This window comes from Thamnophis elegans, chromosome 4 (genome assembly GCF_009769535.1).
Source record: "Thamnophis elegans isolate rThaEle1 chromosome 4, rThaEle1.pri, whole genome shotgun sequence".
Lineage (NCBI taxonomy): Eukaryota > Metazoa > Chordata > Lepidosauria > Squamata > Colubridae > Thamnophis > Thamnophis elegans.
The window spans coordinates 88,755,999-89,044,356 of NC_045544.1; the positions used below are offsets into that span (position 1 = coordinate 88,755,999).

At 37.8% G+C, this 288,358-nt stretch overlaps 2 protein-coding genes across 7 annotated transcripts; one reads left to right on the top strand and one right to left on the bottom strand.

Annotated features, from left to right (window-relative positions):
• Positions 1-17,129: 17,129 nt before the first annotated feature.
• On the bottom strand, positions 17,130-112,715 carry SPATA17 (spermatogenesis associated 17). Of its 2 annotated transcripts, none has more exons than XM_032215695.1 (10): positions 112,638-112,715; positions 106,327-106,416; positions 105,403-105,484; positions 102,429-102,479; positions 97,783-97,886; positions 78,955-79,078; positions 65,580-65,771; positions 55,029-55,177; positions 45,645-45,777; positions 17,130-17,577 (listed from the first exon to the last, which is right to left on the bottom strand). In XM_032215695.1, the coding sequence occupies exons 1-10, from the start codon at positions 112,703-112,705 to the stop codon at positions 17,497-17,499; spliced, it is 1,074 nt and encodes a 357-aa protein (XP_032071586.1). In that variant the 5' UTR covers positions 112,706-112,715; the 3' UTR covers positions 17,130-17,496. The 2 variants fall into 2 exon arrangements, with proteins under 2 accessions (XP_032071586.1, XP_032071587.1); XM_032215696.1 differs by lacking the exon at positions 112,638-112,715 and adding an exon at positions 107,944-108,721.
• A 269-nt stretch (positions 112,716-112,984) lies between these two features.
• Positions 112,985-204,862, top strand: GPATCH2 (G-patch domain containing 2). Of its 5 annotated transcripts, none has more exons than XM_032215690.1 (10): positions 112,988-113,208; positions 119,515-120,228; positions 124,031-124,092; positions 126,694-126,876; positions 129,254-129,333; positions 170,980-171,047; positions 172,586-172,625; positions 174,680-174,750; positions 189,791-189,873; positions 203,508-204,862. In XM_032215690.1, exons 1-10 carry the CDS (start codon positions 113,153-113,155, stop codon positions 203,675-203,677), a joined length of 1,527 nt encoding a protein of 508 aa, XP_032071581.1. In that variant the 5' UTR covers positions 112,988-113,152; the 3' UTR covers positions 203,678-204,862. The 5 variants fall into 5 exon arrangements, with proteins under 5 accessions (XP_032071583.1, XP_032071584.1, XP_032071585.1 ...); XM_032215691.1 differs by having other exon boundaries at positions 129,254-129,309; XM_032215692.1 differs by lacking the exons at positions 170,980-171,047; positions 172,586-172,625; positions 174,680-174,750; positions 189,791-189,873; positions 203,508-204,862 and adding an exon at positions 131,132-131,645 and having other exon boundaries at positions 112,985-113,208.
• The last annotated feature ends 83,496 nt before the right edge of the window (positions 204,863-288,358 follow it).

Sequence of the window (288,358 nt, forward strand, 5' to 3'; positions counted from 1 at the left end):
GGTCACGGAGGCATTGGGAGCAAGCTCATGGTATTAAAATCAGCAGCAACATTTCTTTCATAGATTGTAAGAAGTGGTTTTTTTTTTTCTTAATTAAAAAAAACTATTAACCAAGAAGATAAATGCATCAGGACAAATGCAAAACTCACAACTTTGGCAGCCGTATAAAGACCTGATTACTGAAAATCAGATTTTAGAAGCATGAAATCTGCAGCAACTTGGAAAATAAAACACTCCTGCCTTTTGACCATCAATAGATAATACTCATGTACCAGCTGATAGTGCCAGGCTCATAATTCTATCTTGCAACTTACCATAATTTCTAGGGGTCCAACTGCTACATTAGTCTCTAATGAGGTTTCCAAGCCAGATTCCAGTATTTCCCTCCTGTGGTACATAATGTTCACAATTTTTATTCCTAGCCAAGGGAAATAAACATTAACATATTTGTTATGCAGTAATATAGATCTGTGATTGATCTGCTGTTTGTTGTATTTTTTTCTTCATGTGGATAAATTAAAAGCATATTTAGCTTCCTATTTTTACTGGGATTTTTCCAACACTTGTTTCCAGAACTAGATTTTTCAACAATTATTGCAAACTGTGTATGTATTTATGGTTGGTGTGAATGTGTGTGTGTATGTGTTTTTGTGTGTTTGTGTCCCATTTGGTCTTCTTAATGAATCTGATACATGAAGGATAGTGTGCTTAAAATTTTTATTTAGTCGGAGGCCATCTGAATGAATGAAAGTGGCAGAAAAGGAACATTAATGTGATTCACAAGTGCTTCTATTCTTTCAATTAGATTGTTCAAATACATAAATCTATAAAGATCAGACAATAATTTCATTGCTGTACAGGGTTGGCGGAGAGAAGGGTCTGATTTTTTTTAAAAAAAATACATTTTTATATTCACACTTGTTTACATTTATTGTAATTGTCTTTCAATGATCTTATCAGTCAATCTGATTTATCTGCTACCGTAACATAATTTGGGGCAATCAACTTATATCTTCAAGATACATTTATTTTGCAATATTTTCTTGCAAGGACTACTAAGATCAAAATCTTTTTGTTTTTTGTTTTTTAACAAAAAGAAAATACTGGGGAAGACATTGAGCCAGTTTGACTGAAATATCTTCCAAAATTCCATGCCATTGTAGTTTTAACATGTAACACAGTTTGATGTGCAGAGCTATACAGATCCTGGAAATTTTTAGACTACTACCAAAGATATCATTGTAAAGATTTCTGGAGGCCACTGCTAATGCTCCCTAGAACTGTAAGTCAATAATATTTGGAGAGCCACAGGGTCTCGACCTCAGATATGTGAAGAATCCATAAAATGAGAAAGTAATGCCAGCAGCATTTGGTAGCACAGTATATGCGCTGAACTCATTAAACCTTGTTCATGTCTTCCAGGCCAAGTATCAGTTCTGAAGGGTCTCAACTGTGGGTTTCCTACTTAAGGTTTTTTTCCCTTGTTCTCAAAATCTATTTTATACTCAGTGATATTACAGATATCCATTGCACTAAATCATGGCATGTTTAGTTATAACATCTCAAATAATTATATCGGCTAAGGTTCATACAACACAATAACATAAGCAATTGACAAATCACAGTGGCTGCACAAGTTCCATGACCCAAATCAAACAACTGATTTTCCTCACTGCTGAGAACTTTATGACGCCAGTATCTAGTTTTTGTTTTCTTTGTCCTGCTTATAGTGTGCCACAGAATTGGGAACAGTCCTTCTCAGAAAGTATTGCAGCAATGCCATCAAGCCATGCTTTTCACAGTCAGGTTCTTGCAAAAAAAAAAAAATGGTTCTTTTTTCTGGAGCCTTCAACTTGGTGTCTCATCCCATAAGTCTTTACTTTTTGCTCATTTCACGAGGGCTTTCAAACATCAATGATAAAAAAATGTCTATATCCACTTGCAGACTGTTGATCAAATGGAATGATAGTGATAAAATGACACCAGAAAAGCTTTACTGCATAAACATTTTATCTTCCAAATCTCAGAGCCATTGAATTTCTTGATCTTATTTTTTAATTAAAAAAATAACTTTGTTTCTTTTCAAGAATAGTTACTGTCTGTAATATCGCTTCCAATTATTTTTAACAAACAGCCACAATGCTGTTTTCCATCCGTTGTAATGAAGAGGCCTGCTTGGCAACATTTCATGTCAGTCAAAAGTCTAGGTCAGACACTTATCAATTGACCCTGTGTTAAAGGTAGACACTCATTTCAGCATCTGTCAATAGCATCTTTTGATCCATTTATAGTGGAGGCTGCATCACTAGAATGATTTATACGTGAGCGTGCATAGACTTTCAAAAAAAGGGGAAGCTCTAACGAAAAGTGGGTGGAGGAGAGTGGAGGAGGCACAATACACCCTCCCTCACCAATGGACAATTTTGTTTATTGGAATTTTAGCCCTTGATTGGAATGCGTCATTTGTGATGCTGTAATTTAGGATCTCTGACTTATCATAAATTTGGCATCACTCTTTAATAATGAAAGATATAATAGCAGCACCCTTTTTGGAAATCAGTGCCTATTCATAAGGCATTATATTATCTGTTCTGTACTTATCATTACAAGCAGCACTTCCTGCTATTTCATAACCTAGGCTTGGTCTGTTCCCCGTTGAGGTTTTAATTACAAATCTGCCATTTCTGAATTCTTTTTAAACAAGACAGGAAAAAGGAACATAGACTTTTTTTTTAATAACCCATATACACCGTATCACAGAGGGGCCCAGGAAATATTTTCTTGACATACACCTGCTGTGATACTACAGCAATGGAAGAAGCTGTCATTTGCCTGTCAACCTTTGACCTCACCCAGGCATATTATGAAATGATTTGAAAAGAAATTTCAGTATTGTAGCATTGTCTTCTCCTAGCTTTGCATGCCTGTCCTTGATGTCAGCCAGGGGCACTTAACTAGCACCCAGCCAATCTATAAAGACTGTCTTTTGTTACCAAGACCAGTTATTGTCAAATAATGGCTTATGACATAAGGTATTGTTTACTTAGGCAGTCTTCTTTTACTTGCATTTTAATGAGCCTAATTAATAATAAGTTAGAAGTCCTCTGCTACTTCTTCACAGCTGGACCATATGCACTAATTACACCAAGAGAGTAAATTTCAACTAATCCCTTTGATAGGGAAAAAAAACCACTTTAATTTCAGAATCTCAATGCAGTTAAAAAACAACAAGATAAAATACCAAAGCTTGCACAGAAATCAAAATTAATTTTCGAAATGATAAGAGCTATAAATTTAATATACATCCATTGAAGTGGAAAAGGATATTTAGGCCATCAAGGTATACCCTTTGCTCAGTGCAGAAATCCAAATGAAAGCAACCCAGCCAGATGGCTGTCTTGCTTTGACATGAACACTGAAGGAAACCCCACTATCTCTCTCAGTAATGGGTTGTATTGTTCTTATTGTTACAAACTTTCTTCTGCCATTGCATTGGAAATTGCCTTCTTGTAATTTAATTTTATTATTCTATATCCTACCATATGAATAAAGTATAGGGCTTGGCCTTATTTTGTACAACATCCTTTCTAGTATGCAGATGATACCCAAGACTACATCTTCATCCTGAGGGAAGTAAGCAGTGATGGGTTGCAGGCAGCACACCCCAGTATGGGTGTACCAGAGCCTGCCCTGAGCACCGGATACCGTTCCAGTACGGTGCTCTAGAGGGCCCACCCGCCTGCCCAAGCTCCTTACCTGTCTTTTAAGGCTTCTGTGCTTCCGTGCATGTGCATGGCGCATACAGTGCCTGCATGATGCTCCGCTGAGCAGCTGGAGTGTCGCAGAGGTGGTAAGATGCATGCGCATGTGTGTGCGCACTGCATGTATCCATGTGGATGCCGCCAGGCCCATTCCAACCGTATCGGTTGGAACGGGATCTGGAACCCACTACTAGAAGTAAGTCATGTTTTTTAATGCTTGGATCCTCTGTGAGTCTGGATGGGACAAAAATAGGTTTCAGCTGAATCCTGGTTAGACAAAGTGGCAATGGGTAGGAGACTCTTCTCAAATAAAACCAAATCTTTACTGTCAATTCACAGCATACGTAGAATGAAATTGAATATTTCTGCATTATAGAGATTTATTATCTTTTGTTTGGATGAGATGCACTGTCCCAGGCAGACCTGGTATATAGGACTCCTCTTGTACTCATAACTCCTGCTGGAGCATGCGGCAGTCCTGGATAGGAGAGCCTTTCCAAAATACATGGGAAAATCCCATTAGGCTTGAAATACACATAGGGTTAGAGTTACTTTGCTGAGAATTCAGATGTTGTAAATAGAATTGTAGAGCAGGAGTCCCTAACCCCCAGTCTGAGGCCCTCTGCTGGGTTGCAGCCCTTTTGGAACCAGGCCAGAGAAGTTGGGGTGGCTCCATGCACACACAGCTGCATTTGTGAAAGCAGTGTGTGCATGTGCCTGAAACCATCCCCTCTCTCCACCCTCTACTGTTACCATTGCTATCTCTGCTGGTCCACCAAGCTGGAAAGGTTGAGGAACTTTGTTGTAGAGTATCGGCATGGTTAGGAGGCCTCTCATGTTTTGACAATGCCTTATCCTCATTTCCTGATAAAATACATGGAAAAATCCCATTATAGTGAACATCCACTTAGTGTTAGGGTAAAGGTTGTCAGTGTTAGTGTTGAATTTGCCCAGTAAAATGGATATTGCCAATAGATTTGGAGACTATCAGTAGGCATAGGAAACCTCTCATTTGTTGAGAGTGCCTTATTTTTGTTTCCTGATAAAACACATGGAAAGATCCCCTAGAGTAAAATTCCAATTAGGTTTAAGGTTATATCTGTGATTAGAATTAAGGTTAATGTAAGATCTCCATGAATTCACCCAGTAAAACATATGTTGTCAATAGTGTATCAATATGCTTAGGAGGATTCTCATATTTCGAGACTGCCTTATCTATGCTTCCTGGTAAAACACATAGAAAAATGCCATTAGATATGAAATACACATAGGGTTAGGGTTATGTCTCTAAGAATTTGTAGTGGAAAACTGATGTTGCTATTATATCTGTAGAACATCAATATGTTTAGGAGATCTCCCATGTGTTATCTTATCTGCTGGGGGTAAATGCCAACGATAAAACAGTTTATAAAAAATTTGTTTGTATGCCGCTGACATTGTCAATTTATAATTTTTACCCCACAATTTTTCCCAATTCTCTAATTCTATGGTATAGCTGCATTTTTTTGCCCAAGTTATCATGGTTTCTTTTACAGTTTCTTTTTCAATTTGAATCTCATTAAATAGTTGTATGTTTTTGTTATCATTTTTTCCTCCATCCCCTGTAATATTTTATCCAGCTCTTGTTTCCTATTGAAACCATAATTTTCTGTATCTTCTTTGTATTTCAACTAGAGTTGCACATAGGGTCACCAATCTATGTCAATTTTTAATTTTTGGTTTTTTAATTCTTGTTTCATTTTTAATTTTCCTTGGTCATCTAATATATCTTTATGTCTTGCTATTTTGTCTAAGTCCAACACATCCATTTATATTACTATAATTATATTAGTGTTGTTGCTTTTCACACTGATTCCAGTTAGTCTGAATCCTTCTGAAAGTATAGTTCCCACTGCTAAAGGGCAGGTCTGATCAATGCAAAATAGAGTTGAAATATATTCTTTCAAAACTCAGCCAATGACCACCTCTTCATTGTCACCAGAAATAGCATTGCTTTGCAAAGTGTTTCACAAATTTCTTTTAAAGCTGACCAAAACACATTCATCTAGAAAGCCTTTTTCAAGCCCTGCATCTACAATAGAAGTCCCATAAGTGAATGTGTGAGTCTTCATTGGTATCTTTGCTGGAAGATTCTTTGAAAGCAATGGCCTAAACTATATTCTGCAGGGTTAGTCCCTAGTTGATGTTCTCTGGCTATGTAGACCTGAATCCATACCACCATAACAAATAATAATTTGTCTTTGAACACTTCCAGGAAAGGTGCTGACTTCTGATTTTTCGCCCTGAAACTGAACATTTTTATTTTATGAAAGCAGTTCTAGAAATAAACCTGTTTATTTATATGGTTTTTAATTTTCTCAGTATATTTCCAGGAAAACAAAATGAAGACATCTCTCCAGAGGCACATGGCAGTTTAAAAAAAAAAAAGGTAAAATCTCTCTTCACTACAAGCAGAATAATGTAAAGTAATCATAAGTTTGTTAATTTCAGACCATGCAAGTACAGGGTCCTCTTAGTTATAAATATATACATATATACATATAACCAAAGACCTACATACATATATACATATATGCGTATATGCATATATGCATATAGGCACATAGGCACATAGGCACATACACACATAACACACATACATACATTTGTAGATTTTCACGGGTGTAGGTATGCTGGTCTTGTTGTATTCGGGTCTTTTACCATGTAAGATTGAGATTGTCTTGGCAACATTTCAGCAAAGTCTCGCTCAAGTGAGAGATACACACACACACATATATTAGTAGATTTTTGTATATTTATAATTATGCCTAAATTTGGTCTGATATGTCCATATTGTGAATCCATATTGTCTTTTTTACTGATCCCATTATCTTTGAGTGCAACGCCGAAAGTATATTTACTGCTGAGCAAAGTGCAGTTATAACTACTGCTGAGAAATGAGTGGGAAGGGGTAGGGGTGGGCTTCTTATCCAGCTGAATGCTTGGGAAATTGTCCTACTCTGGATTAAGCTAATATTAACAATATCTGTCCCTTCCCCAGAAAATATTTCTTGTCCTTTAGGAAATGTTCCTGATTCATTTCGTCTAAATTCCCTGTTGTGTTTTCTTTTATTCCATTAGCCCTTGTTAGATGATGCTGGATGACCCGAAACAATTCTGCTAAACCATTAATGATTATCCTATCCATCCTTCATTTGCTGTTTAGCTACAACTATATGCCTTTACTCCTTTTAATCTTTAGTTTAATGAAGTGTAATTAATCAGGCTCACAATGAAATATTGGATCTTGAAATTTCTCAATTCTTTCATAATAAGCTACTTCATGCATAAAAAGCTGACTTGGAAGAAGAATTATCACAGCTGCTTTCTCTCCCTTATTTGGGTAAACAATCTCCATCAAAATGGGAATATCACTTAACAAAACCATAACAAGTGTTATTATAGTTTGCAATAGAGAGAAACTTTCCAGAGACACAATTTAAACGAGCTTGAGGTTTCTGTTCTGCGGCGTTCACTTAGAAGCCTGAATGCTATTGATTACTTGTCTAATTTGTATTATTTTCCAAGCTTCCCAGACAACTTGACTGTTTTGTTATCCGATCTCCTCTCAGGCTTGCATTTGTGTTCAAATCCTTGCAGCCGCATTCAATACTCAGAAGTCTGTTGGCCCATTTTAGAGCAGGGTCATTTTCTTTAGATGGCAGGACTCTTAAAGGGGAGAGGAAGAATTGACAACTCAACTAAAGAAAAAAGAACCCCCTTCCTGCTGTGTTCTTCTGTTCCTAATGCCGAGGAACGAGGAACGTTAGTGAAAGAAAACCCTCCATTTGTCACCCTGGGGAATTAGAGAGAGTACCCAGGCCCTTTTGAATAGGTAGACAATCGAGCAGTTATCCAGCCTCCTTCCCTAGAAGGGGCCCCATCCAAAAAATAAGATCTCTTTGAAATGATCAGATAAAGGTAAAGGTAAAGGTTCCCCTCATACATATGTGTCCAGACTCTAGGGAACAGTGCTCATCTCCGTTTCAAAGCTGAAGAGCCAGAGCTATCCAAAGACATCTCTGTGGTCTTGTGGCCAGTATGACTAAATGCTGAAGGTGCATGGAACAATGTTACCTTCCCACCAAAGTGGTCCCTATTTTTCTACTTGCATTTTTACATGCTTTCAAACTGCTAGGTTGGCAGAAGCTGGTTCAAGTAACAGGAACTCACTCTGTTATGTGGCACTAGGGATTTGAACCGCCGAACTGCTAACCTTTCTGATCAACAAGCTCAGCGTTTTAGTCACTAAGTCATCGTGTCCCTGTGATGATCAGATGGATTCATGCTTTTCAATCAAGCCTGCAAAACCAATCCCTGATTACAAGGGAGGTTGTGCTAGCAACGGTAATGTTATCAGGAATATCCATGAGGTCAAAAAAGTCAAGATGGCAGCCACAACTGTACAATAGAAGCCCTTTTAATAAACTTGCACCTGCAATAAAACAATCTTTTAATCAGAACGTATCCTTTCAAATAGAAAATGGACTTTAATTATTGCTTTCTCCTGAGTTCTTTTTGATATTCTCCTGTAATATCACTGGTGCCTTTATTGTTTTAATACCGCAAAGTGGCCAGAATCTGATGAAACAAGCAACCTAAAATCTTTGTAATGAATAAATATTAATGATGTCAAACATTCTTTCAGGATGTGAATTTTGCCACATGATACATTATTTATCCATTGATTTTAGAGGGGAGAACAAATGGAGGTAAATGTATACTGACAGTGCAGAAGAAAGGCAGATTATATCTGTGTATCAACATTTCATCCATAACACCAATAACAGAATCCTCATTTTAGTATGTTTCATTAGAAAGATTTCAGCCTGATACTGAGGAGTAAATCCCATTTAATTACAAAAGTGTTCCTCATTCTGAGTAAACATCCATAAGCACGAACCAATTTTTCATTCTGTTTGAAGGCTATTATGCAGATTCTCAATTTTTTGATGGCTGGATTACATACACATAACATCCGTTTCTCAGCATCTCTTGAATGCAGCTTTCAACAGATCTTCAGAATTATGTCTTTCTATTCCTATGCTCTTTTGATAATATAGACCAGTGATGGTTAACCTTTTCAGCACCAAGTGCCTAAACTGGAGTGCACACATGTGCACTGGAACCTGGAAGAGAGCAGCTGGCTGGCGCAAATGCATTCCGGAACCCAGAAGAGCAGCTGGTGCAGCACACGTGCCCACAGAGAGGGCTCTGCATGCCACCTCTGGCATATGTGCCATAGGTTCACCATCACGGATATAGACCATAGGTTCACCATCACGGATGTAGACCATTTTTTAAAAATGTAATTAAAGATTTTAAAAAGGGATGATGGCTTTCCAAGATTTCCTATGATTGATGATGGTTCCATGCCATCAAGTCATTATTAACTCTTAGTGACCACAATAAGGTAGATAGATTTACTCCACAATGATTTGTCCCTAACATCATCTCAGCTAAGCCTACAGTACAATCATTTGATACTATACTGAGACTATCCAGTTTCCTGCTGGTCAGCCTCTCCTTAATTTGAACTTTCCCAGCATTTGAGCTTTTTCTAGAGAGCTAGAGATCTTCATAATGTGTCTAAAAGATTAATTTGAGCCTAGTCATTTCTGCCTTGAGGGAGAATTCTGGGTTGATTTGTTTGATACATTTGTTGTCCACATGATTCTCTGTTTTCTCCAACATCAATATCAAAGTTGTCAATGGTCTCCATATGCAGGTAGCCCTCTACAGTTTTTTTAGTGACCATTCAAAGTTACAAAGGCAATGAAAAAGTGACTTTTTCACATACAGTATTCCTGACTATAGAAAGTCCTATACTCATTTAACTCAAAATAGGAAGTAGGAGCAAGCTTATGATTTAGTGATTTCATATATTTATATACCACTTTCTATGTTGACCAACTCAAACCTGTTCATAATAACAGCAGTAATAGATAAGACACACAATGAAATATTCATTAAAAGGTTTGGCCTCACTATTTATGCTCATAGCAGGAAGGTGCAATGAACATCTAGAAGAAATAGCAAAAGAAATTGTGATGTGCTTCCTCATTGAACTGAAATTTCTCATTGAACTGAAAGATCTGCAATGATACAGTTTTTCAGGTACATTTTAGGAAAACTGGGATTAAAACTTTAAAGAATTTAGGGTTTGATTTATCGTTGGTTCATTTATTCTTTGATTTAACCAAAGAATAATAGATTATCTTGTTTGGAATCTTTCTAGAAATGAAGATTTGCAGGTGGGTTGTTCTGACAATAGTCTCCTCTAAGTGGTTTGCTCATTATGAAAACAGGAAAGGAGAGGAGATGCATTGCTTCCCCCATCATTTAGGCCTTTAAATATCCATGGATTTAATATAAGAGCCATGGTGGCACAGTGGTTAGAGTGCAGTACTGCAGGATACTTCTCTTGACTGTCGGCTGTCTGTAATTTATCAGTTCAAAATCTCACCAGGCTCAAGGTTGACTCAGCCTCCCATCCTTCCAAGGTGGGTAAAATGAGGACCCAAATTGTTGGTGTGTGTGTGTTAATATGCTGATTCTGTAAATCACTTAGAGAGGGCTGTAAAAGCACCCTGAAGTGGTATAGAAGTCTAAGTGCTATTGCTATAGGGGTTTTATTTGTTGAACTTTAAAAATCAACAAAAAGATGACACCAATCACTCAAGCTTTCCTCAAAACTCGCCCATTTTCTATGCCAGGAGGCTGCATTTCCAGCACCTATCATTATGTAAAATATAAATTGCACGTATCTTTGAATATATCCCACTCATTCATGATTAAGCCTCCAAAAAAGGTGTAGCATTTTCCTCGTCCTCTTTCTTCCTGAGAATTTTCCTCAGAAAAGAGGAAGTTTTAAATACCAATAACACTGATGGTTGGCTTTTCCCCAATGGAAGCCTTAAAGAAACCAAATGTTTGCCAGAGGAACCTCATAACATGCTGTATGTTTAATTATGTTCAATTCATTAACACAGTTACAGTAGTGAACAATTTATTGATGTAGGCAGAAACACTTAAAAACAGCCAATAAGTCATATAGGAGAGAAACTCATCCTTTTGCAATGTGAGCAATACTCTGGCAAACTCTTAAATCACTTCAGAACATGATCTGAGTCATAGTTTAGTTTTTCCGCTTTGTGATGTAAATCTCTACAATAATTAAACATAGTTTGGGAAGAAAAGGTTACATTATGTCCTTTAAATCAAACCATTAATTATAGAATACCACTTTAAATCTGGTATTACTAGAGTTATCTTGGTGGTTTATAATTTCTTTAAAAAATAAAATTTGACATTGTCAATGGTTTGTTCTTATAGTAGATAAATCTGCTAGTGACTCTTATGTTAGATACACAGCATTGGGCTAAAACCAGAAAGAGACGGCTCAACTCCAAGTTCAGCTCTGGAAGGATTCTTGCAATTATCAGTCTTTTAAACTACTGTATAGATGAGGAGGGGTAAACAAAAGCTAAGGGATTTGTCCAGTGCAAAATTTCCTGTGGCACTCAATGTAATTGTTGTGCTCATAAACTAGCATCATTTAATATCATTTTTCTAGCTAAGCTCCACTGCTTGTTTAACCTATTTGTAAGAAGGGGTAAACTTCAATAAGAACATGTTCCCCACCACTGTCTGCACATGATACAGAAAACAACATTTATTATAGAGCCGAGGTGGTACAGTGGTTAGAGTCCAGTGCTGCAGGCTATTTCAACTGGCTGCTAGCTGCAGTTCAGCAGTTCAAATCTCACTGTCTCAAGATTGACTCAGCCTTCCAAGGTGGGTAAAATAAGGACGCAGATTGTTGGGGGCAATATGCTGACTCTATAAAATGCTTAGAGAGGGCTGTAAAAGCACTATGAAGCAGCATTTAAGTCTATGTGATATTGCTATTATATTTCTGCTCATCTTGATGAAACGGTTATCAAATCAACAAGCATTGTAATTTACCATAGAATCTTAAAGATGAAGGGGAGGGGTACATAGAGGCTACCTAGCCCAACAGCCCATTCAGTGCAGAATTTATTAGAGCACTCTCCCCCAATCTTTTGGGAGCCAGCAACTGGATCCGTGGAGAGAGTTTTTTCTGTGGACTGGGGGCAGGGGGAATGGTTTCACATGCTGCCAGTTTGCTCATTTGCATAGCCCAGTTCCTGGTGGGCATGGACAGTCTTGGTCTGCGGCATGGTGTTTGGGAACCCCTGCATTAGAGCATCTCTAACAATTAATTATCTAATCCCTGCTTTAAAACCTCTAGTAAAAATCTCATATCAAGTAACAAGCTTTTCTTGTGAGATGTATGGCAATCATGAGTAATATCCCTCCACTTTTGAGTGATATAACATTATCTTCCTGAGTTAAGATCTCTAGTTCTGCCATTTTTTCCTTATACTGTGCATGATGTACAAACATGTGAGATTCTGAGTGCCACCATCCTCTTTTTGGTTTCAAATACATTTCAATTGTTAAGGTAGTTCATAGTTTACTCAAGGTCAAATAGATAACAGTCAAAGCATACAAAAAAGAGTTCTCTGATAGACACTTCCCTGAGCTAGTTTCCTTTTAACAGGAACACACAGAAAATAGTTCAAAATCAGTCCAAAGTTCTAAAAAGCAGGTCAGGTTTGTCAGCCAGTCCAATGGTCAGAATTTCATGTGCAGACTCCATGCAAATGTCATCCAAGAGTCAGAAATCAGATAGTTATTTCCAGCAAAGGAACAGGGTCAGGGCTGCCTCTTAAATTAGGCTGCAGCCAGCTGTCACTAATCAAAAGGTTTACTCCCTTGCTTGGCAAGGAAACTTAAGGAACATCTTTACCCTGCTTTCCTCACTACTTGCTCAGCTTTACATCATCTTCATCTGATTGCTCCAGCTGTCCAGGTGATGCCTGTGTTTGATCAGCCTCAAGTGATTCTTGACTTGATGTTTCTTAAGGCTGACATGTCATAGGTTCAACTGGAGCATCTTCCTCCAACTCAGAGTCTAGGATCTGGGCCTTGATACTCATGAAATAATACATCTATTATAGTTCTCATCCTGGCTTCCTGCTCCTCCCTGGCATTTTCTTCAGCTCGGTGTTTGACTGCATATTCAGTTCTGGGCTTTTGATTTAGTTACTCTATCCTGATAAGATTGCTGAAGCATCTACAGACAATGATGGCAGTATAATTATCAGTCTGGATTGTTTTCAACTTGAAGAAAAGATATTCCTGGAACTCAGGTATAGAATGGGAGAATGGAATCCTAAGGAAAGAATCTTGCAGGTTAGCCTTTGTGTGTAGTATTTTGTTACTACATGAAGTAGGTGATGGTGGTGGTGGGAATCATTGCCATTTTTGCTAAATAACAGACCTACATCATCTTCTGATATATCAATCAACTTCAATTTAATCAAAGCTAGTCACCCAGGGATTATCAAACTGGATGATGATATATCCTTTCCTTTTTCTACTTAAGTGGTGTTTAAATTTAATGCTTCAGAAAGCTTCCAGTTTGTTTGTTTTTTCATATCTATGATTATACTTTCCATATTTTGGATCTATCAGCCTCATGACCTTTTTCAAGTTTGTTGATATAGGATGCTGCTCTAATTTTCTTTGGTTAATGTTGTGGTTTTGGCTCTCCTAAAATTAAAGATGCACACCTAACTAAGCAGAGGCCATTGCCACTGCAATTACACATTTCAAGAGAGCACTTGAACTTCATCAACCAATTGTTTTCAGTTACTCAGGGTTAAATCCAAGACATATGCTCCTCTTGTTCTGTTCTGCATGTTCTGAAAGAGGAAACTGGCAGCAAAGCAAACCATTTTTAACAGAGTTAGCCTTCCAGCAGATGTTAGGGTAATTGTAATCACTCATTATTACTGCAGCAGAAATTCAGAGGCGCTAAACTCTTGTCCTAATCCCCATTCCAGAAGCCAACTCTTGTTCTTGAAATGTTGGCTCATACAACTGTGCTTGGCCTTCAGCTGACTGGAACACTGAAGATTCAACATTTCTTGATCTTGAAATTCTTGGTTTTGAAATTCTTTCACTCAGCCCTTACTTTTCCTAACAGAGAGGCAAGTGCCAGGAAAATCTAAGCCACCACATAAAAAAGGTTGAACAGCTAAATTTCTGGAAGGATATCTACTGAACCTTAGCAAGGCCAGAGAAGAACTTTTGGACCTGCAGGCCAAGGTTTTCCATCACTGTTGATGTACAACAAAATAAACTCAATATGAAATTTTGCCTTTCTAATAATCTAGTAGACACAAAGCATAATTGGCATAAACTTGATATTGTGCATGAAATTAAATTCTTGAAAGACCAATTCACTAATTTCCAGTTACTCTGCCAATAACAGCAAATCTGTTCTTTTTCTCCTCTTTTCCAACAGGAAAATTCTTATTTTGCTATTCTCACTTTGAATTTTTTTATATATATTGGGAAAACTATCTCATAAGGCCAGTTGCTATCTTAAGAACATTAGCCTTTAAGGGTAAGTTCTTAGTTTTGTTCAGACAAGACAAGTTAAGAAGTGCATGAGGAAATGTCTTTCTGAAAATGCAGTTTAGTCATGCTGTACTTTAATTTATTGGCTCAATCTGAAATTAGTTCTGCCCTGCCATTTACTCTATAAGATTGTGTGCTCCTAATATTCAAGAGCCTTGATTGTTGAGGAAAGAAGCATCTGAAGTATAATTTCCAGCTGATTTTTAAAAATAGGAATAAATATATCTTTTCTCATAGACTTAGCATTTTATTTGATATGTACTTTTTAAAAATAATATACTGGATAAAGAATGAGATTTCATAGAAATTATTTGGAAGGTGAAAAGACAAAGGAATACAGGATGTACTCAGAGCAAGCTTTTGTTTTCTTTTATAGCTTTCAAATTTCTTATTGAATGATTGTCTTATTACAGCTATAGAAAGAACCATGTTCTAAATTATACATCTATCTAAATTAGATTATCTAAATTAGATACATATATCTGAATTAGCTATCAATTCAAATGTACCTCGTTTCCCAGCATCTTCTATGTTCTCCTCTCTTCCCAGGGTCCTTTTGCTACCCCAGTATTCAACCCATCTTTCCAACAACTATTTCTGGTTGTTGTTGCCTTTTCTATTGATCTGCCCTGCATCTTCAATTGTGTGTTTTGTTCAATCTTATCCACAATAACAAATACAGATGCAATTTAAAAAATATATATCAACCAGCTCATTAAATAGTATATACTTACCAAAACCAGATATTCTTCTTCTACAGAGCTAAAGGCTGTTTTGTATAGACATCATTTTATTAAAAATGAACCAATAGTGTGGAGCTACAGCAGACATTTCAATATGAGGGGTGCATAACTGCATGGTTTATAAAATGGCACTAAAGCTGCAGTGTTGCAACAAAGGGATGTTTATGACATGGGATAAGTTACAGAATTAGTCACCTGTTTAAAGAAGAATCTAAAGAAGGGGTGGGACAGGAGAAGCCTAAGCAGACTAAGGAGATGAAAATGACAAAACAACCAAGAGAAACATTAGCACTACTCTCTTATCACAAGGAAACAGCACTAGGTACTGTCCTCTGCAATTATCCCACCTAGAGATTTAATTGCCTCAATTGAGATTTAACTCCTCCCATATGACCAGTTGGAAAAAGAATTCAAACCTTTAATTTCTAAAAACTATACTAACCCTAATGCAAAATATATTCCTGGAAGAAGACACAAATGTGGACTTCTGAAATACATAATGTTCACATCTATTGCTTTAAGTACACTCTTTCCTACAAAATTCAATGAGTGCAAAAAGGGTCTCATAAAATCCATAAGCATATTTTGCTCAGGGAGTAGATTGTTAAAATTGACTGGCTTGGAAGGAAGGAAATGGATTGAGCAGGCTCTGAGTGGTAGATGAATGAATGGAGTAGAGAATGGGAAATCTTTTTTTTTTAAAAAAAATAAATATATGCAGAATGCTATCAGCAAACTGAAACAACAACTGGTTTTCTTGGCATAGGTTATGTTTATAATGGGGTCAAATATATTTAAAAGAAACCAAGAAAGAAGATTAATCTGAGAAAGTATTGTTAGATCTAATTGGACTGATGGGAAAATGTAGTAGAAAGGTAAGTAACAACACAGGGTGAATTATCACGAAGAGATAAACTACCAGAAAGCTGCAGCAATCAAAGAGATAGCCCTCACATCTAAAAATTACAGTGGCCTCCCTATTCATCAACACCTTCTATGGATGCCTTCTGACCATCCCCTGCTCCCCTCCCAGAACAAAAGCACTCAGATTTATTTGGTGAAATTAAATCTTTATAGGGGGGACTTGCCTTGGGTTGCCATTCTTCACTTACCAGAATTAAAAGACATTCATTTCCTGCTGCTGGTCATAAATACAAAACTTCCAAAACTTTGAATTTGATAACCTCCCTTACTCATAAACACAAAGAGGCATCCAAATATGCTTTAAAATTTCTGTCAACTTTGATTTGCATTGTTGTCATCTTTGAAAATGATCTATGCTTTGCCCCTGCCCAAGAGCTGAGCTCTCTGTTCTTCGTATCTGATATTATGAAACAGGATGTAAAATGATATGGCCGAAACTACTGTAGTGTTGAGCCACTTTTTATGTACAGAGAACTTTTTGAGGGCTCATCAACCAAATTCTGTGAACAATGAATATCTAAGAAGCAGACCAACGAAGCAGGAAAATTCTGCAGTGATTCGCTAATGGTTTTATAATTCAGTGCCCTCCATAACAGTGATACAAAAGAGAAGGATCCACTAAGTCAGGGGATAAAAAAGAGTAACATAAAGAATGTGAAACTTATAAGTCAAACGAATGACATGATTATTTCCTATAGCAGAGGTGGCACATATAGTAAAAGTAAATGGATCCAATTATAAGAAAGAATAGTTAGGGTTGGGAAGTAATATATGCTTTATCCCACAGAGCCCTTTGGTTATGCACAACTTTGGAGAGCAGGAGGTGCTCACAAAGAAATTGTGAACAACCTTTAAAGCAGAGGTGTCTTCTCCCAGGACCAAGTAGCCATGCCCTGCAACTGCAGCATGATCCTGGGAAAAGCCATATTTGGCTTGAATTTTAGACAGCAAGTGTTACACTCTTATTTGCTTTCACCAACACGATACTTCTGAATGTGTTGGAGCCAAGACTCCAGGATACCCACACAGCATATTACTGGAAATGAAGATACTAATGTAGGGAAAGGTGCACTATATTAATATTTTAACAGTTCCATATGGATGACATCACATCATTTATTTCATGTTATGTTTATTTATTCACAAATGGAAGAAACAGGCTACATTTCTGAAATAACTGTAAAAACATTAAGAAAATGCCCCTGATTCTTCAAATTGTTGTCAAATAGCATTTATTTTAGATGTCATTACTATTTGGAGTTCTGATTGTTGAAAGGGAAGATGGAGACCCGTTCCTGAAGTTGTTTTCGGATATTCTTCATAGAAATGATGACAACCGTTGACCAATTGCTATGGAAACCTCAATTCAAAACATCCACAACTCGATTATACTAATGATGTCCGTATAAAAATCTTCAACAAGACTGCATGGTACAGTAAGCATAGGCATCATTTTCGGCCTTAAAAGGGTTAGCTTTTAAAATTTCTTACAAAATTGGTTGGAGAAGTAATGTTTAAACAAATTGCCCAGCTCTGGAATAGGCTTGACCAAACTTTCCAAACAGAGGAATTGATGGCAACACCGTTAAGAAATCCTAGAGAGGGGGAAAAAGATTGAAAATGTGTCAAAATTTAAATCGGCCTCCACCTTGAACTGAATACTTTTTCCCCTGTGCTTCTATGTGCACAAAAACATTACGACAAACTCAGCTTAATCATGGATATTCTGTTAGGACATTTTTCACATAAATAACTCCAATGTATTTATAGATCTGCAAACAATAATTGATGCCCAATAACTGAGAGGTCTAATTTATGTACAATAAAAAATAACTCATTGTTGTCCAAATATTTTATAATAATAATAAAAAGTAATCTGGCAAGACAGGCATGTCTGTGAGTATGACAGGACAGAACAATCTTTTTCTCCAATTATGTACAAGAAAAAATGAAAGATAATGTTTTTGTTTTGCACATCAGCAGACTTTATACCCTGGGGCTGCAAATGAGTTTAGTTTTGGGCAGGTGAGCCTCTGGGAATGTTACTCATTGTCTTATTCTTCAAGCTGGAGAAGATGGTTTCTAATGTGGTACAGGAAAACCCAAAGGTAATTATCACTGGGGACTTCAATGACTCTATCTTGAAGGATGCGATTTGATATTATCACCACTATGCTGAAGACTCCATTTAGAATTATTTCCTTAACATAATGTTGTAAACATTGTGCAAAATCCAAAATAATGAATTTTAGAAACAAATAAGAGGAGTAGAAAATGTTTCTAATTCTTCCTTCTTCCCTGCCAGCCTCTGATTGGATTAACTGTAAAACATTATAAAAAAATATTTACAATATTTAATTCATTATACTTCTATTAACTTACTTCTAAGTGAAAAGATGAAAGAAAAAGAATTTAGTAAAGTGACTACTACAGGCTACTGAAGCTGATAAAGCTCTCTCTCCCTGATGCTTCAAAAAATATTTCTGATGAACCTCTTTGAAAATACAAACATTATAATGAAAATGTGTTTTGCCAGATTCTGGGGACTATAACAGATCCCCCCCTCCCCCAAAAAACCAGTTTATATTCAAAGAAAGCTAAAAACTGGGGACTGGTTTGTATTTGGATAATTAGGTTTTATTGGGGTAAACAAGGGGGAAGGGAAACATCAAATCACAATAAACTTGTTGGAAGTCACAAGGAGAACGTAATAAAAAAAACCAGCTGTCATTATTTTACTCTCAGTAAATCTCTGCTTCCGTCGCTCATCAGGTTAAAGCAAGAACTGCCATTTCTGACCCTAGAAATAAGCTCTGATTTGAGAGAGCAGACGGCTTTGGCTATTAGGATGACTTGCCAGACAATAACAACAACTGACTGCCAGAATTAGCTCCTTGGGACAATTTAGGTTCCTTTGAAGTGAATGGCTTTTTGAGCTGGAACTGAGCCCACGCCCAGCTCCAAATCCAAGTCAAAATGACAAAGAGGAAGTCTACTGTGTCATTCCAGTCCCTGAGCATAAGATTACTTTATGTTGGCAGCTGTACTGTTTATCTTGTTGTTTAAAAGCTATTTCACTACATGGTCACAGCTGAATATTTAAACTAGTGGATCTGGTCATGGGTTGCCTCTGACTATAGCAAGACAAGTCCCCATCAGTTCTTACAGTTGGCTATGTGATATTACATGGCTGTGTGATATTATGCTAATGTAAGAGTATATTAAAATGTGATTGCCTTCCTATTTTTCTAATTATTCAGAATATATAATAAATGTTGAAATTAATAACCAGATTTTGCAGGCTTGTTCATCCAAGCAAACTTGATGGATTCTCCAGTCACAAATTCAAATGAATTGTCTTAGATAAGACTCACTGATATTGCAATTTGCAAATAGCTTATTCCTATGTTTAAAATCACCTCTGAAATGTATATTTTTTAAAAAAAAGACGACTGTCATAAAACAGTTACAGAACTACTTCTTTACTGGGTCATTTTAAAAACAGGAATGGTCTCTTTTTTAGGAAAGGGGCTTAATCACAGGCTTTTTGTTAACCTTAAACTGTTTAATTAATTAATTTATTTATTCCTATCTATATTAAAGAAAGTTACAAGTCATTCTTTTTCCATTTTTTAAAATTTCTCTTTTTTTGCATTTTTATCTTTTTTCTTTCTTGATTGTTTTTCTTTTTCAAATTTGTTCTTGACTTTTATGTTATGTTTTTGAAAATCAAGTTATATATTTAAAAAGAGCTATATTAGGTGGGTAATGAAGTAAAGACATAGGGCCATATTACACATATAAATATATATGCTGATCTTATTGTATTCGGGTCTTTTCCTGTATAAGATTGAGATTGTCTTGGCAAGGTTTCGCCATCTTCAGGCTGGTGTTTTCAGCTTCGTGCTTGTGCGAGTAAAGCGTGATCGTAGCTGCTGTATTTTTGTCCATTATGGACAAATCTGGATATACAAACAGATAGAAGGAGCACCCATGGCATCACCCCTCTCACCCGTCATCGCAAACTTATACATGGAACATTTTGAAACTAACACCTTAGATAAATCTGAACACAAATCCAAACTCTGGCTTAGAGATGTTGATGACACTTTTGTGATTTGGCCCCATGGGAAAAAAAAACTGGACAACTTCCTCACACATCTCAACAGCCTACACCCCAAAATACAATTCACTATGGAAATAGAAGCAAACAACCGACTTCCCTTTCTGGACGTCCTAATCTACAAAAAACCCAATGGCTCCCTAGGACATACCATCTACCGGAAAAAAAACACAACACCAACCACTACTTAAACGCATAATTCCATCACCACCCTGCACAGATCAACTCTGCCTAGCCGACAAAGATCACCTGAAAACTGAATTACACACTCTCACAAACGTATTACTCTCCAACAGATTCCAAAGAAAAACAATTACCAACCTAATCCAAAAGGAGACCCCCCCCCCCAAAGAACCAAGATACAGAACAGGACAACGGCATCGCCCTCCTCCCTTACATCAAAGGCACCACGGATAAAATCAGCAAAATTCTCCACAAGCACAATATCAAGACAGCCTTCAGCACTGCCCAAAAAATAGCCAACATCTTAAGAAACCCCAAAGACAAGATCCAGCTAGAAAACCAAGGAGTCTACAAAATACCATGCAAAATCTGCTCTGCCACATACACTGGACAAACTAATAGGAGAATAAATGCACACATCACAGAACACAAGAACGCAGTCAGAAAAAAAGAAAAAAGCTTCCTCACTTTTCCAGCACCTTAAAGTAACAGGACATGAAATTGATTTTGAAGGAACCAAATTAATCACCAAAACTGAACACTTCAACAAGAGAATAATTATGGAAGCCATCGAAATAGAAAAACACTGCCACAACGTGAATAAATGTGATGATACCTCCTGCCTACCAGACATCTGGAAACCAGCCCTAATCAACAAACGAGCCCCACCCATCACCCAGGTCATTACAACACAAAAGAACAACAGACACACAGCCAGCAGCTCATATATATATATATATATACACATACATACATACATACATACATACATACATACATATATATATATATAAATAAAGGGAGACTAGTATAGATCTATTTCAAGCTATTTAGCTCTCATCAGCTAGCTCTCATCATATTTGGGCATACCAGGGGTTGTGACTTATATATATATATATATATGTGTGTGTGTGTGTGTGTGTGTGTGTGTGTGTGTGTGTGTGTGTGTGTGTATATATATATATATATATATATATATATATATATATATATATATATATATATGTGAAATGGATTGTATATTCTAAAATAGTATATCCAATGGCTGATAATCCAAACTCAAATGCTAAAATCCCAATTAATTTTTGTAAGAAAGCATATTCATTTTCTCATCCTATTATTTTTCAAGGGAATATAGTCTAATATAGTCATACTGACTAGAGTAGACCAATAGACCCAGTGACCTTTTTAATGAATGGACAATTGGCTGTCATATGAGTTAATCAGCTTATGTACATTATTCAAAGGCAACAAATGACATTAGCCAAGTGTATTGGAGAGTATTTCTCCAATTCAGCTAAAGCAATCCAATCTCCCAGCCTACCAATATAGTCAGTGAACATAGAAGCACCTTCATGTGTCCCAATCTAGATTATCCCTAAATAGGGCAAATGAGTTTCAGGGAACATAAGCAGTTTCTCAGTCTCGTTAATACTCCTCAAAGTTTAACACTTTTAAAAGCAGTACATATGGGGAAACAAATCTATAAAACAACTAAAACTCTAAAGAGCCAAGAAATCCATCATTGTCCACTGGATGGTGATGTAGCTACAATACTGGTTACCAAAAATCTTGATTTGCTGATATCTCCATTTTTCTCTCTGTTAAACAGATGGCTACATGAACAAGCTTACCAACATAAAGAAATATTCAGGAGAATCTAAATTGAGGAATATTTAGATAAGAGGCAGAAAAATCACTGAACTTTCAACAGTATATTATAGCATGGCATCTTCTATTATGTTGAAATGGAAAAGATTACAACTATATTGGATGTGTCACTAAATGAAAGTTTATCAGGCATATGTTTAAACTGGGAAACAGGATACAATTACATTGAAGCACAGGGTATTTGGTTTATTGACAGAATTTATATTGTAAACAGAGAAGCCTAAAGAGAGGTTGTTATGCAAATTATCCTTTCATTTTACAGTTTTACAATAAAACCCAAAGGTAGTCATGCAATAGAACATAGCAAGTTAATGTGATTGATAAAGTTAACCTTACTGATTGGGTTAATTCAACATATATATTACAATGCATAAGTGGAATTGGGGTTTGGGGAGGAGAAAGCCATACATCCCTGAAAAACTGATTCTTTGGATTAAATAAAAGGGTCTAAGAATTGGTCTCAGTTATTATTTTAGTAAATAAATTAACCTAACTGCTATTTAAAAATCTTGAATTCCCAGTGCTTTTAATTCTTTGTGGCCAAGTCTACATTCCTGCAGGTAACTTTCTTTTATTTTGTTAGCACTTGTTACAATAGGAATGCCAAACAATACCAAATGCCTGATTATTTTCTTGCCCAACCAAGCAACACTGTTTATATCATTCAGGGTACATCCCTGAATTGAACCACTCTAATTTTCCGCTAATCATTTAGGAAAGTGGATCTAGAACTATGAATGGAAACCAATGAGATTCTCAAGTAGGAATCAGATTAGGAGATAAATGGTTGAAAGCTTCTCATGGTTTACCTTTACCTTATTACCAATTTAATAATTTGCATATGTTTATTTATAAGACGTTTAGACCCACAAATGGGAGTGTGGCATATACACTTTTAAATAAATTCAGAATGTGAATGCTGTTTATTTTTAAAAGACTAAAGAAAAAGAAAGACAGAAAACAACTTGTACTGAGGAGTTGTTTCTAGCAATAGTTATATAACTAGCTATTTTTAATTATTTTAATTACTTATTATTGCATATATTTGGAAAAATATACTAAATTAAGGTCTGCAATGTAATTACAGCTTTTCAAAGTTATATATACTAGATAGATTTTGTCCTGATATCAGCAGAGTAAAGCCCTGTTTATAAGAAAGAAGCTTTGCTTTTTGTTGTGTTTCTTGCTATCCAGCAAAATAGCATTGAATTAGAGGATAAGGCATCTTAGTCCAAATGATCTAAATCACTTGTTTCAAAATTATCTTTTGGAAGAAAAAAAAATCTCTTCTCACTTTGTTCACAAACAAAATCCTAAAGTTATCAATTTAAGATTTATAAATGAATTCTGTAGTTTTCACTCTCACACCTACAACTAAATTAGGGTCTGAAATGATTATTTCATTGGGTACCAATCATATGTTTCTATGTAAATAAAAAAGGTATGTTTTGTTTTCAGATGTTGTCCAGGGCAATTGTACTTACATTTTATTTGGAAAAAAAGCACTTAATAGCAAAGATATTTTACGAGGACTCAGTGGGAAGTTCTGCTACAAAATCAATGGCAAAAAATATGGCCCCCTCCATTTAACTCTAGGGGTTCTCATCCAAATCTTTCCTGAAATCCTAATGACTGTAATAGCAAAATAAGAGCTTTGAACTGAGAAGCTGCAAGCTGCAAGATACTTCACAAACTTTTAATGACCATGCAGTGCTATTTAACAGGAAAAACAAAAGGGGTGGGAGGAGGAGTAAGACAAATAAAGGAAAAAAAATGTGGGAATCTACTATTAAAATAAAACATTAATCCAATAAATTGGGGCTTCCCGTTAATCAAATTAATATTGGTTAACACTTCCATGTAGTACTAGGGCTTTTGACATAACAAAATAAGTATAACAGGCCCTTTTGTCAATACAACACATATGTCATTTAAAGTGCTCAAAGCCACTAAGCTACCCTAAAAAAGATTGATTTATCTGCTCCAATGTTTCTTTGGGGCAAACTTTCCTCAAAACTGAAACCAATTAGTGGTCCTGGCCCTTGTAGTGCAGAATGTAGGTCAGCATCAAGTAATAAAAAAGTATTGACTTTTCTCTGTCTGTAAGAAGCATGAAAGGGGTACCATGGCCTTGTCGTATATGAAAAGAGCTCCATTAATTTCACTTATTTCAACAAGGGCTGTCAAATACTAATGCTGCTATTGCACTTTTCACACAAAGTACATTGACACCAATACTGGTCTCAGTGAAACAAATTTAAAATATTTCAGCTAATGAAAGGGTCCTATACTATAATTTTCAATTCCTACTTGCACATCTAGACACCTTAAGTAGCAATGCTCAGAAACAGAGAGATGAGGTGGGATTTTAACCACAACCAGCAGTTACTTCTCAGGGCTAAAGAAATCTGATTCTTATTTATAACCTGATTAAAATAATCAACCAGAATGGTAGGCATTATCTTCCCAAAAAGTTTTATCAGTTGTAGATTTTGCTATGAATAAACATTTTCAAAAATTAATGACTCATCATTAGAGTTTTACAAACTTTTAAAAAGGGACATTTCAAAAACGTTTGTTGTAGCAACTGAAGAAAATTGGTGGACTACCAGAGGCTATAATTTAACCTCTCGGATGTAACTTATTTTATTAGTAGTAAATATTCTACACTACTGTATGTATGTATGTATGTATGTATGTATGTATGTATGTATGTGTATGTATGTATGTATGTATGTGTAATATATATACACATACATACATACATACAGACAGACAGACAGACAAAACATTTCAGAAAAATAAAATTTCTTAACTAATCAAAGAAGGGAATTTATGCTGGCCTTTCTGTGGACTGTTAAGAAATTCAATAATCCATAAATGAAAAGGTGATTTTATTTAGTTTTTGTTTGCTAAGAAAGAAGTGCACACCTTCTCAGTTACTTCATCATATCTTCTATCTACAATCAGCCTCCACATTCTTATGGTATTATCTACAGTTCATTTGAAGCCTGAGTACCTTCCTTAGTTGCAATCTCAGACAAAATGTTTTCCACATAAGGATTTAATGGTATTTTTCAATGAGCTGGTGGACTGATTCTAAAAGCACATCTAACTCATTGGCTAATTATCTCCTCCAAATGAAAGTAAAGCTAACAACAAAGATGATGTCTCCAGTTTAACAAGACTAACTGACAGAAATGGAAGTCAATTTTCAACTTATTTAATGATTTCATAAGTAGGCTTTAATCAACCTGTTATTAATTTCTAAAATAGAAAAACTAGTCATCACAAAAAAATGTATTCTTCTGCATGCTTATGTTATATGATTAGTATTATGCTTCATACTTTATCTAATGACAACGAGGGTATGAGAACATTTACAAATATGAGGGAATTATTCTCACAGTCTTCAGAAACATTAATATTTTTTTATTTTTCAAAGACAAAAATATATTAATTTTGGTATAATTTTTGCAACAGAATTTAATTTTAACATAAATATTGACCAAGCCTACTAAAAACTAGAAGATACATACTTCTCTCAGTGTTTTATTTCAATTTTAATTGATGGTCAGTGGTTAAATATTAAATGATGCCTCATTTTTATTTTTGCAGGAAGTCACCTTTGATATTGTAGTAATCAAGAAATATGTGTAGTGTGTGTGTGTGTGTGTATGTGTGTGTACACATTTCAGGATGATATTGGAGTTCAGTTCAGTTAGAAGGCAAACAGAATAGTGCATGGTAAAAGAACTGTTATTAGGAAACGAGTGAGCTGCTAGTTTTTCATAAAGTCATAATAAGTCATGCAAGATTCAAAGCAGTTATGGAATTATAAGATCATAACTAAACAGTTTTTTAATTTAATCTTTATTATATGAGCAGCTAACTTAATCTCTTCTTGTGAATTGTTAAAATATACCCAAGGTGCATTTAAAATAAAATCAAGAGAAGATTTGGTATCAGAAGGATATAGATGTCTATTTTTTCACATACACATACTTTCACCTACTCAGAAAGATTTAATCTTGATAAAAATATGTATGGCTGCCCATATGATAAAATTACATTTGAAATTGAGTTCAAATGTATATTTAATACATTTGAATACAATACATTTAATGCAAATGTATATTTAATACATTAATACATCATTAATGATGAACAACTTATTTCTAAAATATACAAATTTTCATTGAGGGCGGAAATAGAAAATGAACAAATTAATGATTGCATGATATTGGCTATAATATATAAATGCGGCATTGGGAAACATGTAGACAAAAGGGTTGACATTTATTTTTTCTTATATATTATAATGCCAGCAAGACTACTATAGACTCAACCTTGGAAGGATCCAACAATACCTATTGACCTGGCATGTATTACTGAAACCTGGCTGGGCCCGGAGGGAGGAGTCCCCCTCGTAGAGATGTGCCCAGAGGGTTTTCAGGTGCTTCATCAGCTGCGATCCCAGAGAAGGGGTGGGGGTGTGGCCATTGTTTTCCGTGAGTCTCTAGTACCTCGTAGGATCCCTGCTCCGGAGCTTGTCGGGTGTGAGTCCCTGCTGGTGAAGTTGGACCTCAAGGGTCAAGTGGGCCTGCTGTTAACGTACCTGCCTCCCAACAGCGTTGCAGCAGCCCTCCCCTTGCTCCTCGAGTCAGTAGCTGAGCTGGCAATTGAGTTTCCCAGGCTTATGGTTCTGGGGGATTTCAACTTGCCTTCGCTCGGTGAACACTCTGATGGAGCGCAGGAGTTCATGGCTTCCATGACAGCCATGGGCTTGACCCAAGTAATCCGGGGCCCAACTCACTCGGCAGGTCACATGCTCGACCTCGTATTTCTCTCGGAGCAGTGGAGTTGTGATCTTGGTTTGAGGGGTAGTGAGATCTTACCCCTGTCATGGTCGGACCACTACCTACTGAGGCTTGACTTTCGGAAACCAAACCCCCACTGTAGGGAGGAGGAACCAATTAGGTGGTTCCACCCCAGGCGACTTATGGACCCTTTGGGCTTTCAGACGGAGCTTGGAGTTATTCCTGATACCCTCGTCCGCAGTCCGGCGGAGACTCTGGTTGCTGCCTGGAACTCAGCAGCAACAGAGGCTCTTAACCGGATTGCGCCTTTACGGCCGATCCAAGGCAGTGGATCCAGGAGGGCCCCTTGGTTTACTGAGGAACTCCGGGAGATGAAGAGCAACGATGGAGATCCAGTAAGTCCGAGTCAGACTGAGCACTTCTAACATCCAGCATCAGAGCTTACATCTGGGCAATTAGGACGACTAAAAGAACATACATTGCCTCTCTGATTGCTTCCGCTGAGTCGCGCCCAGCCGCCTTGTTCAGGATAACCCGTTCCCTCCTAAATAGGAGGGATACAAGCGATCCTTTGCAAGGCAGAGCTGAAGACTACGTCCAATTCCTCGCGGATAAAGTTGCTCGGCTTTGGGCGGACCTGGACTCCAATTGCGCAGAACCAGCTGAGGCACCAGGGGATAATCTGGCAGGACAGCACTGGATTGATTTTCAAGCTGTTACCCCTGAGGATGTGGACAAGGCCATGGGAGCTGTAAGTACCTCCACATGTGTACTGGACCCGTGCCCCTCCTGGCTGGTTGCTAACAGCAGGGAGGTGACACGGGGCTGGATCCAGGCGGTTGTTGCCGCCTCCCTTCGGGAGGGGTTCTTTCCCCCCGCCCTAAAGGCGGCGGTGGTGAGACCCCTCCTGAAGAAGCCATCTTTGGATCCAGCTGTCTTAAACAACTATCGTCCAGTCTCCAACCTCCCCTTCGTGGGGAAGGTTGTTGAGAAGGTGGTAGCCTTTCAGCTCCAGTGGTCCTTGGAGGAAACCGATTATCTAGATCCCTTCCAGTCGGGATGTAGGCCTGGCTACAGCACGGAAACCGCTTTGGTTGCATTGATCGATGATCTCTGGAGAGCCAGGGACGGAGGTCATGCTTCCGTCCTAGTGCTCCTTGACCTCTCAATGGCTTTTGATACCATCGACCATGGTATCCTTCTGCGACGACTGCGGGAGGTGGGGGTGGGAGGCACTGTTCTACGGTGGTTCTCTTCTTACCTCTCGGACAGGTCGCAGTCGGTGTTGGTCGGAGGGCAGAGATCGACCCCTAGACCCCTGACGTGGGGGGTACCGCAGGGTTCGGTCCTGTCCCCCCTCCTGTTCAATATCTACATGAAACCGCTGGGTGAGATCATTCGACGGCACGGGATAAAATACCACCAGTATGCGGACGATACGCAGCTGTATCTGTCCGCCCCATGCCAACTCAATGAAGTGATTGACGTGATGTGCCAGGGCCTCGAGGCTGTTAGGGACTGGATGGGGGTTAACAAGCTTGTACTCAATTCAGATAAGACCGAGTGGCTGGTGTGCTTCCTTCCTACTAACTGGCCAAGTGTTCCATCTCTCAGGCTGGGGGGCCAAACAGTACGTCCCTCAGACAGGGTTCGCAATTTGGGAGTCCTCCTGGACCCACAGCTGACTTTTGAACACCACCTGTCAGCCGTGACCAGGGGGGCATTCGCCCAGGTTCGCCTGGTGCACCAGTTGCGTCCCTACCTGAACCAGGAGGCTCTCACAACAGTCACTCGCGCCCTTGTGACCTCTAGACTGGACTACTGCAACGTGCTCTACATGGGGCAGCCCTTGAAGAGTATTCGGCGACTTCAACTTGTCCAGAATGCAGCCGCGCGAGCGATCGTGGCTGCACCTCGGTTCACCCACGTAACACCTATCCTCCGCGAGCTGCACTGGCTGCCTGTTGGTCTCCGGATACGCTTCAAGGCGCTAGTCGTTAGTTATAAAGCCCTTCATGGTATTGGACCTGGGTACTTGAGAGACCACCTCCTGCCAATTACCTCCACCAGACCGATTAGATCCCACAGACTAGGCCTCCTTCGAATTCCATCCGCCAGCCAGTGTCGACTGGCGACTACTCGGAGGAGAGCCTTCTCTGTGGCTGCTCCGACCCTCTGGAACAAACTCCCCGTGGAGATTCGGACCCTCACCACCCTCCAGGCCTTCCGCATAGCCCTTAAAACCTGGCTGTTCCGACAGGCCTGGGGCTAAAGAATCGCTGCCCCTATCTGGAATGGTAGGATTGTTGTGTTTTTAATTATGTATTGTTCTGTGTTGTTGTTAAACTGTCTGTATCCCCCTTTCCCTTGTTTGAGTTGTGAGCCGCCCTGAGTCCCCTTAGGGAAAAGGGCGGCATACAAATGAAATAAAACTCTAAACTCTAAACTCTTTAATGGTTTGTAAAGCTGATGGGATAACAAAACCAATGGCTCTAATTAGAGAAAGGGCATTGGCTAAATTTAATACCAATTGGATGACACTTTTGGACTTTTCGCATGAAACAGAAAAAAAATATGAAATCACAGCTAGTAATATTTATAAATTATTAAAAATAGATGCTATGTTGTAATTGCAGAGCAAGAGTTGGACTTAAGTTTTGTTTACACCTGCTTGTGAAAGATGGTGAATTGGTATTTGTGTGTGTGTGTGTGTGTATGTATGTTTGCTATAGTTATCTGCTATTTTTCTTTATTTTGTCTTCTATTATCTATTTTTCTGTTGTTTCTTACTTTTTTATTTTTTTTTCAAAAAATTAAGAAAGTTATATAATTTAAACTCTTCTCCATGTATCATCTTTATAGCTAAATTCTGTTGAAATTAGATATTTTTATGACAATCCTTATATATTTTCACTAGGTTCAAGAATTTATACAGGGGTACCATGAAAAAACGTTGCTGTTGTTGGCAAAATCTCTTTGTCTAAGAAAAAAATTCCTTACATATTCTAGCTGACTTTGTGAGTATAAGCATCAAGATAACAAAAAAACATTCTTTATGAAGATGTCTCTCGGGGGTGTGTGTGTCACCCCAGGAAGCTTTTTAAAGAAAGGAAATGGCGACAAAGTCAAACTGGTAGACTTATAATCAAATAATATATTTTTAATTTTGGTGAAGCTCAAACTCAAAGAGAAGTTAGAATAAGAAGGCTGTATCTGGCATTGGTTTACATACTTATAATTGAAAGAATGATTCAAATTAAATAAAAGGAGTTATGGGTTTGACTGTGAAAAATGAATTGAAGCTTCTTGGATGAGAAGCAAAACGTCTTCAAAGAAAAACAAGACAGTCCAGTTGCCTCTTGAAAAAGCACCTTTGGGACTGCAATAATTAAGCCGATTTTATTTGACATAATTTACATTTTTTGCTATTCAAAAAGTACTTGTGCTCTTCCATACTGTGGAGAAAAACAAAGTAATAATACAATTATTTCCTAGCCACTTATAAATAGGGTCATGATTCCTATTTTGATCCTGAGCTTTCTTGGAATTTAATTGCCTATTTTCAAGTGCGCCTTCACATCTGCAATATTAGAAACAGCTATTTTACCGCTCTATGTAAATGTTAAGCCTCTTAGGAAACTGAATTCTGCTACACTAAAGTCATGTGGTCTAATTTACACTTCATAATTCATTAAACTATAGTTTATTGGCTAAGGAAAAAAATTAAAAATAGTAAAAAAAACATGAAAGACTACAAAAAAAGAAAGGTTAATTTTAGTCTGACTGAATTGTGTTTAGCTGAGGTATTATAATATGGCATCATATATGTTTATACATTTATTGTATTTCTGGATTTGTAAGGATGAGTAAGATATATATTTCAATAAAGAAGTACCCATAAATTGCAAAATAATAACTTTATTTTTCCTTTATATACAGTATATATAATACTGTGGGCTATTATTTTGTCCTGGCACTTCCTAAATATGCTTAATATCTATATTTCAACCCAAATTTCCAGAGATAATATTCTATTTTTGGAACGAATGCACTCTTCATTACAACTAAATTAAATTAAGACAGTGATGTGAATTTCCTCACAAGCTATTTCATACTTGGATACCCTTGAACTTTACTGAATCAAAGCTAAAAAACAAAAGTACAGATGAAATTGTTGGACTGGCATTTTAAACTTATTGACTGTTGTAACTGAAACGGTCTAAGTCTTACATGATAATTTACAAAATTATTTTTTTCTAAATAGGGGATAACAGCTAATTTTCCCTACATGTTTAAATAAATGGTATTTATCAAATGTAACATTTGCCACTGTTTAATAGGTACTCTTGTTAAAACAGTAAATTGACATGAAACGGGGATTATCCCTATTATTACTGTTTATACATAAGATATGTTAAAAGATTATGTGTAGCACAGAAAAGAAATAGTAATCTCCAAAAATTTATTCTTACATTTTCTTTCTATCTCTTGAGATAATAAAAAGATAATATTGACGTGGTATGAGTGAGGCTCTCTCTTTCCCCATCTACCCCCAAATACACACACACTATTCAGCATTGTTTTCTGCTGGTTCACCTGCTTTCTCCGAAGATGGTCCAAAATGGTCCAGTTCACAGCCCCTGCTTTATGGGGTGCACACTATCCACTCCTTTTTAATATCCACATGTCACTGGTGAGCTCATCTATCACCAGTAACCTGATGATACCCAGTTATATATCTCCATCCCAAGTGAAGTGATTGATGCTGTGAACATTATTTTGCAATGCCTGGATGATGTGGGGGCTGGGAGGGAAAACAAGATATTTCAGTTGAACTTGGTAACATGGAATGGTTGTGGAGTTTATCTTTTTTTATCTTATCTTTCTTAGATGGGTTGCATCAGACAGTGTGTAATCTGGGGGTCCTCTTGGACACACAGCTCCTTCCTGAAGAGCAGGTGGCAGCCATGGCTAGGGGGGATTTGCTCAACTCTGTGTTGTCCACCAGTTATGCCATTTCCTGGATAGGGATGCTCTCTATTTCATCACTTATTGCTCTGGTCACCTCCTGTTTGGACTATTGCAATGTGCTTGACATGGGGCTACACTTGAAAAGTATCCGGAAGCTTCAGCTGATGCAGAATGCAGCCACACATGAGCTGTACTGGGTGCCCAAAGAAGAGCACATGTAACATCTCTGCGCCACAAACGGCACTGGATCTAGTTTGCTTTTGGGACCAATTCAGGGTGTTGGTTGTGATGTATAAAGGCCTACATGGCATAGTGCCAGGCTATATAGGGAGCTGGCTTTGTCCCATTACATTAGCCAACTCACCTGGTCAGGCAGGGATGCTATGTTGCAAACCCCATATTAGTTAAAGAGCTCCCACTGGTGGGGGCTAGAAAGAGAGGCTTCTCTGCTGCTACTCCACCCCTGTTGAATATTCTCCCCTGCGGATAAGGCAAGGCCCTACTCTTCTGTCCTGAAAAGGAACTAAAATACCAATTCTCCAGCATTGTGTGGGGAGTCCAAAGGAGCATGCAGCTGTGAGGCTGGTCAATGCACTAAGAGCCCACACATTGCCTTTTAAATTAATCTTTAACAGGGCTTAATTATTATTGCCTCCTTCTAAATAATTTTTATTTTGAAATTCTAACAATTTATTTTTTATATATGGTACTGTTTTTAAATTCTGTTATTTATAGTACTGCCCAGAGTCCCTCTTTGAGGAAGATGAGGTTCAGAAATGGGAAAAATAAAATAATTATTATTTATTAGCAATTAAATCTCCTCATATATTAGAGGTTTTTTAAATAATAACTTGATTTCCCTCTCCCTCACTAAATCTTTGTAGGTCTTAATAATAGATAAAAGTGAAAAAATCCCATTGTTTATACAAGGTAGTTCACAGTCTGAAGCATTGGTTTGAAATACTTTTCAAAAGAAAAGATGTCATGCAATCCTGAAACAAATCTTCTAATGGTTTATTTCATAAAACAGGCTAGCTGTCTGGGAATTCATCAGATATTCCTGATCACAAGTATACTTTTTTAGCTACATTTCTTCGTTCAGTATTTTGTTGTCTTTAATCTCCAGGTTATCTCTTATTATTGTGTGGAAAGAAAAACAAGCAAGGGGCATCTTTAGATCAGCATTCTGCAAACTTTCCGTCCTTGCAGTTTGGTGGGGGAGAGGGACTGGTTCTGTGCAAACATGTACACAGCTCCATTTGCACAAGCAGTGAGCTTGTGTTTCTACTGATGTTTCCACCACTCGCACAAATAGAACTTAGCACGCATGCACACACTCGCCCACCTGCCACTTCCCCGGCCCAGATCTGAACAGGCCATGTCCTGGAAATTGACGACCCCTGCTTTAGACTCACAAAATATATATATTCTCTCTCTTTTTTCTTCCTTAAAGAAACTGTGGAATTAGGCATTTTATGGGATTCAATGCTGGGCAGTATTTGGAATGTCTTGTCCATTCCACTCCTTGTGTGTGTCTCACATGTTGACATCATATCCTTCTTGATAAGATGTCAACATGGCTTCTTTATTTTTGGCATAACTTATCAGCTGGAGTTTTTCTTTGGGAACCTCTGGACTTTTGAAAACAGAATCTTTCAAATAACTTTGTTGGCACTGGATTCCTATTTTATCAAAAGTCTCACCATTGTTAAGAACACACTTACAGTTACTTTGAAATATGCCTCCTCATGAAATGTGATAAGGTGTGAATTTCTAAATTACTGATTGTTATTAATTTTATTGCTCCAGATTTTTAGATCTACTTGAAGAAAATGGAAAGCTATCTATAAGTGTCATTTAACTGTAAAAATGAAATCAATGCAGAGAATAAAACCCATAATTGCCTTTAATTGCATTCATTTTTCAGATTTTAAACATCAGCACTTCTAGAAAATGTAAACCTTTCTGAAACAGAATGTTAATTTTTAAGCCTATAAATGCTTGTAATGTACTACAAATTATAATTTGTAATTACAATTACAATTTGTAATTTATACTACAATACAAATGTAACAAATTAACATTTCATTTTTTAAATGAAAGCTATATTTATATTTTAACATATAGCATTTGTTCAAATTTTATTTGGTAAGTAACTTGATCCTGTGAAAAAAATGAAGTGGAAATGTCATTCTGAATTGCATATAACCATTTCTGAGAATTACTTCCTACAGAAGTTAAAAACAAAACAAAACAAAGCTACACTTGATTTTTCTGAATGATATATACTAGAATGTAATCCCAATCACTCATTTAATCTAAAACGTCTGCTTATACTTAGGCTATCTCTCCTTTGCCTTGTGTCTCATGTGGTTATGCCAGAATGCACTGAAGCCCAAGAATAACCATTCATGTGCATATATGTGAATATGTTCTATTGCTATTGTGAGGTGGATTAAAAGCAGTATATCAAGGGTTATTTTTATTAGTTTTCTACCAAGTGATCAGCTGATGGAAGTAATATATATAACATGCACCCATGCTGACCTACACACATACGTTTGAGTATTTTATCCTAAAAAAGATAATATTTCAAAAAACAGCCTAAGCTTTGGGGAAAAACCAATTACAGAAACAGCTTTAAAAGTGCCAAGCACCTGGCAGAAGCAATTCTAGATCAGTTTAAAAAAGTGATTGATGAAACTCTAATCTGAGCTGAAGGAACAGTTTCAAGACAAGCTGCGACCATTCCCCACACTTCATTAGTTGCCATAATTAGCCTGGTGTTTCAATTTGTTAGAATTGGTGGGGACAATTTTACTCAGAATACAAACATCAAAAAGCAGGGTCTCTTCGACTTCAGAAGTGGCTGATGAAAGGCTTTCTAGTCCTTCTGTTAACTGAAAGATTAATTACAGCTGATGGGAGGCTGTACTTGGAGTGTCACTCTGTCTCTGTACATTATTTTTAGCATTAGAAGAAAGACATGGTTGACACTGCACTGCTCAGTCAAGCAGCTTCACATCAGGGCACCAAGTCGGTTTTAATATGCATGGTTTTGTATTGTTTGATTGACTTGTTCTCTCCTTTCCAAGGACCTAAGTGCTATCACTTACTAGACTGTATCAGCAGAACATAGAGCAGGTATAAATTAAAGGACATTGTTAATTTACACCCACATAGAGTCAACCTCATTATCATCATAACTTTCTTTAGGAAACTTTTTGAAAACGTCATCATAAGTGACCTGCTCTGAGTAAAATGACAAAAGATGTAATGAACAATACAGTATTCTTAGAAAGAAAAGTAGAAAAAGTAGAAAAGAGGGAAAAGTAAATAACTTTGTTAGTATAACCCTTGCTCCATAAGCAGAACTCCATCAGCACAGGTGCAAACAGTGAATGGTCTGATTTCTTAGCTCATTTGCATTAGGTGAAAGTTAGAAAATCTTGACAGAAATATTATGTGCATGTTTAACAGATCATTTGTCGAACTCTTAAGATGCATCAATTAAACATTATTATCTAATTGGGGTTTGGGGCTATTACTGTCTTTGTTTTGGAATAGAAAATAAGACTAGAACCAAACTACTTCATCAAAAATAGAAAGAGAAAAATAGTCCAGATTCATAGCTGAGCACTACTCTTTGGTCTTACAAGGACCAAATAAAATATCCTAAATAAGCACTGTATGCTAGTTTTCAAGTTTTCCAGAGTCCTTCATCAGGTAGGGTGACAAAAAAAAAATAGACATAACAGGTGACACAAGCCTTAAGAACAAGGAACTGCAAAGTTAGTGGTCAACCATCTACCAGTTCATCTATAAGTATCTCTGGTTCTCCTTTTGGGATACAATATGGAGAGATGGACTATGGAAAGATCGTGATCCTAATAGAACCACTTCATTATCTGCATGAATACAATGATACAGGTAATCCTCAATCTACAACAATTGGGAGCATAATTTCTTTTGCTAACCAAGGTGGTTGTTTAGTGAATTGCAACTGACTTTATAATCTTTCCTATCACACTGTTAAGCAAATCTGACTTACCCTGTTCACTTTGCTTATTGAAAGTCGATTGGGAAGATCGCATATGGTACTCATATGACCCTCAGACACTGCAACTGTTGTAAATATATATCAGTTGCCAAGTGCCCAAATTTTGATTGTATGACTGTCAGAATTCTGGGAGGATCATGTGAGGACATTTTTTTCAGTGTTGTAACTTTAAATAGTTGCTAAATGAATGGTTGAGAAGTTCCTGTAAAATGAAGTGAGATGTTTCTGATGTTCGTTTATATAACTAGAATTCTTGGGAAAGAAAACAGTAGCTGACCAATCATTGTCAAAAATGTAAAGAGAGCTTTAACTCTGATAAGCTCCCATGTGCTGGCTAGGCAAATAGCAAAATGAAAGTGAAATATGAAAGTATTTATATTAGTAAAAGTAGAGATGAATTTTATATTCTACTGTGACAAAAAAAGGGATGTCACTTTGCACAGCAAAATTTTTAGCATTTTGAGTTTTCATATTGCTATGGGTTTTCTTCTCTCCTGGCCTCAACTGTGTAGCAGGATTTAGCATCCATTGAGACAACCCAGGATACCCATAGAACAAATCTAGATAACTTTGCAAAGACATAAGCAAAACTTTACACAAAATGCTCCATGAGGGCTCCAAAATGGGTTTGGCTGTTTGCCAAGATATTAGTAGAATTTTTAACTAGTTATCAATTTTTTTAATTCAATCATCTCAGTTAAGAAGAATCATTTGGAAAGCTGAGATATTTTTGTATGCTAACTTATCAGAATGCTGATTTTATTTTATATTAGCTAGCTTTATTATTAAAGGTAGGCAACACAAGACATTTATCATACAATAGACAAATCACATTGGATTGCTGGTTAGATGGTATAATAAGTACCATATAATTTCTCTTTAGAATCTGCTTATTCTTTGAAATCCACAGTACTATAGGAGCACGGAATGTTGTTGCTGGGAAATTATAGAACTGAAAATCAAGTTTTATAAAATATTCAAATGGTTGCTGACAAACCCTTTTCAAATGTTAGAAAATGCTGACAATTACTTTTTTCATGCAAATTTCACTGAATGGCTCAGATCCTTGTAATCACCACTTTATATTCTACCTTCCAAATTATTATTTTTTTGATCCATTAGTAACCTTCTAAAATGCTGTTGGGGCTTGTATATTTGTGTGTATTTAGCTTTCTGATTAGGAAACCTGAATCTAATTATGGTAGTACAAACGGACTGTGGTCTTGTTTTGGAGACAGCAATTTCCTCCCCACCCCCCACCTGACTGAGCTGTGCAGTTATTGTTTGCTTTGCCACATCCTTTGTCATCAGTGAGATTCTCTCAATCACCAGGATTAAAGATGGAGAGAAAAAGAGAAGATCATGCTGTATAAAAAGAAGTGCATTTTAAAAAGTTAGAATGCCATAACTTTTACGTATTGAATCTACGACCAAATCTAGAACCTATTTCACTGTATGCAAAAAGATATTTCAGAACCTATTCTTTGGTAACTTTTTGCAAATCATATGTCACATTGAAACTTGATTAAATTAAACTATTGTTACATTTTTATCATTGTAGATGATTAATATAACCTGCATTCTGAAGAGGGATTGCTTTTGTCATTAATTATATAATTAATTACCAATATTAGTAATGTGGATTTTTTTTTAAATGGCTATTTTGCAGCAAACCTGGATCACATGTACACACACATTTTTTTCCCCAAGATTATTATAAGATGGGCTGTTAAAAACATATTTTATCCCAATCAGTGTGTAAAAATAAAATTATCCATAATCACGCCATGTTCCTCTATCATACATATCATACAGTTTAACTGTAATGATCCCACACACTACACTCGCACATCAATTATGATAATCATAATAACGGTCGTTAAGCTCAATGTTCATTATTATCTGGATGCTGGTGACAGCAGATTCAATCATCGGGTGCAATGGGCGGGCAGGCACAGTCCCACCCAAGTTTCTGCAGACAGCGATGTGCCACATTAAGCCTATGATGTCTTCCACATCCCACTTCATTTCAAAAGCTGCAGACAGTAAAGGTCAACTTTATGTTCTGTGCAATATGCTTAGGTTCTCTAAATTAATTGTTGGTAGAACTGGCTATTTTTATACTTTGTAGTATATTAAAATTCTATCTGAAAACAAATATACAGGAGCAAATAAGGAAAATAAAGGCTTAGAGCTGGTTGGTAAGTCACCAAAAACAAAGTATATGACGTAAAGTACAACTAATAGTAAGATCTTAAACATCACTTCTTTATTTTGGGGAGAAGGAACATCTCTACAGTTGCTGCCATTAGCAAGTTATTGGTCTATAATCTTTGTAGAAGTTTCATTTTTTGTATTAAAGATTGTGGACTATCATTTCATTTTGATGGATATGAAATTGTAAACATTTTGACAAGTGGAAGATTACTTAATAGTTCTTATCCCTTAATTACCTCATCACAAGGGACAAACCATGGTTGATTACATTTTTGGTGCCTAGTGCATTTCATTTCTAAAATTTTATACTTCCTGTATTATTAATCATTTGGGATTTTCAACCTAAACCAATATACAGATTAGAATATAACTTCCTTCATGTTATGCTTCTCTCTGAATTTTTAAAAGCAGCTCTCAGCTCAAAATCACATCCAAAATTTGTATGTATACTTGTAAAGTTTAAAACTAAAATGTTCTATAGTAGAAAAAAATTATATAAGAATGTAAAATTGCATCAAAATAAATGTACATTTTTCTATTTAAAAAAAATTGCAAAATCATTTGGACGTTTATGAAGACATATAACTGAACATATGGAGATATAGCACTAAAACAGTTTGATTCAAGAAACTTTCCCTAAACAATGCACTTTAAGATAAACAAACATTTTAATGTATCAATGGCTTGTTCATGTCACATTTCTTTGTTGAAGGCATTTACTCTTGAAAGCTTTTTACCAATTTATCCTTTGCTACATAGATTTAAACCTTAAAATCATTGAAGAGGGAAAACAGAGAATAGGCAGTTGTTACCATTTTAGCAGGAAAGACTGTTGGCTTACCTGAACGGTCGTTCTCGGGGCACTGCGAGGAGAGTCCAATGCTGGGTTAACACAGCCTATCTGCCCTTGGACTGAGTGATGTTTTTAGTTGACCACGCCTCCCTTTGCCTCTGCATGCTCAGTTCGAAAACGAAGGAAACCGTCCTGTAATCAGTTACAGTCAATACAGTCACATCGTTCAATATTAGAAACACCCCGGGCGGGTTTGGACTCTCCTCGCAGTGCCCCGAGAACGACCGTTCAGGTAAGCCAACGGTCTTTCTCCAGTGCACTGCTTGGAGAGTCCAATGCTGGGACATGCCTAAGCTATTGAGTCCCAGGGTGGGGAAGCGCCGTAGCCTCTGGCATTTCAGCCACTCTTTGTAAAACTCTTCTGCCAAAAGAGGCTTCGGCTGAGGCAAAGGTGTCAATCTTATAGTTTTTGATAAAGGCCGTGGGGGAGGCCCATGTGGCCGCTCTACAAATGTCTAGAATAGAAGCCTGGGTTGCCCAGGCCGCAGACGCTGCTGCGCTCCTAGTGCAGTGTGCGGTGACCCGTCTCGGAGCTGTTTTGCCCTGGTGTTCATATGCCAGCTTGATGCAAGCGCGTAGCCAACGTCCCACTGTGTGAGAGGAGACCTTGTGGCCAAGGGATGCAGGGAGGAAGGAGACAAAGAACGCCTCTGACCGGCGGAAGTCTTTTGTCCTCTTTACATACGTGCGCATGGCTTGTCTCACGTCCAGCTTGTGCCACTCACGCTCCTTAGGGTGAGAAGGATGGGGACAGAAATTGGGCAAAATAAGCTCTTGAGTCCTGTGAAACAGAGAGTTAATTTTCGGAGTAAAGGACGGATCAAGCCTCAGAATTACTCTGTCCGGGTGAACTACGCACAAATCCTCCCTGACAGAAAGAGCTGCCAGCTCGGATACCCAGCGAGCGGATGTAATAGCCACCAGGAAAGCAGTTTTGATGGTAAGGTGGCGCAGACTGGTCTTTCTGAAAGGCTCAAATGGGGCTTTTGTGAGGGCCTTAAGCACAAATGGAAGGTCCCAAGACGGATACCGGTGAACAGCTGGAGGGCTGATGTTCGCTGCTCCTTTGAGAAAGCTCTTGATCTGAGGAAGTTGACTCAGAGAGCGAGAGGAGCCCTTTGCCAGGATGGTAGACAGCGCTGCAACCTGACGTCTGAGGGTGCTGACCGCAAGGCCCTTATCCAGACCCTCCTGCAAAAAGTCTAGGGTCTGAGGGATTGAGGCTGATGAGGCCTCTATGTCTCTAGTCTTGCACCACTGAGAGAATGCGGCCCAGGTGGCATCGTAGATTCTAGTAGTAGAAGGCCTCCTGGACGCTTGGATCGTTCGAATGACCTGGTCAGAGAACTTCTGCTTTCTCAGGAGCTCCCCCTCAAGTGCCAAACGGCTAGCTGTAGCCACTGGGGCTCCGGATGGGTGATGGCCCCTTGGCTGAGGGCAATTTGGTCCCAAGGGATTCTCCACGGTCTTTCAACTGAGAGACTGACCAGGTCTGCGTACCAGGGCCTTCTGGGCCAGAAGGGAGCCACCAGAATGAGGTCTGCCCTTTCGGCCAGGAGGTTGTTCACCACCTGAGGAATGAGCGGCAGTGGAGGGAAGGCATACAGAAGTCCCTGAGGCCACACTGACCTCAGTGCGTTTGTTCCCTCCGCCTGGGGCGAGTGGTAGCAACTGAAGAAGCGTGGGAGCTGTGTGTTGTTGTGTGTGGCAAACAGGTCTACCTGAGGCTTGCCGAATCTCCTCACGATTTGTTGGAACAGGTCCGGGTGCAGGCGCCACTCCGAGTGGTCGATGCGTTGGCGACTCAGCCAGTCTGCTTCCCGGTTGCTTACGCCGGAGATGTGATCTGCACTGAGAGAAGCCAGATGACGTTCCGCCCACATGCCCAGCGCTTCTGCCTCGAGCATGAGGGCCTTTGATCGAGTGCCCCCTTGCCGGTTTATATGCGCTTTTGTCGCCACATTGTCTGTCATCAACAGTACATGAGCCCCTTTTACTAGAGTGGTGAACTTTCTCAGCGCGAGGCGAGCTGCCCTCAGTTCCAGCCAATTGATGCTGTGGGCAGCCTCCCTCTGAGTCCATTGGCCTTGGGCTAGGTGACCCTGACAGTGGGCGCCCCACCCCAGGAGGCTGGCATCCGTGGTGACAACTAGTCTTTCCGGCTCCTTGAACAAGCAGCTCTTCTTGAATGCCTTGGACCTCCACCATGTCAGAGACCGGATCACCTTTCGTGGGAGCCGAACCCGCCTGTGTGAGTTGCTGGCCTTGGCCCTCTGCATTGGAAGCAGGAACCACTGCAGCTCCCTGGCGTGAAGACAAGGCCAGGGAACCACCCTCAGGCACGATATCATTATCCCCAGGAGCTGGGACAGCTGAATGATTGGTACCGACCTGGCAAGGCTGCAGTGTTTCACTCTGCGTCTCAGGTTGGACAGCTGGTCTGGAGAAAGAAATACCTGGCAGGAGGTGGAGTTGATGACTGCACCCAGGTGCTGTATACAGGTGGATGGCCGGAACTGGCTCTTCTCCATGTTGACAGAGAAGCCATGGTGCTGCAGGGTCTGCATAGTTAGAGAAACATCGCGGTGTGCCTGCTTGGTGGTGAGAGAATGAATAATTATATCGTCCAAATAACATTCCAGACGAACCGGATGACTGCGGAGATGAGCCGCTAGCAGTGCCAGAATTTTGGTGAATGTTCTGGGCGCAGATGATAGCCCGAAGGGAAGTGCCCTGTATTGGAAATGCTTCCCGAACAGAACCTCAGGAACCGCCTGTGGTCCACATGGATGGGGACATGCAGGTAGGCCTCTTTGAGATCTATTGATGACAATAGGTCCCCCTCCCTCACACAGTCCAGGATGGAATGGAGTTACTGCATCTTGAACCTCTTGTAAGCCAGATGCTGATTTAGACTTTTGAGGTCCAAGATGGCCCTCCACCCCCCTGAACTCTTGGGCAAAAGGAAGAGGATAGAATAGAAGCCCCTCCCCTGCTGATCCCTGGGGACTGGCTCTATCGCCTCTATCTCTAGGAGATGGCGGATTTCTGCTCTCATGCGCTCCCTCTTCTCTGGGTTCCTGGGGGTAGGACAGCAAATAAACTTTCTCTGGGGAAAGGTTAGAAAGTCCAGGACAAGGCCCCTTTGAATGGTGTTGAGGACTCACTTGTCCGATGTTATCTCCTCCCACCTGTCGGCGTACAGCCGTAGCCGACCCCCGATGGGGGGATCCCTGCGACCATCACTTTCCCTTGCGAAAAGGACGGGAGCCACCACTGTTGTTTCCTCCTCCTTGGAATCTTCTCCGAAAGGAAGACTGGGATTGGTTGGCACGAGCACCGAAGGGTCTGTCTTGGTGCCTATCCCCCCCCTGCCTGAAAGGATCTCTGGTAGGAGGAAGGGTGAGAAGATTGCCCAGCTTCCTGACTCCTGTAAGGTCTCTTACGAAAGGACCCCACCCCTTTCCGGTCACCCCTCTTAAGGGTTGCAGGAAGGATCTTGCGTTTATCTTTGGTTTCAGTGACAAACTTGTCCAGGGCCTCTCCAAACAGAAGGCCTCCCTTAAATGGGGCCGATGCCAGCTTCCACTTGGCCTTCATTTTGGCCTGCCAATGCCTGAGCCATAAGAGGCGGCGGGAGGTGATATTGGAAGCGAGAGCCCTGGATGAGAATTTGGCAGCTGTCAAGGTGGCATCCGCCGAATACTCGACAGCGGTAATAATTTTGGTTAGCTCATGGCGCCATCTAGATTTCCTGGGTGGTGGCCTAGACCTGAGTTGGCGTAGCCAGAATAAGGTGACCCTGATAAAGAAAGAGGCAGAGGTGGATGCCTTGATGGCCCAGGCAGACGCCATGTGTGTTTTATGACACGCCTTTTCTGACCTCTTATCTTCTGCCTTAAGTCCCTCTAGGAGCTCAGCTGGCAAGTTTGAATTGGAAGTTAGAGACACAACTGGGGCATCTACTTCAGGGAATTTCAGGATATCTTCCATTTTCCCCTCTAGGGCATACAGTGCTCTGTCCCCCCCACTGGGGTTGGTTAGGGTGCCTGGCTGTAGCCACTGGTGCTGTACAGCGTCCATAAAGAGGTCAGGCACAGGAATAACCTCAGGGGTTTCTATTGTTTCTTTGAATAAGCCATGCTTATGATCCCTGGATGTGGAAGCTTGAGAGGCCTCAGGCCTGGAAGTGGGGCCTAACTCTGTAGCCGTCATGGCCTTGTGTAAGATTGATTTGAATAAGGACGGCTTAACCAGGCCAGTGAATGTTGGCTTGTCAGGGGTAGGGTTTTCGTCTTCAGAAAGCACGAAAATTTCCCCTTCTTCCTGCTCAGAACTTGAAAGCCCAGACTGAGATGGGCTAGAAGATTGAGAGGAGGATACAGGCTCCTTGGAAGTGGAGGCCTTAGGCTTGCGCTTTTCCTTTGGGGCCTTGCCCTTGCGAGAGCCCCTGTGCTTAATGCCTTCAGCTATCCCTTGGGAAATGGCTAAGGAAATTACCTCCCTCATTTCATCAGAAAGAGCAGGGCTTTTACCCCTTTTCAGTTTCTGCTTACTGGGCCTGCGATGGCTAGGCCTGCCTGAGCTGGATTCACCCTTCCCACACTGGGAATCCTGGATAGAATCTCGTTCCTCTCCAATGGAGGAGCTAGGGGAGTCGGGGTACCCCCAAGACGCTTCTGGAGACGGATCCCTGGACCTATAGTTATCCCCAGACAAAAATTCACTGTCCCCGGGGGATTGGGCCTCACGATCAGGGGAAGCTGACTCCCTGCTGCAATGGTCTGGGCTAGGTTCTGGCTGATGGGGCCTTGAAACCTCCCTGGGATCCACTGTGGCTCTTGGTGAAGACCTTTCAATTGAGCCCTTGTGCCCTTTGCCTTTTTTCACAGAGGGATCCAGCTTACTGCGTTTGCTGGAGGGCCCTGCCTGTTCCCCTGCATTCCTCTGCCATTTCAGGTCCCCACGAGGCCTGGAAGATAGCTGGAGCTGGGATGGGCATGCGCTGGCCGCTGAGGTCCAAATGCGCTCGCAGAATCTTCAGGAGGGAAGGGCCGCCTGGGGGTCGGATTCCTTCCTCCCACCGCCCTCGGTTCCCCGAGACTTAGCTTGCAAACAGGAGGGAGAGACTAGCTGGCTCCCCAGGCTAATCTCCAGTCTCCTTGCGGCGTTCTGCAGTCGCTGAGGGCTGGCTGAGGCTCCGCTGATGCTGTCTTGGTTGTCCGCTTCTCCAGCTGACTTTAAATGCAAGGCTGGAAGAATCAGCTCTCCACACGAGCCGCGCGTTCTCTTTCCCCTCAATGCGCTCCGAAGCGATTCAAAATGGCGGTGGTTGCGCGCGCAGCCTCCTCCCGCTCTTTTTAGCCTGACAGCCCGAAAAGCGCGCGAAGGCTCCAACCGTCGCCGCTGTTGCCGGGCAGAATCGAGCGGCTGAATGGCCTCTAGCTAGAAGGCCTACAGGCTCCCAACCCTCCGTTTGAGGGAATATTTCTCTGGGGCTCAGTTGGGGAAGGTCTGCCACCGCCCCTGCCGCTCCTGCTGCTTGCCAGCCTTCGCTGGGCGAGGGATTACAGTCCCCTGGAGTGCTTGCGACCAGCAGCTGCAGGGAAGCCCTGTTGCCCTCTTAAAGCGACACAAACCTCAATCTTTTACAGTTCTTGTTACAGAGATAATCTTCTCTAATGTGAGGATTCAAACGTGGTCCAAAGTGGGAAACTTTCCAGCTTATCTGACCTTAGACTGGAGCTCTCCCAAAACAGTCCTAACGGGCGGACTGAGTTTTCGAACTGAGCATGCAGAGGCAAAGGGAGGCGTGGTCAACTAAAAACATCACTCAGTCCAAGGGCAGATAGGCTGTGTTAACCCAGCATTGGACTCTCCGAGCAGTGCACTGGAGAACCACTACAGGGAAAGCACAAGTAAGCACAACTCCTCATTTTAATTTTTAGCTTTTCTATTTAATTCTTCTAACTTTAATTGTTTTGCAATATTTTTAAATTTTTATTAGATTGTAAGATCTCCAGAGCCGATGTATCAGTGAGAGTGGCAGCACATTAAAAAAAATATTAAGTAAGTATTGAATATTTACCGTATTTTTCACACTATAATATGCTCTGGACTATAAGACACACATTAGCTTTAGAGGAGGAAAACAAGAAAAAAAATCTGCCTCTGCCTCCCAGCATCCATCCAGTATTCATCTGGCTAGCATCCTTGCAGCAAACAGCTTGCCTCCTCCGTGTCTGCTGTCTCCGCCGGGGAACGCTGGAGCCTTCACTGCCGAGCAGCTGATTGGTGGTTGGATTGGCCTCCTGGAATACCGCCAATCAGATGTTCTAGGCAGAGAATCTCATGGATACCAGGGAGTGACAAAGGGATCAAAAAACTTTCACCATTTCCAGATCACATCTCCACTGTTCTAAGAGGAAGATATTAAGAATATAACCATGGTCCTATGCAGGGCCTGGGATAAGCCCAGGGTTGTCATGGGAACCATGAGTTCCTGAGCCATCCCAATCCCAAATCCCAGGGAAGGCAGATTGAAGTCCCCAGGACCATAAATCTGGGGAATTCCTCAGCTACCTGTGAGATAAGAGCCAAGGAGTTCTATTATGAAATCTATTTTTAAAATCTTTTGAATACACACATAATCATTACAGCACAGGAAGCAAGACTAGTTCTACCTTCAACTCCTCCCTGCATTCCCTTGCTATGACTAGCCTTAAGAAGTTGTATCTTATCCTTGGTTATCCAATACAGCTCACCTTCTTTGTCATCCATTTCTCTGGGTGTTCTTCCCGGAAATACTTGACTCCATAATTTGACTGACCATATTTGCTTGCTCCCTGAATGGATGGAATATATTCATCTGGCACATTATATGAAAATGGCATAAACCTGAAAAGTAAAACATTATATATAATTATTTTTCACCTTACCTAACTCATTAGAAAGCATGTACATTAACAATAAGAAAAATGTAATTTAAAATAATTTGTTTCTGCCTCAATTATCAATGTTGTTTTATAGTGGTCTATTAATATAGCCAACAGTTGTAGTAGTACATTTGCAAACAATGGTGTAATAGTACTATTATACCATAGTACAATATCATAAACATTTATCACAGAGTACATAATACAAATAAGAATTAAATTATGCTCAAGTGAAAATCCCCAGAAGAGAAAAATGAATATATATTTCCATATAAGAAGTGCATTTGTCCTTATGTCTATGGTGATTCTCAGTCATCCAGGTCATGGTTGTCCCAAAGGTGTTTTTTCAAAAAGCAACTACCACTTCCTTTGTTTTTCCTTGAAGAGATTTTCCTTCTCCTCCAAGAGGCTTCTTGAGTTCTGACTGAATGGTGGAGAATAGAAAGATTTATATTCTTTGCAGTCATCTGGCCATTAGCACTCTTTCCGAGAGCCTTTGAGGCCACTGGGAGGTTTATTTGTGCCCTCAGAGTCACCTGAATAGTGCAAATGAAGTAGGACTTCTTGGAACTGCTGAAAGGACTGTCATTCATTCATTTAATCTCATTTTGTTTTCTAAGTTTTTTGTCTCTTGACTATAGTTACACATTCTTTCATTACTTCTTACTTGGATTTTTGTAGCATGTTTGAATGGAGATGCCCTTCAAAATGTTCAGAAACTACAGCTGTTTCAAAACATTGCTGCCAAAGTGCTCACTATATGACTCCTTTATTGCTCCAATAAATAATTACTTTTAGACTCTAAACAGTTTGGGATCAAGATGCCTAAAGGATCACCTCCATCTGTACAAATGCACGGGCACTTTAAGAGGTCATGTCCATGATTTCATCCAGGTCATGAAACTTCTTTCCCTCAGAGATTAATCTAGAATTTGCTTTACTTTTAGTTAGTTAGCTTGGTAGGTATTTGTATGTGTTTTTATTAACAGTATTGAAAATGAAGATGATGATTCTATATTTGTTCAGAGGATGGGTGAAAGGAGAATGAGAAGAATAAAAGCAAGCATGCAATAAAATAAAGTTGGGAAAAGTAGCAGCCAGAAAAAAAAAGGGGGGGGGGCATGAAAGTGAAAAGCTGTTCTAAGCAGATACAAAAAAAGGGGGTGGGGTGGGTGGAGATTTGAAAACAGAGACAATAAAGGAAAAGCAAACATAAATTAATGGGAGCATTAGATAATGATGGAAATTGAATAAAGGAGAAGCAATAGTGGGATTCAAATTTTTTTAAGATCAGTTCTGTGGGGGGTGGCTTGGTGGGCATGGCAGGGGAAGGATACTGCAAAATCGCCATTCCCTCCCAACTCCAGTGGAAGGATACTGCAAAATCCCCATTCCCTCCTGATTAGCTGGGACTCGGGAGGCAGATAATAGATGGGGGCAGGGGCAGTCAGAGGTGGTATTTACCGATTTTCCAAACGACTCAAAATTTCCGCTACCAGTTCTCCAGAACTGGTCAAAACCTGCTGAATACTGAGAAGGTAGGTATCACCAAGTCTGAGCAGCATAAAACAAAGGGAATTGAATCACATTGCAGGTAGTCCTTGACTTACAACCACAATTAAGCCCAAAATTTCTGTTGTTAAGTGAAACATTTGTTACTGTATATACTCGAGTATAAGCCTAGTTTTTCAGCCCACTTTTTGGGCTGGAAAAAGCCGCCTCGGCTTATACTCGAGTCAGTGAAAAATTTGCCCGAAATGGAGGAGAAAAAGGGGCGGGGCCATGCCGCTGGGTGACACTCGTGAATGGCCTAGTGCCCCTGTGAGTTTCCCCTCCCTCTGTGTCAGTTTGCCGCGCAGCGCGCACCGCACTATCCCCCCTCCTCACGTTCTAATGTAATGCAGGGCTGTCTTACGATTCCCCTTCCTCCCCCTCCTGCCGCTCTGCAACAATGTCCCACCTCCTCCTTGTTATGGCAAGCAGCCACATAGCGATGTCCCACCTCCTCTGGTACAGTGATCCAATGATAGGAATCACTGTGCCGTGTGTCATAGGAGGCGGGACATCGCTCCCGCGGCTGCACGGGACATCATCATCACAGCGGGACATCAGCATCATGAGGTGAGTGAAGTATTTCATTGAATACACCGCTAGTTTACTGTTTTTCTTTGAAATAAATATTCAAAAACATTATTGGTATCTATTTTTATTTTTGAAATTTACCGGTAGCTGCTGCATTTCCCACCCTAGGCTTATACTCGAGTCAATAACTTTTCCAGTTTTTTGTGGTAAAATTAGGTGCCTCGGCTTATATTCGGGTCGGCCTATACTCGAGTATATACGGTAAGTGAATTTTGCCCCATTTTATAACCTTTCTTGTCATGGTTAAGTGAATTAATGCAATAGTTACATTATTAACACAGTTGTTAAGTGAATCTGGCTTTCCCATTGACTATGCTTGTTAGAAGATCGCAAAAGGTACATGATAACAGGACACTGCAAATGTCTTAAATAGGAGTCAGTTGCCAAGTGTCCGAATTTTGATCACGTGACCATGGCGATGCTGCAATGGTCGTGTGAAAAATGGTCATAAGTCACTTTTTCAGTGCTATTGTAAGTGAACTGTCACTAAATGAACTATTGTAAGTCGAGGACTACTTGTACTTTGACAGTGGTCTCAGTAAAGCAGAGAGAATCAGCAACTTTTATAAGCAGTAGAATCAGTAGAGAAGAATTTTGGAAACTATTCTAGATAAGGATATCATAGTCAGTTACTTAGCACATAAATTACTGAGGAAGAGCTATGCTATAATCTCTGATGTTTATTTATTTAAATATTTTTAACCTGCTTACATCATTTATTTATGATAGAGCACAATGAATAGACAGATTAAAGAACAAATAAAACACAATATAAACAAAAACTGATTGTATCTTCAGGGTTGGGTAGACAGGCAGTCTTAAGTACCGTATTTTTCTGAGTATAAGACACACCTTTTTCCCTCAAAAAAGAGGCAGAAAATCTGGGTGCATCTTATACACTGAATACAGCATTTTTTTTGCCACCTGAAACTCCGCCCCTTCACCAAAATGGCCACTCATTGCTTTTAGGAGGCTTTCAGAGAGCTCCTGGGGGCTGGAGAGGGCAAAAACCAGCGAAAAATGGGTCATTTTTTGCTCAATTCTGCCCTCCCCAGCCCCTAGGAACACTCTATGAGCCTCCTAAAGGTTATCCATGCCATTTTTTGACAGAAAATCAGCCATTTTCACAAAAAAATGGGCCTTTTTTGCATGTTTTTGCCCCCCAGAAAACTCTACAAGTCTCCTAAAGGCTATTCATGCCCTTTTTGGGGGGGGGGGGAAAGGCACATTTTCGTGAAGGTTTTGGGATGTTTGCACAGTGCAAAAACTTTTTTTTTATTTGCCTCTTCAAAACCTTGCTACGTCTTATACTCCAAAAAATACGGTAAGTGCTGAAATGAAACGAATCTTGAACCACTGAATGAAGAATATCTGACGATTAGGCTGCCAAAGCAGAGAAGGCCCTATATTTCATCTCCCCATGATGAAATAATGCAACAAGACCTTTCAGTAGTACTTTATACCTTTGGCAGGTATGAAACAAAAATAATTGCTGAAATGTAAATCACTGAATTTTTATTTTAAACATCAACACTTAAAGCAGAACAGAAGCCATTCTCCTTTGGTGCAACTTTTTCAGTACAACTGTTTTATATACCATTTCTGAACAAATCTAACTCCTACATTATATACTATGGGTTGTTGCCACATGAAGTGCATCTTCCACATTACATCTCTAAATTTTGCTGAATTGGAATAGCTCAGGTGAGTTGTTAAAAGTCTTTCTATATAGAAATTTAAAATGTTATTTTCTGAGAGGTTATGTAGAAAAGTGTGAAAAAGGAGGAAATTGAGGACAGTTATATTTTCTGAACATTAACAATATTACAATATATTTGCTGTGTATTACTTTTGTAATGTCAATTAAAAATCCTGCTTATTTTAAAATAGCATTCTCTGTTGAAAGAAATTAATATTTTATCAGCTGTAAATTACATCAATAAACCTTCCTTGTGGAGAAACAAATTGGTCTTTATTAGCATCTGGCCAGTCAAATTGCCCATAAAGCCTTCTAAACCAAGGGCTCTTGAAAATTAATAAAACAATACCACAGAAGAAGCAGAGCTTTAAATTATACAAAGCTACAGAAGCATGTATATACTCATGGGACAGGTGGCTCTCATATAAGACGGATTATAGCACTTGCAGGGCTAATTTGCACTTGGGATGGACATCACACACAAAAAATTAATGTGGCCCCAATGTCCCTGAGTATACATAGGTGGTACAAAAAGCCGGCTGCTCCATTTAGAGTTTTTATCACTTCTGAATTGCATTTTAATAGTACATTTTTCTTTGGTTCAGACATTAAAGAAAATTGGCTGTCTCTAGGGATTGGATGACGACTGAAATGACAAGACTAGTACTTAGGAATTTGCCTATGGAAGCATGGAACTTAGGTAGTCTAAATAGTCAGAAGAAGTTTTGCTTTTTGTGATAAAGAGCACAAAGTTAGATATCATCAGTGACAATGTTACTTACTTACTATAGAAATATGCACTTTATGGTAGAAACTCCAGGACTATTGACACTGCTACTAGAAATTAACTTAAATTTATATTCTCAGGAAGAATTTTATAATAAAATAAACATGGAGAATAGCCAAGATCAAAAAGAGACACAGAAATTATTTTTGGAAAATGAAAGAATTAATTATCCACATGAATGATAAATATGTTAAAACATATAACAAAATGGCTTTCACTAAAGTTTGAACACGAAATTGCCAAAACAATGGGGAGCAACACTGAATTTAAATGATTTTGAATAGTTATATAGAACCAGATTTCCCTGTTTAGATTTTGAATCAGAGACCTACATACTTCAACATAAAGTTAATCTGAATAAACAGAAGATTTTATGCTTCTAGAAAGTTGCTCCTCAAATAAGTTTAAAAAGTCAATGTGTTCTATTTAATGGTCTTGGATGCGAATTTGATTCTTACAGGAAGTGAATTTGTGTTTGGTAAATCCAAACTTCACCTGTATTCAGGTGAAGGATATTGCAATGCTATAATAGCTGCTGAGCTTGCCACAAGCACTGCACTGTAAAGTGCTCAGATTTTCTGAAATAATGTATAAAGTACTCAATGTCGAATTGTAAGTGAGCAAAGCAACATTTTATGTAAAAAGTTGCACACATCTGATGAAAACCACAAATCTCCATGTAGTAAGTTAGTTGAGAACATTTGGATAAAAGTAAAAAGAGAAAGAAATATTACTGATATCATTGTGGAGATCTGCTTCAGGCTACCGAGACAGGTAAAACACTTAAATAACACCTTGCACTGTCTACTGCCTTCTGTGATGACACAAAAATGACAACTCCCTGTAATGTCATAAGGCAAATACCATTACATACTTCCATCTTCATACATGACATAATTACATAAGAAAGATGGTGTGATGGTGCTTTAATTTTGTCTCTCCTATCTGGATATATCTATCATATTCTACATTTAAATTCCCAGGAGAAATTTGGAGGGTTGAAGAAATTTCAATAATTTCAGTATTAATTTCTCAGCAGACAAATTCTACCAATAATAAATAGTTTCATACATTCCTGATTTAATTTTCTGACATTTACCGTATTTTTCGCCCCATAAGATGCTCCTGATCATAAGACACATCTAGGTTTAGAGGAGGAAAACAAGAAAAAAAAAATCTGCCTCTGCCACCTAGCATCCATCTGGTATTCATCTGGCTAGCATCTTGCAGCAAACAGCAAACAGCCTGCCTCCTCTGTGTCTGCTGCATCCACCAGGGAATACTGGAGACTTTGCTTCTGAGCAGATGATGAGCGGTTGGATCGACCTCCCAGAATACCACTGATCAGCTGTTCCAGGCAGCAGTCACTGCTGCCATTTGCTGCTACTGCCTGTCGCCCATATTCGCTCCATAAAATGCACAGACATTTTCACCCACTTTGGAAGGAAAAAAAGTGCATCTTATGGAGCGAAAAATACGGTATGCAGAGGAAGTCATCAAATTAATTGGCAATAACACACAACAGGATAGAACAGCCAGGTTTGGAATAGTCTTGGCAAGCTGGAAAAGTAAGTCTAAGCCAACAAAATATATTTCATGAATTCATTTTAAATCAGAAGAATAAATATAAATATTTATCTGTAAAGAGCCAAGGAGACGTTCTTGAAAGAAATATTCAGAATCTTTTACATAATCACAATGGACACAAAACATTCCTTAAGTCCTGGGAAGGGAGCCAGTATTAAGAAGAGACTTCAGATGACTCATCCCTTATATTCTGGGGTTACATTAGGGAAGATAAGAAAAACACCAGAAGACTTTCAACCATACTTCTATTGCAGCTGATATCAATAAAGTATAATTCTAGTATTCCTGAGGAGCCAGTTTCCTGGCCTGGACTACCACGTAGAGCAAGGGTATCAAATTTGCGACGTCACGTGATGTATCACTACTTTCTCCCCCTTTGCTAAACTGGGTGTGGGAGTGGCCAGCGCATGACACATCCAGCCTGCAGGTCGCAAGTTTGACAGCCCTGTTGTTGAGCTCACTTAATCAACACTTATGATCTAACTAGGAGTCAGCTTTGCAATACAGTATGTAAAAAACTGATTATTCTAGATTAGCATAATAGAGGCTTAGCATTCAGATCCCTATCTATATTTTTTGTTATGTTTCCATCAGGTCTTATTTGCTATTCTGACACTACTATTTAAGGGTATACTATCCTGTCATTGCTGTTGAAGACTTTTAAAACTCATAGATGTGGCTATAAGGATGAGTGAAGATGCCTTATTAGAGTTGAAGATGTTTATATTTATATTGAGGTTGGGAAAGATTAAGCATTGATAAGACAGTCATTGTCAAATATTTGGAGGATTTTCATACATATGAAGAAGAAAATTTAGTTCAGAGAATTCAAACCAATGAGCTTACATTATAATAGAAACTATTTCTGCCAATGATTAAAAATGTCAGAAAATGTCAGAAAATTGCCCAGTTATCTCAGTTTTTAACAATGCACACTTCTCATTTTCTGATATTCAACTAAACATCATGAGGCTGTTTGATTGTAATACCAGTTTACAGGAGAAGCAAAAGTTTCAGATAAAATGCAGCTTAGTTCTATATAATCAAAAATAACAGAGACCTCTTAATTGCAGACAATTCTAGAGCTCCTTAATTATAGGGAGGCTTATTATCTGCATCCCCGGTGTTATAAAATACCAGAACTTCATTAGAAAAATTAAGGTGGAAAAATGAAGGCACTACTTTGTAAATTTCCAGTGAAAATTAGCTAGAAGAGGCAGAGGAATACTGGATCAAAAGAGGGTAATCATGCTTAACTGTGCCCTGGAGCACCAGCATTTATAATATGATTTGCTCAGTAACTACCATTCCTATTACTGCTTGTATGGGGTATTCTGTGTTAATGGGGTTAGCTGATTTAGTATTGTAACTTAAAAAGGCTCTGCTGATTAATAAATGTCACACACTGTGCTAGTAATTAAAGTAAATGAAAGAGTTACAAACAGAATGTTGAATGGTTAAAACATTATCTGAAATATATGATAATCCCTATTTATCAGGGTACAGTAGTAGTCCACAAAATATTCAAATTGCTAAAGTTAGAAAGCATCTGAAAAACTAGACATCATTTGCAAAAATACCCTGATATGAGAGATTGGTTCAACATAATATTCAGTGTTTCATAAAAACAATATGGGCAAAGAACGTCTAGATAAATGGTTCTCATAAACTGATATAGGTAAAATACTTACACAGTATTTTGACATGATCTATTTTGGAAGATTGATGGATCAAATCCAGGTTATTGTACTTCATATCCCTTCCCTGCTCCTAAGTAAGTCCAGTGATATATCTGCTCTCCAATCAACTGGAAGTGGTAATTAGTACTATCATAACAGGCCAAGCCTACCATGACTAAAAAGGCAGATGCTTCATGTAACAGGTCATGCCTTAAAAATGAAGAAATTTATTGTTTAAGTTATTATTTGGGTTGATAAAATAAGTTGTTTGTTATTATATCTCAAGTGCAAAAATACTATGGATTTCCTTGGATCCTAAATATTATGATGCGGGAAGCATTATTTGTTCTTCTACCTGAGGCAACTAAACATCTTGAATTTGTTCTGCTGCATACCCACATGGTTGGTTTGGCTGTGCTAACTTTGAAACGTTTGCTACTGCAAAATCTTATGATAAATAAAAAACAAAATTAATCCTTCAGATGCAGCCCTAAAGGAAGAATGAGGCACAGTTCCAGTTAGGCTAGAAATGAAATTTTTGTATTTAAGGGTTAATAGTGTCTTTCTGAACATCTTATTTTGAAAGGTCCATTATGCAGTACGTCTGGGATAAAATTCACTTAATAATTTAAGATATTCTGAATGTTAAAATGATATGTGGCAGCATGAAATGTTAAAACAGAGGGAGGTGTTCCTATCTGAACAATAAGGTTCTCAGTTTACAGCACATAATAATTGGGTCAAAGCAGAAGATAAATGCGATTTTTAAGTTACAAACAGGCTTAGATGAACATCTAACAATGTCTATATAAAGACCTATATTAAGAAACTTAGCTTAGTATTAGAAATTAGTTGCTCAATTTCCAACCCTGATCAGTTTCCCACAAACACTTTCTTAAATTCACCTGTTAATGTGCATGCTTCTTATAATACAAATGAATATACAAACTGAGTGAGGTTATGGGCTGATACTGAAAGGTGGTAAGCATTTCAGCTTTGATGGACTTGTTGTTTTCAGGAATATTTAATTTATTTGATCATGGTTAATGCTGTGAAATAATTTATCAACTGAAGCAACTACTTGGTATGTTTTAATTTATACACATAATTGGAGGTTTCTAAGATATTTCATATATTTATATAGTGAGCTATCTGGAGCTTGTTGAATGGGTCACATGCAATCAATCAATCAATCAATCAATCAATCAATCAATCAATCAATCAGATTACTACAGAATAATAGTCCAACCATTCCAAATAAACTGAACAAGCTTAAAACACCAGTATGTTAAATAAAACAGAAAAGATAAGTCACATACGTTACATCCTGTATACGGTTTCGCCATTCTTCTTGTTTTTGTTTTTCTTGGGCAAGTTGAAGTGAAATACTTGAGGGTGACACTCGCACAGATAGTTCCAAGGGTTTGAATCTTTGTTGCAGTACGTCAACAGTATCACGGAAAGGTCCCTGAGAGTTTCAAGAGAAATATTTATTTTTCCCTTCTTTTATTTTGGAGGAGCTTAGATTGTATACAGAGAAGAAATAATGCTTGCAATTAATATCTTCATTTTAGAAATGTCCATCTAACATCTCCAAAGACTGAAATTGAAACTACCATGAAAGATTAACCTTTAGATGCTGATAATTTCTAGAAAGAGAATCATGATATCTCTTAAAATAAAAACAATAATGATTGCTTGCAGTTTAAAACGTAAATGTGATTTTTAGTTTTTATTTCGATGCAAATAATATAAAGACATAGAAATGTTTTTACAATACTAGAGGAAATGGATAAAGATATGCTCCAACTGTTTGTGATTCTTTGTATGACCAGCTCACATAAACTGCAAACTATAGCATGATTCTATAGATATCTATTCAGAAAATCTTAGAGGATTTTTTAAACTAGAAACTGAAAGATAAATATAAATTTCTGTACTTAAGGAAAACAAACATTTTCTAAATTAGAAACATTCCTATACAGTATGTAAAAATGTTTTTTTGAACAGATTTTTTAATGTTAAAAAATTAACAATTTTCAGAATTTTTAAAAACGGTGCATTACAATTTTTATTATTTTAACCATGAGAAAGCTTATTACATTTAACAAATATTATAAAGCTAACACTTCTTCAATATCTTAAAAATAGGCTTATTAAATAAACCTTTTTAAAATAAAAGCTGCATTTAATATTTAATACAAATAAGAAATTATCTGTGCATTGCGTTATTGTAGGTCTTTTTATATTTTAATAAGCAACATGTCTTTTATATAAGACCTCATTCTCAGAAATTTCAAATGAAGTGGAAAAACTGTATCTCGACCATAAAATTTATGGGTGAACATGCATAAACAATTGTTTTTCTACATGAAAAAACAATCCATATCACTAGCTGGCACAGAGAACAGCTCTCTAGCCTATCTTTATTGTATATTATATACAACAATGTTCAATATGTATGCATACTGTAATTGCATTCAGCTATGATTAGTTCTTTGGTTTGTAGTTATCAATGGTGTGGGATTATTTCAACCTATGAATGTCTTATAAACTAACCCCTACATTGCAGTTTTCTGACAATGTTGATTGGCCTTGTAAAAATTCCTTATATCACCTCTTGCCTTTAGGTAATTGTGAGTATAAATTCACCAAGACTATCATTAGCACTATAACTTGATACCATTTACAGTCAGCTGTGACTTTGCTGAGACTAATTACAGTCTCTTTCCTTTTTTACCACTGTTGTTAAACTTGTGAAGTAAGGAAGCAAATTCTCCTCCTTCCAAAGGAAGTGAAGGCAAAATCCTAATCATGCCTCTTCTTCTAAAGGATCTCTTTAAATAGGTTATCACTAACAAGTCACAGCTGGAGTTACTGCAAGAACTGAGTGAAGACTGCAGGGCTAATAAAAAGAAATGATTCACGCCTCATTTATGTTCACTTATGTTTTACATTAATAGAAACCAATAATAGGAACCAGTTACCATAAAAGTCATGGACCATAAATAACACAAATGGCAAATAAGTATCATCTAGTACTTTTCACAGCTGGACAAGAGGATTGCTATATTTGAAAGTTGTTAATGGATTTTTTACTGGAACTTTACTTTTTAAAGGCACAAACAGCATTCAGATTCCATTGACAATGTCAATGGATACAGAAGATATGTTTTCTGCAAGATTTCTTCTGCACCCCCAATTAGTTTATTCTAGGTTCAATCTGGAACTCCTCCAGAACTTTTAAATGATTACAGAAGAAACTTAAAAGATGGGAGGGAGATGGACAGTTTAGTTAGTGATATAAAATAATATACATTTATTAAAATTGTTTGGAAAATTTGCATCTAAGAACAATCATTAAAAAGAGAATTAACTCTGACTTTATCTGACTGTACTGTATAGAATACAAAATGAGAAACAAATTACAAAAGGGCTTTTGGGTTTTTTTTGTTTTGTTTTTGTAGTTCAAAATCTATCCAATTCTCCTTATGTGACGTTTGAGAATAAATAGTACAATTCAGCATAGAAGCAAAGTTGTCATGGAACGGAGTAGCAATTCACAATCCATATAGTAATATTAAAGCTGCACAGATAATGCCTGCACTTTCTAAGACAAATAATATAAGAGACATGACTGAAAAAATCCTGAAATCACATATATTTATAACAAGCTTCTGGCAAAATATTCCTGTACTGAATTCTGTTTCTATAAGCTGATTTGATAGTTGCCTGTTGACATTCATATGACATCATAGATTAACTTTTAGTTGATAATTATGAACATGTTGCTTGTTTAACATTAGCAATGGCATACTGAAAAGGGGACCTGGCTTAATCCTGAATTTTCCAGTGCTGAAACTGTAGTCTGTGGAGTTGAATCATTGGATTAGCCAATCTAGTTGGAATATACTGATACTGGCCCTCCAAATGTTGAAGTATAAATGTGTTACTACTTTCTCCCACCTTTTTAACTGAAAATGCCAAGGACTGAATCTGAGACCATTATCTCAGAATCCAAGGCTAGAGACCAGAAGAGGAAAGCATTTCCTACAATTGTTTTCACTGAACATTGTTGAGGTCATTAGCTCTGGTACACTGTGGTTCTTATTTTCCCCTGAATCCCATCTGTATTAAAAAATAGATTTGGCAAATACTGGAATTCATAATGCCATGTTTGTGGCCTTGACAAACTCAATGAAGTAGAGAAGAATTCACTGAAAGAGTATGAGAGATAACAATGAATAATGCTTTGGAAGTGCAGTGAAGGGAAGAAGTATATGGTTCAACATTAAGAATACTAAAGCAAGAATGTGCCTTCTCTCCTTCATTGTTTAATGTAGAAAGAATGGTTGTCATGAGATATAAAGCATGATAGTGAAGTTGTTCGCAATTTCTCTTTTGGGGACATGCTTTCTACATAGTGGATGCCATATTGAGAGCTGAGAATCAAACTGATTTGCAACAAATGTCTGATAGAGTGTATGATTCAGTATGGATGTGAAAATTAATGTGTCAAAACCACATGTGTTGATAATAAAAAAGGGTACATAATTTCAAAGTATATAAAATAGTGAAAAACAAGAGAAAGTCCATGAATTAAATATAGTAGTTCTTTTCCTACAACAACAATTGGGACCATATCACTTAGTGATGGCAATCCTGGTTGCCCATTCTAACCTCAGGATGATGTGGGTGGTTAAGCAGGAAGATGCTCATGCAAGGTGAGTGGGGGGGGGGGGGATGGAAGCAACAAATGTGCTGCGACCGGCTACCAGATTGAGCAAATGGGGCAATAGGGTTGTAGGTGAGCCAGCAAAGGCCATGGGAAGATTCGAGGGAGCAGATGGGCAGGCTAGCATAAGTCACAGGTAGGTGGGGGGAGTGCTTTGGGTGCTTGGGCACCATGAAGTGCAGAGACTGGTGAGATGCTATATATTATGAGATGCCTGGGATCTCATACTCTACAGGATGGGTATCAAACTCTTGGCATCACATGGCCATCACGTGACGTTTCAAGCTGGTGTGGGCGTGGCCTGCACGGGCCAACAGTTTGACACCCCTGCTCTATAGTGGTGGTTCCTCAGGAGAAAAACCATTGGAAGTGACCTACAGGAGTAACTTGTGATCAGCTTCCCATTGATTTTATTTGTAGGAAACTGGCAAGGAAGGTCACAATTCATGACCATGTGACTGTGGGACTCTGCAACCACTGTAACATCAATTTTAGCAGTCCTAGTTGCCATTGTTAAATGAGGTCCTCACTTTCAAATTCCTGCTGGCTTTCCCATTGCCTTTGCTTGTGGGAACCTGGCAGGATATGTTGAAAAGTGTGATCAGGTGATTGCAATTTGCTGCAACAACGTAATCATGAGCCAGACCTCAAGTGCTCAGGTCACAATCACATAATTGAGGGGATGCTTCAATGGCTAGAACCCTGAGGACCAGTCATAAGTCCCTCTTATTCAGGAACAAATTTGAACAGTGACTAAAAGAGCAGTCATAGCCTAAGGTCCACCTGTACAAACATAAAATTATAACTGTGTCATTGGGCAATCAAGGCATGTTTAGTTTTACAAACAGTTCAAAAAGTTTTGCTGCATTGAAGGAAACTTACATTGAAATCGCATTGGTTTGGCAAGAGTAACTATAGTTAAATCAGAATTGTCTAAGTATTTCAACATATAGGGAAATTACTATCACATTAGGAACATACGGCCCAATAGAAATTAAGTCCTTAAGAATTTACATAGATCAAACTCTTTCCACAGAAGCATAGTAGCAATATGGTTAGTAGGTGAATTCCAAACAAGAGTTGTGTGCCTTAGACAAACATAATTTTAGTGCTGGATTATGTTGTGCCCCTTTATCAAAGGAACCGGATTGTATTGCAGGCCACTGATTTGTATACAGCTTGAACCACATAGTTTTGATGTGCTTGGGTTTGATGAAGAAAATCCATTGTCTAAATACGTAAATATTTAAATTTGCTCTACTGTCTGATCATTTAACCCTGAGGAATGCAGCCTGAGTGACTTGACAAAAATCAGGATCCCAGTTTTAGTATAATTGATGTCAAATACTTCCTCAAAACAATAATTGGCTATTAGGCATTCAGACCTCATGTTAATTCAACTATTGTTTGCAACAATAGCAATGCATCATCTCCTTAGAGCAGGCCTGTCAAACTGGTGACCTGCAGGCCAAATGTGTCATGCATAGGCCATACCCACCTTGGCTTCACAAAGGCAAAAAATGTTGCAATATTTCATGATCCAGCCTATGATGCAATTGAGTTTTACCCGTGCCTTAGAGTTAAATTTCAGTGTGCTTACTGATTTATTTCTGTATGGCATCCTGAATTACGCGTGGTGGCCACAAGGGAGTTGATATACATATTGCATCCCTGTCTTATGTCTGGGATACTTGTTTGAGGTCAGATTTCTTTAGTATGGTGGCCTAGTGACTTTGGTCTAGTGGTTAAAGCACCAGGCTAGAAACTAGGAGACCTTGAATTCTAGTCCTGTCTTTGCTATGAAAGCTAGCTAGATGACCTTGGGCCAGTCACTCTCTCTCAGGCAAACTCCTCACAGAGTTGCTGTTGTAGGGAAAATAAGAGGAGGAAGGTCTGTGGGATAAGTTTGCGGTCCTTAGTTATTTATAAAAATAATATGGTTGGAATACAAAACAAACAAACCTAATTTCCTCCAAAAAGATCTGACTAGCAAGCTACAGTAGTGCATGAGAGACAAATACGTAGCTTTGGATCATTTTCCTTAATACATTTTAACCCATTTGTTTAATTGAGTTCTCTCTTTTTAGTTTTAGGTCCTATTTGGACAATAAATCACATTTAGATCATATTTATGTGGAAATATTGAAAATTCAGAAGAGTTCACAAGTGTTTAAACACCACTCTGCAAGACAAGTTTGTAATTGTGTTTATTTCTGAATTAAAAATCATACTTCAAATTTAACATACCTATCAACAGTATAAATATTGTCTATGTAAACTAAATGCCACTTTCCTTAAGTGAGATCTAAAGACAAGTTAATATTTATTCCTTAAACATTTGAAAGAAATGCAGCTCATACTTTAAACACTCTCCTTGAGCACTTTTTTGTTATTATAACATACGGTGGCTAATATGGAAAATACACTTAAAGTCAAATAACTGCTGTCACAAAATACTATGCCATAAGCATGGTTAGTAATTATAAATCCCCATTTTAACATGACCCAGCCATTTTCAGAATAGTGCATTCTGCTGGATTTTCTTTCCCAGCTGTTTCATCAGCTCAGACCAATGTCCTTTCTCAGAAATATACCTCTAAACTGTGTTGTCCACGGATTTAGCCGTGTGACTCCCATTAACATCAATAAGAGTCACACAGTTAAATCTACGCACAGCACTTTGAACATTTACTCCACAGCATACATCCCAGGGCACTGAAAGGATTAAAGTATTATACCGCAAATTTCCCCTCTAAGATACCAGAAAATAAACAAAACTCTTTTGTTCTAAAAGGCTTTAAGTTTCTTGGTGTCTAAACTAAGGAAAAGAAAAGATTACAAAATAGCCTAAAACAAGAGAAATATCAGATCAACACATTGTATAACAATTTGTGGTTTTACAATGGTCGATTATAATCAAGATACTCCATCCACCCTAAGGAATAGCTTAATTGATTTTAATTGACCACTGAACACCCCAGAAGTTTTTAATGACTTGAGATTTTATACTCCCTTTTCATGATTCCTACATAATGTAGACTTAACAAAGTTATACCTTCCAAATGTATGTTCCTGTTGACTTTTTAAATTTAATTTTTTTATTTGTGGAAGATTTAATGAAGTAAATTGAGTAAAAAGATTACATTCTCAGCAAGCTAGGTAAATTTACCACTTTTTTAAAACCTGAGGCTGCAAATGAGGCTAGTGGAAAATCATGTAAAGTGTACTAACAATGTAGTTTGTGTTTTTTTTTTAATTACTGAACTGATTTCAAAATGTGAAACATGTTCCATGTGAACACAGAACACATGAGCATCCTAGTCTTATCAGGATAAATTGTTTCCTACATTTTGATATTCCTGCTAAGGTCCCCTGCCTTGAGCACTATTATAAAAGGATTATAGCTATTTTAGTAAAATGTCATCAGTTCAAAACAATTGGAAGGGGGTGGTATTAAGAAGAAAAATGGGAAATAAATAGGAACAAATTACAAAGTATTGGGCTTTCCAAATATTCTACTCATTTAATTGTTTCCATGTCTCCATGATATCATTTACACTTCCCCCACCCCTCCAAATTTGGCAGCCATAGTGGGGAAGAATCAAAATAAAAGAGCTAGAAGGTAATCATTGAAAAGCAATGGGGGAAATCAACAAGGGATGCAAAGGATTGGACCCCTCCACAATGGGTTTTCTTGAATTCTAACTACCTCCTATATTAAGACTAAATATAGAAAAATAACAAAGTTTTCTTTCTTGTTATCCTGACCATTAGAAAAATGCAACTCTGGATGGTAAATTATTGAAAAAGAGAGGACCCAAGAAAATCAAGATGCAGGAAGATTTGCTCACTCACAAGTAGGAGTCTTACAAATGTGATGATCACTACAAAAGGAAATTGGGACTGGAGAAAAGGGGATAAAGGAATTCAATATTGCATCTGCGTCTGATGGTTTTATTTACCATATTTTTCAGAATATAAGATGCACCAGAGTATAAGATTCACCCAGGTTTTGAAAAGGCATTTTTTTTTAAAAAAAGTAGGTAGGTAGGCAGACGGAGAGAGAGGGAGAAAAAGAGAGAGAAATGCAGTAGGTAGGTAGGGAGAGAGAGGGAGAGAGTAGGTAGGTAGGTAGGTAGATAGATAAAGGGATATATATAGAGAAATAGAGAGACAGATAAATACGGTAGGTAGGTAGTGTGTGTGTGTGTGTGTGTGTGTGTAGATAGGTAGGTAGAAGGATAGATAGAGAGAGAAATAGAGAGAGATAGAGAGAGAGAGAAATACAGGTAGGGAGAGAGAGAATAGGTAGGTTGGTAGGTAGAGGGATAGAGAGAGAGAAATAGAGAGAAATATAGTAGATAGGTAGAGGGGAGAGATAGAGTATGTAGGTAGGTATATAGGTAGATAGAGGGGGAGAGAGAAATACAGTAATCAGGGAGGGAGGGGGGAGAGAGGGAGGGAGGGAAAGAGAGAGAGAGAGAGAGAAAGAGAGACATTTTTTTTTAGACATTTTATTAAGATTTATAGGCCGCCCTTTTCCCTGAGGGGACTCAGGGCGGCTTACAATCACAGGGAAGGGGGTGCAATATCAGAAGACAAACAATGTGCGAACAGAAGAAAATAATAAAACACAACTTTCATTCAACAGTCAACACTCGGGCGGGTAAATTGGGAACCTATCCCCAGGCCTGATGGGAGAGCCAGGTCTTGAGGGCTGCGCGGAAGGTCTGGATGGTGGTGAGGGTACGGATCTCGACGGGGAGGTCGTTCCACAGGGTCGGAGCTGCAACAGAAAAGGCTCTCCTCCGTGTAGTCGCCAGTCGACATTGACTGGCGGATGGGATTCGGAGGAGGCCCAGTCTGTGCGATCTAATCGGTCGGAGGGAGGTAATCGGCAGAAGGCGGTCTCTCAAGTACCCAGATCCACTACCATGGAGTGCTTTAAAGGTGGTCATCAGTACCCTGAAGCGCACCCGGAGATCGACAGGTAGCCAGTGCAGCTCGCGGAGGATGGGTGTAACGTGGGTGAACCGCGGTGCGCCCACTATCACTCGCGCGGCTGCATTCTGGACTAACTGCAGTCGCCGGATGCACTTCAAGGGCAACCCCATGTAGAGCCCATTGCAGTATTCCAGCCTAGAGATCACAAGGGCTCGAGTGACTGTTGCGAGAGCCTCCCGGTTTAGGTAGGGCCGCAACTGGCGGACCAGGCGAACCTGGGCAAATGCCCCCCTGGTCACAGCTGACAACTGGTGGTCAAAAGTCAGCTGTGGATCCAGGAGGACTCCTAGGTTGCGGACCCTATCTGAGGGGTATAAAATTTGACCCCCCAGCCTAAGTGTTGGAACATTGGCCAAATTGTTGGGAGGGAAACACAACAGCCACTCGGTCTTGTCCGGGTTGAGTACCAGTTTGTTAGCGCTCATCCAGTTCTTAACGGCCTCAAGACCCTGGTTCATCACGTCCACCGCTTCATTGAGTTGGCACGGGGCGGACAGATACAGTTGCGTATTGTCCGCATATTGATGGTATTTTATCCCGTGCCTCCGAATGATCTCGCCCAGCGGTTTCATGTATATGTTAAATAGTAGGGGGGATAAGACCGAACCCTGCGGCACCCCGCATGTTAGGGGCCTCAGGGATGATCTCTGCCCTCCGACCAACACCGACTGCGACCTGTCCGAGAGGTAGGAGGAGAACCACTGCAAAACAGTGCCTCCCACCCCCACCTCCCGCAGTCGTCACAGAAGGATACCATGGTCGATGGTATCGAAAGCCGCTGAGAGGTCAAGGAGAACCAGGATGGACGCATAGCCTCCATCTCTGGCCCTCCAGAGATCATCGGTCAATGCGACCAAAGCGGTTTCTGTGCTGTAACCAGGTCTGAAGCCGGACTGGAAGGGGTCAAGATAACTAGCTTCCTCCAAGGCCCGTTGAAGCTGGAAGGCCACCACCTTCTCCACAACCTTCCCAATAAAGGGGAGGTTGGAGACAGGACGAAAGTTGTTTAAAATGGCTGGATCCAAGGATGGTTTCTTCAGGAGGGGTCTCACCACCGCCGTTTTGAGTGCGGCGGGGAAGTGCCCCTCCCGAAGGGAGGCGGTCACGACCGCCTGGATCCAGCCATGTGTCACCTCACTGCTGTTGGCAACCAGCCAGGAGGGACACGGGTCCAGAATACAGGTGGAGGCACTTACAGCTCGAATGGCCTTGTCCACATCCCCAGAGGCAACATCCTGGAACTCAACCCAGAGATGATTTGCCAAGTAATCCTCCTGTGTCTCGGCTGGGTCTACTGCGGTGGAGTCCAAGTCCGACCGAAACCGAGCCACTTTGTCCGCCAAGAACTGAGCATAGTCCTCAGCCCTACCCTGCAAGGGGAGAGAGAGAGAAGGTAGGTAGATGTTTCCAGGTGTATTTATCCATGTGCTGGAGAAGGAAATTGCTGACAACCTGTAGCACCTAAAACTATGTCACTTGACCAATGTAATTCTCATCAATCCTTCTAACTAAACAGCTGTTTGAAAGGGAAAAAAAAGTTTTTGCACTCTGCAAACCTCCCCCAAATGGCCCGTTTTTCACAAAAATGGGCACATTTTTTTTAAAGGCATGAATAGCCTTGGGGGTTGGGCTTGCAAAGTGCTGCTGGGGGGGGGGAACCAGCAAAAAAAAAAAAATTGTCAAAAAAACTGCATGCATAGCCTTATGGAGGGGGGAACAAAATTGAGCAAAAAACCGCCTGTTTTTCACTTATTTCTGCCCTCCCAGGCCCCCAGGAGCTCTCTGAAAGCTTTAATAAGGCTATGCACGGCCATTTTGGTGAAGAGGCGGGGCTTCAGGAGGCAAAAAATGCTGTATTCTGTGTATAAGATCCACCCAGATTTTCAACCTCTTTTTAGAGGAAAAAAAGATGTGTCTTATATTCTGAAAAATACGGTAATTTGGTAATGAAACATCTCCAAGAAATAACCATGCTCAAAGAGCACCAAGAATCCCACAGTTCAATTGTGAACTGCACATATTCTCTTTGATAAGTAATTTATTGTTCTCTGGAAGGATCACCCTACAGCAACTTTAGAAAGAAATCAGCTGTTAATAGCATTGGGTACCTAACAGTCATTAAACATATTACCTGTGGTTTTTGTCTTCGAATTGGAGGAAGAGTTGACATCGTTTGTAAACTATAGGAGTCATCAGTTGGCCATGGAAGATCCATAACATTTTTCTCTATCTTCTTTTTGTGCCTCAAAGGTTTAGCTTTCTTTAACTGCATTTCCCATGGATCAGGTGACTTTCGATAGGGTGAATTATATATGCCTGCAATCTAAAATACAGTATTTTTTTTATGTTTATTCAAATTATATCAATGAAATCAATATAAATAATATTTCTTAAAAGTGTTTATTCTTGAATCAGAAAATGACAAAAATATGCTTATGCATATAATTGGCTTTTTACATCAACTACAATCTAGTTTTTCATAGTTTTCAAAATTCTTTCTGTAAGAAACCATTTCCATTGGACTTTAGGTACAAAATTTAAAGCTATAGTATAGCAAAAAGATTATATGTTATTGTTACCTTACATGATGTACACATGTAGTCCTTGACTTATGACCGTAAGGGACCCTGGAATTTCCATCATAAGTCATAAGTCAAAGCAACCACATAGCCAATTTATGATTCTTTTTTGAAGTTGTTGAACAAACTCCACAATATGTGAACATGGCAGTAATTTTTATTACTAGGTAATTAATTTTGCTTTCTCAGCCAGCTCCATTAATTTCATAATCCATTCTTCTGCTGTAGGAGTTTGCATATCTAAGTCTTGCTGTTGTTATCATATATAAGAACTAAGTCACATGTTTCTTCTCAATCTTTGTATATATCTTGTTTATCCACTTGTTAAGCAAACACTACAGTCAATAAGCATATCACTGTATTCCTATGGGTGATTTTTTCCTGGAAGCTAGCTTAAAAAGGCTGAAATGAGCATGGGAGGAGGGCTGTCATAATTATGAATGGTCGCTAAGTGACCAGTTGTAAGTCAAGGATTACCTGTGTTCCCTCACAGAATTAGAGTACATATAGGATCACAGGAAGATGCCTGAAAGGAGGTCAAATTATATGTCCAGTTCCCAAACACAACAAAACGTCTGAAGTTAATTCAAAGATTCTTTCAGTAGGAGCCCTGGTGAGCTCTCTCACCGCAGGTTAACAAGTCTGCCCATCTGGAAGATGAATAGTTATCTGCCACATCTATTCATCTTTGCCCCCTGCCTTTTATCTCCAGAGGTAGGGTAGGCTTCGCTAGCTCTTCCTTTCCAAGGATCAGCCACGGATTACTACTGCTCACCTCTCCTCTGCCGTCTGCGCAGCCACGTGTCAGTCACTGGATCCAGCTCTTCCTCCTATTCCTCATCACCCACCTCCAGATCTGGAAGTTGTTGACTCTCCATCTGAGGGCTGACAGTCCCCCCCCTCTTTCTCTGCCATCTCCACTCCCTCTTCCCCCTCAGAGCTCTCAGGTTGCCTTGATGCTGACCCTGAATCCCACGCCTCCTCCTCCTCCTCTGATTTGGCTGTTGGAGGGGCTGGCGGCCGACAGGCTACAACACTAGTACTGTATTATCTTATTATGATAGCTTTATGCACTAAAACAGATCTCCCCATTATTTCTGCATTCTGTTCTTTATGATAGGGTGGGATAGAGGCTGGATGATGGAACTTAAATGAATGGATTAAATATGAATGGAACTTAAATATTAAGGTCCATTCAAACTCCTATTATCACTTCTTACAGGAACTAAGGAAGGCATTAATAAATGTGACTTAAGTACTAATACTTTTAACTAGAGAAAACAGCTGAGAGCTTCTGCACTCAAAACAGGTGTTATATCCCATTCTTATATCTCTTCTGTGATTCAAGAACACTGGTAGTGTAGGGTAAATCATTTCTTCAGATAAGTTTGTTTCTATTGCTGATTTTGGCACACAGGAATGCCTGACAAACTTCCAGTTAACTGACAGGTTTCTAAAAAGAACCACTGGTTATAAAGGTTACCCCATATGTATCTGCTTTTAAATCTTGGATTGTAGACTAGCAAGACTAGTCACAATATTTTTTTACCTATTTCAGGAGATAAGAGAAGGTCTAAATGAGATCTTGTACACCACGGGTGTACGCCATGTCACGTTGCTATCATGTGATCTATCATGATGTTTTTTTTCCCCTTTGCAGAGATAGGGTGGGCATGGCCTGAGCATGATGCATCTGGCCCATGGGCCATCAGTTTTACACCCCTGTTAAAATTTGTTAAAATTGATAGTAGGATTTCATCAACATAACTACTATATGCTCTACTTTATATCTTTTATAAAATACCAGTAATACATTTTGAATAATAAATACAATCCATGGCATCTTATACATGATACCTATTTTACTCAGGTAATTTAAAATAAAGAATTCTTATATCTGTCTTCAAAGAGTATGTGCTCCTAATAATTGTGTCTGTCATTTCCTGCCTTACACACTCTTTAAGTGTCAAAAATAGAATTCTGCACTGCATTACAAAAGTGACTATAAAATAATTTATGTACAACTATGATGACTTGGTTATCCTTTTCATAATAATCCATATTTATTAATTTGCCCTTTTATCGTTACCAAAACTAAATTTATGTTTCTGTGAAATTATTCACAACAACACTGAGTAATCTCTTTTTGGTTTACTTATCTATCGTTCACGTTCCATCTTTGTATGAGTTAGCTAAATCACAGTTTGATTTGTTTGGCTTGGGCTAAGTGCAAAGCCATCAAGCTAGTTTATTTAACAAGCCAGCATTTTCTATGGTTTAACATGTAAATCAATCTATATGAAGATTAAGTAGGAACAAGGACTGACTCTTAATAAATCACTTTATCTACAAACCCATTTTGTTTCCTATTCCTACTCTTTCTAATTAAAATTATAGATTTTCTACCCCCATCCCCGCCACAATAAAGTCCCAAGTAATGTGGGGAGAACATGACACATTTTTTTCTGTATCCATGTCTTCCCAAGCATTTCTCACAAGAGCCCCTGTCAAACCTAGCTTTCTAGACATCATTTTTAGGAATAATTTTCTGAAGTGACAAACACTATAGGGAAATCTGTGCTAACGGTTAAAAAACCTACAACTGAGTTATTTGCAGTACTCTCATGCTAACTTCCAACTCAATAAGACCAAAGAAATCTCTGGGGAAGACTCTGCTAATAGCTTCTCACTGACCTCCTTGAAGCAGTCTTCTGCTGGATAGTGCACAGTGGTGAATATGGCAAATGAGGTGTGAAAGCTCTGTGGTATTCCCTCCTCTCTTTAAAAAAAACCCTATATGATTCTGACTCACTAAAAGAAGAAAAATGGAGCTACACAAACTATTTCTAGTTTTCTGCCCTAGAATTCTCTCTTCACTCATGCATGATCCATAAGCATTATTAATTTTACCAGATCCAGAGCTTATGAGCAAATGTATCATTTGTTATTCAGCCATCCTTAGCATTACATTAATATTTTGAATCATTTTAATGTTTCATTTTGCTTTCTTCGCATAATTTTAATCTTGGTAATGAGGATGGCGTGCAAATAAAAAAGAAAGGATTTGCTGGAAAGAATCAGGTTAAATGGATATCTTGTGTAATATTTTCAGTCCTATGGGTTTTTTTTCCAAACTGAGCAGATAATTTGTAAAGATCCATGTTTCTAATTTCCCTTTGATGATGATAATAAAGAATTATGTTATTTGCTTTGAATCACAGGGCCTATTAACATTGCTTGAAAACAGAATACTGTATTAGGAAAGAATACGTATGTTTTTGGCTGATGGTTGCCCAACATATAGAAAAATACTACAAGCAGAGTTACCAGTTCTCCAATGTTCTGCTAATTGGACAAAGTCTAGAGATCTTTTGAGTATGCAATCAATTGATTCAGGGATAAAAATATATGAACATACATAATAACTTTAGCTACTGCAAATTCTAACAGGTGCTTAACAACATCTTTAAAATACATTCTAAAAAGCATTCATAGACATCTTTCTTCCTCAAAACATAGGAGTTAACTAAATGGTTGCAGGACATCAAAGTAGCCAATTCAGGCTGAACAGATGATGCTTGTGCTATATGTGGAAGGAACTAAGCATTTAAAAGACTTTATTTTTATACAGACCTAATCTACTGTAATTACTCTGGGACAATAAGACATTAACCTATAAGGTTTGACCATGTTGTAGCTTGTCTAACTATGGTTTGCTTATCTAAACTTATCTAAGAAAAGCTTTTTGTTTATTTTCCAGCTCATTATTTTAAAAAAATGGAACATTGTAATAGTTTGCCTATCATTTATTTGCCTTTAACCATGAACTATTATGTGTGAATTTAAAAGCTTATTGTTAATTTGTTTCTGTGTGCAAGGTAAGTCATCTATCAGAAAACAAAAACAGTACGAAGCAAAACCAAATAGCAAAATGAAACTATTCTACAGACTAATCTGCTGTTACTGGTATTTTCATTTCCATCTTAGTTTGTTTGACAAGAGCCTGTTCACACCTTCCTAAGCCTCACAAATCATAAAGCCTAGCTTCTCTTCTCCCATTAGAGGAAAGGGAGATTTAAAGGGATCACAACAGTTATAATAGCATCTCAGCTTGAAGACATGTACAAAACACCACTTCACTCCCTATGGGATACCTTGACTTTTTCATCCCCAGATTGGAGATAAATACCTTGCAAAGTGAAGAGTTTTTATTTCTTTTCAGAAGAATATCTTCTGAAAGTTATTGTCTTGCTCTTTTTTTTTTTTTTGGTCATTCCAAATCATAACTGCAAGATCCAACAGTGACTGCAGATAGGTATTTCTAGTTGTCCTTCTCATATACTAATCATTATAGTCCTTAGGATCATAAAAAATTGCATACTGTATACATGTATATGCTAGACATACCTAGCTCCCTCAACTGTTCTTCGTGTGATTTAACCTCCAGATCCATTATCATCTTTATTGCTCTTCTTTGCACATTTTCTATGGTCTTAGCATCTTTTTTGTATCATGGTGATCAGAACTATACACAATATTCAAAGTGTGGCCTCACTAGTGCAGTATAAAGCAACAGTATCACTCCTTGTTATCTTGATGCCATCCCTCTGCTGATGCAGCCCAGGACACATTTTTTGGCAGCTGCAACACATTTCTGTCTCATACTTAAGCAGGGGACACTGAGATCTTTTTCACAGTTAATACTGTTGAGCCAGGTCCCATCTATTTTGTACCTCTGCATTTGGTTTTTCCTACCTAAGTGTAAGAGCTTACTTTTCTCACCACTGTACTGCATCTTGTTGGACAGGACCCAATGCCCAAATCCTTCTGGAACTTGAGCCTATCTTCCAAAGTAATAGCTATTCCCCCAGCTTGGTATTATTTGCAAGTTTGATGAGTTTCCTATCCCTTCAAGATCATTTATGAAGATGTTGAATAGTACTGAGCTCAAGACCCCATGCAACTCTCCATGTAGATACGTAAGTTCCATTGAGAACTACCTGCTGAGTACAGTTGGCCAGTCAATTGAGAATCCATCTAGTGGTGGTTCTATCTATCCCACATTGTTCTATCCTACCAAGAAGTAGGCTGTGGTCCACTTTACCAAATGCCTTGCTGAAATCAAAGTATATTATATTCATGGCATTTAACTTCTCTAATTTTAAAAAGGCAGTAAGGTTTGTCTTGCATTATCTGTTTTTAACAAACATATGCTGGCTTCTATTAATCACCTTGTTCATCCATATGTGTTTTATATATGCTCACAAATCCTCCACTTATCTTTTCCAGGATTTTCCCAGATATTGATGTCAAGCTCATTAGCCTATAATTCCCTGGATCCATGCATATATATCACATAATAATGTTAAAAGTTTATGATCTTGTGTTGTTGCATTAGTACTTGTCCAGGGCCACATGTGACCAGTGGGCTGAAGGTTGGTCACATCTGATCTAGAATAAGTACAATGTTGCTATGAGACAGTTCTGAGTGATACATATAAAATCCTTTAAAATTAAATAAATCAGCTTTCCAAAACATGTAGTGGATTTCTAAAATTTGAGATCAAAGTAGTAAATCAAGTTTCATTGATATCTAAATGGCTGTGGACATTTGCATATGGAGGTCTAAGAAAATATATTAAAGAAAGATCCACATGTAACAGCTCCACTCAAGAGAAGAAATGCTAGTTCACTGCTAGAAGCCCTCCTTAAGTTGCCAAAAAGAGGGAAGAATATTAGGAGTTTTGTTCATATAATAAACTGTTAAAAGTTCAGTTAGCAAGCACATTCATGGCATTACTTTTCTTTCTATTTAGTGCCTGAGGCTTATTGTGTTATCTAACCTGGAATAACCACTTTTTTAGACTTTATAATCCATGAAAAGCCTTGGTTAGAATGTTCAAATGAAACGGTTGGTACAATATGCAAGGCTAATGTACTATAGGAAATTGAATGACTGGGAGAATTAGGTCCTCAAAGATTCCTTTTTTAAAGTCTATGCTCTGTACTTTGTGCCTACTCAACATTCTTTATAACAGGATAGCATTGCTTCAGAAGTTGGGAGAGGAAAGTTATCTTTGTTGTTCTAATTATCCCAGAAGGATATAGAAGTTCATTCATAGAGACCAACTTTCACAGATAAATTAGGACAGAAAACAGTCTCCAATGCATGGATAACTCTACATCAATACATTGTTCTACTCCTCCCATTACCGTAGGATCTAAAAATTACCTTTGAGGAAAATATCATTCATATGCGGACTGAACAGTGCTTCAGATTCAAATGCAACATGTTTCAGAATGCACAGAATGATGCACACAACACTTGTCTGCAACTCCTTAAATCAAATGTGTTATTTCATAGAATGACACTGCAGTTGTAGAAGGCAAACCCATAATCCTGAGAAAAAATAAAAGTGCTTTAAGGAGTTTCTTACTTCATAGTTATACTTCTTAAATTACAGTAAATAAATCCTGTGTATATGTTAGTATCAATCATTGTACCTGAGATCTGTGATAAAATTTGATGCCATCAAATTGGACCCAATTCCTAGCGACTATATGGCTAAAAACCTTCTATCACAGCAATTCACGACTTTTTCAGGTATATTTCAGTGATCCTCTATTTACATCTTATGTTCAAAGTAGGTGCGTTTTGGCTTGCTAATGATTGATTTAAAGAAACAATATATTTTCTTGCAATCCATGGTTCTATTATTAATTTTTTCAAAATCCTTAATTCAAATTCGAATGCTTTTGCTTTCACTTTTATCCTAATATATAGGTTCATAGCCCTACACTACCACTGAGAAAACCATGGCTTTAACTATTCTGATCCTTGTTGTCATAGAAATATCCTTCACCCTTATCTAAATTTGTCGCTGCCTTTCTCCCTTGGATTAATCTCCTCTTTACTTCTCTAGCATGCTGTCTATCTTTATCTATTATTGAGTGTCAGAAAACAAAACAATATACCACCTTCACTTCTTCATTGTCAAATGCAAATTCCCTAAGCAGGCTAGTTAATATTCCTTTAGTTTTCTTATTAAATATTAACCCACATTTTTCACTATCTAATTTTGCTTTCCTAAGACCAATTCCTGAGCTGTTCCTTTCACCAAGTAAGTGAAAATTTAGTCTTCTAAATCTTTGCTTTCAGTTAACATATTATGATCTGCATATTTTCAATTCTTAATGTTTGAGTCACCACTTACTTGTCGCCACTTACAATTTTACTATGCTGATATTCATTGTAGGGTTAAACAAATAGGATAACATTAATATTTATCCCATTGTCTTTCTTATTCTGCACCCTCCTATTTCTCCAAATTCAATCTTTACAGTATCTTCTTTTTCATTGTAATAGTAGGTGGTGCTTAACTATGTTTTAATTTTTTTTAAAAAAACCTGCATAATATTATCATATTGAAGAACTGAAGCTAAAAAGCTACTAAAGTCTTTATGACAATGATTTAAAAATGTATATACAGAACATCTATATAATTTGTTTTACTTAGTATATATTCACATTATGAGAAAACCAGATTGCAAAAATGCAAAAGAATAGAGAGATTCAACTGAAATATTTCCTAGAAATGGAAATGCTGAATTAACACTGACCAATGCACTTCATCATAATTATCAGGACATACTATTGCCAAGGGATTTATAAAAATCCCACTCAGCAAATAATTGCCTTGCTGTTAGGAGATAGTCAAGAGTGTTAACACACTGTCACGAACCAGAATTTAGTCAGATATTCCATATTCAATTACTCTTGCTGAGAACAGAAAAAAGCATGATAGACTTTCAGCCACTACAATTATGCCTCCACAAGAATTCCACTGAACATTCCTGCTAATCTCCAGTTAGAAAAGTGGGTTTTAGATGTATTTCTGATGGGAGATATGATAAAAGAATCATCAAAGATGGGGGAAATCCTGATGTCAGCAGATCATGCCTATCTGACCAGAAGAAGAAGATCAGGAGAAAGGAGACCACCATTCTGCAGGTCTGAGTGATCATTGGTTAAGTGACAATAAAGGGATGAAGGGATTTAGGGGCAGCTGAGGCCTAAGTAAGAAGAAACTCCCATGGCAAGTAAGAAAATCATTAACACAGGGATGGTCTATTCTAGAGTTAGAAAGAGTCTCTATATTTAATGTAATCTTTTAACTTTACCAATATTCAAATGAAATGATAAACAAAATTAACAGTATGTCTGTATATAAAAATGGAGAGACATCAGATTTTTCCAGTGAATATCCAAGCAATCTGTTACTTGTGGGAAATTTGATATTTACTTTGGTACTCAAAACCTAAGGATTGATCTATGATTCTGATTGGATATGTAATATTTATATTAAATGAGCTTTTTGTCATGCTTATTACAATCGTATTATCCCAAGTAATAAAAGGGATAAGCAGATATGTATTCTTATGCTATTTACAGTATATCTTTTGAGCTGCCTAGAATCTTGGAAAGATTTACTACTAGTTTACATGTACATGAAATCTTTTTAACTCAATCTAAATATGGCTATTAATGTTGATGTTTTTCCCCTAAAGAGGACCATTTTCATAACAGATCTGCCAACATCTAGAAACGAGTAGAATAATAAATAAAAGTCAGCATTGGTTTGTTAAAACTTATTTCATTCTTCAACATAGTGACTAAATCAGGAGACCAGCGAAATATTGTGGACATTATATATTTAGACTTAAGTAAGGCATTCCACAAAATAGACCACAACCTACTTCTTCATAAGCTAGAAAAAAGTGGGATAGATTTCATCACCATCAAATGGATTTGTAACTGGCTGACAAATTTTATTCAATGAGTAGTCCTTAATGATACTACATCTACATAGAGAGAAGTAAACAGTGGGAAACCACAAGTTTCCATCTTAGATCCAGTACTCTTCAATATCTTCACAAACAACTTAGATAAGGGAATATAAGGGGAACTTACTTGACAGACTTGAACACTGGGTCCTATCTAACAAAATGAAATTCAATGTAGAGAAAAGTAAAATCTTATATTTAGGCAAGAAAAACCAAAAGTACAAATATAGATTGAGTGAAACCAGGCTTAATAGCAGTAATGATGAGTCTTAGTGGACAATCAATTAAATATGAGGCAACAGTGTGTGGCGGCAGCCAAAAAAGCCAATGAAATTCTAAGTTGCATTACAGAAGGATACAATCAAGATCAAGTGAGGTACTAATAACACTCTATAAAGCCTTAGTAAGACCACACATAGAATTCTGCATCCAGTTTTGGTCACTACACTATAAAAAGATGTTGAGACTCTAGAAAGAGTGCAGAGAAGAGTAATCGATATGATTAAGGGACTGGAGGCTAAAACATATGATGAACAATTGCAGGAACTGGGCATGGCTAGTTCAGTGAAGACAAGGATTAGAGGAGACATGATAGCAGTGTTCCAATATTTGAGGGTCAAGCTATTTTCCAAAGCACCTGAAGGCCAGAAAAGGAATAATGGATGGAAACTGAACAAGGAGAGATTCAACCTGGAAATAAGGAGAAATTTTCTGACAGTGAACGCAATCAACCAGTGGAACAGTTTGACTTCAAAAGTTGTGGGAGCTTCATCAATGGAAGCTTTCAAGAAGAAACTGGACTGCCATCTGTCAGAAATAGTGTAGGTTCTTCTGCTTGGGAGGGGGTTGGACTAGATGGCCTATAAGGTCCCTTCCAACTCTGTTAATTTGTTAATTTTATAGATGTCCAGCCAGTTTTTCCTAGAATCAGTCACATGCAGAAAATGAAATAGAAGAGGATAACCAGCAGCAAAATAGATGGACTGAGTTACAATGGCAATTAGTGCTGCATTTGGAGACTTAAGAGAACAGGTTAGGGATAGCCTGTCACGAAGAAACTCTATGCATGTGGTCACTATGAGTTGAAAATGACTTGATAGCACAGAATCAATATTTTTTTTTCTTCCTTTATATCGCTAGAAGAAAAGCATTTTCTCAAGAATTCTTCAACTAGTATTTAAATATCCACACTAGAAAATTGCATTTTGTTGTTGCCATTTTCAGATTAAGGATCTATTCATGTCCATATTTTTCAGTACTTCAAAAGTGAGCAGTCAACTAAAATTGGATCAACAGCCATTTCCTCAAGCCCCCCCCCTCTCCAAAAAAAGAGAAGAGGAAACAAAACTGGACAGAATTTAGATTTTACCTGATTATATATCCTGTACTGCCATGAACCATTTTACCTATAATATATTGATTACTTTTACTGGATTATTTAAAAGTGAAAAGCAATGTGAGCACATCATTTTTGTTTTCAGTTTTTGAAAGCCTACATCAATGTAGCTATAATGAACAACTCAGCTGTTTTAAATCCAGAAATAGTGTAAAAATAAACTTGTATAAATAGAATTGTTTTACAAATCAAAGTACTAGAATTAGCTTTCATGCAGGGTTTAGCTACAAGGACATTACTTAATAAAACATAAAAACTAATATTCTGACTATTTTTGTAGTTCTAATGCTACTACTGCTATTGATAAAAGCATTTGAATCAATATTTTAAATAGATCAACATTTTTGAAAAGCAGACTTACAACATAAACTTTACTGAGAAAATAGGAAAAGACACCTCTATAAGCCCCAAACACAAGAAAAAGAAATATTACATTCATTTTCCATTTTTGTTCATTCAAGGTTCAAAACTGTATATAATTTATGTTCAGTTAATAAAAGCCTTAACTCTAAAGTGTAATTTCCTCGTGTTTCCTACTGTTTCATTTTAAAATGGTTATTCATTTTCCCATATTTGATTTGTCATAAAAATAAACTTTTTATGCAGTCATTACCAAAATAATAAAATAGGAATAGTTTGTGAGGAACAAATGGTTCATATTTTTTGTTAACAAAGCTCCTTTTGTAAATAAATATAAATAATAAAAACAAATGAAGAAAAATAATAAGTAAATTCGAATTATATATTTCAAATCTTGTCAAATCAACAGAAATAGATATGTAAAAAGAGATTTTTTGTACTCTATGGGAGCATTTTTCAGTGCAATTATCTTGCACAAGGCAACCAGTAGGTGGAGCAGATAACATAATTTATGACTTGGGAAACATTGGCAAAGATTTCATAGCAGGTTTTTTCATAATTACAAGGATCATGAAGAAAGAATTTTCTTCAAACAAAGGAAGGCTTAAATGTGTTAGGTGTTACTTGACTAGTTATTGAAACCAAAGATAAACGAAGAACGTTGATTAAAAGCTCAATATTTCATAAGTATCAAGTTTTAGAGCTTGTCATTTATTTCTTCAGGCATCATCCGCTTCTAATGTGAGTTTTAATCAAAGTACAATTCTGATTCTATTTTTAACTTCTTTTCATGCTTATTTAATACCAGCTTTAAGCACACTGAAAAAGTAATGTAAAGGAATATAAAAAATCTGTATACTATAATGGATGCAAATAATTTCATTTCTTGAATAATATTTGCATTAACATGTTGTCCACGAGATCATAGTGAATGTGTAATACATTTCTATTTTGCAAAAATAATTGGGCAAGTGGGGGGGAGGTTAAAATTTGAAATGCCAGTTCTTAAGTAGTATCTCAATGAATACATTATATTTTCAGACACAATCATGATTTTTGCATGTTTATTCCCCAAACAGCTAACAAATGTAAACTACACTAAATTTGTTTTTGAACTTTTCTTCCAAACCATACATTTTCAATTTCCACATTAACTTTAAGGATGCTGATCTTCTGCCCTGAGTCCATTTTTCCATTTCCCCCTTCATTTAGAGGTTATTATACATTCTAGTTAAAGTTTTAAAACAACATGACATGTTTCTTTTGCAGGGTGATTATTTTCACAGTGCTCTTTCTGGCAGCATATGAATAATTCATTCTTAATAATATTCATGTATTAATTAGTCTTTTCTTCTGTTTCTTCACAAACAAACCTTGATTTCACTAAATTTACAATTAAAATAACTAATTTCTACTAATCAGTTCACTTTCCCATAATTAATTGCCATGCAGCTTATATAAACAAACTCCACCATTACTTATTCATGATCGATGTGACAGAGAGAAAAAAAGGGTGAGACAATTTTGGTTATGAAAGCACTTGACATTGTGATTGATCCTTGATTGTAGGAATGACACTTGTTAAGCAGCAAGTGCACATGCTTTTATAAAAAAAACCCACTAATATTCAATAATAAATTTGCTTAATAAAGATTGAAATAATTGTGCTGCATTTCCTAAATATAAATAGGTGGTACCTACAAACATTTATTCTCACCGATGAGAAATCAGATTTAAAAAGAGGAACACTTCCCATATCAAACAACTTTTCAGAACTGAAACATGTTTCTGAGGGAGTAACTAAATACTTTCAACAGCCATAAAGGAACAATGAAATTGTGCGGAGCCTAAAAGAGCTCTCCAGAAAGTTTTTAAAAGACATCTTACACTTACAATTTAATTCAAACACCACAGTAAAGGAAAGTAATTCTGATCCGAACTTCAGTTCAATTAAAATTTTAAAAAAACCAAATAGCTCTTTGGCTTAATAACTAGCTTTTGACAACTGAGATAACACAACAATAAGCCAGTCAAAATGAGTTTTTAAAGTGAGGTTATGCCCTTCCTGTTGTGTTATCACAGTGGCAAATCAAACTGCTGACTTGGGCTCTTTCTGCCAGCCCTGCTAATGCTGTCTCTATGAAGCTGCTGTCACGCAGCAGTCATGGTACCTGCTCTCGCCTATAGAAATGCACTAAATTGAACTCGAAGTAGTGCCTTTGTGATATCTTTTCAACAAGTCATGTCCCATTCAGCCTGCTAGTTTATCTTTGTCAAGCTAGGGGTCCCAGTGGTTTGCATGAGCTGTCAGGGACAGGTACACCAACCTGCTGAGTGCTAAGGAGGTAATGCATCTTTCGAGCTAGGTAATCCTTTTTCTTTTTTTCCCTTTCAAGAGCTTTTTTCACGTCTTCTTTCTCCTTCATCTCTGCAAACTCTTCTAGTTCTTTCCTGCATCAAAACAATTTTCCATATTACTTGTTTTTGAAAAACAGATGATTATAAAATTTTTAAAAACCCTTTTTCATAGCCTTTCTCTCCCAGTGATGATGATATGCTGATTCTGTTTATTGAAGTCATCAACTTCAGAACCTGCTAAGTCAATTTAGCAATGCAGACCTCGTAGTGTTAGAACAAAAGCAGGACAGCAGCATTCTATCAGTGTGCTGTTAATGTCTGACCTTTTTGTGTGATTTAGCTACATGCATGTTTTAGATTAAAAAAAAGTTTCCTCAGAAACTAGATATAAGGATTCTAATTTCACTAATTCTGAAATATAAACTAATGTTCTAATTTTGGGGAAGAACTAAGAAAAAGAAATAAAATATTCTATGTAATGTTGGAACATGAAGGAATCATACAGTACCGGCATGCATTTTGGAAGGGTAAGCAGCATTACAACAGAGTACACAGATCTTAAAATGAAATATTTAGGTGAGTGTGCAACATATATGTAGTAATTATAGGCAATTGTTATAGGGCTTGCAAGCAAGGAAATATCTGTCCTATTATTCATTAAGCCTCTATCTATTTTTCTGTGGTAGAAGGTGTCAAGAAATAGAAGAAAGATAGGACAGAATTCTATGAGAATTTGAAATTGTAGCTAGTTTATAAAAATTCAAATAGCAGGACTGAGAAAGTTCTTTTCCAGGGGCATTGTATAACTGCTCTTTGATCCTTGATTTCAGAGTCTAGTTCAGTAAAAAGACAGTCAAAGGACATTCTCTTTACCTCTTTACTCATTAACTCTTTTCTCTTTTGTATTCAAATATTGTACAGAACATTTATAGAAACATTGAAGTATCTTGAAGTTTAAATGTGAATACTACTATTGATGATACTGTACAATGGCATGCCCCTCCCCGCACATATATAGCCGTACACATACATATCAAAGTAATAGTTTAATTAACATTTGTTGGTAGTGGTATTAAGAAAGAGCTAATTTAAATTAACCTTGTATGTGAAAGACATAAATTTTGTTCAGTGAAGTATGTAGATTTAATAAATGTTAATTAAGTATGTTATGACCTTTTTCTGGGCATCTTACATAAAATACAATATGAAAAATAATTCACTTCCTGTAGGGTAAATATTTATAATACTTCAACATATTCCAAATCAATTAAAAACAGCAGACACAATCCATATTCCATAGAACAATAACAATCCCTATTAATAGGCATCTATCTATATATAGTATATTTTAATATACTGGCTTTAATATACTGCTTAATATAGAGCTCTCAGAGCTGAAGAAGCTTCTTGTATGAGAAGTGAAATGTCTTCAAAGAAAAACCAGAAAGTCCAGGCCTCTTGAAAAAGGACCTTTGAAACAGACTTTTTTCTAAGCACATATTAATGATATCATCACACTTATCATCGATCCTTGATCTGTGAATGTCCCAATCACTTTTTATGTACTTTCTCAATACATTCCCATTTATCAGACCATTATTTAAATAATCAGAATTATTTTCCTCTTTATTTATTAACTTGCATTACATTATCATAATTCAGAATATTGCAGAATCCTTCCCAAACGTTATCTCTGGTTCTTTGCTATCATAATTCACTAGAACATGAAATTAGCACTGAAGTGTGGATTCCAACTTTCATATCCATCCAAAATCTAGATGATACCAATTCATAATTTCTGATCTTAGTAGCGAGACCTTTTTCTTTTCCCTTTCCCTGTATATATTCAAGTTCACTCCATAGATTACTTTCATTCAGTCTTATTATAACTTTTCTCCCTTGACTTGCTCACAACATACCGTGTTTCCCCAAGAATTTCATTTATTATATTTATATTTATATGCCGCCCTTTTCCCCCGAAGGGGACTCAGGGCGGCTAACAAATCAAATCAGGGAAGGGGGGGGGGGGGGTACAGACAAAAAAATAAGTCTTATTTTCTTTTTACCTACAAAATATGGCTTGGGCTTTATTTTGGGGGGTTTATTGTTTTGGGATTGCTGGGCGGCTGCTCTCTTGCGAAACAGCTCTCAAAGAGCCAGGCACAGCCTCATGGGCGAATGGCTGTGTTGCGCTGTCGCAGCAGCGCAACACAACAGCCATGAAGTGACTATGCTCACGAGCAGCCACCCGGCAAACCCCCGTTGCAGCCAGGCACAGTGCCATTCAGTGACCTAGGGTATCGCCAAGCTGTGTGAATGCCTGTCCACTGTGGCCCGGCTCCCATGGCTTGGCGCCTTCCAAATGCCAGTGCACGGCTGGAGAGGAGGGTTGCGTGAGCGGCTGTTCTGCTCTCACTCACCCACCTCCCAGCCTCATGATGTATGGATTAGCTCTCATTATGGAACCAGGGCACCTCCGCCGCCATCCCAGCCTGGCTTTTTCAAATATATTTTATTCATTTTCACATTCCATTTTACAGTCACTTATATACTGGATATTTGCTATAAGAAAAGAAATAAAACAAAAGAAAAAAGAAAACACAACTCATCAATCACAACCCCACCTGACACTTCCATCCTCCATACACCCCATCTTCCCCCTCCAACTTTCCTTTCCTCCCTCTAACACTCCCCTCCTACTTCCCTTTCCCCTCAAACCTTCCTTCTCCCCTTGCTCCCAGCACGCCCTCCTTACATTCCCCTTACTCCTTCCTTACTCCTCCCTCTTCTTTCCCTCTACCTCTCCCCTTGGTGTATTCCTTTATTCAACTGTTGTTTATTAATATAATATGATAAAAAATAAAATAAACCAAGGAAAAAAAAAATAAAGAAAGAAAAAAAAAAGAACAACCGTATACAAGTGCATTCTTTTTCTTATTGAGACTATATTAACACCCACCCACCCACCCCCCATGAATCCCCATCCCTAATCCTCCCGACTTCCCAGGGCCCACACCTGGCACTGCCCTCTGTCTAAAGTATCTTATGATCGTATGGATTAAAAATAAAAGTAATATATATAAAAAAAAATAGATAGAAAGAAAATACAAATTATATAAAGGAAAAACAAAGAAAAAAAAAGAAAAGAAAAAAAAGAAAAAAATAACTCTTTGTATTAAGCTCAGCCCCCCATCTTTATTTATGTTTAAATAGTGTAAATCATTCTATATGTATTTTATTCTCGTCTCTTGCTTCTTTGTTATTTACCCCATCCTCCTGTAGATTCTCCAGTTCATCTTCCTTAACCTTATATTCAGATAAACATTTATACAAATTTGTGTAGACATCAGTATACAATCTAGCTCAAAATAATCTCACCAAACTTTCCCTTCTAGTAAAGTTTAAGCAGCGTGGATCATTCCACATATTCAAATATTACTTTACAGAAGAATCAGTTTGCATTCTATCTTAAAATGATCTCATCAAACTTTCCCTTCTAATAGGATTTAAACAGCGTAAATCATTCCGCATGCATTTTACCCTCGTCCCTTACTTCTCTAATATTTACCACTATTTCCCATAGTCCCTCCAAATAATCTTTCTTAACCTTATTTTCAAACAGTAATTCACACAAGAGTCAAAATTTATACAAATTTGTGCAGACATCAGTTTACAATCTAGCTCAAAATAATCTCACCAAACTTTCCCTTCTAGTAAAATTTAAACAGCGTGGATCAAATATTACTTTACACAAAAATCAGTTTGCATTCTATCTTAAAATGATCCCATCAAGCTTTCCCTTCTAATAGGGTTTAAACAACGTAAATCATTCCGCATGCATTTTACCCTCATCCCTTGCTTCTCTGATATTTACCACTATCAAATTTATGCAGACATTAGTTTACAATCTAGCTCAAAATAATCTCACCAAGCTTTCCCTTCTAATAAAAATTAAGTAGCATGGATCATTCCACATATTCAAATAATACTTTAAACAAGAATCAGTTTACCTTCTATTTTAAAATAATCTCATCAAACTTCCCCTTCTAACAGGATTTAAACAGCGTAAATCATTCTGCATGCATTTTACAAATATACATTCAGCATCACCCCACCAATATCCGATTCCGCTTTTTCTACCGGAGAGAGGTCGCAAACCCCCATTCAATCCACAACTTTGACGAATATTTTAGAATGTCTAAATCCTCGATCTCCGCTTTTCTGCTTCTCCGAGAGAGGGAGAGCTACCCCCTCCATCTTGCAGCCATGTGGTCTGCTGCTTGCCTTCTCCTTCGGCTTGTCTTTCCTCTTTTCCAAGTGAATCAGGAAGTCCCGCCTTCAAAGTCTTGTAATAGAAATCTCGAGCCTCCGAAACAGAATTGAGACGAAGTCTTTGATTCTCAAATGTGACCGTAATGCCGGCTGGGGCCTCCCATTTATATTGAATCTGATGATTTCTAAGCTCTTTAGTTAAGAAAGTATAGTCTCTTCTTGCTTTTAACATCTGGGATGGTATTTCTTTGAAGACAATCAAATCCTGGCCATCAACTCGCAACCTGTTATTGTAAAACTTTTGCATGATCGCGTTTCTGGATTCTTTTGTGGAGAAATATATAATTATGTCCCTCGGGAGCTGTCGCTGTTCCGCTACCAACGAATTCTGGCGATAGATTTTCAGAATCTGCCAATCAAAATTAAGTCCCGGGCTTCCCACCGCATGGCTGAAGGCTTCAACAAAGGTCTGTTTCAGATTCTCTCGCTCCTTTTCGCGGAATCCTCTGACTCTTATTGCAAATGCCTTCTTGTTAAAGTTTATCATAACGAGCTGTTCTTGAGTATCTCTAATTTTTTGTTGTAATGTTTGGATATTAGTAGTCAAATTAGAATTAGCCTCCTCCAAGCTTTCCAATTTATTCTCCATTTCAGCGGTATAATCTGTCAGGGCAGACACGGCTACAAACGTATTCGCCTTCATTTGGGCAATCTTAGACTTTAAATTACCATATAGCTCCAATACAAATTCTTTAATTTCTTGTTTAAAGTCATTGAGCATTTGAAAGAAAAATTCCTGTGTTAAGAATTCTCCAGTAGAGGGCGTAGGAGACAAGGGCAGCGATTTCATAGTAGATTCTTTAAATTCATTCGTAGATTCTTTAAGCACATTCGTAGAGAGATGCTTCGATTTTGACCTGGGTGCCATTATAAATAAACAAATAAACAGCGCTCTCGCTCCCCTCTGTTTCCCAAAAAAAATTATTTTGTTAAGGAGCGGTCTGCAGGAAGGTAAAGCCGGCTAAGTACATCCCCTATCAGTCACCAACGGAGAGAAATCGCCATTTTGAAGTCCGTTTAAACAAAGAAGCCTCTAGGACAAATGAGGCTGGTATTTAAGATAGTAATAAAAGCATAAATCTCACAGGGGTGGGACCCGCCCGTATTAATCCTAGCTTCAAACAACTTTGCTTTGTCCTGGGGGGGGGGGGGTCGCCTAGGGCTGCAAAAAAAAGCAGCTGAGAAGAACTGGCTGGAGATAAAGGCTCCGCTTACGCTGGATCTAATCTCCGTCCACAGCCAAAAAAAAGAAAAAGGCTGTGAATTACGAATAGACCCTAGCCACAGAGCTACTCCCTGCCCCTTTCTAGCCAAAAAGGGGTGATATCTATGATCTTATTTAGATATACAGACCAGATCTCTGAGAGGAGCTCCGTTGAGCCCTCTTTGGCGACAGACTCCGCCCCCAGGAAGTCCCCCCAGCCTGGCTTTTTCAGTGGCTTCCAACCCAAGTCTTTCGGCAGTGGCCGCTCTGGGCGCACACTCTATAGTTGTACGCTCTGCAGGCAGCTGGCCCACAACCATAGAGTGTGCGCCCAGAGCAGCCACTGCCAAAAGACTCGGGTTGGAAGCCGCAGAAAAAGCCAAGCTGGGATGGTGGCGGTGGTGCAGGTGCCCTGGCTCCATAATGAGAGCTGGGACATGCATCATGTGGCTGGGAGGTGGGCGAGCAAGAGCAGAACAGCTGCTCACGCAACCCCTCTTTCCAGCCGTGTAGAGCACCATTCACTGGCATTTGGAAGCGCCAAGCCGCAGGAGCCGGGCAGCAATGAACAGGCGCTCATGCGGCTTGGCAATACCCCTAGGTCAGTGAATGGCGCTGTGCCTGGCTGCAAAGGGGGTTTGCTGGGTGGCTGCTCATGAGCATGGTTGCTTCATGGCTGTTGTGTTGCGCTGCTGCGACAGCGCAACACAGCCATTCGCCCATGAGGCTGTGCCCAGCTCTTTGGGAGCCCGCTCGCAAGAGAGCAGCTGCCTGGCAACCCCTCTCTTCAGCTGGGCAAAGTGCTGCTCACCAACCTAGTGGTATCTCGAAGGCACCAAGCAACGTGATCACCTTTGCTTCACCTCAGGTTCCCGCGGCTTGGCACCTTCGGGATACTGCTAGGTTGGTGAGCAGCGCTCTGCCTGGCCAGAGGTGGGGGGTTGTCCAGGGGGCTTATATGCAGGGGGGGGGGTTATATTTGTGCCCAACAGAAAAATGTGGCATGGCTGTATTATGAGGACATGTCGTATTTTGGGGGAAACACGGTATCTATTTCTCATTTTTCATAGTGTTTACATTTACCATAGTGTTTACCATTTACTTTGTTTAAATTCCAAGTTGCAATGTTCTAGGAGTCATGGTCATCCCCAAATGGGCCCACATATATTCATTGCTTTGCTCATCATGACATAGGTCAATTAAACCATAGCATATAATACTTCTACTAAAATTGATAAAATGGGAATATATTAGCAGCCTTAACAAAACCAATAATATAGACAGTATTTCCCACTAATGATAAGGATAGCACTGGTCAGTGATAGCATTGTTTGACTAATACATTATAAGCACAACAAAATCTTGGACTTACCTCAAACATTCTTATATTATTCTAGGCAAGCTAGCATTTCTAATCGAGAAAATTAACATAGTGCCCAACTTGAAGGTACTGTATATGGAGAAAATTGTGAAATAAGGCAAAAAGAATAAACATGCATAATATTGCCTTATGTTTTAAAAGTTCTGAAGAATTAAAGCTTTTAATTAAATTAAAGGTACAGGATCAAATATTTCTTTAAGAGGTCGAACCTTCACAACATAATACTGCATCAGTTCTGTTGATAAGGAAGGGACAGAATGGGTGCTGATAACTAGAAGGAAATACAAGACTGAGAGGGCCTTGGATCAGATAGGCTCACTATACTACTTTGATAGAAGACTCTCTCTTACCGGGACTTGTAGAAGCTTCACAGCTAACTACACACTCATGGCAGGTGATAGAATTATTCAAACAAATATTGAAACGTGTGAATCAACTCTGTCTAGCCAAGAATTGGAGCATATGCAGCATGCTGCAATTCTAAATATTTCAACTGCTGTGATGAGATCTATTTATGTCAAGAGCACAATGTGGGAAAAATTCTATCAAAGCTACATAACACCCTCTAAAAATCTACATGCTGTTGTGTCTTTTTTAAAATTAAATATTAACCCATGGTGCATAGTATATGAATACATGCTAAGAAATCTTGCACATTTCTGCTAAATGTTCAAGATAAAAGTAAAACAAACAGAAATGAATTAAAGATAGAAGAAGATATTCTGTTTTGATCTCAGGAATTTTTTTTTGTTGCCGCTTACTGTTAAAGGTTCCTTATACAATATTTCATACAAGGTTACTTATGAAACATACTGACATTTAAAAATCACCATGCTTTGCTTTTGCAGCAGTGTAATTTTTTTCCAACATAAGATTAAATTGCAAAATAAATGAATTACTTAGAGTGGCATGGCCCCCATTTTACCACACTTCTCTTGAAAATTGCTTATTAATATGAAAAAAGAAGTTGGAAAATAGCCTGTTTTACTTTATGCATAGCCTTTCGAGGTCTTAGTGCCTGAAGACCTGGAGTTCCTGCACATTTTAGATTGTGTTGGCAAGTGGGTACACTGACCTTTTTGACCTGCATCTCAAGGCTATTATTAATCGCTAAGTAACCTGGTAAAGCCAAACAAATTTGTTTCCATTGAAAGGATCTCTATCTGTGTCTGAGAATTTGTGCCGTACCAAATCAACCTCATTAACTGTGTCCACTTTTGACAAAGAACTAGGAGTTGGAGAGACTGGTGACCTTTCTTTGTCCTTAAAGAGCACAGCTCAGCCCTAAAATGTGAATAAAATGAACACTTTTGCAACAATATTATTAAACATAAAACATTTTCCAATTTTTAAACAATTACACCTGTCAACATTGGTGCACATATCTCTTATTTAGTAATTATCATTTTTTAAAATTGCTGACTAGTCTTGGAAACCACTACCACTTTGAGTAGCTAATAAAAAGCATACAAAGGTATAGCTGTACATATTTCATGGACACACTATTTTGTATTATGCTATTCTTCATAGATTTTCCAAATCCTCTGTATTAACTGTGAAAACTTAGGCTGTGCCAAAAAAGTGCTTAATAAAACAAAACACAACACAACACAATCTACTAAATAAATGATAGTTTTTACTCTTGAATATCATTACTATGTACAAATCCAAATTATTTTATTTATTTAGGAAATGTACATGGCTGTGTATGGGCAACGTATAAATAAACAACAACAAAGTCCATAGTAAAAAGTCCATATAATTAAAACCAGCAATAAAAATTAAAAGGCAATCAGGAACCCTATTTTTTCTTACGGGAATTTCAATCAACATGGGCCCAATGCCCAAAGAAAGAATCAAAGTTTAGTGCCTCTCTGAAAACTAGCAGGATAAGGGCTAGCCGTATATTGGTGGGGAAAAGGAGTGTCATTCTAGAGAACAGATGATGCAATGAAAAAGACTCACATTGTGTCCTATCAGTAACATTGCTCCAAGAAAGGGACCCAAAGGACATCCATCTTGCTAAAGCATATGGAGAAAACAAGTAATGTTGGGGTAAATTAGCAGAACTAAAATATGTAAATATAAATTTACTACATCATCCTTCCTCAGTCTGGTTCCTCCAGATGTACTGGACTTCATTTCGTTTTATCTCCTAGCCATAGAAGCTACTGGTCATACTAACTGAAGAGGAAAGGAAATAAACACCTGATTGAGAAACAAAGTAATATATAGATTTAGTTACAGAATGGATATGACGCTAGAATAGATAATACAGAAATGTGAGGTGTTCTTTTTTTCTATAAGGGTTTTAGACAATAGTAATTTCTATGCTGTTCAAATAAAAAAACCCTGGGAGTCTTGGAATAATTTAAATGACATAAAGCCATAAAACAGAAAATTGCAATAAAAGCATAAAATATACAACCACAGCTAACATATTAATAGCCAGATTTAAGAATTAAGATACAAAAGTGTAATGGAAGAAAATCATTTCAGATTTGTTCCTAAATTCCAACAAGGAAGAGATTATCTTTCTTTGGGGATAGGGAAAACTGTTCCACAGAATTGCGACAGGAACAAAAAAAGCACATTTTCAAGTATTCACCCCTTTAGTTAGAGCATGTCCCTTTGCAGGTGTTCTAATCTTGACCCAGAACTTAGCATTTCTAAGGAACATTGACCAAAGGGAGCTGAAGCAAGAATTCAGAGGTTTTAAAAGACAGCGCCAGGAAAAGATGTCATCCATTACAGTTGCTGTAACAACAGGATCCAAGCAGCACCTTGTGTAACATTTTCTGTCACACACCAAATCCTTAGAAGAAAGGCAAGAGTGTTTTTGTTTGTAATTTATGGATCCCAACATCTGGCATCCCATCTGTTTTAGCAGAAATATTTCTAGCATTTACGTTAGCTGTATTGTTTCCAAGAATCACCAACTGGAACATCATTTGCAATGCGATTAGATGGGTTCTAGTGGTAGCCTTCTGATTAGAAGGGCTTTCTTCTGAACATGCTTCAGTAACAACAGCCAGCCAATCACAGTCCGAAGTCAGACCATGACTCAAAAGCAGTCGAACAAACAACATCCACACTAATTTGCATCACATAAAATGGTATTTAAAGACCAGTGCTCTGACAGACGAGCCCAATTCAAAGTGCACTGATGATGTCTCCTCGAATGATGACGAAACATTTGCAACTAAATTGCCAAGCTCGGTGCTCAGACCAACAGTCCAATTACCAACCTGAGCTACTTATATTCAAAAACATTTCAGAAGGGCTTTCTGTTCCACACTTAATACAAGGTCCTGCTGAAATCCATGTTTGCCATTATGTGCTGATTCTGGGCAGCAATTTTTCCAGATGCAATTCAAGGTGCTGGTTATTACCTTACAGCCCTAAATGACATGACAGAAGTTAACAGTTTGGTATCACCTGAGAGTATCTATGCATTCCAACCATAGGTAGGATGGGTGCATGTCGGGTCCCTTCCCTTAAATGTAACAATCTAGTGGGGCCTGGAAAACATGGCTCCTCTGCTGTTGACCTTATCGTGTGGAACCTTTTTACTAGAGATCCAGCAGGGCCACACCCTCCTTGTCTTTCTGAAACCTTGAACGTTGGCTTTTCCTCTAAGTGTTAAGGTAGCATGGAACCCAATAGGACAGTGAGGAAGAGTGTTGCTCTGGTATGCCATGAATTTTTATTGTGTTCTCATTATTTTTTATATTGATGGTTTGGAGACTTCTGTTTTTACAGTTTTGTGTACAGCCCATTTGTTGTGGTTGTTATGCAACATGGAGGCTATTAAAGCCAAAATAAATGAACATATCCTATCCTTTAAAACCATCTAAATTACTGGCTATAATATGTGAAATCAGAAGTTTAGCTATGAATTTATTAAAGCATTTTTATTGACGACGAATCTGTCCCCATTAGTTTCAATAGATGGTCTTGACTTCTGACATCAAGAACATGATCATCTGAAGTGCTCCTAGTGAAATATTCACTAAACTCTTGAAGCTTTGTTTTCTTTCAATCTGCTTTTCTACCTGAATAAATATTATTTTCTGCTTAGCTTTTCTTCTGCAAACAAAATAATTTCTGGGTATTTACACTCTATATAAAACACACATTTCCTATCCATCTCAAAAATAGTGGATTGTGACAGTTCAATTATCCTGACAATTACTTAGGAAAATCTATAGCAGATTAATCTGATCTATTATAGAGCTAGACTAGATGGGATTAAATTGCATGGTTGGCCATTATTTACTAAATAGCAGCTAGGCATAAAGGTGAATTAAAAACATTCTCTCTGTCTGCATATGCGTGTGTCTCTCATATGGGCTTGATCTTAAACCATCCTTATATTGGGGCAAAAAATCTGCTATGGGGGAAGAGGGTATAGGAACCAAGATGCAGTAAAGCAGGAATTCTCCAAGTTTGTAGTACCATGAACTTCTAAAATGATAAATGAATGTGTTGGTTGTTTCTACTCTAAAGGCTCCTGGAGGCCTAAAGTCCATATTAATCCCCAGGTTTTTTCTTTTAATGGCCTTAAAAAGCAATACCAGCACCACATATTTAATCTTATTTATAATGACAGTTTTGCAAATAATTTTAAGCCCACATATTTAACCTCTATGAGAATGGAAGTTTATTAAACTTATATCCTCTTTTTATTAGTATATCAACACATTAAATCACCTAGGAATTAGATAGAATTAATACATAAAAATGAATGTATTATTAAGGTGATTCATTTTCTTCAATATTATGTGTATTTTATTTAAACACATGCACATATATATATACACACAGACAGAGACGCAAACACACATACCACAAGTTTGAGCTTCCTTCAAGCCTACTACAAAATCTGCCTAATTATTGTGTAAACCACTTCCTCTACTCCTACTCACATTTATCACCTCCCTGCAATGTTCCTTCTAACTTCTGATATGCTGCATGCTGAAGGGGGAAATATTTTGTCCAGGTTTTCCCAAACCTAGCATAAATTTGTATGCCAAAAACAAGAATAAATTACATATAGATACAATACTGACATGTCAAAATATTTATGTATTTCTTAAAGTATGGAAACTAGAAAGCATAATAGCATGTCCTATACATGCTTGAAAGTTTTGTCCTCAAGTGGTTGCAGATTCCTGGCATCTGCTCTCTGCACTTTCTTTGGCATCATTTTTAGAAGTGACTTGGGAATTCTTTTTTTCCTAACTGTCCCAAAGTCACTCGGTGGCTTTCTGACTAATACTCAGCTTTAGATTACAATATAAACTCAGTAGTCACTGATAACTGCAAGCAATATTTGGTAACCATTTTTCCTTTCTTTTCCTTCCTACCAGAACAGAACAGAATACAGAGTTGGAAGGGACCTTGGAGGTCTGCTAGTCCAACCCCGTTAGGTAGAAAATGCTATACTATTTCAGGCAAATGGTCTCTTCTTAAAAACTTTCAGTGTTGCAACATTCACAACTGTGCTGCAGTACAGACTGAGAGAGCACTCCTGTCATGTTGAGTTCCAGCTCAATTACATCGTGGCAACACCAAGCAATCCCTGCTGCTGGAATTAAGTCAATATGGTGAAGTTGTGCAGGATTCCTCATGAGTTATGAGTCTGGAGTTTTAGGGTGATTCATGACTAAATCTGTTATTATTTAGTTTTAAAATGCAATATTACTTATGTTTTATCATTATGCTGGGGGCAACATGCTGACTCTGTAAACCACCTAGAGAAGGCTGTAAAGCTGTAAAGTGGTATGAAAATCTAAGTGCTACTGCTAAGTACTATTGCTATCATATTTTTATTTTGTTTCATATTTCTCAACCACATTTTAAAGTAGCTCAGGTCACATTCAGGAATGTAGTGAGCCACTATTTGACACCTTTCTTCTAAAGTTAGCCATTATAAACTGTCTTTGGACAGGCTTTGGATAAGATGTGGATCCAAGAGAGGAAACAGGTGAGAATTTTTATTAGTTATATAGCATCAAACTCAAAGCATGGGGTACTAACTGAAATCAACCATGGTTTGTACACAAGTGGCATGTGTGTTGAATTGGCATCACCATAGGCTTTATAATACCATCTACAATCATTGTTGATACTCCCATGAAAAGCACTAGGCTAGGCTGTAAAAGCAAGGTATCATGATGTTTAGTTTTTCATGAGAACTTTCATACTGACGTCTCTGATTTTATTAAGAAAATAACTAAACACAGGGAAAATGTATTGAAAATGTGGGAGGGAAGCTAGTCCTTTGTCCCCCTCTCCCTTTTCTGGGTTTATAAATATATTGTTTTCAGAATCGATTCCTGATCTGGGATTCAAACAAGATGTTTTGCCTTATGTGAAAAATATAAACCAAAGTGTGGCTTAGTGTTATAAATGAACCCAAATTTATTCTTCTTCATTAATAGGGTCAAGAGAAGAGTTACAGCTCAATGTTGGAAAAGCAGAATGCATGTTTCATCAATGATTGGAAAGGCACAGAAAGTAAAACAGATAGTACTTGGTACTGTATTAATTCATTGATTCAGTATACTGTTTCTAGTGATGAAATGAATTTATTTTTTACTTGTATTTAATTATTCTTAATAGTCTAATTCCTACAAATTCTTTTAATACAGTAATTAGAAAGCAATGTATAAAATAGTTTTAATCACCTGTTAAAACTGCTGTTGCTAAAATTCAGGAAAAGCTTATAAAAGCACTACAATTATACAGTTATCAATATTAATGTAGAAATATTTATTCTGTCCATCATTTGTCTTTTCAGATTAAGTCTTTGGCTCTCTTACTCTAGACCCTAGATTAAACCTGTCCCTGTTTGCAATTTTATAATAACCATATCACTATAATTTAATCTTACAACCAAAACCTTCTACTTTGATAAACCAAATATATTAATATATAATATGTAGGTAATCACATTTATACTCTTAATTGATACAATATTTATGATGCTACATGTGTCCTTGAAATAGGGACACCAAAGTATAACAAACCAGGCTAGCTGCTGGAGTTCATAAATTTTGCTCAGCTTTGGATGAGTTCAAAGAATTGCCATGTAAGAAAAGCCTTACAGAGGGAATTTATCTGATTATGGCAATAATAATTACCCAGCTGTTTATTGCAGATAGAGAAATAATTCATGTAGGCAATAGGCCGTGGTGGCAATGACACTCCACATTTAGTAAATATGCAAACTGTTCACTTCTAATTAACCAAGCTAGAGGATGCCCTTATTAAATGTATAAACTAAAAGTGCTTTCCTGACAAGTGATGAATTGTTACATTGCACAAACTCTTGCCACAGAATTATTGGAGTGAACTTGGGGCTTAACTTCATTAAGAGATCTTGTGGGATAGTTAAATGAGGATGGACAGTATAACAAGGCCAGCCTGACAGCCAATGATATGTTAGAGCTTAATAAAAATGCACCTTTTCCTTCTTTTCTCCTTACTGTACAGTTGATTCTACGTTAGATAAAGGAGAGTGTAAAATCTATTGCAATCACAGTGTAAACAGTCATTGAAATTTTAGCGTTGGAATCACGAACTCCATAAACTAATGCAAAAACATTAGCCTCCAAATTATTTCACTATTCTCTAGAATGGTTTCATTATAATGGTAAGGTTGCTCTATCTTGAAATCATTTTGAACAGAACCTGAAATTGTCCCTGAAAGATATGCATAACAAATGTTAAAAATGGAAAATAGTTTGTGTTTTTATTTGCCATTCCTTAAGAGACTAAATGCCCCACATTAGACCTTCAAGTATAGTTTGTTATCTAAGTTTATTTTTCATATTTGGAAAATATACACCAGTTAGTTGAATAAAATGAAATTGGTGAAAAACACTTCTGGTTGCACATAAAAACCCCACCTACTTCTAATAAGCACTTTTGACTGTAAAATTTTCAAGTCAAACTTAAAAATGTGTTTCCTACAGCCTTAACATTGTTACTGGTTCTTTACTCTTCCACATTAATAAATACACAAGAGTTAAACAATTATTTTTGCTGAAAGATTCTTTCAATAAAATACTTTTTTATTCCAGTTTTTTCACCGCATCATTAAAAAAAATCTTAAAGAAATGACATTTTGAGCTTATCTATTATTTTTTTCCAACATTTTAACTGAGTTCAAAGATTTTGCTACGGTACAATATGTTTTATTTAGTTTTGGCTTAGCATGTTCTATGAACCTAATTACATACTGAATTCAACAAAAACTAATTAAAATAAACCATGGCTTAGCAAAATATCTTAGTCCAATCTGTATTTGTACAGCATCTAGTCTCAATGAATAAGATCAATACCTATTTTTTCTTTCTTCTTTTTCCGTGCCTTGGAGCCAATATCAAATGCCTGGATTGGGTTATATTTTAACACCGTGTCTGGTCAAAAAAGAATAGTCACTAATCTTCTGACTAGATTTACTTTCTACTGGTAGTCTTTGCTTAACAAACACAACTGGGCCTGGAATTTTAGCTGAAAGTTATTGTGGTCATTAAGTAAACACCCACATAACCACTCCACTCTATGATAATAGTTGAAGTTGTTAACTGAATGGAGAAAACAACTGCCAACTGAAGTGGGGCAGGTAACTCTTTTACTCCAAGTGCAGAAGAAAATTCCTTCCTTGGGTGGGCTGAATGGGGTTAGGGTTAGGGCTAGGGTTAGGCTGAATGGGGCTTGGCCTTTGGATCCACGTTTCATTTAGCCAGTGCAGCTCAGGAATTCCCTGAGACTCCATGCACAGAAGACATTTTCAGTCAGCCTCTTTGAAAGTGGAAGAGCTGCTTGGCTCAGAGGGACCCAGTCCCAAGCAGGGCTGAATCAACCTGCCAAGCAGCTTTTAGCTGTTACCATTCCAGAGAAGCCAGGAGGGAAGATTGTAAATGGTGTTCAAATGACAAAATTATATGCAAAAAGATGGATTAATATTTTGATATTTGAAAAGGACATAGAAGTATTAATTCAAGACAGTGATTTAGATAATTTCTTTTTTTACAAAACAGATCTGTTAAAGATTTTAATGATTTGCTGAGAATAAGAGAAAATCAAAGAAATCAAGCAAGAAGACTTTATTTTAATGGAATAAAAGATTGTTACAAGTGCATGTAAAGAATACAGAATCAGTTTATTTGACCATGGTTTTAATATAATTATGTGTTGTGACAGAAGATGTCTTCTGTGAAACTTTTCGGGATACAAGATTCATTATGCAGCTGGGGCTTGTTAGGGGCAGGTTTGGAGATAAAAGGACGGATGCTGCCATGCCCGAGTCGCAGGAGTCAACATTCCTTCGTGCCTTCCTTGTTTGGTAGAACATTGCTTGATCGTCAATCGTGGTTTATGGAAGATACACTTGGATAAGTGCTTTGTGTTTCCTGTAATCCTGATTCAAGGCTACACTTGGAGAAGTGCATTGCTTGTAAGAGTTGTTTTGTATTCTGTTATCTCGTTAGAGACTGTATTAATGTTATTTTTGGGCTCGAAGCCAGTCTGAGCCGAGAACTGATAAAGACAGACTTCCTTTTAAGTTTCCCTGCTTGCCGTTTGTTAAGAGCCGTGAAGGGGGGACAGAACAATTATGTAATTATTTTGGGTAGCCATAAGAGACTTTTGTGGAGTGGGAATGAATTACAAGGCCTTAGTGTTGGGTAGTAAAGGATCAGTAATGGGAAGGAGAGTGCATTTGTTCTATCTTAAGAAATACTGTTAATTTAATAAAAATGTACTTGTGATAAAGGGGGAAGTTACTTTTTTATTCTTTTTTGTTCTGTTTTCCTTTTTACTTCCTTTTTTTCATTTTTCCTGCAATTTTCATTTTCATATTTATTGTAGTTCATATTAGCTTTTGCTTTTCCAATTGCACTTTTAATAAAATTATTTCTAAAAACCTACAAACAATGCTAATGTTAATTAATCTAAAATTCATTTTTTATATACCCACAGAAATATTTGATGGGAGGTAGCATATGTTGTTGATGCTGTCTGGCAATTTTTCTGTTATAAATATAGTGCCCCAGTTATTCTTCTTACAACTGTTTGAATTCAACAGCTCAGGCAGCTTGAGTACAGTTTGAACAGCTTGGAATAGACTTTAAGGGAACAAGTGACAAGGGAGCAAAGCACAAGCACCTCTTCCAATTATTTTTTCTCTGAAAATTCTGAACACTCCTACAACCATGTTATGAGTCCAATACAGTTGGGAATCTCATGTTTGTCTCCTAATTTCTAACTTGATACAATAGTCTCCAGTGTAACCCTATTTCGAATGAAGTTTAATGTCACAAGCCACAGCAAAAAGCTTGTGGCTAACAGGTTCTCATTAACTTAATCTATTTCTAGAATTAATAATATATTTCAGTTGATTGCATCTAGTAAAACATTAAAGAACAGTTAAAACCACTGTGTATTTGAAACACTAAAAAGGAATCTGTGTACTAAAAAAACCTTTTATGAGTGTCATAATATTTTCTGAATGCTGCCTATCTCTATCTATGAGACTAGTTTTTAATTTCATGAAATCATTTTCTTATTCATAACCCGGGGCAGTTTTTGCATATGAGGCGATAGGTTACAAGTATGCACCTCTAGCAAATGCATACTCAGCCTTTAAATTAATCAAACCAATTTATCTTTTGTGAGAGGCACAGTATCCCTATGAAAACATTATCCTATATACGTGTTACATAAATATAATGACAAAATGGCCTTTCCAGACATCTAGCTTTCTGATCTCACGACTATAACATCAATTATAGGTTTCCAAATGGCATTAAATTTCTAACTACATGTTTATTATTTGTATGAACAGTGAATGTTAAACCAGGCAAAATGCCATTATCACTACAATAACAAAATGTACAGTACATTGGTCTATAGCAACACAGCATATTTCATCTGAACAAAAACTATTTCCAGAAGGTTAAAGTAAATGTAAATTGTCTCCCAGAGTTGCTTAAAAGAAAAGAAAATATCTGCCAAATGAGGCTTATCCCATTATTTCAACATTAGAATAGGAAAAAAAAACATCGAGTCAGTGGTGGGATTCAAATAATTTAACAACCGGTTCTCTGCCCTAATGATTTCTTCCAACAACCAATTCACCAAATTACCTAGAAAGTTAACAACTGGTTCTCTGAAGTGGTGCAAACTGGCTGAATCCCATCACTGCACCGAGTGATATATAAAGATACAGATGCTGGCTCGGGATTTAGTTCTAAAGCAAAATAAAGTCAGAGAAATAAAAAGGATGGAATTTGAAAAATTGATTTTAAATCGATAGCTTAATTCACAATGGAGGAAAAGGGATTATACTAATCTTGGGCTCAAGGCAGATTTTCTCAGGGTAGTAGATGACAATATGTATTCCTTGCCTATACCTGGCAGCTCTGCCTACTGAAAGATAATACTGATCCTGCACAGAATTATCCTAGCCCCATAGGACTTGCCTCATCCTTTGCTCAGAATTACAGGTCACAAATAGGTTGCAATAGGAAACTTTTAAGAGTACTGCATTATTCTGCAGATTCACTTGCTCAAGAGGTCCATGGTACTTTTTCTACGCAGAGAAATTCTCTGTTTTATGCATTTCAGTTTTGCTCCAATTCAAGTAGGTCCAATTGTATCATACTTACCTGGATGCTGGTATAAATGAAATAATAATTTGAAAACACACACTTAGGTAGAAGATAAAATAGACCGGTTTTCATACTGAGATAAAGAAGGCAATTCTTTCCGTGATGAATAATCTAATTAGCATTATGAATTATTTAAATCTATTTTAAAGTTACCATTTGAAAATATCTATTTTACTATCAGTGCTTTCATTTTTACCTGACCATCTCATTATTCAATGCAACAATTTCCAAGTACTTCTTTAGCGCATAATAATTATGGATATATTTTCGGACATAATAGCCTCGCCATCTTCTTTGAATCTAGGGAAAAAAGAGTACATATATTTGCTTCATTGAGTGTTGGTTTTTCTTGCAATAGAGAAATAACTGCCAAACATTATAAGAAATATTTATTCTGCTCTGCAAGGAACACAACTGCTTCAACACTAGAATGTATACATATTTTCATATTCATTAATATAGATACAAAACTCCCTAAAATTATTATGCTGACATAAATACATACATTACTTGGCTACTTGCTGTTAATAATACTGCTAAGATAAATCATTAATATGACACTTAATAAGGGAAATCAAACTTGGGAAAGATAACTTACTACATGTAGAGACCAAATGGGCAGTTGACTTCTTTGTATTTTATATTTTAAAGTATCATATTATAACAATATTGGTATATCACAAAGAAACCCACTTGTTCAACTCCACCTGTTAAGAATCATAAGACTTTTCATCCAAACAAATGAGAAGGCTAATTAAAGTATCTGCTTCACCATCCATCACTTTTTATAATATCATAATGTAATTAGAATCTTTTGAACAGATTGTGGGAAGTGGAAGTCTGTTCCTGTAATCCTTCCCCAGTAAAAAAAAATCTCATTTCTACCTTAGTAGAATGAAAATACTGATAAGAGATTATATCAAATATGTTATGAATCAGGATTTGCCTTTACACCATATAAAACTTACTTATCTACCACCTTCAGGCTAGCAGTTTTTCAGAAGGTGGAGGCATATCAACATACTTAGCTAAAAGACACCGCCTGTACCTTTGCTCCTTCAAACTTTTTCGGTAAAAACTATGCTGTTTCATAGGTACCAGATAATGAAAAAGTGCTCCCAAAATTGTTTGTGATGTGTAATTTCCGATTAAATTAATTCTATATTCAAAAGTTGTAATAAATAAAAAGAATGTTAAAATTCCTGGGAATAACAATGACATTTCTGACTTTGCCCAAATTTTTATTATAACTAAAACTATTTATAATAACTAAAAAACTATTTAAAAATTGATCTTGGATAGTTAAGAAATTGCCAGAACTATCCTGGGGAATGATGTAAGGTGGTATATAAAAATATTTTTCACTCGCATGTCTTCATATTAACTAAGTAATTCAAAATATGTTCATCTTCCTTTTCTATTAAAAGAGACAGCGGCTATTAAAATTCAGTACAAAAAAATAAAAACTTACGATATATATTTGATACCCAAGACAAATAATATATCAATCAGATCAGTAGAGTAAGAACCAACTAGGAAACAAAGTAAAAACAATGAAGCCATCTGGAAGAAATAAATTACTTAAAATATATATTTTAAGGCCCAATATATTTCAGGTATAAGGAGTTCAATAAAAGGGGTTCTCTTCTTTCTCTGTCTCTGTCTCTCTCTTCTCTTTTCTCATCTTGTTTCAAAATAATTATAAAAAGAAAATCATTCTTTTTAAAAGGAAAGATGGAGTGTCAATAAGCTTAGAAGAATTTGCTATGAGCAAAACATGGATATTCTTCAACCTCTGGTCCAGTTAAAAAAGAGCTAGCTATTCATCTAGAATGTTGTTCTAATTTTAAATAAAATGTTTGGCAAACTACTTTCCCAAATAGCTATATTTTACTACTGTAACTGGCAAAGGCCTGGGAACTGGGAATATAAAAGTCCGTTCTGGACTTGGTCCCTCTCAGCTCTGAGCATCAGTGAGGTAAGGTCTGCCTCTTCTATCCCCACTTGTCTGTCTGTATTTGTGCCACCTTGCACCCTGCTTGTGGAAAGGAAAGTGGCCCTAGAACTGCCAGCTCTACGCTTACCTGATGTGCTGCAGCTCAGGAGTTTTTTGGTTTGCCATAGCTCCAGGGCTGCAAGAAGCTTTGAACTTCAGCATAGCACAAGGCCTCAGCTACCTCAGCAACATAGTACAAGCATGGACTACAAAGCTGCAGCTATCCCAGGAATCCTCAAGCACCCTGGAAAGGACAGTGTGAAACCACAGCCCAATAGTGCAATGTGAAGCCCAGCCACTCCAGGAAATCTCAGCAGTGCAACACAAGAACCCTAGCTGTCCCAGAGGTTTTACCTGCCTCAGCCCAGCCAACCTGTACTCTGAGGCTTCTGCCACCATTTCCTCTGCTATCCCAGCTTACCCTTGCTGTCTTCTTGCTCTCACTACTGATGAGGCATGCCCCGTCTAGTACTTTGCTGACCATGTGAGAGACATCTTTCTCAGGTCTCACGAGGAAATTGCAGTGCAACACCTTGCGATCAAAGCCTTGTGTGGCTAGTAGCTACCTCGTGAAAGCTGAGGGCAGGCATGCATGGTCAGCAGCAAGAGAAGAAGATGATAAAAGGTTAGCTAGGCAGCAGAGACTGCAGAATACAGGGACCAAAAAGCCATAGATGGAAGGAGATAGGTATGAGGGGATGTATGTTTGGGGGGAGGAATCTCTTTATTTAAGCTTTGCTGATTTTAACTATTGCATATTGATATATGTCTCTCATTTTTCAATGCATTTAGGCCTCTTATTTGCCCTGCGTCATTTGTATCCTGGACCATCCAACATGGAAAGGAAAATGCAAGATAGTCATAGTCATTTTAGACAAAGAACAGGAGACAATATTGCTCTTATATGCTGGATAATTGGAGAAGCCAAAGAATAGTAAAAGAAGTCATTATGTTGACAATAGAGAGGCTTTCAGGTATATTATGTCAAGATGTGGAATGTCTTTAGGAAAATGGGAATCCCAGAATATCTTATTGTCCCCATGTAAGACAACTGGGCCGGAAGCCTCAGTCCAGATAGAACATGGTGAAAAACACTGGCTCCAGGTCAGCCAAAAAAAAAAAAAAAAAGAATGAGATTAGACTGTATACTCTCTCTTTAATAATTCAACCTGTATGTTGAATATATAATAAGGGAGTTTGGACAGGAAAAAAAGAGGATAGTTTTAAATCTGGGAGAAAGAAACATCAGCAATCTATGTTATGTTGATGACACTACACTGATAGCTGAAAATGCAAATGCTTTGCAAGCTCTAATAATGAAAGTGATGGATAGCTTCTGCTATTTAGGATCAACTATCATTAGTAAAGGAGCAGCAATCAAGAAATAAGCTACAGATTAGCACTTGATATGGTAGTAACAAAAGCCTTGGAAAAGAATTCAGATGCCATGATATGTCTATATCTACAAAGATCAGAGGTGTGCAGGCAATGTTTTTCCATGTGATTCTCTGTGGATTCAAGGAATTAGACTTTGAAATAGCATGACAGAAAGGGTATTAATGCCTTTGAATTTTGGTGTTGGAATAAATACATAAATCAATCAGTCTGTAAATTAATTATTTGTATATTACACTACTTGTATCTCTTATAATTCCAAGGTGAATATTTACCCTTCCTTACAAAATATATGCCCTTCAAAGTAATTAACAAGTTTCTGTGGTGATTGGTACCAAACAATTATTGTCATTGATCAGTACCAAACAGATAATTTTAAACAAAGTCATTGTGTGCTCAGCAGATTACAGCTTGTTAACGGGCAAGTTCTGAATGACCTCTTAAGCTAGTCAAATCAATGATGCATATTCCTCATTAAGTAACATCAAAATGTAAGTGGTCTTATAAATAATGTTTATTTTAAATGCTAAACAAATGGCAAAACCTTGATATATCAGAAGCCATCTGCTCATACTGATTTTTTTTTTAAAAATGGGGATTACTTTTCTTCACAACAACTCTTAAATCTTCCAAATGAAAATAAGACTACTATATCACAATCTACTATTATAAAACTAAATCTGATTCAGAGAAAATTATGCATTATAATTATTGTTTTCTTTATTATTTTCTGGCTCCAAATATGAGAGTTTGAAATAGTAGGTCAAATATAATTAAGGTACAATGTTAAAGAACATGTGATGATACAGGACTATAATTATATTTAGCCAGGTGCTTTTTCTTTTCTGCCTGTACCTAATTTAGAACCATTTCTAAAATTTGAATATGTTATATTTATGCAAGTCTATTTGGAAGTCTTGCATCAATGCGAACCATACCAGATTGCACAGTAGCATTTGCAGTTTTTAATCTGATTACAAAAATGTGGGGAAACTCCTAGGTATTTGTATGGCAGAAAGTTCAGGCTGTTAATTTAAGTTTGTTTTTTAGTCACATCATAAAATGTACTCTTTAAAATTAAGTAGATATTTATTTAGTGCCTGGATGAGTCCAGTAAAACCTATTTACAAAATCCTGAGTATCATAGATGAAGTGTGGGATTTAAATGCAAATGTATGCAAACATATATAAAAAAGTTTTTTCCTCCTAAATGAAATGCCACAATATTTAGAAAAGACAATGAATTTGTAGTTTTAGATCTAACCAAGATTTTCAAAAATGCAATTTGGGATTACTTAGCGTAACTTGAAGTTTGTAACTATGTACCATTTCCTCACTTTACTATCAGCATATCAATCAAGTTTATATTATTCTGGGTTGCTTATTTTATTAAAAGCAAATTCAGAGCACAATTGACTTTTCATTTGTTTAACAAGTGAAGAAATATTTACCCTGACAGCCATTTCATTGTAGAAATTCATCTTCATAATAAAATATGCTGTCTGTGAAACAAGGGGTAGAGAGAGAAAAAATGGCATACATTTCAGTTACACAAATACTATACTTCTATTTTTACATATAAAAGGTAAGAATTTTTATACATAATACATAATAAGAGTTTTCGGTTTGGATGAAATAAAATCAAACTTAGAATCAAAGAGATGGGCTTGCTAATACATAATGCAGGCTTAACCAGAAAAATCTATGGTAGTCAAACCAGCAGCTAATGGAGATATATGATCATAAAATGCTCTCCGCTGAGTTTGATAATCAATGGTGCTCTACTGAGAGTAGAATAACAAAGCAGAAATATTCACAAGTGCTGGTGACATATAGTATTATATGATTTATTCACCAGGGTTCTTTTAACCAAAACTCACAGAAACATAAAAGGAATTCATATTTCAAGATGCCTGGTTTAATGAAAAATTCAAAGAAATGCTGTCTTCAGTCGAAATCGTTCAAGGATATGGATGCAGTGATGGAGCAAAATTGTGCCTTCCAACCATCTGTACTAAACGTTATGTACTTAGTTGCCTCCTGAGTAATCCTTGGGAATTTTGTTTCATTTAATATTCATTCTAACATCATAAAATCATAAATACAATGATAACATGTTACAGTGAATCCCCTGATATAAAAAAAAACACATTTCCTGGTTCCCTTCCAATAAAGATGAATTCCGTGCTCGGTGAAAGAATCTCCTGTTACAGCAAACGCTCACTTGGCAAGATAGGTTATTTTAATGGATACATCACTTTACACTAAGCTTTCACATCTGTTCCACCCTCTAATTACCAATGCAAAATGAACATAATTCACAACAGTATCATAAAAAAAGTAAAATAAGTACTTTCGAGATAGAAGAACGTCCTTTATTTAGCATAACATGCAGACTCTGGGGGCTTGGGAGTGTGTTTTAACTACAAATCAAAGAGAAAGAACCTCTCCTTGATATGCAGTTCCCTGTACTCTCGATCTTCCCTCCTGGCAAAAAAAAAATCACTGTAAAAGAGTTTCACTGTAATTAGTGTTATTGGAATTGCCTAGTCTGATCCAAAGCAAATTGTCTGTGGAGAGCAGCAGGACTGGATTATTTATCAACTGTCTGGGCAATTAAGAAGCAGTTGGCTGCAATATATTATTTACAAATGAACACAATGACGCTGCTTCATTTTAGATTCACTTTCTTCATTACATTAGTTGAGGCATTATTGCTTTTGTTTAATTAAGCCACTTTTTAAAATGCTTACTTTAATATCATATTGCTTCCTCAATAATATACCCAAAAGAAAAGAAAAAAACGAAGAAGAGATAGCTCTTTGGCGGGAGGGGAATGATATACTTAAGCCAGGAAATCCTTCAATTTGGTGATAAAATCAACCTCCTATCCAGATCCCTACAATAGATAGGAGCCAACAGATGGGAATATTTTCTCTTCTTTCCATAACTCAATCTTTATCTAACTCTGCTTTGCTAATATGTTTCAAAATAGACTGAACTGGGAATGGAATGCTATGGCTCAGAGGTGAAAAGTTAAAACACACATTATTGTAGAAGCCTAAATTCCCAAAAGGTTTTATCAATATCTAGAACTGCTACTTTTGTAGTTTTTATGGTACTAGTAACTAAGCTTATATATTATCTCCGGATTACATCTATAAACTCTAGATCTGTGATGGCACAGGTGCCGGAAGTAGCTTGCAGAGCCATCTCTCTAGGCACGCGAGCCATCACCCGTTGCTCTTGTGTTACGCCATGCGTACGCCGTGCGTACATGCGCACCGGGTGGTTGCTCTTCTGGTTTCCAGCATGCACACTCCCATTTTGGCACTCAGTGCTGAAAAGGCTCGCCAACACTGCTCTAGATCTTATGTCTGATTTTTTTTCAACTTCTGAGTCTAGTCTACACGCAAGGAATTCACTAGTAATCTTCCAATCCAATATAGGTAGTGACTGCAATTGTTTCCAGAGAGATGGTCATTAAATGACACAGTTGCTAAGTGAATTATGTGACTGAGGGTGAAAAAGAGAAAGTGATGCTGCAAAGATGGCTGGTTGCTGCTATATCATTCAAATGAACTTCTCTCTTATAATTTCCTATCACTGGGGTGTTTTTTCCCCCTTTTCCCCCTCCTTGTAGAACAAGAATTTGCTTTTCTCTGTAGTGCAGCACTTTCCTAAAATGTGCTAACTGCAAGTTAAAAAGCTGAGTTTTGTGACCTTAATTACAAGCTAATGGTTGTGCCTTGAAACTGGCCAAACCTTAATCGGTTTCACACTGAACACTTTTGTTGTTGTAAATGCATGCATTGGTCAGAAAATGAATTTTTTACTACTTGTTTACTAGTGGTTTATTTTTGAACAGTTGTTATCTGAGGCAGTTGCTACAGGAGAAGTACCTATACTATTAAGCCTCCTTTTGCTTAACTTCAAATCTTATATAAGGCTGACCAGTTGTGTTATCTGCTGGAAATTCTAGACAATAGCAGCAGTGTCCACTGGGATAGAAGGGAAGATGGAACTAAATCGCAATGTTGTGATACAAGCCTTACTCCTTTTCTACAGACATTTGATGGTACCCCAAAAGACTGGAACCTTCAGTACAACACTTTGGCATTTAACAAATGTAGCAGGATTCTGTGGTCACTGCTGAATAAGAGGGTAGTGTCACAAGGAACCAATGAGATTCTGTTTGCAATTAACAAATTCCAAATAGCACAAATATAAGATTTATTTCTCTTTTTTATCCGAGCCTATTTGCTTTATTTTTCAGATATCTGAACACTTATGCATGACCAAAAATGCATAAATCTGAAAATACGTAATGTATTACATATTTGTTCCAATAAAATAATTGTACCTGTTTTGTACAGATGCAAATTATGGAAAACTTAAAATATAGTTTTAGAAACTTAATTTTACCTCCACCATTTTTCTGAATTTTTTCCGCCCTTGATAACCCCGCCACCATTTCTGAATGAATACCATCATTTTGTTCAGATACCTAAAACAAAATACTTTAGTAAGGATATAAATTAATAGATATCTTTTACAGTTTTTAAGTTTCTGAATATGAAATTTTAATATCAATTTTATCAATTTCAGTTTTAGAACAATTTGTATTCTGAATAGTGTATTTTGAGAGATATCATCTTGATAGTGTACACTTGTAAAGCGTTTCCATGATTACTATCAGGTTGACATAGAAAAAGGGAGGAAAGGGAGAATTCCATACATACCTTTGGCCAGAGTCAGGTCTCATATTCCTACAGCTGATGTGTGAAATGTGCATGTGTTGGTGGATGTGATTTATGACACAGACAGAAGGGAAAGGATACAGAGGTAAAGTTCAAACACAATTAAGCGGAAATCAATTTCGGCCCCACAGAACAACATGCCAAAATGTTGATCCTAATAAATGAATGGATTTCTTTTGAACTTTGTCTCGAGGCTAATTAATTAGGTAATCTTTTGGAAACTTCACAAATAGTTATATGCAATATAGCATGTTGAGTATAACTTGTTGCTGTTTTTCAAACATATGATCTTTTCAGTATTATTGTTATATAATCAACAAAATGGTTGTTGATTATAGAACAAATGTTCTTATTCTTGCATTAGCTCCCCCTACATGTATTTGAACTTTGCACTTTCCTGTTAACCAATTTCAAACAGAACCAAACATGAAAAAAAAATTGCAATAATTTTGCATGCTGTATGAAAATGAACATTAAACCTAAAATCCCATTTCATGTAAAAAAGGATTTGATTTCTACTGTAAGCATACATGCATATTAGTTTTCAGATGAACATATTTATGATGTTTACAGGTACAGCTTAAATTACCTGATGTATGCCCGGACTTTGCACCCTCGAAACCAACTCTGAATTTTTACAGCAGCATAATATTCTGTTTTTCTGTATTCATCTACCCACCTAAAAGCAAAAGAGATAACTTTCACAATCTGTACTGTGATCATTTATATTAAAGATCAGAATAAGCAAGTAGTATTATTTTTATTAAATCAAGTACCTTTATTTATTTAATATCTTTTTACCACTCTTAGGTGTAAAGACTACTTGCAATTTCCTCCTACCCTACAACATTCAGTGTTAAACTATAAAAAACATTTGTAACTGAATTTTATATTAATTACAATAGTATCATTTTAGAAAAACCAAAAGAATAGGAACCATAGGAACCATCAAGTCCAAACTATGGTTAGGGAAAGGATCCAAATTAAAGCACTACTGACAAATACATCCTTAGCAAAGGTTGTATGGATATTAGTTAGGGATGCTTTAATTTGGCTTCATTCCAAAGTTTCAATTACTGAAAAATAGCTTACTAGCTTCCTTATTATTGGTTCTACTCTTAGGTAGTTCATGACATTAGGAAGGACTATGCCTTATAATTTTACATCATCATTCTGTGCCTTGTCATGACAGAAAATGAATGCTATTCTTTCCAGTACTTGAAAAGCGCTATCATACCCTCAACTCCATCATCTTTCTGAAAAGCTCACTAAATTCAGTAACTTAAGACTCCACCCTTTGATCATCCTCATTGTTTGTACATTTTCCAGTTGTCTCAATCTTCTGATACCCAAACAACACAAACAAAAACGGAATAATTATCACCATCTTTGGACTTCTATTTTTAAAGTATTATATTTATTTATCATTCTGTTATTTTCAGCCCTCTTTGTAACTCACCAAGACAATGTTGAACATATTTTTCTATATTTTAGACAAGGGGTTTTGAACATTTTCCAGGCCACATAATATGTTTCCTAATTAAAAAAAACTGATCAAGAGGCAAAGTTTTAGTAATAGAAAATTGGTTGTGCTTAATTTTTTTGTCCTTAATCTTTCACAAAACCTCATCACATTTTTGTGAAATCTTAGGATATCCTACAACAGTTTGAAAAACTCTTCCCTAAAATACAAGAGCAATATCCATTCTTCTCCAAGATTCCTTTGCAGCTTTGCTTAGTATGGAAGAGAACATACCTTTAATTATTCTTAATGTAGCTAAGATCCTTCCTTATTTTAAAAGACTGATGAAATACCAGATTCCCATTTAGTCAGGTATATGTCTGGAAGAAGGACTAGAAGGGATGTCTGAGCTTAATTTTGTTTATATTTCATATATTATTCCCACATGAAGAAGATAAGCATATTTCAGGATTTAAGGATAACCTGAGGAAGTGGCTTCACTTGGTGGATTTTCTACAGATTTGGTGCACAATTCTTAAAACAGAATTTTCTAAAGTGTGTTTCGACTAAATTGTGTACATGTAATTCCTGGTTAACAACAGTAATTGTGATCAGAATTTCTATTGCTAAGCGAGGTAGTCATAAACTCTAATGCCAATTGACCTCATTGCTTAGTAGCCAAAATCCAGCTCTTCCCTTTGCTATTGCTAACTGAATCCAAATCATTATTGGGCAAGAACTCACCTCAAATCAGGTCATCCCTGGTTTAGTCCATCCCAGGCTTGAGCCTCAGTAAGGTAAGGGATTGCCTCCTCTTCAGTTCTCTCTACTCGCCTATTTTCCTCCCATTTCTGCCATTTTGGCCATTATGTTTTCTGTTGCTTCTGCTGTCCTATCAGTCCCAGCTGACTTTCATTGTCTTCTACTTCCCACTTCTGATGAGGCATGCCTGGCTGGCCCTTCATGAGGCAGCTACTGGTTGCACCAGGCCTTTTCCCCAAGGTGATGTGTAGTCTTGCCCAATTGTGTGCAGTCTTCTAAAGACATTTTGGAAGGTTTTGGAAGCCCATGGCAGCAGTTCCACTGGATAAAAGGATGGCAAGGGCAGTGGAGCACAGATTAGCAGGAACAGCAAAGATGGCGAAGGACAGGGCAGCCAAAAGGCCAAAGTTAAGAGGGGGGAATCATAAGTGTTGATGAGCTGCCAAGTACCTGTATTTTGATCACCTGACAAGGAGGGGCGGGACTACAATGTAAAGGGCCAGGCTGAGCTTGCTTCCTCAGTAGTGGGAGCTACATCAGCAGGGCAGTTGGACCAGTGGAGCTCATGGCAGCAGGTCAGCAGAAGGCTAGCCAAAGCGCAGAGATTCAGGGGAAACAGGCAGATAGAGAGAGTTAAAGTGTCTCTGCAATTGTAAATGAGGGAAAACTACCAGGCACCTGAATTTTGAACATGACCATGGGGTTGCTGCAATGGCCATAACTTTGAATATTGGGGGTAATTACCATTTGTTCAGTGCCGTCATAACTTCAAGTAGTAGCTAAACAAATGATCATTGAATGAGGACTACCTGTAGTAGAAAGTCCACTTATCTTCAGGCTTTGACAGATTTCTATTTGAGGCATGTTTTTTTTAGACCCTTACCTTTCAATAAATACCATCATCATATCTGGATAAGAGGTACAAGGGGGAACTAGCAGTGAAATCCTTGTTTATCTGTGTGTTCTGAGGGCAAAAGATTTAATGCATTATGTATTGATCTGTAAATTATACTTGGCATGAAGAATTCAATTTATTTATCCACGGTTACATCAGTCTAACTGGTATATATAATTCAGCAAGCAGAACTGGATGTTGCTGCAGCAAGGAAGATTAGAGGAAAAGCAGTGGCAGCCATGGCAGCTAATTATAAAGGGAATAAAATAGTTTAAAATTGTGTTGATTTTTCCCTCTTGTTCTTATTTTCACTCAATAGTTTAGATAGTTTTATGAATGTTTTGTGATTCTGTTTTTAATTAATGATGGGGCTAATCTCCTTTGTTTTTTCTCTCTTTTATTCTCTGTATGTCTTTTTAGCCTGTTTGATTGTAGCATTATCAAGCTATCCCACTTAATTTTGTTTCTGTGAATCTGCTAAATATTCTGTCTAATAAAACACTGAAGAGTACAAGGCTAGAATCTTACACTTATATATCTACCGTAAAAGACAACCTGGGGACTGTTGGGTCATTTTTTCAGAGATATTTCCTTACCTAAACAGAGAAAGAGAATCACCACAGATGAGTGGGAGTGACTTCCAACTTCCTGCCAGCTTCCCTCTGACTTTGAAGGAAGCTGGTAGGGAATATAAAAGTGACCACAGCTGACTGTGGCAGCATTGAAGCAGAAGAACCGAATAAGAAAACTATAAAGGAGCTTGGACAACCTCTAGTCCAACCGCCTGCTAAAACAGGAGACCCTATACCAGGAGTCTCCAATCTGTGGGCCATGGCCCAGTACCGGGCCATGGCCTCTTGGCCACTGGGCCTCATGAATGGCTGGTCAGTGCATGCACGTGCACACTATGCCCACTTGCACTAGCATTATGGTGTTCCACGGGTGCTAGTAATGTTGTATCAAACAGGCACTGGCGCTGCTGTGAGTGCACACCCACACTTGCACTAGCGTTGTGATGGTGTCCGTGCACTAACTTCGCTGCAAGCATACACCCCCCACTCATGTTAGCACTGTGGCATTGCGCAAATGCTAGTGTTGCCTGTGGGTACTTGTGACCCCATTTGCATCTCACACACACTCATGGCCCCCTTTGTGCACATGCTCCCAGCCCCTTAAAGATGCCTGCCCCTCCCACCCCGGGCCAACCCAGAAAGGTTGGAGAATTCTGCCCTATACCATTTCAGAAAAATGGTAGGATCATCCCCAATTCTTTAGGCAAGAACTGATTAATTGTTTTGTCGAAAATTGCTCCTTAGTTCTAGGTTGATTCTCTCTTTGATTACTTTCCATCCATTGCTTCTTTTTATTCAGGTGTTTTGGAGAATAGGTCGATCCCCTCATCTTAAACATTGGAACACTATCATTTCACATGTTAGTCCTTCTTTTCATTAGACAGCCATAGCTAATTCATGCAACCATTATTCATATGTTTTAGCCTCCAGTCCCCTAATCATCTTTGTTGCTCTGCTTTGCACTCTTTTATATTGATTTTAAAAAATCTTGTCGTATGAAGCACAAAACAATCAAACCTGGAGTTTTAGTAGAATAAAGGATGAGTCATTCTCTCTCAGCTCACCTTAGCTGGTTCTTGTTGTGGGAAAAATAGGAGGCAGAAGGTATGTTGACTATGTTCACTGCCTTGAGTTTTTGTAAAAATTATAAAAATGGGATACAAATAAATATAAATATTTATTTATAACCCAATAAATATAGATATTTCAAAAATATATTGAAAAACATTTCAAATGTTTAAAAGAGATCAGATGATGCAAGTTTGTTTTAAAAGTGCTTTCAAACACATTTACAAGTGGATTTGAAACATTAGAAGCTACTAAAGGTACTCTATTTAGTCCCAAGCTTGAGTGAAATCATTAATCCCTACTGATTTTAGTCAAGTCCAATAAATAGGACTTCTGAAAAAGTTCTTAAATCATGGGTATATTTATTTAGTAGTCAAGAAATATGCGGCAGACTAGGACTTGATAGAGTAGCCATGAATGTCTTATGCAAGCCAAGGTATTCCCTGTGACTATTTATGGAAGTGAAAGTTAGACTTTGAGGAAGCAAGATAGTAAGAATGCACATGCTTTTGAACTTTGATGTTAGAGAAGACTCCTGGGAATGCTGTGAACAGTCTAGAAAACAAACAAAAGGATCATTCGAACAAAACAACTCAAAGGTCTCACTCAAGGTACAAATTATCCTAGGTTGTACTTATAATGCTGAGACCTAGTTCTGTAGAAGAGCCTTTAATGCTGGGAAAGGTGGAAAGAAAAGAGGAGAACCAGCAGCAAGGTGGGTGGACTCCATTACAGTGTTGATTATAGCATAGTTATAATAGTTAAGACTGAAAGACTTGGTTAAGGTTAGATTGCCATGAAGAAAATCTCTGAGGCCTCCGACAGTTGACAAGGATTTCATTGTACATAATCAGTCAATATTTATTCATACCAGAGTCCAAATCATTTGTAACTTAGAGATCATCACCAGCACTTTGAACTGGATCTAGAAATGCACTGGTAAATAGAACAGTATTACAATGTGATTTCCTTGTTGGGACTTAGAACACCAGTGGATAAATTCTGAACCATTCATAGTCGGTTTGCTGCCCATACTAAACAAAACAAGAAAGAAAAAAAACATGTATCTCTTTATCTATTGTGTGATCATGATATTCACATTTATTCCTATGGCCAAATTATTATTATTTTTAAATCAGACTTATTTTAAAAAAAGAAAAAAAAAGACAGCTATTTGGAGAACTAGTGATGTTTCAAAAGCAGTTCTTCCCAATCAGGTACTTTTGAACTATAGTTACAGCTTTCATCATTTCCAGCCTGTCCACCCAGTTCTGATGGAAATTTCAGACTAACACATCTCAACCACAAACTACCAGCCAATTACACTTTAGCCTTGTATGTTCTGCTAACCCAGTCAAGGAGCTAGATTATGTCAGATTGCAATGCGACTCTTCCCTCTCCTCCTATGAGTAACCAAGGGCAAGCAAGTTGTGTGTCCTCATGGTGTTGTCAACGTTATTCCTTAAAGAACTGTTTAGACCAGGGGTCTCCAACCTTGGCAACTTTAAGCCTGCAGACTTCAACTCCCATAATTCCCCAGCCAGCAAAGTTGAAGTCTGCCAAGCTTAAAGTTGTCAAGGTTGGAGACCCCTGGTTTAAACACACTGCTTCCTATTTTCATGTAAAGGTGACAAAATTCCCTTGACATCTAGAAAAGAGCCAAGAGACTCTTTTTTAATGCAAAATATGACGAACAAATGCAGAAGTAGCTGCCTTCTCCCTGTCGCCAAGATGAATTTGGTGGAGTTAAGAGTCATGGGGATGAAGAAGCCGCACTGTTTACTTCTGGGGGAAACCTCGCTTTTAGAAACAGAAAAAAAGCACCATTACCCGTTAGCAAGTTTCAATTTTTCCCCAACTGAACGCCATTCCCTTTCAATTCCAACGCTCATGAGAAACCCTGATCTTTCCACCTACGTTCCCCATTACTCTTATGTTACCATGGTGACTTAGTCATAGGCTACACGTGTGAACGCGTGAACTCTAATTTGCGGGGTGGGAATTCCCGATACTTCTTGGTCAGGAAAAAACAACAACAAAGAACAAGCAGCACCGGCAAACCTGGAAATCACCTCAGAGACAAGGAAAGGATTCGCCCTGGACGAATAATTCAAGAGCCTTGGGAATGAGGCCCCCGTTACCTGTTTCTACTGAAATACTCTTCCTTGAAGCTCGGTAGCCGCTCTTGCAGCCGGACCAAAGTGGCCATCTTCCCCCCCACCCCCCCTGCCCGGCTCCCAGGGATAGTATACAAATTTTCGTCATGGCAACTGGATCGTACCATCTCGCCGAGAGGGGAAAAGGATACAAAACTTCTGCGGGGGGGGGAGAGAGAGACGGAGATAAAGAAGCGGCGGGTTTAGTTCCGCGGGGTGAAAGAGGGAGAGTAATAAGTTAGGCGAAGCGAGGGCGGCGGCGGGGAGACAACAACCCCCCTCATGCTTGTGTCACGTCCCTAACAGGGAAACCGTCATGGTCGAGGCCGGTTTCCTTCCAGCGCCGAAGCTGCTTCCGGGATACCATCATGAGCGAGTGAGAAGTGCGGCAGCCCGTCCGCGGCCCGGTGAACCGTCCTCGTCCTCCTCCTCCTCCTTCCCGAATTCTGCAAAGCGGCACTTGTCTCCTCAGGGAGCGGCCGACTGCGGGCGCTGAGTACATGTTCCGGGTGGCTCAGCCCAACCCGAGCAGACCTCCGGCCGCCAGGAAGAGCTGGTGAGGGGCGGGGAAAGGGGTGGTGAGCGGGGGGCAGAGGAGAACGGGTGGCCTCGAGGCGGAGGGAGAGGGGCGATGGACTAGGTTGCCCTGGGGGGTCGAAGGAGAGGAGCGATGACCTACTACGAGCTTTGCGTAGAGATCCTCTTTCCAAAATCAACTCTAGAGCAGCTGCGGCATGGAGACTCGGGGTATAATTTTTGTCGGTGTTTACATCTTAAACCTCCTGGATGAAGCCGGATTTTAGGGCCTTTGTAAGGGGTAAAGTTGAGGTTTAATAAATAGCAGAAGACCTGTTTTCTGAAATGGGCTGGAATGAGAATGCAAAGAAAGAGTGGCTGGGATGAGTGGCCGGGGTGTGAATCCTTGGTTGGTTAGTGATGGGTTAGATGGGTTAGCCCTGGAGCATCTGCTGAAGTTCCCTCTGTTGCAAACTTGAAAGAGATTGTCCTGCGTTTATTTGTATTGGGATCACGCTAGGTACCAGAAGACATTGTCCACTGTACTTTCCATAGGTTGGGGAGTGATCAGATTTGTATGCTTGCTGCATCTGAACAGGATATTTTGGGAACTAACAGAGCACTTCTTTTGCTACAAGATTAAACATCCTTAAAAGAAAACGCTTAGGCTATGAATTCATTTTTAACAGCTGAATTACTTGCTTTTCTCTTGCTCTATTTTTTTATACAGTTGTCTTAAATGCTTGCAGCATTTAAGTATAGAAGAAAAAACAGAAAGATGGGGCAAAACTTGTTTTTCCCTCTGCAAACTTGTACAGTGCCTTCAGAAATATAGTCCAATGAAGTCTGATAAAAATACTGCTAAATGCAACATCAGAAAAAAAGGAATTTTGCTGTAAATCCCAACACTACTTTGATTTCTTCTTCTAGCATTTCCTCAAGTTCTGGGCTTGTTTGTGTATCCAGTGTTGATATATTGGTCGTGACAGGAATTGACCAATCTACCTAGGCCTGACTTTATGGACTGAAAGAATGACTAGCCCAAAGTTACCCTGTCAGTTTTTATATCTAAAGTGGGACTAGAAATCAGTCTCCTGGTTTGTAGGCTGCTGCCCTAACCACTAGACCAAACTGCCTTTCTCTTGCTGACTTTTCATGAATGCATGAAATTTTAAGTGTCCAAAGAGGCTAATGATGTATTTATGTGAAAGTACAAGAATAGGAGATATTGCAAATCTGGGCAAGGAGGAAACAAGGCTAAATTCATTTTTATAATTAAAAATATATGACAAATACTGAAATTTGACTTTATTGTTAAAGCAAATTATAGAAAATATATGCTGTAGCTTGATAAAAGAATAGCACATAATTTTTTGACACATCTACAAGTGATCCAGAATTCTTGTGTTCATATGATAGGGGAGGAAAGCTAATTTTCTTTAATTGCACATAAATAAGGCTAGAGAAAAAAGTTGTAGGGAATATAGAACACAGTTAAAGAGATATAATTGAAAAGATATTGATTCATAAAAGGGAGGTTTAACTCTATGCTGCTATCTAAATAACCATGTTATAAACTTGACGCATTTTATGGGCAGACGGTAACAACCATTAGCCTCCATGGAACACCATCTGTAATAAAATGGTGCTTTAAAGTTTGTAAATCCTTTGCAGAATATTTCTGCATAAATATAATCTGAAACACTTTTATAGGACTTTTATTTGGCCATTTCAAAATATTACTTTTCTTCCCCTTTAACCATCCTTTGTTTGCATGACTTGTCTCTTGGATCATCTTGTTGCATGTTGAACTTTCTCTTAAGCTTATGTTCATGAATAGAGTACCCTGACACTTTACTGTAGAATTTTCTGGTACCATTCAGAATAGTCTGTCGATGATGGCGAGCCATCCTGATCCAGAGACAGCCAGAGGTGGTATTCTACCAGTTTGTATTGGTTCATCTGAACCAGTAGTGAAAATCATGAGTAGCCTCGCCCACCCGCCCCAGCTCTACGGCATCCCATTTAGGACCTTTTTTTGCCAAAAGCGCATGCACGGAAGGCTTTGCTCATGTACAGAGCTGGTGCGTGCAATCACATTTGCAAACCGGTAAGGAAGGTAAGTGAATACCACTCCTGGAAACAGCAAAGCAGGCCCAAACCATGATACTGCCATCACATTTCACAGATAGAATAAGGCTCTAATGCAGGAATCCAGTATTTGCCTTTAACCAAATATAACCGTTTTCAGTTAATCAGGAAAGTTCTACTTTGATCTTATACATCCACAGTATATTCTTAATAGGTTTCTGGCTTATCTGCATGGTCTTTCATAAACTGTAGATGGGCAGCAATTTTCTTTCTCCTTGCAATCCTTTTACACACCCACATACCATTGTTGTTCAGTGTTCTCAGGATGGCAGTCTCATAACAATGACATTCAACCAATGCAAGAGAGGATTTTGGTTCATTAGACATTACCCTAAGTTTCTTTGAGACCTCCCTTATTCTTGGTGTGATCTTGGTTGGTCAACTACTTAATTTATCTTCCATTTGTGCATAATCCAAAGGTGCTTTTTCAAAGAGGCAACTGGACTTTCTGTTTTTCTTTGAAGACATTTCACTTCTCATCCAAGAAGCTTCTTCAGCTCTGACTGGATGGTGGGGAATGGAAGGATTTATACTCCTTGCAAATAGCTGGCCATTTGCATTTTTTTAGCAGGTCATTAAGGTAACCTGGAGGTTTATCTGTATCATCAGGGTCACCTGAGTGCTGCAAATGGGTGTGGAGCCTTCTTGGAAATGTTGAAAGGACTGTGTTGTAGATTAGAGATAGATGATGTCGTGTCCCTCCTCCTCTATTGAGAGAGGGCTGTTCAAATTTGACATAGATGACCTCATTAACCCCTCTTTCAAACCAGCGGTCCTCTGTCCAAAATGTGGACTTCGTCTTCAAAAGAGTGGCCTTTGTCTTTTCAATGTGTTTGTTCTGACACAGATAAACCTTCAAGTGACCTCAAGAACTCACTAAGAGAATGCCAATGACCAGCTGTCTGCAAGGAGCATAAATCCTTTCATTCCCCACCATCCAGTCAGCGCTGAAGAAGCTTCTTGGATGAAAAGCAAAATGTCTTCAGAGAAAAACCAGAAAGTCCAGTTGCCTCTTGAAAAAGCACCTTTGGGACAACTATGACCTGGATGACTGTGAATCTCCATAGATATTTGTGTATAGTAAACATCTGTCATACATTCAAATCAATGGTGGGTTGCAGGCGGTACGCCCTGGTATAGGCGTACCGGAGCCTGCCTGGAGCACGGGGTACCATTCCAGTATGGTGCTCCGGAGGGCCCACCCACCCACCCGAGTTCCTTACCTGCCCTTTAAGCCTTTGGCGCTTCTGCGCACACGCATGGCACGTATGGCACCTGTGCTATGCTCCGCTGAGCAGCTGGAGGAGCATCGCTGAGGCTTGCGGAGGCATCACAGGCAGGTATGACACGGGCGCGCACACTGCGCGTGTCCATGTGGGTGATCCGGAACCCACCACTGATTCAAATACATGCACATACAGAGAACATTTGTACACTTACAAGCAGAAATATCAGGTAAAAATGATATAATATACTATGATATGGAAAAATATTAACTCTAGAAGAAAAGAAGAAATTACAGAAAATCAAAGCTGGATTTGTGGGCATGAGAAGACCTAAGTGAACTGGGGGGGGGGGAGCAAAACTCTGTTTAAAAACAGTCTCTTCCAGGCAGTAGTTATTTTTAATCTAATATTCAAAGCATGCATACTTTTCAGGCTATTCTTCAAAAGTATCTACTTTTTAAGCAGCAATGCTTGCAGTGATTTGTATCCTGCTCCTTTGTTTATTTTCCACATTATTTTCTCAGCAAACATTAAGACAAACCTCCTTCTTTCCAGAAGTAATTATTGGAAAGAGGAGTGCTTTGTTTTTCTATCAAGTAATTTGTTGGATAGTTCTCTATTTTATAAATAGAATAATAGCTTTGCCTCACTCCGTTTTTTTAAACAATATACAATAATACATAAATTAAAAGACTGACTTTATTTGAAACACATATTTTTGCTTTGAGTTATAATTATATACCCTGAATTTCCATGTAGTTCTATGATGTAAAAAGCCTAGTAAAATAAAATATACAATCCTTGAGGGAAGTTCTTTAGGTATAACAAAGTATCATAAAGCTGAATTTTTGATTTGGGTAAATAAATAGGTAAAAGAATGTTCAGCATTTGCTGAATGCTGAACATTCAGCAAATCACTAGATGATTATATGACTTCATATTTTTTATTTATTAAGTTTCTATGGCCACCCATCACAAGTAAGTGACGCTTGATGGTGAATGAACATAAAACAGTTAAAACAATTACAATATAATACAAATGTAATATTTTTATTTATATGTATAGACTACACATTTCCCTCATGAAAAAAAATCAACCTAAATATCAGTATAGCTAGGAAACATGACCCTTCATACCCTCTAGGCCTTGGGCCCAGGCTCAAAGCCAGATCTTCAAGGCCTTACAAAAGACCAAGTGGATCAGAATTTTGGTTACAGTTTATTCAGCTTTCTTTTTATCCTTCAACATGCAACAGCTTTCTTTCAGCTGATGGAATATCATCAATATGATTCAAGTTGCATTTTTAAGAGACAAGACAAGTCAGTCTATTTCCTGTATCCATTCATAAAGTGATTTTAATGGGATTTCTCAGCAACCATCTTCAGATATCATATTGGAATAAAAAGTATGGCATTGAGTAACTCACAGTGCTTATTACCATATCTCATAAACATATACTTTACCATTTTTTTTAAAATGATGTCATTACTTGCACAAACTTTATGGCAGACATTAGGATTGAAAAATAAGACTGCGTGGATAAGAAGGGGTACCTGTAAATAGTATTTCAACTAAATTTAAATGGCTTTCACAGTTGATTTATGCTCATACCTATTTTATACTGTACTGTTCTTTCATTATAATTAAGAATGTTATAAAAAACTACCCTGCAGCCCTATCATCTCTCTTGTGTTTTTCTTGGATTATGCCATTCAGAGGATAAAATATAGACGTAATTGATTTTTGTGATCTGAAAAGCACATTGTTAGCTAGTTTAAATGTTAGTATAGTTTATAATAGTTGCCAAAAAACAGCCCAGCAACATGGATAAAGAGAGCAAAATACATATTTTAAATGATGAAACTCTATGATTACTACATATATGAAATACTAAATTTAATGTCATTGATCTATATACATATAGAACAACTATGTAAAGATATTCATGTTGTGGGGTTAAAATGAAAGGAGATCCCCATGTAAGTTGTCTTACAGTCCTGGAAAAGCAGGATATAAATTAAATAAATGAATTCATTGTTTGATAGATTAGTAATAATTTCATATAATCCCTTAGGATAAAGTAAAACTAAACTAAACTGTTCTGTTCTCTGTCTTTGTGTTTTGAATGACACTAGAAATCAAAAATAGAGACGAGACAGAATATTATGAAATTTGGAACAAAATGTATCAATCTTTGGAAATGAGGTAAAGGAGTCGGAACAGAACATTTTGAGGATTGTAAAATTGGAACTGGATAATACATAGATAAATATATAAAGGAGGATAAGGGATATTTTAATAAGATTAATGTAGCTATGTACGATAAGTAGAAACTATTTGTTGTTATGTTAAAATATGTATGGAAATGACAAAACCAGAAAGGTCCAATGTTTTTAATGTTTATTCAATAATGTTTATTCAATTTGGGGGGGGGGGCTCTTGTTATCTATAGCTACTACTGAATCCTTCCTTTTCCTAAATATACTTCCAAATAAGCTTGGATGCCTGTCTGTCTCTTGGATGCCTGTCTGTCTGTCTCTTGTTCTTGAAGAAGTAGAACTAAAACAAGTACATTCTGCACAGCTTTTCACAATTTATAGTGCTGTATTATACATCTTCCTCTGAGACTCAGAGGAGGGCAAGATACTGCTTTGCTCTTGTAGGGCTTTGCATAAGAATAAAAGGGTAATATTTGGGTGGGATGTGTGTGATTATTTCTGTTTTATTTAGCCATCTGATAGGTAAATGGTTAGGACAAAAAAAGCTTACAGTGTAGTGCCACCACTTTCAAAGCACCACATAAAGCAAGGAAACATCCTATCTCCTCTAATATCTTCAAGGGAAGGAGTAGTTCTTTCACTTTGCTAAAATAGTCACTATAACAAGATATTAATTAACTGGAAATGGCTTTTTCTTTCTTTCTTTCTTTCTTTCTTTCTTTCTTTCTTTTCTTTTTTGCTATTTACAGGCATTTTAGTAAGACTATGGAGGAGCTAGTTCATGATCTAGTCTCTGCACTGGAAGAAAGTTCAGAGCAAGCAAGAGGTGGCTTTGCAGATACGGGTGATCATTCTCGCAGCATCTCATGTCTTCTAAAACGCCAGGCTCGAAAGAGAAGAGGGAGGAAAAGACGTTCCTTTAATTCACATCATCCCTGGGAGACTGGACATTGTTTAAGTGAAGGTTCTGATTCCAGCCTTGAAGAGCCGAACAAGGATTATAGAGAGAACTATGCTGCTAATAAGAAAGACCATAGTGATTCTGATGACCAACTGTTGGTTGCAAAACGCAGACCAAATTCAAATTTAAATAACCTAAGAGGCAAAAGACCTCTCTGGCATGAACCTGATCTAGCCGTTGACAATTTAGGTAATAGGACTCTGCGCAGACGTCGAAAGGTGAAACGAATGGCAATTGATCTACCTTCTGAAGTAACAAACAAAATTATGTTGCCCCAACCAGGCAACATTAAGGACCAGGAAATGGACAATGACAACAGACCTTACTCCCATCAAGAACTATCAAAGAGTAAAGTTAAAAAAAGAAAGCTAGCAGCAAATAGGCAAGGCCCAGACATTTTGGATGAAGGCGTGGTCATAGAGAATGATGAAATCAATCCTGTGAACAAGGATAAAATGGAATATGAAGAGCAAAAGGGCTCAGATGAAAACATGAGCGACAGGTTGTTTTCAGTTTTTCTTTTAATTGTGAAATTTAGATTATTGGGGTACTGTTCTTATGTTAAAGTGTTACGTTTTGCTTTAGGATTCCGTAGTATACTGCCAAAGTTGAACTATTTAAAATTGTTTAAAGTTTTTTCTGCCATTCTGCATTAAATCTTTCACTACAAACTCCTGTGCAATGCTACCCTATTTCGCCCAATTTGTAAGTAAGTTACAGGGGTCAGTGGTACTTATTGTCAAACAAGTATGCAGAGCATTTCAGTAAAATAATTTTAGCCTTCTTGAGTTGTTTTCTATGACTCATTTTTTTTACTTACATAAGTAAGTACATATTTTTTTTACTTTTACTTCACCTTACTTAAAGGAGAAGTAAGGACAGATAGTTCAAATTTTAATTAAAAATTTTGAATTTATAAAGTTGATAGAATACAATTGTTTATTTCCTTTTTAAGCACTTTATTGCAGAAGTTTACATTTCTTGTAAACTTACAGTCCGGGATACTTTTATCCACTCCCAATTTTGTCATGTTTATAAAGGAATTTAAATATTAGAAAATATTGAAATAAAACATATTCTGTTTTTCACCATCACTGGCACAACTATTCTTGGGAGATGCATCACAGTGATTTTCAAACCAGAATTCCACTTGCTCTGTGCTGATAGTAAGTTCTAAATTAGCGAGGGTATTTTTATCTATTTGATTTCCCCTTTCCTTCTATTTTTGGGATAATTCAGGTTTATATTTAAATAACCAGCTACATGACTCTGCCTTTTTATTGACGATTTTCCATCTTTATCCTAGGAAAAGCTAAGTTGCCAAGAAGCCTGCTTTCTAAGGCTTTTTGCTGGACTATCAGTAAGCTAATGATTTTAGAATAAGGATGACAAGTGAACATTGTGGTGGCTCTGTCTATATTAATAGTAACCTGAAGAACTGCAAAACTAAAGAATATAAGATAGTAAAGGACGTAAGAGCCATGGTGGCACTTACTTGCTGTTAGAGTGCAGTATTGCAGGCTCTCTGCCAGCAGTTTGATCCTGACCGGCATAAGATTGACTCAGCCTTCCATTTTTCCAAGATCAGTAAAATGAAAACCCAGATGTGTGGGGGCAATATGATGGCATTTATAACCTGCTCAGAGAGTGCTTGTAAAATACTACCAAGCAACATATGAGTCTAAGTGCTATTGTTATTTCTATTTAAAAAATTTCTGCACACTATAGCCATTTTACCATTTTTTGAAGATGAGAATCTGGGTAGGATATTAATATATGTGTAATTAATAATTTCTCTTTTTTCCAGTATGAATAGAGTTCATATAACACTATCTCTATATTCTTCCTAATGCTTTCCCCTTTTAGTAGAATGCCTTTTATTTGTTGAGAACTTTCATCCAACAATAGCTGTAGTTGTTTACTGAAACATTTGTCTCATCTTCCTTTAGCATGGGAAACAAAGACATTTAACTGATAACAGTTTGGAAATAGCGTGCAGTTCACAGGTATAGCATGTGCTTGGCAAGCCATTTCAATCCCTGACTTTTTAAATAGTGTTTGGGGAAAAAAGATCTGCCTGGAACCTTGAAAACCAATGTAAGCCAATCTCTGCACTAACAGAGGTAAATGGATCAATAGGTTGACTTGTTGTAAACACTTTTCAGTATTTCCTAACCGTTGTATACAATAATACAATGCCAAATAATTGTATGGAGAAAACTCAAAAGAAACATAAGAAGAAATATGAAAGGGCTTCCCTAAAATCTTAATTAAAAAAAAACCTTCATAGGCATTTATAAAGGACATTTCTAATTTGATTTTTTTCATGGCAAAATTGATCCTGTTCTGCTTTTGATAAGAGCTCTCCTAGATAAGTGGCAGACACTTGATGCCCTGAACTATTAAAAAGAATTTTTAACATATATAAAAACTGAAGTACTGCTTATAGACGTCGTAAATTAGCACCAACAGAGAAAACCAGCAGTTACTGTGATAGATGCAGTCATGTGACTGCACAATTACACACTTATTAAGCAAATTGGCATTGGAAAGCTTTGATGCTTTTTAAGTCCAATCCTTATTATTGTAGACAGCATTGCAATTCAGTTCTGGCTAGAAGTGATGATTGGATGATTGCTGCATCCTTTTAGGTACGATCAGATTTCTTTCCTGGTTATAATTGTCACTCGCTTGCCTACAGGCATAGATTATACTAATTTACAATTAATGAAACTTTGTGAAGAGGTGAATGTTACTGAACACAGGTGAATCTTCTAACATTATTAACAATAGCTTTTTACCAGAATTGATGAAACTCACAGCATTTCTTTTGCAATTTGGGTAAGGAAAGTAACTAAGCATCCAGTTGTGTACAATACAGAGTAGAGTAGAATTATTTATTGGCCAAGTGTGATTAGACACACAAGGAATTTGTCTCTGGTGCATAAACTCTCAGTGTACATACAACAATAGTGATAGAACAGTTATAGTTTTAAAAGTTCAAAAGTACACTTTAAAAAAAACCCAAATCATCGGAGAAATTAGGCACCAAAATTGCTAAAAATCTATGAGATAACCTAGTTCAAAGATACAACTTTAAAAGGAGTTTAAATAACAAAGTTAATAATTGTTTAAAAAGTTAAAATATAGGATTAGATTGAATTAAATTACTGGATTAATTTGTATTCAATTACTGATACTACGTCTGTGGACTAAGTTCAAAATTGATACAGTATCAATTTATTGATAAGTTATTCCCTTTAGGATTTATAAATAGATGGGAATTAACCTCAGCCATAAAAAAGTGAAAATTCATTGCAAATGTTAAAAGGTCCCCTTTTGTTGGTCACAATGAAATTCCAAATAAAAAGTGTATTTCAAGTTATTGTGGGATTTTACTTTTTATCTTTTAGAAAAATCATTATTTTTGTGAAACAATAGTTCATTGGCAATGATATTTTGATAAGTTTTAAAACTCAGGACTACTTACTGCAGAAAATTAGAAATGTTTGGATATTAATTGCATTCTGGATCTTGATGCTGTTTTACAATATTAGATGCTCATAATATTAATTCTACATTTGTACATAATTTTCTACATTTTTTACTTATACATGTAAACATTTGGGTAATGAATATAAATATATGTTGTTAGAAACAGAAATTAGAAAGTAGCAGAAATTGGTTTTTTTTTTTCTTATTTTTCTCGAGAGACATTTTACTTTGATTTAAAAGACATCATTGTACAAAAGCTCTTCTTTTTTAATTAAACAATAGAATTGCAATGAACATTTATGAGATAGGTCCATAATATTTCCAAATGTTAAGAATAGATATTCTGGCGTGGGATACCTATTTTTCATGCAATCAAAAGCTGCAATAGTTTTGATTCAAATTTCCTCATTCTCCCCCCTCTTTTTTTCTCCCTTTTTTTTAAAAGTGAGTAATAATTTTAGGATCAAGCTAAATAGCACAGCATAAGAAAGGAACAGTGAGCCTTTGATGGAAGCAGATAATAAAATGCATCAATTGTATCAGCACCTCATTGCAGTCACATCTGGCTTACTGTCAGGGTCCCATTAGATTCCTGTGGTTTTATGTGCCAAAAATAATATGTTCTGTAGTTAATGGAACAATGATATTTGCAGTTTGATCTTTTTTTCTTTTTAAAAAAATAATATCCTATTTTCTTTTAGATTTTGTTAAGGCTTAAGTTTCATCTGAGTGCAATCTTGCCTGTTTAAAATTTTATGACTGAGATATCAATTGTACTTCTGATCTTTTCTTTTTCCCTATTATCACAGTGAATCCAGCAGCCTCAGCAGTAGTGATGCTGGTTTGTTTACCAATGATGAGGGAAGACAAGGTACTGAAACATTTTAAAGAAATGTATCCAGTTAAGTGTTTGTATACTTCATAAGCAGATAATCAATATCGTAATTTTTGATTTTTTTACTAAAAACATTGTATAGAAAATCCAGTTTGTCGGGATTTGTATTTGTTTTTGGTCTGTTTTTCCTTTAAACATGAATTATCTCTAGAGTTAATAGAACAATTTATCCTGTTCCTATAAAATTAACATAGAATTCTTTCTGATAAAATTTTATATGAAGCCTAAAACATCATAGTGTAAAATATTTTGATTTGCTATTTCCTAGACTGCTGTACTGTCATAATTTTCTAACTCCTGATATTATTTATTGTGGTGTTGTAAACAAGTGATTTAAATGCTAGAGTTGTCCTGATGGTAATTAATACTAAAATATTATTAGCTGCTGAAATTTAAGTAACAGAATTGGTACTGAAGTCTTGATACAATCGTTATGTTTTATTTTTATAATTTCATTAAATATACTTTAGTCCAATTGTTCTCTTCTGCTTCATTACAGCTGAGTTTAAAGAGACACACACATTTTAAATTATTGTTTTATGGTCCCAAATAATTAGTTTCAAAGATAATATATTTGTTTAAGACTGCGTTGCAGTAAATAGGAATTTCTTTGTGATCAGTGAACATACAAGATTATTCAATCTCTGGTTGTCATAAGGTGGGGTTACTTGTGTTCTTCACACATTGAACAATATAAGATGGTAGTTCTCTCTCTCTGGTTGATCAAGAGTACTTCTATACCAGTGAATAAATATTACAAATTATAAAGTGCAGGCAAAAGAAACATTGACTGCATTTGCCATTGACTGGCAAAATGTTTAGTACTGACTTACTGTGATGTATGTGTATATAGTTACTGAGATTTTAGGATTATTGTTTCTTCACTATGTTTTGTGAGGTACCAGCAGAATTTGTCTAGCTAGTTAGCAACCAGCTAGGTGCCAGGCTGGGTGGAGTGCACAGCCTGAACCTTTTCTGGACACAGACCTCCTAATGCTCCCTAGCATCAGTATCTATTATTTAATTAACAAAAACAGTGAAAGCAGTCATATATAGTTTTACTCAATTCTGTCCCACTCTCATTTTGCACATTAAAGCTTTCAAATCAAATTCAGGAGAATGTGGCTGGCAAAATTGCAGGGAGAAACTGGAAGTGGAAAATATTATATCCGTTCTTCTTCTAGGGAGAAAGCTGCGCAGTTTAGCTTTGGGGTTATCTGAATCTCCATTGTATTGGACTCCAAAAATGCCCGAATTGTTGTATCATCTCTTTTATATCAAGTTTTACAGTTTAAAACTTGACTTTTACACTTTAAAAGTTTATGTTCCTTGAGCACAAGTTAAATAATCTTTTTTTAAATGAATAAATAAATAAATGGCAATAGCACTTAGACTTACATGCCACTTTACAGCTCCCTCTAAGTGGTTTACAGAGTCAGCATATTTCCCCAAACAATTTTGGGTCTTCATTCTACCCACCTCGGAAGGATGGAAGGGTGAGTCAGTCTTGAGCCTGGTAAGATTTGAATTCCAAATTGCAGGCAGTCAGCAGAAGTATACTGCAGTACTGCATTCTAACCATTGTGCCAACATGGCTCATCTGCTAAATAAAGCAAAGAAATAAACAAATAAAACAAATAAAATATACAAGCAAATCTGGATATAAATCTCAGAAAAGAGATTTTGATCGAGCTACATCTGAGTCATTAAGTGCTTTCTCAGACAGACCATGGGATGAATTCTTTTGAGTGGATGTTCCCATCTTGCTATATTGAAAGACAGGAGCTAGAGTATTATACGTCCAACCCAGATCTTAATTCCTCATGATGATTCTGAAAACTTTCAGCTGAGCTAAAACAAATCCTTGCTTCAAGTGGCTGCTGTTCCAGGATAGCATTTCTGACATCATCCACTCTTTTTACTAGTTGTATCACTCTAGCCACATGGAAAATGAAAAATAGCTTTAGGGCACTTTAACAAAGATGTAAAAATTTCAGATAATTTTGTGAAGGGCATTTTAGAGATTTTGAATTTTTAATTTCTATGAACCATTTTACCCTTGATGGTCAATATTTCTATGAAGCTGTCATCTTTCATTTGAAAATATTTTTTTCAAAACTTTTTTCTTAATCTTAATAAAATTAAGTTGATTTGGTCATACCTATTTATGATTGCTTTCTTTTATTTACCACACAAATAATAAAATTAAGCTAATTTTGTATCATTCTGTATCATTCTAATTTGAAAACAGCTGATTCCACAGATTTATACTTTTTTAAGTATATTTTGTTTTATTATTGTTGTCACCACAGTAAGTGAAATAGAATTGTTTGGTGTTATCATTAAAATATTAGGTCGTCAAATTATTTCTCAGATTTTTAAATGACCAGCAAATAGAATTTCCATTTCCTTTGAATCTTATGCTAAGAAATGAGAAATCCCAATTAGAGTTCTGGTGCCAAAGAAAATACAATATAGAAGAGAAAGAAGAAATAGTTCTTATTACAGATGAAACTTTTGGATGGATAACAAACTTCAATATATCTTTCTGAAAAACATGTGGAATGTTTCTTATAGGTGATGATGAGCAAAGTGACTGGTTCCATGAAAGTGAACCTGGAGGTGCCTGTGGGATTACTGGAATTATTCCTTGGTGGGAAAAGGAAGATTCAGCAGGACTGGAAAAAGAGATGCCTGACCCCATCTTTGAAAGTATTCTAACAGGCAGCTTCCCACTTATGTCACATTCAGGCAAGAGAGGTCAGTAACTTTTAAAAGACTGTTTTGAAATTACAGTTATATTAAATTAAATATTGTTAATAGAATTTGAAGTCTGCAATCAACTTACTTCTTTTTGATTCCAGTCTAAAGTTTACTTTGTTGAATATTGTAAAGGTATTTGGATCCCAACTGGGTTGGAGTTTCATTGTCAAAAGTTCAGGTATTTATGGAAGAGAAAAGGACATAGTTTGGGCTGATTCTTTCCTTCCCTTACAATTCTATATGCTACCTCCAATACTTTTCTAAATATTATTCAGTATTCTAGATCTCATTCCTCCCTTCTCCTCTATATCTGTCCCGGTGTGTTCTTTGGTAAAAACTAGCCTTTTCTTTTTTTAAAAAAGTTTTTGATACATTCTGAAGTAATAATTGAAACCATCTTCTAAGAAGATAGCAGTGCTGATCTCTTACAGCAAATATGCCAAGGACCTTGTGGAATGCATACCTGATAAAATGAAATATGGTCCACAGTAAAATTAGTTTTCAATGTGCCATGAGATTCTTTGATATTTTGTGCCAATTCATCCTGGTTTCAGGATGGTTTATTACTAAGAAAATGAACAGTTTCTATTTCAAACCATTGTTTAATTCAAAGCTCTTTATTTTAAAGGAGAGTAAAGTTCGAGGCAGATCCGTTTCAAGTTTGTAACTGAACTTGAAACGTTTCCCAATGATAGGCTATTTTATACTTGAAACAGCTATTTTGCAATTGAAGCGAGGCACTTCAAACTTGAAATGGAGTATTTAAAATTTGAAAGAGTTTTGAGTGAGAAATCCCTATTTATTATCTGGAAGATCTTCATTTATTCCTTTTAAAACTATTAAAAGAAAATGAAGACTTTTCAACAGTACCATCTATACAGATATACACATAACTCTATTTCAGTTTTATTCCTTTTATAACATTTTTGAAAATTGCAGTCCAGTAAACAATCTAATTTGTTGTACCTTGTCTGATTATTCATCTTTTGAACAATGATATGACTACCTTTAAGAGAGTTATTTATAAACATGTATAATTATCAAGTTTCCAATGTTGGAATGATTCCAACACTGTGATAGGATTATTTAATAGTACAAGTAAATTTCATATAACATGTATATGTTGATCCATGCCTGATAATGCAACATGTTAAAATTGGAGTAGGGGTTTGCCATATTTTATTTTCAGATAAATGTAAATAAGGAAATTTTTATATTTGTCATCATAGCTAGTATAGGATGCCAATATAGTTACATAAATTTAATTGAATGTATTTCATGAGAATAGAACAGAACAGAATAACAGTTGGAAGGGACCATGGAGGTCCTCTAGTCCAACCATCTGCCTATACAGGCAAATTGTTTTAAACGTTTCTTAAAAACTTCCGTTGTTGGAGCATTCACAACTTCTGGAGGCAAGCAGTTCCACTGGTTAATTGTTCTAACTGTCAGGAAATGTCTCCTCAGTTCTAAGTTGCTTCTCTCCTTGATTAGTTTCCACCCATTGCTTCTTGTTCTACCCTCAGGTGCCTTGGAGAGTAGTTTGACTCCCTCTTCTTTGTGGCAACCCCTGAGATATTGGAACACTGCTATCATGTCTCCCCTAGTCCTTCTTTCCATTAAATTAGACATTATCATTTCCAGCAACCATTCTTTATATTTTAGCCCTCAGTCCCCTAAACATCTTCATTGTTCTTCTCTGCAATTTATACTCATAAGCATAGAATTTAGGAAAGCATGCATGATATGCAGGGTAAAAGTTCAACTGCTTAATCTGTCATTGACAATGCCTTTGAAACCTACCTACTATAAGGAGATTGTTGTCTTCTCTAGATAATAATTGCACATTTCCTTTTATGTCCTTGTACTATTTATGGTGGCTCAGTGGCTAAGACACTGAGCTTGTCAATCAAAAAGGTCAGCAGTTCAGTGGTTCGAATCCCTAGTGCCGCATAACAGAGTGAGCTCCTGTTACTTGTCCTGGCTTCTGCCAACCTAGCAGTTCGAAAGCATGCAAAAATGCAAGTAGAAAAATAGGAACCACCTTTAATGGAGGGTAACAGTGTTCCATGCACCTTTGGCATTTAGTCATGCCAGCCACATGACCATGGAGATGTCTTCGGACAGTGCTGGCTCTGAAACGGAGATGAGCACCACCCACTAAAATCGGGAAGGACTAGCGAGGGGAATCTTTATACGTGCTAGGGGAATCTTTACCATTACTATTTATGTGCAATTTTCTTATACAATAACTTTTAAACCAAAAGAGAATTTTAAACTATTGTAGTATAGAAAAACAAATCTTTATCTTTTAGATTGTCCCTTTATAAGTGTATATTACTATATATTAATTGAACTGTAATTTTATTTCTAGATTTCCAGACAAGGCTTAGTCATCTTCATGGAATGCCAGCCAGGAACATCAAAAAGGTAACAGGGAACACAACTGCAATGGTGAGCTGGTTCTCATAATTTATAGTGAGCCACATTTTCTGTGCAAAGAATTGTATAAAACAATTATCTTATAGTAAAATCTGAGTCTCCCACCATTTTTAATAATTGACTTTTTTCAGAACTGTACAAATCCATGGTACACAAAGTAGAGCTATATTAAATGATGATCTGATTAAGTGATGACAATGACAGATAAGATTTATTTATTTAGCATACGTATTTAGCATATTAACAAATGTATTTAGCAATTGTCTCAAACGTCTATCTCTTATATTTGTAATTCTATAGTATAGATTATCTGTTTACCTCTTAATTCTGGAAAATGCATGTATTTTTTACCCTCAAATGTCTAAAGTTTGATCATTAGAATGCAATGTATGAAATACTATAGACAGATTTGGGGAAACCTAATTTTAATCTTCATTATTATCCAGAACAAAAACACTTTTGTTCTGGAAACTAAAAAATTATCCTGCTATAATAGACAAAATCTGAAAAGGTGTGTGGGGGGAAGCTTGAACCTGTGAAGTTTATGTTAGGCTAATATTAATATTCATTGGATTTTTACATGTTTGCTTGATAAAATGACATTGTGTTAGCATAAAAAAGTATATTTGTGAAACTAGTTTGACTAACTAAATGAAATTTTAGATTTCCTTGTGAAAGAATAGCAGTTATGGGTTAAATCTACTTTAAGACCTTGGCCTGTGAACTTTGTCCTTAGAGGTAATGAATCAGATGAATACGGTTACAGGTCTCCGTATTTTTATTTTTGGTTCACTGCTTGCTTGAACATATCAGGGATTTGTAGCCCATTTTCTAGGCTTATTGCAATCTCATTCTAGTATTTTATAGGTGCTATTACAACTGATAGATTAAGTTCATGATATTGATGACACAAGACTTAACCAAACTAAAAACTGCATTGTTCTAAATTGTGAAAAAGGTGATTAAGTTTCAATTGCTGGAAGTATGCTGTGGGTGTGTGGTTGTGTACAAGCACATTAATGTTCGTTTGTGTATATGTAAATAAATGAGAAGGGCCAAGATTTGTTTTCTGATATAAGATCTTAATAGTTGAAATATTTTCTTTTTCCTGGTAAAATACCTCCTACAAAATATATATTTGTATGATGCATACAAATATTACTTATATTCAATAATTTTCAGAATTCTGGATAATCCATGCTTTTTTACACAACTTTTTATATAATAAATTACTACTGTTCACTTTAGAAATATAATACTGGTGAGGGTATTCTGGTTTCTTTGTAAATTTGATAGGAAAAGTATTTTTGTGGATAATTTTCATTCTGATAAAAAAAACCAACTTTCTGTCCATATGTATTAAGCTTGCCTTGTATTATTATTATTATTAATAATAATAATAATAATATTGCTGCTTCATGGAATTTAAAGAAGGATGAAGAATAACTGCAGTACAGCTGATTTCCTACTTTAGAAGCAGCCTATACTTCCTACAGTCCACTACAGACACACCTAATAGATTTGCTTTGAAAATTTGACCTGTCATGACAGAAGACATAAAGTTATTAGTTATCAGTGAAGAAAGTTCAAAAGCAATCTTAAAAATGCTGAAAACCAATAACAAAAGGAGGAATCTAATGCCTGTGACATCTGGTAATGCTGAACAAGAAGTACTTACTGCTATTAGACTGTTACACTGAAAGCAAAAGTGCTTTTAGAAAGATTAATTCCCTGAGCTAAATAGGATACTGCAAATGCAACTCTTTGAACAGAATTGAGATGATGACCTGTTCTTTCACTTTTAACACAGATGAGTTTGCAAAGCCTGTGCAGGAACAGTTGCTCAGTGCCTCCAAAAAGAAGAAAGAACCGGGAGGAAGGGAAAAGGACATACTTTCTGATGAGGTTTCATCTGAATAATGGGCCAAATAATAAACTGCATAACAATGCACATAGAGCACTGACCATGCACTTCTGTTCAGCTTGATGAAATCATATTATTTAATAGATTGCATAGTATGTAATAGATAAAACATCATTAGTAATAGGAATGCAATGTAAATAAATCCTAAGAACTCACCTAAGTGGGTCAGGAAAGGAGTGAAGAGGTACAAGGTTATTTTTTGCTTCACTTTGTTTTGTTGATCAAAAGTGTAAGTGAAAGTATTACTCAAAAAAATGGGCAGTCATTTTTCAACGATTCTGGAGAAGCTGAAATCTATGTACCACATTGCTGACAATTCTGCCTTAGAATGAAATGGTTTATATGTTTCTCGGCTTCTGCTACCTGTAGTGTGGAGATAGAACTTCTGAAAATTTTGTCATATCATAGTAAGGATTATTTGTATGTATGTATGTATGTATGTATGTATGTATGTATGTATGTATGAATGATAGAGAGAGGGAGGGAGGGAGGGAGGGAGGAACATTCAAGAAGCATATTATGTTGGTGTTTTCTATTAAGATACGCACTGAAAGAAGATTGCCACAGGGTCTGTATCATACTGTGCATCTCTATTTTTCCTAATAGAAAGTCAGAAAATATTGTAATCCATAAAATGAACACATGTATAAGCTTGTTTTATTGGAAGAAAAGGTGAAAAGTTTTGAGAATACTTTTTTTGACAAAGGAACAAAGGAAACTAGGAAGTTCCTGGTAAAGACAAATTAAACTCAGGAGAGGCAGAGAAGGGAAATAAACACTCAAGAACATTGAGTCACTTTGTGACTCAAAGAAGCAAGTAGATCAGGAGGTATGGCTCAATCTCTCACTCCTGAAGACAGTCCACAGTGGCCTGAATAAACTAACCAATCTCAGAAAACAGTCAGCCCTCCATGGCTGAAAGAAGCCCAATAATCACATTGGAGAAATGTATTGTAGTCCTTAGTGCCCTGAGAAAAACTAAGGTTGCATTACAGGTAACCCTTCTATTACAATCACTTGTTTAGCAACCATTCAAAGTTACAAGAGCACTGAAAAGTAACTTATGACCTTGCATTTAAAGCTGTCATAGCATGCCCACGGTCACATGATAAGAATTTGGTTGTTTGGCAACTGGCATGTATTTATGACAGTTGCAGTGTCCCAGTGTCATATGAGCCCCATTTGCGATCTTCTCAGCTAGTTTGTGACAAGCAGAATCAGGGGAGGAAACAAATTTGGTTAACATCTATACGATTCACCCAATAGCATGGCAAAAGTCGTAAAATTGGGCATGATTTACACCTTACACATAACAGTCACCTTGCTTATCAAGTGAAATTCTGGGCCCAGTTGGGGCCATAAATCTATAACTATCTATTGCAGGTAGTTCTTGTTTATTTGATAGTTAATATATTGCAGGAGCTATGTTTTTCTCTCAATGTTCATACATACTGCAGGATGTGGGAGGCAGGCTTTCTCAAATCCATTGTTAATCTAACAGTTATTTTGGGGATGAAAAATACTGACAGAAGGACCTTGATAGAAATCCAGATAATATGACTCCTGTGCAAGAAAATGAAGAGACAAGGAGTAGAATTAATATTTTCCTAGTTTTTCTAGATGTGGGTCATATTGAAAAAAGGGGAAATTATTTTATATACAGAATATTAAAAGAAAGGAAAGTTGTTTTACACACAAAAGCCAGTTCACATGCACATTTAGCTCTTTTTTATTCATCATGTGTCTTTCTAATGTAATCTCATTGAATCTACTACAGATTATATATGCATACACATTTGTCTATTTGTGTTTGTGTAATTATTAGTTTGCATTGTGATTTTATTTTAATTTCTGGTATATTAAAAATATAGATATATTTGACTTTCAATTCTTAAGTGTAGGAATATAATTTAAAACTATACTTTTTATTCATGTTATTTAAAAAGAATTTTATTTGAGCTGTTATTGGTTATGCTAAAACTACAATTTTAAGAAATCAGAAACTTGTTTTGGGTTTGATGGATTTCTACTCTTTAAAGAGAAACAAAACACTAAATATTTCTAATCCTGCATTATTTACCGCATGAATGGGTAAAATACTACTTTAAGACTCATAAAATTTAGAGGAAGAAATCTGCCAACTGTAGCAGGAATTAGATTTAGGAAGAGAGGTACAGAGTCAAAATATTGCTACAGAATTAAATGTCAAAAATCTTCTTTAATAGTAGATATATAGTTCACAGTGTCTGGTTATGATTAATACATTTAATCTAAATCACTGAAAGTTGCTCTCTCCTTTTCCATAAAATACAATGAGACACAAATCAGTTTTACTATAGGTGGATAACAATTGGAAAATAATGCATCTTCCCACCCAATAAATTGTCAGTTATACCTTTTAACTAAATCAATTCATCTTTTCAAAATTTATTGCAATTTCTAATAATAAATCATCTCAAATGTTTATTCATTTGCTGCCTGATACATTTGCACCACTTTTGTTATAGTCTATTGTTGTTGGGTTTTTTCCCTTTTGATTCATTGTAAATTATAAAGCTATTCTGAATCCATTCAGAATACTTAAAAGTTAAAATCTATACCCCAACCATTTCTCTTTTTTGTCCTTTACACATTTTAATACCCTTCAAGTTTGATTCAGTCCAATAAGATGATCAGAAGAGTTTTTATGCTCTTTGAAACGAACTTTGTTCGATATTAAAGCAACCACTATAAAGATGATTATTATAGATTTTATTTGCATACATCAATTAACCAGATAAATTAAACCAAATGTAAGATAGTTGAATATGAACAAGAATAAATGTTCTGCTGTACAGGTAGACCTTAATTTACAACATTCAATCAGCAACCATTCAGTGTTATGATGTTTCTGAATGAACAGATTTATCATTCATGCCTGATATTATGGCTGTTGCAGTACTCCTATGGTCACATGGTCAAAATTCAAGCATGTCCACATTTATGACCACAAGGGCATCTCAAGTCCCCCCCCCCCTCATTTTTTTCCCTTTTGGATTGGATTTGGATTGGATTTATTACATTTATATGCCGCCCTTTTCCCCGCCCTGGATGTCTTGCAGTCCATCATATATCTCTCTGCTGCTGCGCCTGCCCCCACTGCCCACAGTTGACTTTACCCATCTTCCTCCTCCTGCTGATGACCTGAGATCCAGGTGCTGTTTTTTTTTCATCCCCGGGATATAATCTGGGAGCCTATCTTCCGGAGTATTGGTTATTCCTGCTGTCTTGGTGTCGTCTGCAAATTTGATCAGTTCCCCATGTATTGCTTTATCCAAATCATTGATGACGATGTTCAAGAGTACTGGGCCTAAAACAGAGCCTTCAGGTACCCACTGCGTACTTCCCTCTACGTAGATGCAGTTCCATTGAGGAGTACACGAGAATTGAGGACGACACAAGAATTTGCCATTATGTAAAAGAATTTCTTCCCCTCAAAAAAGTGGCAAAACCTCTTGGCCCAGAAGGCTTTGCTCAGTCACATTTGTCTTCATGTCCTCTCATCTGGATTATTGCAAGGCATGCTACTAGGGACTGCCCTTGAAAAGTATTCAGAACTGTTGCAAGTATTCAACTGTTGCAAAATGAGGTTGCATGGGTAGTAAATGGTATTAGATGTTCCACTCATATAACATGACTACTTCATGATCTGCTTTGGTTCTATTAGCCAAGAATTGTTGACTAGTGAGGGACTAGGATTCTCTGCCATAGCCCCTGTCCTCTGGAACATTCTCTCTTCAGAAACCAGGATGACACTGGACACAGCTGGTCTTTTGTAAGGCTGTGAAGACATGTTTTCATGCCCAGTTGTGTTAAGAGCATTTTTGCAATATTAAAATCTAGTTTTACTCAGCATACATATATATTTTGTGTTGTTTTTATTTTACATTTCTATGATATGTATCACACAGAATCACTTCAGGCAGTTGTAGAAATAAAATAAAAATTTATTTACACCAAAATGTCTTCTCAGCTTTAATAAGCATTTCATTCCAGTCCTAATCTTTGATCATTTTATGATTCTTGGGAGTTTCAGAAATCCCATTAGGCTTCCTTGTAAGAAAATAAACTTTATTCGTTAAAAATAGTTATATTTCTGCCTTATGTTAAAAAAAGAAACAATAAAATATTATTTCTTGGGATTGAAAATATATACCCATAAGAGTTATTACAAAAAAAAAATCCCTTATACTAAACTCAACTCGTTTTGCCACTCAGAGTGGCTTGTGTGAAATGGGTGGCTATGTAAATTGAATGAATGAATGAATGAATCCTCCTAAAAGATTATATGGACAAGTAGTCCATGTCGGCAACAGTGTGGAAATAGTTTGCCATTGTCTTCTGGACCAAGAAGTTATAGATCAAATCTTGCTATTCATTTGACACAATGCACCATTTAAAATGTGACTTTCCACCACCAATTATAAATTGAAGTAGAAAAGTACTTTGCATTATGTAAGGACTTATGGAAACTCATTTTATTGCACATATTGATTCAGCCACATTTAAAAATCACTGAATACATCTTTCAGATTCTGCATTTGGCTTTGTATTTAATAACTACATAATTGCAATTACATGTAATTATAATAAATATAATTCCTCATCTTATTTTGTTTGTACCATAACATCAACATGTTGATATAGTGGGCTATTATAAAACCCTGCAATGACAACAAAGGAAAAATGACATAATAAATATAGTAGATAAAATTGAAGCTTGGTATCAGTAGATCTGATAAGAGCTGATAACATATTGGGCGCTGAAATGATTAATTTGAAAGATAAAGAAATCATTTGCATGGAAGCATTAGAATTCATTAATTTCACTAATTACATAGTGAAGAAAGCATCTGTTTTCTTCACTAAAGAGCAGGCATTAATTATGGGTCTTACCTGTTCATCTAAAAATAGTGACAATATGTTCAGTTTTTCTCTCTAAATTGTTGATTTTCATAGAAAGTCTTGCCATTATGGAATTGTCAAGACCTCATTAATAAGACAATTTTCAAATAAAATTATGTTAATGGAAGCATCAAGTTATTGATAGTTTTTCAAGAGATGTTTTAGATTACAACTCCAATTTTAATTAACAATCTGTTAATTAAAAACTTGTTTTTCTAATTATTTTAGAATGTGTATAATGTGATTTATACACATCCAGGAATTTGAGAAAAATAAATGCTTTTAGGGATATATGTTAGGATTAAATGCCCATGACAGATAATGAGGGGAAAAGGGAGAATTTTTAAGTATGATCCATATGCTTCATTTACGGATCAACTTCTTCCAGTGTAAGATAAGACCCTGCTTATTTTCAGATCCAGAATGTTCATTGGAAAAACAACCCCACAAGTGAATTGTCTATTAAGCTTGCCAGTTCATATGATATATGATACATGAACTGAATCTGTATAATTAAGGTATGTTTATTCAGCTTTTGTGTCTCAACAAGTTGAAATCACATTAATTTAGCAGCCATGCAAAACACTTAAGTAATAGAAATTGTCCAAAATTAGTGAAAGCCCAGAAATTTAGACAAAATTGGGTAGATATTTCAGAAGCCTTTTTTTGTATGAAATATATAGATATCTTCTATATTTTCTTTATATGCTTTCATGTCATGCTGGTATTTTCTATCTAGAAGAAATTAGGAAAACAAAAATCATTGAAATATCTAAATGCAAAAATGCAATTGCAAAGCATACATGCATACATACATACATACATACATACATACATACATAAATGGACTTAATCCTGTGACTTTCATTTGTAAACTAGTGTTGCTAGATCAGCTTGCTTTACATATAACTCAATTGTTGCTTTTAGCATGTATTCTCTTTAGTTTCCTATCTTCAATGTGAGAACAATTATGAGCTGTGGTGGTGCAGTGGTTAAAGTGTAGTACTGCAGGCTACTTCTGCTGACTGCCAGCTGCCTGCAATTTGGCAGTTCAAATCTCACCAGGCTCAAGGTTGACTCAGACTTCCATCTTTCCAAGGTGGGTAAAATGAGGATCCAAATTGTTGGGTTCAATATGCTGACACTAAATTGCTTAGAAAGGGCTCTAACACTGGTGGGTTTTTTTAGAAAGCTATTTTTTTAGAACCTATTCTGTAGGTGTGGCCTGTTTTGTGGGAGTGGCTCAGCGATCATGTGACTTGGTGAGAGTGGCTCGGTGATCATGTGACTGGGTGGGAGTGGCCAATTTGATGTCACTCACCAGGAGATGTCATGGATTGGGTAAAATGTGGTGAAGCTCACTTAACAACGCTCTTGCTTAGCAACCAAAATTTTGGGCTCAATTGTAGCCATAAGTCAAGGACTATCTCTGCCTTCCTCTGCATGGCAGCCTTATCCTAGTAAACTCTTCTCCTTTCTGGCAATTTTCCTCTCTGTTATAGGCATCAAAATAATCCAGACAAGGATTCCTGCTTACCTTGGTTGGACTAGATGACCTCCAAGTAGCCTTCTAACCCTAAATTGCTGTGCTGTTTTTCTTTCTTTCTGCTAACAAAGAAACCTGACTGAGGCTCATTCCACATTCCTGCTATGAGACCCTAGAGAAAGTTTGCCTTCATTCACGAGGGAATCATCCAAACCCTTTTAGAAACACAAAGCGCATATTGCACAAGCCCCAAAACTTCAAAAACATAAAACCATATAACATATAAACATATAACCAATTTGTTGTTCCTTGCACCTTTTCAATTTAAAGCTTCAATTTAACGTTATAAGCATTAAGACTTGTGAACTTCAGCTCCCAGAATTCCACAGCCAGGCATGCTCAGTTCCGATTTAAAGCAATAGCATTTGTTTTTCTCCTTTGAGAAAGAAGTTTTCATCTTTCTTTCTCTTTCTTTCTCCCTTCCCGTCCTTCCTCCCTCTCTCCCTCCCCCCTCACTCTCTCAAACACAAACAAACAGAAGTTGGATTGGATATCTCCCAATGGCTTGAAAGCTGCTTTTCTGCCATCCCCCCATTCCCCCACTGCCTTCTCCAAACACCTCCCCCATTGCAAATGCAGCATGCTGTCTGGGTGGGAAATGCCTGGAATGCAATAAATCCCACCCACTCACCTCCTGCTGGCAGGTTGGGGTGAGAGGAGAGGCAGAGAAGCCTGAAGGGAGCCGATCGGAGCCTTCTGAAAGAACGGGGCTGGGGGAAAGTGTGTGTCCTACAGCATGTCCCTTTGCCTGGCTTCCCTCCTCCTATGGTCTCCTCAGTGCTCATTCATGCTCTCCCTCCCCAGTCTAGTTTGATTGCAGGCAGAGCCACGTTGCCTTTTCAAACTTGTAGTCAGTGAAGCTGAGCTAAATTTTTGCATAGCTTTATCCAGCTGTTGGGGAGGGGGAATGACTTTCTCTCCAGGTCCTCGTCCTTTTCTCCCCCCACAGCTGGATAAAGCTATGCAAAAAGCCAGCCCGCACCGGCGCCCAGCTTCACTGACTGCAGGCTGCATAAAATTACACAAGGGAGGGAAAAAGCAAGGGAAAGAGTGTGAGCGAGCCAGGGCCCTTCCCTCCAGCCTTTGCCCAAAGCCCCACACTACACCGCTAGGATGAAGTTTGAATTCCTCCCCTCCCTCCGGCCCTCATGTACCTTTTCCAGCTGCTTCAAAGAGGGCTTCAACACCGCTCTTGCCTTGGATCCTCTGAAGAAGCCCCGCCCTCGCTTCCTTCTCTTTGAGAAGCACCTTGCAAACGGGGCAGGCCAGCAGAGTGTACCAGTACAGGGGCATGGCCACGCCATCATGGAACGGGTACACAAAAGTACGGCAAATTTCTGGCCCCGATACGCCCGTACTGGTGCATACCGGCTGGAACCCACCTCTGGGCTGTAAACACTGTGACGTGGTATATAAGCCTAAGTGCTATTGCTATTTCTAATTATAGAATGATAATTTGTACAGTGTATTTTCGTGAGATTATTGTGTTATTCAGAATGGACAATGAAATTGGTGTTAAGGCAGAGGTACTCTTTTAACCTTGGTTATTTTAACTGTGGTGTTACATGTTTCATGTTGTCCGAACCTTGGTATAGAATTAACCAAAAGATATATTCGGCTTCCAATTGCTGAACATAGAGTCAGATGTAAGGAATAATTGCAGGATGAAACTGTTCCTGGAATGTTAATTCCATTGCAGGTTTTGTTTTGTTTTCCAACTAATTCCAGAAGTATGGGTGATTTATAGTTAGATACTATGACTGAAAAGAATCAATCCCTTCATCTGTGTACATAGTCCCTTATACATAGACATATTTATGCTTGGGGCATTAAAAATTATTCATGGCATGCATAAATGGACTAGGATAAGTATTTTCCCCATTCCAAAATTTGAGAACCAGATGTCAACCAAAGAAATTAAATCCTGGCGCAATCAAGAGAAACAAAAATATTTTTTTCCATAACAGGAAATTTACATTTGGAATTCACTACCATAAGAAATGGTGCAGGCTACCAGCATGACTGTTTCAAAAAAACAATTTACAGAAGTAATGGGGATCAGAGACCATTAATCTTGATGTCTGTGTGACTTCCTCTGAAAGCCATCTTGCTAGGAAACTAGTGGGATTTTTTATGCAGTTGGTTGGCCATTGTAAGGACAGAGTGCTGGACTAGATGGGCCAGAGATCCAATCCCACAGGACATTGATTATATTCTTATAATCAATACTTTTACTGGTTCTTACTGGTTAAACAATACGTATAACTTTTTTGCTTATGAATTGAAAATCTGGAAGTGACATCTACTCAACCAGATCGGGTGAACCAGTAGTAGTGGTGACGGGAGGCTCCGCCCACCTGCCCGGATGCTTCGGCACATGCGCAGAAGTGTTGCAAGCAAACAAGTAGTAAAACAATTAGACTGCCTACCACTGCAGGAAACACATACTATAAGGACCATTGAAACTCTATTGTAGGGAATAATAACAGGGTCTTGAAAGCTTCCCCGAATTCCTTTCCATCCTTTCTTTTTCTGTGTAGAATCAAGCCAGGATTATTTTATAGTCTCTTCCTTATTCTTATCATTTTCCCAGAGCTGAGGTATCACTTATTACCTGTAAATATGTGTTTGTATTCCTCTCTCTTCTGTGACATCTACTGTATTGTGCATATAATCCTTGTTACCCCACAGACACTGGAGTATTGATATTAAATATAGGTCTTAACAATTCATCTAAAAATAGTGGATTGGTTTGGTTTTCTGTCTTCAATTTTGTTTTATTTTCATAGGAAATCTTGTTGCAGCCTGAAATACAATTTTTTTTAAAAAATTACTGAGCAAGTGAAGTTCTCTTAATAAAGTAGGATTTTATAAAGCATTACTTATTAGTTACATTACAATGAACTTGTGCTATTTTTATGAAAATGTCTCTCAATTCTAAATTTCTTCTTTTTTTGGAATTTCTTTTATATTTTCAAATAAACAGGAGAGAATGCCTCTAATAATTGCAATACTGTTTTATGTAATAAAGTATCTATGCTTTATTTTTATTTCATATTAGGAAAAATCAAAAATTTATATAGGCCAAAAGGTTTTGACTTTCAAAAACAAATTATTATAGTTAAATTGATAGAATCAGTTCACCATTGTGCTAAATTAATCAAATTGGACAAAACCTGAACATAGTAGCAGTTCAGATAAATTCTATTGGCATCATCCTAATTAAATATAAACTCACAATGTTCCTTGATTGCTCTAGAAAAATGCTGATGGAACTGAAGCGCCCATAGCTTGTGAAAAGAAAGACTTTATGACCTCACTTAAACTCTTTGTTTTATCTGAGAAGATCTGTCTCGACATGTCCATCAGTGTGGAAATGATCATTGAAATCTTTAATGGTCTGTCCCTTGGCAAAATGCCTGACATATAATCACTTGGAGCCTATTTAAAGTGTTTTGGATATATTTTTATCACAGACGTATTGAAAGAAAATAATATTAAGCAAAAGATAACTCTTTTATCCAGGTTATCTGATCTTTCTTGTTATTAGGTACAGTGATGGTCCAGTGCTGTCTGTAGGCCTACTATCCTTCTATGTAAATATTTTTGTAAAAAAACCCAAATTATTTAAAAGAACACCTTATTTCTTTTAATGGAAGCAACAGCAATTATACTGTTGTACTCAGCCTATGTGTAAACCAAATAAAGGGACATTATTGCCTCCAAGTTTTTTCACTAATCAAAAACTTTACCCTGATAGTCACTGTGATACAGACATAGTGATCAGATTTAATAAAAAAATGCTGAAACATTTTAGAGGTGACAGCTAAAGATAAAGGCATTCTTACTACTTAAGGAATATGAATTACTTGGGAGGTCTTATAGCCTTGGTTTCTAGATATTTTTTAAGAAATACCCAGAATTATTGACCATGACCTATGAAGCTCTAATCTGCAAAAATAATTAATAGCATCAAAATATGATGAGATAAGATCCCAGAAGTTATATTTTTCATATTAATATTATGCCATTTTACAGGATATAATTGTACATGTTAACTGGGAAAAAAGCCAGAGCACAAGATACAGAATTCTCATAATTAAAAATTATGAAATAAGCTTAAGAACAAATTTAGTTCATTTGGCACTGCATTTTTGAGCTTAGTATAATAGACTTAGAATCTATTAAACTTTGAGATATTTAAGTACCAAATTCAGCAAAGAAGCCTCTTTTTAGTGACTGCAAAAGTCAACAATTAGAGAGATCAAGAATTTTGGTATTTTTTAAATTAAATTTGCAATGCAAAGAATGACCTGTAATATCTTGATATTAAATTGCAAAACACATACATATTTTATTATTTGTGCTAAATATATAGATTTTCTGCTACAGTTTGAGTATTTTTAAATTAAAATATATCACTCATTCTGAATGTATTGATTTATACATCTTTGTGCCAGTATTAAGTGAGAGGACTTTACAGTAAAGTTAAAAAGATTTTGCAAGGTAGATTTCATTGTGTGAGTTAATATAAATTTATATTTGTATTTCTTCTATATTAAATATTTTCACTTTTTACCTTGTATTCTTAGTAACTATTAGAATTTTGAACTGTCCTCTTATCCTCACACAGATATAATTCTCTTTAATATTTGTAATGGCCACACAATCCCATTAAATAACTGTCTATATGTGTTAGCTGTTTAAACAAAAGAATTGATGGATCAGATCATTGTAAAACTAGCATCATTAGATAATTCAGAATTAATGTAATCATTTTTCCCTTCTTTTTTTGAGTCATTATTAAATTATAAGAGAAACCTACTTGAAGTAGTATGACCACCATGGAGGCAAAAAAATATAAATGTTTTAAATAAAAACAAAAGGGTCATTCAGTCATTCTTACTGTTACTACAGGGAGAGTATCTGTCTTCACGGGAAACTAGTCAGTATTAGTGAGTCAGAAATAGCAGGTGTTCTCTGAAAGTGATAGTTTTGAACACATCAATATTTTCCAGATTTTGTTCTCTTTAGGAAAATTATTGTCTTTTCCCTCAGAGTGGAAAATTTTAATAATCTGCAAAATCAAAGTGTTATTTATTTTATTAATTTGAGGAAGAGCATCTTCCCATCAAACAGACTTATTGTCATTTAATTGGTAGTTTATTGAATCAACAGGAAGATGCCTTGCACGGTTGCATAAGAGGTGTTTATTCATTTAATAACTGAAAGAGTGCCACAAAGTTTATTTACAATGTTATTATTTCTGACATTTTCACTGTATAAAGTATGTAGCAGACCTTGTAAAATCTGTTTGGCTTGTTTTAAAATTAATCCTAAAATAGTATTGTATGAAGGTTCAGAATAATTGCTTATCGTTTCTCTTGGTTAATCAAGAATGTACATAGTATGAAGCAAATATTGTTGATATTTTCTCACCCTTAAAAGTCACATAGCTTGGGTAGCCAAGTGAGACCAGTGAATGTACATAATACATAAAGTAAATATGAAATTTGCCTAGGTTCTCAAAATAGAAAAACAGGTTCTATATCATGCTAGATAATGTTAACCAGAGTATGCTACAATCAGTCAAAAGAACATAAGATCTCTTTTAGGACTTGCAATATATCTTCAGTGCTTCAGTATATCAAGCCAATGAGAAGAAAGCTTAAGGTTGTGGAAATACATTGAACAATACAATACAATAGCAGAGTTGGAAGGGACCTTGGAGGTCTTCTAGTCCAACCCCCTGCCTAGGCAGGAAACCCTATACCGTTTCAGACAAATGGCTATTCAACATCTTCTTAAAGACTTCCAGTGTTGGGGCAAATTTTGTTACTATTAGAAAAGCTTCAAGGATTTTTTTTTATTTTTTTTTAAAGAAATGTAATTGGTTTTGGAAAGAATTCTTCTTGCTTGCTAGAATAAAATCTTACCAGGGATTCATTCAGCCTCTCATTCTGCCAATAATATGTTATAGAAAATATGAATGGGACTATAAAATATATGCAACTTTCTGATGCTTGCATTAGTTTATCATGTTGAAATCAACACAACTTTACTTGCAAAGTAAACTTACCACCCTCACCACCCTCCAGTCCTTCCGCGCCGCTTTAAAGATCTGGCTGTCCCGGCTGGCCTGGGGTTAAGATTGTAGCCCCACCCGAACTGTGTGACTGTTGTGCTCTTTTTTTTAACATGTTGTATTGTCTACTGTTTGTCTTCCCCCCCCCTTTTGAATTGTGAGCCGCCCTGAGTCCCCCCAGGGAAAAGGGCGGCATACAAATAAAGGAAAATCAAATCAATCAAATCAAATCAAAGTTCAGGATGTTATATTCTAGCCAAACGAGAGACTACAGAATAATTTATTTGTGCAAGTTCCCCCCCCGCCCCATTTAAGTGCTTTGGATACATTTTTCCTATAACATCGATTTTGTCCTAGTCTTCAATTATTTTTTATACTATCAACAGATATCCATATTTATCTACAGACGTAAAAAAGGAAAATATTTAATTATTCCTGCTAACTGATATCCTCTGGAAATGTGACTAGAAATAGTCTAGTCTAGAATATCTGATAGATCAGATATTCATTTCATGTTTGGTAATCCATTGTTTAGCAACCACAATTTATGGTTTGACTGTACTTTCAATGATTATCTTCCTTTTTCAATTATTTCATTCTGTGTCCAAAACATAATTTAATGTTGATTTATGACTCAAATACTTAAGAGAGAAGGAAAAAGAAAAGTGAAAATAGGAAGTTCAGTCCCATTGTTCATGCCACTCTATTAAACTTATCAAATAAGTTGGGAATAAAACACTCCAACAAGTAAAATATCTGGTTGAAACAAAATAGAGAGTTATTTAGTATGAGGGAGTTAGCACTGGATAATATTTCATTTCTTTTTAATCTATTTCTTTATGAAAGCGTTAACATTTTCACTAATGTTTAATTCTACAGTTTAGCCTTTATAATAATCTCTAAATCAGTTTAGACTTTATCATTTAAACATTAAAATTGAACTCATAGAATGGATTTTAATTACAATTTATAAAGCTACTAAATCTATATTCATTATTGTAATATTTTTTTAAAAACATGTCCTGCCCAAGGAAGAAAAAAAAATACAATTGGAATACAAACGATTGAGGAAAGGCAAAATCGTAATTAACATGGTTTGAATACAAAAAGAAACGAAGAACAAAAGGTTCCATCCTTTGGAAGCCATTGTTATTTTGGTTTATGATCATTATTAAGCCCGTAATTTCAGGTGTAGGTTGTGATGGTTGTAAATAGGTCATCAAGTGACTGTGCCCAGTTTTACAACTTGTTTTGGTGGCAATCATAAAGCAAATGATTTGGTCATTAAGTGAACACTGGTTATATGAACCCATTGTTTGCTATGGGTATTTTTTGCTGCAAACCAGAAGTAAATGCTGGATTCTGGCAAAAACGTCTTAAATCATAGTCCCATTGACTGCACGACCCTGCAGATAGTTGTAAATGCCAGCCACATTCCAAGTGCTCAAAATGCAGCTATGTGATTATGGAAAGGACTGGACATCAGAACTTGAAATCTGAGTCGTCCTATTTTCAGGGACTGTCATAACTATGAATAATTGCAAGGAGAGAACTACTATACTAGTCAATGCAATTGATTTCCCAATAGCAGAAAATCTTGAAGACAACAGGAATCATTAGCAATGTTTCCATCCTGGGGTAAATGAACAAAATATGTTAGCCAGATACGTGTCATGTGTATGATCAGGAAAATGTAGCTCTTGATTTCTTCTCCCTTTCACTTCACACTAAGCAATTGGTAATAAAGAATAAAAACTTCAGCCTCAGATTCTCTTTTCTTCTCTTCCACTGGAACAATTATGAAGAATTTGAAAATGTTTGTTGCTATTTTAATGTAAAGACAGAACTAACTCCACTGCAATTATTTCTAAATTATGGCTTCTATAAGTACATTTCTTGCAATCATTGTTGAATTTATGATAATACCTTGTGAAGGCCAGTACATACATCTGAGGCAGTGCTTCAATGCAGGGAAGGGGTTGGACACAATGAGAGATGCATGTTATGCCATTGTGATACATTACTTTTGAACATGAATCATTATATTGCCTGCCTATACCAAAGAGGTGGAATTAACTATTAAGTTCATGCCTCCCAGACACCTTGAATATTTTAATTATTTAAAATTAGTTAAAATCCCTAAGAGCAGTAAGTAATTGTTGGTGAGCTATGATATCAAATTAACAATATAATTTATTGGGTACTCTTGTGTAGTTCTTTATTCATTCAATAAGTTATATTTTCTTCTGTTGTTATTACTATATAAATACTTATTCTTTTCAAGGATATTTTGAAGTTCATAATAATATCCTGATGCGAAACATTCTTTTACTTTTTCATGCAGTTTTTTTTTAAAAAAAAATTATGCAGCAAAGCATGGCAATGTAGCTAGTTGTATACTCAGTCATCTGTTTAATCCTTATCCCCTTCACATTGTCAATACCCATCTAATTCCACTTTAACAACAGTAATTGGCTGATGGAGTAGCAGATATAGATTTGTTTTCCTGATGACTCCTTGACTTTTTTCCTCTGGTAATACTAATAGAATTCCAAATCCTTATTGGTGTGATCATGTCATGAGTAGGTCAACAGTCATGTCAAGGTCCTATTGGAAACTTCATAGCCGACATCTTAATTTAGACTTAGCAATCCCCCCACCCTTCCATGTGCATTTGTAAGCAATTCTTTCAAGTCTCTCAGTCATTCCATTATAATAGAATTCATTTAATTCAAAAGGAATTACTTCATGATGTGAATGTATTTGGATCACTGCAGTTCAATAAAAATAAATCTAGGAACATCCGTTCTGGATTCTTGATACTTTTCAGCTTGAAGGGTAGAATTATTTATTTACATATTTGTTGGCCATATACATTACCTTTTGTACAGTTTTATACAAATCTTTTTTATATTTTATTTTAAACCAAGGGCAGGGGAAGTCTGATTATATGGTAGAGTAACCATTATTTATCACATGGTATAAAATTATTTGTCATAGATCCCTTGACATCTCCTCACTGAATTCTCATGAAACATTGCCAGCCAGTTCAAAAATCTATCATCTAAGATTTGTGCCCTAAATACTTTGATGCACCAATCACTTCTGTCCTAATTTTATTTTTGCTTGTTTAAAATCAACAGTTGCAGTCATTGTTTACACGAAAAGGGGTCCTATTGATTTCAGTGAAGTTTTCTTGCAAATAAGATTGCTTTCAATTGAAATGCTTACATTGTACATTACTTACATTATCATTGAGTAAAGCTTTTGTCCATCCACTTGTAACTGTAGATTCAACATTAATTTTTATAGAACATCAGTGGACCCATGGAAATTTTCATTCCTGTTTTCAGGAAATCAACTAACTGTCCTAGACATGAGCATAAAAATATTATACTGTATAAGTTCAAAGATCTTATAATAGCACTTAAAATACCATAAAATGTCTTACCAGAATTCTACCTATGTTAAAAATGGGAATGTTTCAGGCCCTCACAGAATACATTGACTGTGGATGAGGCACCCACCCACTCTGTGGTGGCTCCTAATTTTCTCTCCCTGAGAAATGCCAGATCCCACTGGCATCATTTTAATAATGATTTTTATATAATTCTAATAGTTTATATTCAATTTCCATGTTTGTTACTCGCTCAAAGTCTGTCAAGATTGAGGCAGGTTATAAATATTGTAAAATAAATAGAAATAGAAGTTGAATATTCCTGACAAAATAACTAGATGCTTACAGTTCTGTGAAAAAAACATTGTCATCTTTCAGATTTTTTGAACATTTGTTGGTGTTGGTGCTGAAAGTTATCAGAAATTATGTAGGTCAAACTAATAGAGAAACTTAGTCTACGAAAACAAATGTTACCAACATTTGGTGCTTGTTTCTTTTATTTCATAGACAAAATTATTTAACATGCAGTGTACCAGTGTTAAAAATGTGTGATTGGTTACATTACCATTAGTTGCAGTAACTGCCGCTGTCCACTTCCTGGAATTAGTGATCAGATTCTCAGATTGTGATCTACTACTCTATGGCAAGCTCCCTCAGTAACATTTGAGGGGTTTCTAACATGAAATTCTTTTTCAGATCTTGATACAAAATCTCTGTGCGGTTTAGATCTGAAGTTTTACTTGGCCATTCCAAAACATTGAATTTGTTCTTCTTCATCCATTCTCTTATAGACTTGCTTGTATGATTGGGATCATTGTCTTGCTGCATGATCCACTTGCACTTCAGCTTCAGCTGATGGACAGATGGCCTGTTACTCTTCTGTAAAATTCTCTGACACAAAGCAGAATTCATGCTTCCTTCATTGATGGCACCGTATCCAGGTCCTGAGACAGCAAATCATCCCCAAACCATGTCATCTTCACACTTCACAAGTTGGTATGAGGCTCAAAATTAGAATATAGTCTTTCATTTTTCTAGATATAAACGTCCCAAACCTTTTGATTCATCATTCCATAAAACTTTCCTCCAGGAAACTGGAGAATCAAATATGAGATGATCATCAGTGTTATTCTCAGTAATTGCTTCTACCTTGCTGATCTCTCATTTTTATCCAGTGCTTCTTTGGCGATGGAGTCATAGGTTTTGACTAAAGCAAGTGAAGTTTGCAGATTCCTGGATGTTGTTCTAGAGTCCTTTTTGATGTTCTGTACTGCACTCCTGAAATTATTTTGATAAGATGGATACATTTAAGAAGCTTCACTATTGCCTGAAGTTTTCTCTATTTTAAGCAAGTCTCTTAGCCATGAATTGGTGAAGCTTTGGCGCTTTAGGAATGTTTATGTATTTTTTTTTAGACTGATAGGTATCAGTGAGTTTTTAGAGAACATATTCAGAAATTTAATCACAATTACACAGTTAATTACTAGCAAGATTTCTAGAATCTTTGTGTTGAAAACGTCATTCATTCCCTATGGTATATAGGGAAACCTTGTGATATTTATATAGGTCACGGTTTGCACAAATCAGGCCATATTGCTAAATGAAGAACTTGCATAACTAGCCCTAGTTATCCCTTTAATTTATTCAATTAAAAGGAGGCATTTTTTTCCATATTGGCACATTGCAAGTCTGTTTACTGTCTCTGAAATAATGAAACAAGCACTAAACTTTGGAATTATTTTTCAATCATTCAATATCAGTAAAACACTCACCAAAATTTGACAGCTTCCATGGATAAAGATATTCAGTAAACAAGAATAGCTTTCACATAATTGCATCAGAAGATCACAAGCATGGCATAGAAGTTTCCATTTGGGATCTCAACAACTGATATTCAGAGTTTCTTGCTTATGATATTGGAGATTGAAGGAATCCGCAATCTTTCAAACCATTGCCCAACTGCCTGTTCCACATTGGAGGGTTTTTTTCTGTAAGAGTTTCTTGTTTGTGCCTTATCCATACCCTCAAGTATGTTTTTGTGCCTTTAGCTCCCAGCCTACTACCATAGGACACATCTTCCATTAACCAATATGAATGATCAGAACAGGTCTTCCATCCGAGCCTGGTTACATTAGCAACCTTCATTATGGAAAACAGTATGAAAATGCAGACCCAAATATTCTATCACAACTCATGACAACAGAAATTAAAAGAACGAAAAGTATCAGAGATAAACCTGTTGTAACTTTCTACATTTAATGTCACTTTTTTCCTTCCTAAAATAATCTCTGATAACTACCTCACTCTCTTTAGTTTAGGGGAAGAAACCTTATTAAATTTATCACATTATTGTATTATTTAACACATACAATATGAACTTTGAGACAATGTCAAAGCAAAACAAGTGATTCTCAGATTAATTAACAGAAGAGCAAACACAGTGGACAGTTGATCTATTTGAGTCAACTATACAAGATCTATTTAGCCCATAGCCAAAGAAAGGGTGTCACTTTCTGTTATGCGAATCCAAGGTGACTGCTTATATTTTGAATTGCTGGACTAATTCTAGCCTGAGCAAAAATCTGTCTTTTATTTCATAATTACTTCCTGTGACAAAACTGGTAGATGTCCTTTTGTACCAATCTATTAAGGCTGTTAACTATAACACAGCAAAGCATGATTAAACATTATTACTGGGCCGACATTTAGAAAATAGAAAAATGTAAAATAAAGGCTAACAAAATGGCAAGCAAGTTGCATTCTTTAACAATCTTTTAAAGTCAGTCAAAAAACCTTATTCTTACATTTATAATCACTATCAAAAGGATTGGAAGCTGCTTATAATCTTTTACAAGTTATAATTCTTTTTTCTCACACTTTTCTTTTCTCACAATTTATTATCTGCTCTGTTCTTTTTCTATTTCTGTATAGAAAAGGAATAGAAAATTCTGTATCATGTGTGTATGTATTCATATTCTCAAATCTGTTCTTAAAACAGTTCTAATATAAATTGTTGATCTGCTGATTTAAAGTATACATTATATACCAAAGCTCATTTTAAGTTTTAAAGATGCTTTAAAAATTAGTTTCAGTAAAATGGTAGAAACATATACAAAAATAAATCTGCTGAAATAAGACATAATTATTGCAGTAACCCTTGTCCTTGCAATGTGGATGAATGGAAGCTACATGGGATTTCAAAACAAAGTCACTCACCAACGACTCCACAGAAAACCTAACCAACATGATACAAAAGAAGTACTTTTATAAATCAGTATCATAATTCAGTCTTCATTATTATATCAGTTATGGGTGAACAACAGGAAGCAGAGAATAGGAATAAATTAACAGATCTGATAAATCACTCAATGGAGGATGGTAAACAATAGGATTCTACAAGTTTCTGTAATGGGACCTGTACTTTTTAATATATGTATAATGAATTTGAATTAAGAATAACCAGTGACATGTTCTCAAAACAACAAATTAATTAACTGAGTAACTGAGTAAACTGAGTAAAATAAGGTCTACAAAAGCATCTCTCTCTTTCCACCCCCACTTTCTCCCTCCCTCCCATAATGGAGAAATGAACATTGGCAAATGAAGTGCAAAGAAAGCAAGTATAAAATAATATGTGCAGGACCCAAGTCTTCAGCTGGCAATGACACATCAGGGTAGTGAATTGACTGTAATGCACTCCTTCCAATGATAACATTCATGTTTATGGAAAAAAATAATCAAAGAGCATGCTTCAATAATAGAATCAAGTTTCTTAAGCTATTGGGAAATAATGTCTGAATGCGTGTGTGTGTTTGTGTAAGCTTTAGATGCAAAGCTGAAATCATGGGTAAATTTTGGATAATATTCAATACCTGAGATGGCGTCAATAGTTATAGATTCTACAGAATAGTTAGTCCGTTCCTCAAATTACAGATAACAAATTCTATGCGTCTGTCAGTTACTAATCTAATGATCTGAGGGCATTCATATCCTAATAAATCAGATTTTAAAAAAATAACAAAACTGCAATATAAAAATCAAAACGCATCTACAGAAATAAATACTGAAAACAGAAGTAACATTAACCAAGTAAGTTCAAATTAAAGGAACAAGCATTAAAAACCCAAGTTATGTTAAAACAGCAAAGTTTTTACTGTCTTCCTATAAACCATTCAGAACGCAGGTGATTTTTGTTTGTAGGGGTTTAGCCTAAGCCTTTTTTTCCTTATCCAGGCTCTAATAATTTCCAGGCACCATAAAAACACTTTGGTATCGTCTATTCAACCCAGGATTGGAGATGTAATGTTGAGTATTACCTGCATTCTAATTATATCTGACCTTAGGTGATCTTTCCCAATGGCTTCAGGCAGATATTAATAGGAGCAGGGGATGTTGACCCAGATGCATCATACAATAGAGGATGAGCTTATAGCTTGATCTCTCCATCCCTATCATCACTGCTTATAATTGCCTGCTTAGGAAGGAGTAACTGTTGTAAATCAGTGCCACAAACTCTTCTCATGTAACAAGACTAACAACACTGAATGGTGGTAGATCCAGTACACAGCAAATGAATGGTAAAATTTACTGAATGATAAAATTAGATTCCATAAAATGCAATGATAGTTGCCAATGTTGATATTTTCAAAAGGAAAGGTCAGAGAACAGCATTACAAACATCTATGAATTATGAGGACAACGTTTCCGTGACTCTTTTCTTCTTCCTTTCAAATCACATGGCCTAGTGCAGAGCTGAATGAAATGGGTGGAATGAAATACTGTAGCTGTTGTGACCATTAGGTCTTCTCTGTCTATTACTATAATATCAAAGTGTGAGTAATCAGATATTTTCCTGAGCCAATTTGTCTAATGGTTAAGGCACCATGAAGAAAAGTGAGTTCTAGTCTTGCCTTAGGCATGAAAGCCAACAGGGTGACTTTGGATCAGTCACTCTTCTCAGCCACACTCACTTCACAGAGTTGTTGTTATGGGGGAAATAACAGAAGAGAGTACTAGCTGCCTTGAGTTATTTCTAAAAACAATGAAAAGTAGCAAATAAATAATAAAATAAATAAAACCTTGCTAGCTAGAACTGGAATGAGCAGTATTTTTTTTTCAAATGCTTTTATTATCACTCCAGCTGAACTATCCCTTACCATCATTTAGCAGGATAGATAATTCTTCCTACTATATTAACAATAGTTTCAGATTACACACACTATCATGCTAACCCAAACTCTGTTCCTAATCAGAATTTGCAACTTAAAGTGTATTTTCCAAAGTGATTTATAGAAAACTGTTCATAGTAGTAGTGCTTGTATATTTAAATCACAGCTATATAAAGAGAAGCAGGCAGAGTGAATGTTATGAGACTATCCAAAATGCATAAATATTTTCACTGACTCAGCAGTGATTCAGAACTAACGCTGCCTGTAGCAATAAGCTTAGTTGATTTTGTTGGTTTTATTGCAATTTAATTAGAATATGTCTATTTTGTTAATAATGAAAGAAACTTGATTTCAGTGAAATGGATGAAGAATGGGGAAAAAATCTGATATTGATTAAATCCAAAAGGATTGGTTCTATTATTGGCGGTAAACTATGCTGAAAATTTTTCAGTTAAAAAAACGCAAAAAAAAAAAAAGATTTTAAAAACCAGACATATATCGGCATGCTTAAAATTACTGAGATTAAAGATATAGTGATTTAGTGATGTAATGTTGAAGTCAAAATAAAGTATTTTGCTGTGCTGAATAAAACTAATGGAAACATTCACTGGAGTAAGACAAATGGTGTTAATGAGAAAACACACCATGAATTGCAAATGGAGCTGAGTTAATTTGTTGCTACAGTAGTGTTGCCCTACTGTTAAATGAAGACTGTGTAATTATCTTGCTGCAGAGATAATGTCAAACCTCATTTCTCCTTACATGCCTCGTTTTTTACATGAGGGCTAATTGAGCTGCAAGGTGACAACTGATTATATATGGCTATCATTGGGGGTCCTCTTGCTCAATTTGCAAATAATGTTATATTTCTTAAGAGATTACTTTATAGCACTCGTCAAATTTAGGTAGTAAACTTTGGAACTCTTTTTAGTATGTGCCCTATAATCAGCCATGTATTATCCTGAACGATGCAATTCCCCTCCCCCTAACTTGTATTTAATTATTTATATACTTAAGATTTGTTCACTTCTACCTATGTTTTGAGTATCAACATGCAAGCTATAATGGCACCTTTACAGTATTGATAACTATTTTCACTACTTTCATGTTCCAGTTAAATCACTGAGATTTTCACAAGGGTAATATATATTGCCTTTTAAAATAAAATAAAAAACATTATTTTTTCATGCAAGATGCTTGATAAACTTTTTAAAAATTGTTAATGTATTTCAAAACGTTTTCAAAAGCTTTTTCATTTTGAATTTCAGATTCTGACCTTTATGTTTGTAAGTAACAAATTTGCTCTTCATTTAAATGGCTATTCTAGAAAAAGGGGTACCTAATCCCCGGGCAGCAGCCTACTTCCAGGCTGAGGATGGAGGATGAGCACGCACACACATCCCCACTTGCACACACAGCGTGCAAATGCGTGCACTCCATTTGCTTGAGCAACAAGGGTGTATTTCTACTGCTCACTCAAGTACAGCTGCACATACATTCATGTGCTTGCTCACCACTCACGGAGAACCATCTCCTCTCCCCCCCCCCCCCCATCTGCAAAGCCAGAAAGATTGGGAACTCTGCTCTGGAAGACAATCTTTGGTGCTGGTTATATGTAAAGACAGTACTCTATATTGATTTGTGGTTTCCTCTCCCATTTACCTGCTGATCAGCTAGTTAATGAATTATTTCAATGGTAGATAATTCTTTTGTTTGATTTATCCTTCATATTTTCTTCAAGGCAATACATAGAGATCTACCTCCAATTTATCCTTATAACAATGTTCTGAAGTAGATTGGATTCAAAGTTTCCATTGCTTGGAATAAACTTGAATCTGGATTTTTCAATCCAAGCTAGAGGATGATAGAAGAGGAGAAACAGCACGGTGTATGGATTATGATTCTGGAATTGGTCCCAATACAATTCCATAACCTTAATCCATATACTGTGCTTTGTTTCCGCTTCTATTGTCCTCTACCTTGGATTGAAAAAAATCTTTAAATTATTATTTTTTTCTAAGCATTAATATATATAAAATGATGAAGTCTTCAATGAATGTTTGATAGCTAAAGAATTTTACTCCTGAATACAGTCAGAATTGTTTGATCAATAGAAAGATTATCAGAGGAAAAGAAAACCAGGTTAGATTTTATCCTAAGGAAAGTGCTCATTCTTGATTTGCATTTTTATTATTGTCATGTTTTGAACAAATAGAAATGAAAAGATCTATTAGTGTATGTTCTTGTTTCCAACTCACAATGTTGCAAAGACTTCATAATTTAATTTAGCATCATAGCAAATCATTGGAAACAATACATTTTGTTTTCACCAATTTCTCAGTTTAGTGCAAGGAACACCAAGTTCAGTAAACTCATCCACACTGTTTAAATTGCCAAATAAAACTATTGATTTTTCATGCTTGTATTTAACTTCCTTTTAGTTTTAGTGGAAATTGCTTCATTGGTCTCCTAGGGTTCAATTTTTAAAAACCTGTTTATTTGGAAAACTTTTTTAAAATTTCTTTAAGTAGTTAAAACTTCTTTTATTAATGTTTGAATGAAACTAACTCAGTGCTCTCAATCATGTCAATCCAAATGTTTCTAATAGATGAAAGCAGTTAACAAGCAGGTTCTGAAAGTCATTAGATCTTAGGGTCTCTTTGCAAGGAATAGCTGTCTGGAGCATTTGTGAGTGATCTCAAGTCCTCTCCTTATCCACAGAAATATTGCTTGCCAGCTTTTCATTCTATCAGCTATACTTTTCGTAGCTGTCTTCAGTCCTCCATTTGTTCTTCTTGAACTCTTTTCAGAGAAACCAACTGATGTCTTAAAAATTAAAACAGATGTACAAGCAATAAACCAAGAGAGTAATATGGATGATTTTCCTATAGTGAATTTACAAAAAGGTTATTGAAGAATCTTATGAAAAGGGACAAAGTATGATAGATTATGTCTATGAAGGGGAAGATGGTGTAATAGAGTACAGTGAAGAGGTAGTTTCCCAGGAAAGATAAAGCAAATTCTAAGGGGGTGGGGGTGAGGAAAAAGACAACACAACCTAGAGCTGGATTGGAGAAAGAGAAAGAAATTTAGGATAATCTCTTCCTAAGTCTCCCCAGAGTTTCTTTGTTATTGTTTGAGTAGTATAGATTTAATCAGCAAGATTCTGGCTATAGGGTATAAGCCAATAAAGAACTAGATTTTAGCTGGATTGTTCTATGTTGTTCTTGAACTGCAAAAGAAAAAAAAAGAAAAGTCAAGTTCTTCAACATTATTTGAATGGATTAAAGATTAAGATTGTTAGAAGTAAAAGAAAGGAAAATAATTGGCTTATTTGATCAAGATTAAAATAGATCTGTTATTATTTATGTTAAACCTTAGTGGATTTTTTTCCTATTTTCCTTGTACTTTCTACCCTTTCTTTTTCTTTTTAGCTTTTTTTCAATTTGTATTAGTTTTTACTGTTATATAATAATCTTTAATAAAATTACTACAAATAATAGAAAGCAGCTATCCTTTAACAATGCCAACATTTTTTTTGTTTAAAATTGATGATGTTCCTAATTGTTGTTTAGAATAATAGAGGAGGGTTTCTACTGTATCTTCCACCGTACTCTAAAATGTTGTCACTAAATTCTCTTCTTTCAAATATAAATATTAATTCCTATTCATTGATTCCATGCCTGGTTTTAATGAAAACAATGTTAAGTTTTGTGTGTGTGTGTATTTGAGATCTAAATTTAGCTTGTTGCAAAATAAATTAATATTTAAAAGAATTATATTTTTTCTGAACAAGTTAAGAAAAATCTACAATTTGCTCACATGGGCTACCATTGAGTTGTGAGCCTCAGTTGTAATTCTTACCAAGTATTCTTTTTAAATGTTACAGAGTCCCTTAATTCTTTGTGCACATTTCTTGCTATTTTTACTTACGGCAATTGAAAAACTCTGAAAAGCATTTATGATGTTTCCCTTCCAGTGTGAAATAATAATATGGAATATAATATTAGTATTACAATATTTTATCGTATTTAGCAATAGCAATAGCAGTTAGACTTATATACCACTTCATAGGGCTTTCAGCCCTTTCTAAGCAGTTTACAGAGTCAGCATATTGCCCCCACAGTCTGGGTCCTCATTTTACCCATCTCAGAAGGATGGAAGGCTGAGTCAACCTTGAGCCGGTGAGATTTGAACCGCCGAACTGCAGACTAGCAGTCAGCTGAAGTGGCCTGCAGTATTGCACTCTAACCGCTGCGCCACCTTGGCTCAAATTTAAAAGAGTTGAAGTTCTTTCTAACTTGGTAGTTTAAACCTACTCTAAATTAATTAAGCTTAGCTCATTTGAAGTGGTTTTTATATTTTCAGTTGAAGTACATTGTGATTTGCAGGTAAATTTTTTAGATATTTTAATCTATTAGACTTATTTGATATAGTACTGTAAATATGAAATATATTGCATCTAAGCATTTTTGTAATATGGACAGCATGTTGAACCTTCAGATATTATAAAAGTAATAACTATGTGGTAGAAAATAAAAAAAGCAAAATATAAATGAAAAATAATTTGAAGTATACTATTGTCGGGGCCATAGGATTGTTTGGATTCTTTGCCCAAGAACCACAGAATTGTATTGGAAGTCCCCCCCCCCCCCTTTGGCAACATCTTGATAGGGAAATAATATCTTTACAATGCTCTAAGTAGCATGGAGAAGGGTGGGGAGATGGCATATGGAAAAAAATGGTTCAGAATCCACCCTTCACCTAAAGCCCTGTAGGGGGAGGTAGGATGGGGATTTAGATAAACTAGGTGAGTTAAGCTTTGATTACTTTTAGAAAGCAGCTGAAGGAGTTGATGGAACAATATAGATATTTCTCGGTTTTTATTTTCACTTTGCCAGGTTACATCCAGCCGAGTGATCCAATAATATGGAATTGCTCTCCCCATGAATTTCTAGCCTTCATTCTAAGAAGAAAATTACCTACTTTGTTTGCTATGAATGTTTTTGATTCTAATGTATTATGCTATCCCTTTTATTTTCAAGGAGTTTTGATTACTTATTTTAACACAGTATTCTATTTCTGAATACTAGTTTCTTCTTCCCATTTAATTTGTGAAAAATATAGATGAGTGTATCTTAAAATGTACATATGATGCCTTCCTCACAATTTAGGAATTCTCATGAAAGAGGAATTCTCATGAAAGAGGAAATGTGAGTCAAAGGATATAATTTTCAGCAGATAAAAGGGCACATCATTCATTAAATATTTTTTTTATTTTTGTAATATAGTAGATGTAATGTCTTACATTAAAGAATGTTATACTTATAATCTGATTTATTTCTATTGTGTTCATATATACTTCTCATTATCTTCTGAAGCTGAAACCAAGGAGCATTACATTTTTAATATTTGCTCTTTTTTAACCAATTGTGGTTCTCTGATATTTCAGGACTGTTTATTGTTTGGGCAATATAAGAATATAGAATTCCAATTGGGTTAACACCAATTTTTATTTAGCCAAAAGCAGTTCTGGTATTTTACAGCAGACATTTCTCCCGATGCAGAGAGCACTCTCAACAGTGGGCTGCCCTAGGTGCTGACCTCATAATTTCAAGAAGCAGGTGGAGGTGGCAATTATAGCTATAGCCACTATCTTGAACCTTCTGTACTAGGTGATGAATTGCAAATGGCTAGCCCAGTGCACAACAATAAACTCAAATAAATCTTCAATGTGTAATAATGACAAGACTGAAAGACTGGCAGCTATAACAAGGCTGCTTTTGTCACCCACTTTACTGTAGCCTTCATATCCATCATTATCAGCTGGAGATAGCTCAAGAGCTGGACAAGAAGGTCTGAAGAAGGATGAGTTGTTTGCACTGAAGCGTCCAGTAGGTCCCATCTGGCAGAGAGTAAATGGGATTTTTTTTTCATTCTGCCTGTTCAGTGGGCCAGAGCTGTCCATCATTTTGGGCAGAGATCTGATTGCATCATGCTGTGGGACAATATGGCTCAGTTGTTTAATATAGGCACTGATAATCAAAATAACAGAGTATTGCATTTTTATTCATATTACTATTTTTCCCAAAATTGTATAGCAAAAGCAATGGCCTTACATTAAGTTTAAATACTGTTGTCTAAAACCTGCTTATGTAATTACTATTATATGCTTCTAGAAAAATGACATATTGTCATCGTTTAGAGATATTTGGAAATTTCCTCAAACATAACAGACATTGTAAATGGCTTCTTCAATTTGATCAACCCTCTAGCAAATTCAAAGAACAACCTACATTCTATTGTGGGAGACTTAGTTTATCAGAGCTCTATTCTTGCCTTCAGTGCAAAAGAAGATTGGTTGAGTTCATAACCATAAATTAGCCTTAATATATTAAAGCTGAGCAAAGCATTTGAAAGGATCTCCTCAGTTTTCCTTCCTTGAAACACTGAAGTAGCTACACCCCTTGGAAGTAGCTTTGATGACTTTTTCAAGTTTTTATTATTGAATGTGCATGTGCAGAGAAATCATTACTTTGATAACAGACCCACTACAGCGGGGGTGTCAAACTCAAGACCTACAGGCTGGATCCGGTCCACAGGGTGCTTAGTTCCAGCCTGTGGATCCGCTTTGGAAACAGCAAAGTACTGGTCCTCCCGAGATCCATTTTCGCTGGCATAGGGTTGCAGGAAGCCGTCATCACCAAAAATGGAGCTTGGGAGCCCATTTTCGCTGGCAGAGCGCTCGGGCCATCACACATTCTGTTCTTCAAGTCAGAACCCAAAGGTGCTTTTTTCAAGAGGCAACGTGGCTTTCTTCTCATCCAAGAAGCTTTCTCAAGAGCTGAGGATGAAAAACAAAACATATTCAAAGGAAAACAAGAAAGTCCAGTTGCCTCTTGAAAAAAGCACCTTTGGGTTCTGACTTGAGAACAGAATAATAAAAATCATTAAATGCAAAGTTCTATATATTTCTATTCAGTAAATCCTGCAGACTTCAAAGAGTAGATGTGTTTAAGTTTGTAGCATAGAGCAGGTGACATATGCACACCTTCCTATACAGCTAACCCCTTAGTATAAGCATTCATAGTATTCTGGTGTACTGTAGGCTTACAAACTATCAAATGATCAGTGAGCATGGCAGAATTAAACTACCAACAGATATGTGATTTAATTTGCTTTATAGAATATAAGAACACATATTGTGGAAACCACAAACAATCAGGCAATCAAATATTTCTAGTTATCTGTTGTGCACGGAGGTTCTCACTGCAGCTATTACTATAAAATGTTCCCTAAGTACATAAAGGCTCTAATCGTTAAGATTTTTATTACCAGCCACCCATACAGAGCTGCAAATTGCCTTGTTTCAGATTTATTATGTATTACTCCAGAAATTCTATAAAGATCAAAAGAACTGATTACAATGTTGACCTTTGCATTAACTCATCTGAATTTAAATTCAAGTGTTTGATTTGGGAAAATAAGTCCATTTATCATAGGTCTGCTACTGAGGGGATTGTGCAGCCCTGATTGGGAGTGCTGAAAACAAATTCATTTATTGAACGTGGGCTTGAAAATTGTTTGTAGGACAAGAGAAACAAAAGTTTGAGCTGTTATTCTGGTGTGTCGAGGGAAACCATGTAGCAGTTGCCCTTTTCAAACATCTAGTGGTCAATCTGTTTCAATGTTGCATGTGAAGATACAGGATATTAATAATTAAGACAAGGACACACAGTTTTCAACAGACAAATCATCATTAGGCTTAACACCAGGAATATTTTTAGATGTTAGAAAAAGTAGTACAGTATAAAGGTTACAGCTGAAAGATGTGGTAGAAAGGAATTGGTACTGTGAAGTGGAAGTATGTTTTTTCCCTCTGATAATATGCCTTTACAATATATTTCTGTTGCCCGTAAGTTACAGTGTATGCAAATATACGTGATAAATAAAATAGAATTAGGATACAGTCAGTTCCCTTATCTTGACGTATTCACCAAAAATGTACTTACAAAAAAGGCAAAAGAGAATAGTTAAGATTTTGTTTCAACTAAAACTAATTATTAATTGCTTAAAATGCTCATTTCAGGATCTAAGGACTAGGGGGGAAGGGCGGTTTTAATTATTTTGAAAAGCACTCAGTTTCCATTTTTCAGTTTCAAACAGATATATTGAAAAAAGTAGAAAATCCAGAGATTGTGAGTAAAGTGTTGAAGGGCCCACTATGTATTCCTTCAACATATTTTTGTGAAGTGCTTGTCTTTTAAGTTAATAAATGAAAAAACTCATTTTCTGTCAAATTATTCTGCCATTACATTTTCTAAATTTCAGGTCTTAAAACTGAAATTAATTCCTAAATGTTTAATGATGCCATCCTTCTTACTTGTTTTTCATAATCTTGGCTCAACTCTTTCATTAGTGCCCAAAGTGAGTGCAAAATTTGTGCTGTACAGTAATAGTTCTTGCATTCACTCTGGGTACTCTTCTAAGAGCCAAGGTGGCGCAGTGGTTAAATGCAGCACGGCAGGCTACTGCTAGATCAGCAGTTCAGCGGTTCAAATCTCACCGGCTCAGGGTTGACTCAGCCTTCCATCCTTCCTAGGTGGGTAAAATGAGGACCCAGATTGTTGGGGGCAATATGCTGACTCTCTGTAAACCGCTTAGAGAGGGCTGAAAGCCCTATGAAGCGGTATATAAGTCTACTGCTATTGCTATGTGTTCTTATTATTGTCATTTTTTTCTTATTTGTTTCTACCTTCTCTTTTCCATGCATTTTTTCCCATTGAGATAGTTTTAGATTGTAAATGTAAATTAGGGCCATTTGCGTGTTTTTGTGGGGAGGAGTTCTTACACTATTTTCACATATTCTTGTGAAAAAATAATATTTATGTTTGATTCTAAAGATGAGCAAATCCAAAAGGTTGTCCATGGAGTCTGAAAGTAGCTTTTTCCTCTGCATTTCTTTTTCCTCTTAAAGAGTGTGAAGCAGAAAGATTTTGAATAAAACATCTATGTGACATACACACAGAGAGAGAAAATCTTATTGGTGTTTGTAGATGTGATGGGTCAGATGTCTGTCAATAGTGAGGTACTAGTACATGGCAAGACAGCATGTTTTCTGGGTACTCTGTCATGCTATTCTGTCCATGAACAATTTAATGAAAAGGAGAAGCAGGTGGAATCCGAATCTGATTTCTAGTGTGAAATAAGCTTGCCTTGTTGCATGGTTTATGGTGATTTAGAACTGTCAAGGCACTTTCAACAGCTGGTAAGATGGACAGGTTTACTAAAGCTGAGCCACATTTTAACCGAAGGAGCTGCATGAAATGTTTTGAACGTAGTACTATTTGGGGAATTTAATAATTTCTATAAGATTGTATTGCTGTTAAAGTCTTTATGTTTTGACAGAATAGCATAACTAGTAATACATATTTAGTTTTGAAAAAAATCAAATCTGGATATTTCAGATTCTGCATGCATGACCATTCATTGGCTACAAATGTGCTTGCTATTTCTTACTTGCAGAATCTCAGATATTCCCATGACATTTAACTACACTAGATTAGGACCAATTTAAAATTTTACAGCGCATGTGATAGATCATAGTTACCAATATTCTCAAACAGTTATGCTACTGCTTTTTTTTTTTTTTAAAGTACACATCATCATTATGATGTTTTTAGATAAATCTGTCCTGAAATTTAACATTTCTTCTTGCTCAAGGATATGTAACTACTTTCAGTTTGAGGGACACTCCAGTGTTTACATTCATGATAAGGACAGCATTGCTGGAATTTTAACGGATAAAACGGATGCGGAAAGTAACTGGAAGGCTTAAAGCACCTACTTTATCCTTAGCAAACACAACCTTTTTGTAAAAGATAAAAAGGAGTTCAGACTATTAGGCACACAAAATGGATGTAGAAGGGCTGCACATTTTGTATCCCGAGTTTTAGCTGTATTTCCATTATTGTGAAAGCATTATTGATTAAATAGGCTAAGTAGTGACATCATGAACAGTGGGCTTTGAACTTTACCTTAAACTCATGTTTAAGTAATTTCTATTAAAGAACCATTTTTTTCCAGCTTGTCCTATTTTTACGGAGAAATTAAAGAGAAACAGTATATATGTGAAATCGCATTACATTGAAATCTAACATATAGTATATGTCCCCCTCCCCTCCCCCCAAACACCCCACCACCCTTCCCCCCCGACTTCCCAGAGCCCGTACACGGTATAGATTTTTAACAAACACAGTCTAAAATATCTTGAGACAAAAGAAATAAGAAAAAGGGTTAATAACATCTCTACATTGATCTTAGCTTCTTCCTTCTTCCATTTTGAACTGGCAGGAAACTATCCAGCAGAGAAAGAATAGGCCTTGTACATTAAGCAGAAAATGATGTCTCTAATATGATATACAAAGAAGATACTACATTTATCTTCTTTGAACTATATTTTAATACAAAGCTACTATTGAAATATAACTGCTAGCTATCAGTGAATGGTTAGCTTCTCATTCATAACTTGAATGTTGTCTTAAAGCATAATGGTGGTAGCAGGTAATGATTTGATTTAGATGAAAAGACAAATAATATGGCAATGAATATATAATTCTCCCCAATTTAGCAGTAACTCAAAGTTAACCCAAAGATTCTTTTTCAAGAGGCCACTGGTCTTTCTTGTTCTTTTTTGAAGACATTTCACTTCTTATTCAAAAAAGCTTCTTGGATGAGAAGCAAAACGTTGTCAAAGAAAAACAAGAAAGTCCAGTTACTTCTTCAAAAAGCACCTGTGGGACAACCATGACCTAGATGACTGAGAATCTCCATAGACAACTCAGAGTTAAGATATTGAAAATTCCTTTAGAACAGGATTATGATCTCTTTGTTCTTGCAAAAGGAAATCCTTGGCCTTCAATAACCAAGTAGTTCAGTTAGGGACAAAGCAAAAGTGCTATATCGATATAAAGAATACTGAATAGGGATAATAAGTAGCTATTTGATTTAGTTATTTTCATATAAAAGCAATTCATTTCTTCTACATAGAGCAGTTGTTATAGAATGATTAAGCAATCTAACTCTTTTCTTAAAACAATAAAATCAACTTTGAGTTACTTATAAATAAAATAAAATAGCAAACTTATTTTTAAATAGGTTCCAATGAAACCTGTGTGATTTGCTTCCATGTAACATTATTAAAATCCGATTGTAAATATTCAGCATCATTTAACATTTCTAATCCTCATACATTTATTTTTGTATGTCGTATACAACTTTTTTTGAAAAAAATACTCATGATAGAAAGGTTTTTATAAGCAATCCCTTACCTAGAGCTCTCCTTTTGTGTGGTATATATTTCATGCTAATAATCAAGGATTACTGTGGGTCAGCATGTCATATCCCAGTGGTGTCTAGTGAGATGGAAGGTTATCTTATATGTCAGCTAGATAACCCTGTGAACAATTTTGAGCAGTCAAGATAATGGGACTGAATTCTGAAGCAATGTAGAACTCTAAAATAAGGCCAGAAATATCCCAGAATACCATGCTATGTGTCTGCAAAATAATATTTCTTACAACTACAGTCACCTTTTGCCATCATTAGTCATTTAGGTCTGACAACATTCTCCCTAATAGGGTACAATTAAGAGAATGGTAGAATCAACTGCATAATCCCATAGTGAACAAGAGAACAAACCTTAAGTCCTTACAGTGTTTACTTAAAACTAATTTCTATTAAAAGTAAACAAATTATTTCAAAGAATATATATTTAGAAGTAGAATATGATACAATTATATGATACAATTTTACATTGAAGGTGTATCTTCCATATAGGAATTTTTACATTTTAGGGCAAAATTGTCAAGATTTTCCCAGGGATGCATTGATGTAAAAATTTGCTATGTGTAATCAGGAGTGTTATCCCTAAATAATCATTCCTTTGCAAACATACGTTATTGTGTAGATCAATAAATATTAACAAATCTCTTGTAACACCTTAACACCGTGTGTATGTTTTAAGAATTTGGGACTATACACTATTTCATCAAATACAACTTATTTGACAAGCATAATTCAAAGTTATAATTACTTGGCATTGGTCATCTAATGGTGGCCAGGAATTATTTTATATTGGCATCAACTGTACCTGCTTCCAGGTGTTTCTGAATTAAAGCTCTCTGTATTAATTCATTAAAACTGAGGCATTCAATATATTTTGTCCTAAAATAAAACATACATATGCAGATTTTTCGGAGTTGAATTGTGCTTGGATTGGACTTTTGCTTTTGCTTAGTTTTTTGTACATAAAACTTTCCTCTTAAGTGCAAAAAACACTCAGTAATTCACTATAACATTTAAAATAAATCGGAATTTTGAACATCATTTTACTTCAACATTTTTTATTATAAAAAACTGTTGATCAAGAAGGGATTCAGCCCAAAAGCTCACCACTGCTTGATTGCGTATTGCAATTATGAAAAGTAAGAAATTGTTTTTTTTTTGTTTGTTTGTTTATTGGATTTATATGCCGCCCTTCTCCCAAAGGACTCAGGGCGGCATACAACATTAAAAAAAACATATTACGAAAGTTAAAAAGGAAATTAAATAAAGTATCCAAAAACAAACCCGATTAAAATTAACAATAAAATTTTAAAAATTAGATTAAAATTAACAAATTAATCATTTATTTTATTCTGTTCAGGCCAGGCCGGCTTGCTGGAAAAGCCAACTTTTTAGGGTGCATCGGAAGGACCGGAGGTCGGGGATTATATGAAGTTCTGGGGGCAGCTCATTCCAGATGGGAGGTGCTCCCACAGAGAAGGCTCTCCCCCTGGAGGTCACTAGCCGACACTCTCTGGCTGACAGCACCCTGAGGAGGCCAACTCTGTGGGATCGCACTGGACGATGGGAGTCTACTGGTGGCAGTAGGTGGTCTCGCAGGTACCCTGGCCCTAAGCCATGGAGCGTTTTGAAGGTCATAATTAGTACCTTGAAACGCACCCGGAAAACAACCGGCAACCAGTGCAGGCTACCTAAAAGAGGACTAACATGGGAGCATCTAGGTACCCCCATGATAACCCATGCAGCCGCATTCTGGACCAGCTGAAGCCTCCGGGTGCTCTTCAAGGGGAGCCCCATGTAGAGAGCGTTGCAGTAGTCTAGGCGAGAAAGGACGAGAGTATGAGTGACTGTGCACAGAGCATCCCGATCCAGGAAGGGGCACAACTGACATACCAGGCGAACCTGGTAAAAGCCCCCCCTGGTCACGGCCCTCAGATGTTCTTCTAAACTAAACTGCTTATCCAGGAGGATTCCCAGATTGCGGACCCTCTCTGAGGGGGCTAAAATTTCTCCCCCTATCATCAAAGTGGGAACAAGATGCACAAATCGGGATGATGGAAACCACAGCCACTCAGTCTTGGAGGGATTGAGCTTGAGCCTGTTCCTCCCCATCCAGATCCGCACAGCCTCCAGGCATCGGGACATCACGTCGAGGGCATCGTTTGGGTGGTTTGGGGTAGAGATGAAAAGTTGGGTATCATCAGCATATTGATGATACCGTATCCCAAAACCATGGATGATCTTGCCCAGTGGTTTCATATATATGTTGAACAGGAGGTCTAATAGGACCAGGACAGAGGAGCAGCCCCTATCCCGGGCCTGCCAGAGATCATCAACCAACGCAACCAATGCCATCTCCATGCTGTACCAGGGCCTGAAACCTGACAAACGGATCCAGGTAGGCAGCTTCATCCAGGTACTGGGGAAGCTGATGTGCTACCACATTCTCGACAACCTTCACTACAAAGCGAAGGTTGGAGACCGGACTATAGTTGGCTAAAGAAGCTGGGTCCAGGAAAGGCTTCTTAAGGAGGGGCCTCACCACCGCCTCCTTCAAGGCGGTGGGAAAGAACCCCTCTCTCAATGAAGCGTTGGTAATCGCCTGGAGCCAGCCTCATGTCACCTCCCGGGAAGCCAAAACTAACCAAGAGGGACATGGGTCCAGCACACAAGTGGTAGCACTGAGTCTCCCCATAATCCTGTCCATGCCCTCAGGTTTCACAGGGTCAAACTAATCCCAGATAGTCTCCACAAGATTCATCCCCGTCGACTCACCTGAATCTACCCAGTCAGAGTCCAAGCCTGTCCGGATCTGAGCGATTTTATCCTGCAGATACTGAACAAATTCTTCAGCCCTACCCTGCAAGGGGTCTTTCCCAGTTCCTTGGTTAAGTAAGGAGCGGGTCACCCTAAACAGGGCGGCTGGGCAGTTATTTGCGGACGCGATAAGAATGGAAAAATGTTGCCATTTTGCCGCTTTTATCGCCACTAAGTAGGATTTAATATGAATTCTTACTAGTGTTCGATCAGATTCGGACTGGCTGGCCCTCCAACCACTCTCTAGGCGTCTTTTACGACGTTTCATCTCCCAGAGCTCCTCGGTAAACCAGGGAACTACCCAGGATCAACACCGGGTCAGAGGCCGCAAAAGCACAATGCGATCCAAGGCCCCAATGGCCGCCCTATCCCAGGCTTCCACTAGGGCTTCGGTCAAGCTGTGAGCAAGGGATTCAGGAAAAGTCCCAAGCTCCATCAGAAACCTTTCAGGGTCCATCAGGCGCCTGGGGCGGAACCATCTAGTCAGTTCCGCCTTCCTGCGGCGAGGGGTAGGTATGGAAGTCAAGCCCGATGAGGAAATGATCAGGCCATGACAAGGGTTTGATAGAAATATCCCCTAAATCTAGATCATTCATCCACTGCCCAGAGACAAAAATCAGGCCGAGCAGGTGTTCCCTGTTATGGGTGGGGTCTTGAATTATCTGAGTTAGGTCCATAGCCGTCATGGAAGCCATGAACTCCCGAGCTGACTCGGATGTCTCGCCAATGGGAGGCAGATTGAAATCCCCCAGGATCATAAGCCTGGAGAAATCAACCACCAATCCGGCTAACACATCCAGCAGCTCCAGCAGGGCTGATGAAACGTAGCAGGGAGACAGGTACGTAACAAAAAGGCCCACCTGAACTCCAAGGCCCCATTTCACAAAAAGAGACTCCCACCCGCCTATCTGAGGCACAGTGACCTCCTGAGGTCTGAGACTTCCCCTAATAACCACCGCCACCCCCGCCCCTGCCCTGGGCTCTCGGCTGGTGAAATGCCTGGAAGCCTGGTGGGCATAATTTACTAAGGGGGACACCCCCCTCAACCAGGTTTCCATAATGCACGCCAATAATGCATGCCAGTGGTAAGATTAAATGTATAAAAGATTAAATTCAAGTTGTTTCCTGAGCTTGCTTTGTTTCTAAGTATAATAATGACACCAAAGAAAACAAAAGTTGAATAATTGACTGCCATCTCCCTGCTTTATCATCAGCACTAATTTATATTTACATGTCTCTTTGAAAAAAAATACAAAATGTACTTTGCATTTCCTCTGTATACTTTTATATAAATGATCTTGTTCATGCCTTAGTGTTATAGAAAGAGATTACATACAGAACATCGATAGCATCTTGAAATGAATAAAGTTTGTAGGGTGATAAATGAAACAAGCCTCATACAAAGGTATTTCTCTTCAGCTATTCAGAAAGTGCTATCATAATAATAGATGACAAGGTGACTTATGTAGCCCTTGGTCAGCCAGTAGAGGCCACTCACTGCGTGCTACATAATGCTGGACACTGATTTGGCAATATATTTTTCCTGCTTTATGTCTCTATATACCCACTCTAAACATAGTACAATTACCTCATCTGAGCCTGCCAATATCTTTCTAACTTTTTTTTGTTGTTGGTCTTCACATCAAGATTTTACTCTAACAAAATAGGATTGTTTAATCATAGCTTCCATATTCTTTCTGTATGGCAGCTTTCTAGGATTGTGTAAATACATTTATCCATTTGCATTTTATGCATAAAATTATTCTGAATATTTTAAAAAATATTAGAGTTTGTGCCTCTTAACCAAAACTTATGTCATAATGTTTTTTTTCTGCATATTCACCTATCCCAAGGGGATATTTTAAAGAACGATTCATTTAAAATTTTCTGACTAATGACTGTATATTTTAAGATCAGCAAATATTTTTGCCTGCATACAAGTAGTTTTCGACTTACAACCATTCATTTAGTGACCATTCAAAATTACAGTGGCACTGAAAAAAGTGACTTATGGTCATTTTTCATATTTACGACTGTTGCAGCAACCCCATGGTCACGTGATTAAAACTCAGATGTTTGATAATTGGCATCTATTTATGACAGTTGCAGTGATCACCTTTTGTGACCTTCTGGCAAGCAAAGTCAATGGGGAAGCCAGATTCACTTAACAACTATTATACTCAGTTAATATCTGCAGTGATTCACTTAACAACTGTGGCAAGAAAGGTCATAAAATGGGACAAAAATCACTTAACTGTCTTGCTTAGTAATGGATATTTTGGGCTCAATTGTAATTGTAAGTCGAAGTCTGCTTGTATTTAAATTTGCCAGAATGCAGATTTTCAAATGGCAGTTTACGTCCAAATAATATCACATAGGTTTTCTCCACCTCCATAAATCCATCACAACCACTCAGTTTTTACAACTGTTGGAGCATCTAGAATATCTTCTTACGTGTTCAACACAAGACTGCACTTAATCTTTATTCCCTTCCTATATGGAAGAAAACTGTCCCATACAAGAAATACAAGCAAAGGAAAAGTTTCTCCCTCCCTACCCTAAAATATTTTTGATATGTGAAAAATAATCTGAACAGCATTCAGCTGCTGACTGCATAAAACATGCTTTTGTTTTGTGTACATTGTGTTGGTCTGTAAATTGTGTTTTGTTTGGAGTTCCTATTTTCCTTATCCCTTCCAATATATCTAAATGACTTTTCATGGAATTTCCACATTTATTAAATTATGGATTATGTAGTTTGGCAAGCTGGGGGCTTAGAAACATTTTTCTGTAAGTATGGCTAGAGGTAAACAACCATTTTTAGATCAGAAAATAGCTTCTGCTTCTGTCAACACATTGTTTATTTTCTCCATGAGATAAAAAGTTCAGTTTTCTGATATTTGTACCAAGATAAAGTCAGTAAACAAGATTAATATAGTGTGGAAAAGGTTGTCAGCAGCCCTGGCAAAGGAAATAAGTTGCCTGTACACAGAACATACTGTAAACTGAATAAAAGTGTCAGGTCCACCATGAGATAATGTGATCATGAACCTCTAACAAAGCATGACATAGGCACAGTCGGCTTTTCTTATAGCCACAGTGTAGAAAATGGATTACTATATTCCAGGGATACCCACTGGAATAGCATGAAAACCTCATTTTGAATTTAATGCAGGATGTAACTCAAGAGCTGCACCAGATGTTTACCTGCAATGTTAAAATAACTGTCAAACTGTTAATGTTATAAACAGTCAATCGTATCAGTTAGTATGATTTTGGTATCATTGATACTTCAAACCCATCCTGAAATATATTTGTATGTTCTTTCTTCTTGGCTTACTGAAATTTAACTTTTTTAAGAAAAAATAAACATTGCTGTTATGTCTGGATACCTCTGTCATATGCCAGACACTAGATTACATAATCAATTTCAAAAATTGATCAATTGTACCCTTTGTAATTCTGGGGATGGAAAATATCACAGGAAGCTCTTGTTTATACCAGTTCAAAATCCAATTGTCTACTGCCCCTGGTGGATGGGCAGACATTACTGGAAACTGTCAATGAGGCAGTTACAACTCTATATCAGGCATGAAGAACTCCATCCCGTAGCTGTCCTGTTCAGGCTCTTGTCTCCAAGCACAACCTTCCTGTCTTCACATAGAGAAAGGGGCTGATTTTGATACCAAGTCTTTTGGATATAGTTTGGTATGGAAAGTTTTGCTAACTTTTGGTCATAATTTTGACATTTTCCAAGCATGTCTTTGACCTATACCACTAATCACATTTATTATCCTACCTTTTTATCCTGTATTTCAATCTCGAGTAAATCCCTGCTCTGTACCATTTTATGGATTGTTTATATCCTGTCTAGAAGTGAAGTTATTAAAAATTAAAACAGCACAAGGACTTTATTGATTATATTTTTAGTGTCATTGGGGTGCATTGTAATTTCACATTGCTTCCTTAGTTACCCCTATATCTCCTTACTTTTAAAATAATATAAGCTAAGCTATGAAAGGTTAATTGATGGTTATGAATTGAGTAGTGCATCTCTAAGAGCCACTATGTGCTCTCTTCATTCTGGAGTCTTGGGTAGCAGAATAACCTTAATTATAAATAACCCTTGGAGTTTTCTATTCCCAATACTGCTATACAATGCAATATTTTCTGCTCATCCTTTCATAGTGATAGTTCCAATAACCTCTTCAAAATAATATAGAAATAGAACAGATTGGAATAGCCTTGCTGGAATATACTATGGACTGGATCTGTTCAGGATATCTAATTATTCAAAGAAGCTTGGGATACAAAACTGGTATCTCCACAATCAGCATCTGTAATATCTTAGTATTTCAAAATAAATATATTTCCTGCTGTAAATACTTTTAAATTTCTATACACAACTTATAATACTTGTGATTCTTTTAGATTACAACAACAGGCTCATGCAGTAACAAAAAAGCTGTGCTTTTATCCCAGGAATTCCATCACCATGAGTAAGTGTCCATATTATTTTTTCATTATTTCTTTTAGCTTCCTTTGCATATCTCCTGGTTTTAATTATATATTAAATTTCATCCTAATTGTCCAGTCAAATCTTAGAATTCTGGCCATATGAAAGTATTGTTCTTTCCAATATTTTTGTGGGGAAACATACATGTTAATTTTAAAACAGTTCAATTCCTTGAGCAATTTTTGTATTTTGCCATCCTAAAATCAGAATGTTATCTGAAGATAAAGGAAGGACAGTATGTTATCTAGCTTGTATCTGTCCAGAACTATTTTCTTATTTCTTTGCTTTTGCATTGGGATAAAAGGAGAATAATTGAGATGAATGCACAAGCTGCTTTGAAACATTTCACAAAGCATTTTATGATACATTTAAAACTAGCAAATTGATCCTGGAATACATTTTCCAAGTATTAGAATCCCCTTAAAGGAAATATTAGAGTGAGATTAAATGAAAAATTACTAAGTATAACAACTAAATAGAACAATATGTGTATGTTGATTTGAGAGTGATGATAATACTGTGTCTTGGTATCATTTAAGTCAGTGAAAATTGTAGCAATTTTAAAAAGCAACTAGTGATACCAAAATGTGCTTAATGCTTCTTAAATTTCTCCCCTCTTGCTAAAGCTCTGATTATCTTAAGTAACAAAGGTGATTGAATTGGGAAGGGAAAATTTTCATTTTAAACTGGTGTAGTTTTCAAAGTATTCTATAATACAAAAAATAGCCATGATACCACAATGGAGTGTATTGTAGAAACACTGAAGATGTAGTTCTATGTAACCGAGCCGAGGTGGCGCAGTGGTTAGGGTGCAGTACTGCAGGCCACTTCAACTGACTGTTATCTGCAGTTCAGCGGTTCTAATCTCACCGGCTCAAGGTTGACTCAGCCTTCCATCCTTCCGAGGTGGGTGAAATGAGGACCCAGACTGTGGGGGCGATATGCTGACTCTGTAAACCGCTTAGAGAGGGCTGAAAGCCCTATGAAGGGGTATATAAGTCTAACTGCTATTGCTATTACTATTGCTATGAATCGTACTGAATATCATTGAAATCTATGGCTTTAATTCTGATTAAACTTTCTCTAAATGAGGTGTATATGTGTGCAAATGTATTAAATTTAAAATGCTAATAATATATGTAAATATTTCTTATTAGATATCAACATTTCTGCAAAGTTTTTCCAGTTACACTGGTTAAATTTGACATTTCTGTAGCCCAAACATAGAGAAAAGTTTATCAGATGTATTATGTAAAGAATTGCAGAATGGCATGCTGCTGTTTAATGTATATTCACTTGCTTAAACAGTAGTAACCTGAGGAATGAGATACATTGCTATGAAAACTGTTACAGACCTTGAGCGTTCTGTAAAATATCCTATTTAAATAAATCATAGCCAAAGGCTACTTTTTTTCTGGTGGACAATAAAATACCCAAGAGCACGCACAAGCTGGTCATGTGACAGCTCATGCTTCAGTTAGCTGCTGTGTTACTAACCCCTTTTTCCCCCCCTTCCTATAGCCATTGGTTTAGCCCTGCGGCTAGAAAGGAACATAGCCAGGTAAGAACCACTTTGACCAAGAACATTTTATTTTATATATTTGGAGGAATTTAACTGTCACTTGTCTGGAGGAATAGGGACACCGGTTTGTAAAAGAAGGAGCAAAACCTCCTGATTTTGTATTGAAAATGACTGACTGAAGATATTTCGTAGCAAATAGCTCATTATGAAAGCCTCCTGGGTATGACAGGGTAGAGCTGGCAATTATCAGCAGTTCCTTTTGCTCAAAGAATGTTTCAATCAAGTGTGCAAGTGGATATGTGCTCCCTTGAGAAATAATTCAAAAAGCAACGTAGGGGAAACAGGGCCATGTGTATTATCTCCAGATCTATCAGCTCCACCTCAACTTTTACACACTGAGAATTCTCCCTGTGCTCACAAAATCTGAATGGTCATACTAAAAAAGAAGCCTGTAGAAAATTGTATTTAATTTCAGGCTGCTTCAGTATACATGGCAACACCTATATTATTACCAAGTCACTATGAAGAGTCTTCAAGTCTCTACAACTGATAATGAATGAAATACTTATGATGGAATAGATAGGTAAATGAGTGGTGGGGATGTTTCAGGAAAGATAAGGGAATCTTTCCTGATCATAGCGTTCCACAGCTGCAACAGAGTAGAATGTATAAAATAATTTTCACAATTACATTAAAAAGATTTTGTTTCTTCAGCCATAGATTTAAAATTATTATAAATTGCCTTTCAAAACAATCAGAAAACTGAAACAAGAGTGGTAAATAATTTTGCAAATATATTTTAAGACTAATTACTATCTGTAGCAGCAGCTCCCTATCACATATGAATCGTTCTATGCATTGCTGCTGTCATTAACCATAACCATATCTCACTTCTTCCATTGATATGGACTGAAAAGAGCTCCATAAAAAATATCTCTCTATAATAAGTGAGGGGGCAATGAAATGTAACTTTCAATACAGTATATGTAAATATAAAGTGATACATTTTAAAGCTAAGAATCCAGGCTTTCATATATACAGACTCATATAGTCTGAACTGACAATTATTGACCTGGAAACTTTGAGTCATGGTGAATAAATAACTATATGAAAATATTGATCAAGATGCAGCAGCTGTGAAAAATGTGATAGGAATAATTAGTAGGTCTCTCTGAACCATTCAGAGGGATGTATTACAAAACGATCAAAGTCTCTTTCCAAATCCACTACTCACATTATTTCATTCTCTGGAATTCATGTTACATCTTTTTGAACATGTCTTTTATTCTTCTTTGACAACCTCCGCCATTTCTTCTTAGTGCTTTTACAATCTGAAATTCTGTTAATTATTTTCATGAAAACAGTTTTATCTTTCACTGCAAACATTTTGCCTTATTTGAAAGATGAAATTAAGAGCAATTCTATATAGTCTGGTTGTTATAACATGGTAATTTAACAAATCCTGCTTAATTTAGCTATTCCTACTGTTAGAAACAGATTAGGAAAGCTAAGAGTGCCAGAATCAAGTCATTTTAATTTAGCCAATTCTATTGAAGGTGTTAAGAAAAAGAATGCAGGAATTGATAGCTCATGGTAAAGCCATAATTAATTCTAAGGGAAAAATGTGGGGTAAAGAATGAGCACCATAGTAAAGCCATTCCTGCAGTAGTGTCTCTTTTGCTCTCCCTTCGCTCTTTTGCTCTCAGGAAGTAGAAACTTCTTTTGAGAAACAAAAGGGTTAGGGAAAATATTAGTAAACTTCAAATATCATTGTTTTAATTTCAGCCAGGCCACAAAAGCTTTCTTTATGGTCTTCAAGGAAATATTAATCAACTTAAAGTTTGCTGTACTATCTGGTCACAACAGCAGAGTAGGTAGGAGTTGCTGTGGGAATGGATAACTTAGTATTATGTCACTACAGTCATAGGTGCATGGAAATAAAATAAAAATTGATTTTAAGGTTTCAGTATATTTCCTGCTATAAGATTATTAGTCTCATTAAAGAAAACACAAAAGCATAATAAAGGTAAAACATATATACTTCTAAACATTGAAACTTTGTTTTTCATATAAATTCTGAATGCCTTATGTAGCTTCAACTATTACGAGATAACCGATCAGAAAGAGGACACAAGAAGAACAATTCAGTGAAAACAGCCAGCAGGTAAGTTTACAATACAATGTAGTTTATAATTTACATTCTAATTAAACCACAAGCTAATATTTTACCTAGTTGGATGACTGGTCATACAGTGAAATGCAATGACTATCTTTGCCTCTGACTGCTTAAGATGGAGGCCCAGGTAACACCAAATATAATCTTTGTGATACATGACTCAGAGAAGGAAGCTAATAAACATACAATAAAATAAATATTTGTTTCCTTTCTTTTTTGCATGTTTTCTATGTCTGTGCTATCTACATAGCATATTTAGGGACAATAAAGCTTACGCTCCTTTTATTGCAGTATGTCAAATAGGACAGCAATACAGCCATTTAAAAACACAATTGTCTTGAAAATAAATCTTGTTCTACCATGAATTAAATAGCAATTACTCTTTTTATCACATATTTTTCACAAGCATTACAAGTGCAACCTACTACCATTGTTTTGTTCACATTATTAGAAATGAGAGTTACAGTATGAATCAAAGGATTGATAGAAATATTAAGACTTGGATTTCATGGCCAGTGAATCCATTATAAAATAGCACAGTTGATTTTTCCCCCCCAAAAAATTGATCTCTGGAGGATCTGAAAATTGCTCAGATTGGCAGGTTGAGTGATACTAAAGGAAAATGTAGAATTAAAATCAATAATCTATTTGGTGGGGAGGTGTTTATTTATTTAAACATAACTCATATTTACTCATGTTCTTTATCACATGCAGCTTTGTTGAGCTTCAGGCTATGATTTTCATATACGAAGTCAGTTATATTTGTATATTTATACTATCTTCTATCTTGATACTCTAAAATCACAAGGTTGCTGAAAAATAAGAATTGGGTCTAAAGAGAAAAACTTTGTGATAAAGCTTTTTTTCCATCAGGTTTGTGGAAATCTCTTCTAAAATGAAAGATTGCTCATTTTCCCTTGATAATTCAGATGAATATGGTTTTGTAACAGAAAAGTAACAAATTCAGTATGATTAAAGTGATTCTTATTTGATCTTTAGAAGCAAGATCTCATCTTTTTTCCACAACATCATCTGTTCATTGGAAAAGAGTTTTAATTTACCTTGGATAAGAAAAACATTTTTGCCAAAAATAAGTGAAACCATCAATTACAGCATTTTTCAACAGCTGTGAATAAATGTGGTTAGTAAAATAATACATTGCATTTTGCATTTCATAAACAGAAATATCATAGTTTAATATGGATTTTGTAGCAGATAATAACAGTATCAAAGAGAGAAATACTGTTTATGCAATTGGAATATAAAATAGAGGCTATCACTTGATTTTCCTTTTTTTTAAAGCAATGTGCTATTTTTATATTACCCTGTCCATTTGAATGTCAATCCAATAGAAGAATAATTTCAAACTCTCTGGACTGAAAAATCCAATGAAAGCAGAGTGAAATTAGGCAAGTAGTGGAGAGCCAATTGGGGAATTAACATACAGTATTTTGAAAGAAGCAGGCAAAGACCCCAAGCAAGTTCTAAAAATGGAGAGAGCCAATCAGACTATTAATGGAAAGGAAAAAAGAGAAGTTGGGGTATCATCACTCTGAAACTTCGAAAGAAAATCTTGCCCCTTTACAAGCAACTTTGCAGTTAAAATTAAAAGGAGGTGACCTCTAGACTGGAGTACTGCAACGTGCTCTACATGGGGCAGCCCTTGAAGAGTATTCGGAGACTTCAGCTTGTCCAGAATGCAGCCGCGCGAGCGATTGTGCGTGTACCTCGGTTCACCCACGTAACACCTATCCTCCGCGAGCTGCACTGGCTGCCTATTGGTCTTCGGATACGCTTCAAGGTGCTAGTCGTCACTTATAAAGCCCTTCATGGTATTGGACCTGGGTACTTGAGAGACCGCCTGCTGCCAATTACCTCCAATAGACCGATCAAATGCCACAGATTAGGCCTCCTCCGAATTCCATCCGCCAGCCAATGCCAACTGGCGACTACCCGGAGGAGGGCCTTCTCTGTGGCTGCTCCGACCCTCTGGAACGAGCTCCCCGTGGGGATTCAAACCCTCACCACCCTCCAGGCCTTCCGCAAAGCCCTTAAAACCTGGCTGTTCCGACAGGCCTGGGACTAAAGAGTTTTTGCCCCCCTTCTCGAATGGTATGGTTGTTGTGTGTTTTTAAATTTTGTATTGTTATGCTTCGTCTTTTTTATCCCCCTGTTTGTACCCCCCTCCCTGATTGAATTGTGAGCCGCCCTGAGTCCCCTTCGGGGAAAAGGGCGGCATATAAATGTAATCAATCAATCAATCAATCAATCAATTAGAACTTTCTGACAGCAGTTGATAATAATAGCCTGAGTTTGAAATTCAACTCAGTTTTGACAATTTTAGCTCCACAACTAATAAATCATTCACCTTGTCTCACTTTTAAAATCCTGGCTGAGATTTGCAGCAAACAGTTTAGTCCCCTTAATGCAGAGAAAGAAACCTATCCAAATTGATTTGAATGCCAATTTGCTTTGTCAAATTGTACCCAAATACTAGATCAGATAATTAAATCATTTTCAAGCACCCAATGTTGTTTTCTTAAGTACCAGTCTCTCTCTCTCAGGCCTGCAGGATATTTAAATTCTAACACAATTTCCAAGCTCAGTAGGGCTTTAATATTAGCTTAGTTTGATGTTCTGCCACCCATTGTTGCACAAAATAACTTCCACTAGACAATTGTATTCTTGTGGCCAAACACTTTAGATTCACTGATCATGTTTTATTTCATGGCAGTAACTTCCAAGATAGATAAAATGAGGGAAGTTGTGATTTGGCTAACAAAGGCTTGATCAGGACTATTTATAGGTTTGATGACATAAATTATCTAAATTGAGGAGAGAGGAGTGATATAGTAGGGTCCATTTTAGATTTCTCAAGGAAATTGTACTTTGCAAGTACAGTGGGACCTCGGGTCACAAATGACTCAGACCCAACCAAATTGGTTTCCAACCCAAAAATTCGCATTTTTTAAATATTCTGGTCACAAACACATACTCAGGTGGCTATCAAATGTGGCTGCAGCTGATAGAGAAAGTCCTTTCGCGCCAAAGAGAAAGTCCTGATCTGCTGAACAAACTTCCACATGTTAAAGTTACCCTTTAATTTCGTTCTCACTGGCTTCTAACTTTTTTTGTAAGTAACTTTCTCCCCAGCCAGGCAGCATTTCTCCTACCTCCCTAGGAGACCCACATGATGCTGCAGAAGCCTTGATTACAGCTTTTTTGTTACTGTTGTTTTGCGCACATGGCGAGGGTTGGGAACAGAACCAAGCAAGCTCTACAGTTGGGAATTCCGGCAGCTTGGAAGCCAGGATCTCCTCCCGCCTCCCCTCCTCTAAGTCCTCTGGGAGCTGTAGAGAGCGATAGCTCTCTGTCTCAGCAGGCCACGTCAGAAAGACCCTGGCACTCGGCTTTGGAGCATGGAAGGAGGCATGTGTTGGGCCGCTTCTTCTTGCTGAGGCTTCCTTGCAGAGAGAAAGGCAGGAGGAGCGCTGCAGAAGCCAACCAGCCCAGCCCAAACACTCCTGCCCTCCCACCCAGATTGTGGGAGAGTTCTATGGCATAGTTAACTATTTTTGTGCTTAAAAATCTTTTTTTTTTAAAAAAAATTATATATAGTTCATAGTGGTCTGGAACGGATTGATTGTATTTACATACAATCCAATGGGAAAATTAGATTTGGGTCACGACCAAATCGGGTTGCAACCAAGGTTGTGGAATGAATTGTGGTCATGACCTGAGGTCCCACTTTAGGAACAAATTTGCTTTAAGCTCTTTTATACATTGTTCTTTAACATGGAATAATCTTTTATTTTAATTAGAATTTAAAAATGAGTTCCTATGTAACAGTAGCAGGAAATTTCCACAAAAAATATTTACCTTTAATTCTGTTTTAAGTGCTGTTTCTCAATATTTTCATAGGTGGTTTTTTTAGCCTTGGTATTCGAAATTTTGTGCTCTGATCGTATTAGTTGATTAACGTCAGATGTTTGTTACCTATGACTTGTTTGTAAGATAAAATATTGGTTTAGATTTGCCTTGGTCATAGTCATAGACTTCTGATCAATTCCAGCTCATGCCCAATTATATTACATTCCATTAACATAATTCAGCAGATGTTGATATTTAAGTGCTTTCAGGCATTCACATCTTGGACAGCTGTCTTAGAGCTTGGGGAAAAGGCAAACATTTAGAGTTAAATGCTGAACATATGCTTAAATTACTAATTAGAAGCAAGAGAAAACCCCACCGCATTATCCTTTCTGAGGACAGCAAGACTCTATTACAGATATTTAAAAATCTTTTTTGGTTGGCATAAAGTTCATGAGTCTCTAGAGGCAAAGTGATGGAGCGCATTAAGAATAACTCTACAATTGGACTTCATTTTCTGGCAGGTTTTCTTTCTCAGAAAAATTACAACCTGCTTACTGCAGGTGACTCTACAAGAGGCTCCGAGTTTGAATAAGAATGCTTAGCAGATGTTAGTGTACCACACTGGACATAAGTCTATTTGCAAAAGAAAAGGTCCCCCCCGCCCCCACTCCTGGTCACATTTGTTACTGTTCCTTGTAACAAATGTACTGGCATTAATGGCCTAATCTTAATAAGCTAGAATAAAATAAAATAAAAAGTGCCACGATTGAATTCTTCCATCACATGGAACATTTGTATATAAAAAGGGATAGTCATAGCTCTTTTTGGTTAATACAATAACACTTTGAACAGTGTGAAAACAGATGTTTCAGTGTGGATTATGCTGATGATGTCATTGTTCTAACTAAGCCTGAGGAAAAACTTCATAACTAAGCAAGCCAATAGCTAAATCCAGTGTAGAATTCTGATTACACTTGCTATGTTCCACATAACCATAACATCCACAGCTATTTTCAAGTGAATTTGTTTTTATTAAGAGGCAAATATTTATAGGCTTTTATAGAGGCTAGAAGGGAAAATCAAAACAGAGTTAGAAATTTTTTGGTAATATCTTTACAAATGTGTTACATATGTATCCCACAGTTCCTCTAAGCAAAGATTTTATCCTTACTGTACCCCTTGAGGATCTAAAGGCTGAAAGACTTGGCTGAAGGTTATGTTTTCTACTTTTTGCAAGAATACATTTTACTTTTAAAGCTGTGCAGAAAGAAATTTTTCATTACTAAACTTTACTGTCTCCTGTGTCTTAATATTTGAAGTATAGCAACAAACAATTTACCATTTTTAATGAAGAACTCAACTATTACTTTCTGTGGATTACATCCTATATATTTAAAAGGGGAGAGAGAAAGGGGGGGAGAGAGAGAGAGACCCCTCTATCTATCTATTCATCCATAAAAGCAGATTGCAAGATAAACTCTTACAAGTTAAGACACAATGATTTATGCAACTTTATGATTGAATATGAGTTTTTTATACAGGTACATATTTCTGCAGTGCTACTTTTTTTAAAAAAAATGGAAAAATGTCTCAGAATCTTTCTTCATTTATGACACAAAATTGAGTAATACATTACATTCAAAATAACTATATTTCTGAGAAATAAAACTTTTTAAAAATATGTCTTTTAACAGGAAGTAATTGCTATTTGTTTACTTCAACAGTACTCATGTTGTTAGAAGCCACTGATGTGAGATCTTAAGTCTTCTATAAAATCTGTAAAGTTAAGGAAGAAATCTATGATATTCTGTATGTAAGTAGACATGCAGTCTCAATAAGGAATTTCATTTTCTTTTGATCCTCTACCTTCTTTGTGGTAGAAATTTTTGTACAATTTGCCAAGATAACACCTTTAAAAATAACATCTCTGTTAGGAGAAAAACTATTACTCTAGGCTAAAATTGTTAGACAATAACAATTCATTTTATTATGAACAATTTATGAAATTTCAGTCAACTGATTTGACAGAACAGTTAAAGAAGTAGGACATGTAATGTCAACATATATGTGTGTGTGTGAATGGATATCTTTAAAAAAAAGTCAAAGCAGTTGTCCCGATTTGTAAAAGTTCTCCATATTTATTAAATATATGACAAATCTTAGAAAATTAAGAAATGAGCCCAAGGTTTATGCTTTCTAGGTGGCTCACAGACAAAGGCTTGTAGGGGGCCTATCCTGAACAGTACAGTTTAAGGAGTCCTTGATTTATGGCCACAATTGAGTCCAAAATTTCAGTTTCTAAGCAAGACAGTGGTTAAGTGAGTTTTGCCCATTTTATGACCTTTCTTGCTACAGTTGTTAAGTGAATCACTGCAGTTGTTAAGTTAGTAACATGATTGTTAAGTGAATCTGGCTTCCTATTGACTTTGCTTGTCAGAAGGTCGCAAACGTAAATTATCTGACACCCCTGACACTGTAACTGTCATAAATAACACAATTGGCAATAGGTTGCCAAGCATCCGAATTTCGATTACATGACCACACAGATGCTGTAACCGTCATGTCAAAAAGTTACTTTTTTCAGTGTTTTTGTGTCACTGGTCTCTTAAATTAATGATTGTAAGGTGAGGACTATCTGTATTCATTCCACACAGATACTTTTTTCATAATAAAACTTGCCCTGTCTTACACCAGCATTTAACTCTAAATGTTGCAACATGTTACAAACAAAAAGGGAGAGATGCTTGATGAAAGCTGCCAAGGAATCATTCCTATTACAACAGAAAAGTTTGGACTGTGAAACAGAGTGATTAGATATTTCCAGATACTTATTTCAGGTGCTCCAGATTCGGAGTGGACCCTTGAAGTACAGGCATACTGATTTACATTGCTGAAGAACAACTTACATAAGAAAGCAGTGGGTGTTATTGCAAATGATCATTGCAAGTATCAGAGGATTCCCACGGAAAATTCCCTTGGAATTTATGGGCATACCTGCAATTCCCATAGCAACTTTCCACATTCTAACAGCTTCTAAGTGGAATGCAGAAAGCCGCATTTTAGTTGTAACCTTCAACTAAATTGTGTATTTTCTACCTTTCATTTCAAGCAGTTTTGGTGAACAGAACTGTGAACAAAAATCCATTATGTGAATAGCAGTAGAAGGGCACAGTATATCATTGTATGGGTTGCACATATAACATGTGGAAGACAATCTATTTTTGCATCAGTAATTTTAAAATTATAGGATAATATACCTAGACAATCTTGCATTTCACGGAATGTCATTTTATAACTGTTGTAGTTTCCCTTTTTCAACCTGCAAATAACAATGCTTCACCATTCTTATAATGATGATTTGATATTTCCTTCTTTTGTTTTATGCTTTTTCACATTGTTCTTGATTCAGGTAGCTTAATTAGGTGAAACTATCATGTGCCAAAAGGGAAAATAAATACCTTGTGGCCTTTCTTTCTTTTCAAGATAGTAGCTGACTTTTAAATTGCATTTTAAAGTATGAATGTTCTAAACCACAATACATTTTGTGGGATATGTATTGAAGAGGATAATGTTCAATTTTGCAGATTGATTATTTTTTAAATAATAAATACATTTTAAAATCCAAATGACAAATTGGAGGTTGGAAACCCAGAGTACCTAAAATTTAGAAACAATTATCTACATTGCTAGCATTAATGAACATGGACCGCAGTGAGAATTGAACTTATACATTCTCCAACTGTAGTGCTTTGAGAAACACAATAGTGTGGACTAATCAGCATTTAATCGGATGTCCTTGTTTTTCCATATTTGATTTATGCTCATCATTCCTGTGTCGCCCAATACAATTTGAAGCTTTATTTTTGGACCACTGCTTTGATCAATCTGCGATCCTTGGAAAGTGAATTCTTGCATGCATTTAATCTCTTAACTGTCAATTGTTATTTTGACATTTCCATCCCCTGCAGTGGTCATTAATTTTGTCATGTTGATATTCGGGAAGAGGCCGAATCTTTTGCTTTAAAAAAATACTTTTGATCAGATGTTTCTGGCCTGGTGGCAGGGCCATCATGGAAGGGAAGGTGGTATAATGGAGTACAGTGAAGTGGCAGTTTCCCAGGGAGACCATTCCAAGGGATGGGAAAAACAGCAACAGAGCCCAGAGCTGGCTAGGAGGCAAAGCAAGACAATTGGATACTCCCTAGAATCTTTGTGGGTATATTAATTGAGGTGACAATATATAGGTTTAGTCTGGCAAGACTCTATTGGTGTGAGTAAATGTAGACCTGGGCCTCCCCAGCTCTACATTTGTCCACCAATCAATTGTATTCATTTTGTTATGGGAACATTCTGAGCAACTCAGAGTTTTCCCAGTGTTTGACCTTGAGGGGTTGGATTGTCTCATCGGCTCACTTGAATTCCCAAATTCCTTCCAAAGCTTCCCTTGCACTCTCCCCCCCCCCCCAAGTTTCTGTTGTCTGGTCGCGAGCAGGGGTGTTTGGCGAATCAGCCATGACATGAATTTTGGATGGATTGTTCTTGGGCCGGACCTGAATCTTCTTTGGATTTTGGGGAGAGAGTTGTGTCATCAGGGATTATTAATGTTCCTTCTTCCAATAATTGCTCTAATTTTTGATCCTTCAAGTTTCAGCTTCCTCGTGATCACTTCAGCATTCAAGTTGAATAAGAAAGGTGAAAAATTCAACTTTTCTACACTCCTTTCTCTATCTTGAACTAATCAGTCTCTCCACACTGTGTTTGCACAGTGGCTTTCTGATTTGTGTACAGTGATTATACCAACTTGACAGATGTATTGGCACCCCCAAGTTTTCTAAGGCTTTTCTCATCTTGTCATGATCAACACAATTAAAGGCTTTCTTATAGTCTGTAAAGCATTTGTAGATATTCTTTTGATATTCTTAAGCTTTCATAATCCAGTGTAGATTTGCAATATGGTCCCTGGTGCCATGACTCCTTCTGAACCAGCTTGAACATCTGGCAATTCTCTTTCATTGGTCAGTACCAGATGCTGTATGATTTTAAGGAGAATCTTGCTAGTATGAAGGATGAGGGCAAATGTGTGGTAATTGGAGCAATCCTTGGAGTCACCCTTTTTTGAAAATGATATGAACATGGATCATTTCCAATCCTGTGATCATATATTAGTTTCACAAATTTTCTGGCAAAAAGTTGTGATTGTGGGTGGCAAAGGGATGTATCAGCCCCTAGGAGCCTTGTTATTTAACAATTGGCTCATTGTACACACAACTTTTTCTTGAAGGATGCCTGGTTCTATTTCTGTTTCCTTTTCCCTATCATTGTTCTTGTTGCTGTCATGCAGCTCTTATACATGCCTTCTTTATCTCCCTTAAAATCAAGATTAAGTATTAATCATGCACTCATGCAAATTGTTTTTTTTAATGTTTGATGTCTTGCCTGTTAGATATCCTAAACAGTCAAGAAAATTAATTAGTATACATTTTCCGTACACTTGTATGTGTAAATGTGCCTTAGGTGGACAATTGTAATGAACACAATGGAGGATGCCTGAACATTAAATCTATGTACAATGTTATCCTACAAAAAAAAAACTATCTAGAATTAAACGTAATGAAGGCTTCAGTTTCTATTTTAAAATGTTTTTAATCATTTGGGGGGATGAATAAAATATAGCACTTTATCTTTTCAAAGCTGTATCTGATACTAGTATCAAGACTATTATCCAATATCAGAGAAAAGGAGGGGAAAAAACAAAAGGTTCTAGAGCCATCTGCAGGAAGTCATTGATAGTGTGCCAAGGTCTTGTTTCTATTTTCAGAGACGGTCATGATTTTAGTTAGGTGAGACTGGATAACAAGGTAAGAACAAGTATAGAGTTTGCTTCTTGAAAAAATATACAAGGAAAATAAATTAAGATGCAATTCATTGCAATGCAGTCCTTTTTAAATCAGTTGTTCAGAAATGCTATTGACACATGCAGTTTTTGTACGTGAATAAGAACACTATTATCATTTTTTCTTCAGTGTTTTTCCCTCTGAATTTCACATTCCAGTACAGTCCAGATGCCATATGATTTTAAAAAAGCTTGTGGTTCTTTTTAAAATTAGGATAATATGCTTTTTAAAAAAAATCTGTAATATTGCCTTTTTTCTAATGATTTTTTAAATATTAAATACAGAAAAAACTAGAATATCAGGTATGATTATATAGAATAACAATATCATCACCAACAATTTTTAAGAAAGAAATCATTAGTTTTGATGGAATGTTCCTACCAATAGGAACATTTAGTTATAACAAAGAAAGTAGCCTTGTTTATAAAGTAACTTTCTACATTTTTAAATTTAAAATCATAATTTTATATATTCATATCAGTTATCAGTTCCAGAATATGTATGTATTAATATTTGTACTAATAGATTTCTTATTTATTAAAACCATGCAGTTATGGTCTCCTAGTCCTATTCCTTGTGCAAGACAGGATTCTGAGACCATCCCAGACAAATTAGTGATCAAGCTTTATTTGTAAACCTACAGGAGAACAAAAGCTATAATATTCTGTTTCTAAGATTATTGCATAACCATTATAACATAGAACAGTATTGCTGACTGAGGAATTCTGGGAAATAAAGTCCATACATCTTAAAGTTGCCAAATTTGAAAAATGCTGACGTTGAACATACCAGTTTTCTGGTTGGTGTCCATTATCCTGTTGTGTTACAGTAAGAAAACCAACTAATAAAATTATGTCAAAGTTGGGAGATAGGAAAGTACAGGTTAGGGATCGATTATCATGGACAAATCTATCTGTGTGGTCACAAAGAGTTGAAAACAACTTGATGCCACATAATCATCAATCAAATTAGGGATTTTACAGGCTTCTTTCTGAGGTTTGTAAGAATTTTCCATATGGTGGTTTTTCCGTATGCTAAAGTCATAAATAACTTTTCTAAAATTTTCGTTTTAAATAAAATTCATTACTTCGAAAGTGCTGTTTAAATTGGCATATATGGAAGTTACTCTTTTAATAATACAACTTCAGAGCCATAATATCCTAGGGAAACAAAGTGGAATGGGTCAAAGTGACCTGTTTGTAATAGATTCAGTCCTCATTGATCAATTATAGCAATGTTCATAGTCATTAAACAATGTAGGGTTAGTAACGTTTCAAGGTCATGTATAGGAGATTCTAAAAATTAAAACAGCAGCCATATTATGTCTTAGCTTTGAATACCGTGGCTGGTAAGAATTATTTGGGAAAGTTACAAGATATATTTGCTGTGCAATATAATAAAGTATGAAATTAAATTAAATTATAAAGGAGATAGATATTCAAAAGGGAAGAAAGCAATTGTGCTGGTATAAATAGCATATACATAGATAAATCATCTTTTTTATTAAAAAAAATAGCTGCTAATACATTTTGGGACTCATAAATTTTTCCTCATGACTTATAATTTTATCCTTTATTACATCTTCTCTTGTAATTTGTCACTTAAGAAGAACAAACTTTTTCTATACATTTAATATAAATAATTGAATATTTAAATATGAATATTTGTTCTCAATCCTCTGTTGTTTTGCTTAATGTCAGAAGATATGAGAATAAGCAGTACATGTTTGGTCTGCTCATGTAAATTCACACTAGTCTGGCTTTTCCAGCCAGTTTTTCCCCTTTGCCACAATTCTGTTGCCACTGTGATACTTGCAGGCCTGCTTCACAGTTGTACAGCTGATGCCCTGTCGAGGCTTATATCCTTCTTAGTGACAATGAGTGTTCTTGCCAAATGCCAGGGACCATAGTCGCATCTGTTTGTCTTCTAAGCTTGTCTGAGGCTGTTCAGAACACTCTTTATCCAGGGGGCAGCTTTAACTAGGCTTAATACTCTGGAAAGCCCTGTTTGTAAATGTGTACAAAGAGGCGACAAGTTTCTGTTGTCTTTCCTTTAGAATTATTCCCTTTGACACAACTTGCTCGAGTCCCTGTCACCAGCATGTCAACAGCCAGGTTTTCAGGCAAGGTGGTCTTAACAAGTTCTCTACCCCTGCCATCTAGTATCCTGAGCTCCCTGCCAGAATACTGTTTATAAATGATAGCTTGCAGCTATCTATGGATAAATAGAGAGGAATCAAGGGAATTAGCTCTTTTTAATCTTCAAGGCTACAGTTTCATGCTAAGAAACATATAAGCTAGGCTGTTGAGTGACATTTTGTTTTCCCAGGTCCCACTGAAGGCATTTAAAATGTATAATTAGGAAAGGCATTAATATTTTGGGTAAATATTCATTTAGTTTTATCATAGACTTTTGATTTTTTGCTTTTGATTTTTTTTTCAAAAAGTAAATGTATGCCAAGAAGGCTTTGAGAGAAGCTTATAATAAGATAACTAAGAAAAGTAACATCATTAAAATAATATAAATTTATTATTTAAAGAAGTTGCTGTTATGATTACAGCTTCGGCCCCTATTTAATTTCCTACTCACAGGCATTTGCTTCTCTTCAAGAGGAACTGGGATTTACTTTAAATGATGATTGTAGCATCTAACCTCTATTAACAGTTTGATATTTTTGGTAGCACTCATAGTGTTTTCTTTAAAAAGAAAGCCATAAAACATTTTCTTTAAAAATACCATAAAACATCTTAAAGACAACTTCAGAAGCACCATTTACATTGAAAACTAGATGGACAAGTGGACTCACTCATTCTGCTTTTGGCTGTAAGAGAGAATTTCCCAGGTATTCAGAGAGTTCACCATAGAAATGGATTACTGTTTCTATAATAGATTTGCAACTTGAGGAAAACGTGTGTACATAATCACCTCCTTCAAATTGCTTTTTAGATTCTCTTTTCTCCATGACATATATCAAAATGCAGAATAGCTGTTAAGAGGGCCTGGGATATTTTAGTAATAATTATTATTCTATTTTCCATTTCTTATTGTGTTTAATTGTTTTCAGCTGCTGGAAATGCCTTGTCCTCAAAACAACAGCAAATTTTAAAAAAGAAAGAAACACACTATCAATATTCGTACCTTGGTTAGTGATCAAATTGCTGTGCTTTGCAGAGACAAATGATTCATTTATTCTGAAGAAACAGAGCTGCCTTTCACACATCCATTGATTTTAAATTAAAAAGCAACTGCAATGTTTTGCACAAAGAGTGACAACTATAACAGTAGTCCTTACTTAATGTTGTTTGGTGCAACTTCATTGTATTTGCCAAGCAAAAAACAGGGAGGGGGATCTAAATTCCATAATCTAACTGATCAATAATCTAGATATCTCAATGCAGTGTAACAGATAATCAATATGAGCAGAATTACTTAAGCAGAGCTAGCTATTATTCCTGCTACTAAGGTCTTCAGGTTCAATTGGCTGACTTTATTAATTTTTATCTTTCATCCTATTTGAATTCTGGTTTCCCTCTTTCTCATGCCTTTTCATACTCTTTTCATTATAGCTCTAGCCTGAGCTATATTGAGAAATTCACTGCTTTTGATGCTAAATAATTTTAGGAACTAGTTTCAGCAAAGAAGGAAAGCTTAAGTTATATGAAATTCACATAATTTTCAGTTATATCTGCTTGTAATCTTTCCATTCTTTGAAGACATAAATTTAATATTCTATGAAATCTAATTGGTTAGAACATTTACATCCTCTAAAACCAAAGACTGTGATTGGTGCAACTAATATTGTATGGGACAGTGGACAAATTGTATATTTCCTAAGAGAACACACCCAATTAAGTCAGTCTGTTGTTGTTCCAAGTGTGTATGATCTGTTTTTGAACCAAAAGATACTCATAGTCCCTCTTTTACAGAACCTTTCAATTTTTTACATCAGATATTACTCCCAAACAATGTGAAGAGCTCATTGTTTAGACACAATGTCAATAGCTGACGTGGAAGCTTTCACTTAGGCATGAATTCTATATATAATGTAGGATATTGAATTATTTGTTTTTGGTTTGATGTGTTTCATTTTTGTTTCTGTTAAACACATTAAATTAAATTTATTGGTTACATTACTCTCTAATTTCTGATGATCTCATGAATATCTTTACTAAATTATTAAACTTTTGAAGAATTGTGAATTGAACTTTAGAAGCAGACAGAGTTGAAGCAACTAGTTTTCATGGTTAATCAGAATCCTCACAATCAGTAGTCTAATGTGTCAGGATTATCTTTATAATGAATATTTGTCTAGCATAGGTCCCCATGGTAACAATGGGGATAATGGAATCCAAGTAAGGGATGTGAGTCACAGGTAAGGCATTTAAAACTTGACATAAAGCAGTGAATACTATGAAGACTAGATTCAGAAACATTTCCACACATATGCACACATGTACACACATTATATAAAAAGGCTGGCACACCAAGCAAAAACAGTTCAGAAACCATTCCCATCTAATAGAGCCACCCAAAGCATAATTAATATAAAAGTGGTGGTTTTTTAAAGAATCTGATAAATTATGATTAGTTTAGTTAGTTTTAACCATTCAGTCATTTCTAACTCTTGACAATTTTATAGGCAAGTGTTTTCCATGCTACCCTGTCAAGCATAGCTTCTTTCAGTTGTTGGATGTTTATCTTATTATCAGCTTTGATGGTGTAAAGCCAGCAAGATCTTTGTTTGTCCCTTCTTCTTGATCCACTAATCATTCCTAGCATTATCAACTTCTCCAATGAATTTGCCCATAAGACATGGGCAAAGCAAATCAGATGTAGTCTTGTAATGTTGGTTTTAAGTGAAGTGGTTTTATATGATTCAACACCTCACTGTTGGTTATTCTGGATATCCCTGGTATGTGCAATAATTTAAATCCACATCACAGTTCAAAGGCATTGATTCTTTTTTGATCAGCCAAGATTAGTGTCCAACTTTCACACCCATACATCATTACCTGGATGCAGGACAAGAAGCAATGGATGGAAACTAATCAAGGGGAGAAGCAACTTAGAACTAAGGAGAAATTTCCTGACAGTTAAAACAATTAATCAGTGGGGCAACTTGCCTCCAGAAGTTGTGGATGAGCCAACACTGGAAGTTTTAAAGAAGAAATTGGATACTATATCATGAATTTTATTATATTGATTTCCCCATATAACAATTTACTTACCATTTTGCCTACATATCTCTGATTTCATTGCAGACAAACAAGCGTCCATTTAGGATCCTTATGTATGGGTGATATCAAACGAAGAAGAAAAGCAGCACCATTGCCAGGACCTACTGGTAAGCAGATTCAGCATAATTAAATATGTTATTCAGATAGATAGATAGATAGATAGATAGATAGATAGATAGATAGATAGATAGATAGATAGATAGATAGATAGATAGATAGATACTGACTGACTGACTGACTGACTGACTGACTGACTGACTGACTGACTGACTGAAATATTTTAAAGCATTTTTAAGAGCTGGCAAAAGGTTTCTGAGGCTGCAGTTCCTTTAAACCCTAGAGGGAATTAGTAATTACTGGGAAATTAATTCCATTGACCTTAGTGGGGTTTGGTTCTGAGTAATGTGCATGTGATTGCAGATTAAGTGTAAAAAAAGATGTAAAGCAACTTGTTGGGGAAAACAGTATAAGTAGCTTAGTTATTGACCCTGATCTATTCTTTTCAATGATTTCTTCATGTAGAAAATGTGTTCCTCATTGGAAGTACTAATTCTGCTTAGGACCATGAAAATAAGAGAAGATTAAATTTTCTCCTCTTTCCATCACATTTCTATGCTAGCTACTCTCCATAACCAATGTTAACTAAATACATAGTAGCAAATAAAATTTAAAAATTTCTCTTGCCTGAATTTAGAAGTAGTTGGTGGGTAGCTAGAAGGACAAAACTTAAGAGCTTCATTGTCTGTCCAGGCAATTTTTTAAAAAGTATGCGTTATCCTTGGTTCATCTATCCAGAATGGAATGAAAAGATTACCAGGGTTCATAAAACTGACTGAACACTACCCTTTCTTGCTTATCTGCTAGAAGAAGACAAACACTTCAGAATATTACAAGGAGTAATAGAACCCTAAGAGTGTGCTGGTCAACAATATTGATTGATTGATTGATTGATTGATTGATTGATTGATTGGTTGGTTGGTTGATTGATTGATTGATTGATTGAATTAATAGAGCAACCCATCTCACTTCTATGTTACTCTGGAGCAGGGCTGTCAAACTTCCGGCCCAATGGGCCGGATGTGTCACATACTGGCCATGCCCACACCCAGTTTAGTGAAGGGGGGGATGGGCAATTCTTGCATGGAATGGGCTACATATCACAAGAGAATAAGAAATGTGTTTGGCTAGAACCCTATCAAGGGCTTTAATTTGAAGAAGGGAGGGAGACAGATGCATGGGTCCAGATAAAGAAGTGCTGGACATTAGAGATATGGCTATACAAGATCACACAGGAGGAACAAGACAGGAAAGGGTGTTTGAAAGCCCCTACTAATCCACATGGTAGAAAGGAGATCTATAGTTAGTGTCATCTCTAGCTCCTGTTTATCAGTGGAGAGAATAAAGGTAACAAAACAAGAACTAGTGTGTGATAGGGAAGAAATAATGGGGAATAGGACAGTTCTGCTTAAGTTATTTGCAAATATATTTTCTCAGACAGAGAAAAAGGAGCCAGAAAAGTTTACATCTGGTAAAATACAGAAAAAATACCTTGCTACCTTACAAACATTCAATTTTTCAATAGCCAGAAAAATTGCATTCCAGAGTTTTTAAGGAACTAGTGGAAGTGCTTTTTGAAAACTGCCAAAAAACTAGTCAGAAAAAAAGAAGCCAATGTAGTATTCAAATAATCGAAAAGTGGAAGAGGAAGACTCAGTTTAATATCTATACTTGCAATATAGTAGCACAAATTGCCCAAGTACATATCTGCAAGCATATAGAAAACAATTAACAAGAAACAGCATGCATTATTAAGAAAGAATCGTGTCAGCTTAACCTCTTTTCTTTTCTTTTCTTTTATTACAGAGTGCTTAGTTTGGTGGACCAGGCAACAGCTATGGCTATAGGGTTTGGGGAGGTTAATCAGTAAAACCATGGTTTATTATTGCATTCTTGTGGTTAGCATGGGTAAACTGAGCTAGGCTGGTCTCATATATTTTCAACTTGTTGAATAATAGCATCCAAAGGGTGTTTTTAAGTGGCTTAGAAACGTTTTTCAAAGGAAGACTTCCCTTGAGGTTTTACCTCAACATTACCGTATTTTTCAGAGTATAAGATGCACCTTTTTCCCTCAAAAAAGAGGGTGAAAATCTGGGTGCGTCTTATACACTGAGAGGGCTGAAAGCCCTATGAAGCGGTATATAAGTCTACTGCTATTGCTACACTGAATACAGCATTTTTGGCCTACTGAAACCACACCCCCTTTGCAAAAATGGACGTGCAGAAGGTTATAGTCCAAAAAATATGGTATTACCATTTTTGTAAGTGACCTAGACCCATGATGGCGAACCTATGGCATGTGTGCCACAGGTGGTACATACAGCCCTTAATGTGGACATGCAAGCTGTTGCCCCAGCTAAGCTGCACTGCACATGCGTGCCTGCCTCCCACCGGTTAGCTTATTTCCAGGTCTTTGCCACGCACGCACAGAGGTGAGGTGTATGCGGGAGACGAGTGCACCTACGCGGGGGAGAGGGTGTCCACATGTGGCCTGTTTTTGGTTCCAGGAGGCTGCATGGAGGCCTACTAGTCCCAAAATGGGGCGTGGTGGGTGTGTGATGTTCCTCCTGTTTTTGCTCCCAGGAGGCTACAGGGAGCCTACTAGGCCAAAATGGGGCATGAGGGTCGCACACGTATACACGGGGGTCATGCTTGATTGTGCACAGGGCAAGGCACGCATGGGATTGTGCACGCGCAACATGTTATGGGTGCGGGGGGCACCCACACACGCTTTTGGCACACGACAAAAAGGTTAGCCATCACTGACCTAGACAGATGTTGCCATAGAAAACAAAATCACTATTCAAAATAATCACAGCCTTGCGCATTGGGCCAAATCCAACAGGATGATTTAAGTCCTGCTTCTGGTAGAAAGGGTTTTCAGATGTGATATTTGGGGGGGGGGGGTTCTTTTTCATAAATTTACAGACATTTCAAAAATTCTGTTTTCACTGTCATAATGGGGTACTGAGTGTAAATTAATGAGGAAAAAATGAATTTCAACAATTGTAGAATCAGGATGCAATATAACAAAATTGACGAAAGTGAAGGAGATTTGAATACTTTCTGAATGCACTGTATTTATTTAATATATAAATACTCCTTGAAAATCATTTCTGTAGTTAGCTATCTGTACTTGAAAGTTGAGAATCACAACAATTTCTTCTGTTGATATTGAATTGTTTCCTGGGGTTATCTAACTTTTTTCATTCCCTTAGAATGGCTTTGTATTTTCACAGCATTTCAGCCATCACTGAGATAGCACCAGACCAAGAACAATCTAAAAATATTGCTAAAGTACCTTGGAAGTAGTAACATAGAAACAGAAAATTGCTAGGTCAGGCCTCTAAGACTACGATCATATGTGTAGTAAGAAGTAAAAATGCTTAATAGCTGAGGAGAGTATAATATAATTATTTCTACAAGGTGATTTTAACTTCGCAACTTGCAAGTGACAGAAGGAAGTCATTTTATGAAAATGTTTGGAATACTTCTATTTTATCACTTGAAAACGTTTTCAAGTGATGGAATAGAAATAAAGAAAAACATTCCTCAGTAACTGTAGAGGAAATATTTGTGGCAGAAAGTAATATAATACTTAATGGATAGTTGTAGTTGTGGGATGATGCCCCTGCTTTCCGTGCTAAAAGAGACAGTTTAAGTCTCCAGCATATTCCTCTTAAAAACCTGAAAGAATGTTACTGCCAGTTCATGACATCCATTCTAGGCCAGGTGGATTGGAGTAATGCAGTTCCCTGTTTTCTTGAGTGCCTAAACTATGATCCCTCTGGATCAAATTGTGTTTAAATCGTGTTCGTTAAATGGCCTCGAACTATTCTATTTCAGTTTTGTCTCCATTTCCTCAATAATAGGGTAAACTAGCACTCCTTCAAGTACCTGGGAATCTTAACAATGTAAAGTAGAATACCTAAATGTGCCAGTGAAAGGTAAATTTCAGGTAGGTGGTGACAGAAATAGTTGGCTCTTCCATCTCAAAGAGGTCTAAAGATCCTTTAGAAATCACATTGAGGAAGAGAAAAAAATCTAGAGGAGAGGAAAATCAAGAGTTGCTATCTTTGGTATTGAGGTCCAAGAATGTAATGATATTTTTATAATGGATGAGTTATTTGCTGCTTGTTGAGAAACTTTGCAGTAAAATGGCAGAAATCATAGGCTAATGATATTTCTAGAAAATGTGACCATATGACTTAATGCTAATTAACAATATATACTCTCATCTATATGCACATTTCCTAATAATTGAAGACTTTTTGTCAATACTGAGTTTATTAAAAAGTGGATTGTGCACTTGCATAGAGTTTGCTTTTATTCTTGCTTGGTATATTTCAAACATAATATGGGCGAATATTTTTCCTTCATTTCTTTCCTCTCTGCCCTCTACAAAAAGCTCAAATCTGTTAAAGAACCTGTAACCTGCCAGATCACATGTGGAACATACAAATTTGACTTCTACCTATTAGCATATGCTCTGGGCAACAGGAATGGTTGCCCTTTCAAGATAATATCTACATTTTTGAAATTCTTTCCTTACTACCAGTTTTGCATAGTTCTACACAGACCAAATAAGTAGTTGCTAAATAGCCTGTGACCCATTGGGTCATTCTTCTTTCCTCATACATTATAAATGTGTATTATTTCCTCTATCCTCACAACCCTTAGGAGAGCCCAGGTGAAGTCACTGTTCTTCCTGTCCTCTGTTGACCCACAGAACTCCCACTTTGCTGATAAGAGGGGAAAGCAAGGGAGCTGTGAACTATGAGGAAAACTTCACCCCACTCTCCATTCTGACATGCCCCCAAGGGCCCTCTTCCTCCAGGGAGGAAGAGAGTCCATTCATCAACTGTCAGTGCTCCCATCAACAGGGATGTTTTGTCTTTCCTCTTTCCACATATAATATAGGCCTAAACATTTCCACTCCCCTTTTAATCCTCAAGAGAGATGCAGTGAAGACTCTTTCTCACCTGACCCACAGCTTGCTACTTTGCTAGTGGGAGAAGCAACAATTGGAGTCACTGACCATAAGGAAACACCTGCTTCCCTTTGTTATTTCCCCAAGGGCCCCCTCGACTATTGGTGCTCCCAGTCAACTCTATCTTGCCCATAACCTCCAAAACACTCTCTTTCACCACCATTAAGAGAACTCAGATTTCAGGCTTGGTTCTAAAGCAGCTAATGGCCACTTGCCCATTGAGTCTTGCTCATTGAACGCCCTTGAGCCATCTGATTGAGTGCAGGGTCGGAGGAGAAAAAGGGTTTCAGTAAAGTTATACTCTTGGAGAAAAAATGCCCAAGAGTGTCTTTTGCCGTTTAATGCAGTGGGACAGTTGACAGAGGAGAGAGATACACCACTCCTATTTTCCCTTGCGCCACGCAATCTACGGGTTTCTAATAAATAGTTGGAAGCTGTGGTGACACTGAAGCAGCCACTACTTTGCTATATTTCATTTCATTCCCATAGGAGACGTGGATTTAAGCATTCTGTGAGTTAGCCTATTTGAGTTACCTTGATTCAATTAATCATTGCACTATACATTCCAATTTTCCAATTGAAGGCTACAAATAAATAAACAGAGAAGTGTTTCAGTAGTATGTAGATTATTTTATCAAATTTATTTGTTGCCCATCTCATGCCACCCAAGGCAACTCTAAGCAGCTAAAATTATAAATTACATATGTTGAAATGTTATTATAGAGATATTATATGGTAACCCTAATCCCAATCAATTGTGCCTCCTTCAGCAAAAGAAAATTAGGTATTTGTAACTGGAAGAAGACATACTTCATATTGGTGGATACATTTGATTGAATTCTTCTGTCTCATTTATTTGTTTATCAAATTTATTACATAAATATTTGAAATTGTAAGATCTATCTCTTACTGCCAGACTTATGAACTTAGCAAACCTATGAAGACAAGGTTTCAGTTGGCACTTTCTTAAATGTCAGTTGATGACAAATGGTTTTCCCTGCCTTTGTATGCAGTGGGTTGAATGGCCTTAGTAATGCACGTTCAGAAGATAGATAGCATGATGGAGCTAACACAGAATGAGGATGGAGCTGATGGAATGAGGTTTTCTCTAGATTCTGAATTTTTGTTCGGCATTGGTGTGACTGTACTTTCAGATATGTGACAGGGCTATAGACTACTGTAGCTAGAAATGTTATTGGTTAAACATTTATTAATTGTGACAAGAACACCCAATTTATTTCAGCGCTCTAGCTTATTTACTGCTCTTTCACCTTTGTATTTTGTATTGAAAAAGTAAAATGAATATTGATAGAGTTCGCTATTGATTTCTAAATTTATAGCCTCTTCTCAGCCTTGAGACAAAGTCACATACCAATAGCGTTGTGTGCATTAGTAACAAAGGATGTAGATTTTATCATACAGCAAAGAAAACTGTTGAAGCAAGAAATTTTTATCAGAGAAGAGCATTTTGCAGTTTAAAAATGTCATCTGTAAAGGTGAACTAAAACAACGAAGAAAATAAGGTGAATTCAGTTAGAAGATTCCAGTCAATAACTCTGTTATATTTTCCTTGGAATAGGAAATATTTGGCTAAGATAAAGTCTAAATAAAGCTTCTGTTTAAAAATTGAGCAACAAAGCAGTGAAACAAAATGTAATTTTCTTCACACATTGTCCATAGATTACTATGTTGTTGTTGTTTTAAAAAAACCTATATGGTTATAACCTAATGCTTTTGTGTTCTTAGGGCAGCCCTAAGTCATTTAGCAATAAATACTAAAGGAATATATTAGTAGTAAATTACCTGTTATAGAAGTATATTCTGAACATCTTTGGTGACTTACTAACCTTCAAAGGAGACTTTAACAGACTTTATTTAAAAAGTAGGGCTTGATTTGGAAGTTATGTATTGGTTTTGATATAAGCATGATACAGATTCATCAGATGTGACTAAGAACTGTGTGAAATCTGTCTATCTTCCTGATCAATAGCATTCCTAAAGACTGTTGTCCCCATATCCTAAATTGATTTTTCCCTGAATTCGGGGCTTGGTTTTCCTCTGTCTATCGCTAGCAGCCATCCAAAGAGCCCACAACCATATATACAGAAACTTCATTTCTATTCATAAGGAGCAAAGGGCAAATAAATACAAATATCAGTAGATATATTAAGTCCTCAATTAATTAGTCCATAATACATTTGTTGTTGGCATTTAGGTCATATTTTATCAGGACCCTTAGTCCACTTGTAACTTTCTAAAATCCGTTTTAATCACCGTTTTGCTTTATTAAAAATGTTTGAAGTTATTAAATTTATAATTAAAACTTTTTTCCCTAAAAATTGAAGGAATCTCAATCAGTGGCGTTGATCCAAAGTTTCTAATAGCCAAAAAGCAGTTAACAGGCAATTTTGAAAAGTGATTAAGAAAAGTAGTATTCAAATGTCATTTCAGAGGCACCGAGCATCGTTTGAACAAGTGTCCCAGCGCTCTAAACCCACCAGACAAACAACAGAATCATGTAGTCTCCTTGCAAGGAACAACTGCCTGGAGCACTTCTTGGCTATCTCAAATTCTCTCCTTATGCAGAGAGGAATTGTCAAAGAGCCTGTCTACTCACTGGCTCTTCATTCTGCTCATTCATTCTCTCTTCTGTCAGCACTGCTGTTCAGAGCCATCTTGTCCACCATTTCTTCCATTGGAAGTCTCATGTTCAAATTTTAAAAGTAGCTGCTTGCTTTGAAGTATGGGTTATCAGATTTCTATCTAATTTGCCTTTGCTTCGCGCACTTGTACATATTCTAGAAGACAAACAATTTGCATGGGAAAAAACATACATAGTGTAGAAGTCTTCCTATATATATATAAAACAGTCCTTAGAAGAGTAAAACAGATAGACTTTAGATTTTTTTTCCCAGCTAAAATTCAAATGCTAGTAGTGGCCAGCAGTGGCACAAAGTTATTAAGCAATATTTGTCCAAAAATTGATACTTCATTTTTTCCCCTCTGAATTGCTAAATTATATGAAAGTTGATTTTATCAATTGAAGAACAAAGATATGTTTTGATTTGACAGTTCTCAATTATGATACGCAATGTAACATTCTGTTCCTTGTTTCTCAAAAATTTAAAACACAGTTATAAATATTTTCATTGTCTTTAACAAGCAGAATTTAATATTTGTACTACCAAAACAATATAACTCATTTTATTGTCAACTCAAGTGTCCATCTTTTATTTAACCAGTATGTAAAACCTTTTCTCATTTGGCCTTTGTATTATGAAGACTAGGTGTAAATATTAATTCAGTTGTATAGTATTAGTATCCCTTATGACTGAGATTGAATTTTGTACATTTTTGGGAATCGTAAACTATAGCCCTGCAGGTAGTAGGACATGTGAAAATATGTTTTCTTCATCAAGGTGAATGAGGTTTTGCAAAGGATTGCCTAGAACTATTTTTACTTGGATATATGTCCTTGACTTACAACAGTTCATTTAATGACCATTCAAAGTTACAACAGCACTCAAAAAAGTGACCCCTTTTCACACTTGCAACTGTTGCAGCATCCTCATGGTCTTGTGTTTAAAATTCAGATGCTTGACAGCTGATTCATATTTATGACACTTGCAGTGTCCTGGGATCACGTGAGTCCCCCTTTTGCAACCTTCTGACAAGCAAAGTCAATGGGGAAGCCAGTTTCACTTAACAACCCTGTTAGTAACAACTACAGTGATTCACTTAACAACTGTGGCAAGAAAGGTTGTAAATGAGGCAAAACTCACTTAACAAATGTCTCACTTAACAATGAAATGTTGGCCTCAATTATGGTCATAAGTCAATGAACCTGTACTTGGTTCATAAAGAGAAAAGGAAAATGCTTTACCTGGTCATTTGTTTCTGCCTTCTGTCCGAGCATCCCAAAATATGTTATTGATGAGATTTAATGATGGAAAAAAGGAATCTGGACATGAGTGAAATACTCTACATGCAAAAAGAACATCTTGATACAAAAAGAACTTTTTAAGAAACTAGATATTATGATTCCTCAGTACTCATAGCAATTGATATGAATTCAGGCTACCCATCTCAAAAGAAGTGGATTAATAAATTATACTGTATATATGGAAACAAAGTGGCCTTCTGTATGAGGGAGAATCTGTTCCTGCCAATGTATTGGTATAGCTCCATGAAAAGGAATTTAAGTTCTACTAGTTACCCAGAAAACGTGTAATAGTTTTGTTTAATAGTGAAGAGTTGGTTTAAAAATTCACATGGAGCTTGATAGTTAAAAGAGATCTACCTTTCGGTAAAAGATTACTCTTTTTTTTTAAGCTTGCTGTAAGGGATCCCTTGGGGAAAAATATCAGAGAATGATAGTGCATGCTTTGAGAGTACAGCTAGATACACAGCTTCCCTGTATTAAAAATCAAAGCCTAGCATTTTAAACATTTGTATTTTGCAGGTTGCTTTGACAATCACAAACAGAGAACCGATAGTAATACTCTGAATCTTAAATGTCTTCAGAGAATAGAGGAAAGGGTATACTAGGTTATAAGTGAAGCAGCATGTATCTCCCTGTTTCCCATTGGTTGTTTATGCAACATCAATACAACACTTTAGAAGCCAAATTACTAAACAAGCTGCCAATTAGGCTTGCAGTCAGCTGGATAGATTAGTAGCTAAGAGAAGCAGTTACAAGATTTTCATCTCTTGAGCCAATTACTCAAGTGAATTACCATCCACACAGCTCCTTGGGAATTTAAGACAGAAAGACTTTTTCAGCTATGATAGGCATAAATGAGACCCAGGATAAAGTTAGAGTTGTCAGATCATGTAGATTGGCCAACGAGGCAAAAGAAATTCCACCTACGAGAAGAGGTACAGTATTTAGGATTTAGAAATGCTGGAAAAGAAAATAATAAGTGTGCAAATTTGGTTAAATTTATGTATATTAAAGTTATAAAGGGAGGCAATCTGAACCAACATTGCTCCAGCATAGTATAGAATTCTGCTATGGTAAAATGTTTAATTTATGTTCTTTTACATGTATTTATCATTAAAAGTTTTAAATAAGTAAGATCAGACAATACAGAAAAAGAAAGAGAAACTATTTACTACTACAACTTTCATAATGACCTTTAACTGGGTGAAACAGTGCATTTTAGGGCAACTATTCTGAACTAAAGTATCTCAAATGGGCTAATTTACAGAATATATCCAAAAAACAGGACCGGGGGATTAAAATCTGGAAAAGTTGTGGCTGCTTCAGTGCTGCTGGCTGCTGCTGCACTGTTGCTGTGGCCATGGGAGGTTCATTGTCAATGTTCCATGGCAGTTTCCCAGCCAATCTCACAATCCCTGATTCCCCCATCCAGCAGCATCCACTTCCCCGCCTCCTGAAAAGGAAGGAAAGGGAAAGAGGAACAGTCGTGTACCCATCATGGCCCAAGCCACCCACTGCATACTTCCTCAACCTGTGTGCCAACTTCCCCAACTCATGTTGCTCTTCCTTCATGCCTTCCCCAACCCATACAGTACTTCTTGCACACACCCATACATACACCCTTCCTGACCTGCACCTGTGTGCCTTCCTTGACCCATACAATACCTCTTCAGAACACACACCCAAACCCTTCCCAACCTATATCCCCAACCGGCTCGTACACATCACTGTGACCCCTGTTCATTGTCCTTGTCCTGCACCTTTCCCTGCACACCCTATTTGATCCACGAGGGAGCTCTTACACAACCCCATGACTCTCAGTCACCCTTCTTTACCTGCAGCCCCACTGTAGCTCCTGACCCATACAGCATCTCACACACACTGGAACTTTTCCTGACCTGCACCACCCATCTGCACTGCATCTCTGGTGCAGTGCCCACTCATACGCCTTGCAACCCATACTACATCTTTCATGCACCCCACATGCCATTCCTGACTCTACAACTTGCTCCCTCCCCCTTAGCAGCAGCCACTTACCTGTTTGAATGTTGTTTGAATGTTTATTTAATTTGTATGCCGCCCCACTCCCGAGGGACTCGGGGCGGCTAACAATCAAAAGGGGGGAAGGGGATACAAATAGGACAAAAGACAAACAGAGTAAAAACAACAGCAGTCACAACATTTCAAGTGAGGCTGGAAATTCATCAGCCCCAGGCCTGCCGGAACAACCAGGTCTTCGTGGCTTTGCGGAAAGCCTGGAGGGTGGTGAGGGTCTGGATCTCCACGGGGAGATCGTTCCAGAGGGCCAGAGCAGCCACAGAGAAGGCCCTCCTCCGGGGATTTGCCAGTCGGCACTGGCTGGCGGATGGAATTCGGAGGAGGCCTAATCTGTGGGATCTAATCGGTCGTAGGGAGGTAACCGCCTGCTGACTTTGGATTTGCAGTTTTCTCCTGGCTTCCCCACTGACTTTCTCCCTACAAGCTTCCTAGAAGCAAAGTAAATGGAGAAGCCAGCACAATTTTGAGGAAGCAAAGGAAGGAGAAAGGAAGTGTTGGGGGGGGGAAGGAAGGTAAAGGAAAGAAAAAGGGAAAGAGAGGAGGGGAAAGGAAAGGAAAAGCTTCCCTGTCAGCTTCCCACAAGAAAACTCAATGGGGAAGGTGGCAGGAAGTCAAAAGTTGCTCTTAACTTCAGCTGCTGTTTTGCCCACATAAAGTCATTCTGTTTCTCTGCTCAGGTAAAGAAATGATGATTAAATGTTGACTCAATGGGGCATGGGTTGTCTAGTTGCTTACAAAGCTTCAGTCCTAAAAGTGTGCAGCTCCTATTTTACTGCAGTAGTTTCTCCTGAGTTCAAGAAGCTGACTATAGATTCATCCTGTTAGACAATCGGACAACCAGTTCTGAATAATTAAAAACTACTTTGTGGGAATTGGGAACTGTATATCAAATCTGTACTCTGATATATTTTTTTTAACATTTGGAAGGGTATTTGTGTAGATCTGATTATTGCTATTGCTAATATTAAAATGAAGTGTGTATATATATAACTGTCTAGCCATGAAATATATGCATATAGTACATGAAAGTAATGGTTATTTCTTTCTAAAAATGCAAATATCTAAATCAAACATTATATCCCATGAAAATAGCATTTTCTCTCAATCCTGAATCTTTTAAATGTATTCAATATAATGTTTTTTTTAAAAAAGCATAATCCTGTAAATTGTATTCCTATGGCCTAGGAATACAGTATTTACAACCTGTCCATCCTGAGTGAGTTTTTTCTTCCTGGTAAGCATACTTTGAATGGCAGCATCAATCTTCTGTTAAACATAAAGCAGGATAAATTTTATTACAGTCATGAAAGGTAAGATTTTTTTCAATCGTAGTGTTAGGAGTTAAAGATTCACACATATTGAAAATGACATTTTTACTTAATTGAGGCCAGTTCTGTATTCATCTGGTTTTCAAAAGTCCACTTAAAAGTACCATTTAAAACAGAGAAATCAAAAGCTATAAATGTTAGAAAATACTTTGTATATTGAAGTATAGTCAATACGTCTGACATTCTTTTCAGTTTAAGACCTATTGAAATTCTCCAACTATTAAAATATTCTCACCATTTTTAAATACTACGTGGTTATAAAGTCTGAACTTCAACAAGCTGCTGTATCCTAAAATGATTAAACAGATGTGAAGTCTATAGCAGCATTAGACCTCTGATCTGATTTTAGCATACAGATGGAATTAAATTAATTCATAGCAAACCCTGTAAAATAAAGGGTATGGCACTGAATGCTAGTGCTCTGTTTAACCAGAATGTACCTGTACCAACAGCTGTTGAGAAAAATTGCATGCCTTAATTTTCATAGAAATCTACCTTTAATGACATCACATTATTTTGAAATAAAAATTAAATTGCAAATTTGTTTTCTTTTTGCCCCCTTTTTCTCTTTTTAAGGAGTTCCCCTGATTTATTACATATAGACTATAGAATGTTTCATTTATCCCATATTGCAAATAATATTTAAGCTATGCAACACTTTGATACCTAAACAGTGTTTCAGAGTTCACAAGCACACAAACATAGCATCTGTCTGCAACTCTGTAAAGGAACCATATAATCCCAAGAAAACTGCAGCTGTGAAAGGATTGCAGACATATGAAACTTTTCTGCCTTATACACTTCAAAGCATCTTTTTCAGGATGGAAATGCTATATAGATTTAACATGTCAATTTAAATGGGTGGAATAGAGGCGTATCATTAAAAATACTATCTGTATTTCTACTTCTATTACTGAAGTTTAGTTTCTGTAATTTATATAAATCTTTCAAGCTTTTGGCTGTAAGGAGTCCCAAAGGTTTCTTTTTCAAGAGGCAATCGTACTTTCTGGTTTTTCTTCTTTGAAGACATACTGGCTTTTGTTCTTTGAAGATGTTTTACTTCTGAAGAAATGAAGAAGCTTCTTGGATGAGAAGCGAAACATCTTCAAAGGACAAAAACCAGAAAGTCCAATTGCCTCTTGAAAAAGAACCTTTGGGACAACCATCACCTGGATGAACCTCCATAGACATTCGGCTGTAAGTAGTGTTTTAACAAAATTACGTCATGCAATCACATTGTCACATTCATATAATGCATTTTATTTGAAATAAGGAAGGAAATCAGCCTGTACTATTTTCAAATTAGCATTCATTCTTATTCATGTGATTGTACTGATTAATGTTGTATATTCCTTTTTGTCTCAGGGTTTATTGGTGAAAATGCACAGCCAATCTCAGACAGCAACATTGGGAATCGGATGCTCCAAAGCATGGGCTGGACACCTGGCACAGGCCTTGGGCCAGATGGCAAAGGGATAGCTGAACCAATCCGGGCAATCCAGAGGCCAAAGGGACTTGGACTTGGATTCAGCTGACAGAAAGAAAATCCAACTGCTGGTTCAGACATCAACAAAACTAATTTGAACTTTGAATATCTGAAAGCATTCTAATTTGTTGCCAAAACATCCAGTGATTCTTACTGTAATTTTTTAATAGAGAGGCTTCATTGATTTCTGTTAAAGCTGCTTGGGACCAGTCATTAAGCCAGACCTAATCTTTGAATCCTGTGTGTGTAATAATGATCATCTTTTAAATTGTACCTTTTTTAAAAATTGTCTGTGGTCTTAATTAGTTACGTTTTCAAAGATTCAAAGAAATGATTAAATTCTTCTCCCACTTTTTAAAAGCCAAAACCGTACATAAACTCATTATCCTTTGCTGGTTTTAACGTAGGCCTTTTACTCTGGAAAGCTGCTTTATTACTAAGGATCCTTGTCTGGGAATCATTTTGCTGCATTTCTCACATTCATTCCAAAAAGTTGTAGTGGGTAGTACAAAATAAAGTCTGGTTGCAGAATTTTTTTTTTAATAAGAGGCAAGAATAGAATAGGAAAAGAGACCAGAGTTTACCTTTGAATTGAAATGCACAAAATGCTTTGAGCTAAAGGCAGCATATGACTCTTTAGATGAGGTTAACAGTGTCATTTTTTTTTACATGGGTGTGATAAATGTAATGAATGTTAACAGGGTAAGGGGTTTCACTTGTTCTGTGGCACAGAATATTTTTATGCTATAGATATCTGTCTCTCCACAGATGCCCCCAGCCCATAGTCCAAAACATATTGGGCAAAGCCTAAATTAAATTGTGTATATATAATTAAATTAATTACATACAAGTAATACGACCTTCTATTTATTTATTACTTCTCACCTTTGGGCATGATCATTGTGATTGCAACAGGTGCTACATTAAATTTGGGAGGGTCACATTTAGCCCTCAGACTCTATACAGCTTTGATTCAAGTGGGTCTTCTAAATGGTTCAGTATTATGCAATCTCTCTAGATCAGCATAACTTGCTTCTTGCTTCAAAATGTGCAATTTTGCATGAGAAATGCAAAATGACAAATGATGAATTTGTCATCCAACATTTGCAGCAGGTAACTCAATTCTCTTTTCTTATTTACATGCCCTCCAAGTACAATTTTAAACGTTTTTTAAAACTTTCTTTTCTGGTGTCTTAGCTTGTATTCTTTCTAAAATAAAGATTTTAAACATTTACTGTCATCTTTTACCATATCACTGTCTGGCTAACTTGACTGTCTAACTTGAGGGGATGGATTTAAAATGGGACCATATTATCTAGTGTCCATCCATGGTAGTTTGGGGAATATTTCTGTAATTGACAAATGTTGCCTACTGGTGAAAAGGAAGACTTCCCAGGCACTTTTTTTAAAAAAAAAAAAAGTAGCAAAGGGAATAGTAAAACAGACAATCTTTTGATAAGATTATATTATACTTAATCTTTGGACTTGTCATTGTGCTGACATCTCAAATTCATTAAAGAGGACTTCCATCAATGCACTAATGATGTGTTCTAATTATTATGCTAGAATGGCATATCTGCTCCCCAAACTAATTGCCCTTTGAATTCATTAAAATACTCCTACCAGAATATGATCATAAGGCAGTTCCTGGGTTAAGAACATCCGAATTAAAGGGAACTTGTACTTATGAATGAATTGCCATAAAGCCTATTATATTAAAAAAAATTAAGTTAAATGCAGTGATTAATAATTATGAACTCATGTGCTACTTTGTGATGCTCTTGAAAACTGCGGCTTCAACAGTTTGTTGTCTTGAAGAAGGAAATCACTTTGTTATTAGTGCTGTGTTGAGCGTATAACATTTTATTTGGCTTTAATTTTTCTCTTTTTGTAACCATGCTTCCAAAGTGTAACTCTATTAAAAGTATTAAAGATGCATCAAAGAAAAGGCAAACAATCATGAGAGAAAATAAAGTGTCAATAATAAAGTGATCAGAAAGAGATGAAAGATGATGATCAGAACAATTTTGAAAGATAAAGTGGGACTAATGGAGCATTGAAAGACCCTGCTTTCATGGAAACTACAATTATTACTAAACAATACAGTTATTTAATCATTGAAAGGCTATTGATAATTTGGTTTGATGATCAAAATCAGAGTAATGCGCCTATTATTTTGGCAAAAATTGAACATGCAGAGGGTTTGAGAGGCCTGCAGAGTACTCCTGGGGGCCAGGGAGGGCAAAAACCTGACGCACGGAGACCAAAAACTATTTTTTGCTTGTTTTTCTCTTCGAAACTTATACTTCAGTGCGTCTTATTGTCCTAAAAATATGGTACATATAAGGATTCTGATATTTATAAGTATAGACATGTTCATGGCTTTAGAACACTTTTTTCAAGGTCTTCATTGTTACCAAGTGCTCATCTGCAGTGCATTTATTAGGTGTTGGTTCTTTTACTGTTGATTGTCATTCCTAAAAAAAAATAAACCCAGAAGCTGTCTACCACTTCAGTATCTTCATTTTCATTCCTAAGGCTGATTGGTATACCTGTTGTTATTAGTTTAGCCTTTATATATAACCTTATTCCCATTTTTTTCATTGTGCTCCTTAACTTTCATTGCTAGATCTTTGCATTTTCAGCAATCAGAGTAATGTTATCAGAGTAGCATTGCCATAGTTTGGTTGGAATCTTTACTGGTTCTTCTGTTACTTTTTTGTAGATATTCATTTGCATCAATTGCTGTAGCTTTCTAGCTTGGTACTGACTAGAGTGCTGATTTAATCATTTCCTAATATTAAGAGGGGTTTTTTTTCCAAATAGGAAAAATCTTCTAAAGTATTTTAGATGTTGATACATCTACTGCACAGAATTTCAGCATACTTCTATCTGTCTGGTCTTTTTTGAATTAGTTACTATCTCTCCATTGGTGTCCTTCAATACCACTTCAAGGTTGGAACCTCTTTATGAGTTCAGGGAACTTTTGGAACACTCATTTTTCAAAGCATGTTTTCAATGTCTTTAGAAATTTATTGTAATACTGTTTCTTGTCTCTTCTAGCAGGGCTCTGAAATTATTTGTTAAATTCCTCCCTGAAATTGTTGCTTTGGCTTCTCTTGGAAATTTTCATTTATTCTAACATTATCAGCAATACTATATAGACCTGATCAGGAACTCAACTCCACTGGAAAACTAAAACTATATTTAGTCAGATAGGTAGGCATCTAACATTTAAAATTGCTTCAGTTCCTTTTGCCTAGGTAGCATTCCTGCATATCTCTGCCAAGGCTATATACCTTATTCTCTACAAATACTCAATGTGCTTTCTTCTTTTTAAATTCCTTTTCACATTCATTCTTATTTTTTCCTTTATTTCATCCCAATTGACTCTTCTTCCTATCATTGGAGTTCAGGACTTCAAAATAATTTGTAGCATTCTCCTTGAAATTGGTTGGTATATGTTCAAGATTGTATTGGAGTAACTGGCTTTGCTTTTCCATTTTAGCTGACCTGCCAGCCAGTCAACTATTGGCCACATTTTTGCTGTTATTAATGAGCTTTTCCACTTCCTTGTACTATTAATATAGTCAATTTGATTCCTATGTAGTTCATTTCATGATGTGAATTTTTATAGGTGTCATTTTGATTGTTGGAAGAATGCTATAACAATGACAAAGTCATCAAATTTGTAGAAAATGATAAATTGTTCTCTTTATTTATGTTTCGTAGACTATATTGTCTAATTACGTTTTCCTCTTTACTATTTCCAAAATTGGAAAAATGTTCCCATGTTCTGTTAGTTGACTTGACCATGAAACTCATTAACTATACTTCTGCATTATTGATTGGTGCATAGACCTGGATAATATGATTATTATTGCAGAATTGTCTGCAAAATCTAATAGATATTTAATAATTGAACTTCATTTTATCCCAGTGCTGACATTTCTTCTTGATTTTTCTACCCTGAGTATGATCTTCTCGTTTAAAGGATCCAAATCTGGTCCATTTGAATATACTAATGCCTAAAATATCAATAGGTGGTTGATGCGTTTAATCTTCCTTTGTGTTGAGCTTTTCATGTTCATGATCTCATGTTCCCTTTTCCCGCTGTAATTTTTTTTTGGGGGGGGGGGCACCTTGGATTTCTATTTCATGCCAACTTCAACAACTAGATATTGTAAGGTTTACTTGCATCACAAACACCATTCATATTCTGATATATTCTAAGCAATCTTTTTCCTAGGGGCCCATCAATTGATATTATATCACAATTTTTATATAGATTACTGCCGAATAAAGGTACCCACTTGCTTTAGTTGGATAGCTTTCATGCCTTGGCTGACCCTGCTGGGAACTCTTGGTATATATTATATCACAAGCATTCTTCACTCATCCATCCCCAGAACACCCCCACCACAATAAGGCAGCATATCTGAACATATGGGGAAAGAGTTCAATTGAGTTGAGTTTATTGGTTTTGTATGCCGCCCACTCCCGAAGGACTCCAGGCGGCTTACAATAAAAAGGGAAGGGGAATAAATAAGACAATACAAAATTTAAAATACAACAACATTCACAATTAAAGTGGGGCTGGATACTTCAACAGCCCCAGGCCTGCCGGAACAGCCAGAACTTAGTAGCTGTACAGAAGACCGAGAGGGTAGTAAGGGTCCGGATCTCAATGGGGAGGTCGTTCCAGAGGGCCGGAGCTGCAACAGAGAAGGCCCTCCCCCGGGGGATCACCAGCCGACATTGGCTGGCAGATGGAGGAGGCCAAGTCTGTGCGATCGAATCGGTCTTTGGGAGGTAATTGAAGAAAAACAAGTGGGTGATGCACCCCGTCTTAATATTAAGACACTTGTCACTTGTATCATTTCATTAAATTACAATCAAACAGACGAGGTATGGGAAAGCTCATGTTTCCAGTGAAGAAAACTGATAGCAAGGAATCATACAATATAGATACACCCTTGAAATTTCAAGCATTATGATATGATTTTGATAGAGTTTCATTCTCCCCAGGTAAAATATGCCTAGAGTAGGTCTGCAAATGTGTGTGTATCTGATATGCTTTGCTGTTAATATTTGCTTTGTAAAAGTTACTTTCCCCACAATCCTAGCATGACAACTCTCTGGGCATATGAAGAAAAAAGAATTTCAAGCAGCTGTAAACTTTTTCTTTCTCTGGAAAAACTTCCTTTGCACTTTCAGTTTATGCTGTCTCTTGTTTCCCTCACCAAAATGCAGAAAACCTAATGAGGTGGAAAGAAACTTTGGTCTTGAATGTTGAATGTTGAATGTTTATTTTATTTATATGCCGCCCTTTTCCCCCGAAGGGGACTCAGGGCGGCTCACAACTCAACCAAGGGAGAGGGATGCAGACAAAAATTAAAACGACACGCAACAATACATAATTTAAAACGCACAAGAGTCATACCATTCGAGAAGGGGGTAGAAGCTTTTTAGCCCCAGGCCTGTCGGAATAGCCATGTTTTAAGGGCTTTGCGGAAGGTCTGGAGGGTGGTGAGGGTTCGAATCTCCACGGGGAGTTCGTTCCAGAGAGTCGGAGCGGCCACAGAGAAGGCTCTCCTCCGGGTAGTCGCCAGTCGACACTGGCCGGCGGATGGAATTCGGAGGAGGCCTAATCTGTGGGATCTAATCGGTCTAGAGGAGGTAATTGGCAGCAGGCGGTCTCTCAAGTACCAAGGTCCAATACCATGAAGGGCTTTATAAGTGACGACTAGCGCCTTGAAGCGTATCCGGAGACCAATAGGCAGCCAGTGCAGCTCGCGGAGGATAGGTGTTACGTGGGTGAACCGAGGTGCACCCACGATCGTTCGAGCGGCTGCATTCTGGACCAGCTGGAGTCGCCGAATGCTCTTCAAGGGCTGCCCCATGTAGAGCACGTTGCAGTAGTCCAGTCTAGAGGTCAGAAGGGCGCGAGTGACTGTAGTGAGGGCCTCCCGGTTCAGATAGGGACGCAACTGGTGCACCAGGCAGACCTGGGCAAATGCCCCCCTGGTCACAGCCGACAAGTGGTGTTCAAAAGTCAGCTGTGGGTCCAGGAGGACTCCCAAATTGCGAACCCTGTCTGAGGGGCGTACTGTTTGACCCCCCAGCCTGAGAGATGGCCAATTAGTAGGAGGGAAACACACCAGCCACTCGGTCTTATCCGGATTGAGTACAAGCTTGTTAACCCCCATCCAGTCCCTAACAGCCTCGAGGCCCTGGCACATCACGTCAACCGCTTCACTGAGTTGGCACGGGGCGGACAGATACAATTGCGTATCGTCCGCATACTGATGGTATTTTATCCTGTGTCGTCGAATGATCTCACCCAGCGGCTTCATGTAGATATTAAACAGGAGGGGGGACAGGACCGAACCCTGCAGCACCCCATAATTCAGGGGCCTAGGGGTCGATCTCTGCCCTCCGACCAACACTGACTGCGACCTGTCCGAGAGGTAAGAGGAGAACCACTGTAGGACAGTGCCTCCCACCCCCACCTCCCACAGTCATCGCAGAAGGATACCATGGTCGATGGTATCGAAAGCCGCTGAGAGGTCAAGGAGCACTAGGACGGAGGCGTAACCACCGTCCCTGGCTCTCCAGAGATCATCGATCAATGCGACCAAAGCGGTTTCCGTGCTGTAGCCCAGCCTAAATCCAGACTGGAAGGGATCTAGATAATCGGTTTCCTCCAAGGACCGCCGGAGCTGAAAGGCAACCCCCTTCTCAACAACCTTCCCCACAAAGGGGAGGTTGGAGACTGGACGATAGTTGTTTAAGACGGCTGGATCCAGAGATGGCTTCTTCAGAAGGGGTCTCACCACCGCCGCCTTTAGAGCGGGGGGAAAGAACCCCTCCCGAAGGGAGGCGATAACAACCACTTGGATCCAGCCCCATGTCACCTCCCTGCTGTTAGCGACCAGCCAGGAGGGGCACAGGTCCAGTACACATGTGGAAGCACTCACAGCTCCCATGGCCTTGTCCACGTCCTCAGGGGTAACAGCTTGAAAATCAACCCAGTGATGTCCAGCCAGATTCTCCCCTGGTGCCTCAGCTGGCTCTGCGCAATTGGAGTCCAGGTCCGTCCGAAGCCGAGCAACTTTATCCGCGAGGAATTGGACGTAATCCTCAGCTCTGCCTTGCAAAGGATCGCTCGTATCCCTCCTATTTAGGAGGGAATGGGTTATCCTGAACAAGGCGGCTGGGCGCGACTCAGCGGAAGCAATCAGAGAGGCAATGTGTGTTCTTTTAGTCATCCTAATTGCCCGAAGGTAGGCTCTGATGCTGGATGTTAAAAGCGCTCGGTCTGACTCGGACTTACTGGATCTCCATCGTTGCTCTAGGCATCTCTTTCGGCGCTTCATCTCCCGGAGTTCCTCAGTAAACCAAGGAGCCCTCCTGGATCCACTGCCTCGGATCGGCCGTAAAGGCGCAATCCGGTTAAGAGCCTCTGTCGCTGCTGAATTCCAGGCAGCAACCAGAGTCTCCGCTGGACTGTGGACGAGGGTATCAGGAATAACTCCAAGCTCCGTCTGAAAGCCCAAAGGGTCCATAAGTCGCCTGGGGTGGAACCACCTAATCGGTTCCTCCTCCCTACAGTGGGGGTTTGGTCTCCGAAAGTCAAGCCTCAGTAGGTAGTGGTCCGACCATGACAGGGGTAAGATCTCGCTACCCCTCAAACCAAGATCACAACTCCACTGCTCCGAGAGGAATACGAGGTCGAGCATGTGACCTGCCGAGTGAGTCGGGCCCCGAATTACTTGGGTCAAGCCCATGGCTGTCATGGAAGCCATGAACTCCTGCGCTCCATCAGAGTGTTCACCGAGCAAAGGCAAATTGAAATCCCCCAGAACCATAAGCCTGGGAAACTCAATTGCCAGCTCGGCTACTGACTCGAGGAGCGAGGGGAGGGCTGCTGCAACGCTGTTGGGAGGCAGGTACGTTAACAGCAAGCCCACTTGACCCTTGAGGTCCAACTTCACCAGCAGGGACTCACACCCGACAAGCTCCGGAGCAGGGATCCTACGAGGTACTAGAGACTCTCGGATAACAATAGCCACACCCCCACCCCTTCCCTGAGATCGCGGCTGATGAAGCACCTGAAAACCCTCTGGGCACATCTCTATGAGGGGGACTCCTCCCTCTGGGCCCAGCCAGGTTTCAGTAATACATGCCAGGTCTGCCCTCTCGTCTAAAATTAGGTCCCGGACGAGGGGAGCCTTGTGAACTACAGACCTGGCATTTAGCGACAGCAGCCTGCGACCAGGGTCCTGATTACTCGCGCCATCTGGCCTTGGAGTGGGACTCGTAGGGCTGGAAGGAGGGATCTCTATAACGTAGCAAGCCCTCCTTCCCCAGTAATGGCCAGACTGTTCAGACTGTACTTCTGATGGAAAAAATATCCACATCAGAAGATTCAGCCGGTTTGGACCAGTTCTGGGGAACCAGTAGTGGAAGTTTTGAGTAGCTCGAACAACCGGAAAATACAACCTCTGGTTGCCCCAGCCATTCCCTGTCCTATATTCCCTTGTTTTTTAGCTCAGGTGATTCGCACATAGATTGTGCCTCAGCTGAGCTAAACAACAGCTCAGCTCACCAGCGCTGACACCGAGGGCTGTGTTTGAGTGTTGTGTGTGTGTTCGTGCAAAGCTCACTTTCATAGAACCCGTAGGAAAAGATTTGGAATCCCACCGCTGATCCAGATACATTATCACTTTTCCTTAATCACCATTGCAGTTGTTTATTTCAGTAAAGAGGACATGGCCTTAGAAAAATACTGAAGTTGGCAAGAACACTATCATCCCAAATTTAATGTACCTGCCTTTGAAAGTGGAGTAGTAAGCCAAAAATCCAAAGAACCATATTACCGTACTTGGGATACCCATTTTTATACTTTCTAATCTATTTCTATACTTCTATACTAAATAGAAATATAGTTAATATCCATATTAAATAGTTTTCCATGCTTCTTTCAACCAAATTACTGATGATATCACTGACAAGGTTGGAACTGCCTTTTGTTATCTTCATCTCTCTCAAAAATACACCAAACAGCAGATATCTTGTCACTCTGAATCCATGACAGGAAAAAAACAGAAGTGGTTTGTTGGGAAATGGGAAACCAGACACCAAAAGGGGTAAAGAATAAAAACAGAAGGTAGTTCTTACATATATTACATGGAAAAATACATTTTTGTTTTCTTAGTTGTTGCAATATTATTTACATTTTGAGATTTTGTGTGTGTGAGTGTGTAAAATATTTTCTATTGTATATAGTTAACCTATGGAAACCCCAAAAATCAGATGTGAAGATAGCCCCCAGTTTAGTCTCAAAGAAAAGTAGGAAAAAAACCCATGGGGATTAAGATATCAGCAGCTACTAATCTCTGTTGCACACCATATAACAATCAGTATGTCTTAAATACTAGTTGCTAGAAAGCAACAGTGGAAACAGCCTAACTTTTCATCATCTATGTTGTAAACAACCAGGATGTGTTTAGCCTGCCCAAGAACAGTTAGATATTCTTATCTAACTAGAAGAGGTTTTTCAAATATTTTGCAAATAAATTAATAATATAGGCATGTTATTTTTTAAAAAAAAACAAAAGGCATTTGGATTATAGGTGTCAGAATCTCAAGCATGTATTTAAGTTGCATCTCAATTTTTTTAGCAGTTTGGTATAAAACAAATACAGGTGGTCCTCAACTTACAACCATAACTGAGCCCAAAATTTATGTTGCTAAGTGAGACATTTGTTAAGTGAGTTTTATTATTTTCCTTGCCACATTTGTTAGGTGAATCAGTGCAGTTGTTAAATTATAACACCGTTAAGTGTATTTGTCTTCCCCATTGACTTCGCTTGTCAGGTCACAAAAGATGATCATGTGATTCCAGGACACCATAACCATCATAAATATGAACCCGTTGTCAAGCACCCAAATGTAAATCGCATAACCGCGAGAGTGCTGCAATGGCCATAAGTGTAAAAAATGGTCATAAGTCTTTTTTTCAGTGATATTTTAAATTTCAACAGTCACTAAATGAACTGTTGTAAATTAAGGACTTCCTGTATCCATCTACAATGAAGATTGCTCTTTCTACCAGCATAGCTTAAACAGCTGAATGGCTTAGCTATGCAAGAGTCTTTTTTTTTTAGCAACCACATTGTTCGTTGTTATTCTGGTATATGGCCAATGGCGTCCTATAGCCTCAGAACCTCAGAGCCAGCACAGTTCACCTCCAGAATGTCTATTAGTTTAGATTACTTCTTAGCAACTCTTTCTCTCATACTAGTTTATGGGAGAAAAGAGAACTTTAGCTGTATAAATCTCTTTCTGAATCCAAACAATGTTTACATACCAGACAATGGCATGTAAATCCAACATTTACACACCATTCGAAAGAGACAAAAAAAAACTAAGAAGAAAACAAAAAGACTTCAGTATATCCCCTCCTGCATTCCACATTCAGATAAGCATGGATCAACACCAGATAAACAACTCTGCAGAAAACAATACTCTAATCAAGAGGAAACTACGTCCCTACCAAAACTGGCAGGAGACGTTATTGCATATAAATATGCAGGCAATTTATTACCAAACTAGGTAACATCATCAGTGTTACTGACGCTAGCACTGATGATTTACCTAGTTTGATAATGAAATGTCTGCAGGAAAACAACTAACCTCAGAGAGCATCAAGACACCACCACCACCTCAGTTTACCAATTATCCCCACACATTTATTTATTTAGCGTATGGCATACACTGTCAAGAGAATCTACACATGCTAGATCCACAATGCAGTCCTGACAGCCCAGAATGCTAGTTCATTCTGTTCAGCACTTAAGCACTTCTTCTTGGTGCACAATATGGGTTGAACTAGCTTTACCCCAGCTAACTAGTGGCACCTGTGTTGCTGGCTCTTCCGGGCTTGTCCACCAGTCTCACCTTCCCCATCTCATGTTGTAATGCTTTGCATCCAGCCAGGTCCAGTGCCGGCTTTTGCTCTCTGCAGACACAAATGTAGCTAGGTTTCCCCACCACCACCAAAGTGGTACCCATTTATCTACTTGCAATAGCAATAGCATTTAGACTTATATACCACTTCACAGTGCTTTACAGCCCTCAGTAATTTACAGAATCAGCATATTGCCCCCAGCTATCTGGGTTCTGATTTTACCAACCTTGGAAGGATAGAAAGCTGAGTTAACCTTGAGCCAGTCAGGACTGAACTCCTGGCTCTAGGCAGAATTAGACTGCAATACTGCATTCTAACTACCAAGGCTCTAAGCAGCAATATCGCATGCTTTCGACCTGCTGGATGGATGGGAGCTAGGGATCAAGTGATGGGAGTTCACTCCATCTCACAGAGCCAGGCTTGAACCGCAGTAGTAGAGACATTTCTGGCCAGCACTTTCAGCGTCATTAAGCCTCTGTGCCATTGTGTCCCCTATCCTCACAGAAATAAAAGCTTATATTTCACATGATTTTAAGTCTCAGGTACCATCCATCTTGCCTGCTATCATGTGCAATACTACATAAATCTTCCACAATGTTTAATTTCCTTAAATTAGGAGAATAGTACTGTTTTACATATGCTGTAAAAAATCTTTTGACATGATCTAATGAGTCAATTAAGTATTCTTTTTTATTATTGTTATTCCCTGGCTTATTTCTAGTAGATGAAATCTAAACAGCTTTTGTTGCTACATTAACGTTTCCAATATTATTGACTATACTTAAAGAAACATTGATCTATTAGACTCACAAATCACCACCAGGATAAAAGAGTATTAATGAAAGAAGACTCCCCTCCCCCTGCCCCATAGCACTCCGTCATTAGGTATTAAATACTCATTGATTTAAAAGGTTTACTGTAATATATATTCAACTGACAAGTGGACCATGAAGGCTCCTTCTGGTAGTTTCCAACTAAGCACAGACTCATTACTTTACACACCTGATATTTTAAACAGATCCAGATTTCGCTGCAGTTAGTCAATCCCATTAGCTGTCAGTGCAATGATCTACTATTGCCATTTTTGGTTTTCTCTGTATGTTAGAGATGTCCCCTGTCTTTGAATTGTCAGAGAGTATAAATCATCACCCTGATTCAGACATTGCTGTGTTTGCAGTGGAACAAGGAGACCTGATTTCCTGTCAACTTTTTTTCAGAAAAATGTGTCAGTGTTTGCATTTTGTCACAGTTGCCTGTTATATTTGCAGAGCCAAGTTATGTGAGGAGTGAGGAGTTATAACAGTTTCTTACAATAAAATGTCATGCTAATCTCTCACAACTCAGCAAGCAAAATAATTGAAGTTGTACAACATTTAATGATCTGTCATAGGACCAAGGCTGCTTAATAAGGCTAATTATATTAAAGGTAAAGCAAGATACCTTTGAAATTAGGTCAATTCTTAGACACTTCATGTACAACTATTTTGTTTTCTTGACAGCATTGCAGAAGTAGTTTGCTATTGCATGCTTCCAGTTTTATATATGTTATTATTATTTAATTATATATTAATAATTATAACTCCAGTTATTAAATTATTATTACTTAAGGCTAAGCTACAATCCTCGGATTTTACTTTTTCATGTGAAGACATATGATTTGCTACCAGTTTAACATTTTTGCTGAACATCTATTTCATATTGGCATTCTTTCAGTCTGATTGGTTTAAAATACAAATACTATTACCTGAATGCCATATAACAGCACCTTCCTTAATAATGTGGTATTTCTCCCAGATTAATTACAAAAGGATAAACATTTCCAAATTAATTCTACTTGTTTTGAATTTGCTTAATAATTATTTTTCTATAGTAAATAATTATAAATCATATTTATAGGCTATTGCTAGAGTTAAAAATATATTATGCAGTTTAAATTCTTTAAGTTATAAACCATAAAACACTTCAATATTCTAGAAGTGTGACAAATTTAACTATGGTGCAAATTGAATATTTGCTTGCCATTTTTAATCATTAATGTCCTAGTGCCGTGAAAGTCTAGCCTTCTGGAAGAAGGAGACAAAAGGGAAGAAAGGGGAAATGTACATGCCTAAAGCAAAGCCAATGCATGGGACATGAAATACAGTCTCCTAGTCATTTTTTAAAAAGTGCAAAAAAAACCCACTTAGTTCAACCACAATTAAAATTAATTTTTTATATACCTTCAGGTCAGTTGCATTCCTGGTGACTACCTGGACAAGTCCCATTTCATTTCATTTTCATTTTCATTTTATTTGTATGCCGCCCTTTTCCCTGAAAGGGACTCAGGGCGGCTCACAACTCAAAGGGAGGGAAAAAAACAAACAAAGTTACAAAAAACATAGAAACCATACATAGTTTAAAAAAAAACACAACAATCATACCATTCGAAGTGGGGCAGCGAGTCTTTAGCCCCAGGCCTGTCAGAACAGCCAGGTTTTAAGGGCTATGCGGAAGGCCTGGAGGGTGGTGAGGGTACGAATCTCCACGGGGAGTTCGTTCCAGAGGGTCGGAGCAGCCACAGAGAAGGCCCTCCTCCAGGTAGTCGCCAGTCGACACTGGCTGGCTGATGGTCATGCCTCCATCCTAGTACTCCTTGACCTCTCGGCGGCTTTCGATACCATCGACCATGGTATCCTTCTGCGACGACTGCGGGAGGTGGGGGTGGGAGGCACTGTTTTACGGTGGTTCTCCTCTTACCTCTCGGACAGGTCGCAGTCGGTGTTGGTCAGAGGGCAGAGATCGACCCCTAGGCCCCTAACGTATGGGGTGCCGCAGGGTTCGGTCCTGTCCCCCCTCCTCTTTAATATCTACATGAAACCGCTGGGTGAGATCATTCGACGGCACGGGATAAAATACCACCAGTATGCGGATGATACACAGCTGTATCTGTCCGCCCCGTGCCAACTCAATGAAGCGATGGACGTGATGTGCCAGGGCCTCGAGGCTGTTAGGGACTGGATGGGGGTTAACAAGCTTGTACTCAATCCAGATAAGACCGAGTGGCTGCTGTGCTTCCCTCCTACTAATTGGCCAAGTGTTCCACCTCTCAGGCTGGGGGGTCAAATAGTACGCCCCTCAGATAGGGTCCGCAACTTGGGAGTCCTCCTGGACCCACAGCTGACTTTTGAACACCATTTGTCAGCTGTGACCAGGGGGGCATTTGCCCAGGTTCGCCTGGTGCACCAGTTGCGTCCCTACCTGAACCGGGAGGCTCTCACAACAGTCACTCATGCCCTTGTGACCTCCAGACTGGAATACTGCAACGTGCTCTACATGGGGCTGCCCTTGAAGAGTATTCGGCGACTTCAGCTTGTCCAGAATGCAGCCGCGCGAGCGATCGTGGGTGCGCCTCGGTTCACCCACGTAACACCTATCCTCCGCGAGCTGCACTGGCTGCCTGTTGATCTCCGGGTACGCTTCAAGGTGCTAGTTGTCACCTACAAAGCCCTTCATGGTATTGGATCTGGGTACTTGAGAGACCGCCTACTGCCAATTAGTCCCTTGGCAACATGTTTTACAAGTAGTTTGTCATTTCCTTCTTTGTATATTTAAACTGAATTTAAGGCCAGTGATAAAAACCTGATTTCATTCCCAGATCTGGAAAACTTGAATTGTGCAGTATTTTGTTGGCCAAGGCAACAATTTAAACTCCGTTGAGATCAAGACTTGTCTTCTCAAACATGAATGACATCTAATTGATTGGGAACTTTGACAACTGTAGTTCCACTATTTCTGTCTTTCTTTATTTTTAACACTTCAAATCAAATTTTAGCTGATAAAGACATTTGCCACATGACTTCAACTAATCTCAGTTTTTCCAATTTCTGTAAATTTAGTACATATTAGACTAATATTTCCTGCATTTTTATTAATGATGCCCTTCCATTTTATGTTGTTCCAGACCTTTGTTTGGGGATAGGAGAAGATAATGCTTGAGCTCCGGAAGTTTGAATCTTATACATCTGGTATGCAAAATGCAGATCCTCATTTTCTAGCTAATCTCTTTGGCAGCCAGAATTATTATTACAATGGTTCTTAAAGAAGCAATGCCATTGCCTTCTGTCTATAGGACTGTATAAAACCAGATTTGTATTGAAGAATCCTTCAAATGAAGAGTTGTAAAATACTACCCTGTTTCCTTGAAAATAAGACCTCCCTGGATAATAAGCTCAATCAGGCTTTTGAGTGCATGCACTAAAATAAACCCCACCCCAAAAATAAGCCATCCCCGAAAATACTGCAATGCAGCAGCAGCCAAGAGGTGACCACATGTGCCTCCTGCACCTTAAAAATAATAAGACCTCCCCAAAAATAAGGCCAAGTACTTATTTCGGGGATCAAACAGTATACAATTTCTTCAGTGGAAAAACAGAAAAGAACTAAACAGTAGTTCTCATTGTTATCTGAATGCCACATCTGATCCAGTCATAAACAATAATGCCATCAGATCTAATTTTTTCAAAGGAGCTAGGTAAAATGATAGACATTTTTTTTAAAAAAATCGACTTCCCTATTTTTTTAAACAGAAAACTTTCATAAATTCTATAACTTTAAACTTTCATAAATTCTATAAATTAACAATGACCTGATTGAGGATAGTTAACATGAAGCTGTGTATTGCACTCTTTTTAAACCACAGTTGAGACTGGAACGTCCATCGCAAAGTGATACGGTCCTTAAGTGAGGGACATCTGATTTTACAAATCTTTTTGCCTCAGTATATAATTAAATTATTGCAGTCATTAAGAGAATTTGGTTTCCCCTACTGACTTTGCTTGTTGGAAAACCCTGGGAAGGACATAAATGGCAATCACACTATCCCAGGATCCTGCTACCTTTGTAAATGCATGTTGGTTGCCAATTGTCCAAATTTTAATCATGTGACCATGGGAATGCTGTGACAATCGTAAGTGTAAGGATGCTTGTAAGTTACTTTTTTCAGCACCATTATAATTTTGGAGAGTCATTAAATGAATGGTTGGAAGTTGAGGACTCTCTGTATTTAAAGGGGGAAAAAATAGGGGCAGCACTTCTGAGCTGTAGTCCTTGGAAAAGATCATGCAGGCCATTTCATTCTGATCTGATGTGTGAAAGAAAGGGGGTGAAACCAGCAAGCATAAAAATAAAAGATGTTGCAGATTATAAAGCCCCTGAAGGCACAGTCCAGGGTGTATGTGTAGAAAGTCTTTTGATTTCATATAAAGACTGGCAGAAGCTTTTTAAATGTCTTTATTATTACCCTCCTAAGCAGCAGAAGTTACGATTTCATACTACAAATGCAGTATTATGTGACTGAGACTTTTGATTTTGAAAACTGCTTCAGGCCCAGTTAGTTCTGGTGACAGTGACCAAAGAAACCATAGCAGAGGAAGAAAAGAAAGGCATACATTTTGCATGGTTCATTACTTTTCCGGAGTGTCCTTTTCTTCAAAAAAAAAACAAAAACAGTAAGAAAGAAATATGGTCTGCTTAATTAAATTAGTCAAGAGTCTCTGAAAACTGGATTTTCAAAATATGTATCCTTATAAAACTCCTTGTCAAAAATAATGATTTTTTTAAAAAAGTGAAGCAGGGAGAAATAAGCTTGACCCCAAACCTCAAATACTGAACCTATCTTTCAATAGTATTGGTATTATATTATTACAATTGCAAAATGTTCCATAATATTGAAGCAGACAACAACCGAGGCGAATTGTTAAAAGGAAGGAAGAAGGCCCACCCTGTGCCTCTCCCACACGATTGTATTGCGCCATTATGCTATTTAGCAACGATGCTAGAAACAAGCAGCAGATTTCTCTCCACTCTGTGAGTAATTGTCTTCATAGCAGTGACAGATGTGCAATATCGCAGCTTCTTCAGGAAAAAAAATTAACAGTTTGTCCAGCATGTCAGCTCGCTCTTTTTAGTGCTTTGGAGGTCCTGGCCCCATTATGGATGATTTAGAAATTGAGGCAAGCTAAGACCAGCTGCCTACGCTGAAAGGCTTCGTTAGAAGTCCCTCATCTGCATTCCAGTATTCACGTTCAGCTAGAAATTGGTCGGGCCCCTCTGGCCACGAGATGAGTGCAGGCTGACAATGCCTTGATTTGTCGAGAGAGAGAATAAATGGGTTTTTCAGAAGATGAGGAAATATCACCATTACTGGCCAATTTACAGCATTTTATCTGTTCTTCAAACATGTCACTTTTGTTATTGTTGCATGGTAATTACATAGTGAAACAGAAAGAAAACAAATTCCGGTTACATATTCAGATGGATTGCAAAATCATATAATTCTGATAAATGCCCATTTATGATACACACGGATGGAAAGTTCATTTTAATTTTGAATAGCCAGCACACAGCCTTAAACACAATCTAGGATTAGATCCCACTGAATCTGATTATGAAAAAGGAACAGTATTTTCCTCACACTTTTTTTTTTTAACAGACAGCAAATTTGAAACTCGGGTGAAGTGGTATTTAATATCAGGCGATTTGAGATGTGTTTCTGTATTTAGTTGTGATTTTGGAGTTGCTGCCTTTCTGTTTCCCTAAAATAGGTTTTAGAACATTTTTATACTATGGTTCTCTTGGATGAGATTTACCTCACTAAATGGGTACACCCTGTATCATCAGCTTTGGATGTTAAATACTCACAGCATTCTAAGAAATTGTTCATATCTCTTGCACAAGGCAGACAATTAGAAGGTGAACATTCTACTTCCATTATACCAGTTATTATGTCCAGCTTTTTGAACAGAAGACTGAACTCAATTGCTAAAATTCCTTGTGACAAATATTAAAGAAAATTCCAGACACCTTTAAGGCTTCTGGTTAAGAGATGGTCAACTAAAACCATCAGAGCTTATCAGATGAAAATTGGGCTGTCTCTTCTGTCGATGATAAAACACAATTCACCAGGAGTGTTTCTGGCACATGTCCCATTTAAGATAAATATGAGTTAGACAAGCATCAAACAGATCACCACTGCATAAGGCCCCATTGCATGGGCTTAAAGACAGAAATATGAAACATTATTTCAAACAATTTTCTGAACAGAAGGAAATCATTGATATATGTTGTAGCTGTCCTGAACTGTCCTGTCTTTTCAAAGATGAGAGCCATGTTCAAATTCCTGTTCCATTTTGGAGTTCACTAGAGGGTGAGTAAGTTAAAGTAGTAGGCATATGCAAAGCTGTGCTTATCCTGTGACAAAATAATAATTTTGCAACCAAGATTACAAGCCCGCATATATAATTATATAAATTAAACAAAGTTTCTACTTTGAATGCATGTTTGAATTGTTCATCTGGCAAAATAATTAAAGGTGTGAACAATTACTGTATGAATTCTTGGATTTCATATACATTCTATATGGGCTTCTCCATAACAATCATACTTCAAAAAGAAAAAGAATAATGGCCAAATGTTTACACTGAATATTTTTTGTTGCTTTTTTTACTTTGAAGCACAACATCATAGAAACATAAAGCTCTGGACATACCACAGCCAGTTCTCAACTTTAGAATAAAATTTGACCTCAATACCAGGAAAGATTCTGGAAAAGATAATCAAGCAACGAATTAGTGAACACCTAGAAGTAAACAAAGTAATAGCCAAAAGCCAACATGGGTTCGTCAAAAATAGATCATGGCAGACTAATCTTATTGCATTCTTTGATAAAGTGACAAAATTAGTGGACCAGAGGACTGCCATCAATATAGTTTACTTAAACTTCAGTAAGGCATTTGTTAAAGTAGACCATAACCTACTACTAGATAAAGTAGAAGAATGTAGGTTAGACAGCATCACCACCAGATGGATTCATAACTGGCTGACCAACTGCACTCAACATGTAGTCCTCAATGGAACTGTATCTACATGGAGGAAGTATGCAGTGGAGTACCCCAAGGCTATGTTTTAGGCCCAGTACTCTTCAACATCTTCATCAATGATTTGGATGAGGGAATAAATGGGGAACTCATCAAATTTGCAGATGACACCAAGCTGGCAGGAATAGCCAACACTCTAGAAGATAGGCTTAAGATAGAGAAAGATCTTGACAAACTTGAACATTGGGCGCTATCTAATAAAATGAAATTCAATGATGAAAAGAGTAAGGTTCTACATTTAGGCAAGAAAAATGAAATGCACAGGTACAGTATAGGTGGTACCTTGCTCAATAGTAGTAACTGGGGGGGGGGATCTTGGAATCCTAGTGGATAACCATTTAAATATGAGCCAGCAGTGTGCAGCAGCTGCCAAAAAAGCCAACACAGTTCTAGGCTACATAAACAGAGGGATAGAATCAAGATCACGTGAAGTGTTAATACCACTTTATAATGCCTTGGTAAGATCACACTTGGAATACTGCGTTCAGTTTTGGTTACCACGATGTAGAAAAGATGTGGAGATTCCAGAAAGAGAGTGCAGAGGAGAGCAACAAAGATGATTAGGGGACTGGAGACTAAAACATATAAAGAACGGTTGCAGGAACTGGGTATGTCTAGTTTAATGAAAAGAAGGACTAGGGGAGACATGATAGCAGTGTTCCAATATTTCAGAGGTTGCCATAAAGAAGAGGGAATCAAACTATTGTCTAAGGCACCTGAGGGTAGAACAAGAAGCAATGAGTGGAAACTAATCAAGGAGAGAAGCAATTTAGAACTGAGGACAAATTTCCTGACAGTTAGAACAATTAATCAACAGCTTGCCTCCAGAAGTTGTGACTGCTCCAACATGGGAAGTCTTTAAGAAGATGTTGGATAGCCATTTGTCTGAAACGGTATATGATTTCTTGCCTTGGCAGGGGGTTGGACTAGAAGACCTCCAAGGTCCATTCCAACTCTGCTGTTGTTTAAAATGAGTTACGTCACCATATCCTTTCACATTTTTAACAACAACAAAAAAGCAGAGATTTATATTTGTGTTACAATCAATCATCTACTTCTTGGCATTAATGGCCATATGAGACTGCCAAAAATTTAACTGGTGCAATCAGATGAAGTCGGCAGAGTATTAAACAGCTACACTGACTATTTATTTAGCTTTTTGGAGTACCTTTAACGCTGTAAGAAATTTTACAACAATTCCTAGGATTACTTCATTCTGGGACTTAAGAATGTCAAATGAGGCAGTTTTGCACTTCAAAAACATTTTTATTTGAAGAACAGGTTGTATCCTCTGAGCCCAGAAAATCTACCAAACTAGGACAAATGGGGGAACAGGTAAAGGCCAACAGACACAATTCCTGAGGCACAGGTTCTTATTAGGGTTTGATAATCAATACACTTCACTGAAGTCACTAATGAAAATGTTGAAGAGTACTGGGTCTAGTACCAAAGTCACAGACTATATAACATTTCAGAAAATGAAATATTATTAATCTGCTAAGATTTGTGTTTAGACGATTCATGCTGACATTGCATAGTTTTCAAGGTGTAATTTAATCAATCAATTAATTCAATTTAATATAGCCATCCAACTTCAGAAGACCTTGAGCAACCTACAAATTCCATTAAAAAGTGAACAATTAATATCCGCAAATATGAGCAGCCTGGACTAAATCAACTAGAACAACAAACATGAAGAGAACAATACAACAGGAACAGAACCAATGAGTCTCACTCACATTAACTTCAGGCCTAAACAGCACTAAACCTTAAGGGTTTTCCAAAATCCCAGGAGAATGGAATCTCATAGAAGTCGCTGTTCCAGATGATGGGTGTCATGACAGAAAGTATGCTTCTTCGACCCTAAAAGATACCAGCATTTAATTGAACCCACTCTGTCTTAATGTACTGGTATGTTTGAAACAATAGGAGATAACTGATCCCTCAGATAACCAGGCCCTAAGCCATGAAGGGTGTTATAGGTGGTGGCCAAAGAATTGCAAAAGAAACCCACTAGTAATCAATGCAACTCATATATCAGCATTGGCACGTAGGCATACTGTGAAGTGCCTATAACTGTTCATGCCACTGCATTCTGTAGTAGGTGTAGGTTCTGGAAGGTTTCAAGGACAATCACACATAGACCACATTGCAGGAATCCAATTGTGAGGTAATCAAGGTGGTCATCAGTTGAGAAAAGGGAGCAAGTGGAACATAGACCACAGCTGTAAGGCCAGGCCAGGCCACAGCTACCACCTGCACTTAGAGCAGGAGTTGTGAATCCAGAAGGACACTCCAGTGTATACACCAGTCTTGAATGGAGAAAAACAACCACATCCAGGGCCAAGTTGGAAATGCCCCTGCCATCCCTTCCATCAAGGAGGCCTGTATCTGGTTATTAGTGGAACAAAACCTTCTGAAAGCTGTCAGAATCTGTAAATAGCAACAATTACCCCCCTGCCCTGTCCTCCCATTGTAGCTGGAGTTCACGTGAAACCTAGCCAGGCATGTTTCTGAAAGGAACTCCTCCCCTCTGTGCTCAGTCAGGTTTCAGTAATGTACTAAGTAAGATTGGGATAAGGAGACTGTGGGTGTTAAGATGGTTTGATTATATAGAAAAAAGAATGAGCATGAATCACAAAACAAATATATGGAAAAAGAGTGGATGAATTGAGAGGAAGGGAATGCTAAGAAATTCATGGTTGTGTGGAGAGTTCCTCAGGAAGAGTCAGGTGAGATGTTTAAAGAACAAAAAGCAATGAAAGTAAATTTAAAATGATGTGGATGTGATAGAAGCAAGAATTTAGCTACATTTTCTTTTTTTCTGATCTTATGCCTTCAATTACTTTTGCCTACTGTTTTTATTGACTTATTTAAAACATTTATGTAGCCATTCAACTTTTGACCAATTCTGTGCATTGTATCTCCTTTTCTGTGCTGAGCCTAAAGCAGCTTACCCAAAAAGGATAGTATTGTGAATATGTATGAATGCAAGTACTTAACCTTAATTGAGTGATCCACTAACTAGGGGATCCACTTGTTATTGGGTCATTACTGTTCTGATAAGGCTGATTGACCAGGTACTTTTTTGGACCCATGCATATGACACTTACTGTAGATATTCAGCAACACAAACAAATTTAATTCGGATTCAGATAATTTTTCTTCAGTACATTTAAACATTTCTTTAGAAATAAAGTGGGAATTTTATAACAAAGTACATATCTTGACAACTATGAGCCAAGTGGTTTTTTATTGTCCTTTTCTAATGTGGAAAAAGAGGAGGAAGGGACCTTTTAAAAATCCGAGCTTCAAATCTACTCTGTTGCACATAGACACCACATCATCTTCAGAAAAGGGGCACTCAGCATCATCTCATTTCACCATTTGTGTTGATCTTCAAATTTTCAGTAAGGCTTTTGTACAATCGCATTGTTTTCCATTCCTTGGAATCAAAGCCATTTGTGCCATTAATATCTCATTTTTAATTAACTCCCACCAATCTTGGACTAACTAGCATCTCCAACCATTCTCTGATTTAATTAAAATATGTTTTCCTTATAATCAATATATATTCCCGACTACATTTAGCTTTAATATCGTCTACAATCAAGAATTCCCACATTGCAGTATTGCTTCATATAAAATTTCTATGACTATCTTTTAGTAGATATTAGTAGATATTCAGCAACACAAACAAATTTAATTCGGATTCAGATAATTTTCTATTTGTTAAATTCAGTCAAAGACAGCTGATTCTTTGTCTGTCCTTCCATTGTCTGAAAAAAAAAAAGATGTCTGCAGAACAGCGTAGGAACTTCTAAGACGGAAGCTAGAGATAATATGGTTTAGTATCAATCTGTACGGCTTCTCACACAATGGTGCTTCAAACTGATTTACAATAAAATATTAAATACCATCATAAACCAATAAATTGTAGTAGCATAAATATTTCACTAAAAACCTGGCTGGGAAAAACAAAACCATTGATCACATTAGTGGGAGGGTTGATTATGCAGGGAAGGGCTGGGCTAAGTAGATCTTGTACAGGTACTGCAAAAATACCATAAGCACCTCAGAAAGAAGAAAGGATATCATTCCAGAATGCAGATCCATGAAGAATGCCTCTTCTGCAGGCATATACTTATTTCATCTCTGTAATTTCTTCAGGAACTTCTCAGATGAACAACCAGGTTTGTGACAGTGAAAGTAATATGTCAGTTATTCTGGGGGCAAGTTGTTTAGAGCCTAATTGGCATAAGGAAAGACTTGAGATTGCCTCAGTCTCTAAGGGTATGGGTAGATGGACATTGTATAATATCGGTTTTGCAAATTGCCCAGGAACACTCTCACAATTGAGATGTGGAGATGGAACATTTGGAATGCCATCTAGTATTGTGTGTGTTTGTGTCTGCATAGTCATCATATGGTTATCTTAATGCATCTTGCAAAAGACTTCAGAACCATAAAACTCATTTTGAAATATAAGGTAAAGGTTGCCCTTGCACATATGTTCCCGACTCTAGTGGGCAGTGCTCATCTCCGTTTGAAAGCCAAAGAGCCAGCGCTGTCTGAAGACATCTCCGTGGTCAAGTGGCCGGCATGACTAAATGCTGAAGTGCACAGGATTCTGTTACCTTCCCACCAAAGGTGGTTCCTATTTTTCTACTTCCATTTCTACATGCTTTCAAACTGCTAGGTTGGCAGAAGCTGGGACAAGTAATAGGAGCTCACTTCATTACACAGTGATAGGGATTCTAACTGCCAACCTTTCTGATCAACAAGCTCGGCGTCTTAGCCACTGAGTCACTGCATCTCTATTTTTGAAATATATACACATACATATTCTATGGCCTAAATCCGAGAACTGTACAGATGCAGATAGTCCTCAACTTATAACCATTTGTTTAGTGACCAAACAACTTACAACTGATATAACATTCCCATGATCTTGTGATTAAAATGTGGATGCTTCATATTTATGAAGGTTGCTGTGTCCTGGGGTCATGTGACCATCTCTTGCAAAGAATAAAGTCAATGGGGAAACCAGATTAACAGCCATGTTAAGAACATAACAACTGCAGTGATTCACTTAATAACTATGGCAAGAAAAGTCACTTAACAAATGTCCCACTTAGCAACATAAATTTTGGGTTCAATTGTGGTTGTAAGTCAAGGACTGCATCTACAGTTTTGGAGTTCTAAAGCTATATCAGCTATGATTCATTCTTATTGAAATGTATCACAAATATGATTGGGTATCAGCAGCCTGACTAAGCAACCTACAACTAAATTTGCTCTGAACTGATTAAATTATATTTGCCAGACCTTCCCTGGCCATGAAATTGTTTAAATAGTTATAGTTTTAGATCAGGTATTATGAGCTATATAATGGTTATAATAAGCCTAGGGATGATGCAAAAAATGGCTGTCATTGTTTTTTAAAAAAATATTTTATCCTAAACTGTGTACGGTAATAAAAGTTATCTATCTCATAATTTTGACACCAGAATGTATTGCCAGCATAAGTGCACAGCCTAACTTCTAAATTAGTGGGATGCAGAAAATAATATGTTGACTTGCAAGGCAATCGTTAGATTTGAGATTTTAGCTTGCATAGAAAACTATGAGAATGCTTGGGCTTTTATTGTACATGTAACATACTGGCCAGAACTGTTTGGACTGAAAAAGTATAAGAAATGATAAGAAGAATTTGCTGGTGCAGTGAAGACATATGTTCAGGCAGTAGATGGGCAGACCGGATTTATATTAAGTCACAGAAAAAGTATGAATGGGAGAAAGAAAGTTGATTATATATTAATACTTTTGAGAAAGCGTACAATAAAGTGAATTTACACAAATATAAAGTTGATGATTAGGGACTGAATGTAGTAAAGCAGTATTTTGTGAAAGGAAAGCACACCTGGCAAAAATGAAATGCTTGGCATATGGTTTATATTATTAGGGAAAGATGCATGATTTCCCTTTTGCTATTTATGGATGTATAAAATACTGCTTATGGTGACATTCTATGGTTGGGGAACATTAATGTATAGGTAATTTTGTATGCAGATAGATGATATGTTGTTAGTTGAGAAAAATGATTTGTAGTAAATGTTGTATATATTATAAGATGTAATGTAGAATAGGGACCTGAAAATTAATATATCAAAGACCAATTAGTTGTGATTGGAAGGGAAAATGGAGTAAACCTAGTTATAAATAAATGGTGAATAGCTAAAGCAAGTATATCTAGTTGTATTCCTCTGCAGAATGTTTGCCTCAATTGGAAATATGGGTGAAGAATTAAAACACTAATAGAAAGATTAGTGGGTAACATGTATGTTGCAAAACATGAATACATGTCAAAAGATGTGAAAGTAGCTGTTTATAACAGCAAGTTTCTCCCCTCTTTGTTATGTGGGATGATAGTTTTGGTGTGTCAGAAGAAACATTTAAAACAAGTGGAAAACAAAAGAAAATATTGCATGATGTTGAAAGGGAATTGTATGATGGGCCTGTTTATCAAGGTTTGATCCAGATTATAATATTATGACACAATATTGGAAATTAGTAAGTTAAACATTTTGAGATGTTTGGTTCCAATCCTTTTCTTTTTCTAGGGCAAAATTCAGCAGAGTAATAAAGATGATGATGATGATTTTTATTATCCATGGAAATGGATTAAAAAAAGATGCCAGTTGTGTTTCTCACAGCATTCCATAGCAGACACAAAGATGCTTTCCCAATATTTATTCTTGTTATTACAAGACTAATAGGAACCATTTGTATTTCAATTTGAGATCCAGACAACATATACTCATCCCCAACAGCCTGTGCCTGTGTTCAACAGTGAAGGAATTCTCCACATCCATTTTCACCACTCAGGGCACTCTGAGGACACAGATAAACCTACAAGTGACCTCAGCAACTCTCCAAAAGAATGCAAATGACTACCTGTCTGAAAGGAATATAAATCCTTCCATTCCCCATCATCCAGTCAGAGCTGAGGAAGCCTCTTGGATGAGAAGCAAAATGTATTCAAGGGGGAAAAGAAGTCCAGTTCCCTCTTGAAAAAAACACCTTTCAGACAAAACTGACAAAATATTGACAACCTAGAGATATATTAACAGTTCTTTCATTGCTGAACTTGCAGAAAATTGGGGGGGGGGAACCACAATATGTGATACTAACCAAGAAAAACTGGAGTTTTTTTATTGTTGGGAGTAAAGAATGTATGATTTTATTGCCTGTACTTGTATGAGGTGAAATATTTTAGTTTGTTGTCTATTTAATAGCAAACTACCATATTCTGGACATCTTGAAATTTTGTGTATTGAAGGAGCCAAGATAATACTTGAATGACTAATGAAATGACTAGTCAACATTTAATGACAGAAATCATGTTTATTATGACTAAGATTCTCTTCATACATCTCAGACCTCCAAAGAAAACTGAATTCTCTCTAGAACATAAAGCTTTTAAATCTAAATTACTCTACTACTCAGAGGATCTTAATTCCATTTTAAAACTTTTAAACAGTTTTCTCTAACATAATTTACTTTGCATGTTGTTATTATAAATAAATAGTTTTTTGAACTGCAAATAGCAAAATACACCTTTTTTCCAGTTTTTGTTGTGGGTTCTGTTTCTTTCTAATAGCTGGTTTTGTTTCTTTCTAATAGCTGGTTTTGTATGCTAACTATTCCTATTGTTTTAAGATGCCTGCTAAATATTCCCATTGTTTTAATATTCCTGATTTTCTCATTCATATTCTATAGGATTATTGTTAGTGCCAATTCATTTGATATAACATTTAACAAAAGCACTTGTTCAAAAAGTCAGCATTGGATATTAAATGGTGATTGTCTGCAATGAATTTTGTCTCAACATCTGCAAAGACAATTTTGCCTTTTCTTCTGCCACTTAACTCTAAGTGAGAGATCTTAAGAACACTTAACTAGAATTCATAATTTCCCATGAGCTTGATGTTATCTCTCAACTGAAGTTGCTAGAGAGACAAGTAAAATGCTTGTCTTAAAAATAAAAAAAATTCCTGAGAAGACAAATAAGAAATATTATACATTTCTGTTTCAGACAGTATCATAACTTGTAGATAATAATTTTAGAAAATCCAGATTTCATCTGGCATAAATAGACCTCCCTTCAGCAATTATTGGGGGGGGGGCAAAGGGTCAAATGCTGATGTCAGTGCAACTTTTCTATTAATAATACAAAAATTCAACATTGATATTGACTCTCTTCTAAAAATTCACAGAAAATTCTTGACACTGTTACGTGTCTGTATGTAAAACCTTATGAATATGAAATGAAAATATATCAAAAGTTTTGCAGATGACCAGTTTCCCAGTACTTCTACTTGCTGCAGGTGGTTGTAATATAGGAGAAGGACAGATATACAGTATAGAACCTTCAAGCTCCAAGAAGATGTTGAATCACCACTTCATTGCTTGAATTAAACTGCCCAGAGTTAGGACAAGGCAGATCTGGATCTTGTCTGGTAATTTGCATTGTAGGAAATATTTGTTTACTGTGGTGGTTTGGAGGATGAGATCAGTGCCCAATAGCTGGGATGATTTGGAAGTGTAGACTGAATGAGGTTGGGTTCACCTGGCTATTTTTGGTAAAAAGACAATGTGGTTGGAGAATAATTTCTGTCTGCCTTTAGCTTGCTCTGTATATGGAATTCTGCCCTGTGAACCAGGAGAGAAAAGAATGGTGATGAAGAAATAAAGTGTAGATTGGGCTAATGTGAACATGGAGTGTGATAGGGAAGGATTGCCAGTTACAGGCAATGAATGCTCAGGAAAAAGACTGAGGACATGACTTGGGCTCTTTGCCCCTCAACTTGGATGGAATATGTTAATGAGGTTGGGAATGGATCCCTCCGGCCTGGGATGGGTCTGGTTGGTACTATGTTAAAGAGCTGGTGTCTGGAGCTTAGGAGACCCTGCATTCTGATTGTTGCTGTTTAATTTGTCAGATCATAATAAAGCTCACCTCATACATGATTTGAGAGGAGCAACATCCTATATATTGCTAAAACTTGCTTGGTCATGAAAGGGAGGGGGGTTCTTTCTCATAAATGTGTTGTTCCAGGTTTGAAATGTAGCATGAGTCAATGTGAGGATGTGGCAATTGTTAGCCAGGAATCTATGTTGCTGTTAGAGAGGCACTGCACCTGACATATGAGACAAGGAATAAATGTGACTAAACTCTCAGGTGAGAGTTTTTATTAGGACTTACCTTGTGGCAATAAGAATGGCAAAGCAAGGTTACATCTCTTGCATTGCATCGAGATGACCATGTTCTTCATTACTAAGGGACACTGGCTAGGCCGCTGTGGGGATACTTGGCATCTGTCAGATAAAACAGTTTGGATTCACTGAATTGGATCTCAGCTGGGCAGGTTCTATTGACTGGGGTGTGTCTTTGCTTGGATATAATGGAACATTTTCAGAGCCCAAAGAAGTGGACAGTATCCATGTGGCTCTGTGACATGTTCTTCTTGGTTTGTTACAACAAATTATGTGGTTGCATCCAAGTGGCAGTTAATGCCTCCTTTTGGGAAAGAATGGTACCATTAGGATTGTAGTTCCTCCTCAAGAGGCCATCCTTGGATGTGATTTTACTGGAGAACTTTGGTTCTAGTCTATGCTAATGGTGGTAAGCATTCAGCCAGGTTCCTTGCAGGAGTGCCTCTCCAGAGAAAACATCTACCCATCTCACTAGATTGGATAAGGTGGGCTCATTTTAAGTCTGCTTTTTTAAATGTTGTCATTTGGAAGAATCTAGACAGTGAGCCCTTCCCATTGCTGTTACTGCCTTTTGGAATAGCCTCCTCCATGATGTGAAGAGAAAACCTACCTTCCTTGTTTTCCAGAAGGTCTTTAAGACCTGACTTTTCCCTTAGGCAATGTTAGGAGATGAGGGAAGTCTGGAATTTATGGTTCTGTGATGGGATTTTTATGATGTTTGGTGTTTGAAAAGGCTTTTTAATTCTTTCACTTATTTATTCAGTTACTGTTAGCTCCTCAGACTTATTTAATATGAGCCATCGTACTACTCTTTTAAATAAATACACTAGAAAATATGATGTTCTGGTCCCAACTCTCTGGAATATCATGTGCCCAGAGATACTGATGGTCCACATTCCCTTGGGGTTCTGAAAAGCCCTTAAAATCTGTCTTTGGTGCTGGGCCTGATCTTAATATGCTGCATATGGGTTGGGGAATACCCTGTTATGTTTTATACTGGATGTTTTAGTCCAGCCTCTCTTGTTTTGTCTCTGTGTTTAACTGTTTTAACTTTCCATTAAATTCTGTAAGCTGTCCAGAGTCTATTGGCGGGGCAGCCAAGCAAATTCAATGAAAAACAACGACATAAAAATAATAAAGATATCTAAAACTCGATCCATGCTGAATTGTGCATATAGGAAAGCTAATATCTTAATTCATGAGAGCAAGTCAATACCAACAGATTAGGTATAGAATTTGTCATAGACTGAAATGAGAGAGTTATGAGAATAGGTATAAGATCTCTTTTATATGCTGCATTTGCTCTGTGGCCATGTTTGTCACCTGCCAATCCACCTACTGTTCTTTATATGTTTGTCTGAGCCAGCAAACACAGAGATGCTTTCCAACATGCAAGAAATGAACACTGTAGCCAGAGGCTGAAAACTTTAATCATGGCAAAACACACTATAAGAAGAGAAGCCAGGGTTTCCAATGTGATGGAGGGAGAAACGAGAAGGAGTCTAAAATGAAGCAATTTAGAAGTCTAAGTTGTACCAATTAAGTTGAGCACAAAATCAATTTTAATTCTCATTGATTCCAAGGCAAACACTTAATTACAGTAAAATAGCCAAATTATTCCCCTAAATCAGAATATAATTGAAACCATGCTGCATTCCTTTTTTCATATTTATTTGCATTGTTATTGTTCAGCTGAAAAAAATAAGTAGCTAGAAATAAGTTCTGTTAATTTTAGTAGAGTTTATGTCCAGATCAGTATGTTTACAAAAAAAAACTTAGAAGAAAACTTAACACTTAAATACATCATGTATTTCTGTAATCTCTGGGATATATATATATAATGTCTGACTTAGAATAAAAGGAAATTCTTCACCATTTTTACTTTGCAGGATGGTGTCTGATAAGCTACATGTGATCCAGTATATGACAAAATAAGAATAATTAATAAGCTTTTCATGGGATTATCAGCTAACATTTTCAATAGGATGGTACTGAACATTTCCGAATGCCGAGCACTCTGGTATTCATAGGAAAAATGAATAATAAAACAGGTTAGGTGCTGAGGTGGGCTGCTGCTGGTTTGGACCAGTTCACCCAAACTGGTTGTTCTGATTCTGTGTGGTTCGGACCACCAGATGGCCTCAACTCTGTCTATTTTGGGGCTATTTTCAGCCATTTTTGGACCATTTTCAGGCTGTTTTACCAGCCAAAATCAGCCCCCAAAATGGCCTGAAAAATGCCCAAAAAGAAAGCTGTTTTCAGGCCAGTGTTGGGCCAAAATTGATCTGAAAAACAGACTGAAAACAGCCTGGAAAAGGGCCTGAAATTTGCCCGAAAATCAGCCTGAAAATGGCCTTAAAAAGGCCTGAAATCAGCCCAAAAAAATCCCCCAAAATTCTCTCTCTCTCTCTCTCTCTCTCTCTCTCTCTCTCTCTCTCTCTCTCTCTCTCTCTCTCACACACACACACACACACACACAGACACACACACACAGATCGATCTTTCTTTCCTCCCACCCCCACCCCACCGGAGACCCCTGGATTCCCTCCCTAACCCTGCCTGTCCCATACAGGTACCAGCCGCACAAGTGATGTAGAGTTGGCCATGCCCAATCAGTCACATGAAATCTCCCCCAGCCATGCACACCCACCCAGTCACGCCAGCCATCATTAGAGCAGAGAATTGGTTGTTAAAAAAATTGGAGCCCACTACTGCTTAGGTGATGTTAAGAATGCAGTTGATGAAGAACTCACCATGAAGTTGATGGATTACACATTTAAGGACTTGCATCTCCTTCAAAGTGTTACAAAGAAATGCAGAGTTCATCATGTGAGCAGAAAATAAGCACCTCCTCTTCTATAAATGTATGTCAGTCCCCTCAAGTGCATTAGTCTGCAGCAAAAGGCCTTTGCATATCACAGTGTACATGTAAAAGTTTCCATACAATCCCACGCAGGTCTTCACCCATCTCACCAATGTGGTATTAAAGAAAATAATGTTCATCACTGCTGTCAGGATGAGGGTTATATTCTTTTGTAAGCCTTGACTGGATCTCTTTAATGGGACCTTGTAGGGTATGTATGGTCTAAAACAAGGCTGTCAAACTCCCAGCCAGATGTGTCACACGCTGACCACACCCACACCGGATTTAGCAATGGGGGGGGGGTGAATCCTGATATGTCATGTGACACTGCCGTGACAACATGAGTTTGACACCCCTGGTCTAGAAGCTTCAACTCATGAAAACCGCAATGACAAGATTATGGTGTGGTGTGTAACTCCTGTCACCTTACATTAGCTACTAATTTTCTAGAGGGGCTGCTTCAAGACTTTGGCATTTCCCCTACAAAATTCTTGGAAGCATGATACTTGACAAAATGACTTCTCCCATATAGATCAAACTGTCCAGGTAATCCTAATGTGAAAACTCTCTTGCTTAGGTAAGAATGTTCATTTGGTGATCGTCAGAAAAACTGACATTTCTGCTTTGTTATCCACCCTTTGGAATGCTATATTCCACTGCTCCACTGATGCAATTACAGTTCAAACACATGTTGAAAACGTTTTCTTAATATGCTTTGACATTTGATGATTTATGATATAAATTTAACCAGATTGTTTTACTGAAATGTACATTTATATTGAGGTTTTTATTATTGCACACTGCCTAGTTAATAGACAGTAGAAAGAGAACTCTGAAATAAATACAATAAATTCCATAGCGAGCCCTATATCTGCCTTGCACCTGATTGAAGACGTTGATAACTCTATTGATTGGATTTCTTTTAGTACCTCCTCTGGAGCCAACAGCAAGTATTGTACAAATGTATACCTGGTGATTCTTAAATAATACTTATTAATGATTCAGCAGCCCATAATTACTAAGAAATAAATGTTAAGATTTAGGATGCAAGTCTTTCTTAATTCACCACTGACTGTCATTAAGTAAAAGGTTGCTCTGTGTTCAAGCTGAGATGTGACAATCGTATCTGAAATTTTACTCCAGTTGGGCTTGTTTGCATAATCCTTTTGAAGAACACGTTGCATTTTAAATTTTGTTTGCAGATTCAACCTTTCCCAATTCTTGTGAACACAAATGTCAACAATGTTTTTCTCCTGTTTGACATGTTAGAGAGCTCAGGTTTGAGCTACGTGGAGCAACTTTGATCTGAAATGCTGGAAATGTGTTACCAACCAGAGCCAACAATACTGTGCTAGAAGAATCAAAGGTCCAACTCAGTGTATAGCGGCATACTTTGCTTCTATGTCCAGAAGTGTGATGATATTTCCAAAGACCACACTACCTGCAAAAAGGAATAGCAAGTTTCTCACAATATGTTAAGTTTGTTTTTGTTCCAGATCAGAGCTGGGCCCAAACTGATCTTAGTAATCATAGTCAGTTCACCTGTTGCATTATTTCCTCCTCATAAATAAACAATACAATAGGAAGAAAAGCTACAGAATGTCATTCTGGAGGACAAATGGGAATCTTGAAAAGGGAGCACAATTTCAAACAATTTCTTTTCAAAAAGGGGAAACTTTTTAATGTTGCTGAAAGTCTTAACTACTACAGGTAAATTCATATTCACTGAATTTTCACTTCCCTTGCATTTTGTTTTCTGTTCTAGCTTTGTAGGATGCCAAATTTCACCTTATCCTTTCTCTCAAAAGCAAAGTAACACACATACTACACACCCTTCACTTGTCTCATATACAGCTCTCCCCCCACTTTCCAAATCAAACTGTACTTTCATTGTCCTATTAGTTAAAATAACTGAGTTTAGGTACTCACTGCTGTCTTTCACTGATCCCATTTAGACTTGTCTTTGTTGTTTTGCAAAAGGAGGTTGAACTTCCAGCACAATTATGTGTTGCCTAAGGAGCACACAAGGGTTTAGATTGCATCTTTTCAATGCATTATGGCAGTGCAGCCTAAAGCCATTATTTGTTTTTAACTGGCAACCACCCTAGCCTCTGTGAATGGAGGAAACAGGCTGCCTTTTTGCTGAACACTTAGACAAGGTACTGATTTAACAACAGTGGACAAGCAGCTGGGAGCTGGGCTGTCAACCTGTCACACATTGACAAATCTGTTGTTCATATGCAGGCAGGATGGTGGAGTGAGATTGTCATTTTTACCATAGGTATACAAGATTCCTATTTCTACTGCATAGAGAGTCATCTTTGTGAAGGAAGCTAAAGGGGCAGAGAAAAGAGAAAAATAGTATTAAACCTGATCTTCTTCCGTAAAGCAGTAAAGTCTTATTTCGGTTACCCAAGTCTTTATTCAATCCATTCCTTTAGCTCATAGATAAGAAGGTCCATGGGTCTCATAGGGCTGTGTCATTTGCTTTCTTGCAAGAAACACAATGCAAGAATTATCTCTTTGCAAATGTAATAGACCTATCATTGGAAATACTTAAAGCTGGTGACTATTTTTTTTTCACTTGACAAGGCTATTGTATCTTTAAAAGTCCACAGGCCAGCCAGATATTTAGCAGATGAAGCTTGTTCCTGCCAAGAGATAAAGTGAAAACAAAACAAAACAACAACAGCAACAGCAGCAACAACAAAAAGAAACTTATTCATTTCCAGCAACTCTGAAACTCTAAAAAAGCTATTGGAATAATATTTATGAAAGTATTTTCTCAGATGCTCACAGTTTGGATGTGATGATTATATAATACAACTGTATTGCCTGTTTATGCATTTTTCTATTTTGTCCTTCAAGTATGGGGATTATTTATCTAAATATACAGTGAAGACACAGACAAACTCACTTTGATGCTAACATATTAGCCATCATTATTCACTCTTCGTAGAATCATTTTATATTCTGTGCTCAGCATGGAGATCACAGCAAATGTTGATTGACAGAAGGATTGCCTAATAAACCATCACAAATTAATTAATCACTTCAAATGCAATGTTAAATTGGCTACATTAAAAAAACCAAAATGCTTGGTGCTGGACCATTTTCAAATTCCTTAGTTAAGCACAAATAAAGCCAGGTGAAAAGTACCAATAGTATTGAATAAAATAATACCCTCTGAAGTTTAGCAGATTTGCCTGTTTAATCAAATAATTAAACAGGATATGGTTTCATAGGATAAAGAATAAAAGGGAGCTGAAAACATACACAGATATGTGTGCATATGCATATACATGTATATATAATGTTATTCCATTTTCAGGTAGACAGCAAAATGCAAAGGAGTAAGAAGTGTGTGTGTGTGTGTGTGTGTGTGTGTGTGCCTTCAAGTTTGTGTTGATTCTTTCAGAAGTAGTTTGCCATTCTTCTTCATACTTTTTATTTTTTTCCAGGGCATCAGCTCTATCCAACAACGAATTTTTTTTTGGTCTTTCTCTTGACCCTTTTGTTCTTCCTTTGTGGTTTTGGCATGTGATTATATCCTCCGAATCTACAGAGCCAGGTATTAAGTATGCTGTGCTCAAAGATGTCAAAAACAATTGCAAGATCAAGGAGAATCAGTATCTCTTTTTCGCAAAGGCGACCATGGCTTTCACAATCCCTTAATTAGGCCTGAACCCATAGGCTTAGTGTGCCAAACTGTACAAAGCCAACTGAGGAAATGTCTGACAATCTAGATAAACTGTCATTCCTTTGTTAAATCACATTTTCTAATGCCATTAAGTCAAGCTTGCTTTGCATTTTTATCCTCAGCCTATCTTGAGAGTAAGTTTATATCATTCTCTTCTCCTTTTTCCTGTCTCTGAGAGCAAGTGTTATCAAATGGTTAGAATAGTGAATTAGAATTGATAAGGAGGGTTTGGATTCAAATCTTATTCACCCATGTGGAAGTCCAAAAGGAAATTGTATGACTTTGAGCTTGTTAAGCTCCTTCAAACTAAACAACTTAAAAAGTTTGGGGTTGAAAAGAAATGAGGCAAGAAGGAGAAACAAAGCCTTACACACTCCTTTAAGCTCCTTGGAGGAAAGATGGAATAGAAATGCCATAAATAACAATATTAATGAATTTAACTTGGAATGGCCATCTGAATTATCTCATCATTCTTTGAGAATTGCCCCCCTGGCTCAAATTACAAGCAACCCATTTCACTGGCATTACAATAGCAGCATTTGTGGGAATCTCAATGAATTGTCAGCTGCCCTCAAATTCTTTGCCCTGCTGTAAAATGGCCTTCCTTCCCTTTCTTTACTTTATTCTTAGCACTCAGACTAGAAAGAGGAAATATTATTTATCATGAGCCTGTTGAAAATGAAAGGCTTTTACATTTTAATGAGTACTAAATAGGAGCAAGGAAATATTGTTCATTAGCTGTAATCGGTGGAATTGCTTGAGTGAGCTTCTTTTAGAGGCCGCTTTAAACGGTTCACTCAAGGAAAGCAGTTTATATGGTAATTAAGGGAGCATTTTTCTGTCAACATCTGTGCTACTATTTATAATGCTGAAGGTATCTTATTCCTCCACTGGAGAAGCATGAAGTGGAGGTGGGGGTGCCAAAGGGAGCTGATAGTCTCTCTCTTTGTCATATTTCACTTTTCTCTTTCTCTTGCTTTTCTCTTTCTTGTTCCTTCTTCCAGTCCCCAGGGTAGGGTGAAAAATAGCCCTGGGGTTCCTAATCGAACAACATTATCATTCTGATATCTTTTCATTAATCTTTCCTTTTTCCTCAGCAGCTAGCTTGGGAGACCCAGGCTGCTTAGGAAAATTAGAGATCTGTCAGTCAGGCATTGTAATATCTACTAGGCTTCACTTTTTAGTCCATAATAAATACTTGCCTCACTGGATGAACGGAGCACAGTTTCTCAAGGTGAGAGAAGCAACGTCTGGGACAGTAAGAATATATCATGGCTCTCTTTCAAAATGGCTGCACATTCATGCAATGGCTGCTGTGGCACACACATGGCCACAACAGAGACACCTATTATTATCAGAAGGGAAAGTCTACTGTTACCCCAGCTGTTCTTCCACACATCTTCCCACCCTCCGATCCATACCCACCCCAGTTTCTTTTCCTGGGCAGGTGAGCACACATCCAAATGAAGACTGGACTGTAGCTTCCTCTTCGGTTCTAAGAATGTCAAATGGCACCTGAAAAAAAATCAAGATTTGGTTAGAAACTTCCATGTTTTTAATTTCAAAACATTAAGGAGCCAAGGTGGCGCAGTGGTTAAATGCAGCACTGCAGGCTGACTGCTAGATCAGCATTTCAGCGGTTCAAATCTCACCGGCTCAGGGTTGACTCAGCCTTCCATCCTTCCGAGGTGGGTAAAATGAGGACCCGGATTGTTGTTGGGGGCAATATGCTGACTCTGTAAACCGCTTAGAGAGGCCTGAAAGGCCTATGAAGCGGTATATAAGTCTACTGTTATTGCTATTATTGCTATTAAAGGGAAATGTGTATATTAGTTAGCCTGGGGCAACCCTAATTATTCCTGTTCTAGGACATTGACCATAAACCTGGTCTTTTATAGTTTACGCTTGGGTCTGATTACCTGTTCATTTGCTACATGTGTGAAGCCACAGTTTCCTTTCATTTGCTGAAGAAGCCATATAGGCCTAGTATATACAATGCTAAATCATATCTTACAAACTACACTTTTAGGGCTCATCTATTGTACCTAGGACAAAGCAAGTTACCACTAGAGATGCTTAATTTGTTGTGTGAACTCAGACAGGTCCATAGAACACTTCCATGCCTTTCTCATTCCTATTTCTGCCATTTTTCATTTCTGAAGCAAAAGCAAGGAGTAGCAGCTTTATTAAAGTTCACCTGGGAGATCAAGACTCGAGGAAGTGGAAACTCCCATGTTCTCCTGTCTCTGTTCTGGTCCTTTTCTTCCTGGGTTTCCTGAACCTTGCCTCCCTGGCATAGATGGATAGAAATCAACACAAAGCTTTGCATTATTTTGAGGTGCAATGGATTGCCGCTTGGTTTCAATAACTGTTTCCTGCCATTGGCTTATTTTCTTATTACATAGGGGAACTTATTTCCATATCTGAACAGATCTCTTCCCTTATGTGTGTATGTACAAAGACACAAAAGCAATTCATCAAGCGTTCTTTTGGAATCGGTGGTGTTACAAAGGGTCTTTTTAAACTTTTCATTCTCCACTGACAATGTAGCATTGCCATACAACGCAAGCACACGGCAGGGCATGTTTTAGTAGTTCATTAATACCCGTCGTGGATTTGCAGTCGCACACATTCAGCCGCCTGAGGTGTATATTAATGGACCATTAAAACATGCCCAGGAGTATTTTAAAGCTGTTACAATATGTCTCTGCAATTTTAAATTCAATTTTTTGGAGCGGGGGGGGGGGGGGTCCTAAGGAAAAAAAAAACTTTGAAAAACCATGGGGTTTTCTTCCTTGTTTTATGAAGATGAAAATAATGGTAATGAATGATAATGAATTAGAAATTTTCAACACTTATTCCCCCTTTCCTAATCTCAAAGCAGTTTTTCTTCATTCTCTTTTAAAATATAAATTGTTGTACACACTTTAAAGTGAACACTTTTAGAATGTTCATCATATGTTAACCAGTGACAAATGTACTTATGGTATGTTTTCACAAAGGCACAAAATAATGATCCACAGACACACACACTGATGCCTTCATTTGTATGTTCCAGGCACCTCGAAAGGTGTAATTTAATGCATACAGTTGCTTGCTTGAAAAGGGCTGCAGTGGTGTTTGTGTCACAGAAACTCAGCACCACTTGGACTAAGTTATTTGCATCCCCACAATGTTGTCTCCTAGAGAGTTAAGGCTCATTTCACATATTATACATTCGCAAATCAGGATTAGCTGTGGAAGATACACTTAGTGGAGATTCTAAATCGTCTTATAAAATATCTGTCTACATTCTGTTCACTTTCACCCTTGGTATTAATGTTTAATTGTCCATATAAAACTGTTTAGGGGTGTGTGTTTGTACAATATATATTTGTTGGTTTAATTGCAATTATACGATTATGTGTGTGATATATCTGCATGTGGGCTATGAATTACAACTTGCCTACTTAAAAAATTATTTGAAAGAAATGCTTCAGACTTTGCATAAATATAAATGAATCTCCTCTCTATTATTCATCAAATTAATCTAACATTTTTCAGGATGTCTTTTAAACCTGATAAAAGTACAAAAGGCATTCTCTTTATTAAGCGAATTCTTTCAAATTATTTCTGAAATATGAATAGTAACACAGGTGGAAGCTTTGCTAGAGATTTCAGGATCCAACAAGATACATTTCAGCACACAAAGACCTTCTTCTGAACCATTTTTCGGCATTTAGACCATAACTCAAAGATAGTTTCTCTATCACCTTCTCAAGCAAGGTGATAATATAAAGAGCATTAATTTAAGCAGATAAGCAAAAAAGATTTCTCCTCCCTCCTTTGTCTGGCTGCAGAGACTTCAGAAGAAAAGTTGAAATGTAGCAACTGAATGTAGACTTATTTTATTCTACCATTCCAATCTGTTTCTCTTCTCCTGCTATTTCAGTGTGTCTAGTCTACAATGTAGCAATATGCACATAACTAACACCATTGTATGTGTACAACTATTGCTACTATTGCCCCCAACAATCTGGGTCCCCATTTTACTGACCTCGGAAGGATGGAAGGCTGAGTTAACCTTGAACCGGTGACACTCACATTGCCAAACTGCTGGCAACCATCAATCAGCAGCCTGCAGTACCACATTCTGTCCACTGCACCACCACAGCTCATTAAACAAAGGTTTTAATTACATTGTGCTGACAATCATAACTAGCAAAAATATTATATTTGGAGAGGTTTTTTTGCACTCTTTTCTTGTCAAGTACACATGATCTCTCAAAATCTGTTACTCTCTTTAAGTAACAGTGATCTCATTGATCCAGAGTACTATACAGCACCAAAATATAAATGGCCACCCTGGAATCTGTGGCTCTTCAGCAGCTAAATTGCCTGAATCCATCTTAATTTTCCAGCTGTGGTCTTCTTTTTCCCAAGTTCCATAGACCATATCAATTTTCTGTCTCTCTTCTACCCCCTCACCTCCCTCCTAAGAACATTTGTGTATTTGACAGTCTTATTTGTTTCATTCATTACTTTCTTCCCGAACCATGGTTATCACCTACCAAGTACAGTTTCTGTGTTTAGGAAAGCATATAACAATGCTTAGTTATTCCATTGTATCATGTGAAACTCTATTTCTGTGTACACCTATTTGAAGCAGTTTTGCATGATGTATAAAGTCATTCCTCATCTTCCCTAGTCTTTGAAAAGAGAAAATGGGACCAAAACAGGGAAAGAAAAGTTATGAACAACAGACAGGAGATTAAATAGGGCAGAGACCAATACCAACAACCTACATCTACCATCTCTATATCTACTCAAAGAACAGAACTATCCAGAGCCACTAGAAATAACACGGTGGGTAGACTGTTTCAAAGGGAATGACCTTTGGTTATTTCAGCTTAAGCCTTCTATCTACTGAGTCCTGGAGTTATAGGCAACTGTACTGTACAGTTGCCCAGAACTGGAGTTATAGGCAACTTAAAAACTCAAATAAATAAGTACAACATAAAAGTAGCAAAATACAGGTGGAAAGTAGAGGGCCCCCCCTTATCTTTCCTCTATTCCACATGATTGAAGTAACATTTGGTGGATGGGAATGATACATCCAAGAAGACTAAAAATAAATTTAGTCTTCCTTCACTTTACCCAAGCTCACCATTGTTACCATAGTCTATTTCCATATTTTTTATTTCATTTCATTTTCATTTTCATTTTATACAATCACTTATATACTGTGCGTAACAAAAAAAACAAAAAAAAAGGGGAAAAAAATCCACCATAAAAAAACCAACATAACACTTCAATCCCCCATACACCCTTTCTTCTCCCCCTCCAACTTTCATTTCTCCCCTCCAACATTCCCCTCTTCTACTTCCCTTCCCCCTCAGACATCTCCCCCTCCCTCCATCTCACCCTCCTTACATTCCCCTCTCACTCCCTCTTTACTTCTCCCTCTTCTTTCCCTCTACTCCTCACTTTGGTGTATCCCTACAATTAATCTATTCAGTTTATTTTTTAGAAAATGAAAGGAAAAAAAAAGAAAAGCGAGCAACAGTATACAAGTGCATTCTTATTGTTCTAAGAATTGAAACTGTATTTCCACCCTCCCCCCTCCCCCCTATAATCCCCCCTCCCTAACCCCCTTACGGCTTCCCAGGTCCCATACCCGGCATAGTTCTTTAACAAGCACTGGAGTGTAATAAGACCAACTAACTTTAAAATTAAAAGAAAAAAATAGAAAGAAAAAGACACACAAAAAAAAAGAAAAACAAGAAAGATCAATAAACCCGCTACATTAACACAGCTTCCCATCCTCTGTAAATCTTAAACAATGTGCCTCATTCCAAATTTCGGTTATTTTATTACTTGCAGGATTTCAAACTCTATTAGAGCCAGGTAAGTTAATCAATTGGGGTTCTCCAACTAAAGGTCTCATTGCTTTATCTATCTATTCGGACCTTTAATTTATCTCTTTTTTATCCAAATATCCAAACCTTTCTATAAAACCATTAAACTCAAGTACTTCTTTCATTTTTCATTTCCAACACCTCCCATTCTGTTCTTACCCACATCCACGTGTAAATTTTTTACCTTCCACCCTGCCTTTACCCATGTCCACATATATATTTTATCCGCGTCCATTGCTCCTCACATATTTACTCCACCTTCCTGGAGACTCTCTGACTAATCTTTCTTAACCTTATATTGAAATAGCAATTCATACAAACATCAGCTTGCATTCTAGCCCCAAGTAGTCTAGTTAAGCTTTCGCTACCCTTCCATCTCCCACGCAGCTCCCAACTCCGTTCATCCCAAACCACAACTCAAGAAGATCGCGATCTCCGCTCTCCTCGCCTAGGAAAATAATTCATGCGCAATTTGAGTTAGAGTTCAAACAAATCTTATATACAATATATGTCCACAATCAGCAGCGCTTCTTTCAGCCTCCATATCTCATCATCGATGTACAACTTTTCCATTTTATACCAGGCAGAAATCATGAAGTTTTAAAAGCATCGCTAAGTCTTTATTCTTTACTCTTCTGCCCTTCCGGAAGAGGAAAGCAACACCCTCCGCCTTGTGGCCACGTGTCCCGCTGCTTGTCTTCTCCTTCTCCTTGTCTCTCTCCAGGTCCGGATGAATCAGGAAGTCCCGCCTTCAAAGTCTTGTAATAAAATTCTCGGGCTTCACAGACAGAGTTAAAGCGATGTTTTTGATTCTCAAATGTAACTGTAATGCCAGCCGGGACTTCCCATTTGTATGGAATCTGAGAATTTCTGAGTTCTTCAGTTAAGAAAATGTAGTCTCTCCTTGCTCTTAATATTTGAGATGGTATTTCTTTAAAAACAATCAAGTCCTGTCCATCAATTCTCAGCCTCTTGTTGTAAAGCCTCTGTATTATCACATTTCTGGATTCCCTTGTGGTGAAATATATAATTATGTCCCTCGGAAGCTGTCGCTGTTTTGCTACCCACGAATTCTGGTGGTAAATTTTTTGGATCTGCCAATCAAAGTTAAGTCCCGGACTTCCCACCGAACGGCTAAGAGCCTCAAAGAAGATCTGTTTCAAATTCTCCTGTTCCTTTTCACGCAGTCCTCTAACTCTTATTGCAAACGCAGTCTTATTATAATTTATCATGACAAGTTGTTTTTGAGCATTTTCAATTTCCTGTTGTAACGTTTGGATTTTGGATGTCAAATTAGAGTTGGTTTCTTCCAAAAGTTCCAATTTATCCTCCGTTTCAACAATATAATCTGTCATAACTGTCATTACTCCGATCATATCCTCCTTTGCTTGAGCAATTTTAGCATCAAATTGATCATATAAATCCGATATCAGTTGATTAATTTCCTGTCTGAAATTATTAAGCGTTTTGAGAAGAAATTCTTGTGTTAACAAATCTCCAGTGGAGGGCGTAGGAGGCAAGGGCAGCGACTTCATAGCAATTTTTTGAGATGTGTTATTAAGGAAGCGCTTCTGCTTAGATTTGGGAGCCATTCCAAAAAAATAAAAAATAAAAACAAGCAATCAAGCAAGCCAACAATCAAAGTCTCTGCTCCCCTCAGTTAATCTTTTAACAGTTAATACGGAGAAGCCTTCAGGAGAGTAGGGCTGACTAAGTACGTCACATCAAACACAAAAGCTATAAGATCGCCATCTTGTGACGCAGCTAGAAAAGGGAGCCTTTTACAAAATTGAAGCTGGTATTTTGGATAATAATAGAAGAAATTCCTCAGGAATGGTCCCCGCCCGGATTAATTTTTAAATAGCTTAGCTTTGTCCTGGGGGGGGGGCAACCTGCCTAGGGCTGCAAAAAAGCAGCTGCGAAGAACTGGCTGGTGTAAAAGCTCAGCTAATGTTGAACCTCTTCTCCATTCACAGCGGAAAAAAAAGGCTGTGAATTACAAAGAGATCCTAATGACTGACCTTCTCCCTGCCCCTTTCTGCCAGAAAGGGGAGATATCTATAGATCTTATAAGATATACAGACCAGAACTCTGAGAGGAGCTCCGTTGAGCTCCCGTCGGCGACAGGCTCCTCCCCCAGAAAGCCACCATAGTCATGTATTCATTTTGCTTACTCTATCTAATGAATAATTCAAACAACAATTGCCAGGCATTTTGTGCAAGATACTTAGCTGCACTGGAGCTGAAGGAAGGTAAAAGGTTTCTAAACAGTAAAACTAGCATTAACTCTTATGAATTTTTAGGTTGAGACCAAAGAAAAGCTTCAGAACTCTCTCCTCCCTTCTGTCTCTCCTTCAAACATAAAATATGTCTTCAGAGAGTTTAGGGCCTGATCTTATTATAAATGATGTGATAAAGCAAGTGGCAAAAGCAGTGGTGGGATTCAGCCAGCTTGCACCACTTCGGGAGAACCGGTTGCTAACTTTCTGAGCAGTTTGGTGAATTGGTTGTTGGAATAAATCATTAGGGCAGAAAACCGGTTGTTAAATTATTTGAATCCCACCACTGGGCAAAAGGGTAATAATTTTCAAAAATAAATGAAGTTTATTTTTGTATGTATGTATGTATGTATGTATGTACGTACGTACGTGTGTGTGTGTGTGTGTGTGTTTGTAGATTTTCACGGGTGTAGGTATGCTGGTCTTGTTGTATTCGGGTCTTTTCCCGTGTAAGATTGAGATTGTCAGAACAAGTTTCGGCGAGGTCTCACTCGCCATCTTCAGGCTGGTGTTTTCTTTTGTATTGTAATAATCTGGGTGGTGGGTGGGGTTCGTTTGTTGACTATGGCTGGTTTCCAGATGTCTGGTAGGTGGGAGGTATCGTCACATTTATTCATGTTGTGGGGGTGTTTCTCTATTTTGATGGCTTCCATAATTATTCTCTTGTTGAAGTGTTCTGTTTTGGAGATTAATTTGGTTCCTTCAAAATCTATTTCATGTTCTGTTGCTTTAAGGTGCTGGAAAAGGGAGGAAGTTTTTTTCTTTTTTTCTGACTGTGTTCTTGTGTTCTTTGATGTGTGCATTTATTCTCCTATTAGTTTGTCCAATGTATATGGCAGGGCAGATTTTGCATGGTATTTCATAGACTTCTTGGTTTTCTAGCTGGATCTTGTCTTTGGGGTTTCTTAAGATGTTGGCTATTTTGTGGTCAGTGCTGAAGGCTGTCTTGATATTGTGTTTGTGGAGAATTTTGCTGATTTATCTGTGGTGCCTTTGATGTAAGGGAGGAGGGCAATGCCGTTGTCCTGTTCTGTGCCTTGGTTTTGGGGGCGAGCCTCCCTTTGGATTAGGTTGGTACCGTATATACTCGAGTATAGGCCGACCCGAATATAAGCCGAGGCACCTAATTTTACCACAAAAAACTGGAAAAGTTATTGACTCGAGTATAAGCCTAGGGTGGGAAATGCAGCAGCTACCGGTAAATTTCAAAAATAAAAATAGATACCAATAATGTTTTTGAATATTTATTTCAAAGAAAAACAGTAAACTAGCGGTGTATTCAATGAAATACTTCACTCACCTCATGATGCTGATGTCCCGCTGTGATGATGATGTCCCGTGCAGCCGCGGGAGCGATGTCCCGCCTCCTATGACACACGGCACAGTGATTCCTATCATTGGATCACTGTACCAGAGGAGGTGGGACATCGCTATGTGGCTGCTTGCCATAACAAGGAGGAGGTGGGACATCGTTGCAGAGCGGCAGGAGGGGGAGGAAGGGGAATCGTAAGACAGCCCTGCATTACATTAGAACGTGAGGAGGGGGGATGGTGCGGTGCGCGCTGCGCGGCAAACTGACACAGAGGGAGGGGAAACTCACAGGGGCACTGGGCCATTCACGAGTGTCACCCAGCGGCATGGCCCCGCCCCTTTTTCTCCTCCATTTCGGGCAAATTTTTCACTGACTCGAGTATAAGCCGAGGCGGTTTTTTTCAGCCCAAAAAGTGGGCTGAAAAACTAGGCTTATACTCGAGTATATACAGTAATTGTTTTTCTTTGGAATCACGTTTATGAGAGTGTGTAATTCAGTTTTCAGGTGGTCTTTGTCAGCTAAGCATTTGGTTCTGGAGATGAGGGTCTTGGCTACAGAGTTGATCTGTGCAGGGTGGTGATGGATTTGTACGTTTAAGTAGCGGTTGGTGTGTGTTTTTTTTCTGGTAGATGGTGTGTCTTAGGGAGCCATTGGGTTTTTTGTAGATTAGGACATCCAGAAAGGGAAGTTGGTTGTTTGCTTCTATTTCCATAGTGAATTGTATTTTGGTCTGTAGGCTGTTGAGATGTGTGAGAAAGTTGTCCAGTTTTTCTTTCCCATGTGGCCAAATCACGAAAGTGTCATCAACATATCTAAGTCAGAGTTTGTGTTTGTGTTCAGATTTATTAAGGCATTGGTTTCAAAATGTTCCACGTATAAGTTTGCAATGATGGGTGAGAGGGGTGATCCCATGGGTGCTCCTTCTATCTGTTTGTATCTTTGTCCATTATGGATGAAGTATGTGTTGGTTAGGCAGTGGTTGGTCAGGTCCAGGATGTGTTTAGGGGGGTTGTGTTTGGTCTGGATAGCTGTCAAGGCTTCTTTTATAGGCGCTTGGGTGAAGAGGGATATGACATCGAAGCTCACGAGTAGGTTGCTGGGTTTTAGGTTTTGTTTCTTTATTGTTTCTATGAAGTGGAGTGAGTTTTGTTTTTGTGAGGTGATAGATTCTGTGTAGGGATGAAGTAGTTTGGCGAGCAATTTGGCAAGATTCTGTAGAGGTGAGCCTATGGAGCTGACTATGGGTCTGAGTGGTGTTCCTTCTTTGTGTATCTTGGGGAGGCCATAGAGTTTGGGGCATCTGAATGATTTCTCTTTGGGGATGATTCTTTGCTGGATCTCTTCACCAATGGGAGAGGCTTTTATTTTGGATTTGGTGGTTTTTTCTAAGTAGGTGGTGGGGTCTGTGTTTAGAGGCTTGTAAGAGGGGTCTTGGAGTAGGTTGGATAGTTTGGCTTGGTAGTCATATATGTTCATCACCACTGTGGCATTGCCTTTGTCTGCTGGGAGAATGATTGTGCTGTTGTCTTTCCTCAAGTTGGCGTTCTTCTTTCTATAAATTGCTTCTGGGTGGATTGCTGGAGCAGAGGACGTTGGTGACTTCAAGTCTGATTTTATTGGCTTCATCTGGGTTGATTTTGGTGAGGGTAGCTTCAACTCCGCATATGATGTTTTCAGTGGGGATGCGTTTAGAGGTGACTGCAAAGTTGAATCCTCTGGAAAGGACATTATTTTCAACTGTGGTGAGGGTCCTGTCTGATATGTTGTGTACTGTTTGTTTCATGAGTTGCTGTAGAGGGGGGTTGGGCTTCTGTGATTTTTCTAGTCTGTGGAGTTTGTTGGTGTGTGTGTGTGTGTGTCTTGTAGGAGGTTTCTGTTTCGGCTCTCCAGAGGGCTAGTTGTTTGGATTTGTCCCAGAGTGCTGGGTGGATTTTGTTGCTGAGTTTGAGGTGAAGAGTGTGTAGGTCCCAGTTGGTTTGGTCTAGTAGGAATCTTTTCCTGTGGAGTTCGTTTCTGATTAGGGCTAATTCAGTTCTTTTCAGGATCCTTTTAGTAGCTGAGGTTTTAGAATGGAATTTTAGTTGGAAACATGTGGGGATCAGGCTTTTGTCTCAGAAGTTGTGTAGGAATGTGAGGTCACATAAGATGCTGGCTCTTTGGACTTCAAGTTTCTCGTAGGTCCTGGTGAGCAGGAAGGTTTCCTCCCCATAGAGATAAGATATTTGTGTTTGTAGATTTTCACGGCTGTAGGTATGCTGGTCTTGTTGTTTTCGGGTATTTTCCCATGTAAGATTGAGATTGTCTTGGCAATGTTTCGGCGAGGTCCCACTTGCCATCTTCAGGCTGGTGTTTTCTTTTATGTTGTAATGACCTGGGTGGTGAGTGGGGTTCATTTGTTGACTAGGGCTGGTTTCCAGATGTTTGGTAGGCGGGAGGTATCATCACGTTTATTCATGTTGTGGGGGTGTTTCTCTATTTTGATGGCTTTTCCAGCACCTTAAAGCAACAGGACATGAAATTGATTTTGAAGAAACCAAATTAATATCCAAAACAGAACACCTCAACAAGAGAATAATTATGGAAGCCATCGAAAGAGTAGTACTGTAACAGGCTGTAAGAATAACCTTGAAGAGCAGGAGGAAGAGCCACAACCAAGACAGTAAAAAAAAATTGAGTCCAGGGCAGAATTGTAATTTGAGAAAGCTTCTATTCACTCTTCCTGGTTCTCACAAAGAAAAAAAAGAGGAAAGGTATTTAGATTCTGTTGATGAAAGAGATGATGGCACAGTGGTTAGAATGCAGTACTGCAAGCTAACTTTGCCCATAGACAGGAGTTCAATCCTGACCAGCTCAAGGTTGACTCAGCTTTCTATCCTTCCAAGATTGGTAAAATGAAAACCCACATTGTAAGGGGCTATATGCTGATTCTGTAAATCACTGAGGGCTGTAAAGTGCTGTGAAGTGGTCTATAAGTCTAAGTGTTATTGCTATTGCAAGTAGATAAATGGGTACCACTTTGGTGGGGAAAACCTAGCTGCATTTATGTGTGTGGAGAGCACTGGACCTGGTTGTTTGCAAAGCATCACAATATGAGATGGGGCAAGGTGAGACTGGTGGACGAGACTGGAAGAGCCAGCAACCTAAGTGCCAGTAGTTAGCTGGTGTAAAGCTAGTTTACCTCCTATGGTGCACCAAGGAGAAGCACATAAGTGCTGAACAGAATGAATTAGCATTCTAGGCTGTCAGGACTGCATTGTGTATCCAGCATGTGTAGATTCTCCTGACAGGGGTCAGTAAAATGAGGAACCAGATTTTGGGGGTAATATGCTAGCACTGTAAACTATTCAGAGACTGCTGTAAAACACTATCAAACAGTATATAAAATCTAAGTGTTATTGCTATTCATAATATTAGTTTTGTAGCATGGTCTAGCTCAAAAAGCTGCTACTGCAAGGTACAGGGAGTATATTTTTAATGATACCCTATGGAAGCAAAAGATAGACTTTGAAGAAGCCTGGCACTATTGATGATACAAATAGAAGATCGCTCAGGGTTGCAATAGAGTTCTTGCTTTTGAACTTTGATGTTGCAGATGACTCTGGAGAATACAAAGAACTTTTGATAGCAACCAACCAGAATACATTTCTTACATAGGAACAGGAAACAGAGGTGGTGCCCCAGAGAGGACATAAAACCAGGGATGCTCAACATCTCTGCCTTTTTCTGCTCAGGAACTCAAGCCATGTGATCCTGTCCACCATTAAACTATCTTTCCAGGCAGCCTCCATGTTTCCAGTCTCTTTTTCCCCACTTGGAACTGAACCCAGAAGGACAGTTCTTCCAACATATGGTAAATTATTATTATTGGATCAATCTGATTTTATTTCCTTGACCATAGCCAAGCACTGCTCTATATAGTTCGTACAGTATGCCATAGCATTTTCTCTAATCCTTTTAAGATATTTTACAATTATACTTCTCCATTTTTATCCTAATTAATTGTGACTTTTGTGTTTCATCTGCTGCTCTATGACTGAATAAAGATTGATTGATTGAGAGATTATAGAAATAGATTATGAGTAAATATTTCACTTCATTTTAACAGTATTAGTGACAATTACACTTTCAGGGGGCTATTACTGGCATTTTTGTCACTTTGTAGTCATTTTATCCAGAAAAAAATTAAAGGAAACTAAGATATGGAAAGAGGCAAAAACCAGGGTGAATAACATGAATGATGAATGCCATCTGGCACAGATGTCATTTACTGCTATTCATGAAACCTGCACTGGTTTGATTTATTTAGGACAGTTAACATCCGTATACATTACTGAACAAAGATGAGTAATAAAGATAACATTCTTAAGAACTTATAGAATGCTAAATTATATGGAAGGCTATTCTTTGCACAAGAAGCACATAGATCCATATCTAAGTAGCCTTTGCACTGAATAATTATTATTATATTCGTTAGCTATTTACTATATTGCATAACTTTGATCGTTTTGGGGAAATTATTCTCATACTTGAATTCTGATGTTTTTCAAAAACTCCTGCTGGGTTTTATAAGGTTTTCAGTCGTCTCTCATGTCCCCTGATCTTGAACAAACACTTCAGTTGGATCCATTCAGATCATATGGTATGCATAGAATTTAACAACAACAAAAAAAGGAGTACTTCTTCTTGCAATTGTTCTTGCTATTATCATATTTTTATACAAGTGAACTGTTAAATTTAGGACTTAGCATTAACTCCTATATTTTCTACATTCTAAAAAGATTAATCAATAGTGTTATTTCAACAGTATTCTTTGGAATTAAAGTTATTCATCATAGTCTCCCCAAAATATAGGGAACAAACAGGAAGAGTTCCTCTTCTCTGACGCATGCATACAGAAAATACATAGAGAACTGTATTGTGCACAGTTTTGAAGGATTGTCATTTGGATTGACAGAATTTTTGTTCTCATAGGAAAATTGATGCAAACTGAAAGAGTTTATGTAATTCCTTTTAGAAGGTCTGCCTGCTTTTTAATACTCAAAATAATCACTTTTTTAGATGTTTTATGCTGCCATTTTAATTTTTATAAAAAAATTCAAAGAGCAACAAGTGAGAACGTAACGACAAGCCTAATTGAAATAAATTGACTTGGCACCAGAAAAATTAAAGAAGCTTGGAAATCATAAAGCAACAAATAACAGCAATAGTTGGGAAAACTGAATGCTGTAAGACACAAATCATCCATTTTAGGCAAAATCAGCTATGTCACTCATTCTGTCATTCCATCCAATTATAGCTAAATAGTTTAATGAATAATTACATAAAGAAGACATAAGCCATTGAGAAGGGACAATAGACAATCTTTTCTTAATCCTTTTTGTATTTCAAATGGTTTGATTAAATTTCCACTAATAATCATTTTATTAAAATAGCCTAATCTAAAATCACAGTCTATCTAAACCAGGGGTGTCAAACTCAAGGCCTGCAGGCCGGTTCAACCCAATGGGATGCTTAAATCCAGCCTGTGGGACCAGCCCATGGTGCATCTGCTAAAATGGGGCCACTTGTGCCCCCCACCCCCATGGCCTGTTTTTGGCTGGCAGAGTGCTGCAGGAGACCATGGAAAGTGAAAATGAGATGCAGGGGGGGAGCTGTCTGCAGGAGGCATCTATCCTGTCTCCTCCCCACCCACCCACCCACCCACCCACTAGCCCATGGAGGAGAACTACAATGCTGATCCAGCCTTCGAAGAAATCTCGTTTGACACCCCTGATTTAAACACATATTCTACTCCATTATTTTACCTTTTGTTATCTAGAGTCCCTCAAAGGGACAAACTGTATCAGTCAACAACAAGCATTCTCATGAGGTCTGATGTTTTTAGCACAAATTTAGCGGAAATTTATACCAGAGCATTTTTCTCAAAAGTAAAATGATAAAAATAAAGAAGACTTTCCCATTTTAAAACTTCCTTAAGTCTTCTCTTTATTAAAGTTTTTAGTAAGTGCTTTTTCAATCTTTAAATCAAATTCTGTGTTTTTTGTTTGTTTTATAGTTTTGTAATCCTGAAAGAAAAATTAACTAGCTGCAAGGTGTCTTAACTTTGCCACAAAGGAAATTTCTCTTTATCTGTAATTAATTACTTTCCAAAGTGATTAAGAAGTGAAGAAGGCAAAACTTAAAGTCCATATATTGTAAGGCTACACAGCAGTTGGAAACATAGATGGAACTTTGGGACATCAGTTCATGAGACAATTGCAACAACTCCAGAATTCACCTTCTAACCAGTGTTCTTATTGTGGTGTCCAGTGTTCCCTCTAAGCTGCGCGGCCACACAAATAACAAGAAAACACAGTGCACAAGTTTCACACTGCAGCGCAGTGTTTCTTTAAATGTGACTGAAAATATTCCCCCTCCCTCCCTTCTCTCTCTGCACCAAACTCTCTCCTCCATCTGGTGTTGGTGAAATCACCTGGAGACCGATGACGCTACAGAAGGGAGAATTCCCATTGGCCCTATGGGGCTTCGTCGGTTCCTGGGAAAACGTGATTCACTGGTTGTAGCCTGTGTTTCTCTGCACATCCGGGGTTTCTCAGGCATTGCGTTCTCTGAAGCCCAGTTCTGGACTGGGCAGTCTTTCTGCGATCCCTTCGCTTCGGGCAGAGAGGGAACCAGCGTGGAATTGGACTGCCTGAGCCAAAGGGCTCCACGGGATCTTGACACTTGATTTTTGAGCAATACCAATCCATTCCACTCTTTCTTTCCCTTTCTGTCCTTCTTCTATCTTCCTTTCCTTTTCCTTTTCTTTTTCCTTTCCTTTCTCTTTTCCTTTCTCCTTTCCTTTCCTTCTTTTCTATTTCCTTTCCTTTTTCTTTTCCTTTTGTCTTTTCCTTTCCTTTCCTTTTCTTCTTTCCAATTTCCTTTCCTTTCTCTTTTCCTTTCCTTTTCCTTTCCTTCTTTTCCATTTCCTTTCCTTTCTCCTTTCCTTTCTCTTTTCCTTTCCTTATTTCCTTTTCCCTTTTTTCTTTTCCGTTCCCTTCTCCTCCCTTCTTCATCCTTTCCTTTCTTCTTTCCCATTTCCTTTCCTTTTTCCTTTTCTTCTTTTCCATTTCCTTTCCTTTTTCCTTTCCTTTCTCTTTTCCTTTCCTTTCTCCTTTCCTTTTTCCTTTCCTTCTTTTCCATTTTCATTTCCTTTCCTTTCTCCTTTCCTTTTCTTCTTTCCCATTTCCTTTTCTTTCCCTCTCCCTCCCTTCCCTTCTTTCCTTCCTGGGGGTCTGAGGGAGAGGAAGGGAACACTTTTCCTCCTTGCTCCCCACCCCAACATCTGCTCTGATGGCAATTATGGCTAAAAAAAATTCAGGTGCTCAGGCATGAAAATTTGTCGCTCAAACACTATACTTTTCCTCACACACTGAAAAAAAATTAGAGGGAACATTGGTGGTGTTTCTCCATTCCTTCAAAGAACATCAGCCAACTGCAATTTATACAAATACAAATTTACCACTGGAAGCTTCCATTCAGCCATTTAATCTTGAAAGTATCCTCTTTGGTCAAGACAATTACAAGATGAAAAAATGTCAGTTAGTTTTGTTCTATGGGTCAATCAATATTGTTTGGAATTAAATCTGTTTTTTGAAACAGTTGGGAAAATATATCTAGGGATTTCTCTCCTATATATCACTTGGGTAATAATTTTTCTAGAATTCCTATTCAACATGATCAAATGCTCTTAAATTCAGTGCCATGGCAAGAGTTATTTTGTCAGTGTTTCTGACATGAACAACATTTATTACTCATTGGATCAAATCAACTGCTTTTGCAGTATAAACTTAGTTTAGGCAGTTCAAAATTAAACTCTTTGGTGATTTAAAAATTATTGTATTTAGTATCATTGCTTACTGATTAAAAATAGAATTCTGATTTAGGGGACTATAGAGCTATAGAACTATAATTTAACATTTGTTTCTATGTGTCTGACAGCTTTCATTCTCTAAAATGCTATTTAAATACAGCATCCACATATATTTAATTTTTTTTGTAAAACCTCCACCTTTTCCTGTGTTTTTATCAGTATTACCTACTTTGATGGCTGCCAAAAATTCCCGTTGAGATATATGTTCATTCAAGATATATGTTCTTTCAAGAAGTCAATATGTTTTGTTGGAGTGATATTAGCTATTTGAAAATATGACTTGGGTCTCTGAAGATCTGTCAGATTTAGAAGTGAGTTTGCTGATATATTTAATATAAAACATAGTTCTTGCTCCTGAGATGCATTTTCTTTATTTTTAAAAGGCATTTATCAACAATTTGAAGTATATGTATGACTGAAGTTTTGACTGTCTCCTGTTATGTGATGGGATGATTAAAGTAAGCATATATATTTCTCTTTGTGGCTTACTTTTATAAGTATGTAATATCTGAAAGGTGGATTACCTTCCTATGTCAGGTGGCAATAGTAAAATTTAAAAAGTAGTAGTATAAATCATAAATTACAACTTATGTCAATTAGATATATACTCTCTTTAAAAATCATACAAATCAGGCAGTAACCACCCATAAATTCCTAGATAAACAAATGTGGATTAAGTGTTCTTATGTTAATAGTTTTTACGTCACTTGTTCTTATACAGACCATTCCAAAATCAAAATGATAATGCGGGAAGATCTTATTTTCCTACCAAGGCCTCAATTATCTTTATTTTTTTTTATGTTAACAAGTTGAACCATTCTATGTAAGAATAGTACAGTAGCATTTCAAAAGTAAATATAAATGTTATTTCTAATGTTTAATAGATTGTCTAGATATAAGTGGGCAGAATACAGTTGTCAGAAAAAATGAGTCTTTGCAGGACTTGGTGATACCGACTCCAGGAGTAGAGCTTCAGAAAAATGACCATGACTACCAGTGTGGGAGTGGCTAGGCCAGTGATGGATTACCTTTTAGGCAAAACTGGAGCCCCTGTGCACACGCCGGAACACCAGAATCTGGAAGATTCATGCATGCGCATGACAGAACCTGGAAGAGAGCAACTGGCTGGTGCACATGCATGCCGGTCCAGCTAGCCCAGCACCAGTGGTGGGTTTCAAAAATTTTTTGAACCTACTCTGTGGGTGTGGCCTCCTTTGTGGGAGTGGCTTGCCGGCCATGTGACCTGGTGGGAGTGGCTTGCCGGCCATGTGTTTTCTTTCTCCCTCTCTCTCTCTCTCTCTCTCTCTCCTTCCTTTTGTCTCTCTGTCCCTTTTTTCTTTTTTCTTTCATCTCTCTCTCACTTTTTCTTTCTTTTTTTCTTTATTTCTTTCTTCCTTTCTTTTTCTTTCTCTTTCTATGTGTGAGTCTGTCTGTCTGTCTGTGTGTGTGTGTGTGTGTGTGTGTGTGTGTGTGTGTCAGTGGTAGGTTTCAAAAATTTTTGGAACCTCTTCTGTAGGTGTGGCCTGCTTTCTGGTGGAACCTCTTCTAACCGGTTTGGTAGATTTGATGAACCGGTTCTACCGAACTGGTGCAAACTGGTAGGAACCCACCTCTGCCCAGCACCCATGTGCACAATGGAACCTGGCAGCTGGCAATGGTATGTGTGGCGACAGAGAGGGCTCTGTGTGCCACCTCTGGCACATGTGCCATAGGTTTGCCATCACAGAGCTAGGCACTCTATATGGCAGGGCTTCTATTGTTTGTTACATACCTCATGGAGTTTTAGATCATCTGTTTTAAGATTTGGGAGAAAAAATGTCCACAAATTTTGGATATTCACAATAAAAATTGAATAGTATTGAAATCGAATTTATATTTTGCCTTTTTCTGAAAGCTCAAGATGGTACAATGACACAGAGAATTTCAAATGTTATCCCCATACCACCATTGTGAGCTACCTTAAGCTGAGAAATTGTGATGATTTAAAGTTATGCAATGAGCTCTGAAGTTGAAATATTTGAATCTGGGTCTTCCCTACTTAATTAGGAAATTAATTAATTCATATTATATGCCTTGCAGTCATACTCAGTTCTTGCTGTTTTACAGGCTTATTAAAATGATGACATGAAAACAATCTCAAAATACTCATAATAAAAATACCACAAAACAACAATAAAATGTACAATGCCAAAAAATAAGCAGACACCCTCAGGAAAGAACAAGCAAGACGCTGAAGACTTGTTGGAAAAAAATAACAGACCTTAATGACTCAGTCAAAGGCCAAAAGAATCTTTGTAATGTGATATAGTCTATTTAATGAGCCATGGTGGTGCAGTGGTTAGAGTTCAGTACTGCAGGCTACTTCTGCTGACTGCTGGCTGCCTACAATTTGGCACTTCAAATCTCACCAGGCTCAAGGTTGACTCAGCCTTCCATCCTTCCGAGGTGGGTAGAATGAAGACCCATATTGTTGGGGGGCAATAGGCTGGCTCTGGTAAACCACTTAGAGAGGGCTGTAAACCACTGGGAAGCGGTATATAAATCTAAATGCTATTGCTATTAATTAGATCTGAATGACATACAGGTAGTCCTCAACTTATGACCACAATGGAGCCCCAAATTTCCATTGTTAAATGAAACATTTGTTAAATGAGTTTTGCCCCATTTTATAACTTTTATTGCCACAGTTGTTAAGTGAATCACCGCAGTTGATAAGATAGTAACCTAGCTGTTAACTGAACCTAGCTTCCCCATTGACTGTGCTTGTCAGAAGGTCACAAAAGTTTTGTGTTCAATTGTATGAAATAACGGGGTTGCAAATTTAACTGTTTTTGTGATCACCTAAAAAGGGGAAAAGAAAGGGGAAATGGAAGAATTTTACCTTATTTCACGTGGCGCTTTGATAGACTGTGTGTGTGAGAGAGAGAGTATGTGTGTGTTTTGTGTGTGGATGCGCATGTGCATGCATGTATGCAGGTTTGTGTGTGTGTGAGAGAGAGGCGGTATTCAGCAGGTTCTGACCAGTTCCGGAGAACTGGTAGCAGAAATTTTGAGTAGTTCGGAGAACTGGTAAATGCCACCTTTGACTGGTCCCGCCCCCATCTATTCTCTGCCTCCCGAGTCCCAGCTGATCAGGAGGGAATGAGGATTTTACAGTAACTTTCCCCTGGAATGGACATTTTACAGTATCCTTCCTCTGCCATGCCCACCAAGCCATGGCCACCAAGTCATGCCCAGAACTTGTAATAAAAAAATTTGAATCCCACCACTGGTGTGTGTGTGTGATTTGTAGTAAGACATTTTAAAAACATAAATGTCACTGTTTAATTTGAATTTTTAGAAAAGGAATGCTTCCTTTATTATGTTGAATTATTAATGATAATTCAAATACATCTTGGGGTTTGTTTGTTTTTTCTTACCCTAATCAGAACTTGTACTTTCTGGTTAAAAGCATCTCTGTGCTAACTGGTTTACCTTGTTCATATGCAAAATCATCTATATTTTAAATATCTTGGCTGTAGGGTAGAATCTACTCATCTTTTAAAAACCTGATTACATTTCAACTTCCAGACTAAATAATAATATAATATTGCCTATGATATATTCCTATAGAGCAGTGTTTCTCAACTTCAGGAACTTTAAGGTGTTTGAACTATAAGAAGTCCAATCATCTTAAATTTACCAATGCTTTTTCAGTATTCTGCCCTTCCCTCTTTGTGTATTTTATAAAATTAGTCAGGGGACTGAGTATTGATCTTCCTAAAACTCCTTGAACTGTTTCTATAAAGCATAGTTAGCGACACAAACGAGATAACTGCATAAACCAAGAACGGGGGGGGGGGGGAAGCATCTAAAAGAAAGTAAGATTGTTGCTCTAGTTATAAAGCCTTTTTAAAAAAACAGTTGTTTCTAAAATTATACTGTTAGCATTAAATACTTTGCTAAATGTAATTTCAGAGCAGCCTGGCTATGCTGGGAGCAATAATGTTTCAGCAGATGTTAACAGTGAGAGAATTTAAAGATTACAGGTTTTCATGGGTGTAGTAAAGCTGCAGTGGGAACAGAAATATTACTGTAGCTGTTATGTTCTGAGTGCACCACATTTACTGACAAGTAATACATGAGTGATAGTGAGGACCAGGGGAACAGAACTTTATACTTACTGGTCAGCACCGTATAAATTCCATAAATTAAGCAAAGTTTTATGCATTTTTATTTATTTTCAGAGACATCCTCTCCTAGGAAAGAGACTTCACATTTGTGCCAGCCACAAAGCAAACCTCAGAAGGTATTTCATCACATACACAATTATATTCGCTTTTCTCTCCATCTTCTTGCCTGTTCTGACCTAGGCTTCCCCAAAAATCATGTGGCAGAGTCCTGGTCCCAGCAAAACCCTTTTATTAAACAAATGTGAATTCCTCTCATTCACATTCAGCAAGGCCTGGCAAAGAGTCTTTTAAAGGAATATTTATGACCTTATCTATCTTGGAAAGCTGCCATGTAAATATTTTCCAAAGGAGGTGCTGTGCATGGAAAGACTTGGCACAGAGTCTCTGAGATTCACGGACAGATCTTCACACTCCTGGAATAAATCTAACGACTGAACGAACAAATTGTTTCCTGCAAAAGCCCACTCTCCTTTTGCTCCTCTTTTATTTCCTATGGGAGAGGCCAATCACCTTCCACCTGTGACTTTACTCCCAAGTCTACCCTGATTTCTGAGTTGTTCTTTTCTTCGGCAGTTCTGTGCATGCGCACACTGGGAACAGGCTCTAACCATTCCTCTGCCTCACTACTGTCTAGCTCCACTGGCTGCTGGTGGGGCACAACATTGCCTTCAAGAGGTAACTTGGTGTAGCTTTTTTCTGAGATTGGCTTTGGAAACTCTTTTCGGCACTGATCTTTGTCAATAGTAAAGTCTTAAAGTCTGATTCTATACCCACATTTACATCATTATGTGCATTTACATTATTATGTTCCATGGCTATTAAGTGCTTAAAGAAGAAGGTTTGGAATTTATAAATGAGAACTCCAATTCCATGCTTGTTTTTTTATTTTATTCCGTAAGGATAATTGTTGTGTCTCCTACAATGGCAAACAGCTATTTATAAAGTACAAGGACAGACTCCTGTTTAGCCACAGTATGTGAAACAGATAAGATCTGAGTTTGTGATCTGAAGTATGGAGGTATCTACCACAGAGATTTATGACTTCGGGGAATGAAATGCAATTATATGGAAAGACCCTAGAAATAACTTTAAAGAAAAGTTTTATTACTAAGAATCAATCAAGGGTATTTGATCCTGGATGGACCAGAGACACAGAGTGTAGTAGGTAAGTCTGGAATTAAAGCCATTGCAGACTTTCAGCAAGTTAAATACAGTAATAGTGTTAACAGAGAATTTTGAAGCTAGTTTTTACTGTTGGGCTTACCTGTTAACTATTTTTTTAGATAGACAGTCGATCAAATTGCTTTCATAAATAAAATTGTAGAGGCTTATATATAGGCCTGTTTTGCAAGGGGGGAAAACTACTATGTTGAAATATCAGTATTCAACCGAGGAAACAATATGTGTGTATTTTTTTCCCTTTCTTTTTTGCCTTTTGTTCTCTTTTTTCTTTTTGGAGTTTGTATTTTAAAATTTGAATAAAATTTGAATAAAATAAATGTTTTAAAAAGTGTGTCTTACTCTCAAAAAACCTGCCTGGACAAGTCAAGGTTTTTCAGAAGTAGTTTACCGTTGTCTCCTTCCAAGGGCAAAGAGAGAATGACTGGCCCAAGGGCCCCTGCTGACTTAGTGGCTAAGGTGGGACTAGAATTCACAATCTCTTGGCTTCTAATCTGGTGAGTGAGCCAAGCGATCTCTTTTTTTTCACCACTTTTTGAAATATCTATAGTATTTTAAAACAGGGATATTAAGGATGAGAAAAGACATTACAATACAGCAGCCTTAAAAAAATCATAGAAATATTATGGGAACCAATATATTGGTGATAGTGTTACATTTGATTTTGAAAAGTAAACAAAAATTCACAATCTTTAACTACTTGGTTTGGCAGATTTATTTGCATAGCAGAATCAGAATTAATGTTACTTGGACACTTTTTAAAGCAATTTATGTGATATTTACTGCATATATTATGCACAGTGATATACACAAATCATCAGTACTATGTTTAACAATCTAGGAGCAAGCAAACTAAGAGCTTCACATATATGGTGAAGACATTGTAGGAGGAATAGAAAAGAAAAGAATAAAAGTTGGGAGGGACGTTGGAGGTCTTCTAGTCCACCCCCTGCCTAGGCAGGAAACCCTACACCACTTCAGAGAAATGGTTATCCAACATCTTCTTTAAAATGTCCAGTGTTGGGGCATTCACAACTTCTGGAGGCAAGCTGTTCCATTGATTAATTGTTCTAACTGTCAGGAAATTTCTCCTCAGTTCTATGTTGCTTCTCTCTTTGATTAGTTTTCACCCATTGCTTCTTGTCTTGCCCTCAGGTGCTTTGGAGAATAGTTTAGGAGAACCATGTTAGTTCATGATGTCAGAAATGAGGAGCTTCTTTCCCAATTAATAAATGTTATCAAGAGGCATAAGTTTTAGTAATTTATTTTCTTACTAATTTCCTTATTGCCACTTCACCCCACTTAAAATCCTAAATGAGTCTTGGCACTCTATGCCTCTGATGATGTAAGTTGCAGCTCACAAAAGCTTATAGCAATAGCAATAGCAGTTAGACTTATATACCGCTTCATAGGGCTTTCAGCGCTCTCTAAGCGGTTTACAGAGTCAGCATATCGCCCCCACAGTCTGGGTCCTCATTTCACCCACCTTGGAAGGATGGAAGGCTGAGTCAACCTTGAGCCGGTGAGATTTGAACCACTGAACTGCAGATAACAGTCAGCTGAAGTGGCCTGCAGTACTGCACCCTAACCACTGTGTCTCTAATAATATTTCATAATTAGAAAACTTGCTACTATTCTCCTTCACACAATGAATAAAATCCAGTCACCTAGCACAGATCAAGATAGGCCCATGCAGGTGGCAGAAATAAAGGTTTTTTTGCCCATAGGAAGAAGAAATGGGAAGAATGAAAGAAGTATGAAATAGACTGAAAGGAAGCAACTGGCTTGAATGAGTCAGACAAATGGATTGACAGTTAAGTATGGATCACATAAAAAGCAAATCAGATACAAAAAAAAAACCACAGAAAGAGAATCATTACTAAGAAACACAAGCTTGTATGAAAGGAATGGCCTCTTCTAAATGAAAAGAATACAGGAAAAAAAATCAATACTGCAAAATAAGCAATAGTGAGACATCACAGAAAAAAACAATACTACTCCATTCTTGACTAGTTGCTTGAAAGAAACAATTGTGTCTAAAAGTGGCTGAAATTGAGAAACGGGTTGTAGCTCTATCTATGGAACATGGAAATGACATGGGCTCTTCTCCTCAGTAAAGTTAAATCAGCACCTTAGTTTACGTGTTAGATACCATAGAGGAGCATAAAGTAAAATCCTTAAGGCCTCTTTGTAATTCTACTCCATCCCAGTGGAAGTAGCAAAGAGGCTTCTTTTCTTCTTTTTCTTTCTTTCTTTCTTTCTTTCTTTCTTTCTTTCTTTCTTTCTTTCTTTCTTTCTTTCTTTCTTATTTCTTTATTTCCTTCCTTCCTTCTTTCTTTCTTTTTTTCTTTCTTTCTCTCTCTTTCTCTCTCTTTCCTTCCTTCCTTCCTTCCTTCCTTTCTTTCTTTTGGCTTCTGGAGGAAACAAGCTGGTGACTCTCTTTCATTCTTTGAAGCATCTCCATCATGATGCTGTGGGAGAGGATGTAGAACCATTAGATTTGTTCTGAAAACAATTTTCATCATAGTTAAGAAACCGAGGTTTACCTCGATCTACCTTTGTCTTATGGCTTTACAAATTTGGGTTAATATTAACATTAACATTATTGTTCATATTTTTGATATGAGAAATGAGGTTGAATCTCATGTTAATGTGATGTTACTTTATTTATTTAAAATATTTATATAACCACTCATGTTATAACCAACTCCCGACAGCTCTCAATCAAAATTTAAATCAACATACAAAGACATATTAAAACTATGAAACTAAAAATATTTATTTATTTATTTATTCATTACATGGTCCTGGAAATTTATCTTGACTTATTCAAAAACAGGTTGAAATATTTAATCTTGCTTCAGTTCAGGTATTTACATTCTTGTCCAGCTTTTAAAAAATATCAGCATGGTTAATACAAAAGCACAAATGTATAAATAAATGAATAAATTCAGAAATATCAACAGTTTTTAAATTTATTGAATCCACTGCTTCTGAATGTGGCTTAAATCAGAACATACAAATAAAGATTACTGCCATATGAACTGTATAACTCAGCTCTTGGTCATGTTAACTCTCTTTATTATCTCTAGCACCTTTACATGGTTTTTCTCATTTAAGCTTTTCTCTGTATTTCTTTTTTTGAGATGGCATGTATTCAAAATTAGGTTTCACCCAGCCATCATTTTTCATCTTGAAGGCATGTCTATGAACAGATTTCAGAACTGAAATCATTCTTGGAAATAAAGAGGATGCCCAGAAGCTTCCAACTTATTCATTTATTCATTCATATATTTCAAAGAATCCATTAAAAGCATTAAAGACAAGTGGAGCAGGGAGCTTGACAAGCATCAAGGGAGATGGCCATTGATCCTCAGATGCCCCAGGATGCTCTCTCTCTCTCTCTCTCCCTCCCTTCCCCTCTGCCCCTCTCCCCCTCTCCCTTTCTCCCCATCTCTCTCTCTCCATTTATATCTTCATCATCATCATCGTCATCATCATCATCAATCATCTCTTCCTTTCTCATCTCTCTGTCTCTCATATCTATCTATCTCCATCTCTATCTTCATCATCATGATGTCATCTTTCTATCATCTATCAACTCATCTCTCTATCATCTATATATCTCTTTATCATCTCAATCTCTATCTTCATCATTATGTTTTTCTGTTTGTCTGTCTGTTTGTCTGTATGACTGTCTATTATCTATCTATCTATCTATCTATCTATCTATCTATCTATCTATCTATCTATCTATCTATCTTTATCATCTATCAATCATTTATCCATCTCTGTATCTGTCTATCTCTCCTTTATACACACAAGAAAACAATGCAGTAAATAAGAAAGCGTCAGCAGAATAAAATTGATTAAAAACAGAGCCACCCCACACAGGAATGCTACACAGTGAAAACCCTTTTATGTTGATAGTAATATTTTACTGTCTATCATAAACTTAGGGAAGCAGGCTTTCTGTATCCAGCTATTGTTTTATTGAGCATAAATCATTCCCAACAGGACGTTTTACACCTAAAACTGTTCAGTGTCCTTATTGGTGGTCTTTAAATTAATATTTATAAGCTGAAAGAGTCCTAAAGAATATAAAATATTGAAATATTGTAGCTTAGTTTGACGCTCCCTCTTCACTGACAGTCCTTAGTTAGCAGTGACCCAGAAACAACTGTTGCTGCTGCTCTCTTCAGCTCACAAATCACTGCTTTTCATGTCTGGGGAGATTCTCAGTCATCCAGGTCATGGTTGTCCCAAATGTAGCTTTTCAAAAGGCAACTGGACTTAGTCTGAGAAACAAAGAACTTCAGTTCTGATTCAAAACTAAAGAAGTTTCTTGGATGAGAAGTGAAACGTCTTCAAGGAAAAACAAACTCCAGTTGCCTTTTGAAAAATTACCTTTGGGATACAGCTTTTGATGGCATTGTGATTGACAAAAATTGTGGGTCAGAATTCATTGCTTAGACAAGCATTTTTGATGGCACAGCTCTCCATCTTTACATCAATGTATGGTCAAATCCAAAATAATTTATTTACTTTGAGTCTTAACAATTAAAAAGTGTAAGGTTGCTACTTTAGGCAGCTGCCTATAGGCGACCAGATTGTTAGCTTATCTGTTTTATTTTATTGCTTGAGACTGGGAGAAGCATTTGTCAAATTTTCTGCCTTAAATTATTTAGTTATACTTTAAAATAATGTAATTCTACCTTAATTTAGTTTAATTTTTGCCTTCTAAAATAATATAGTTGGGTACAACAATGTTTATTAAGCTAATAAATTACTGTGTGATAGAGGTTTTTGAAAAACGACTTCCAAGATCATTTCTGAAAAGACATCCATCCATATCCTCTTGGTGAATCTATACAAATCCAAGATGTGTCCTTTATGTCATCATGTGGCTGCTAGTAAGGATACTCTTTGGGTGAGAGAGACTCAGCTTGGACTAGTGATTAAGACACTAGGCTAGAAAGCAAGAGACTATGAGGTCACATCCTGCCTTAGCCATGAAAACCAGATGGATGACTTTGGGCCAATCACTCTCTATTGCACCCCAACCTACCCTACAGGGTTGTTGTTGTGGGGTAAATGGGAGGAGGAAATGGGTGTTGGATATTTTGGCCACTTGAGATATTAAAAAAATAATAAAGATGGCATATAAATAAATAAATGTTGGCTGCCTACTTATTTAAATCTGCAAATATATGGTTAATACTCATTACTGTATCAGATTCAGCTCCACCATTAGACTGAAACATCTTTTTCAATAATAGATACAAAGTGTTTGCTTCACAATCCTAGTTAATATAACATTGACATTGAAAGTGATTGTCATCATATTACTTCCTGAATAGAATTATCTTCCCTGTCATAAGCTTGCCTCATTTTATGCTAATTTTCCAAAGCAAAATTTCTCCATTCTTACAATATTGGTTGCAGAGCTGCCCAGAGTCACTTTTTAGAGTGAGATGACTGGGCATATAAACAAACAAACAAACAATAATAAATACATACATACATACATACATACATACATACATACATACATACATACATACATACTTCTAGTTCTGGGAGAAATAATTTTAAGCAACATTTTATTTTTGAGAATAATCTGTAGTAAGGGACACCTGGATGGGGTTTAAGCACGCAGAGAGCCCATTCAGAGCTAACTATTCTCTCTCATTCTGAGGGATGCCATTTTTAGCATGGCAAATGTGAGCCTCCCTGAATTTATGCCCTCTGTTTTATTTGATTTTACTTTGGACTTCAACTTGCTATTTTAATTTTCATATGCTTTTAATTTATTTTTTGTTAAGTTTGATGCTTGGGAGGTCATCTACCAGCCCCAGCTACAACTCAATAAAATGTAAAAAAGGACTCAGGAATGAGTAAAAGGAAGAAGAGACAGCATGCAGACATGCAGACCCCACAATGTAGACTCCAACCAAGGCTTTGAAGCAGCAGAAAATGAGTGAATACACAGTAAACAAACATACAACTTCACTAAGTAACTCTGACCCTACTTACTCTATAGATAGAATGATACTCATAACTCTTTGGAATGGATCTACAGACAGAAATGGAAGATCAACAGGTTATAGATTTTTCTTCTTCCTTGGTAGAGGGATTACACCCACCCACCCCACCCCCAGTCCCCAGACGGTTAGTGTTTGTTCAGCAGCTGCATTGGTTTTGCAAGATGAGGAAGATATGAACTTAAGAAGGGAGAATATAACATAGTTCATAACTAGGCACTTACTGTTCACAGTGCAAGCTGTGGTCTTGATCATCAAACTTTTGACTCTAGTCAAAGATAAGGTTGACCTAGTAAAGGAGTGCTTTACTTTGTAAAGTATACCAAGAATCACCAATGAAACAGGAGAAGCTTACAGAAACAAGTAATGAGCAGTTAACTCAAAGAGTCCTGAAAGAAATAACTGTGGAGGGCTTAAATCTCAAGCAGAAGGGCAGAGACAAGATAAGTGCAATTATTACTTACCGATTATTATTACCAATTGGATCATTCTTTCCAAAAACAGAATGCACAGAGGGTGATGGGATTTCAAAAAAGGGCAGTTATTTTACCCTTGACCAATCTGTTCCATGGTAAAAGCTTCTGGACAGATCTATTACATACTGAATGGCTGTTCTGTTGAATACTAGCGCGGGAAATACAAGCGCGCGAAAGGACTCTTCCTGATTGGTTCCCGGGCAGAGCCGGTCCAATCCTCGCCCTGATTGGTCGAGCTACTCGACGCCCCATTGGTCCCTCACTCAAACCTGGGGGTATAAATGTAGGGCGCGAAATACGCCTCGTTGAATCGTTTCCACTATGAGCTGAATAAAAGTCACTTTCCTCATACTTCTTGTCGCGTCCTTTCCCTTCGCCCCAAGATCTAAAACTGGCGACGAAGGTGGGATTCCGATTCCCGCGACCACGAAGAAGAACAGCCAGCTGCCACCGCGTCTGAACCAGCCAGAACGCTATCGTCAGACCGAGAACTCCGGCAGCGAACGCGAATTTTTCTTCGTCCTTCCTCTCCCCTCTCCGGCCCCACACCACGATGGCGTCATCGCTTCCTCCTTTCGCGCCATTCGGCGGAGCCACCGGAGAATCATGGGACGGATTCATGGAGCGGTTCGAGTGTTACCTGATCGCTTCGAAAAACCAGGCTCAGACCGATGAGGAGAAATGCAGCTTCTTCCTGTCCTGCTGTGAGCCGTCCATGTTCGCCTCTGCGAGAGCCCTGGCCGCCCCGAGGCCAGCATACAAACTTGGGTGGGCCGAGCTGATGTCCAGGCTGAGGAACCACTACGCTCCCTCACCCTCTTTATTTGCACGCCGTTTCGCTTTCCGCCGCCGAGTACAAAGGGCTAATGAATCCATTAGCCAATTTCTGGAGGCCTTGCGCACTGTGGCCGCCCAGTGCGATTTTGCAGACCTGGAGGAAAACCTTGCGGAGCAATTTGTGTGCGGGGTCCGCGACGCACACTTACGCGGCCGATTGCTCCGGAATCACAAGATTACCCTGATGCAAGCCGTGGAAATAGCGCGAGCCGCCGAACTCTCCGAGCAATCCACGGCCGACATGGAACGCCTCCAGCTAAACCCCCCCGCACAAACCGTCGCGGGGCCGCTCGCCCAGACGAACCTCGTCGACGACCTCTCCCCTGCCGAAAACGAGGAGGAGGAGGAGGAGGAAATCGTCGGTCAGATGAGGCTGCAGCCCAAACGGAGGCCACCCCAGCAACCACCGGCACCCGTTCAGCCGGCCTCAAACGCACCTTGCCGCGGATGCGGCGGCCGCCACAGCCGCACAGCCTGCCCGTACCGTTCTGCCGTCTGCCGCCGTTGCCAAGGAGAAGGACACCTCGCCAGAGTATGCCGGGCTCCCCTGCCAGCCCCGTCGTTTATGCAGCCCAGCGACCAGCGCCCGGCACCACCACGCCGCCAGCAGCCACGTCCCGCGAGGCGCACGGAGGACTGCCACTCAACCTACCAGCCCCCCAGCGCCGACTGCGTGGTCTACCAGGCATCCCCCGTTCCCGCCGGCCACCGGAAAATAAGCACCGCCGTCCGTCTCGAAGGTCAGCTTTGCCAAATGGAGGTGGACTCCGGTTCATCCCGTTCTCTCCTATCTTGGGCTTTGTTCTCCCGCCTTTGCCCCGGGGTCCCCCAGAGAAAGCTGCGCCCCGCCAGGGTCTCCCTCCTAGATTACCAGGGAAATGGGATTCCCACAGCTGGGTTATACCACATCCGGGTGGAATATGGAAATTTTAAAGGGAAACTCCCAGTTTTAGTCGTAAGGAACAACCTGCCCGCTCTCCTGGGGTTAGAATGGTTCTCCGCTTTGGGCCTCACCATAGAAGGGGTGCACAGGGTAGTTTCCCTCCCCGTAGATAGCGTCCTAGACGAGTTCTCAGATGTGTTCGACGGGAAATTGGGTTGTTACAAGGGTACCCCCATTTCTCTCTGCCTCGATCCTCAGGTCGCCCCGGTTAGGCTAAAGGCACGCAGGGTCCCCTTCGCATTGAGAGCAAAGGTAGATGCGGAACTCGATAAGTTAATCGAACAAGGGGTACTCGAGCCCGTAGATCACGCCCGCTGGGAAACCCCCATAGTCCTCCCGGTCAAACCCGACGGATCGGTGAGAATATGTGCCGACTACAAGTCGACCATCAATTTGGCCCTACAGGCAAACCCGTATCCGGTTCCCGTAGTACAGCACCTACTCCACTCCTTAGGACAGGGCCGCATTTTCGCTAAGCTAGACATGGCACAGGCCTACCAGCAGCTCCCCGTAGACGACGATGCGGCTACAGCCCAGACTATCGTCACCCACCGCGGAGCTTTCCGTTGCCGCCGTCTGCAATTCGGCGTCTCGGTCGCCCCTGGGATTTTCCAGAGCCTCATGGAGCGGTTGCTCCACGGGCTCCCAGGCGTCGTTCCCTACTTCGACGACGTCCTGGTTGCAGCCCCCAGCCACTCGGAGCTCCTGAAAACGCTGCGGGAGGTCCTCACACGTTTCAGGGAGGCGGGACTGAAATTAAAGCGCAGCAAATGCGAAATTGCAGTTCCCAAAGTTGAATTCCTGGGGTTCCTCATTGATGCCCAAGGCATCCACCCCACTCCTTCCAAAGTTGCCGCCATCAAAAATGCACCCGCACCCACCTCTAGGGCGGAGTTACAAGCATTCCTGGGGCTCTTAAATTTCTACGCCCCTTTTATCCCCCACAAGGCGTCACTAGCTGAGCCGCTACACCGTCTACTTGACCGGTCAGCAGCCTGGAAATGGGGTAGCCGTGAAGCGCACGCGTTCGCGGCTATAAAGGATATTTTAACTTCATCGGCAGTCCTAATCCAGTACAGCGATAGGATGCCTCTAATTCTGACTTGCGATGCCTCCCCCTATGGCGTAGGGGCGGTGCTGAGCCACGTCCTCCCAAACGGCTCAGAAGCCCCCATAGCCTTCTATTCCCGGACACTCTCCTCCACGGAGCGGAACTACAGCCAAATCGATAAAGAAGCCCTGGCTGCAGTGTCCGGCATTAAGCGGTTCCATGACTACCTTTATGGTAGAAAGTTCACCCTAGTCACGGATCACAAGCCCCTCCTGGGGCTACTGGCGGGTGACAAGCCGACTCCCCCCATCTTGTCCCCCCGCATGACACGCTGGACAGAGTTCCTAACGGCGTACTCGTATACGCTGTTATACCGTCCGGGCAAACAGCTAGGACACGCAGACGCCCTGAGCCGCTGCCCCCTGCCAGAGACGGACACAGCCCACGTGCCCGCGCTCTCTGTTCTGTCCATTGCCGAATCCGACCTCCCCGTTTCTGCCACGGACGTGGCAGCCTGCACAAAGGCTGACCCCGTCCTATCTCAGGTCGCTTCATGGGTTTTGAGGGGGTGGCCCACGGAAAGGGTAGCGGAACACTTCCGCCCATTCAAAGTGCGACAGGCTGAACTCGCCCTTCACGGGGGTTGCCTTGTCTGGGGGGATAGGGTAGTGATCCCTACAGCCCTACGAGCACGAATCCTGCCCGCACTCCACAAAAACCACCCAGGCATAGCACGAATGAAAGCCTTAGCCCGTAGCTACGTATGGTGGCCCTTGTTAGACACAGAAATCGCAGACTACGTAGGCCGATGCAGGATCTGCCAAAACTCTAGGCCGAATCCCCCCATAGCCGCCCCTCGAGAGTGGGAGATCCCTAGAGGCCCATGGTCCCGTTTACACATCGACTTTGCCGGCCCCTTCCACGGCCGGAACTTCATGATAGTAGTCGATGCTTACTCCAAGTGGGTGGAGCTAGTAATCATGACCTCCACCACAGCAGAGAGTACAGTAAGGGCCCTCCGTAAGATGTTCGCTACCCATGGGTTACCGGATGTGATAGTCTCCGATAACGGGCCCCAGTTTACCTCCACCACGTTCCAAGAATTCCTGGCCGAACAGGGGATCAGACACGCGGCCACAGCCCCCTATCACCCAGCTAGCAACGGCCGGGCGGAGCGCGCAGTTCGCTCAGCAAAAGAAGCCTTGGGCCGCATGGACCAGGGCGACTGGCAAGAAAGAGTAGCGGCCTATCTCTTGAGCCAGCACTCCATACCCTGCCCAACGACCAACAAAAGTCCCGCGGAGCTCTTGATGGGTAGGAGATTGCGAACCCCCCTAGACAGGCTCCATCCACTTTACGCAGGAGATCCGCCAAGCAACCTGGGGGCCCTTCCGTCCCACGCGTTTAAGTTAGGGAATCCTGTATGGGCCCGTTCCTTTTCCGGGGATCCACGGTGGGTTCCCGCAACCATCATAGCTCTGACCGGCCCCTGTTCCTTCAGGGTCGGCCTGGCCGACGGGACACAATGGAGGCGACACGTGGACCAGTTAAGGCGTCGCCTTCCTGCGGAAAGAGACGGCCCCAGCTTCCCAGAAATCTGCTCTCAACAGGAGCCACCCCCATTGACTCCTTTCCCCACGGACCGTTTCCACCCGGCGAACGGGGGTCAAGCCGTCGCGAACCTTCCGGGCAGGCGCACCCCAGCTGGTTACTCCTTTCCGCGGAGCCCTTCTCGAGACTCTGAACCTACACCCCTACCAGACACCCCGTTGGCCACAGAGACGCCACCCCAGGCGGACGGACATCGGGCACGGGACCCGGAGCCAGTGCCCTCTCGCGGGGCCGCGCCGTCGGCTCAAGCCCCCACCACGGACACGCCTCCGCCAGCGCCCCCCCCCCGTCGACGACCGCCGGGGAACCACGGAGATCGGGACGAGAACGCCACCGTCCCGCCTACCTACAAGACTATGTTTGCCCCTCCTAAAGGAACTCTATGACTGGGGGGGGAGGGGTGTTGAATACTAGCGCGGGAAATACAAGCGCGCGAAAGGACTCTTCCTGATTGGTTCCCGGGCAGAGCCGGTCCAATCCTCGCCCTGATTGGTCGAGCTACTCGACGCCCCATTGGTCCCTCACTCAAACCTGGGGGTATAAATGTAGGGCGCGAAATACGCCTCGTTGAATCGTTTCCACTATGAGCTGAATAAAAGTCACTTTCCTCATACTTCTTGTCGCGTCCTTTCCCTTCGCCCCAAGATCTAAAATGTTCTCTAGAAGAGGCTGCATGAAAATTCTCCTAACATTTAGGCAATCCGCAATCCCTAGCCTGCTTTTCAAAATTAAGCTTTTCCTAAGCACCTTCTCAATCTTCCCAGTATGTGTCCATTTAGCTGAAGCTCATCCATTTTTGGATAAGTTTTTCCCCAAAATGTTACCTGTTTAAAATCTAAGTGTAACCATTTGAATCCAGATAACCTCAAGAATATTCCACCAGCAAAGATCAAGACAAAGAAGAGCTCTGATAATCAAACAGCATTATCCACAGCTAGTAAATCTGCTGAAAACTCACTGGAAGAAAAGTTGATTCACACATTTGGTTCATTGCCAGATTCAGAGCAAGCAGTCACCATACAGAGACTGGATTAAGACAAACATGGGTGTCAATAAACTCCACATTAAAACCATTAATTAATCTGGTCTTTCCATGTACTCAGTACTGTGGCCATAAACTCAATCAGGAAATTGCTAATGCTGTCACAACCACAAAAAGCCCAAGCACAAAACCAACAATGGAGAGACTTGAATGCCTAATCCAGTCCTTGATCGTCTGCTGCTTGATAAATTAGATCCAGGCGTGTCTTGACACCAAAATTCTCCTATGTCTTAACTCCCCAATTGTACCTCCCAAAATATACTTATGGGAAATAATTGTGGGATTAGATGGGGATGCTGATCAACCTTACAAAGGAAATGAATTTTTATCCCAGGGGTTAGCAGGTGCCTCTTCTGATATTAATTTCTCTGATATCTAAAATACACCCATTTTTTGATAGCTGATCTTAACACCAAAGAAAAATTCATTTTGGGTCACCACTATGTAGAAAATATGTAGAGACTCTAGAAAGAGTACAGAGAAGAGCAACAAAGATGATTAGGGGACTGGAGGCTAAAACATATGAGGAACAGTTGCAGGAACTGGGTATGTCTAGTTTAATGAAAAGAAGGACTAGGAGAGACATGATAGCAGTGTTCCAATATCTCAGGGGTTGCCACAAAGAAGAGGGAGTCAAACTATTATCCAAAGCACCTGAGGGCAGACAAGAAGCAATGGGTGGAAACTAATCAAGGAGAGAAGCAACTTAGAACTGAGGAGAATTTTCCTGACAGATAGAATAATTAATCAGTGGAACAGCTTGCCTCCAGAATTGTGAATGCCCCAACACTGGAAGTCTTTAAGAAGATGCTGGATAGCCATTTGTCTGAAATGGTATAGGGTTTTCTGCCTAGGCAGGAGGTTGGACTAGAAGACCTTCAAGGTCCCTTCTAACTCTGCTATTGTATTGTATTGAATATGAACCAACTTATATTCCCACCGTTTTGAGGATCTACTTCTTACAATGGCCACAACTCAGATCGACACTGGCTATCTCTAAAATCCTAACAATTATTTTACAGGCTGAAATCCTAAATTCAAAGGCTCTGCTTTCATGAATTGTGTTGCTGAATTTGATGTATGCCTACATAGAGAAAACTGGCTAAATAAACATATAAATAATCCATAAATATAAATCTACATATAAATAAACAACTTATTTATAGGTGAGTATACTGTAAGTCTAATTTGTCTAATTGAAGCACCATTTAGTTCTATGTCCTGATCCACCCAAATTTAAATATGCAGGAATTTATTCCATATTAATAATTCACTGAGTGAAGAAATATCCTCTTTGTCAATCATGATTCTACTCCCAACACTTTTACTGGCTGGCTCCAAACTATATCATTTTGAGACCTCCTCTTAGTCATTTTTATTCCTGCTAAATCAAAAACTCCTGGCATTTTAGACTTCTTTGTTGGAAGTAATATACTCTTTTCCCTAATAGATTGACAGGCATGCCAAATTCTGGGCTACAAAGCAGGATGAAGGGAAGAGCTGCTATATAGCAGACAAGATACTGGAGCTATCTTCTTAAACCCTTTCTCTTTTAAATAATTACCCATGAATTTTGTCCCTTCTTTTCTTTTTCTCCCATAACCATCTCATCCATATACTCCAGCCAATTCCCAATATTCAGGTATGCTCCCAGATTCTAAAACATATGTGTTTCATAGTCAAAATGCAGAGATTGACCTAATACAATCCCTGAATGTTGCAACCACCATGTCTACTCCAACTTTTCTTCTGCTTCCTGCATCCTTTCCTATTCTAGCCCCTTTCTCCCCATCTTCCTCACACCCTTTTGAGTTTCTTGCAATGACTACTACTTCTCTTCCCACCTTACTTGCTTCATTCTCAGTTTTCTAATTATTGAGCAAAATACGTTTGAACAGATCAGGGGGATATTAATTATATAAAACTTTATGTGCACATCTATACATGTGGAAATACTTCACTTTTTCTGCCTAACACACAGAAGCACCAAAACATATCCTGGCAAAGGATGTTGAAACTATGCACACACATACATAATAACTATCTTTTACTTTTCCTTGAAAGTGCTGAAAACAGTTTAGATTGCTGCTTTTATCCAGATGTGATATAGAGTGGGCTGAGAGAAAGCAGTTGGCCCAAAGTCATCAATAAACTTCGATGAATAGTGTCTTCTTCAATGTGTGCTTTGATCCAATCCAGCCTTTTAATCACCATACCATTGGCAACCTGTACCTTCTTCTGTAAATCTTTTCCCAAAGACAGACTCAAAGTTGAAAGCTGGGCAGACAACTCATATGATAACTAAATCCATCTGATTCTGTACCTCTCCCCCCCCCAAAAAAAGCCAGTAAATAAACTGAAACACTTCCCTATAAATATAATTCATTTTCCATTTCCTCACTTTCAGGTCCATTGCAACTCATCCCACTGGCCATACACCAAAATATATGATTCTGCTTCACTCTTGGCACCACTCCCAGAAATGGTGTGGCTGCTATCCAGTGTCACAGAAATTAGGGCCTTGCAACCTTTCAAGAGGGACTTCATTTCAAAGAAGGTTCATGCAAAATGCTCCCTTGAAGCTGCCTTCTGAAGCAACCTCGTCCCTTTATCTCATGGAGTGAAGTACCTATGTTGCTTCACTTAGCTCTACTTTGCAATTCACTCCTCGGCACAGTTTTTGTTACAGCACTTGGCAAGCAAGTACTTGGCAAACATTGAGCTGGGATGCTCCACTCACCTCCTCTGGCACTGTTTTTCCTAAGCTCTGGCAAGTGTTGCAAAATGATACATCATTTGCCTCTTATAACAGGCTACTGCCAAAACAGGAAAATCTTCTGCCCGGGCACCTTGCCTGCACAGAAGTCTCTTCTGAGTTTGGCAAGTGAGTGGTAGGCCAGGGAGAAACATTGAGGCCACAGAAGTCACTTAGGTCTAACAGAAAGCACTTGTTCACACCATAAGGAAAGCAGCTGTCACAGTATCTGGCATGATTTGCTTTAGGTGTAGGGAGGACAAACCCACAGTTATTGGAGGCCATGCTTGACACTGTAGAGAGGGAGAACAGCAGTGAATGAAGATGGCAATGATGCAAAGTGGATTTGGAGCCATGTCATATACTGTAAATGGCTGAAGATAGCAATGGAGGATTTTGGATTTGCAGGAGACCACTTTGTTTTTAAGCCATGCCAAAGTTATTTGAGGGATTGCATTACACTTCAAAATGGTTGGAAATTAGACATCCATTTTCAGCCAGAAGGATCTTGAGGAGTCCTCAAGACAGGCTTGTAGCCCACATAAAGTCCTGGATTCACACAAAGGTAACTGAAGCAGCTCCCCTACTAGAAGGACACCTGACACCCCAAAGAGATACACTATATTGCCAAAAGTATTCACTCACCTGCCTTTACTCGCATATGAACTTACTGTAAGTGACATCCCATTACTAATCTATAGGGTTCAATATGACGCCGGTCCACCCTTTGCAACTATAACAGCTTCAACTCTTCTGGGAAGGCTGTCCACAAGGTTTAGGAGTGTGTTTATGGGAATTTTTGACCATTCTTCCAGAAGCGCATTTGTGAGGTCACACACTGATGTTAGACAAGTTTACATGGCCTACCACTTCGTGGCTGAGTTGTCATTCCCAAACACTTCCACATTCTTATAATACAGGTGACAGTTGACTGGGGAATACTTAGGAGCGAGGAAATTTCACGACTGGATTTGTTGCACAGGTGGCATCCTATCACAGTTCCATGCTGGAATTCACTGAGCTCCTGAGAGCGACCCATTCTTTCACAAATGTTTGTAAAAAAAAGTCTGAATGCCAAGGTACTTGATTTTATACTCCTGTGGACATGGAAGTGATTGGAACACCTGAATCTGATTATTTGGATGGGTGAGCGAATACTTTTGGCAATATAGTGTATATTTGGTTTCTGTCAGACTTGATCCACCTTCCAGACAACTATTCAAAATTTCCCCTACCGGTTCTCCAGAACAGTTTAGAACCTGCTGAATACCAGCTCTGGTTCCAAAGTCTAGGCTAATACTTAATAACCGTTAAGAAAGAATTTTCTTATGCTTCCACTATATTGGTGACTTTTATTATTATGCAGTTGATTATGCAGAAAGGGAATATACCATTTGGAGAGATATTAGGAGAGAAAAAAACAAAAAATCAGGAAATGCAAAGACCAATGATTATCTACGTTTCAAGGATAAATCAAAACCTATGTAGCTTTTAATCAATTCTGTACTAATCAGTTGAATATATGTGTTAAGGAATTCCATTCTGAAACAATATTCCCAGAGAAATTTACCTGATCTTGCTATCTTTTCAGCACTAGGCATTTTTTTGCTATTATTTCCCATGGATCTTAAAGTGACAATACATAGCTTTTGAGCTTAACTTTGAAATGCACGAGACAAAACCAAAAACTCAATAAATATATTTATACATATATGCATATAAATTATAAACCTAAATAAGTATACATATACAATTATACCTTTTGCTATGTACTTACTTATAATAACAATTAAAAAAATACAATCATACAAAATGTTTAAAAACACAGCCAAAATAATTTGCATAGATACTGTTTAAGAACTAGCTGTGTTCCTTGAGGGTTCTGGAATCTGGTTTCCTACCCTCCCCCCTTCAGAAAAAAACAAATGCTTTTTATAAGCAAGAAACTTTTAGAAGATATTTACAAAGTAATTTTTCAGAGAGATCTGAACTGGATCCTTTCATCAAAGTTGACCTATGGCTCAAAATTAGGACAGCTGACAAATAATTGCCTCTTCACCTTTGAAAACCAAGCAGCGACGTTGATGTAAAAGGATGGAAATCATTCAAGTAATCAAATGTGAACTGCCCATACCTACATTAAAAGGGCAATGAGCATGTCCTAGCACATCACAAACACCCAGCACTTATTTCCATCCCTTCTCTTTATTTTAACTAAGTCATAACATTGAACCCATTACACTGGATTTAATAGTTGAACCTGGAGGGTCAAAACATGAGTTATATTCATAACTCATTCTTCTAAAGTTTTGTGTTGTTGGGTATTTTAATTGCCCCAACCCTTGTCTCCAGCTGTGGCCTCACCTTAGGCTCAACAGCATGATAAGGTCTAGCTTGTCAAGGCTGATTATTTATTCACTATCCCATCATACCTTTGACATGCCTGTCAGTTTTTATACGAGAGAAAAATGAGCAGGGTTGCTGAAGTTCCCTTTCCCACAGTGGAGATTTGTCCTTTTTAACCACTCCCTAAAGGCTTGTGTGTCAGGGTGCAGTTGCGGTGACAGGGTGCCAAAAGTAGCTAGTCCTTTGCCTGCCTCTGTAGTGTTTCCCTTCCAAGGAGATTCATGTTTAGCTTCAATTATTTGTCTTGCCACCAGCTTTTGTTATATTTTCAGATCTTCTCCCTCTCATGCTAAATCTAGGGTAGGGCAATCCAGTTTTTAATTCCTATCCTACAAGCTGCACATTCTGTAGACCACCTTGAAAATGAATCTGTTGATAAACAAAATGGCTATTGTAGGATCCTGGGACACGTATACTTTGCCTTCATTCATAAGAACAACTATTCTGCCACTGCAATCAGAAGTTGTACTAAGTGAACAAAGTAAACGTCGAAAGCATGGGTGTCAAACTTGATCACGTCACGTGACATATCGTGACGTATCGTGAGGTTTTTTGCCTTCGTGGAGCCAGGGTTGGCATGGCCTGTGCATGATGCATCCAGCCCACAGGCCGCTGGTTTGACACCCCTGATAAAGTCATTTGTTTCAGAAAGTAACTAGATTAATCCATTCTCTGGTCATATTGTGCCAGATGTTAAAATGAAACCATCTTATTAAGCATGATCTTAAGCATTGGAAAGACTGTTTATGAAAGAATAACTAATATTCCAATTTCACTTTTGTATATGGGGAATGTGGGGAAAAGACTGGCATTATAACTTTCTGATGCTAATATGAATAGTTGGCCAATGAATTTTATAACCTCATTAAACTCTCTTCCAGTTAGAATTGTTTGGGAATGACAAAGCTAATGTGATTTTGGACTTATTTTACTTGCTCATGTCTCAGTTTCTTTACTTTGCCAGGTAGAAGGTTTTGCTCTGCTTTTTCTTGGCTAATGGGATTTTATTTTTCTATGCTGGTACTGCCAAAACATCTGGGAGTTCAACCAACTCAGAGCAATGTAAATATGGGCTCAACAATCACCAGTATAGTAATATGCTCTTTGGGCAAGCTTTTATTTACTTAGTTTTCTAGAATAGCTTATATGCCATTCCAATTAAAAAAATCTATCAGCAGCTTGTATTCTATAATGCAATTGGTCTAAACAAGATAATATAAAAGAAAATGTAAAAACCATATTTAATTATTATGAATTACCAGATATCACTTTATCAAGTCTTCAAGTCTTCCCCAAAAGCCATCATGAACAGCCAGTTCTTAACTGCTTTCTAAAACACAAAAGATAAGTTATTCCAAAGATAGACGGCTACAGCTACAGGTAAGTCTCACATCCAGGAACGCTGGTGATGATAGACAAACAGGAAGTTTCCATTACTATACTAGATCTTTCTGGATAGATGTATTTTACACAGAGTACCCTATGAATGAATGTATTATTGTTGTTGGTCATACAGCCAGCAAGATGTTTAGAGTGGGTTTGGCATTTTTATTCATTTATTAAGTGCTTCCCAAAGACTTGGAATAGGCAGCTGTTGATGCTTGAGAACATCACTGAATTTAAGCTATTTCAAGAAAATTGCCTTTTGCAATTGACTGATTTTTTTCACTGTTGATGTTCAAATAGGCTCCAATCTCCATGGGAGGTGGGAAGATAAAACATATTGTTTAAACTGTGATTTAGCATGTTCAAAGGAACACTCGGTTTGTCTATTCCCTCTCTTAACTGATTTAGGAAATTCCTTGTTAATGACTTTCTGGTTGTTAAGGACTGTTCAAAAGACAAGTTGTATTACACTGAGAGATTTTCCTTCTATCCTGAACAAAAGAAGCCCTAAGTAAGGTTAAGGAATAGCAAGAAAAGCTTAAATTTTTGGAAAACAACAAAAGTAGGACTAGAATGTTGATTTTTGAAAGCTAAGGAGTTAGATGGACTTGAAAGATTATTTGCCCTGACCAATTATGTCTGATTCATCTCTGTTCCTTAGCTGTGGGAACCAGATTGTCCAAATACACTTCCATGGTCATGTGACCAGCATGACTATACAACGAGGCACATGGAACATCGTTACCTTCTCACTGAAGTGGTACTTATTTACCTCCTCTCGTGTGTTTGTTTTCAAACTGCTAGGTAGGCAGGAGCTGGGACAAGAACAGGGGCTCACCGCATTGCACGGTGCTTGGCTCTCAAATCTGGGCTCTCAACTTTCCAGCTCAGTGTCTTTAACTGATGAGATATCATGCCCAGAGGTGGGTTGCTCCCAGTTCGCACCAGTAGTGGAAACTGGGACTGGGTCATCAAACTGGTAGGGATGGCAGGCTGGACACACCCCTGATCCGGTTCCCCGGTCACACACCCATGCCGTTGCCAGCATATTTTTAATTCTTATTTTTAATGTTCTGGGCATGCACAGAAGAATTTATGGGCAACTGCGCATGTGTGCACAACGAACCAGCAACACCGGTAGCAACCTACCCTTGATCATGACCCCTTCATCTCAGATAATGGATCTCAATTTATATTCAAGTGCTCTTCCAATTAGAACTTTTTATTTGCTTGTCATCCTTGAACCATCCAGGCAATGAACTAAATATGAGAACAATATCTGAGATGCTGTGTTTCTTATCAGCAGAACCAATGGAACTGAACTCTTGCCAAAATTGTTTATAACCACTCTGTACACTCCATAGACATGTTTCCTATTCTGAAAACCTGTAATTGGCACCCATGGATCTTGCCCTTCAGAACTTATGCATCTGCTGTTCCTTGGGCCTCATGTTTTTAGTAGGAGAGGCAGCCCACTCATCTCCTCTTAAAGGAACAGTTAGAGTTAGATAACAGAAGCAAAAGGATACCAAGCTATTTGGTGTGGCTTTTGACAAATATTTATCTTGTCCCTGCCCATCTAAAGACTGAAGTCCAAGTTTACTAGTCCCTTTCTAATTACCCAGCAAACTAACTTTTATTTGCAATTGCCTCCTTTCATGAAGATTTATCTGGTTAGTGCCAGCTCAAGGATCTACAGTATGGTACCCATAGGCCACAATGACTGATAGTACCACCTCCTGATAATGTGACGATTTGCATTTTTAGAATCATTTGGAAGGAAGGGCAATATGCCAGTTTGGATTAGTGATTAAGGCACCAGACTATAAAGTAGGTGACTCTATGTTCTAGTCCTACCGCATCCATGAAAGCTAGTTGGGTGACCTTGGGCGAGTCACTCTATCTCAGCCCAAATCACCTCACAGGACTGTTGTTGTGGGGAAAAAATAGGAGGAGGAAGATGTATTAGCTGCCTTGAGTTATTTGTAAAAATAATAAAAGCAGGAAATAACAAACAAACAAACAAACTGTTAAGTTCTCGGACTTATGACACTGTCAAAAGCATTGCCAGCTGCAGAACTCCCCTGATTGGCTAAGATGCAAAAAGCCTTTCAATGGGAAAATTCAGCCTCCTGATTGGTTCAGCTGTCTGACACCTACTATATAAAGAGCTGTCAGACAGCCAATGTTGTTGTTGCCTGTTCGGGAGTTGCCTTGCACTTTGCACTGTTAGCTATTACAATAAAGGTTGTTTGTTATTGCAACCTGCCTCACCTCAGTTCCTGCCTGCCTAGTTCTCCATACAGAGCACAAACAAACAAACAAATAAATAAACATATAAAAATAATAGTGTTTCCTAACCCTTGGCTGAACTTGTTGATCAGAAAGGTTGGCAGTTCAGCGGTTCAAATCCCTAGTGCCACGTGATGGACTGAGCTCCCATTACTTGTCTCAGTTTCTGCCAACCTAGCAGTTCAAAAGCATGTAAAAATGCAAGTAGAAAAACAAGAACCACCTTTGGTGGGAAGGTAATAGTGGTCCGTGTGCTTCTGGCATTTAGCCATACTGGCCACATGACCACGGAGACATCTTCGGACAGCGCTGGCTCTTCGGCTTTGAAAGAGAGATGAGCACTGCCCCCTAGAGTCGGGAATGACTAGCACATATGTGCAAGGGAAACCTTTACCTTTACTTTTTAACCTTTATCATCCTAAGGCAGGGCTACTGTGTATTTATTCTCTGTGAGTTGCAGCTTGTGTCTGAGAAATCATCTTCATTTATTCAACCCCTATCCTGAATATATATCAAGGCAAGCTGGATTGAAAGAAGATGAGAACAGTTTTAAAATTCTATTAAGTAAAATCAATCTGTGCTATGCTGATGACACTACTTTGTTAGCTCAAAATACAAGTGATTTAGAAGCTCTCATAATGAAAGTCAAGGATCACACTAGGAAAAAATTGAACAAAAATTAAATATAAATTATTGACAGCAGGCACATCAACCAGTCTTAGAACTGAGAATGAAGCTAGTAAGGTGCTGGATAGTATCTGCATTTTAGGATTAACTAGAAGCGTAAAGGAACAAGCAATAAAGAAGTACACCACAGGCTAGCTCTTAGTAGAGTATCAAAAAGACATTGGAAAAGATATTTGGATGCTATGATATAGCTATACTTACAAAGCTCAGAATTGTTCAGTTGATAGTTTTCAATATGATGCTGTGGGAAAGTGAAAGTTGGACCTTGAAGAAACAGGACAGAGGAGTACTGACACTTTTGAACTTTGGTACTGGAGAAGACCTTGACAACACCATGGAAAAGAAACAAACAAATAGATCACAGAATAAATCAATCCAGAGTTTCCCCTTGAGTTACAAATGACTGGATTCAAATCATTGTATTTAGAACACATTTATAAGAATGTTTTGCTCCCTTGAGAAGACCAAAATGCTAGGAAAGATGGAAGGAAAGAAAAGAAGAGGCCCACCAACAGCAAGGGATATAAATGTGCTTTTGATGATGACAGGTGACCTGTTGAAAGATCTGAAAGGCCAGATCTGGGACACATCATCCTAGATAACTTCTATCTACATGATCTCTAAATGTCAACATAACTTGAGAATATCGAATCTTTTTTTTTAAAGAGAGGACTGCAAGGAAATATAATCTGTCTTGGGAATTTGTCTTCCAGTGTAGGACCACAAATGTTGCAATATGAAAATTGATTTGTAGACTGGAACACCACTCCCAGTTCAGAATCAAGGCCTAAATCACTGAAATTCAAAAAGGGTCAAAGCTTTGCTTTTTTGCATTGAAATAATACATGTTTAGCTAAAGCACCTCACATATTTAAGGACTTGGCTAAGTGTAGAAATAAGCATGCTATAAAGTATTAAGCAATCACTTTCAGACAAGGGGCAGGTTGCTATTATGCAGTTTTTAGGTGATTTAAATCTCATTGCTCTCCTCCTCCCAACCCAGCATTCTTTCTTTCCCGTAAGCTGTTTAAATCAGCAGTTCTAAAGCACCCGTTTACAAAAAATGCTAATTTTCATTGGTCCTCAATTGTAATTCAAATTGTTCCCTGCAGCCTCCAGGATGTATTCAACAGACAACTCAAAGCGGGCCAATTGTGATGCTGGAGGTCGCAGATGCTCCATCGTTTTATTTTGTTTTATTTTTAGAAAAACATGAATGAAGAAGTTGGTTGTGCTTGGAGGTCTCGGGTGTGCTTGTCCCCTTGGAGATCTGTCCAGTTGGGTTTTGGCTGGATTTGCAAGAGTTTAGTTTCCTTTCTCCCTTCCCCCGCCCTACTTTCCAACCTAGTCAGAAAAGCAGTGCTCTGTCACCTGGAGTGAAAGCTGACAGGAATGAACACAGGCAGGAAGCAGCGTGACACACGCATTGTCATGCATGACTGAGCCGGAGCCATCAACAGCAATTAAACACTGAGAGCTCGGGATCCTTCTGGACAGGTTCAAGTTTGATGCCACTGCTGTGATTAGATGTTTTGCACTGTTTTTCTGTAGTCTGTTTGTGACACAGTTCTTGCTCTTTTCTGATGTTTGTGTGTGTGGGCGTGCATGCACATGCACATTGTATTGCCCTAATGCTCCTATGTTTTCAGGGCAAATCTAACTATTTGAAAATAAGACAATATTGCAAGCCCCATTTTCAAAACAAATAAATTTATAGATTAAAAATAACTAAAATGTAATAATGGTGGAATATTCAGCTTAAGGAAGACGATAATTTACACAAATACAGGTAGTCCTCGACTTACAACAGTTACAACAGTTCATTTAGTGATCATTCAAAATTACAGCAGCACTGGAAAAAAGTGACTTTTGACCTTTTTCACACTTATGACCGTTGTAGCATCCCCATGGTCACATGATTTATATTCGGATGCTTGGCAGCTGACTCACATTTATGGCGGTTGCAGTGTCCCAGAGTCATGTGATCCCCTTTTGCGGCCTTCTGACAAGCAAAGGTCAATGGAGAAAGCAGATCCACCTAACGATCGGGTTACTAATTTAACAATTGCTGTGACTCACTTAACAAATGTGGCAAGAAAAGTCATAAAATGGTGCAAAACTCACTTAACAACATAAATGTTGGGCTCCATTGTGGTCATAAATTGAGGACTACCTGTAAACTATACATGTTGATACCTTGCATTAAAGGTAAAGGTAAAAGTAAAGGTTCCCCTCACACATATGTGTTACTTCCTGACTCTAGAGGACGGTGCTCATCTCTGTTTCAAAGCCGAAGACCCAGCGCTGTCTGAAGATGTCTCTGTGGTCATGTGGTCGGCATGACTAAATGCCAAAGGTGCACACGACACTGCTACCTTCCCACGAAAGGTGGTCCCTATTTTTCTACTTGCATTTTTACGTGCTTTCAAACTGCTAGATTGGCAGAAGCTGAGACAAGTAACAAGAGCTCCATTACACTGCACTAGGGATTCAAACCGCCAAACTGCCAAACTTTCTGATCGACAAGCTCAGCATCTTAGCCACTGAGCCACCATGTCCCATTACCTAGCATTATCATCCTTTAACAGTTCAGGTAGACTATTGCTAGAGGTGATAGAAGTTCTAGTAACAAACTGGATTGTTCTTTCACTTCAGGAGTGGGTTCCTGCCAGTTTTAACCTCTTCTATTGAAGAGGTTCCACAAATCTACTGTTCCGTTTAGAACCGGTTCCCGCTCCCTCCCGCACCACGTTTGCCCTGCCTGCCGCTCACTGATTGGCTGGCTCACCAATCGCCCCACCCGCCTCTAAGAGTCCTATCTAAACCTTAAAGTCTTAAAGCTGTCAAGTTGTTTTTTTCTAAAGGGTTTGGGGTGCAAGGGTCTTGTAACTTGACAGCTTTAAGACTTGCACACTTCAATGCAAGAGTTCCTGAGCCAACATGACTGGAGGAGGAATTCTGGGAGTTGAAGTCCATAAGTCTTAAAGCTGTCAAGTTTGAACACTCCTGGGTTTTTTTTCAAAAGGGTTAGAGGTGCAAGGGTATTGTAACTTGACAGCTTTAAGACTTGCGTGCTTTAAATGCCAAAGTTTCTGAGCCAACATTTTGGTTGCTAAGCAAGAGTGTTGTTAAGTGATTTTCACCACATTTTACAAGTTGGCCATGCCCACCCAGTCACATGACTGTCAAGCCACTCCCACTCGGTCACATGACTGGCAAGCCACTCCCACCCAGTCATATGGCCAGCAAGCCACTCCCACAAAGCAGGCCACACCTACAGAAGAGGTTCTAAAAGACTTTGAAACCCACCACTGTTTCACTTCCACCTGAGAAGTAAAATGGAAGAAAGAGCAGAACTTCCCAACTATTTAAAGTATATTCTATTTCATCTGTGATTGACTTGTGGAGTGGGGAAAAAATAATCAGTCATGTCCTTTGGGAATGTTTTCATTACGATAATGACAGAGGTCTACCTTTGCAAAGTCTCTTTGACCTGCCTATTCAAGTTTCTTCTTTAAGAATGATGCTGAGTGACAGAACAATTTCAAAACTGCTCCTCAGTTCTTGTAGCTTATTGTGACTAATGGAATGTAAAAGTTCTTTCAGATGGCAATTGTATGGCCTATGCTGACCATGATTGTGAAGAAAACAAGGAGAACAAGGAGGAATAATAACCTGAAATAAATGTATAAAGTCAAGAATCATATTTCAGGAAACAATGCAGACTTTAAATGAAATAAATTTTTGATTTGTGTAGAAGTCCACAATAATTTTTCTAACAAGACCAAGTGATGATAAAAATCTCAGATAAGATACTATTTCCTCTACTAAACTTTGATTCTCATTTTTAGTCATATTTATTACACATATGAAAGTTTGTTTATGCCAAAGTTTATACCTCCAGAGGTCTCAGCACTTCCCTACAGCAGGATTTCATATGGTATAAGAAAGAGGTAATAATTTGTTGTCCTATAAATTGTTGAGACTTTAGCTCCATTCATCCTAATCAGCCTAGTGCGATAAATGGGAAGGAATTCTGGAAACTGTAGTTCAAAATAACAAGAATGGGCCAGGTGGTCTAGTATAAGAAAAAAAGAGGGCGATAATAGTTAATTCACTGAACTGAAGATAATTGCTGAAATCTAGGAGTTTTACAGTACTAATAAATTCAAATCAGATATTTTCTGATGAAAAGTTGGTGCATTTCCAAAGCAAAATAGATAGGTATAGGTATAAGTTTATTTATAGGCCGCCCTTTTCCCTGAGGGGACTCAGGGCGGCTTACAACTTATGTGGGAGGGGATACATACAATGACGTATAGAACATACATAATTAAAAAATAGAGCAACATTCATCATTCGGGTGGGGACGGATTATAATCTTTAACCCCAGGCCTGACGGGATAGCCAGATCTTGAGGGCTGTGCGGAAGGTCTGAAGGGTGGTGAGGGTACGAATCTCCACGGGGAGATCGTTCCAAAGGGTCGGAGCTACTACTGAAAAGGCTCTCCTCCGCGTAGTTGCCAGTCGACACTGACTGGCAGATGGAACTCGGAGGATGCCTAATCTGTGAGATCTTATAGGTCGCGAGGAGGTAATTGGCAGAAGGCAGTCTCTCAAGTACCCAGATCCACTACCATGAAGGGCTTTATGGGTGGTAAGTAGCACCTTGAAGCGCACCCGGAGATCAACAGGTAGCCAGCGCAGCTCGCGGAGGATAGGTGTTATGTGGGCGAACCGAGGTGCACCCACAATCACTCGCGCGGCCGCATTCTGGACTAGCTGAAGTCGCCGGATGCTCTTCAAGGGCAGCCCCATGTAGAGCACGTTGCAGTATTCCAGCCTAGAGGTCACAAGGGCACGAGTGACTGTTGTGAGAGCCTCCCGGTTCAGGTAGGGTCGCAACTGGCGCACCAGGCGAACCTGGGCAAATGCCCCCCTGGTCACAGCCAACAGATGGGATAAGATGGAGTGAGATGGGATAGGACAGGACAGGACAGGGTAGAATGGAAGAAAGGAAGGACATACTATTTTTTTTTGTATAATTTTCTTTGTGTGTGTATATATGTGCTTTTGCATCAAACTTGAATCATGGCAACTGACTGAACAAATCTATGCAATATTCTTGGCAACATTTTCAAAAGTGGTTTGCCTTTGTCTTCTTCCTAGGCTGGGAAAGAGTAACTGAGCAAAATCATCCAGCTGGCTTTGTGCTTAAGGCAGGACTAGGCTGCTTTTGCCTTTAATCACTATACAAAACTGGGTCTCCCCCTATCCTTAGTTATTCTAAATGTTATTCACAGCAAGTGCTAGAAATTGTACAAAACTCCAATTTCAGGTACTTTCTTTAGATTTACAAAATTTAGAAAAGAATGCAGGGCACTTTATAATCAAGTGTTCTGTTGACATGAGCAGCATCTCTTTATCACAAAAGCTCGGCTATTTAATTCACTAATGTATCCACTTGATGTCAGTATCATTGCCCATTAAAACAGTATGCCAAAGGGTCAATGCTTGTGTATGAACAGCTGAAGATAATGTCAAAATGCGTATGTGTGTGTGATTTTTCTGCTGTTCTTGTCTGAATGAACAATACAACTTCCCATTATACCATACCTTCCTGTTTTCTGCAAGCCTTTCATATAAAACAGAATGAAAATACAATATAGCTAATTAGACAACTTTATGGCTAAATAAAAACAAAAAACAAAATAGCAGA

Excerpts from the sequence above, each read along its gene's own strand:
- GPATCH2 (XM_032215690.1), top strand. The coding sequence starts at position 113,153 with ATGTTCCGGGTGGCTCAGCCCAACCCGAGCAGACCTCCGGCCGCCAGG. Across the intron at positions 120,229-124,030 it reads GATGAAAACATGAGCGACAG|TGAATCCAGCAGCCTCAGCA; the intron begins GTTGTTTTCAGT and ends CTATTATCACAG. Across the intron at positions 189,874-203,507 it reads ACCATTGCCAGGACCTACTG|GGTTTATTGGTGAAAATGCA; the intron begins GTAAGCAGATTC and ends TTTTTGTCTCAG.
- SPATA17 (XM_032215695.1), bottom strand. The coding sequence starts at position 112,705 with ATGGCCACTTTGGTCCGGCTGCAAGAGCGGCTACCGAGCTTCAAGGAA. Across the intron at positions 106,417-112,637 it reads GAGTATTTCAGTAGAAACAG|GTGGGTAGATGAATACAGAA; the intron begins GTAACGGGGGCC and ends TTTTGCTTTTAG. Across the intron at positions 17,578-45,644 it reads AGAAATGGATGACAAAGAAG|GATTTCTTAACGGTGTTGCC; the intron begins GTGAGCTGTATT and ends CCCCCTCTCTAG.